The sequence below is a fragment of the Camelus bactrianus genome, chromosome 8, assembly GCF_048773025.1.
Source record: "Camelus bactrianus isolate YW-2024 breed Bactrian camel chromosome 8, ASM4877302v1, whole genome shotgun sequence".
Taxonomy (NCBI): domain Eukaryota; kingdom Metazoa; phylum Chordata; class Mammalia; order Artiodactyla; family Camelidae; genus Camelus; species Camelus bactrianus.
Genome location: NC_133546.1, coordinates 1454937 through 1725437, shown reverse-complemented (window position 1 = coordinate 1725437; position 270501 = coordinate 1454937). Strand labels below are relative to the sequence as shown.

General features: G+C 52.2%; 3 protein-coding genes and 4 long non-coding RNA genes across 45 annotated transcripts; 3 read left to right on the top strand and 4 right to left on the bottom strand.

Annotated features, from left to right (window-relative positions):
• The first annotated feature begins 30647 nt into the window (after positions 1–30647).
• AFDN (afadin, adherens junction formation factor) lies at positions 30648–153238 on the top strand. 16 transcript variants are annotated; one of them, XM_074367961.1, is made up of 33 exons: positions 30649–31014; positions 60783–60978; positions 64185–64297; positions 66181–66341; positions 68855–69015; positions 77172–77329; positions 81582–81693; positions 82914–83081; positions 90273–90367; positions 91166–91428; positions 97836–97905; positions 101393–101511; positions 104159–104220; positions 104327–104532; positions 106438–106458; positions 107189–107334; positions 107653–107747; positions 108143–108408; positions 109730–109873; positions 111458–111656; positions 115395–115498; positions 117489–117575; positions 130081–130146; positions 130314–130387; positions 130800–130918; positions 132351–132545; positions 132677–132768; positions 133097–133282; positions 135656–136633; positions 143978–144112; positions 146916–147408; positions 150377–150461; positions 151278–153238. In XM_074367961.1, the coding sequence occupies exons 1-33, from the start codon at positions 30910–30912 to the stop codon at positions 151429–151431; spliced, it is 5628 nt and encodes a 1875-aa protein (XP_074224062.1). In that variant the 5' UTR covers positions 30649–30909; the 3' UTR covers positions 151432–153238. The 16 variants fall into 16 exon arrangements, with proteins under 16 accessions (XP_074224068.1, XP_074224062.1, XP_074224059.1 ...); XM_074367958.1 differs by having other exon boundaries at positions 66178–66341; XM_074367959.1 differs by having other exon boundaries at positions 64182–64297.
• On the bottom strand, positions 115417–119247 carry LOC141578311 (uncharacterized). The gene is made up of 3 exons (XR_012508446.1): positions 119107–119247; positions 116632–117085; positions 115417–115550 (listed from the first exon to the last, which is right to left on the bottom strand). It is a non-coding gene; the product is annotated as an uncharacterized LOC141578311 (long non-coding RNA).
• LOC141578312 (uncharacterized) lies at positions 133280–135306 on the bottom strand. Its single transcript, XR_012508447.1, has 3 exons — positions 135179–135306; positions 134581–134701; positions 133280–133418 (listed from the first exon to the last, which is right to left on the bottom strand). It is a non-coding gene; the product is annotated as an uncharacterized LOC141578312 (long non-coding RNA).
• Positions 153239–160564: 7326 nt separating the features above from the next.
• On the top strand, positions 160565–205096 carry KIF25 (kinesin family member 25). Of its 10 annotated transcripts, XR_012508440.1 has the most exons (17): positions 160566–167959; positions 171112–171234; positions 173382–173649; positions 174087–174193; positions 177508–177596; positions 179477–179513; positions 186877–186944; positions 191609–191683; positions 193969–194118; positions 195083–195259; positions 196393–196544; positions 197926–198132; positions 198488–198643; positions 199685–199820; positions 201082–201437; positions 201799–203545; positions 203584–205096. XR_012508440.1 is itself a non-coding variant. In XM_074367975.1 (16 exons), the coding sequence occupies exons 1-16, from the start codon at positions 167813–167815 to the stop codon at positions 201888–201890; spliced, it is 2337 nt and encodes a 778-aa protein (XP_074224076.1). In that variant the 5' UTR covers positions 160565–167812; the 3' UTR covers positions 201891–205096. The 10 variants fall into 10 exon arrangements, 9 of the variants coding, with proteins under 9 accessions (XP_074224076.1, XP_074224075.1, XP_074224079.1 ...); XM_074367975.1 differs by having other exon boundaries at positions 160565–167959; positions 197929–198132; positions 201799–205096; XM_074367974.1 differs by having other exon boundaries at positions 201799–205096.
• Positions 179157–184245, bottom strand: LOC141578310 (uncharacterized). Its single transcript, XR_012508445.1, has 3 exons — positions 184114–184245; positions 181883–182186; positions 179157–180251 (listed from the first exon to the last, which is right to left on the bottom strand). It is a non-coding gene; the product is annotated as an uncharacterized LOC141578310 (long non-coding RNA).
• Positions 205097–206127: 1031 nt separating the features above from the next.
• On the bottom strand, positions 206128–236779 carry FRMD1 (FERM domain containing 1). Of its 14 annotated transcripts, none has more exons than XR_012508442.1 (14): positions 221553–221664; positions 221281–221474; positions 217505–217595; positions 214867–214946; positions 214528–214604; positions 213363–213549; positions 213073–213228; positions 212702–212767; positions 212505–212573; positions 212085–212259; positions 211051–211458; positions 209809–209888; positions 207080–208503; positions 206128–206823 (listed from the first exon to the last, which is right to left on the bottom strand). XR_012508442.1 is itself a non-coding variant. In XM_074367983.1 (14 exons), exons 2-14 carry the CDS (start codon positions 221638–221640, stop codon positions 208285–208287), a joined length of 1890 nt encoding a protein of 629 aa, XP_074224084.1. In that variant the 5' UTR covers positions 221641–221664; positions 236640–236779; the 3' UTR covers positions 206128–208284. The 14 variants fall into 14 exon arrangements, 12 of the variants coding, with proteins under 12 accessions (XP_074224084.1, XP_074224088.1, XP_074224094.1 ...); XR_012508441.1 differs by having other exon boundaries at positions 207084–208503; XM_074367983.1 differs by adding an exon at positions 236640–236779 and having other exon boundaries at positions 206128–208503.
• Positions 207972–216019, top strand: LOC141578309 (uncharacterized). 2 transcript variants are annotated; one of them, XR_012508443.1, is made up of 4 exons: positions 207972–208105; positions 214889–215315; positions 215415–215512; positions 215860–216019. It is a non-coding gene; the product is annotated as an uncharacterized LOC141578309 (long non-coding RNA). The 2 variants fall into 2 exon arrangements; XR_012508444.1 differs by lacking the exon at positions 207972–208105 and adding an exon at positions 212244–212606.
• Positions 236780–270501: the final 33722 nt, after the last annotated feature.

Genomic DNA, 270501 nt, shown 5'->3' with positions numbered 1-270501 from the left:
TCCAAGCTTTCTGCCCTCCAGCCCTGTGATGCTCACCGCACCCACTGTCCCGGGAGTGTGTCCGCGCCGCCTCTGGGCCAACGCTCAGCCCGCCGCCCCGCCGCCCCGCCGCCCCGCTGCCGGCCCCACTCGAGGGACAAGCCCGTGCTCTGCTCCAGTTCCTCAAATCCCAGCCGCACAAGCTCAGAGACCACCCCCACCTCAAGGCTCTGAACAACTCAGACCAAGTGACTTCTGCCTCCTCGTGGTTCTGGTACCATCTGTGGGCTCTGTCACCAGTCTGGCACCGCCACGGGCACGTAGCTCAGAAACAAGGATGTGAACGTCTTTAGAAAAGAGCAAGTCTGCCCAGTCAGCTGTTCTGAAACATGATTCCTCCAGTCCCGTTAACTGAGACGGTGCAGTGGGAAAACGTCAAAACAGTCAACTGTGCGGTAAAACAAATTAATATGTAAGTCAGGATAAACTTTAAAATGATAAAACATCTCAGCTTTCGTCCTCTGAACTATACGACCGTCACACGAGCACGCACTTCCATTAACAGTTCACCGAGACCCGGGTCGTAGTGCACGTCGTTTCTCCAATCAAGTGGTTCCCAAGTCACCGACAGGCATCTAAGAGCGTCGGCGTGGCTCTACTTGACGTAGCTGTTCCCGTAAGATGGCCCTGAGTGCGCGTGACTGGCGCGGAGACCCCCGTTCCTTCCGGCTGCCCCCCGGCCACAGTCACCGGGCGGCTCCAGGGCTTTCGCCGCGTGGCCGAGGCTCCCGGCACGGAGACCCCCGCCGGCCCTGCGGCTCCGAGCCCCGCGCCGCGCGCGGTTCCCGCTGCCGCTTCGCCGCCCGGCGCGCCTGCGCGTTCGCGGCCCCGCGCTGAAGCCGGCGCCGGGGCGGCCGCGGCGCCAGCTGGCGAAGTGTCTCCGTCCGCGGCGCTCCGCACGCGTCGTCTGACCTCGGCTCAGAATTCCAAAATTTGAAAACCCTAACGCGTCATTTTGTTCTTCTCACTTTTCTCCATTAAACCGCAAGTGCTGTTTTTGCCTCGTTTGTCAGGCGAGCTGGTAGCTTTCCTCCTGGAAGAGCTGCTGTGTGTTTTCATTTCAGGTTTCTGACCTTAGGTCTTCCCTTGAATATACTCTGCTTTCCTTCGTGTTTCATTCGTTTTACATGTTCAGCCACTCAAGAAATGTTCACAGAGCCCCGAGGGCGGGAGGTGTATTTTAGGCACATGGGACCCGTCAGTGACCAAAATCAACAATAACGTTCACGGAAGTCTCCGCCCCGAAGGGGCTCACAGCGCAGCGGGGAGAAAACCATCACAAACACAGCAAAAAAGAGTGTGTTCAAAGGTGACGAGAGGAGCTACGAGAGAAAAAACCAGGGCGGGAGGCGGGGTGAGGAATCCTGGGGCCAGTGGGGCTGCTCTGAAATTTTAAATGGAATCTTCGGGGGCGGCCCCACCTAGAAGAAGATGCGCATGGAGCTTTCTTGCTCCTTGCTCTAGTAACTGGAATATGTCTTTTAAAAACGCCTTTATTGTGATCTTATTTCTGTACAGTCAACTACACGTATTTCAGATGTACAACTTGATGATATTTGATAGATGTATATACACCACAATCAAGACAGCTAACATTTCCATCACTCCCATGACGTGCAATTTTTGAATTCCCAATTCATCCCTTCCCACCTCCTCTACCCCCTGGCAATCGTAAGTTTTTTCTCTATGTTTGTGAATCTGTTTCTGTTTTATAGGTAAGTTCATTTATGTCCTTTTTTTTAAGATTCCACATATAAGTGATATTGTATGGCATTTTTCTTTCTCTTTCTGGCTTACTTCACTTAGAATGATGATCTCCAGGTCCATCCATTTTGTTGCAAATGGCATTACTTTATTCTTTTTTATGGCTGAGTAGTATTCCATTGTATAAATATACCATAGCTTCTTTACCCAGTCATGTGTGATGGACATTTAAGCTGTTTCCATGCCTTGGCTGTTGTAAATAATGCTGCTGTGAACATTGGGGTGCAGGTGTCTTTTTGAATTTTATCTTTCCCTGGATATACACCCAGGGGTGGGATTGCTGGATCATACGGTAAGTCTATTCTTTCTTATATTGGTAAAGAAAGTATCTTTGTTGGACATCTTTGTTGGAGAGTGGTGTTTATCACAGTCAAGCTTCAAATGTCTGTCCTCTCCCAAGTCACAGTTTTCCCCAGAGAAGCGGAACAATCCTGACGCACTGTTGAAAATGCTGCGATGCCTCTCACTGAGTGGGGCGCCCATTGAGACCCAGACAGTCTTCCAATTTCCTTTATTTCTACTCCTAGACTGTCAGACATAGGAGTATTCAATTCTCTGCTGTTTCTTTGATACATGAAACAAATATGAAGCTTTTCGAGAAGAGATCTAAGGTGGTCAGCTCACATATTTTATTCTACCATTCAGATATAATTGACTGTGGCCGTTTTAGATGATCTAAATTGAAACATCTGGAAATTTTTATAAAGATTTAGCAGAAATGACACATTTTTCTCTCTCTAATTAATTATGGTTAAACTGCAACTCCAGTGTAGCTGTGCTACATGGACACTGATTACACATACCTGACGTGTTCTCTACAGGAGGGTTTCCCACTGAAATAGACCGTCTTCCTCAAGCACTAATAATGATGCTGCATGGCTACACCCACCCCTTCCAGAACCACGAAATCAACCAAACCATTAAACCACCTTCAAAGTCCTGCATTTTGCACTTCAAATAATTTATTACAACATTCTTAAGTGAAAGAGACAAAGTGTGACCTGCAATTAAACTTTTGCTGGCTTGGCTTGTCAGGTTTTCTACAAGTTGTTTGCACACTTCAGTAGACGCGGATTTTCAGTTAGCAGTGCCAGGATGCTAGACTGCAATGAACGCTAACATCAGTGTCATTCGTCTTCTGCAGTTCTAGTAAATGTTTCACGTCTGCAACTCCTGATTAATTTTAGCCACAGAATAGGTGGTATGAAATGATAGTACGTCCTAAGTATTTTCATTTGCTTTATCAGCATCCTTTAATAAAAATTTGTATCAGTTTTTATTATTTTAAGTGTTTATTATATGAAACTGAATTATGATATTCTTTAAAATTTTTCCTCATTATCACAAATATTCTTTATGTAAATCATGGCTTTAGCAGAACAAAATTATCTTTGTGCTAAAACGTGTAGGTGATTAGCCTTTTCAGGTTTTAACAGATGTCGCTACCATCTGCATCAGCGTTTGTATCAATATCAACAGGCCACTCAAGTTTTGTTGAAATAGTCAGCCTGTTTGTAATTCCAGGAATAGAGCTTTTCTAACGCATTCTTGCATAACATCGCATCCTGTTCCAGGCTGGCCTGGTGTTTACGCGGCGGGCGTCAGGAGATGTTCCAGGCAGTTCTCATTAGCTCTCCTTCTTCCTCCTTGCTGCCCTGAAGACTCAGCAGAGGCGTGCTTGTGAGATTTACAGGGGGCACTAACACGCCTGTCCAGAGTGGTGCTTATAACATTTCATTATAAACTCTGCAGTTACTACTTACGTAAGAAATCCAATGCACCATCCCAGTAAAACCCAGTTTCTCAGAACACAGTAAACCAGGAAGCTGGTGCACCTGTAGTGGTCATAACAGCTGTAACAGGTGCTGAGATCCAATGAGTTCACATCAGGATTTGCATCCTGACGAAATATTACCACGATCACGGCCACCATTGCACCGTTGACCCAGCACCGAGGAGAGAGTTGAGCCCTCGCACCGACAGCTCCTTGAGAACATGTTGCTGCCTGGCTGCGCTAGATGGGTCGCAACTGGGCTGTTATTACATTATTGTCCAGGGCTGCCCTCCCGAACACGCAGATGGCTTTTTCATTCCACTCGAAGAGCAAGGAGCTGGCTGTAATCATTGGTCCCCTCCCCCACCGCCAGATTCTCTCATGGAGCATGGTGTGCCCTGCCTGCTCTGTGTCATCAGGGCGTTAATGTGCCTGATGGACATCGGTCATGCCTCTCCAGCGCCTGGCCAGCCTGCATGTACTGCTCCAGGTCAGGGTCTGCATCTTTCCCCAGGGAGTACAGGCTGTTTCAGTCACCCCAGCACATTAGATCAACACTTCAAGGAGACGGCTTCAGCCAGTTTCCTTCTTTGCATGTTTTGAGGATTACATGAGAACATGTACCCAGAGTGCCCGGGTCATCCTAAGCACCAGCTAAACACTAGCCGGCATGACAGTGCTGGGTGTGGCACTGCTGCATGTGACAGTGCTGCGTGTGACAGTGCTGGGTGTGACAGTGCTGGGTGTGACAGTGCTGCATGTGACAGTGCTGGTGTGACAGGCTTTCCGGACACTGTTTGGACCTTCCTCCCAGACGCCACTTCTCAGCAGTGCTCCCTTGACATTTGGTTTCCATCTGTCCAGATGTCCATCTGTCCAGATGTGAGTCCTCCCTGCCCTTCCTATCTGTGTGCTTTAGGGCCCATCGCACACCTGGTGACTTCATTCCTTTGATTTGTCCTTTAAAGGCCTGACTTCAGTAAATTTCCTTCTAACTGGGGGTCTGATAGTCCAATTTAAATATTTTTTAAATAAACATTCTGTTTCTTCAGTTGCTTCCACATGGACGATTTCCCAGCATCCAAAACGGAAGAGTAACTAGTGAAGCCATTATCAGCTAACTTCATAATTTGCTGACTCATCTTGCCGTAGGATTGATGAACACGACAATCATTACACAGATTTGGAGTTTCTTGCTGTCCCTCTTGACTGTCTGAATATTTAGATGCATGGTATCTAAGCCATGCATATTTCTTTTCCCAATTACTTAGTTTCCAGCTCAGCCCACAAATGGAGAATTGAGATGGCTTTGTTTACACTGGAGTGAGAAAGACTTTTTTGAGAAATACAGAGAATAGGATTTTCTAAACTGGGAGGGATCCTTTGTGGAAGTGGGGGAGTTGCTGTAACTATTATTTGAAGGCGAGTTGTGGGGGGAGGTTCATCAACCTCAGAGAAGGTTTCAGACATTGAGACTGGAGCTCCGGGTTGACATCAGACAGCGCTCACCACTACCTCCAGGACGATGTCCTCTGCTCTCCTGCAGCGACCACCACCTCCAGCCCGCGCCCAAGCGCCCAAGCGTCCCTGGTCTCCGCTGAGCCAGGCCCCGGCTCTGGGGCTCCCTCGGGTCTGCCGCTGAGGGCCCTGGCTGAGCAGGAGGGAGGGAAGGATGGGGGCTCAGTCGCCCCAGTGCTGGGAGCCCGGTGGGGGTGGGTGATTCTGGGGAAATGGAAATGAGCAAAATTCAGCTTCAGGTCAAGAATTTGAAAGTACTCACCTTAAATTAACGCAGGTGAACCAGGTCACCAGCTATGAAACCAGCAAAGAAGAACTGGCTGTTCAGCGTGTCCGTCTAAACCAGCCGTCATCTTAAAGACGCAGCACAACGCACATGCTGTGTGACAGGTGGCACTCGTTCTGACCAGGAGGAGCACGTGCAGCAGTCTGGCGCTGTCGGGTGACGTGACTGCCCCAGTTCCGTGGAAACCAGCAGCGACTCATCTCCCCGGCCCGAAGGCCAGCTGCTCTGCGCGGGAGGCAGGGCCTCTGATACCCTGGGGGTCGCGTTCCTTCCTGACGGCCTTTCAGCTCCAGCTCTTGGGCACCGGGCAGGGAGGAACTACGTCCACCGCTCCTGCACGGTGCTGTCACCACAGGCGGCAGATGACAGGCCCTCTGGACAGCAATGCAGCCTGGGGTGAGGCGGTCACCCTGGCCCCAAAGCGGGGCTCGTCTGCACAGAACCAGCCTGCTGTCACTCGTCCACCTGTGGCTGCCACCCCAGCACTGAGCTGGCCAGAAACCCACAGCCCCAGGTGGGTCCCCAGCCCCGGGTAGGTGGGGACTGTCGATTCCTTCTTCTCACTGCTCCCCCACCGCCCTCCTCTCTCCCTGCCGAACCGTCCAGGCTGGCTCCCCATATGACCCCTGGCCCCCTCCTGCCTGCTCCGGGCTCATCCGGCCAAAGCCACGGCTGGACCGTCTCCGCAGACAGGCCTCTCCAGTGCTCAGGAATGCCTAGTAATTACTGACACGCCAGGTGGCCCTGTTGTAGTTTGTCGCTGCCTAACCGGCCCCCAAGATTTAGCCTCATCTCCCCAGCAATGCTTACGGCATCATCCTACAAACATAAATACACCCAGACGTTGAAGTACGTCCCCCTTCTCCTTCCCCGCCGGGCAGCAGCTTCCGCGGCAAGGCTGGGCGAGGCCCTGGCCCCCCGACGGGGGCAGCACTGGGGCTCCAGCTCTTCCCTCGTCTTCGAAAAACAAAAACATTTATGTCAGACAGACCTGTATTGTGACGCAAACTCTGTCACTAGCTGTGTAACCTGGTGAAAATGAGCCAGTCTTCATCCACTGCAGTTTTCCTCATCAAATAGGGGTAAAACTGCTTACCCGTCAGACGGCGGCGAGCGCTGCGTGAGTTCCTGTGTGTAAAGGCTCACCGTGAGGAAGCATGGCTCCCTTCGTCTGTGCTCCTCTGTGGCTGCTGCTCTCTAAAAGCTCCGTCATGCCAAACCCAAGCTTTAATCAGACTCATTAGTCTCACAGTGAATTCCCAGGACTCCAAAATCACGCTTGGAACCTCCTCCTCCTCCAAAGCTTGGCCAGCGTCCACTTCTCTTCTCTGAATATGAAAGGGTTTTGAATTATTCATTTTTAAGTCAGTCATATACTTGTTCATTAACTATTTCACAAATGTCTCTTCCACCTACAACTAAAATCTAAGCTTTCAGAAGACAAACTATTTTAACAATCTGTGTAACTCTCTTGTATTAGAGATCCAGTGCTGCGTAACAGATTACTCCAAAACACTGTGGCTTAAAAACAACGTCATTATGCTGTCCCCTGTTTCTCTGGGTCCGTGACATCTGGGGCTGGAATCTTCTGGCAGCTCTTTGACTGCCATCTGTCAGCAGATGCTGGTGCCAGCTGGGGGCCCCTGGGCTGGAAAGCCCACACGTGGCCTCTTCATGTGGCCTCTTCACGTGGCCTGGGCTTCCTCACAACGTGGCAGCCAGGTCCCCAGCTCCCAACAGTGAGAAAGAGACCAGGCAGAAGCTCACGCCTTTTGCTGACCCAGCCTCCAAAGTCACACAGCCTCCCCTCCACCAACAGTCACAGGTCAGGACAGCAGCACAATCCCACAGGGAGTCATGGGGAGGGCACGCTGGCCCTCAGCTCCCAGGGGAGGCGTGTCCGGTCCATGACAGGTTCTGAGAAGAGGACGCGGGGTGAGCTAAATAGATAGGTGTGGCGTCTTTTGAAAAATTCTCCCACACCCTCTAGAAATTCCAACTAAATGAGTGTGAATGTGACTGTGTAAGTGAATAAGTGAAGGGAGACATGGCTGTCATTTTGAAGAGATAGTTCTTCTCTGCCGAAATGGGTCAGGCTGTAGCCTAGACTGTCACAGTGAGTTATAGGCTCTGTTCACTCACCTGACGCTCCTCCACCAAATGGTAAAGCCGAAGAAAGAGGCTGTGTCTGGGATCCTCAGAGAATCATCCAGTGCCTGGTAGGCAATAGGTGCCTGGTAAGTCCTGGCTGGAAGGAAGGAAGGAAGGAAGGAAGGAAGGAAAGGAGGAAGGAAGGAAGGAAAGGAGGAAAGAAGGGAGGAAGGGAGGAAGGAAGGAAAGGAGGAAGGAAGGAAGGAAGGAAAGGAGGAAGGAAGGGAGGAAGGAAGGAAGGAAAGGAGGAAGGAAGGAAGAAAGGAAGGGAGGAAGGAAGGAAGGAAGGAAAGGAGGAAGGAAGGAAGGAAGGAAGGAAGGGAGGAAGGAAGGAAGGAAGGAAGGAAGGAAAGGAGGAAGGAAGGGAGGAAGGAAGGAAGGAAAGGAGGAAGGAAGGAAGGAAGGAAAGGAGGAAAGAAGGGAGGAAGGAAGGGAGGAAGGAAGGAAGGAAGGGAGGAAGGAAGAGGGGGACACGGGAGGAGGGTAGATGAGGGGCAGGGGAGGAGAGGAGAGAGGAATGAAGGCTCTTCCAGACCGCTATAAGCCCTAGGAGTCAGTGCTGTGGGGGGTCTGGTTTCAAGAACCCACCGCTCTCATCTGTGCATGAGCCACGGCACCACTGGGATGGAAGTGAAACAGAAATTGATTCACTGAGCTATCCTGTCTCCAAGGCCAGGAGCCATCTCTGCCTAAAGGGGAAAAAAGAGCCAATTTTTCAAAAAGCTCATCTTTGGACACTTTCTGTAAATTCACAAGGTTGTTCTGTTTCAAGTTAATTATTTCCTTCTACACACCAGGGAATTTTTTTTTTTGCCCTTTTAAAAGAAATAATTCATTTACAATAATTGTGTTGTGTGTCTCCTGTGAAGGCATGCTGAGGAGATCACGTCAGAGTTCAACGTACTTGCTGGAGTCAGTGTTGAGTCAGAAAGGACAGCTCTCTGTTTTTGAACATTAAACTTACCTTTTCAAACTAGTTGATGGAAAATAAGAGTTAAATCCAGTCAGAAGCCTGGAGGTTTACATAAAATCTGATTTTGAAAATCCACTTCCTTAACTGCTCCAACATCATGAAATCGGAGAATATTTTCAAATCAGTCCAGAGTTGGAATTCCACCCAATTACTCTCCCAGGATTTCTGTGTGACGTTGTGATTATCTTAAGATGGCTAGGTTTTTCTCCCCAGTGCTCTTTCCTGGCCTTCGATTTTCAGGCTGAATTTCGTGAAATCAGGTGTTTGTGTGGAAAGCCGGGTCTGCCTTCCTTCTGAGCCCAGCCCGTGGCCGAGACACCAGCACAAACTTCCATCTCACCAGCTGAACTTTCCACCAGCCACTGACTGGAGAACTTTTAAAACTATTCTAACCAATGCTTTTAATGTTGCGTCTGTGAATATTTAAAAATATTTATTTAATTTTTGAGTAGGCAAATTATCATATGATCAGACACCACCAGCTAACCTCCTAGGTCCCAACAGGTAACCATGGTTCACAGTGACTGACGCCGGGTCCCCAGCAAAGCTCACGAGTTAACCCTGGAACCCAGAGGGCAAGCAGCCAAATCTTTTAAGCTTTCAAAAGGAGAGGAAGAAAAAACCGAGTCTACTTTAGTAACAGGATCATCTGGAGCGAGTTTTTCAGATAACCACACCACTCACATCGCCTGTGCTGCTCCAGGTCACCTCCAGCAGTAACTTCAACCCCACGCGTGGGACAGGCACCTGTCCCAATCGGTATGTCTGTCCTCCGCATTCTGGCTGCGGGACCTCTCTCTGCACCGAGTCCTGAGTCATCCAGCTCCCGGTTAAGCTGGAAATCTCCGGTGCGAAGCCCTAGGTCCTCACCAAGCACATCGCGTAGCTGGTGCTCAGAAAATACGCAGGTCAGGTTCCTGATGGTATCTTGCGCTCAGGACTGGAATCCTACAAACCCCAAAGTCACCAGGGTGCCACTGCCCTCACCTCTCAGTAGTGTGCAGAGGGACACGTGCTCGGGGGCTGTTCTCAGGCTGAATCCACTGGCGTCCAGTGATGTGGGCATCAGCGGGGAGTGTGAACTTGGATAAAACCGTGTTTTCTCACTGACGGCGTTCCAGGCGGCACTGACCAGCGGGCTGCCTGTGCCCGTGAGCCTTCTCCCCGGGGTGGTCTGCACGCGGCTGGGCCGGCCTTTCCCCATCCCTTCTTGGTTCATCCACTGTATCCTGTAAGGCCCAGCCTCCCAGGCCACCTGGGCCCCCAAACGTTCCCTGGATCCAAGCCCAGTGCCGCCCTGGTTCTCCGATAGGGTATCAGCGGTAACACAGTCGGCCTCGTGTTGAACGCACGTCTTCAAAACAAATCAAAAGCAAGACGGAACTTGTAACTCGGTACCTGGTTGACCTCGCCCATGGACTCTTGCGGTAAAAGAATTTCTCTGCAAACGCCATGCTTCGCTACTCGTTACTGTGACTTGTCTATGTGACCCCTTCCCCTTCCAGACCATAGCATCCTGTCTTCATGCGCCTGGCACCCCGCCCAGAGCAGCTGCCTGCTGGTGTGTGGCCTTTGGGTGGGGTGGGGATCGCTCAACCTCTATAAAGGGGTCACTCAGACAGAAGTTCACAAAATTCTATCAATCATTTGTCTTTCTTTGTGTGGAATTTAATTTTACCTTTTTTCCTCTTTACATGGAAATTTTATTTGAATGTTTCATCTTTCAATCTCCTAAAATAACGTGCTATGAAGGAGAAAATTGATATAAACTAAAAATACACACTGCTAACCTTTAGCACATGAGACGTCAATTAATTGGGTCCGACCGAGGAAACAGGCTGAGGAAGGTCCCCGGCTGCCAGGTCAGAGGCAGGTTGGAGGCAGCTCTGCACCCAGCTCTCACCCCACCTCATCCAGCATCAGGGCAGCCCTTAAATCAATTTTACCTGGCATTTTCTATCGTATCCTTTCTGATTTCTCATAAATTATAAATGTGAAGGATGCTTGCTGCTGGAGGGGCCTGCGATGAGAGCGTGGAGGCCAGTGTTCTAGGACCTTCGTGTCTGAGGCTGTTTTATCTTCCTGCGGGAAATCTAACACCCAGCAGGGATGAAGGCCCATGGGAGATAAACAGGGTGTGTGCTGGTCCCGGCACTGGGGACCCTGAGTGCTGGCTGCCCCCGGGACCCTGAGCTGATTGTCCTGAAGGCTTCCCGAGACCCTGGTGATGGCCAAACGCAAGTGCGAGGCCCCCTCGTCTCAGGTGGACACAGAGCATCTCCTCCAGTTTCGGGGAGCAGCTCGCACTGGGGGAGGTGCAAGCAGCCCGAGGAAGACCAGAGGAGCAACACTGGGCTCAGGGGCTGAGGCACACGCCGGGCTTCCCCCGTACCGGCCCGCAGCCCCGAGCCTGGACTGGGACGCATGGAACAAACACTAACGCAGGAAAGCGTGACCCCAGCACGTCCCCAGACCCTCGCGCCCTCAGCTCATGCAGCGACAAGATACGAAGGCTGCGCTAGGTATTTTTCATGACTGTAAAACGGCCTGACCTAGAGAATCCCTACTTTTCCCCCTAATTATCCACTTTCACACACAATTAAAGCAAATTGTAGTCAAACCTCATTAATTTACAAACACAGGAGTAAGGCCCATCGAGTTCATTAAAAATCTGATTTATGATGTATGTTGAGAGAAATTCAACTTTCTCATCAGTAAAGTCAATAGAGCGCATGTAACGGATCAGAGGCAAATGACACAGAGTCAGGCGTTCCGTGGGAGGACACGTGGGCTCCTGTCCTAACAGGCGTCCTCTTAAACGGAAATCATGAAACCCCTTCGCACAAAGCAGAGGTCTGGGCGGGGCCCTGAGGTGCTCGCGACGCTCGTCCGAGCTGTTCTGCTGTGTCGCTATTTATTTTTGGTGTTTTGGTCTTGCCTCTCTAAAGCCGGGGAGTGTGCACTGCAGGACTTGAGAGGAGGCTCTCGAAAATTTTCAGAAGTAACTCAGGGCTTCCTACTCCAGCTGCTGTGGGTTGAATTGTGCACCGTCAAATGCATGCATTTAAGCCCCGAATCCCAGGATGCCTGCATTTGGGAATGAGGCCTACAAGCCAGGCCGTAAGCAGCGTTGAGTGAAGTCGTGCAGATGGGCCCTCAGTGGCAGGATTCGTGTCCTTGTCACAAGAGACCCAGACCTCTCCAACGTCCTCCCTTCTCAGTCACCCGCAGTCACCCAAGAGGAGGGGCGGTGGCCCCCTGCCAGTCAAGGGGACACTGGGCCACAGAGGGAAACCCACCCTGCCCACACCCGGATCCCGGACTCCAGCCTCCAGAAGTGTGAGGAGTGAATTTCTGGAGTTCAAGCCCCTTGTCTTTGGCGCTTTGTCACAACAGCCTGAGCAGACTGACCCGTGGTCACTGCATGGATTTGTCCAGCGTCCTTTGAGCCAAGCAGCTCCTGAAGCCGGGGCTCTTGGCTCTGCCTCACCTGACACCTGGCATGGCCTCACCCGCCACTCCCCGTTAGACTGGGACCCCCTGACCAGCCTGCCTGACAGCCCAGGATGCCCCTCACGCCCAGCGGCTCTTCAGGAAGACGCCCCCCCACCCCCGCCCCCAGCCTGTCACCACTGCTGTGGGGCTCCCTTCACTGCGGGGCACGGAGGTTTCCGGACTTCCCTCCACAGACGGCCAAGGAGTCAAGCCAGGAAGAGCAGCCTTTCCTCGTGTCCTCAGTGACCGCCCCCCCCCCAATCCCCGCCTGGCACAGGCCAGCGCGCAGGTCACCAGACGAAACACAGGCACCTCCATCACTTCGATGCCAGAGAAGCCACGACAGGGTCTGGGTCTCGCCAGCTCAGCCGTGCTAGTCTGCATGCGGCGCTGTCACACATCGCGTCCCACCGACAGAAACGCTTCCTGGAGCCTCCGATGTCTGGCTCCCGGGCCCACTGCTCTGTCTGTCCACCCCTTCCCCCAGGAAGTCTGAACGAGCACTGGAGCTGGGACAGGGGACAGTGGTCCACATCCATGTCCAGCGGCCGTCCGCAAGCTGTGAGGAGGGCCACACGGGAGGGAGCGGGGTGGGGCTGGGTCTCCACTCATCCCGTGAGCTGAATGACCTGGACGCCCTGCAGGAACCCACAGGCCCTGGGGACACACGTGGACAGGAGGACGTGGCCTTTGTCCTCAGGGAGCCGGGGGAGGGAAGCCTCCCCACGACCCGGCCTGCCCACGTGCGCCAGGGGCGGTTCTCAGCCCCACGCCGGCCAGGGCGGGCGCCTGCTGTGCCGGCGCTGAGTGTGCCCTGCCTGGCCTCGCACGGGCGGGGACGCTGCCCCGACCTCCAGGGCTGCTGCCTGGTTACGACAGAGACGCTTCAACCTGGTCCTTTCTGTCCACCTCGGGGCCGTGGGCTTTAGGGCTGGGGCATGACAGTGAGATTCCTCTGTGTTTGCAGTAAAAACGCAGATTCATCTGACACTATATCCTGTCTTTACCTCCACTTCAAAGCAAAAGTCAAGTATCATCTCTGGAGTGTTTCACAGTAAAATTAAAGTACAGAAAAGCAAATAATTAAGATGGAATGAAAAGCCAGCCGTTTATGTAAAGTACAAAAACAGCAAAACAAAAAACCTTTCAGAAGCAGTTGGCAGGGGTGGCGGGGCCGAGGGGGCGGGCAGCGCCTGGAAACAGCCCAGGAGGCTTCGAGGACCGAGTGCACAGGTTTAATCTGCCCTGATGACAAAGATGCACTCGGTTTGTGAAAATCCACCAAACTCAGAATCTGAGTTCACTTTCCTGCACAGCATATTGCCATAAAGAGTGAAAACTGGAAAAAAAAAAAAAATCAGTGGGACAGAGGGCCTGGGTATCAGATTAGAAGACCCAGCTGCTCCCCCGTGTCCTTGGTGACCCGCCCCAGCCCTGCCCAGCACAGGGGGCCGCAGCCTCGGTCTGCTGGGCAGGGCTGAGGCCAGGGGTCCCCGTGGTTCTCAGAAGGGCCACCTTCGGCACAGCAGTCACGTGCACACGTGTGTCAACGTCGCTAAAATGCGAAACTGGCAGAAATACACTGTCGCTCCATCCGTCTCTTTCCCTCAGGCACCAGCCAGTCCGGGACCACTGCCCACTTCCCGGCACTGCCGTCCGCGCCCTGCACCTGCCCAGGTGTGCGGTGCTTGCGGGCAAGGCCGGCCAGGTGCGCATTTGACATGTTTTCCTTTAACCCTCTGGAAACAGCATCCGTGTGCACTGGAACATCCGTGTTTTGTCTCCTTGTCCGAGGCTGTAACTTCCTTCCCTTTTATGACGACGTTTGAAGTGATTTTTGATAAGGACAGATCCAAAGTCCTCCCCTCTTTCAACATCTTTGAATTTCAAAGAGGCCTTGTGGTGGAGGTTTCGGTTCACATTCCAAAAGGTCCGGTTAGATGCCGGGGGTCATCGTGGCGATGCTAGTCGACTTCCCCCAGCACCCGAGGCAGAGTGTGTGCTGAGACCCCAGCTTAGCTCATTCTCCTCAGCACCTTAAAAGCCGCCCGTATCTGACACCCCAGAGCGCTAGCTCACCCGAGGTCCTCGGCTGTCCGCCAAGCGGACGCTCCCGCCTTCCCTGCCCCGATTCCTTTTTGTCTTCTCCACTGCACCTGTTAACACAGGCCGTTCCACTGTTACACGTGATCTCAGAGGTTCCTGGAGGGCAGGAATCAGGTTTCCTCCCATTGCTTGGCTACCGTCCCGTGTGTGCCCTGCCTGACACAGAGTCTCTGTTTGACAAACATCAATGGACGAATAATTGTGGTTACACACAAGCCTGGGGAAGGTGAACACCCTCCACAGGGTTCTGTTGTTCGGCACATGGAGCATGCTTCTTCCCCCTTCCAGAGCAAAATTGTTCCCCTGAGCCCGAGGTCACCATAGCTGCAGCAGGTGTCCGCATGACAGCTTCCTTAGGAACCTGCCTTGTAGGTACAGAGGTGGCTGAGAAAACAGCACGCAGGGAGGCAGCCCTGTGGCAGGGAGGGGCCGGGACACGGAAGTTTCATGTGTCTGAGGTCCTCCAGGCCAGGGCCCCACATAGAGCTTTACTGTTTCTTACCACATTCAGCAAAGGATAAGGGGCACAGGTCAGGACAGGAAGCACGGGTCAGGATGGGGGGCACGGGTCAGGACAAGAAGCACGGGTCAGGACGGGGGGCACGGGTCAGGACAAGAAGCACGGGTCAGGACGGGGGGCACGGGTCAGGACGGGGAGCACGGGTCAGGACGGGGGGCACGGGTCAGGACGGGGAGCACGGGTCAGGACGGGGGGCACGGGTCAGGACGGGGAGCACGGGTCAGGACGGGGGGCACGGGTCAGGACGGAGGGCACGGGTCAGGACGGGGGGCACGGGTCAGGACGGGGAGCACGGGTGCACGAGTCAGGACGGGGAGCACGGGTCAGGACCGGGGGCACGGGTCAGGACGGGGGGCACGGGTCAGGATGGGAGCACGGATCAGGACGGGAGCACTGCTCAGGATGAGAAAGTGAGACCACAAGGAGGTGGCCATGGCAGGACCTCCTGTGCTGAGGAGTGTACACACCAGAAAACTGAAGAGATGGGAAAACCTTGATGTTTCCACAGAGTCTGGACCCAGGGTGGGGTCTGGATGGCCCCAGGCCGCCTGTGTGAGGCACTTCTGGCCTATTCTTGTCCGGACAGCATAGTAACCCACTGCTCTCAGATAACAAAGACGGTGTTCTTCGCATTTTGTGTCAGAATTGCTTATTCCCCAGCCATAGCCACATCTGTCCTAAATGTAAACAGGTGTAATAGGAGCAAAGGTGCAGAAACGTGTCACAGACTGAAAAGGAAGCTCAAATCTTCTCTTCTCCAATACACTGAGCATCACTTTCAAGGGTGTATGTTCTACGCTGGGGCTTGAAAGAAAGATCTCCAGAAACACTTAATAAAGAGCCTGTTCAATGAAACTAAACATCAAGTGTAATTTAGTGGTTTGGATGCTCTCCTTAAACAGAAGTTACAATAAAATGTTTCGACAAAGACATGCTATTTCATGTGGTTTAATATTTCATGATTTCCCTGTGAAATTTTTACAAGAAGCTCTGGTAAGAAGTTTTAAACACTGTAAACTCTTCTGGGGGCAGTAATGTCACATATGATCAATATCCAATACTGGCAGAGGTCCAGCAGGCAAGGCTGCCATCACACACGTTAGGAGCGGTCTGCCTGATTTTCAGATGGGAACCGGAAACGGAAGAGATCGTTGTCTGTCAGTAGAATTTACCACCAAGGACGCACCGTCGTCGGTCCCGGTCACTCTGTGATGGCAAAGCCGGGGGGAGCACTCGTGCCTCAGTGAGAACGAAACCTCAGTGTTCTCTGTGTAATCAGTTCCTAGTCCACTCGTCTATTTCCTGTGAACTACAACGAGGAAACACAACAAGGCAGGATCAGCGAGCCATGGACATTCTTCGGCTGCATCTTTTTTTCCTGCAAACACTCTGTACTGTACAAGGTGTGGTTTTGATGGGTAACACCCAAATTAGTCACAGATCCCCACACCCGGGTATGACCCGGAAGTGAAAGTTTTTGTCTGTCATTGGAGATACCTGAGCCGCTGACTTGAGCTGAGAGGAAGAGCGCCAGAGAGCGCGCTTCCTTTTCACCTGGCTGTTTGTCCCGTGGATGTAATTAGGATGTGGTGCTTGACCTAATTACAAGTACCAACTGAAACCTGAAAAAAATAGTTCGATGAGTTGACAAATATTTACAGTAAAAAAAAAAAAAAAGCTTTTGGTGTCAGATAGGAAGGGAGCATATTTTCGAGGAGCGAGCATTTGCCCAGGGCAGCTGGTACCTCCCCCCGTCTTCATGATAACCTGAAGGTGGGTGTCGGCGACAGGAAGTGGTGCAGTTTCTCTGTGCGCGCAAGCCCGGGCACCACGGATGCTGGCAGAGGACACGAGCCTCCTGGTTCAGAGACGGAGGACTTCACCGCTCCCTGCACAGCAGGCTGCATGAGTTTCACGTCTGCCTCTGCCCCTCTTGGTCCCCTAGTCCCATGGGGGTGACGCAGAACATCCCTAGAGGTGCTGCACACACCATGGGGTTGCATTCCAGCTGACCACCCCTTCCCTACCCGAGTCTTTTATGTTCAGCTGCAAACGACCTGCCCTGTGCCCCAGAGCGAGACGTTTGTACAAACAACAGTGAACAACCTGCTCCTGGCAGATTTGATGGAGGAAGACCCTCAGTCTGCCCCCGCTGTTTGCTCTGCCACCATCCTGGGAAAGACAGTTGTAACAAAAGCTGTCAGTGTGGCCTCTCGACAGACGTGCAAAAAGCAAGAGAGCCACGGAGAAGCATCTCCGGACAGTGGGCAGTATTCCAGTTATTACAGATTTGTGAACAAAACGCTGGAGAAGGCATCCAACCTGCTCAAGGTCACAGAGCTTCAGATGAAGAATCAGGATTCCAGGGCAAGGGGGTCTGGTTTCCAGCTCCCCTCAGTCAGACAGCTGGATTGCATCTCCATGCGAGAGAGCATTTCGCCAACATACAAAAGGCACTGCCTCCACGGGCCCCCTAGGCTTCCACGTTAGCTCCATCAGCATGCAGGTTTCTCGATGGCAGACCTGTTACATCAGCCCTTTGAAACAGGCCTCACTGTCTGGCACGTTTTCACACGTAGACCAGGAAACACAGGAAGTGCATCAGGAGAATCAGAGCCGTCGCGGGGACAGGGCACGTCCTCACTGTGGTCAGGGGATGGGGCACATTCTTACTGTGTTCGGTCCCAGCTTTGGAACACAAGGCAGAGCAGGGACCCCTCTGTCCCCTCGAGTCTTCAATCCTTCAGACCAGGCCACTTTTAATGTCACATCATTTAATACCTGAATTTGGGCACACCGTGCAATTTTTTTTTTTCTTGTAAGGCCAATAAGATTATGTTAATATTTTTTGACAATTTGGTAACCCCAAATTGTCAAATTTTAATTTAAAAAATTAATTTGACCTCTGAACAAATTTTCTAAGTCATTGTTATGTGTGCATTTCTGCAGGAAACACTTTTTTAAAATTGTATTTAAATGTAAAGATTATAATTCATTTCTAGACATGGATAAAGATTTTACATAATTGAAATGTATGGTTTATTCCTAATGCTGGCTACTGATTTACTTCTCAAATGTTTGTGCTATAGGTGCCCATTTAAAAAAAAAAAAAGCAAAATTGCCAAAATTAAATGGTCTTAAAAAGACTCAGAAAGAAAAAAGTAGCCAGATTTTTGCCTTAGTCTAACCACTTCAAGAAGCGGAAACCACAGGGGAAACCACTTTGACCAAGCATCTGATGTTTACTATACATGTGACATATTTGGGTTTCAGACAGGGCAGAAGCTTTTTCTCTAGCTTTATTGAGGTATCATTAACATACAGTAAATGGCACATGTTTCAAAAGCACACTTGTTTTGAACTGCGACACATGTGCACGCCCATGAAAGCCTCACCACAGCGGGGGTGCTTCCACGTGACGCAAGGTTCCCCTTCTCTCCTCTCCCTAGACCTATGTGTTGCAAATATTTTCTTCCAGGCTTGAGTAGACTCTTAACATCTCATAAAAACTCAGACATAAATGATTGCAAATGGAAGCTTCTCAGGTTGGCTGTGAAGTGTTACATTTTTACTTTACATAGAAAAGCAAGATTGGTTACAGTCTATTTTTAACTGAAGCTTCCACTATAATAACTAAGTCTTACAAAAATACATTATCTGATTTTAAGTTATATGGAATAATTTAGGAGCCTTTTTTCATTGACTAAGAATGCAGTTTAGAAATATCAGTTGTACAACATTATCCTGCAATCTGTTTTTTTCTCCTTTCATCAACATGAACTAAGATGAGAATGTTTTAGTCTATAAAATTCATTATAAATATTAGCTCCTTATGAAGCACATTGGGGAGGGGTAACTAACTTTAATACTGTCCTATACTGTGTAACAGTCATGGTTACATTTTTGATCATATAAAGACATCATATGGTAATTTTTTTTCATTTTAAAACAAAGTTGTCCTACAACATGGATAAACCTTGAAAACATTATGCTAAGTGAATGAAGTCAGTCACAAAGGACCAGATACTGTATGATTCATCGAATCATGAAATATCGAGATGAAACATTGAAAATCGGCATAAAAGTGGAAATAAGATCAGTGGTTACCGGGGCTGTGGGGGTGGGAAACCCAGAGTCACCATTAACAGATTTGGGGGTGAAAAAATGTTCTGATATTAGTGGTGATGGTTGCACAACTCTGGGAGTATACTAAAGCCAACCAAATGGCACACTGTTAAAGGGGAATTTTGTGGTATATGAATTAGATCTCAATGAAAACTTGCTGAGCTCTCTGAAAAAATCCATAAAGCCCATGTTCCTCTCCAGTGATTTGAATCTCTTTGCGTTTTCAACCAGATGCTCAGTGTTTCCCATAACTCACGGCCCCCTTACATGACCGACGCTGACAAAGCCGAGACTTGGCTCTTTGAAAAGATTATTGAAACAGATAAATCTCAGGGCACAAATCTGTACTTAAAACGTCCCCACCTCCATTCCCCGACCCCAAAACAAAACTCCAGGCCTAAGTAAAGTCCATCAGATGTTTAAATACAAGTGGCGGAGATCACAGAAGAGAAATGGGGGGACACCTCCAAATATTTTTTATGAGACCAATGTAACTTTGGTATCAGAATCTAACAAGGACGTTATAAGAAACAGAAGTGATAGGCTAGCTTTCCTCCTGCATGTAGATCTAAAATCTATAAATAAAATATTAGCACATGGTAGCAAATCAAACGCAGCAATCATAAAGAGGGTTCCACATCGCAAAATCAGGGGCACATTCCCGGGAGCAGCATGTTAACATTATTTTAAAAAAGGAAAATTATGTAATCATAGACAAGATAAAGAAAAAGCATTTGAAATCACTTAAATCCATTTATGATTTAAAAAGAAAAACTTTTGGCAGCTAGGAATAGAGTTGTATTTCATTATTACAGTAACAGTTTTTTTTAAAGGTAGGAATAAGGTGGAGCATCACCATCATGGTAAAGACTATTTAAAAACATATTTGATAGTGAAATGTTGAAACGTCTCCATATGAGATTAGGAAGTAAATGGGAATGTTTGGTATCACCACCATCACTCATCATTACACTGGCAGTTTTAGCCAGTGCACTAAAAGGGTTGGAAAAGAGATAACAAAGCTGCCATTATTTGCAGATTTATGATTGCGCTTGTAGAAAACAAAGATTATTAGAATGAATAAATGAGTTTAGCAAAGTTGTTAAACGCAAGTCACTATTCAAAAAAAAAAGATATATTTCTACACACTAGCAACAAGCATTTGGAAAACAGTTGGAAACGTATCATTTCCAATATCATAAAAATATCAAATATTTAGGACTAAATCTAAAAGAGAAGACACACAAGGTTGGCACGGATAAAACCATTCAACATCATTGAGGAAAAGTAAAGATGGTCTAAAAGGAGGTATACTAAGTAAAAGAGGGTATAATAAAAGAAATGCTTTTATTATAAATATGTCAGTTTCACTCAAAGTAATCTATAAATTCAATGCCACCCCAATAAAAATCTCAGTGGGATTTCTGTGTGTGTGTGTGTGTGTGTGTGTGGTAATTGAGAGCTGATTCTAACATTTACTTGGAAACACAAAAAGTTAAGCAGAGCTATGATGGCTTTTTATAAAAAGAACACAGCGGGAGGACTCAGTCTACCAGATACCAAATTTATTATAAAGTTTCAGTAGTTAAGGCAGTATTTTTGTGTAACGATAGACACAAAGACCAAAGAAACAGAATAATTAGCGCAGAGACAGACTCACACACGCTGGACACGATTTACGGTGTAAAAGTGCAGCTCAGGAGGGGAGCAGAAGGGTTTTGAATTTTCAATAACTGTAGGTCAACAGTTGCTGGGGTTTTCAGGATGTGCTATAATTATAAATGTCCCCAAATATTGGACACATGGTTTGCCAGCAGAAAACCCGGAGAATCTCATTTTGGACTAGAACCCTTTCTCTGAGTTAATTATCACCACCCTCCAAGAACAGCTGCGAGATCTGAAGTCTTTGCGGTTTCAACAAGGCAAGTATAGTTAAATTAAGTCTTAAATAATGAGAGTTTGGGCTCTTCCCTCCTCTTCTGCTTCCATAACTTAGTATCTGTTTATTGGCTGATACTGTAGATCTAGGTTTTTAAATTAATATTTTGTCACGTGTCACCTCTCATTTTTGTTTTTTTCAACCATTAAAAATGTAAAAGCATTTTTAGTGAGTGGGTCATACAAACATGGAAGGCAGGCTGGATCTGGTCCACAGGTTTGCAGTTTGCCAAACCCTGATTTAAAATATTAACATTTGTTCACATTAACTCGTACTCTAAGTGACCTTAGAAATAAGGCCTGCTTGTGAGGGTGTAGACTTGGGTAGAAAATTGCATAAGACTTAAAGTACTTAGAAAGTAACTTTTTAAAGCAGGAATTCACCTTGCTTCACCACTCCTCATAATTGCCTTGCTGCAGATAAACCAAATCATTAAACTAAAGAAAATCGTATTTTGGCATTTGTTCTTGAATGGACAGCTCTTGATGGATTCACTATATTTAGACAAATAGTTTTTAGCTAGAGCCTAATTCTCTTACTTGCAATTGGGTATATTATATATAAATACATACATCTGCTGGATATTTTGTTACATATACTGTTGGCTACAGCTCCTTCTAAAATTTTATTTTTCACTCTATTGCCAGTTTACTATATCCATAAATTGAAATTCAAACTGTAATCCTATTTTCCTTTTTAATAACTGTGTAGGAAATTAATAATTAAAATTGCTTCTCAAAAAAAATCTTGTTATTGAACCAAGAGTCAGTTTCCAATAATCCGAATATGAAAGGGTAGAATCATAGAAAATTCTCTCATAACGAGCTGCCAAGATTAATGTTTTAACAGGTGCTAATTATATCTTAAGCTTCTCATGGGAATTACAACCACAAATCACTGAAACGACATGGTACCTAGTCCTGCTTTGTTGGTAACACACTCCTGAGCACACAGTGCCTTTCTCCCAGCCAAGCGAAAGCGTCATGGTCTCAGGACGCACTGATACATCATCATTTTAAAGAATTTAGTATCTAAACAACAAACTGCTTTCATCTAGTCTAAGATGTTAGTTACTCTATATTTATTTATTTTTTCCTTGATATTTAAACAGGTCTTCATTAAACAAATTAAAAAAACCCTTGAAACCCAAACTTGTCATACATTTCAGGATAGTGAGATACTCAGGTCAAAGGTAATTGGAGACATATGAACAGATAAAATTTTTCATTCTGTGATTTTTCAACTTCTCTGATCGTTTTTTTAATTGATTTTTAATTGTGAAAATTCAATCTAAAATTTATTTTTAAAAAATAAGAATGTTAGTATGTAATAATTTAATCAAATTATTTATATAGTTATACTCTGCCTTGTTAACTACCTTAAAAAATAAATATGTATCCATGTCTTATTTAAAAGAAATCAAACTTTGGTGAAAATACTGGGCAGAGACATTTATCTGTGAAGTCTTGTAATTATTCTACAAATCACAGAAAAGTAAAAATGAAATCTTATTCTCTGAAATTATTTTAAGTTTCATGTGTTTTCTATTCCCAGAAGAGGAAATAACATCAGTGTAGAGGCCTGGGGAACAGTGCCTCGGTATTATGCAGCACTGTGGTTCATTTACCTTTCACAATTCGAACCATCCGATCAATTATTTAGACGAGAAAACTGGGCTTCAGAAAGACAGTTGGGCCTTAGTAGCCAAGGGCAGTTTGACATTCAAACAGGGGTCTGGTGACTCTGAGCCCGTGGTCTCCAACACACTGGGGTCCAGTGAGAGCAGCGTCCCTGCGGGTGTGGTCACCAGGGAGCATTTCAAGGGGGAGTGGATCTAGGCCTGGAAGTCGATGGTACTGAAGCCAGGCCAGCTGCCCCCTGGTAATAAGCAGTCCCAAATTTCAGTGCTTAAAGCCCGCTGTGGGACCCAGTGACCCCCAGGGTCAGCCGGCGCTGAGCCTGGGCTCCTTGACTTTACAGCACCGTCACGCCCACGTGGGCTTCCAGCCACCGCAGCACTGGAAGGGGCTGCGTGGTGACTCGCTGGCTCGTAAACACCACCACCCAGGAGGGACAAGCTTTGTTTCTACACAATTTCATTGACTGACCCAAGTCACGGGGCCACGCCTGACCACACACGCACGCAAGGTGACGTTCTGGGCGCTCAGCAGAGGAAAATCGAAACCAGTCAACAGCGCTAACATCTAAGGGAGATGGTTGGGATTCCAGCTGGGGGCGTGAAGGGGCGTTCCTGGGGGAGGGACGAGGATGCGCAAAGGGGGCAGGCAGGGAGGCAGAGGCGGGTCTGTAAGATGTAGGGGACTGCGTGGAACTCACATGTGACCAGTAGGAGACTACATGAGTGAACTGGGCTAAGTCCACGTGGAATGCTAGGGTTTTACTGCGTGAACATGGACACGGTCAGAGTGTTAGGAAGACTGGGAGAGTCTGAATGGGGGACACAACGTAGCAAAGAACCCGAGAGGAGGGGATTCTAACAGAACTGCTAGGGTTAGACCAGCAGAATCTGGAAGATGAAAGGGAGGAAGAGTCAGGGACAAACTAAGATCAGAGTAACACGCGCTTAATTCAGGCTTTCAGAGGAGACAGGTGATGGGGCTGGGAGGTGGCGGCAGGGAAGGAGGGGGACACTGGCAGCAAGACTCGGGTGAATCCTGCAGATGGACAACAGCTGGAAAGGTGGCTTAGTAATTCAGGAGAGGAGAGTGAACACTTGTTTCCTCCCACACCTAGAATGCAGAGTTTAAGCATTTACCATCTATAATGTACCAAATTCATTGTAGACAGTGTTGCAATGAAAACAATTACAATAAAACAGCCAAAACAACAGCAGTCAGATATTTATCACACGTTCTAAGGCTTAACATCCTCCCAAGGCTTTAGAGGCTTCTGTTCTGAATGAATGGAAGTTCTAATATAGTGTCTTTTAATAATTAAAAATATGCATAAAAAGTTAAAATTTAATGACTTTTCTTTTTTTCCCCACATGCGTAAACGTGAATACTCTGTACTGTTTCATTCCTATCCAAGTCTATTTAAAAAAAATACTGTTCTGGACTTTCTGTTACATTTTTAACCGCTGCAGTGCCAATGTTCACATCTAAAATGAAGGCGTTCCCGTATCCATGGACACTTGGGGAATACATTCGTGTGTTTACTTGAACTTGGACCTTGTCAACAGCTCCATAAGGCAGGTAGTTTAGGTAACAGTCACCATGAGGTTTATTTTTCACTGGAGGAAACTGAGTCTCAGAACTAAAAGGCCCTGTTCATTGTCCTATAATTCGGGCCAGGGATGGAGCTCCACTTGGGAATTTAACTCTTTCCCCAAAGCCACTTTCTCATTATAACACCTCTGATCACATGCATAAAATTGACTGCCACGCTCCTTCGGTGACATAACAGAACCAGTCTCACCCAGGAGAAAGAAGAGGTGTGACGTTGGAAAAGTCATAATCTCAAGGGCAGAAAGGACCTAAACGGTCATCTAAGCCAGTAATTATCAGACCTGCCTCTCAGAATCACTTAGGGAGACTTCAGCTCTACCGATCCCTGGACTCACCCTGAATTCTGGTTCTGAGTCTGGGACTGTGCTGAGGAAACACTTAGGTTTAAAATGTCCTCTGAAATGTGAACACTGAGTTGCTAGTTGATGACTTTATGGAATTATTATTCATTTTCAAGGTGGGATAATGATATTAGGAAAATGTGTATTTTTAATAATCCATCTTTTGAAGATACAGCTGAAACACTAATGTAACAATATGTCCGATTTTTGTTTTAAAATAACCCAGGGATGCAGGAAGAGGGTTGAGGGAACATGAAGCAGGCTGGTGGTGACTGCTGGAGCCGTGGTGAGTGGGGAGGGAGAAAAGCTCCCCAGGAAATCCTGATGATCACCAACACTGGGAGTCACAGATCTGACCCTCCCGCCACACACACACACACACACAGAGCTCTGATTACAGAGGTTCCTCGTAACCTCACTATATCTTAGCTGTATTGCTGAAGGGCACGCACCTGCCTGCGCCACAATGAGGAAACAGCTTCACTGAAATGGGGCATCTGGATACAGAAGAGCGAGCGAGTGGCTAGAGGTGAGTGTTCTCATACATGGTTTTCGCCCCTAAAAACCAGGGGCCTATTTTCTGAGCCCTCCTTTTAATCCTACTCTTTTCGTCCATTTCGAGTCCACTCCCAGGGGATGTGTAACATCTCCACTTTGACCTTTACCCTAAGTTTTCACTACTTCCTATCCAGGTGTGGATTTGCTCTCATTCGTCCTGCTCCGCATTTGAAAGCACTTTTAACTTGAGCCCGTGCTTCTTACATTCTGGAAAATTCCCAGCTCCTACTGCAGTAGTCACACCTCTCTGCCTTTTCCTCTGTGCCCTTGGAATTCTGATCACGAGACCAAACTCTCTCAACTCTATTGTTCTTGTCCCTTACAGACTTATTTTTAGAAATCTCTTCTTTCCATCCTACTTTCCAGATGTTTCTTAGTTCTTTCCCTCTTTCTATGTGTTTTCATGTCAACCCCTAAATCGATCACTTCTAGGATTTCTAATTGGTTCCTTTAAAACGTGTTCTTGTGTTTTGCAAGTTGTTTACTGCGAAATTTCTGATCTCTTTTGATGGATGTTTCTCCATCATATGTTCCTAAACATTTATTTAAAGCTTCTTTGAGAATGTTGCATTATCTTTGTCTGGTGTGAATTCATCGTTACATCACTGCCTTTGAGGGTCCTTTAGCATTTGGTTTCTGCACGTGTCTTGGCACTTCGGGATTCTCAGCTCATCTAGGTGGGGGCTCTCTCTCTCTCTCGGTCTCTCAGTGCCTCTTTGGCCTCTTTGCTCACTCCCTGCTCTGGCTCCCGAAGGCCTGGACTTGGTTCACATGGGGCCTGCCTCCTGGAGCAAGTCGTGTAGTGTTGACTGGAGGCACCCCAGTGTAGCCACTGCACAGCTCAGCTTGGTTCCCGGCCAGAAGGCTCCATCAGTGTTTTCTCTTCTCCCTGTGAGCACTTCGGTGCCCACGCCCGACAGGAGCCCAGCTGCTGGCCCGACCCACCTGCTTTGGGCCCCTGGGTGCAGCGGGACGGCTTCTCCAGCCCCTCACCACTGTGTACTTCTGTCCCCAGACACCGAGCCTCCATGATGTTCACATTGTTTCAGGCGCCCTCTAAACTAACAATTTCTTTCTTTTTCATCTGTCACTCGTGTATATTTAGAACAGGCACGTCTGTGTGGTGCAGGAGCTTTAGGGCACAGACTATCACCATCATCATAACAGAAGCCTTCCCAAGTTTTTCACGTCTCATGGAATTACTGCAAATGTCAACAGCAGTTTCAAAAATGTTTAAGTTGCACTGCATCTCCAAAAGCAAACAACTGTAATTTCGTATTTCTGATGTCCAGAGATGCTTGTGGATAAAGAGATTCAGGTTGGGGGAAGTCCTGGGATGCCCACCTCTGGGTTTCCCATGGACAGGACACTTCTCAACCCTTTCTTCTCTGGTTTCTCTTATTTTTACTGCTGATAAAGCATTTAAGAGTACATGTTCCCTTCATTTGGTATGTGTTTTTAGTTTTTTAAATACAATTTAATGGGAGTTTGCATTTGAGAATATCAGCTTTCCAGCAAAATTATATATATTCTATATCTTAACATATATTACACATCATACAATTTTATATAAAATTTATATACATACACATACTTATATGTATATAAATAATATAGTGTATTATAAATAGATAAATATATATATATATATGCCCATTTTTCTGGCAGAAAAGGACATGAGACACAGAAGACAACAGTTGATATATTTGCACCATTTGTCTCCTCAGGTCTATTAGGTCCCCGAGCTTCTTCCCGATGCCACCTGCTGGACCTGGGAGTGGCGGGGCAGGGGTCGGGGTTATTACGCCCAGCTCCTGCTAGGACCCGGCTCCCGTAGCGTCTCCTGCACTTTCCTTTTGCTTCCGTTGTGCCAGTGACGGCCAGCTGCCAGGGTCAGAGGGAGGCCGCCCGGGGGCTCAAGACCTCGATTGTAGGAACGAGGTACACACTTACACACCTTCCGGGTCTAGGCCCATCGCTGGGGACTATCGTTGAGGGAAAAGAGAAAGGCCGATGGAAACCTTCCAAGGCCCCCACGCTGAGGAAGCTGACCTTGTGAAGATGGCTCACTCACTCGCCGCCGGCCCCTGGGGAGCTGGCCAGCGGGTGGGCACTGGGCACTTGTGGCCCAGGCAGGGCGACCAGTCACACACAGGCTATAGGCAGAGCCCTGAGCTAAGCTCAGTGCTGGGAGCGGGGGACAGGGCCAGAAATCAGTGTGACAGGCCTGGACATCAGGGGCCTCAGACAAAACCAGGTATCATGAAGCAGTTTTCCAACACATTAAAGGGGAGAGAGTGCTGTTCACAGGATATGATTCTCCCTCTAACACACACACGCGCGCACACACACACACACAATATCTAACACAGAGACACATACACACAACATCTAACAGAGACATATACACAAATACACATGCATCTAACACAGACACACACACACAAAACCTCTAACACAGAGACATACACACACACACACACAGGCTATTTTCCTTTTATTCAGTATAAGTATCTTGTTTATGTTTGAGATTTGGCCTTTTTCTGCAGCACCATCTTGGGTTATAAAATGCTAGAGAACACATATAACCACGGAAGCCTTTCTGAGTTAGTAATATATATATATATTTTAAAACAAGATTAAATTCCTATTTTAAGGGCTTTTTATATCTCTCCTTTCTCTGAAATCTTGTTTCCTGAGAACTCCATCAGGTAATTTAAAATTTAACTAAATATCAGGAACATGGGAATATAACGAAGAAAGATCTTAAAGATACATTTCTCCATTTCTCCAGTAAAGTAGCACATACCCTGCTTACTTCATGAGACTTAATCCTCTGGAATGCCTCCTTTTTAAAAAGCTAAATTAACCACACTGACCTTTCTAGCCATGGGTTGGACAAAGGAAGAGTTTGGCTACTTAATTTTCTAGATTAACTAAATTAACTGTTATTTGCTTAGGCTACTAAGGAAGATAGTCTACCTTAGAAATTCTCCCATGTGAACTTTTATTATATCCCTTTACTTTAATTTTTGTTTAAATACCATCTGAGTTGACATCTTCTAGTAAAAGTTCTTATAAGAAGCTATGGACAATTACAGGATGAAATATTTTAAAATTTGGTTGATTTACTGAAATATAAAATATATTGATGGCTAGAAAATGACCTATAGGTCATTAGAGTTGATACAGTTAGATATAGTTAATGCATTTGTATCATTTTTTCTTCTGGGATGGATTAAGCTCTTGATCTTTTTCGAGGCATTTTCTATTTTCCAGAGCCTGTGAAAATGGGGGCAGGAATAAGGTTATTTCATTTGGTTGGTCTGAGAACCTGGTTTTCAGAATTCAAAAAATACTTTAAAATGTTCAAAGCTTAACCAGCATTTTCAAAACTATCATTATTTTTCTTATATATTTATCCCCACTACATGATACTGCAAGGTTTTAAGTAGATTTATGTTTTAGAGATATTTAGTAACTATTTGTAGATCAGTGCTGATTTAAGTTAAGTCTTAAGTTTCTCAACAGTGTAACTAAAAATAAAATAATTTTAAAAAAGAAAATCAAAAGTTAAATATACAAATTGGAAAATAAATGCTAAAAAACGGACTCAGATTAAAAAAAATCTTTTCAACCTCACCCAGTGCAGTTCTTTTACCTTCAGTCATCTCTCATCCCACAACTCAGTTTCTCTGTCTATACAGCGGGCTTAATACTAAATCCCACATGGCTGTATTTTTACACAGCATTTTTTGAATAGCACTTAAACATGATTTCTTAAATGCATCGGAGCTCAGCAGCGCCCGGGAACACCGCTCAACATGGGACGGATATCATGCCTCATTCTTTTTATAATGCGGTATCAAGGGTAACATACAGCAAGCCGTATTTTCCTGGGGCCTTAAGCGACGACAATTAGTAGAATTTGAAAATTTTCATGGCCTAAATATATGCCGGTTCTAAGAGTCTTCGTGATTTAAGAATCAGGTATTCTATGGATTCATCTTGCTTTGAAACCTTTGTCAATAGACTTATGTTGGTTGAGACCTAGTGTGAACTGTAGACTCAGACATCACTCAGACGTAGTATCAATGGGGATTTTTAATGAGAGGCAGAAAGGCAATAATAATTCCCGTTGATTTAGAGCCGCCTGCGTGTCATGCACGATACAGCCGGCATTTTGTGTATGCTACATATTTTTATTACAAATATCACACTGCAGGGACGCAGTATTTATTTTCCAGCAGTACTGAATTCTCTACGTGTACTTCCTTGGACACCATTAATCTAACTGCCAGCTTTGCAGACGAATTCTTTGCTCCAAGAGCCAAGTCGTTCTAGGTAAGAGCATCACTGGGAATAAAGCTGCTAGAATTCAGCTGACAGTGTAGCTGACGACCCACATGGCGTGTGCATGTGTGTGCGCGTGTGTGCGTGCAGGACCTCGCCAGGCAGTTCTGAGCTGCACCGACACGGCGACGTCCACAAACAAGCGACAACTCGAGCAGATACAGCAGCACAGGAACTCAAAAGGCACGGAGAAGCTGAACGCCGGAGCGTGGACACGTCGCGCACGCACGTGCGCCCCCGCAGCCACTATGCCGAGGGTCCCAGGAAGAAGGCTGGAGACATGGAACCCCCCTCTCCCCGCGGCGCGGGTTCAAACCCGCCGGCCGCCCGCACGCAGCGCGAGGCCACCGAGCACAGCCCAGCGGGACGCAGAGCTCGGGCGGAGAACAAAGCGCGTCCACGCGGGAGGAGGCCACGTAACCGCAAAACAGGGGCTCCGTCAGCCGGCGCCCCCGCCGCGGTTGCGGCGCCGCGAGGAGGGAGGCTTTGGTGACCGCGCGTGACTGAAGCGCCGGGGCGGCCCACCTGGGAGCCTGCGGGGCGCGGCCTCCACGCGGCAGGGGCTCCGCAGCCTGGCTTATTATTTTGGTGGTGGTGGTGGGGGGGGAAGTTAGGCAATTAAAAAGAAACGCCTAATGAATAAATATTCCTAAATTGACAAAACCTGCTGCTGAAATGAATTTTAGGTCCCCACAGGCACCGGGACACACAGGCTCCGAGGCTGGGGAACCACAGAATTTCCCCGCGTCCAGAGGCCCCCCCCCCCCCCGATGGTCACTGGGTGCCGCGCCCTGTGGTCGGGGGTCGGGGGGCGCAGACTCTCAGAAGACCAGTCTTCCGAGTGGACACCCACGAGGGACGCGCGACGCCCGGGGCCGCGGTCCTGGGTGGGGGGCGTGGACGGTTCCCGGACCCCGCGCAGCGCGACCCCGCGCCCTCCTCACCCGCGCCGTTGAGGCCTGGCCGGGCGGTCAGTGCGCAGGGGTCAGCGCCCAAGGGGTCCGCGCGTCCTCTGTCCCTCCGGCCTTGACGGCCCGTCCGACCCGGTAGCGCCTGCATGACCCAGTACTGCCCATCCGAACCTAGTACCACCCGCCCAACCCAGTACCGCTCGTCCGAACCTGGTACCGCCCAGTTACCACCTGCTGGAGCCGGTACCGCCCTCCCGACCTGGCACTGCCCGCCCACCCCAGGACCACCTGTCCAAATCCGGGACCGCCCGTCCGAACCCAGCACCGTCGGAACCCGGCCCACGGTAGGAGCCGGTACTGCTCGTCTGAACGCAGCCCCGCCCGCCAGCCCGCTTGTCCCGGGTCCGGCGGCCCGGCGCGCGGGCGGGCGCAGCAGCACCTAGCGGAGGCCGGAGGTGCGGGCGCGGGCGCGCGGGCGCGGGGGCGCGCACGGCGGGCGGGGCGGGGCGGGCGGCGCGTGCGGCCGGGCGGGCGCTCGGGCGCACACCGGCCGGCGGGCTGACGCGGGGCGGGCCGGCTGAGGCGGCCGAGGAGCGGGGCCGGCGGCGGCTGAGGAGTCCGAGAGCCCGCGGAGCCCGAGAGCTGAGGCGGCCGAGCCGGGAGCGCGGAGCCGGGCGCGCGGAGCGCGGGGCGGCGGGGCCGAGGCGGCCGAGCGCCGAGCCGGGCCCGCGGACCTTGGGCGCGCGGTCCCCCGCCTGACCCCGGCCCCGACCCCCGGGCGGCCCGGGCGGGCGAGCGCGGCCGGAGGATGTCGGCGGGCGGCCGCGACGAGGAGCGGCGGAAGCTGGCCGACATCATCCAGCACTGGAACGCCAACCGGCTGGACCTGTTCGAGATCAGCCAGCCCACCGAGGTAGCGCGGCCGGGCCGGGCGGCCCCGCTCCCCTCCCCCGAGCAGCTCGGGCCGCCCCTCCCCCTCGGGGACCCCCCCTTCCCGCGGCCTCCGCGCCCCCAGGCCCGGGATGGACGCGCGCCGGGCGCGGGGGGCGCGCGGTCACCTGTGCGGCGGGCGGGGGGCCGGGCGGGCGTGGCGGGAGGGGACGTCACTTTGCTGGTCTGTCCCCGACCGCCGCGGGGTCGCGGCGCTCGGGCCTGGGGGCCGCGGACCTTTGTCACAGAACGAGCGAGCATGTGACCTCGGCGGCCGGCGTCGGCGGTTTGGGGGTTGCCGACCGCGAGCGTAAAGTAAATATCGGGAAAGTTGTTCCAATTGTGCGGGTTCGCTGATAACGCAGCCCGGAATTGAACTCCGGTGGAAAGAAGGTTTCCTCCCATTCGCTGCCTGCGCTCAGGTGGACGGGCGGGCGCCCCTCCCCGCGCCGGCCGTGCGCGCGCCCGCGGTGACCCTGTCCCGGGGAGGGGGAGGGGCTGGGGGAGGGGGCCGGGGCCGGGGCTGGGCTGGGGGCTGGGGGAGGCTGGGGAGGGGGCCGGGAGGGGGCCGGGAGGGGGCCGGGGCGGGGCGGGGCCGGAGGCCGAAGGAGGAGGAGGAGGAGGAGGAGGAGGGCCGGGGCTGGGCGGGGGACAGTGCAGGGTGGTTCCCTGCCCGCCGGCGGCCCTGCTTGGGGGTGGCCAGTCCAGGGCGTGCTCCTGAGAAAAGGAGGAAATCACTTACTCTGGGCCTGGGACAATGGTGTTTGTTTATGGCAAAGCTACTGAAAGAGTAAAAGAAAAAAAAATAGGATTTCCTCCCAGTAGGTCAGGAAGGAGAGGTGTGGGAGAGGAGTGGGGGTGGAGTCGGGGAAGACCCAGTGACCCGTTTAGTCCTGGGGCCCGGTGAGCTGTGCTTCCTTGTCAAGCTGGGTCGTTGCAGGGCCTTTAACTACACGGAATACACCTTACACGGGGTCTTTGTCCTCTTGGGAAATTATTTTAGTAGCATCTGTTTCCGATTTGTTGGAATAGGTAATCCAAAGTTAGGCTTATTTACTAAAATAGCAGCTTTTAGGCACCAGTCGTGTTTGGCAAATTTGGTCATTCTCACGGAATTTAATCTCTTTTCTTATCATTAAACCCTAGTTTATATTTTTGAGTAAAGTCGACTTATTTTTTCAATGTCTTGGTTTTAACTATGGTGGGGACGAGTCCACTGCTTCTGCCTTCTCAGGCAGAGCCATTCATCTTAATCTTTAGTTGAGTGCTAATATAAATTATTAGGTTCGGGTTGCCAGTTTGAACACTGATACTAAGTTACTCCTGATTCACAACTCATCTTCTCTAATGATTTTATGAGTTGGATGCTGGTAAGCAAATTAATAATATGTGGTTAGGTGTTCATTCATAGGCTTATTAGCGCTTCTTTTGAAAGGTGACATGGAGTAATTTAGCCTTCAGAGTGTATTGTTTTTCAGGATAATGAGTTCATTTTTCTTATCTCTGGTTAGAAAAACTCAGTTGTAAAATACTATTTTGGTACATAGTTGTTTTGTTTTTTTTCTGTTTTAATGAATCTATAATTGTTTTTTCAGAGATTTCTGGTTGAGAAAAGAAATTTTTTTTCAATTTAGTAATAAGTAGTTCAGTTTAACTCTTTGGGAGTTTAAATTGAGTTGACATTAAGAAAAAATCCTAAATCAGAAACAGATTAGGGTTAATTGATTTCATTGAACTCTGTTTTTAAGCACTGGATTGAAACTCTGCATTTTCTAAGATACATGAGTAGCTATTAAGGGCAGACTGGCCTGTCATTTGGAAAGCTGCTTTTCCACTAGTGACTCTGTGAGTGAAAACTTGCTCTGTGCTCGTGTTGGAGGAAGGCAAAAGTTGAAGGACATTTTTGGAAAATGATTATGTACTTCCTTTAGTAGTTTCTCCTCCCCATTTATACCTAAACATTTCTATTTTTAGAAATGATTCTCCAGGATTCTACTCGAAGGCTTTTCATAAAGTAATAAGTTGGTTTTAAAAAATGTCCATATGTTATTTTTCTTAGCTCTTACATTACCTGGTACCTAGTTCACACTTCCCATTTTGTTTTCTGGAGAACCTTTGCATACTCCTAAATTGATCGTGGTCTTGGAAGTTAAGTGTCACATTTAACGTGTCTCTTTCATTATGATGTAGGTAAACTAAAGTTAATAATTCTCTAAAGGAATATTTCAAGGTCAGTGGTTTCACTTTGCTTTATCTACAACTTTTTTGGATGAAAACTTTTTTTACCATTTGAAAAATGAAGTTTTACTGTCTTTGTCTATCACAAATCATTTTTCGTAGTTTTCTACAACAATGGAAGTGTTATACTGGCCTTTATTATGTTTAATAAATGTTGAGCAAATTTATGACAATTTGTAGCAATATGATTTAGGCCTAATATATATATTTGGATAATCTTGTTTATGTATGTACATAAGAGTGTAGTTGTGGTTCGTTTTCTTTTGGTTGCTTTGTTTGAAGGTGCAGTGGTAAGTATCTTATCAAATTATATAACTATTGATCATCGTGATCGGCGGCTTTAGGCAGCCTTGATAATGACTGAGCTGTGGTTTCCATGTTTAGGAAGATGATAAACTTGGCCTTTTGGATTACATTCACTATTAAGGAAAATTAGTATATGTTTTAAAATCAACTTGGTTAACTTTGCTTCGCATTCACCTTTGTGTTTAAAAGGGCTTCTATAGTAAAAGCAAATTATATTTTATCATTATGCTTTTTTCAACCGCTTCCTCACTTGGATCCTGGATCCCTTTGGAATTTAAAATGAGAGTTGAAGATCTAAACTTAAAGTTGATGTTTTATCAGGAGATTGATGTTAAGCTGAATTAATATCTTGGTTATTATGGAAAATTGTCACTCATGGTAAATGCTTCTAAGAGCTTTTTAGCCCTGCCTGTCCTTTTCTTATTTTTAATGTTAAGTATTTCTCTGAGGGATTGCTATTTATTATGGCTTATCTCATTACCTCTTCAGAAGAGGGCTTCTCTGGTCATCCCAAGGTCTCCGTGTTGTTTTTGGTTTTCTGCTGTTTAGCTTACTCTAATTTTGTCATTATAGCCATTGGTTTGTCTGCCTCTCTCTTTGATCACCTGAAGGCAAGAGCTTAGAGTTTTATTGTTCTAAACGTTGGTTTTATGTCTGTCATGTGGTATGTGCTCAATAAATACTTTGTGGAAAGAATACTGCATATATAGCTTCCTTTGTGTATACCTTCATTCCTGACAAAGCAGGGGATACGTGCTTTTTTTAAAAAAACTTAGTGAAATTGTCTGTTAGGCTATTAAAGATTTATGTTTTCATGTCTAATTCTTTTGCATAAAGTTTATACCGAAATGCAAAAACCATGCTAGGTTGTTGACCACTTCCCTTCATGAGATATTTCTTGAAGTCATTTGTTTTGTTTATTACTTTTTGAATTTATTGCCTTCTTTTTGGATTGATGGGAAAAAATAACCCGGAATTTGTGTGGACACCCGTCTATCCTTTATTGCAGGTAAACGTATTATATCTTAATACTCAGATTAACCTTGAGAAGTAATGTGGTGATTCATGTTACCCAGAGGTGTGTGTGAAGAATAACTCCTGGGTTTGTCAGCAGAGGTGGAGTAGGAAGTCTTCGGGTGAAGTAGTAATTGCATAATTTAGTAGGTAGATCTGTGTTTCAGACTAACGCTCAGGTTGTGGCTGTGCTTTATCATACAACTTAACTATACTTGAAACTACTTTGAAAACAACAGCTGTATTACTAAATACTGGTACTTCAGAAGATGTTTTCTGGTGACTTAACATATAATGAGATAGGCAATTGCCAGTGATGTGTTGTTAGTATTTATGGGCCACTCTGTTGCTTATAAGCTTTTAAAAAAATCTTTAATTTTTTTCCTGTAAGAACTGGTTAAGGTTTATGTTTGTATAGGTGTGTGCTTGTGAGCACGGGGTAAAAAGCCTTGTCTAGTTAGTTGCTGTTTAGTTATCTTAAATGGAAACTTCATCTAGGTTGGCTTCAATTTGCTCTCCCTTCGCCAGTGAAAAGTGGTCCTGCTTCACGCAGTTTATAGACTTAATGGACGATAAATGTCGTAACCATAGGCTTTTCTAGAACTGTCAAATTTTGATTGTGGTTAATAGTAGAATAGCAGAAGTGGTTCTTTCATATTCTTGAAAAAATCTGATTCACAGCAAATTGGGAAATGGTACCAAATCGGTGGGGTGCTGAAGAGAAAAAGGGTTTAGGGTTGTGTCACTAAGGTTTTAACTGAGCAATTGTGGTGTGTAAAGCATTATTATTAGTGGTTGGTTATTCTGGTGGCATAGGTTAATTTGTTTATAAACAGTTTTATGAGAGTTTAACTTTGTTGTAATGTCAGAAATGCTAATAAGTAATACAGCAGTTATTTTGATACAAGCTTGCTTTCCTTTATTATAAATAAAATGGATATGTGAGTAATATTTACGGAGTATAAAACTAAACTGACTTCTTAATTGAAAATTATTTTTCAGTTTAGGTAGAGTCTGTTGATTTTTGTTCAGAATTTTGCTATTGCTACTAGTTTCCTGGCCGATTGTATTTAGGATATGCTCATTTACTTTGAAGGTGCCTAGTTCAGTGATGACAGTTTGTTTGACCTACATTCACACTTGTAAGTTAGATTCTGAGCAGTGTGCCAGATCCCACAGACCCATCAGCCAGGTCTGGGCATGTCCGTCTGCTGGTAACTCAGGCTGGCGGGGCCTGAGAATCCAGGGGTGGCTTCTAGTTGGTTTCCCACGTGTACAAGCTGACTGGTGTGGATGTGTTTTTGGAGATAGACCTCCTTTATCCATGAGCAGACGCTTCTCCTTAGCATTTCTGGCCATATATGGGGTCTCAATAGAGCGACTGCGAGCTCGTGAGGGGGTGTTGGTTTGCCTGTCTCAGGTCATCTGGTTGAGGTATTGTTCTAGCAACAGTAAGAATATAAACCCTCACTCATCATTTTGGCATATGTGATTGACCAAAACCATATTACAATTTAATTTGGAGAGTGAATGTACTTTATAAGGTTGAAGTGAACACATGTAGAAGTAGCTCATATGTTAGCCAGGAAAGTATTTTCCCAGTATAAGTTGATTCCAAAAGATAAGGATAATTTGAATTTGAACAGTTTACTATGACTGGAAGGTAGCCAAAATTTCTGTACTTTAACTCAGAAGAGATTTAATGTTAAGGAAAATTCTGTGGATAGAAAATAAGACGTGAACTTTTGTTGCTTTTGTTTGCATTGTCAAGTTTTTAGGTTGCAAACACAGCGAGCTTTGCTTTCTGAGTGTTGTCGCTGCATGATAGCTGGGGTGACCATGTGGAACGCTGCTGTGGGAACTGATGGCACAGAACAGCAGGCGTGAACAAGACGAACTTGCTGGTATTGTCTGCTCTGTTTCTGAAGTTTCCAACTTCCCTCGCTTTACGTGTGTCTTTGGTGCTGGGTCCATCTAGGTAGACTGGCCAAGATCATTTTCGCAGAGTATCAGACATTTTCTTTGTGTTTTTAAAACTGTCTTCCAGTTGTACGGAAGCAAACTGTAAGAGGACGTATCACTGCTGAGTCTAGCTCTGCTACCGTCTGTAGTGAAAACAGGGGGGCAGGCTGTTTCCAAATGAGAAGTCTTGCCTGGCTTCCTAAAACTACACCTGAGAGTTTCATTGTTTTTCATAGTAGAGGAGACTTTGACTCTCAAAAATAAGACTCATGAAAAAATGTTCAAATAAACAATGATGTCTTACTGGTTGGCTTGTTTTATTAAGAATCATAGCTTAGAGTTCTCTGTTGCTTGATTTCATTCATGTCCTATTAAAGGAAAATCAGACTTTCGCTCTTTGCAAATTTAAACTGTTCCTTTCAGTAATGCACTTTCTCTTGACCCTTGTTTGCTAATGGTGGTACTTTCCATAGTGACTTACTGTGCCTTCTATTTCCTGATTTTTGCAGGAGAACCAACAAAATTTCTGTTGTATAATTTCTTTTCATGCTGCTGTTATCAGCTTTTGGTGCTGAGACTTGAGGTTGCTAGTCCCTCCCCTCCACTTTGAATCTAATCTCGTTCCATATGTTTAGTAGAGAAAATGAAATGGGAGCAACAGTACAGTCACTGTTGGCCTGAAACCAATATTTAAAAACCATTGTATCCTTTAAGTGCATTACTTTTCCTATGTACGTACTTAGTGTGAAATCTATGCTTTGGGAGGATGTCCCATTATTTTTTAGGTGGATATTGATATAATTACCTGAATAAATTTGTGAGTGCTCCAGACTTCTAGAAAAATGTTTATAAAATCTACCTTGATTTTACATACTTTTACAACATATCATGATTTTACATGAACACCTTAGTGAGTTATTAGGTTGTATTATGTGACATTTTTCACATTAATGAATTTTTGTGTTGGCAAATACTTGGAGTGATTATTTGGGTGATTATTTTTAAGAGGCATTGGCAATAAAAGTAAGAATCAGTTATATGAAGATTTCTGGTTTGAACCTAAGTACTTTATTTTCATTTCTGTTACAAATCTCCTTTGGAAGATTCTTTTAGGTGTTTTTCCTATTCTGTTCCCTTAAGACCCATTTGTCTGTTTTACACCTTGAATGGGTCCTGTACCTGCACAGTTTGGTGCCATCATGCCCTGACCATGTGGAAAATACTGGTTCACTGAGTTACATGGATTTTCCAAATGTTGGTGAATTTCTTTAAACAATATAAAAATATCACGTTTGTTACTATAGCCACTGACTAGAAAAATCTTAACAGTCAGTGGTGGAGACATGTTTTCAAAACACCTAGTTTCCTATCAAAGCTCACATTTTATTATTGGCTGCACCACCATCGGCAGCGCTTGAAGGAACAGGCTCACCTCATCCATTTTTGAGAAAATGCCTGCCAGATATCCAAGCCTGAATAACTGCAGTTTGTAGCCCTTCTTTCAGGTGAAGATGGTACTGTGTGGAAAAGGGGCTCGTTCAGTCCACAGTTTACACAGTTGCACAAGCGCTTTTTCTGAGAGACCCACCGACCTTTGATACATGGCCCACGAAGAAGGTCTTTGTGTGCATTTCTGATTTTGGCGAGTGAAATACTGAACAGATGTACTTGAGTCCAAGTTTGATGAAATTAATCACATTCTGTTTCATCAGACATTCGTAAGTGAAACTAGCCTTTTTTTTTAAGTGTGAATGTGTGACAGTGAAAGGCACACCGACTGTGAGGACAGTCTGATGCTCCTGCCTTGATTTGTGGTAATACGTTGTCAGGTTTACCCTCGTGGCTTGGTGCCGTCAGTAGAGATGCCAGCACAGTGAGAGAGGCTGATGCTGCCTGAGTGTTAGTGGGAAGAGAGTTCAGCCTCACAGGTGGCCTGACGGTTCTGAGGGCACCCCAGCGATTCCTGGATTACAGTTTGTGAGCTGCTGCCCTGGAATATTTAGTGATTGGTTTTAAGAGTTTTGGTTTTAAAATATATTCTTAATAGATCATTAAAATCTGTATTCATGGTATTTTCCAATTAGGGCTATAAAATTAACAGAAAGGTGACATTTTAAATGTTACCTTTTAAATGTTAACATTTTAAATGTGAACATAAGACTCATTATGACGGAAAGGTAGATTTTAACATGTATTAATTTATTTTACATATTACCATGTGTTTGTGTATATTTTATTTATAAATACCTATTTCATTTTTAGTTATCGGTAATAAGCTGCAAGCATTCGTGTAGTTACTGAAGAGCACTGGCCGCAACCTGGCTGACGTGGTGGTTCTGAAGTTTTATTGCTGTGATTCACTCGGGCTGTGACCTGAGCCGCTTCCTCCTCAGCCAGTTTCTGATCCAGAACCATGGTGTCTAATGCACTCCCAGTAAGGTGGTGGCTGGTGTGTTTGATGTGGGCTCACGTCTTCTGGCTCTTGTCTCTCCTCTCAAGACCTCCCCTTCCCCGGCATACGCTCTGATTAGGGCACCTGCTGACTGTAAGGACTTTTTTCCTGCTGTTTTTGCTTGTACTTTCCCTTAGTTTTAATACATCTCCAGAGAGAAAGACACATTCAGCTCAGACAGATAGTATTCATAGTCTAAAACCTACCATGCATGATACGGAATTTTAGTTCTTCTAAATAATACGTGAATATACATTAATATTTAAAATGTGTGTAGTAAAAACAAAATATTCGAAATTGAATTTATGTTAAAGTTTTGCGACACTGAAGATGGATTTATCTACTCAGTGGCCCCGTGTTTTGCAGCAGACGTGCTGTGTGGCCCGTTCATGGCTAGGGCGAGTTCGTTTTGAATGTTCGGAGACCGTTTCCTTTTTATAGATAGTGTTACTAAATTATCTTGACGATACACTATTTTTAACCGTGTAGTGAGACATGTTTATTAATAGACATATTGTTTTAATTTACCTGGGTAATAAAATACAGATAAGGAATCTGAATTGCTGCCTGAGTGAGCTCGTAGGTGTTCCTCGTGGCCGGCTGGGCTGCCCAGAGCACCATGGGCAGTGTTTTCACCACGGTTCACCTTTAGGACCTCAGATGTTTTGAAATGTGCTTTTAATTCGAGTTTGGCAAAGGTGGTTTTGTTGAATTCATGGTATAGTTAGTGTGTTTATGCTAAACTTGCTGATTTCAGTTTTTAAAAATAATTTTTTATTGTCTTCATGAAATTGTTACTTTGGGAGTATCAAGGACAGTGAAATTAAGACCAGTAAGTCTGGAAAAGCATCAAAAAGCATTTGTGGTTTAGTTTTTTGAAGTATATTCTGGAAAATGTACTTAGACATGAAGGAGTTAATGCATTTACTTTACTGTATAGGAAGATTCTACATTACAATGTTTGTTTTTTTCTATTATGAAAATAATATGCTTATTTTAGCACATTTGGAAATGCCTTCCAAGTGTACATGTACATTTAGTTGTGTTTGGTTTGTATTTGCATTTTTAACCAGTCCTGAGTCATGTTATGTTATTGATCGTGTTAAGATTATCATCTTAATCAGCCGTATGTCTGTCAGGAATCCAGTTTTTAAAAGCTACATAGGCTATTCTGATAATAATCGCAATGCTTAACACTTTGTGACCGTGTACAGTGTATACACCTGCGTTAGAGTAAAAGCTTTGCATGTATTAATCGCTTTTAGTTCTTAGAGCAGTCCTGTGAGGGGTGTGCTCTTGCTTGTGCCATTTGGGATGAACAAACTGTGGCACAGGGAGATGAAATACGTTTCTCAAGGGTATACAACCAGGAAGCCGGGGAGCAGTGATCTTAGCCCAGGAAGCCTGGCTCTAGAAGCTTCTCTCAGCCACCATGAGAATTTGAAGATTTAAGGCTACTGCAATGAAAGCGGTGTTTGGAAGCTTTATAGGGAAAATAACTCATAAATTGAACAATGCAGAGCTTAGTTTTAAGGAAGAACCACAGGCGTGATATAGTGAAACCTTGTGTGCGTATTTCATCTTGACTTCTTAAAGCCCTGTTCCAGCGTTTATCTGTGAGCAGGTGATTCTGTTCTGTAGTCAACATGGTGCATGCCATGTTTTATTTTCTAACCGTATGCAGACTGCTGGATACCTTCTCTCTTGCGTAGTAACCAGACAGTTTAGTATGAACGGTGTGAGGGCATTTTGATAGCTGGTGGCTTTCCTGTGCCCCAGGGAAGGAAAGGGAGGGGAGGCCTCCCCGAGGTGCTGGCCCCGCTGGTTCAGACCCTGTCTCGACACGGGGCCGTGATGCTGAGTTCTGTAGCGCGTCTCCTGTCGGCCCGCACCCTGGCGCTTCCTCCTTTTCCTCCTGACGCCTCGTCTCCTTGCTCTTCTCCTTGACTTTCCTCTGGGTCTGGGTGTAGACCCAGCCCTTTTCCTGGTCTACGCTTAAAACTTAAAACAAGACAGCAAACCAAGCTGGCTTGTTGTCATCACTGCCAGGGCTGTTAACTTATTTCATAAGGTGTTTGCATATTAGCTAGTGATTTTCCCCCAGATAACATTTGAGTTTCAACAGAATCTTCTAGAGATAATTCCTTGATTGTTACCAGCAGTCCTAATGTCCACTGAGGAAGTATTTACCATTCCCAAACTGGAAGGGAGAATTTCAGACAAAACGGCCGTTTTAAAGTGTGGTGGGGCCGTCTGAGATCTCACAGACTTGCTTCTCTGGTCATGGGCCTGTGTTTTCTCTTCTTGAAAGAAACAGTAAAGCGTGGGGGGAGTTTCTAGATGGGAAGTTAAGTATACTTTTCTCTTATGAATCAAGGCCTGATTGTGCTTACAAGAAGCACATGTCAGTGTAGCAGTTCCGTGGTGATAGCAGACTGGGTGCCCTCCCTGAGCTGGTGGCACAGGGTGGCCAGAGCCTGGAGCCCCACCGTGTCACCCACCGTGCTCTCCTTGTCCGTGTCAGCGCGGCACAGTGTTTGCCTGTAGGTTCTCGTGGCTCATGCTGTAGCAGAAAATAAAATTTAAGTTTAAAAATTTATTATAATTTTTTTACGAAGTGGCACCTAAACCGCCAAATCCTACTTGTTTGAGGCTTGCACAGCTACTGTGTGGACTGCTTCAGGAATGCTTACATTTTATTAGTGTAATGATGCTTTTAGACATTTTATCTTTAGTGCGTAATGACAGATGCATGTAATTGATATCAACAGCTTGATTCTTGAGAAACATTACAGATTTTAGACTAAATACAGTGGTAATTATTGCTTGCTTCTGTGAACTTCTCAGCAAAAATTTTGGAAATAGTTATACACGAACTGCAGGAGCTGAGTGGGATGAGAGATTGCTTGTGTTGCATATTGGTTTTTGTTTCTTCCTTTAGTGGCTTAGCCCTGTTAAAACTGTGCACATGTGAACATTTCTCTTGGGTCATACGCTGATGCGGTATTCATTCATTCAGACTAATATTTATTGAGTGCCTGCTATGTTTTAGGCTTTGTTTACAGGGACTGGGCCTACAAAAGTGAAGGGCTGAAGTAGTCTGTTGTCTCAAGGAGGGAGACGAAACCAGACTTAGCATAATGGACCCTTTGTGCCCCGAGGATAGCTGAGTGGTAGCTGACAGCCCCAACAGGGCCTGAGGTTGAGTCCCCGCCCTTCACTCAGTGAATGCATCCTCTCCGTCTCCATGTCCAAGGTCACTCATTTACTAGGCACCTGCTACGTGTCAGTCACCGTGTAAGCACTCAGCATGAAAGCTTCACGGACACATGGTCCTTTTCCCAAATAGCTCCTGCCCTCCTGTGTCAGCAAGTGCTCCTTTGGGATGCTGAGCATCAGGGGCATCTTCATGGACTGAGATGAGTCTTGAGATGATGAGGAACTTTCTGTGTGGACAGGGGGAGGGCATTCCCGGCCAAGAGCATTGGTCATTCAGCAGATACGTATTCATCTGATGCCTACAGTGCAGCGGTGCGCAGAAGAAACACCTGTTGGGATTGCCAGTCCGGTGGAGATAGGCACAGATAAACAAGTGTGACTTGTTAAGTGCCGGGGAGAGGGAAGACTGGGGGAGCACGTGGGTGGCATAGCAATCCTAGAGGGCAGGCCTGCAAAGTTCAGCTGAGTTCGTTTTAGGAAGCATTCTTAATTCTGAAGACTTTGTAGGAAATAGCTGGAGAAAAGGTGGAAAATTTACTTAACAATATTCAATCTGGTTGAATCCCACGTGTGCCTGTGAACATGCGGGCATGCTGGTGACGTACAGATGGTACTGTTCCTAATTGTTTTCTGTTCCTCCCTGTTCAAGGATTCTGGGTCCCTGCCTTCTTGGCACCAGGCTTGGCCGTGTGACTTGCTTTGGCGGGTGACATACGCCGCTCTGAGCAGCAGCTTTAAGTCCCAGTCCCATGCTTCTGTTATCTGCCTTCCCTCATCTGTGGATTAGTAAGTCCCAGGCTGGGGCTGGTTCTTTCCACTTCTGAACCGCAATGCAGAGGGCTGGGACAGAGCCCCCTACTCCCAGAGTGAGGTGTTACCATGAGAGAGAAGTGGAACTTTATTGTAGCCACTGCGCTCTTGGGTCCGTTTGTTTTTGCAGCATGGCCTGGTGTCTGTGCCTGTCTGTGCAAGTTTGCCTCCTGGTCTGTTTGCAGCTGAGGAGTGGCTGCTGGCTACGGGACTGGAGACATTAACTGGGACCAGTTTCTTCCAGGCTTTGTGAAGCAGGGTAAGAGCGCTGAAGGTGAAGAACGTGGTGCAGTTTGGCAGCTCTCTGGTGGCGGGGTCGGCGGGGTGAGAGCAAGCCTGGAGGCAGGAGGCCTGCAGGTTACGTGGTGTTTTCTCTGTGAGGTGGCCAAGTTCACGTGGAGGGGGAGTATGCACCTTAAGGAGGTAAAATTGGGACTTGGAGAGTGATCAGGAGATTGTATAAGAGGAAAAGCCATCCAGGGTAATCCCGGGTTTGTCTTCGGCTGCTAGGTAGGTGGTGGTACCCTTGGCCAGAATTGTTTAAAAAGTGTAAGTGGCAGATTAGATTTGGGTGGGGAGATAAAAAGTTGTCCTTGAGATGTGTTGACTTTGAGGTGCTTGTGAGTTTCGTGCGTAAACGGCTAAGAGGAGGGGGAGCAGGGGAAGAAGGGAGGTTGTGGGCAGGGGTAAGGTGGCCCAGGCAGGTGAGACTGCAGAGAGGAGCATTCAGGACAGGAGCTGTCTGGGCTGCATGGAGCAGGAGCTGGCCCAGCATGCTGAGAGGGCCCTCAGGGCGGGCGCGGGGAGGAGCGCACTGCTGTCCAGAGCAGGGGGAGGGTGTGGAGAGAGAGTGTCCCCTGTGAACTTCCTGCTCTGCGATCTACCGCCTCTGGCTCCCGTGCTCCTGCCCTCCTGCCCCACTTACCACCGTGAGTCTTTAATGTCGGAGTCTGTCCTCCACTTATTCTTTCCGTAGAAAAAGCCCTGTAATTAAGGATGGGACCAGTATCCTGAGGTGAAGGAGGCAAACTGATACTGACTGTAGCTGACGTGGTGTACTCACTTAAAACGCATTGGCTTTAAACTGGACGTGCTCATTCAGATACTGAAAATTGCTGCTGGTGTCCCTGGGTCACAGGATGCTCTGCAGGGGGCGCCGTGGAGGCCTGGCGCCTTTAGCGGCTTCTCACTGCTCTTCCCTCCTTTCCAGGGGACTTCAAATAGCGCTTGGTTTCGTCTCGCTGTGTTGATGTGTTGCTGCTGCCACCCCGGGGCCTGGACCGTGTTTTCTAGGCCGCCTGGTCTGGGTGATGGTTTGCGTCTGCCCAAGTCAGCGCTGGTCTTCAGCTGGCAGTCACTTGATGACTATTCCTCAGGGGATGCTGGCCTTTGCAGGCTCTCAGTCCTCTGCCTGGGTCCTCCTCAGCTGTCTCCAAGGATGTTTTCACACACATGGCATTGATTTGGTCATCTACCACGATCTAGAAATAAAGTCCTAAAAAATAAAGCGAAAACTATGTTTGAGTTTGGTGGCAAGTTTTGGAGGAGAGGAATTTAGGAAAAAAATAGATAAAGAGCAGTGGCGTAGGAGAGAAAAGGAGACTACGCTGAGTTCGGAGATCGGCAGGAATGAACTGCACTGGGGCAGCTGTCTTGGAGTTGGGATTTGTCTTAGAGCTGTAGCCTTCTCTCAGATTATTGTGTGTGAAGATATTAGGCCTCCTCATCATGCACCTGATTAATCTCTTTGTTTCCAGTTCATTCTCTACTCCAATGTCTGATTAATTTGCCCCAAACTCCAGGGCCCCAGACTGCCAAGTGCTGTGTTAGCAATTCCTGGCCGCCTCCCTCCCTCCACTTTGGGAAGGTAGAGTTGCCCTGAGGAAACCTGCGTGAAGTCACCTCAAGGGCCGGTGCGATTTCCCTCCAGGAGTTAGGGAATCGTGAGTATGCGTAGCGCACTGCAGGCGTTACTGACTGGACAGCACATCTTAAGGAACACAGATTCATCTGGGAAATGCCGCTCCTTTTCGCCTAGAGCTATGATCCAAAGTAGAAACTTCCCTGATTCCGTTTGTGCTAATGTTTCAGTAGCTGACTGAAAAGGAGCAGGACCTACCTGGGATGGTGGCTGTGCGAGAATTAGTTAAGCGTGTTTAGCCGAGTACTAACTGACTTAGTTTTACTCAAAAGGAAGCCAGAGTCACCTTTATAAAGGTGATATGGAGGACCTGTGCTGCACTAAGGTTTATGTGGATTAAACCTAGTTTACATTTTTCGAGTGGAGCCTGTGGAGTAAATTTCCCCAGTCCGGCTATTGGTGGCAGCCAGTGTTACCAACTTCTAGAAAACAATCTTCCCCAGTTCTATTCTGTACACTCAGAAATGAGCACTTGTATGTATTTGAATTTTATTTTACAAAAATGGGGTCATATGATGTATGCTTTTTGCAGCATGCTTTAGTCAAGAAATTCTTCCGTATATGTATATGTGTATGTTGTGTGTATATAAAATTCTCTTTTAATAGCTCTGTGGCATTCCATGTTCTGGTCGTTTTCCTCACTATTACTCAGGAACACTGTGTCTCTAGGATAGTATTTCAGTAATGTTCCTATGAACATTTTGCAGATATGTCTTTCTGTAGTGTATTTCTCTAAAATAGATTTCTAAAAGCAGAATTTGAAAATTTTGATAGACTTTACCAAATTCATATTTTAAAAAGCTGTTCCAATTTATCCCCCCCCCCAGCTTTTCAGTCCAACAATTAAAAAGTTGTTGGTCTCAGAATTCACATTTCCCTGTTCCTTGTTGAGGTGCGGAGTGTCTTTTATGAATTTATTGGCTGTTATACTTCCTCTTTATGTGAAGTACCCTTTTATTCTGTTGGGATATTTGTTTTAATCTTTTCTGTTTGTGAAATGCTTTGTGTGAAACATACTAATGTTTTATCCTGTGTTTATAAGTTTTTTTCCTACTTTGTCATTTTGGTCTTCTAATTTTATATCCATAAGTGGATATATTTTATTGGCTCATTTGTTTCTTCATTTTTAAGAACTTGAAAAATAACTAAAAGATCAAGGGAGCACCTGTCTTCAAAATTGTAACTGTCCCAGGTTGTATCTCCAGGCTCGGTCGTCGTCCTGGACGTGACCTGTCCCGAGTAGGACTCCGACTCCCCCAGCAGCGCCCCCGCGCTGGCTGCTCCTGCAGTCGCCCCACCGAACAGACCCCTGCAGGTCAGCTCCGTCAGTTGCTTCTGCCCCAGCCTTGCAGTCCGTCTGGACTCTTCACTCAGACCGCACATCTGATCAGCCTGTCAGCAAGTTCTGGCGGCTCTACCGTCACAGTATTGGCATCATCCGACCACTTCTCATCATCTCCCCTTCCTGCTCCTGGCCTAGTGCAGGCTGGCCTCGTCTCTCACCTGGATTGTTCTAGTAGCTTCTTACTTTTTTTCCCTCCCATGGTCTCCCTTTGCCAGCTTACAGTGTTTCCCATGCAGAGAACTTCTGAACCTTAAGACAAATAATACAATCTGTTCAGACTCTCAAGTGTGGCTTTACGTTACTCAGAGTGGACTTTGGCTCCCAGAGCCCAACGCGAGGCCCTTTCCCTTTTTCCAAGAAAGTCCAGTGCCGTGTTTCCCCGTGTCACTCTGCTCTCGCCACGGTGGTCTTGCTGCTTCTCTGACACACCAGTGGGGCGTCTGCCTTGGGGTCTTTGGAGTTGTGCCCCCTGCTTGGGTCCCTTTCCCTGTGGTGCGGGTTTTACTCAAGCGTTCCCTTCCACTTGTACCCCCGCTAACTTTTGGTCCCTTTGCTTTACTTAATTTTTCTGGTAAGTTGTTATTTTTGTGTTGCTGAATATTTACATTTTTAATAGAATTCAGAAACATTGCTGTGAAGTGAGCTTTATCTTTGGACTGGTTTGTGCCCCAGGCTTGGAAGTCTGACCTGTGGACAGTTCTCTCCTTTTCTCCCTCTCCATTCCTTGGGATTTATTACTGCAAAAGTGTAGGGAACCTTTGTCCTGAAGAACTCTGACTAGTTCCTGGAAGACCGGTGGTTCTGCTGTGGTCTGCGTCCTTGGAGAGTCTTACTCTGCGAGTAGCACTTCAGGAAGCGTGAGCTCCTCCCTGGGCGGCAGGTGTTCTGAGCGCCTCCTTGAACTTGTGGGTGGCTGTCATGGTCGCATTGCTGACACCGCATGCCGAGCAGTGGTTCAGGTGCACAGCCAATCTGTTACTTCGTTTAATTCCCACCTCAGCAAGGAATGTATCAGTGTTATGTCTGCCTCTTCCAGGTGAATGAGACCCAGCGCACTTAAGGATTTAGTGCTTGTAGACGTGACTGAAGGGTTTCCCTGCCTTTCCTTCTCCCTTCCTGCCTCTGGGGACAGCTACTAACGTGGAGATGGCACGTAATAGTTCATTTATCTGAACTGCTCTGCAGCACCCATGGTCCATCCTCTCTCCTCCTGTCTAGGGCTCACCAGGTTGTTCACGTTTTTCCACTGTTACAAGTGAGGATTTAAAGAACACCCCTGTCCATGTTCCCTACTGTGCTAATGAAAAGAAGGGTTTAAGAGGGCACCTGGACCAGATGTGTAATTTCTTGCTCATCGGCCATGCACAGGTGCTCATTTACCAGGTTCTGCCACATTGATCTGTGAGATGCTTATACCAAGCGACATTCCAAACTTCTGAATTTCCCACATCCTCAGTATATCCAGATTTATTTTTATAAGCTGGAATATATGATATATTGTTATTTATATTAACCTGATTTTGATAAGTGAACATGTTTTCTTATATTCTAATTGGTCATTGTGATTTTCTCTTTGAATTATCTTTTTATATATTTTGTCCATATTTTTTCTTGTGAGCTATTTGTCTTTTTCTAGTTGATTTGTAGATCTTTATAAATTCTGAATACTAACCTTTTGTACATTATGCATTTTGTAAATGGTGTTTATAGAGCTTTTGTTTATAGTGTTTCATTTTTTACAGTGTCTTTTGTCACAGATTTTAAAACTTTTGAAATGTGGTTGGGTTTATCAGTCTTTTTTAAACGTTTGTGCTTTTTCCCTCTTGTTTGATGAATATTTTCCATATTCTGTTCTGGAGGTTTTGCAGTTTAACTTCTCCATGTAAGTATTTGCTCCAAGGGGAATTTCTTTGTGATACAGCCCCCTGCCCAGTATAGCCCACTGCCTCTGCTGGGGAGGGACCCCCCCATACCCCCACCTCTGCTGGGTGTGGGGACCCCGCTCCATACCCCCACCTCTGCTGGGGTGGGGACCCCGCTCCATACCCCCACCTCTGCTGGGGAGGGACCCCCCCATACCCCCACCTCTGCTGGGGAGGGACCCCCCCATACCCCCACCTCTGCTGGGTGTGGGGACCCCGCTCCATACCCCCACCTCTGCTGGGGTGGGGGCCCGCTCCATACCCATGTTTCCTGGCCTTGCCTCTTGGATTTCTCTTCCTCTTGTATAAACTCAGCAGGGCATCTAAGGGAATGTTTGTTTTGTGTTCTCTATCATGCAGTGGAATGGTTGCTACTTGTTTAGTCTGCTTGTTGCTGAAACCGGAAGGGTTACAGGCTTTTACCTCTTACAGGGTAAGAGGCAGTTTGCTTTGTGGCTAAAAGTACGGCCTCTTGTTTCAGAGTTGCCCCAGGAAGAATTCTGACCCACTGGTACTGGCTGTGTGATCGTGGTCAAGTGACTTACTTTTTCTGAGTCTCAGTTGAGGGTCTGTAAGTTGGGAAGATGAAGGTACCCACCTCGTAGGGTTGTTAGAACTGAAGCAGATGATGCAAAGAAAGCACTTCTGCTCAAGGCAGTCCTTCCCTTTGAACAGGAAGGCTGGTGAACCTTTCTTGTGGCGGATCCTGGGTGTGCTGGGTGTTCTTGGTATTTGTGTTGTCTCATCATCATCGTCTGTGTTTTTTCTTCCTTTCCCTTGTGTGGCTTGGTTCGCTGCAGCAGACCATCTCCCTTGCTAACCTCGGGACAGGGATTTGACCTGTTTGCGCAGCCTTCTGTCAGTTGATGTAGTTTGTGGGGGAGGGGAGCTCCCACGCCGTGTTCGGGGTTAGCCTTGTATGTTTTCAGTTAATTCTGCGTTCCATATTTCAAGTTGAAAAAAAATTCTTAGTTACAGTTTCTGATTTTTGTCTAGAAATGGTAAATCTTCTTCAAAAGATATAACTTCATATATAAAAACAGAATCAGTAACTTTTGAGGTTTTCATGTCTCAGGACCTAATACTTACCATATTTCTGTATCTTTGTCTTTGAGTTCATGCCTACATCATATTCCATTAATTATCTAAAAAGTTTATTCCAGAATGTACTTCTTTTAAATCTATACATGTATGTGTTATAGTTAAATATCCCATGTGTTTGGGGTATTTATTTTCAGTGTGGAAGATTCTGGGAGAGAAGTTGAAGGTGTTATTCTAGGGAGCAGGATGAGGACCTCCCCCTGCCAGTGCTGCTTGTCATGGTGCTTCTCTTGCAGTCACGTGAAGAACATGCCTCAGTCGAACAGTGAGCTGCTCTCTCTGTGTCACTTTGCACTTCTGTGCTCCTTTTCTGAATCAGTGCTGTTAAAAATCCTCCTCGGCAGTGTGGCTCCTTTCTTTCCAAAGTCGCCATGCTGATTTATGCAGCGTACCTTTTGTTTTTCTCTGCCGGGTACCCAGTGACATTCCAGTCTGCTGAGCTCATTAGATAACGCAGAGTGAGACAGGACATACGGCCCGGAGGTGGTGGTGGACACCAGATACGGCCACTGGTCCTCCAGGGGAGAGGATGTCAGCCACTGGGACCAAAACAGAGGATTCGGGTTTCTTTTTAAAATCCCAACTATGAGGCAGTGATATTCACGTCACTGCTATTGTACCCGTCATCCCAGAATTATTTTGTTTCTAATTTGTTCTTTTCCACGTCTATCCCCACCCCTTTTCAAGTGTCTTACATGATATGAAAGGTCTTAAGATGTGAGTGGACTCAAAACCTGCCTGTGTTTCAAAATGTGCTTGCGTGTGTTCGCTAATGCGGCAGCGCGGTGGGGTTTGAAGCTGCTTTTGACTTAGGTGAGTCACTTGGAGTCTTCATTGAAATAAAGCGCTGTGAATCCAGTTTTTAGCTTATTAAACAGACATGAGTGGAAGCATTTTGACTGGAGGAAGTTCTTTGAATCAGTTGCCACAGTTTGAGTGTTTACTTCCATATGAAAGTTACTGTGAAGACAGTGATACTTAGCAATTTGTGTATGTTATTTATCTGGTGCTTTACCCTTGTTCAGATTTAGAAACTTCTTTTTAATATTTCGCATACTTAAGACTCAGTACAGATGTAAGAAGTAGATTTTAAAAGAGAATTTCCTCATTTTTATCTTTTTGGATTTCCTTCTGGCTTTTGGATATTATAATATTGAGGCTGAGTTCAGGAACATGGTTATTTTCTCTGAACAGGAAGACATTTCAAAATTTTATATATGTTGATTTGGTTACAACCAGAGCATTGGGAATGATCTGAACTTTTGGACTTTGTATTTCTTTTTTTTTTTTTAAAGAAAAAAATGTTTACTATTAGTTATGTATTCCTTAGAGAAGGCTTTTCCTTGTAAGTTACAAATATTCCTTGAAAAGCACAAGTAGTCTTATTAAGGAATTACTATTCTTGATGTTATTTATCTATTATTTTTCTTTTTTTAATTTTAAGAAATTAATAGACCCCTTTGTTAAAACAGTTTTAGATTTTCAGGAATGGCCTTTGTGTTTCAAGCATAGAATTACAAATGCCGTGCAGTGTCATTTTGTTCCGCAGGCTGAATGTTTTGCATTTCCGTGTGCGTGTATCGCAGGCTTTTCACGTATGCTCAGTTGTTTTCTGCTTTTGTTTTTTTGTTGTCGTCAGAGATAGGATCATACACCTCTCAGACTGGGTCCCTGTAAGTATAAGCACTGGAGAATGTGCAGTGGGGAGTGACAGGTATCATCTGGTGCCTTATTTGTAGCATTTTGTATGCCGTAAATGATATGGAACCACCGAACCTCCTGAAGTAAATAGTAGCCTCTCCATTTTATAAACGGGAAAGCAGATCATCGTGTCTCACCCAGAGATGCATGTGTGTTAAGTGAGGTTTCACCTGGTGTCTGGCTGCTTCCAGGGCTCTGCGTCACCTGCTCACTTCCTACCACACACTCGCTGCCTTTACTGTGAGCAGGAGATGTTTGGCCACTCATGATGTCATTTCATTATCTAGCTACGGAATCGCATTCTTTGGTTTTTTTTCCCCAGAGTCTCTGTATTTTTATGAAAACAGGTTTATTTTATATTTAATAATGTTTAGTTTGTAAGTATAACTTACTTTCATATTTTTAATAGGAAAAGTTTCAAACGTAGATACAACTCACTTATATCCATCCCCCAGACTTCAGAATTTTCAAGATTTTGTCATTATCTTAATTCATTATTTTTTGTTGTCTCTAGATGAACTATTTTAAAGCAAATCCTGGAAACTAACAAGTTATTTCTCCTCTACTTCAATGTGCATCTCAAACAAAATCTAACCACAATGCAGTAATCCTATCAACAAGATTAACTGTAATTCCTTATTGTTGTCTGCTTGTATTCAGGTTTCCTTGTGTCCCTCAAAAATGTATTTTTACAGTTAATTTATTAGAATCAGTATCCAAACAAGGTTCATGTGTTATATTTTGTTCTCTTATGTCTCTTTTAACTTAAAGCATTCTAACCCCCCTCTCACCCACCCCCATTTTTATTTCCTGTCGTAGACTTGCTGAGGAAAATAAATGTCTTAATTTTCCTGTAGAATTTCCCATTTTGGACTTGCCCTTTTTCTTTTCTGGGGTTGGGTGGTGGTGTTTGACTTGTGGCTTCAGAGGAGAGGCTTTAGGTGCAGCCACTGGACAGGAGTGCTTCGGGCATGGCCGTGTGTCTGGGCCCCGCGCAGGGGCTGGGGCTGTGACAGCCACCGCCTCGCCGGGGTCAGGTCCTGGTCCGGCAGCCTCTCCCCTCCTGCGTGGTTGTTGCCAATCTTTGCCCAAGTGAAGGACGGGTTAAAAAATTGTGATTTCCTAATTCTGTTATTTCTTTCACTTTTACTGGCTGGAATTCTTTAAAAAATACATAAACACATTTTCCTGATCTAAGCTGTCAGAAAGCAGAATGAATTCTGAATTCTTTGACTTCAATTGCTTATTTTCAGGCTAAGGAATTGGGGCCCTAATTCCCTGCAGTGGTGACGGGGATTCTGATTCTGTCTCTGGCTTTCTCACCTCTCTGTTCTGTCCTTATAAGTGAGGATTTTCATGGATTCTTGGTTTCAGTCAATTGCAGTCATTATTCTTGCTGGGTTCAGATTGTCCGCATTTGGCCAGGTGCGCCCTTGGTTGGCTAGAGGGGTTATTTTTTCAGAAGTTTTTGAGAACTGCCTTGTTTTCTGGCACACCAAGGTGTCCCAAGCTCGTCTTGCCTGCTTTCTGACCCGTAACCGGGTTAAACCATTTCTCCAAGGAGACCTGGTTCCTTTAGTGGGAATAATACTTAGAGATGACAGTCTGGGTGCTGCAGATGCTTATTTTTACAACTTGTCCTTTGCTTCAAGGCCTTTTCTGTGGAAAGAACTAAGAGGTTTGTGGAAGCAAAAAAAATCCATGAGTTTCTACTGATGTTTCCAATTCAAATTTGACCTTCCTTGATTTTATACGTAGTTTTCTGATTTAAAAAAATGTCTTTTCTCTCACATCGAAAATCTTGTTTTGTAACTCTATTAACACAGTACTTGTTTGCTTCATTCAGTCATGTAGTTACTGTATTATACATAATAATGCTGATACTACAACTAACAGTCGGACTTCTGAACAAAGATTCATATTTCTTTGCAAGATAGTTATCCTTAGAACAGAGTCCACTAGGAATATAAAATCAAAATACTGTTTTTTAAGATCACTTAAAAAAAACTTTTCTATATGGCAGTGTGACCAAATTGATACATGGTTGGACATTAATTTCAGTTTGTTTTAAATTTTTAGTGTTTACTTTTGGTTAAAACTTATTTTTTATTTTTAAAAATAATCACGTGGCTCCAAAGTTGAAACCATGTAATGAAGTGCATTTAGAAAGGCTTTGCTTCCATCTTTTACGACATTTGGTTTATCCGCTTCAAGGAAGGTTTCTTTCTGCACGTATAATCAAGTACGTGTGCGTTTCCTGCCCTTTCACGCAGACGATGCTTTATGACGACATATTCATATTTTTGTATATTTTAGTGTGTAATTTTTAAAGCATGGGATTCCATAAAGACTTGTATTTATTATGCAATGCAAGTTTTAAAAGCAGTATGAAAACTATACTAACACTGTAAAGTTGAACTTAATACTATTCGTAGAAACGCTCTCTATGAGTGTGTTAAAACTGAAGAGGAAACGCAGTCTTGGGGTTGGAAAGCTGTGTAATCCCATTCCTGGGAACCAGCATGACTCGCGAGGTGCAGCGATGATGTCATGTTCTGCGTGTGCCTGTGAGGGAGAGGGGAGGGTTCCCAGATTTGTAGATCAAGGAGATGGATGCATTAGTCATCCTGAGTCTGGACTTCATCAAGGAATTCAACAATGTCTTTCATCATATTCTGTTAAGGACTGCGTCTAAGTAGAATTAGATGAATTAGGAGCCAGGTGACTAGTTGTGCTCGAAGGCTGTTGTCTAACAGGTCAGTGCCAAGCTGGAGAAGTGTTGTTATTTGGTGGACTGACATGGAGGTGACCCTAGAATTTTCATTTTACTGGAACCCCATGTGAATCAACAACATTAGGTGGTCCCCGGCAGGCCAGTGTACTCTTAAATGGCATTAGTTACACATGTAGTGTTAGAATTAGCAGTGTCCTTGCAGCTGGTCCCACACACCTGGAGTTCTGTGATCAGTTCTGGACACTCTTTCAGGCTGGGGGGATAGAGCGCAGATGTGTCCAGGAGGGAAGTGCGTCTGGAGGTATGTGACAGGAAGGAGAGCGGTGAGAGGGGGCAGAGTTAGAATGTCATTCTGGAAGGTCCTAGGCTGGTTCTCCACTGGGACAGTTTTATCCCCTTGGGGACCTGTGCAGGTATCTGGCGGGTGCTGCTGGCATCTGGTACATGGAGGCCGGGGGTGTTGTTGGCACCCCACAGTGCATAGCACAGCTCCCACAGCAAAGAATTGATCCAGTCCAAAGTGTCAGAGAGCAGAGGTTGAGACACCCTTTTCTCAGTCTCAGCTGGTTTGCTGTGACCCCTCGGAAGTGAACCGCATGGTGCCTGTAGCCCAGGGCACACCCAGGAGTGACTGGGGCTGCAGTTCCACGAGCCCGTCCCTGCGCTGTTCTCCTGCCCACGGTGCATCGTGCCCGTTAGAAACCTAGTCTGCTCTGTTTCGTTCTGTCATTGAACGGAAAAGGAAGAGCATTGCTAAACCAGGTCTCAGTGATGCCTGTGGGTAGAGTCAAGCCTGGCTGGCAGAGCTGTGGAAATGAATTTGCTTTAGTAGAGGACAGTGCTGTCCAGCTACCCAGCTGCACACAGAAGGGCATGTTGCTCGGCTCAGGAGTGCGCGTGTCGTCACGGGAGTTGTTACGGGGTCCTCGGCTTGGGGCCCAGGGGTGGGTTCCGTCGGGTCTATGGACATGGGTGAGAAAATAATTACACCTTACTTTTCAGTAAATTTTTATTAACCTCTAACTGAAATTTAGCGTTTTCTTTACTTATGGGTTTGTATTCATATCTGCTTCGCAATTAAAGTTGTAAGATTTTAAATGCATAAAGTAAGATCTAGGTCTTGTTTAATATGTTAACAACGAACACTCATATTACTGTATCACAGGTTTTAAAATATTTCAATAATTGTATTTTAATGTAATTGTTCACTTTGTGATCCTTCGTGTTTTACTTTGTGCATTTAAACCTTTCATCCTGAGAACCGTCGTGTAGACTTCACCGGACTACCGAAGGGTCTGTGGCCACTGCCCCGCTGTGTCTCGGCCCTGGACTGGGTGGGCAGCTTTCAGGGCTGTGTGTGCTTCCATTTGTACTCTGCATTTGTACAAGGCAGCATTTAAAGGCTACAGCAGAAATAGAGACATAATCTTTAATCACAAATGTGATGACTGCTCTTCTGTCATGTGGCTGTAACGTACTCTTTAATTCATCATCTTTACTTCCCCCGTGTATGGATGTGTGGTAGCTGTTCACAAGTAGAGATCACAATTTAAGAGCACTGTGGGGAAATCGTTCACTTCTCCATCCCCCTGTAGTGCTGACTCGGGTGGGGGGGTTTCTAACTCCACTGGAGTCACGGCGAAGCACAGACGTAACTTGCCTGGGGGTGCAGAGCGCGCCTCACAGGTCCCGCCGCTGGGAGTGGCAGTGGGCTGTCTGCAGGCGCGGCTGAGGCACTGGAGACACGTTGGCCCGTTGGTTTTCACAGCAGCCTGTTTTCTGGCAGAGAACTGTTTTATTTAAAATGGTTAGATGATTGGATACTGGGTGGTTTTTTGTTAGACTTCATAAGAGGGGAGATCTGCCTGTGTTCTCTGTGTGCAGTGTCTGTGTTTCAGATCAGTGTTTTAGTCCAGAAAACTTTTGCTCTTCCCCTGAAAGATGAGTGTCCCAATGTCAGCGCACCTGGTCTTTCTCAGCTTCAGTAACATCAGGATGTTAGAAGCATAGTAGTTGGCTCACATCCGACAGGTGCACACTGTGAAGCTAGAGATTAGGCCTTTATTTTCAGACAAAAAAGGTTTAATGGGATCGTTTTATTATAAAGACCAAACACACAGGTGTAGGTATAGAGTAAACTCTTTCTGGATGCGGATTGCTGGGTCAGAGAGTAGTTGCTGTCAAGTGACTGGACTGGCCACCTCTGAGGTACAGCGGTTCGGTTCTGGACCGCTGCGGTAAAGCCAGGCAAGCAGGTGTGCAGGTTTCCTGGTGCAAGTCGTGTTCACACTATACTGTAGTCTACGAAGTGTGCAGTAGATTATGTCTGAGAGAACAGCGTACATACCTTCATTAAAAAAATACTTCATTGCTAAAAAATGCTAACTGTCTGTTATGTGACAGCTCAGGGTGGCCACAAACATTCACTTTGTGAAAAACACGGTATCTGTGAGCACAAGAGAACGAGGTGTGCCTGGGTGCTGGTCTCCACGACACAGACCTGGTGCCCCGGCCAAACCATCGCTGGTCCTTTCTGCAGACGACGGAACAGAACTGAGCGCCATGGGAGGAAGTGTTGAAGGTGTTTTACAGTTAGTTCTTTCAACCTTTCAGAAATGCTTGTCTTACAAAAGTTTTAGCTAATGAAACGCATATAGTTTTAGAAAGGATGCTTGAAGTACTGGTTTAAAAATAGTTAAAAGAAACAGTTTATACAAGTTTAAAAAACAGTGTTCATATAAGTAAGATTTTAGCAACCCATACTCAGGTATTTCTTGCATTCTGTAACCTGTTAACATTCAGGCGTCATCGCTGTCTCTAAAAAACAGAGTCTCATGGCTGTTGTCCAGGTCATTGTTTCACGTACAAGTAATGTGTGTGTTTTGAAGGCGCAGCTGTATTTTTTCTTAACATTTTGCACCTGTTTTGGAGGCACTAGTGTCAAGACTAGATTGTGTTTGTGATAAAGTGGTAGGTCCTGTCAGCTGCTGTGTCCTCCGTGGGAGCTGGAGTGGGGTTACCTGTTTGAAGTCTGCATTTTCTCGCTGCAGGCTGGGAAACGGATTTGAAGGAGGTGCTGCGCTGGGTGAGAGGAAAGCAAACCGAGCGTGGTTGACGCGTGTGAGCCTTGAGCAAATGGTTCTGACTAGCTTGCGCGAAGGGAGATTTGGGGTTGTCCTGGTGGGTCTTTACTAGTTGGGGTAAGAAGGCTGATTGATGATCAGTTTCATTAATTAATGAGATATTAATGAAATATTTAAAAGAAAGCCTCCGTCTTTAATTCTTTGTTCCTCGCGTTGACTCTTCAGTGTGTAATTTCATCCTGTAGTTGTCTTGTTTTTGTCTGTTGTGTTCTTTCTGATAAACATTAACATAATTTTGTTTCAGTGTTTCAGCACCCCAAGTAGTGTTCCACTTCGAGGTAATGATCCTTAGTGAGCATGTTTCTCAGGGTAGATGCACACCTTTAGGAGAGGAAGACAGTTGCTGCCTGTCAGGAAAAGTAACATTAAGGAGAGGAATCAAGTGTTGTGTTTCCCGTCCCTTTTGATTAAACGGCTGTGGTTAAAGCGATTGGAGGTGGTTATGGGTGATACGCATAACCAGCACGGAGGAGGGAGGAATCTTTTGTACGGAAACACTTGTCCTTGTAAGATTACAGCTGTGTTGGCTGCAGCATTGTCAGAACAGCAGCGCTGCCATTGAGGCCTCATGCTGTTTATTACAAATTTAAAGTGTTTTTCGGAGTTCTTATCAGGTGAGAACAGACAGCACAGGAATCAGATATTGTTATTGGAAGTTTTGACTCAAACTTGTTTTTATTTCTGTGTGTGAAGCATTATGTTGGAGGCTGAGGGAGGCCCTGGACTAAGGAGTGGAAGGTCCTCATCCCAGAAAGGCTGTGGTCAGCGGCGAGACTGAAGCGAGTGCTTGCCTGTGTGCAGGCTGTTTCCTCCTCAGAACAAGCTCATTGTTTTCCTTTTATAATTGAGGGAATGTGAGCTTGTGTGATGTTCGGTAACTCGCTCGGAGGTGCCAGCGCCCTTGTGTCCTGTGTGCCCCGGGTGCCCCGGTCCCCTGCGGACGGCGGTGGGCGAGGTGGCCGGGCGGGGTGCATGGGGACCCCCTCATCCGAGCTTTGGACCGCCAGCGTCTGAATGTGGTGCTTTCGGGGCCAGGGACCCCTCTGAACCTGTTTCTCTCTCTTATTCATCCATCCATAGTTTCCTCAGGAGTCCCCTTGTACCTGTCGTGAAGAAAAGGAGGCATGAGTGTCAGACTCTGTTTAGACGGTGGAGTGACAAGCTTCTTGGTGGCCCTGTGACCATGGCTACTGTGCTTGACCTCTCTGGCCCTTCCTTCTCTTGCCCCGTACAGTGGGGTGATGGTAGCACCTGCCCTGGGGGTCAGGTGCTGAGCGCTCCTTGCCTGCACGTGCTGGCCCTTCTACACGTTAGCTACGTTTATGATTGTGTTAGTTTGGTCACTCCATGTCCAGCTTTTAGGGTCAGGAAGTTACTTTTATCAGTCTTCTCAGGTTTGATAAAGTTCTGTGGACTTACACCAGGCAAGATGAGCTGAATCACTGTAGAGGATGCTAATGTACTAAAGTATTAAGGAACTGTGCTAATCACAGCTGTGCCCAGACGCTCCTGTGTGCTGCCACAGGAACCAAGAAAACTAAACTAATAGTTACTCACTAGTGCTTAGTGCAAATGGAATAAAACCAGAGGTGGCTTTTATAGACACCTCTATCTGGGCTTGGGGGAACCTGGAGAATTGCGATAGAAGCACGACCGCTTCCCTGGAGGCGGGAGCGCGCTGCTCGCTGGAAGCGCGATATCTCTACCCTTGGGTTTATTACTCTTTTTTTTTTTTTCCGTTTAGCTCCAGGTTTTATGTAAGATCAATAGCTGAGCCACATTAATAATGGGGATTTGACGCTTGCAGGTTCCTTTTTACCTAGAAAGGGCAGGATTTTCGCGCGGACGATGAAGGACAAAGGCGTCTCCTCTCCTGGCCCGCCTGTCAGTCCATCTCTGATTCTTTCCCTGGTGTGCTTGTCGAGCGGCCGGCCCTCCCAGGTGCTGCGTCTGTGTCTTTAACATCTGCTGGTTTGGATTACTTACTGATGATCCTCAGAGAAGCTGGCACTGCTGTGCCTTTCAGGATATAGGTACAGCCAGCGGTTTTATTCCCATCACAAAGGACGGAAAGCCACTCTGTTAGCGGGGTGGTTGAGTAGGATGGGGGTGGATTTGTAGAGGTACCAGGATGAGCCTTTGGAGAAGACCGTCGAGTGTGTGACGGTGGCTTCAGGGCGGCAGCGTGCGAGGATCGGAATCCCGGGATAAAACCCTGAACGGATGCGACCTCACTTCCAGACTGAGCTTTGTGTTCCCAAGTGCCGTCTCAGGAGCCTGTGGGCGGCGCGGTGGGGGGCGGGGAGTGAACCCGCAGTGGCAGCCGCAGGAGTCCCCAGCTGTCCCTGCCCTCACCAGGCCTTGTGTACAGCTGCACCGGCACTGCCAACGCTGTCAGGGCTGCCGACTACGTGGAGATGGAGAGATTGACTTAAAAAGGGTGTCTGTCGGCCTAGCTTTGCTGGTGGACCCGGGCAGACGCAGAGGCCTCCTGCTGATGTAGCCCCGGTTTGCTAACCCACTGGGCCCCCGTCGTCCTGTGATCTCCTAACACTTGCGCTCCTCCCTGTCTTTTCCCGGGGCCGCGGTCGGGGCTGGGGCCCGTGGAAGGGCTCCGGGCGAGAAACGTCCCTGAAACGCAGTCTCGTTTTCCGGTCCACCTTTCATATGGTTATACAGCCAACCTCGTTCTGATACCCCATTTTCCTTACTTTCCTTCACATAGGTAGGTGCGTGTTGGATCACACGTTCAACGGGGGATGGGCGCGTGGACTGGGGAGTGGGGGAGGGCGCGCCTGCGGGGGTCTCTGAGCCCCAAGGAGACTTGCCATCTGAGAAGGAAAGCTGTTGCGAAGACGACGCGAGGAGTGGCTTAGCTGACTTGGTTTTAATTAGGTTTGGGATGGATTCTGGGTGTATTTCGGAGGTGGAAGGGCTGGATGTACTCGGTGCAGAGGGAGAGAAAGGGGAGAGTTGAGGAGGACTCCGACTCTAAGGGGAACCAGACTTCTGCTGGGAGCCGCACCTTGGGGTGCACGGGAACTCTGGCCCTCACCCCTCTAGCATCCCCACATAACATGAAACCCACCAAGCAGGAACTAGTTTCCTGGGGTATGACCCTGAGTCTTACGATTATTATAGCAAAGGGCCTGATAACTCACGAGAGTGTCATCCAAATAAACTGTTTCCGTTGATTAAAAAGAAAAAAGGAAACCACGGTAAGGAGCATCTCATAGTCGCGTGGGCTTCAGCCACCCTTGAAGCAGAGTAGTCTTTGGTTGGCATTCCATTATATTTTTCTCTAGAAGTAAGGGTTTAAGAAAAACCTATATTGTGTCTGTTGATTTGGGGCAAGTAGTTCATGCTGGAAATTAGTTTATAATCCTGCAGAAGTTTAGAGTCTCCATTTGTTTACAGCCATGGTGGGGTTGGGACCCGCATTTCCCCTCTGCTTTTAGAGCAGTCTCTTCATTTAGGCTTTATAATCTCAGGACTGGACAGGACCTCAGGGTCAGGTAGACATGGACTTCGAAGTTCCATGGATCTGGGTTTTAATTCTGGATTTGCTGCTTGAGGAAGATACTCAAACTTTGTGAGTTTTAATGACCAGATCTTGAGAATAGGATTTAATAGCGGCGTCTGCCTGACTGGGCTGCTATAAAGACATCGTAAGACGGTGCGTGTCCGGCGCCCGGCACTTGCTGAGGGCTCAGCGTGGGTGTTGCTGTGTCGGCGTGGGGTCCCCGTGCCACTGCCTTGTACTTGAGACAAGTGAGGCAGAGAGGAATTGTAAATAACGTGTCCCAAGTTGTGTGACTGACTCTGAAGACACCTTTTTGAGATGTCGTTTTTCCAAAAATGTGTCGGTTTGTTTTCCTTTTAGGATTTGGAGTTCCATGGAGTGATGAGGTTTTATTTTCAAGATAAAGCTGCTGGGAACTTTGCAACAAAGTGCATCCGGGTCTCCAGTACCGCCACCACTCAAGATGTGATCGAGACGCTCGCGGAGAAGTTCCGACCCGATATGCGGATGCTGTCGTCTCCCAAGTACTCCCTCTACGAAGTGCACGTCAGCGGAGGTCAGTGCGCACGCGGGGCTCATCGGGGTGGGTCCACGGCCACGTGCGCAGGGGCCCTGCCGCTCTGCCCACCTCCTCTGCTCCCTCTGCAGGGGCCGGGGGGACACTTAACAGGTTGGCAAAGCTTTTCTATGTCCGCGAAATGTTCTGAGTTCCTGGCACTTACGGTGTGAGAATGAATACATCAGCTTTACGTATGCTTATTTCTCCAGGGGTAAGTAGCATGACAGTCCTAGTTAAAGTGGTCCGGCAGGCCCGGCTGCCACAGACACTGGTGGTACAGGGCGCTGCTTGATTTTGGAGAAATGTTTCATGTAACTCTTATGTATAGATTGTAATACTACAAGTAATTGTAACCCAGTATTTTATGAGTGTGAGTCATCAATCTTGCTGTAAAATTTTTGTAATGTGGAGCAGTAATGTTTTTCTTTGGGATGAATTAGGGCATCTTGAAGAAATTCTTTTATGTAGTTTTTAATTTCTCCTTGTTTTAAGGTTTGAAATTTCTGAAAACATCCTATGTGTCAAATAGCAATTTAAGTTGGACTGATTAGAAATGTAGAAATTTATAAAAATTTTTATGAGTGCTTTGGGAATACTGTCACCTGTAAAAGAAAAAAACAACAAATCTCAGTTGATGCAGCAAATAAAGCATTATATATAACACAAACCCAATTTGAACACGTGTTTAAATTTCACCCACAAAACTTATATGAACATTATTTTTCTTAACTTCAGAAATACAGCTTTCTTTCTTTGTACGTTTGAAATTGGGTAAATTTTTTTTGCAATGTGTGAAATTCAGGTATCACTAAATTTTTTTCCCCCAGTAGTATATAAGGTGGGCTATATTTGTTTATTACTCTTTTAAGGTTATGCTGGTATCAACTACATAAACAATACCCAGTGTAAATTTGACAACAGAGGGTGGGCTCAATTTTTGGATGGTTTTTCTGAGGTTGAGCTCTCTGTTTACCTTAGAGTCTTTGTAAATAGTTTACAGAGAGGAAGAAAATATTTCTTGCTTTCAGCCCTTTTCTGTCTGCACTACTGGGTTATTTGAATACCATTATGTGGACTCTTTGGAATACTATCTACGATTAGAACTAGAGAGGTGAAGAATGGAATGAGTGATTTTTTTTGCATATATGTTTTTATTGACATACAGTCAGTTTACAGTGTTGTGTCAGTTACTGGTGTGCAGCATAATGCTTCAGTTGTATATGAACATATGTATACTGATTTTTAAGAGAACATTTTTTCTTTAAATTTTGTTTGCTAGATTTGTTTTTCATTAAAAAGTAAATTATGTTACTTGTAAGGGGGTAAAAGCACAAGGAAGGTGCGTGCAAGGAAGTGTCTCTCCCACCCGTGTGACCGCGGGGCAGCCTGGCGCCCTCCTGCACCTCCTACTCAGAGCGGTGGGCCCCCGCGCCTTGGGCGGAGCAGGCGGGTCAGGATCTGTCTTCTCAGGTCACAGAGCCCTCCGTGTGTCAGTGACTTTTTAGTGGCATCTGAGGCCAAAGGAAATACCTAACAGTTCATTGTATTGAGTGGTTAGATTCAGACAAGTTGGTATTTGTGCTCTGACAACTTGGTGGATTTTGGAAAAATAATGCACATGGAACGAGAGGGAAACCGAAAATGTCATCCCACTCTTACTCTCAGTCCCTCCCTGGTGGGCCCTGCCCAGCTCCTGGAGGCGGCGCCCCCCTTTCCTGTCCACACTGGTTTGCGGGCAGTGCTTGTTTTCACAGCACCCTGGAAAACCCAGTTGGACACCAGTGTGGCGCCAGCAGAAGGGATGGTGCTCGGGGACCAGCGGCTCCCGCAGCGTCGGCAGGTGCAGCTCATCCTGAAAGTACTCCTTGAAAGTGCTCCTGAGGGGCCGCTGGCGCCTCAGCTGGGGTGCGGGCCAGCGCTGGCCCAGCTCCGCCGGAATGCCACGCTCTACCTTTTCCTGCGTCAGAAGTCCGCGTGGGAGATCACCCGGGAAAAGAGAGGGGTTCTGCTATTAGACCTGGCGTGCGAGCGGGAGGGCAGAGGACCCCTGGGGTTGTGAAGCTGCAGCAGGGCCGGACTGCACTTGCGCTCAGTAGTTTAGGCTATCTCTCCCTTGTTTTTGTGTTTCTTTCAATATTTAGACTTAATTGTTCTTAATATGAGTTCTCTAAAAAATACGCCGTGAGGGATTTTGATGTAGTGCAGATTCTGCAACGTGAACAGCTTGGTGATTTTGGTTTGTAGCAGGAATGTCAAACTTCCTGATTGGGTCTCTAATTTATTACTCTCGTCTCATATTTTCAGTTGTTAATAATAATTAAGAATTTGTAATTTCTGCTTCTGATAATTAACATGACTGATTACATACAGTATTTACTAAAAGCCTCTGTAAGTCTCTGTCTTTTAAGTGTGTGCTGTTGACTCTCGCTCTGTACTTGGCACAGCGACTCTCCCTCGGGCATTGCGCCTCCTGTCCCGCAGCGCTCGTTTTAGCTCGTCCCGTGTAGCTTAGCGGGGTGGTCTCCGCCAGCTCCAGCCCCGAGCGGGTGGTCAGGCGGGGCGGGGCCCTCAGTGGGCCTTGCTCCTGGTCGGGGGGAGGCTTGTTAGGTTTCTAGCAAGGTAGGAAGTAGACCCTGAACTTAGCACGTTATCTCGGCAAAGAAAAGGGGACGATGCTTCTCCATCCGGAGGGGCTGTGGTGTTTTGGGGACCAGGCTCGGAGGGGTGGAGGTAGGAGGAAGAGTGCCATCATCACCTCCCAGACTGATGAGGGCAGCCTTCGCCATGGCCGTCAGTGTGGGAAGAGGCTCGTGAGTCAGTGGAGTGTCTGTGTGAGAGTAGCAGTTTCCTTATTTTCCAGCTGTGTGTGAGAATCTGACTTACGGAAACAGACATACAGCAAGGCCGGCGAATATTTCTAGTCCACGTGTGTTTCTCTTATTTTCCTGGCTAGATTCTGAAGTTGTCGGGAAGTTGTCCCTGGTCAGTGGCTAGTAATTTACATAAAGTAGCGCCAAAATACCCAATTAATTATTGAAACTCTCACTTAACATTTTAAGTTACATTTTGGTCTATTGGTAAGTAATCGAGGTAGTAAGGTATTTTTTGTCTGTAAAATGAAATGTATATCAGAATGTTGTATTGGTTAGTGCCATTAAATAACCATGTCTTCATTTTTTTTTTCTTTTCATGTTTTGAAGAAGAAAGAAGATTAGATATAGATGAGAAACCCCTAGTCGTGCAGCTGAATTGGAATAAGGATGATCGCGAGGGCAGATTCGTTCTGAAGAATGAGAATGACGCTGCGCCCCCCAAGGTGGATCTGGCTGCCATCTCGGGTCTAGGGGTCTGACTGCCCAGTCCCGGGTCCAGGGGTCTGACTGCCCAGTCCCGGGTCCAGGGGTCTCACTGCCCCATCCTGGGTCCAGGGGTCTGGCTGCCCCGTCCCGGGACCAGGGGTCTGACTCCCCCGTCATGGGTCTGGGGGTCTGGCTGCCCCGTCCCAGGTCTGGGGGTTTGACTGCTCTGTCATGGGTCTGGCTGCCCGGGTCTAGGGGTCTGGCTGCCATCAAGGGTGCTTATTCCCAGTGCTTCCCTCCCAGACTGCTCTTCTGCCCTCCACCCACAAAGGAATTTAAAGGAGCCCAGCTTCTCCCTGCTTCCTCCCCTCTTTCACCAAATAAGCCCAAATATTGCTCCTTCCTTTTTCAAAGTGTTACGTAAACTTCTGTTACTAAGAGACTTAATGGTCAGGTAATCAGCTTCAGTTTTTTTATAAATTATAAAAGTCAAAATATGTTTTAATAAGAATTGAAAAGGACAAAAAAACTTCAATAACTTATTTGTGTGCAAACTCTCAGATACAACTTAAGGCATATTTAATACCTTTTTCATATTATATGTGTAACGTCAGAAATTAGTAAACTTTCTTGAGTTTCTTTGGGTGATGTGACAGTGAGTCTAACGCTTTCTCAGGTAGCAGGATGTCTGGAATTCCTATGCTACTGTTTTTTTTATGTGAAGTACTAGGAAATATTGATATAATTTTAAAATTAACTATAATTCTGTGTTAAATCAAGTGACATCTTGCTCTGGAATCCAGTATTGATGAGGGATAGCAGATGCAGAGGTTCAGAGGTTAAGAATATCTTGAGAAAAATCTTCTATTTAATTTTTTTCCCCAACAGATTGGAGGAAAACTGCCATTCTTTGGTCTTGGCAGCCGTTCTCTGCTGTTTGTGTGATGTGAGTGTCCCGTGTTGAGGAGTCTCAGACGCACAAACTGTGTTCTTGTCACTGTGCTCCAGGGCCTTGTTGCCTTTGCAGCAAATACATGAGATGAGAATGGGTAGCTTTTTTTTTTTTTTCTGTCCACGTTTTATTTGTTTCTGCACCATGATTTCAGCTGACGTGCCCTTTCATGGGCAGTTCCTCCTTGGTGTGCGTTAGACCTCTTCTCAGGGTCTGGGTGAGGCTGCAGTAGCCAGCAGTGGAAGTGGACATGCCAGCTTGTAAAGTGGAAGGCAGTTTTTGTTCCCAATAATCTCTTATTTTTCTGAATTCTTTACCAGGCAGCCTACTTAGTTATATAAAAAGTAATTTGTCTCTGTGTCATCTGCTAGCAGGCAATATTCTAAGTCAAGAGTAAGCTAATGAATAAGCAAGATCTGCAAAAGAAATCGGAAGTTTTTGTACAAGCACAATACTTAGAACTTTGCTTCATAAAAGCCAGGTTATTAGGGCTACTCTGAACATTTCTTTTAAAGTTAAAGAAAATGTCTATAAAGTAGATAATGATTCAAACATTTAGTTGTTTCCATATTTTCATTGGTTCCTTTAAGATACTTTATGTAAATTACTTGGATTTTTGTTTATTAAAAATCAGATTTGGTGATTCACACCCTGGTTCTCTTACTGGGTTTGGGTTTTTTGGTTTGTTTCCTCCCTTGCTTATTAGTCTTGGTCTGAGGTAAAATGTACACCCAGTGAAATGAGATCTGGAATGTATGGTTAAGTTTTGGTAAATACACTCCCGTGACTGTCGGCCCATCGAGACAGCACATTTCCGTCGCCCCGGCCCTTTCCCTGCCAGGGCTTTGTTTTGCCTGTAGCACGTGAGGTGCAGGTAGCTCCGCCTGGGATGGCGGTGCGCGGTTCTGTGTGTGGCCGGCATAACGCTAATGTTCCTTCCATCAGAAGGCTCAGAGTAACGGACCTGAGAAGCAAGAAAAAGAAGGAGTTATCCAGAACTTCAAGAGAACTCTCTCAAAGAAAGAAAAGAAGGAAAAAAAGAAGAGAGAAAAGGAGGCAATGAGGCAGGCGTCTGATAAAGACGATAGACCTTTCCATGGGGATGACATGTAAGTTGATTCTGGAAATATTCCTCTTTGTTTTGTAAGCCAAAGGGTCTTTTAACGCGACAGGCTTCACGGGATTACCAGAGAAGTTACGAGAAGGATGAACAGCAGTCCATTTGGGTGTGCTCTGGCTCTGCTGTGTTGAGAGCTGCTAGGGGGTCCTACTGGGCGAGGTTTGTTGCTGACGGTACCCGTCCACTGAGCCTGCGGACCTTAGGTAAGGCGACTGGCGGCGCTGTTGTTTTTTCTGAGTAGACAGGTGATGTCGGCGTTCTCCGCACCCTTTGCCTGGCCTTTCACTTCTGTCTTCTCATTCCTTAAGGCAGCAGTGGTTTCTTACACACCTCACTCGCCCTCGACACCCGATGAGAGGTTGGCAGATCAGTGAGAAAGGCTGCTGTTCCCTTGGCGTTTCAGTGCCCCGCTGGTCCACTCCAGCCCCACCTGTCGTTCCTTCTTCTGTCGCACCAGCCCACCGTAGGTGTCCTTTCTGTCTAGATGGCTCTGAGCTTCTGACCTCCGAGCCAGGGGAATAAGGAAACCATTGTGCTTCATTGTAACAGGAAGGAGATGTTAGAAGAAACTGGCCTTCCCTCCGTAAGTGGGAGTCTGGTCTCAGGGTGGCCTTGTCAGCGTCCAGCTCAGTTAGTTCACGCAGGGGCCGTGTGCTGACTCAGCCTCTTGCTTGCCTTGGGGTTGACTGCGTAGTATTCTGCGTGCTGCTCTGCTGTTGCTGAAGGCAATGGCGTTCGTTTTAGAAAGTCAGAGTGCACAGGTTGGTCAAAAAGGGAAAAGGAGTTACTTGTCATACGAGCCCAGAGAGAACCGTGGCTTGTTTCTGCTGTGCAAACATGTTCTTACTTTCATGTAGAGTTTCTAAACAAATACAATCAGTCTTGTGAAACTGGAACTTATCAAATGACGTTTTCCATAGAAATTACATATATATTTCAAATAAATATATATATACACACTCACAAATACATGTTTTCAGAAAAATACGTGTTTTAAGTAATTTAGCTGACTAGGCAGTACTCTTCATGTAACTTCATAGTCACGCAGCCAGCCCTTGTTGTGCGTGTGCTGATAGCTCACAGGGCTTTGTTTTCCTTTGCTGTTACAAATAATGCTCCAGTGACTTCCTTGTTTTCACAGTTTTGAGGGTTCATCTGAATGCCTCCTGGAAGAGTGGCTCAGGGACAGCGTGGGGAGCTTGTGTCACCAGACTGCCCCGGCCACGTCCCCCGCAGCCCACCAGCCCCCTCGCTTCCCCTCCCCTTAGAGCTCAGTGTAGAGGGCGGTGGGCTGTCTCTGTGCTGTGTCGTAGTGAGATCCAGCTTTTTGTACCAGCCAGGTGGATGTCTTCCTACACGTTTCTTAACTATATTCTGTTGCGGTGACCTGCAGGTCTTTCCATTTCTGATTGATTCTCAGTGCTCTGGTGACTTGAGGGCATTAACCGTTTATCCTGAATGATGTTGACTTTGGAGTGGTACTTGAGCCCAGTGTGGGTGGCATCAGAGTGGCCTAGCAGTCGATCTGTGAGGCAGTGCCGACTGCGTAATGCGTGTGGGCTCTTAGGAGCACAGTGGTGCAGGGTAAGGCTCTATCTCATGTGTTTATGCAGGAGAAGGGACTTGTATAAATATATTGCTCACATATGAAAAACACCAAAGAAGAGGAAAGTTGAAGACTTAGGCTGCCCTTTACCTTGTTAATTTAGCTTAGAGGGTGATAATTATTTGTGTTAAGAAAATGAGCTACTTAAAATGAGTTATGTTCAACTTGATTGACTCGAAGCTTAACTGACTTTTAATTATGACTAAAAAATGACATCTTTAATACATTTATCAAATTTAGTTAAGTATGTCAATCTTATTTAAATATTTAGTTTTCATCTCATCACTCTACAGTTGACTCATCACAGGAACTTTTGGAGCTTTTTACTTTTAAAAATTTAGCTTCAAGAAAGTGAATGGTGATAAATCTTAGTTCTTAAAAAAAATCATGCTGAGTTCTTTAAGATTTGCTGTAATTTGAAGATTTTTTTTTTAACTAAAGTATGTTAATTCTTTGTTTCTTGTGGTTGGAATGTTGTGTCACTCATTTAGTCTATTTTAGGATAAAACTGGTAGAAATGACTGAAATATATGATTTATACACCTTTCTTTTAGCTTTATTAATGAATATATGATTTATACACCTTTCTTTTAGCTTTATTAATGAATATATGATTTATACACCTTTCTTTTAGCTTTATTAATGAATGCATAGTAAGTTCTGTAAACTCAGTATAACATTTTAATTATAAATTTCTCCTTATTCAGTGTATTTGTGTTGAATCTTTATCCTTTACCCATAGTAATTAGCACATGGTAAGTAGTACATGACAGAATTATGCAGGGAACAGGTGTGGCCAGATAACACCTGCCATTTTTATTTTTATATGATTACAGTGTAACTATTTCTAATGTAAAATTGAAAAAATCTTGTTACTGCCTTTTTTTCCTTTCCAGTGAGAATTCTCGACTGGCTGCTGAAGTTTACAAAGATATGCCTGAAACTAGCTTTACCCGAACAATTTCTAATCCTGAGGTGGTTATGAAACGGAGGCGGCAGCAAAAGCTGGAAAAGAGAATGCAAGAATTTCGGAGCTCAGATGGGCGGCCTGATTCAGGTGCAAACTTTGAAATGTTTTTCACTGTTACGTTTGTCGTAGAGGGTGTTAGTCAATGCTCCTTACTATTTGCGAATGAGCCCTTGCTTAAGTGAGATTAATGGGTGACACAGCCGGTTAATGGCAAGCATGCACCATGTGTGTCTGGTGCAAAATCAGTTTTGCCTTAAGTATGTTTAGTTACATACTTTCCCCCAATATGGCTCTTTTTTTTTTTTTTTTAATTCTGGAAAATTTCAGAAGAAGAGAGAAAGATATAGTGAGCTTCCCGTGTGCCTGTTACCAGGCTTCCGTAATTGACAAATAGTGTTTCATCTCTACTTCTACGTATATTGCTGCCAGTCCCAAACAATTACTTTTGAGTCAAATCCCAGCTTTCTCATGATTTCATCCATAAGTATTTTGATATACTTTCCTAAAAGGTAACAATTCCTAAAAAGCAAAAACAAAAATAAACCAAACCTTCATCACATGCAAAAGTGCTGACAGTGCTTCCTTACATGTCCTCAGAAACCTGGTCACTGTTCATGGTTCCCTGATTGCCTCAGATAATTCCTTTAGTTGAGTCAGAATCCAGATAAAACCTAAGTACTGCAGTGGGTTAACACATCTTCTGTGTCTTTCACTCTAAAATGCCCTTTCCCCTCTTTTATTTTCTCAGTTTGCTTATTCGTTGGTTTGTTTTAAAACCCTGGGGTGAATGTCTTGTAGATTTTCACGTTTACCATTTTTTCCTCCTGTTTTCTCCATTCCTTGACTAGATACAGACGCAGGGTTAGGTTCTTGGGTGGGAGGCCATGGGACAGAAATACTTATTTTAGCATCATCCACAGTTGAGCGTGGTTTGTAAAATTTTTTAATAAACTCGTGAATGTGAAGTTTCTCAGTGTTTTTCCATCGATTGCAGTTTTAGTCCCTGCTGATCCGTGAATTGTCGCTGTGAGCCGGCGGGGTTTGGCGCGCCCAGGGGCCCTGGAACGCATCCCCGGGGGCGCTGTGTCTCAGCTCGCCTTGCGCCTTTCCTGCCTCAGGCTAGGAAGTGGCTCTTTCTCTATAAAGAACCCTGTTCCTTTTTTTTTTACAAGAGACCCATTTTATTTATTTATTTATTTATTTATTTATTTATTTATTTATTTATTAACATTTTTTATTGAGTTGTAGTCATTTTACAATGTTGTGTCAAATTCCAGTGTAGAGCACAATTTTTCAGTTATACATGAACATACATAAATTCATTGTCACATATTTTTTTTTTCTCTGTGAGCTACCACAAGATCTTGTATTTATTTCCCTGTGCTATACAGTATAATCTTGTTTATCTATTCTGCATTTTGAACTCCCAGTCTGTCCATTCCCAACCCCCACCCCCTTGGCAACCACAAGTCTGTATTCTGTGTCTGTAAGTCTGTTTCTGTTTTGTATTTATGTTTGTGGTTTTTTTTTAGATTCCACCTATGAGCGATCTCATATGGTATTTTTCTTTCTGTCTTACTTCACTTAGAATGACATTCTCCAGCAACATCCATGTTGCTGCAAATGGCATTATGTTGTTGGTTTTTGTGGCTGAGTAGTATTCCATTGTATAAATATACCACCTCTTCTTTATCCAGTCATCTGCTGGTGGACACTTAGGCTGCTTCCATGTCTTGGCTGTTGTAAATAGTGCTGCTATGAACACTGGGGTGCAGGTGTCATTTTGAAGTAGGGTTCCTTCTGGACATAAGCCCAGGAGCAGGATTCCCCTGTTGCTTTTCCTTTAGTGTCTGGTTGCTGAGAGTGCTCCTTCTTACTGATTAGTCTTTGCTTCTAAGCCTGTTTAGTAGACAGAGCTTAGGAAATACTTGGTTTTTTCACTACTTTGATTTTAGTAAATCTGGGTGTCTTTTCTCTCATGATACAGTTCTTCCCTCCTGAGGACAATAACATAATTATTTGCTTTTCTTCATAATATACAGTTATAATATCAAAATAAAAATTATTCTATTGTTAACAACAATATGAAAGAAGACTTTTTAAGCCTTTTGTGAAATAATTGATTCCTGGCTATGTGATTGTATACCCTTGCTGATTTATACCGAGGTTTATTTGTTTTATTTTGCTTTTGATTTTTGAGGTTTGCTTCTGTAAAATTTAGTGGTGTTTAATAGTTTCTAAGTCAAGTCTATAAAACAAGGTGCATTTAGAGAAGTCTGGCTTTTGTCCCACCCACCCTTTAATTAGAAGGCAGCATCCCCGCACACCCCCACCTTGACGTCCCCACTTACCAGCATATCCTGGAGGGCGCTCTCTGTGCCTGAGGGAAATAGAGATTCTCAAGAGAAGGTAAAACACATCACTTTACTGTTCGACCTATAAATTGGTTTTGTATACTTTTAGCTATTTGGCATAAAACTTTAATTTGTAATTAACTTATAATTGTACTCACCAAATAAAATATGTTATAAAGTTACAAATTAGTTATAAAGTGGTTTTATAATAGCATAATCATTTGAGTTTCAAACAGAATCTTTGTGTTAGAGAGCTGTAACGTTGATCCAGCCTTTCCTGCAAGTGTCTGACCCGGTACGTCATCAGCCCTGCGGTTCTGTGTTCGGTCGCACTCAGGGGCTTAAGCTCTGGGTGCTTGCTGTACACTCACTGGCTCACTCACAGTTTTGGGTTTGAATGTCGGGACAGGCAGCTTTCCTCCCAATCCACATTTGTAACAGTTTTGCTGGGAAGGAGACTTCATGGTGGGCCCTTTCTCTTGAGTCTCCCTGTCCGCATCCTTGTTGTGCCTGTGATCCAGTGTGTGTGTGTGTGCGTGCGTGCGTGCGTGTGTGTGTGGCGGCAGGTGAGATCCGTCTGGGAGAAGCCGTGTTCACACTCGGTCATGTTTGGGGCACAGTGTTACTCTGTTTTGTTAGTGCTCTGTCTTACCTTGTCTCCGTTCGTGAGGAGGTCTGTAGACCGTGGCTCTAAAATGCAGGGCCCCTTCACTCTGCCTGCCTGATGGGAGTTGCTGTTGATCCCATTTCTTGGGAGCACACAGAGCCTCATGTTTCAGTGCAGTGTTCAGACAGCCACCAGCCACGTGGACGCTGGCCCCAAGCTTAATTGCCTCCCTAGCATCACATGTTTATTTTGATCTTTGGTGCCCTTGTAACTGAGACTTAATTGTATGTTTCATGGGAATTGTGGTATCAGTGATTCAAAAAAACTGAGGCACTGAGAGACTTACTAGTTCCGTAAACAATTTAATAGCTGACTTGAGAATCAGGATTATCTGTTTGTGTATATCCTGTCTTGTTCAATCAAGGATTTGAAGGGGCTTAAAAAATATGCACTGAAAAAGAAAAGACAAGAGGAAGGAGAGAGAAAATACAAAGCTGAGGAAGAGGAAATGTAGTGGAAGTTTAGGAGGGACCAAAAGGGTGCTCGCTGCCTGCTGTGTGCTGACCACATTCCAGACCGTGGGGAGGAGCTCGACCTTGTCACTGAAGTGACTTCCTCGGAGACTCCTTGAGTATTCAGTGTGGGCTCGGGGTGTGTGAGTCAGGAGACAGACACCTAGCTTAGAATATCCGCTTCTGTAAGTAACTTAATAAAATATTTTTTAAAGTAGGCTAGCATGCAACATTAATATGTTTCATTAGATAAAATAGGAAACTTTTTGCATGTCGCTTGAAGCTGTGGCCCCAGAGACCCATATTCATTTTCCTCTGCCATTGGGGGTACTTGGATGGAAATAGGTGATATGATCTGTTAATAAACTGCCGAAAGGGTTTTAAACTAGGGATTTAGAAAGCTTTTAATTTAGCCCAAGCCCCAGATCTGGAGAGATCACTGTGGGAGCAGGGTCGAGGGCAGCTTTGCGGGCACGGCAGGGCGGCAGGCGTGCGGGCAGCAGGACTGCGGCGCACCGGGAGGCACGCGTCCCTGAGCTCAGGCGGCGGCGGCCGCAGGGAGGAGGGCGGCTCTGTTCGAGAGGGAGAATTGCCGGGAGCCGGGAGCACGCCGAGTTCCCTGAGGAGGGGGGCGTTCGGGGCGCCACCCCGTGCCGAGCTGCGTGGACGGGCGCACGTGGAGTGAAGGGGCACCAGCAGTGGAAGACGGGTCCCCGTGTGTGTCCTGGGAGGCGCCGGGCAGCCGTGCCGGGGGAGATTGTCGGGAGTGCTCTGTTCTCCGGAGGGCGCCGCTGGGCCTGGAGGAGATTTGGGGGTGGGAAGGATACAGGTAGTAGAGAAATTTTAGGAAAGGCCATTGTTGGAGTGGGCATGGAAACCAGGAAAAAAACAAACCAACCCCCAAACCCAGAGGATTCAGAGGAGAAACAACCAGACTCCCAAAGACTAGAGCTTGTCTATGAACAGGATAGTTGGGATGGAAGGAACATTTTTCTGTACAGACTCCTAGGGAGTCCTCAGAAACAAGGTATTGCTGGCAAAATAGTCGCTGTGGTTGATACCAAGGCCGTCAGATGGAGCAAGCTCAGGCGTTTTGTTGGTTTTTAATAAATAACGTAGAAAATACACGCTGGTGACTCACTGTGGCTCTTAGCTTAGCTGTTAGGTTGGTAGAGAATGTGGTCGTACGTGGGTTAGTGTCCGGAGGGTGGCAGCTGAGCCTGTTGCTTCCGCCTCATTCGCCCGAGGGCTGGCTCCCCAGGTTCTGATGACACACTGACGTGTCACTCACTTCACGGCTGATCACACGGCGTGACTTGCGACAAGCTTCAGCCCTGGACTTTGTAAAGTATTTTTAACATTGAAGTACATTTACTTTGTGATGTCTTCCCAGTGTAATTGACCCTAAAATCCCTGAGGGGCCAGCCCTTCTTCTGTCTCCGTTTTCTTGGAAACAGTCTTGGGAGCCGCAGACCACTGGGACGGGGACTCTGGAGCCGGGCTGAGACCCTCGTGTACCGTGAGCCTCACTGTGTTCATCTTCCGAACAGGGTCATAATCCTGCCTCAGTTCTAGAGCTGCAGCTTTTAGTCGATGGTAGGAATTTAAAAATGTTAGGTTCTCTTCTTTCTCTCCTTCCTTAGGGAATTGGGAGGTGTGTGTTTCTAGTGGGATAATACTATGCTTTATGCTTTTAAACTAAAAATCTTCTATTAAATTAGACTGTATCCATTTATTGTTTTGGGGGGGATGCCTTAACACTCATTATACTAAAACCAAATTATGTTTTAGACAGTATGTGTATGTACATGTCTGTACACACACACACACACACCCCCACCCACCCCATCTTCTTTATCGATTCATCTGTTGATGGACGCTTGGGTTGCTTCCACATCTTGACTATTGTAGACAATGCTGCTGTGAACACTGGTGTGCATGTATCTTTTTGAATTAGTGTTTTAGATTTTTTTGGGGGGTGGATATATATCCAGGAGTGGGACTGCTGGATGAAATGGTAGTTCTGTTTTTAGTTTTTGAGGAGTCTCCATACTGTTTTCCATAGTGGCTGTACCAGTTTACATTTCCACAAAGCAAAGCATACATGGGTTCCCTTTTCTCCACACTCTCATCAACATTTGTTGTCTGTAGACTTTTTGCTGTTGGCTGTTTTGACAGGTGTGAGGCGATATCTCATTGTGGTTTTGATTTGTATTTCTCTAATGATTAGCGAAGTTGAGCATCTTTTCACGTCCCCACTGGCCATCTGTATATTTTCTTTGGAAAAATGTCTTCAGTCTTCTGCCTCCTTTTTAGTCTGGTTTCTTTTTGTTTGTTTGTTTTGGATATTGAGTTGTATGAACTGTTTATATATTTTGGATATTAACCCCTTATCAGTCGTATCATTTGCAAATATTTTCTCCCATTCAGTAGGTTGTCTTATTGTTTGTTGATGATTTCCTTCGCTGTGTGTAAGCTTTTAAGTTTAATTAGGTCCCATTTATTTATATTTGCTTTTGTTTCTGTTGCCTTAAGAGACAGGTCCAAAAAAATATTGCCGCAATTTATGTCAAAGAATGTTGTGCCTATGTTCTCTGGTAGGAGTTTTATGGTTTCAGGTCTTACATGTAGGTCTTTAATCCATTTTGAGTTTATTTTTGTATGCGACGTGAGGAAATGTTCTGATTGCATCCTTTGACAGGCAGCTCTCCAGTCTTCTCAGCACCACTTATTGAAGAGACTGTCTTTTCTCCACTTTATATTCTTGCCTCCTTTGTCGTAGGTTGACCACAGATGTGTAGGTTTATTTCTGGGGTTTTGGCTCTGTTCCATTGATCTATGTGTCTTTCTTTGGTGCCAGTACTGTGCTGTTTTGATTACTGTGGCTTTGTAGTGTAGTCTGCGTATAATATACTTCCAACTTTTTTCTTTTTTTCTCAAGATTGTTTTGGCAATTTGGGGTCTTTGGGGTTCCATATAAAATTTAGGATTATTTGTTCTAGTCCTGTAAAAAATGTTATGGGTATTTTTTTGATAGGGATTGCGTTAAATCTGTAGATTGCTTTGAGTGGTATGGATATTTTAACTATTAACTCTTCCAGTCCAAGGACGCGGGATAACTTTCCATTTCTTTGTATCATCTCCAGTTTCTTCCACCAATGTTTTCAGAGTATAGGTCTTTCACTTCCTTGGTTAAGTTTATTTCTAGGTATTTTATTCTTTGTGATGCAGTTGTAACTGGGATTTTTTTTCTTTCTCTTTCTGATAGTTCATTTTTAGTGTATAGTAAAGCAACAGATTTCTGTATATTGATATTGCATCCTGCAACTCTACTGAATTTATGTCTTAGTTCTAATAGTTTTTTGGTGGAGGCTTTAAGGTTTTCTGTGTGTAATATCATGTCATTTGCACATAGTGACAGTTTTACCTTTTCCCTTCCAATCTGGATACCTTATTTCTTTTTCTTGTCTGATTGCTGTGGCTAGGACTTTCGGTACTATGTTAAATAGAAGTGGTGAGAGTGGACACCCCAGTCTTGTTCTTGATTTTAGAGGAAAAGCTTTCAGCTTTCCACCGTTAAGTATGATGTTAGTTAGCTGTTTGAAGGCTAGGACGCTGACAGACACTGACTGGTTCACACTGTGTCCTCAGCATTGGGACAGGGGGCTCTCAATCTGTGAGGGTTTGTAGACAGCCTGACTCCTAGCCTGTGTCAGGGGTCTGCATTCTGCTGCCAGCCTGGACTTGCTGATTATTCTTAAAAGACCAGCATGATTTTATTATGATCAGGTTGTCATAATGCACTATGTGCCAGGCTTGTTGAAAGGAGGTGTGAGACATATTCAGTAGCCAAAATAACTGCATTAGAATTCAGAAGAGGCAAGGAGTCAGAGAAATTCAGAATCTGCTTCAGGAGAGCCTCAGATCGTTAATCTAGCTCTTTACCTACGGGCGAGAAAAGGACATTAGGAAGCTTCCCCAGGGTCACAGCAGTGGGGGGTGTGGACCCTCGCCTAGCTTCCCCCAAGTAGTCCTTCATCTAGACTTAAGATTTTAGAGCTTATAAATCTTAGATCGTAAGTAGAAAGCAAAATACGACACCAAAAATGACAGTAATTTAACACATATATAGGATCCAATTAAATAGAAATACACAAACGGAAAAGAACATGTCAGGACACCCCGATCGCTCTGTACTAGGCGACTTTCCCTCTCGCAGGAGCTCACAGCTGGAAGTGACGTTCTGATTGCGGTGCCAGAGATAAAAACAGCCCAGTGCTCTGGGGACAGGTATCGCAGGAAACATTCTTGGACTCTGGCACATGAAGTGTCCTGGTTTCTAGCTCAGTTTTTAAAAACTGAGTTATTTAGTGAGATTAATACTGTTCCAGCTTTTAAAGTTTTAAAGCTTCAGATTGATATCAGGAAGTAGAGATGGTGGGGGAGTGAGTGAGCACGTAAGCGCGTGTGGTGAGGAAGGGAGAGGGCGGCCGGCGGGAGAGCGGGCTGTCAGGAGGCTCTCGGTGCCTCGCTTTCCCACCCTCACCCGTGGTGCACATCAGCCCGTCCTTACACAGTCTTGTGGGCTTGAGGAGAGGACAGAGACAGCCTTGTCACTCAGGGGATTCACCGTAGCAAAGTGTCACTGGATCAGCGTGCCACTGCTAATGTGTGTCACCTAACAGGAAGTGAAAGCCGAGTTATTACACAGATCTGTGTGATTAGAATACAGTAACGTTGTGCTCAAAGATGTCAAAACGTTTCTTCCAGGAGGAACGCTGAGGATTTACGCAGATAGTTTAAAGCCAAATATTCCCTACAAGACGATCCTGCTGTCCACTACTGACGCTGCGGACTTCGCTGTGGCGGAAGCCTTGGAGAAGTACGGTCTGGAGAGGGAGAGCCCCCAGGACTACTGCATCGCCCGGGTAACTGTCCCCCCCGCCCCGCCGCGGCGCCCTCGCTGGAAGTCTGCGTGTAAGTGGAGGGTGCTCCTCGCACGCAGTCAGACCGAGGCCGGCTCTCCCCGCGCTGCGTCTCTTAGAGTCTCACACACACAACCATGTGTTAAATGTCTATAAAAAACAACATCCTCCCTTCTATTACAAAAGTAATCTCCGTCCCTGTTACAGACTAAGAGAAGTTTAAAAAGGCAAATTGAAGAAGGTGAGAACCGCTTATAGTTCTAATCCCAAAGGGGAAGCAGTATTAACGTTTTGATACGTGTCCTTCCAGTTTTTATTTTGCGTATGTACGTAACAATTTTATTTTAGTAGAAGCTGCTTCAATGTTGTTTTTCTTACAGTCTTTACTAAGACACATCGTAACGACTCAGCTTTGAAGTGCGTTTAGGTTTGCTGTCGGTTGTCGGCCAGCACTTGGGCGGCAGGTCTGTGCTCGTCCCCAGTTTCCTGGAGACAGAGACCCTGGCGCTCTTTGGCCGCAGTGCTCGAGGAACACAGTGAGACTTGGGCCTCCGTGCTGGGCACGTGGTAGGAACTGACTCGGTAACACCAAGTAGAATCAGGCGGGCAGCTCGCAAATAGGTAGTAACTTCTTCACAGCAGTGTTTCTCTGTCAGAATCTCATTGAAAGTAGATTTTTTAAAAAAATACTCTTTTTTCTCATCTTAGCAATTGATTATTAAATGATAAAAGTGTGATGACTTGCTTTAGTCCTTCCCCCACCGGTTGTTGAGTTCAGGGCAGAGTGCCACATGTGGCCTGAGTTCAGTGCCATCAGTTTTGACGAATCAGCACAACGTTGATGTCAACGTTCCCTTCATCCTCAGAAGTTCCCTCGTGCCTCCTTGTAACCATCCCTCCCTTCATCTTCATTCCCCGGACAACCACTAGTCTGCGTTCTGTCCCTATGGATGAGCTGCACTTCCTAGAACTTTCGTGTGAACAGCGTCATGTGGTATGCACTCAGCGTTTGCCTGGCTTCTTTTGTTCAGATCATGACTGCAGGAGTCTTCTCCGCGGCTGTGTGTGTCAGTATCTGCCTCCTCTGTGTTGCTGAGTAGTAGTTCATTCCATTGATGAATCACAGTTGGTCCGTCCATTTAGCTCTTGATGGAATTTGTGTTGGTTCTAGTTCTCAGTTTGGGGCTCTTCCAGCAAAGCTGCTCTGAGCATGCGTGTCTGGGTCTTCCCATAAAGGCCCGTCTTTTTCTTGACTCAGTGCTTGGGTAGATGGCTCAATTCCACAGTAGGCGTAAGTGTAACTTCTAAAGAAACTGTTTGCCAAAGTGGTGTCACCACCGTCATCCCCCCAGAGGTACCTGATGTTCTGGTGGCCCTGCCGCCTCCTCCCTGCGCTCGATGTGCTCTGTTACTGTAACTGGCAGCTGTACTGCTGGGTAGAGGACTGTCTCACGGTGGCAGAAGTTAGAATTTCCCTCATGACCTGTACATATAGGTCAAGCCCGGTGTATGACACATCTGTTGTGAAAGTTTTTTCCCAGTCTGTGACTTGGTTTGGTTTTTCATTTTTTAAAATGGTATCTTTCGAAGAGTAAAAATTTATTAATTTTGTTGAAGTCCAACTTTATTTTTTTTTTAGCATTCTATGCTGTTAGTATTCTGTGTAAGAATCTGCCTCCTCCAATGTTTCAAATACTTTCACTTGTATTTTATTGTAGAAGTTTATAGTATTAGGTCTGACACATTGGTCTGTATGTTCTGTTTTAAGTTATGTGTGTGAGATTAGGATCAGTGTTCATTGTTTTCCACACCAAAGTCCAGCTGATGTTAGCACCGTTTGTTACAAAGGCTTTCTCTTCCCCCAGGGTGTGGTTGCACCTTTGTCAGAAATCAGTTGGCCGTATATGTGTTTGGTTCTGTTTCTGGAATCCATTCTGTTTCATTCATTTGTATGCTTTACATCTTTCTGCCAAGACCAAACTGTGATTACTGTAGATTTATAGTAAGCCTTAAAATCATGTGAGGTCCTGTTTTTGTTTTTTGTTTTTATGTTTAAGAATTGCTCTGGTTATTCTAGACTAGTTGTGTTTACAAATAAATTTTAGAAACAGCTTAGCAATATCTATATAAAACTTGCTAGAATTGTGACTAGGTTTGCATCGAATCTGAAGGTGAATCAGAATCCAAACAATATTCAGTCTTCCAGGCTGTGAACAGAGTATGTGGTCTTCTCTAAGCTCTCAGCAGTGTTTTGTAGTGTTGCTACAGATGGAATTAAGTAAAAGGCCTTCCTTGAGTTTTATGCCTTTTTCCTTTTTGCTGAAGAGCTAAGAATTTATATTCAGTTGGAAGAACTACTTGGTAGATCTGTAATTTTATGAATATGGCCCAATTTTCATTATTTCAGAAATAAATGAGAAAATGGATGTCTTTGTCCCATTGAAATTGCAATAAAGAAACAAAAAAACCCTGTATAAATGCGCAAGAACAGACAATGAGAGAAGAGAGGGCAGGAGAGCTGTAAATGCAGCTTTGCAGAAGTGAAGGAGGGGCTCTGACCTGCTGGACCAGAGCAGCCTGTGGATGGCACCTGCACCCTAGCCCCGGGGGCTCAGCGGCGGCTGGGCCGACAGTGTTCATACGCAGTGGTCGGCCCCAGCAGGTGCCTTCCCGTCGTGACTGCCGCGCCCTCTGCACCTAAAGGCTGCTGACGGGGAGGAGGTCTTGGATGCGGGGTGACAGGAGCAGCGAGGGCTTTCGCGCAGACGGGACGAAGCGGAAGGCTGCGCCCAGAGCGTTGCCAGCCGGGGTATAAGGAGTCCTCCCAGAGGGGGCTTCTGTGTGGAACCTGAGCCCTGGAGGTGCTGGCCCAGGAGCCTCCCTCGGAGCCTGCGCACAGCAATCCTTGCTCTTACATTCAGCCTTTACTGTTAGCTTTCTTGTGAGTTGCTGTTGAACGTGAGTGGACAGCCCAGACTCAACACACGTTTGGAAATGCCTTTAAAATGAAGGACAGACCAGCACAAATAGATCAGAGAACCTGGAGATAAAAGAGATGGTGCAGAAAGCAGATGGAAGTGTTCAAAACACCAAGAGACTCAGAGGAGGGGTGGACATCCATGAAATAAGACCAGGATGCCATGAGGAGGAACTTTCAAAGAGCTCTTGAACATTGAAAATCTAAGTGAGTAAGGGATAGGAGAAAAATGCCAGTAGAAAGCATGAAAGATAAAGCTAAGGAGCCCTGCCAAGTGTGGGACAGAAAGAAAAGGAGAGAGAAGATCAGAGATCTGATGTCAGCATAGATTGTCTTCAGATGGAACAGGGGAGGACCAGACAGAGCAACAGGAAACAGAGAGGCAGAAGTAGCAGGGAGTCTAACTAGGAGTCTGGTCCACTTGGTATGTGAGCATGTGTCGTAACTGGGTGTAAGGTCTGTTCGGGTAACGTTACCACCTCGACTGGGTTGGGGATAACGGTGAGGTGCCAGTGACGGGCTCGGCGCAGGGTCTCTGGAGCCGTGCTGGGTTGGTGCTGGTGCTGAGAGTGAAGGCAGGCAGTCAGCAGGGCGTCGGGGATGCCAAGCCAGCTCACTGGCTCTTGTCTCTGGGCTGCTGGGGGCTTTCTCGAGTGATGAAGACAATGGTTTGACTGCTGTACAAACATAGTGTAAAACGTAACACATGTTAGGAATTTGTGAGTCTCGTGCGTGCCGTGTCTGAGAGCATTTGTTGACTGAGTAGCGAGCACTGTTTGTAATACATCTAAGTGATCTGATTAAGATTTAATCACAGAACTGGGTTATCTACAGGAAGAAGAGGGCTACTCTGTTTGTTATGTGATGGCTATCCTAAAAGGTTTTATATTAGGTGAAAGTACCTTATAAAAACAGTTGTTTGATTGCAAAAGGTGGGTTATGGACTGAGAGATCGGGGTCTGCGTTAATGAGGTTACCTTTCCTTAAGAAATCACTCACAAGTTAACCATTGCATGCTGTTCTTCCGAAACAGAGTTTGTCAGAAAACATACTCAGGCTAGTATTTTGAGGGGGCCAGAGAGGCAGGTGAATAAAAATGGTGCAGTGAACTGGCTAAGCTTTTTATTGGAAACTCTTTTCCTTCATTTTTGTCGATGGTTTCAGTGAGAATTGTTTCAGTTCTACAGTGACTTTTATTTACTCAAAAACAATAAATTCTTCCTTTCAAGTCCCCGCTCGTTTGTCTCTCAGGGGCAGTCACAGGTCTTTCCGTTGTAGGTCACGCTTCCTCCTGGAGCCCAGCATTCTGATGAGAAGGGTGCTAAAGAGACCATCCTTGACGACGACGAGTGTCCTTTGCAGATCTTCAGAGACTGGCCGAGTGACAAAGGTAACGAGTGGTTTCAGTCGTTAAGAAGTCGCTTCTGTGGAGTGTTGGTTTCCACCCGACACGCTAGTCGGTTACCTCATGGGAAGGTGTGGGGGGTTGTGAACGGCGATGCCTTCTGATGGCTCTTTGCCGCACGGCTTCTCCACCCTTCTGGGCTTTCTGGAGGACTGCTGGGTGGTCCCCTCGTCCCGAGGGCCACACTCCGCTGGGCGTCTCGTTGGAGACCTGGGACAGGCCGTCCCGTCGCAGTGAGAGTGCCGTGTCGGAGGAAGCTGACTTGAGCGCCGTGTCAGGAAGTGGGAGGTGGCTGGTGTCTGTCAGCAGCGGGGTCTTTCTGTGCTGACCAGATGGATCGGCGGTGTTGTAGAGTTGTTATAACAGGGAAAATAGCCTTCCACCCTAATAATAATAATTCAGTTACTGCATGTAATGAGTCCAGGCTCTCACTGTTAAAATGATTTCGCCTATTGATTTCAAGGCAACGAGGGTTTAAAGCTCTGTTTCTGATGAAATGCAGTTCGAGTTCTTGCGCCCCATCCTGAGCTGCTGGGTAGAGGGCCTTTGTGTTAATAAAGGCGTGAGACTTACCTGCCTGTTAACCCTATCAATGTTTAAGGGTAGGTTGGTAGGTTTTTTTCTTTTTTTAAGTGGAAGTACTGGGGATTGAACCAAGGACCTTGTGCATGCTAAACATACACTCTACCACTCAGTTACGCCCTCTCCACTAGATTGGTAGTTTTAAACGTACACTCGCTTAGTACTTTTTCTCAGCAGTATAAAGTTAAACTTTATTAAAAGTCAGAATACTTTGAATTCTAAGTTAATGAAATTGAATTAAATAAAAATCAGATTCACTAAGAATGTGTGTGCACATGTATCTGTGTGTGCTTGTGGTGTTATGTGTGTATGAACCTGTTTATTGATTGTAGGGCTGTTGACCGATAGCGACATTCACTTAGTGTTAAACTAGTGGGTTGTTTTTAAAGCATGTAGTGTGTGCTTGGATAGTCGTTCATTTAAAATAGCCTTTGAAAGTTGCTTGCTAGAATTTGTCAGAGCACATCAGGATTGCTGAGTGAAAGGATAACCTGCGTAAGCTTTTGCTTGATTATTCCTTGGGAGATGTTATTAAATTACACTTTCCTGATAAATCTTTGAATAGCTGGTTACGGGTCAGCTGGCCGTCTGCCCTGGCCTGAGCCTGGCTGTCACTGCTCTAGGGCTTCTGGTCTTCCAGTTGAAGCGGCGGCCTCCAGACTACGTCCCAAAGAAAAGCAAGAAGCACGTGGACGGGAAGCCGGCCAGGGGGAAGGAGCGAGCCGACGGGTCTGGGCACGGCTCTGCGCTGCCTCCCGAGAAGCTGCCCTACCTGGTGGAGCTGAGCCCAGGTAGGAACTGCTGTGCGTGTGCGTGTGCGCTGCCGGCTTTGTGGTTTACGTGTCTTAGTGACTTTTGTTTAAGTAGTCTTTTTGTGGCTGACCACCTGTCTTCAGACCATTCATAAAAAAAAGAAGTAACTGTCGTAAGATTGTATTTATTTAAAAAAGCAAAATCTCTTAAAGTCATGGGATATGTATATTCGTGCATAAAAATAAACTTCCTGTGGACAGAAATGAATGTTGAAAAACAGTATTTTAAATAGTGAATGTAGGGAGTTTAAGGAGAGATTTAAATGATTCATTCTCTTTTAAGTTTTCTTCTCAAAATAGCCCTGTCAAGTACTTAAACTGCTGAAAACGGCAAACTGCAGCGCGCGCTCCGAGGGCCGATTGAACAGGAGGCAGGCGTGCGTGCGCTCATCATACCGTTGCTAATGTGTGAACGGTGTTGGGTGTCTTCAGATTTAGCTGTGTGTCTGAGAGGTTTGTTTGGTTTTAAAATTATAGTGGAGAATTTCACATTAGTCCTCTGAGTACTTAAGTTTGTTGAGCTCTCCTAAGCTAAAGCTGTTGTTAAAGTTAGCATCAGGCCGAGAGCTGCAGTTGACATCCTTAGAGAAAGGTTTTACACACACGTCGTCCGTATTTTATGTGTGCACGTAACTGGTGCATCTGTGACGCTCTCGCTTGTCATTCGGCTGAACCACTTCATCTCTTACTTACTTGGTTAAAACGGTAGCGTGTGACCTGTATTATAAAAAGCTGTGGAAAACAGGGTATTGCCCCCTCCCACCCAGCACTGCTTTCACATAAAGCTTAATTAATAATTGTAGAAACGTTAGCTGAGAGCCGAACTGGTTATGTAGGTAACCTGCGGTTCCTTGGGCAGGGGTTGTTCTCCTCTTTGATTCCTTTCTTTTTTTTTTTAATTGACATGTAATTGATTTTACAGTGCTAGTTACAGGTGTCTCTCCTCTGATTCTTGAGTATTTACTGTAACTTGCAAGGTGGTAAGTGATGGTTCGCTGTGGTACCTGTGGTCCGGCGGTCTTTGTGGGGCCCTGGGTTGTGTTACACTCATACAGGGAAGGCGGTGCTGTTCTGACTGATGCTCTGTGACTTACGGTCAGCGGCCGTGTGCTGCAGGTAGTTTTTACACTTAATTATATGTTTGAAGATTTTTTCTGATTGATTGGCTCTTTGTGAGGGAAATGTTAGTGCTGCTTTGTCTCTCAGTTCTCTGGCTGAACATTTGAGCTTCTGGTTCCTCCCTGTGGTTTGGAGACCTGTCTGGAGAAGTGTGTGTGTCTTGTGTGTGTGTGTGTGTGTGATGTGAGGATCGGAGCTTGGTTACCTGAGGCAGTGAATGGCACCTGCAAGATGGCATTTGTTTTTGAACTTTAAATTTTTTAGGATCTTTGGGCATTGGGTCTGTCCTTGAAAATTTCGCATTACATACTAGAGACTAATGATTGTTTTCTCCCAAACAGAAATCTTTGAAGGTAGGAGTGTTGGCCCAGAGAGAACTGATCGGTAGCAGCTGACATAGACTGATTTTCAAGTGAATAGTGGAACGTTGATTTGAGTGGGTAGCAGAGGCATTCACTGAACGTTTATTTGACAGGCATTCACTGGACGCTTACTGTGTGTCAGACACTGCCCTGGGGCCTGGGGAGAATGCCAGCATCGTGGCCCAGTCCCCGACTGTGGGGGCTGGCGTCCTGGTGAGATGCACTCTCTGCGTACTTGTGGGCTCCTCAGTAACCAGGTGCACAGACGCTTTTGTAGGAGTAGGAGGGTGCTGGATCCTGGACACACTGTGGCCGTATATTGCTGTCACCAGACACTGGCCACAGTGGCACCACGTGCTCCTGGACATGTTCCCTCCTTCGTGGCGTTGGGCCGCCTTAGTCAGCTTTTCCCACCTGCTGCCTCCCACTTTGCAGTAGGTACAAGGTGAAAAGTTTGCTCCTGCCTCTGTGTGTTCACACACTGAGAGGTATGCAGAGAGCGATGTGACAGGCGCTGGTGGCACCCTAGGTCTGCCTTCCCCCCCGAGGGCCGAGGGCCGCCCCCAGGGGAGCCGTGCCCTTCACGGAGGCCTGTGGTTCCGCTCTGCCGCCATCTCTGAGGGGGCGAGCCCGCCTGCCTGCCCGAGGGTTTTCTCACACCAAAGCCCTTCTCTTCACCAGGTCACGCTGTCTTCTCAAGCTGTCGTTGTGTTAATGGAGCACAGTCAGCGTGCTGGATGAAACTGACTTGTTTTCCCTTTGCAAGAAACCAGCATTCTTAAATGTTGACTGGTTACGAATGAGTGCTGTACTTGCAATGGGCACGCTGTCAGCCATGCATGCGCCCTCAAGGTGGGGTTGAGGTCCTGTGGTCATTTGTGAGGTTTTTGAGGTGTGGGTGGATGCTTCCACTTGTGTTTTGGAGGAACGGGGGTAAGAAGTCACATTACTCTTTGCTCTGGATTTGACTGTGTCTTTCAGTGGAAGGAGTGGGTGGGCGTCTTCCTGACGACTTACTGACTGTTGCTCTCCTGCCTCTTGGTGACTCACCTGTTGTCTAAGCCTTTCCCTTAGCAGTCTGCCCTGGATTCTAGAGCACGCCCTGCCTGGAGCTCCCAGCTCTGAAGGCTGAGGGCTGAACTCTCCTGCTCCTCCTCTGAGAGTGGTCTCACTGCAGCTCACCCTCTCCTGTCTCTCTGCTCCTTCCCTCTTCCACGGGCTCTGCACGGCCTCTGTCCTGCCGGTGCTGCCTTCACCTGGGTCCTGTGCATGTGCTTCAGCCCCAGGGAGAAGGAGCCACTTTGCCTACTACAGCTATCACGCGCACGAAGGTAATGCTACGCTTCATACTACTCTCTTGACTAGCACACTGACAGCCTCCTGGGAAAGTGGTGTTAACTGCCTGCTTGCTCTGTGTGTTAGTTTTGAATTGGTGTAAATGACTTACCTTCAGAAATGTAAAGCACCATCATTCTGTCTGTATCTGATAATTGCTCCATATCCAGAATTCATTTCATTTAATAGAAGAAATTTCTGTTAGCAGTTTAATTTCATTTTGCAGTAATGTCCAGTTCTGCTATTCAGGACAAGTCTTAAGTGAGAAATTGAACTAAATAAGGAAGAAAGCTGTTTGCCTATCCTTCAGCCCCCCAAAAATTAGGAAGTGGGGGCGAGAAGGGGGAGGGGGAAGCAGGGGCAGGGAAAGAGTCAGACCAGGAGAGACCAAGCCAAGCGCACAGGTGCTGGTTTGCCCCCCGCCATGCAGCCGGTGGGGAGCGGGCAGCCCACGGCACAGGTGGCTGGCCCAGTGGTCCTTGGAGGCTGAAGAGGAAGAGAATCCACCATCCACTTGGCGTCAGTCCTGTGTGTCATTTTTTTGTAGGGAGCCAGCTTCCACCATGACCAGGTTTGGGGTGTTCCTTGGGGTTCTCCTGATTGAAGTTCGTTTCTTATTATTTAGCAAAGCTGTACTTTCCTACCTAGAATTTGTTTCTCAAATTTTGTACATCAGTCTGTCATCTTAAATAGTACACAGAAATATTTCTTTTTTGTCTGTTTTTATATTTTAAATGCTGTTCTTTTACCTGTAAAATGTGACAGTCAAACACTTTCTCATGTGTATTTACTCACCGTTCAGCATCTTATACCAATTTGTTGCATTTTCTCCAAACTGATCATACAAGTTTTCATTGGCTATTAACCAGTTAACTTTGGAGTTTTGGTTTTGTGTTCTTTTTTTAAAAAATAGGAACAAGTGATATTTATTACCTATTTTGATATAATGCATAGAGTCTAAGACATGTTTCTCTTGTTATTTTATTCTTGAAAAGGATTCTTTAATGTTTCCATGTGTTTGTTAATTTTATACTGTGAAATCATGAAACAATAGAAAAATGCATTTCCTTTTTTATCTGGTATGTACCAAAAATACACATAGTAGAGTCATCAGCTTTACCACCGTGTTCTTGGTTGCTACACCGGTCCTATCTGAGGAGCGGTGGCTCCCCCCAGTAGAGTTAGTGAGAGCACGTCCCACGGCTCAGTGTCCTGACGGCGTCCTAACTGTCGTGTGGGGCCTGAACCGTGAGCCCTGTGCGGGGGGTGCACGCTCCCTTTCTCGCTGGTGAGCCCTGGCGTCCTGCGCGGCGCCTGGGATGAGGAGGCCCCGGCCGGCTTCCGGACATGGCGAGCCCCCGCCTCCCTCCCCAGGTGAAGTGGCCGAGAGGGCGCTGGAGCCCGGGGTCCGGCTGGCCTCCCGGGGGCTCACCTGGGGGCAGAGCTGGGTGTGTGGCCTTGTTGGAGGGAAATAACTCAGTGCCTTTCGGGGCATCTCAGCTGTGTTCAGGTTGAAATTGAGGCTGTGAAAGAGCACTTTCTCTCAGAAACGAGCAGACGAGCCAGGTGCAGAGCAGGGCGGACAGGAGGGCGGGGTGACGACCGCGCTGGCAAGTGGATGCGAGGTAAACTTGGGTTCCAGGTGGAACCCCGGTTTTTTAGTGTCAGTCTGCCCCAGGCGTTGGGGATCTGACTGTCGTGTATTTCGCTAGGTAGCCCTGAGTAGCGTGCTGACGCTTGTGCAAGGAAGGGAGGAAGAGGGCCATGCGTGTGCGTTGCTGGGTTGTATACCTGTGAATTGGGTGTTGGAGACTTGCTTCCCGAGAGCAGGACAGGCAGGAAGGGGCGGGGGCGTTTCCCTGTATCCTTCTTGTGCCTTTGGAATTTTGAACCACATGAATATACTGCATATTTCTAAGATAGAATTTTAAAAAGACTAAACTGCTGGCAGCAGGACTGCCGTGTGTGGCGGGGTTGCCTCGGAGGATTCTCGCTGCTCTCAGAGGGCTCTGGGCAGAAGTGGCGTGGTTGTGGAGTAGGAGAAGATTCTGCATGTTTGTTACTGCCTGTGGGGTGGTGCCTGTGAGGGCCCTGTGCTGCTTTTAACGAGGAGGGGGACACGGACCCTCCAAGGAGAAAGTTATCAGTAGCTGATTACTGCGTCTCTGTTTCCCCCACCGTCCCCAAGCTCCCTTTCCTTTGCTGCGTCCCGTGGCCGCCGCTCCGGGTGTTCAGCATCTGTGCCTGCAGAGGCTCCGCGTCTGTGGTCTGTCGTTACTGTGATGCAGCAGGGACAGGGGACTGGGAGAGCTCACTTCCGATCCGTCCGCTGTAGACTCCTCATGGTGAGGTGGTGAGAAGGGGGCTTGAGAGTTTGTGTCCCCCTTTTTATGTTTCTTAATCTGTGGATGGACATGTTGATGTAGAAAAGTATGTAGTATCCATTTGTGGGCTCTCACAGTACCCTCCAGAAGCCTTCAAAATTCAGAAGAATATTAATGTAAATTTTCCTTTCACCCCTAAACAGGCATATTTTTCATGTTGTTCTGTTTTTTAAACTTTGTAATTGAAACATTGGTTCTTGATCACTTATTTGCATCCTTTGCTTTCTTTATAATTCGTTTGTGTAATTCTGTGACTGTGTTGCGTTATTGTGCCTTCTTCATTTTTAGTTAATAATTATTCACTGTTAATACATTAAATCTTATTGAATGCACATTGTGGACCAGACAGTGTACCGAGTGCCAGGTATAAAGAGATTGTCTTAAAAACCTAGCCAGCTGTGTGTGCAGAGCTGGGGGAGGCGGGAAGGTAGTAGACACCATCGTCAGACCTGGCCAGTGGAGTTCAGATGAAGCAGTTCTTGGGGCCGTGGAGACCAGGCCTGCCAGCTAGGGCCGCCTACAGAGCTCAGGCAGGCAGCACGGTGAGCGCTCCGGGGGGCCTGGGCCCAGCAGGTCTGGGAGGGAGCTTGCCACGTTCAGGGAGAGCCCCAGGTGGCTGATGCCTCATTTTGGATCTGTGCTCAGAGGTGAAAGAAAGCTGTTTAAGCAGTGCTTCGGCTGCCGCAGTGCGGCCAGGCTGTCCTCGGGCCTGTGACGCACGCAGACCCACGCGGAGCCGGGCTCGGGGTGTGTTGGTCGTGGTGTCTCTTTAATGTTGCTTCAGCCTCATCTGACCTTCACCCAGGTCTCACAGAAGTCTGAAGTGTTCCAGAAATGGAAACTTTTGTCATTGGCGTGTTGTTTTGTGTACTCTGCAGTTAGCACACTTGTGCGGAACTTGCACGTTCCTGGCGTCCTTTGTGAGTTCAGACCACACCACCAACATTTTAGCAGCGCAGGCCCTGGGTCCACTCTGGTGTTTGACCCTTGAAGCTCTCCCTGCTTACGTTCCTGGTCCAAGGACTGAGGTTTTAACCGGCAACTCAGGCGTGGGTAAGGCGGGAGCTGCAGGGCCTGGACCCAGCGCGGCCGGCTGCCAGGCCCTGAGGTCATGTCCTGATGCGCTGGTTCTGGGGCTGTCTCCTCACTTGTGAACAGCTCTGAGATCAGAGTAAGCCTGCCGCTACTGTCCTTCTCGCTCAGACAGGTGCGGCAGGTGCAGAGAGGATGAGCACGTCTGGGTGTAAACAGGCAGGGGTCTCGGCAGAGAAGTTCCTGCGCAGGGAGTTGGGACGTCTCAGCAGTCCTCAGAGTGGGACGTGACACAGAGATAAAGCCCAGGCGCTCTGCCTTCAGCCCAGGTGCACTCCTCAGCACTGCAACGGCGGTTCTTGCAGGAACTTAGAGCCAGTGGGGGGCATCAGGTCCACAGGGGACACGTGCTTGGGCCTCGTTCCTAGGGGCTTGGCCCAGGACGCCTGGAGTGAGCCGTGAGGCTGTGCATTTAGACACCTCCACGGGCGAGCCCGCTGCGCCTCTCGGCCCGCACGCGCCTCTGCCCTTGCGTGCCGGGTTCATGGCAGGGACGGCCTGGTCTGCAAGGAGCGTCCGCGTGTGTTTGATGACCTTCGTTTGCTAGTGGAATTGCTCCTTAGAGTCACTAACACAAATCCAGGACTGTGTGGCGGAGGACAGTTTTTTGTGTGTGACAAAATGTTGGTATGAATGACGGTGCTAGTACCCTAAATTATACTAAACAGAGCTGATATGTTTATGATTTAACTTGAGTTTTCTGTATCCAGTTAGTTAAACTGTATGATATGAATTTGAGGATTTCTTTGAAAAGAAATCCTGAGAATGGAAAACTGGTGTCGTTTCAAAGATAACCTTTTGTTTGCTTGTTTGTTTCAAATAACACGACGGGAGCCTTAGACCTTCCCGGTGAAGCTCTGTTCCTTCTCTCCTCTCAGACGGTTCCGACTCCAGAGATAAGCCAAAGCTCTACCGCCTTCAGCTGAGTGTCACCGAGGTGGGGACAGAGAAGCTGGAAGACAGCTGCATCCAGGTGCGCGCTCCCGCCGCGGCCTGAGCTCCGCCTGTGCCTCTTCCACTTCAGTGGGCAGCCGTGGGGGTTGCCACGGGGATGTTTACCCCCCCCCCCCCACACAGACCTGATTTACTCTGGTCCCTCTTCCTTGTCCAGTGTGAGGGGAGTGGGCAGAGTTTCTGTCCCCCCTCTGCCTCCAGAGTCCTGAGACTGCTTTTCTCCTTCGAGATGAAGGGTGATGACCTTGTGAAAGTGCCTGTGAGTGGGGCCGGCACAGGCAGGCAGTGAGTTACTGTGTAGGCGCTGGGGACCAGCCGGAAACAGGCTCACATGGTCTCGAGGACGGCTGGGCTCCTCCCTTCACTGGGCTCAGCCGGGCAGACCTCACCTTCCCCACATGCTTGCTCATTCCTCGCTGTGGAATTTGGGGTCGGACTGTTAATGTTATTTTCAGTTCTGACATCCCTCCCCTCTTAGCACAGCAGCAAAGCAGGCAAATAGCAATTTGGGACCCTAATGACCTGCATAGATTTATCCATTAACTATTTAATAAATGTTCAAGATGACCATATGCTTTTTAATGCGGGGTTACAGTAACCTTAAATCAAGTTACTGGATGCTAAGAATCGCATGTTCTGTTATTTGGACAGTGCTTACTTACATTTTTGCTGGTAGGGGAAATTCACTTAAAGCACCGAAATCCAGAGTTCCTTACGCGGTATTTATCATAAAAGGGGAACTCACGGTCTTCAAATTCAGGTTTTAAGTGCTGTGTTTTTGATGATGGGAGTTCCTTTGACTTTCTTTTATTTTCAGTTGTTTGGTTCAGGAATTCAGCCCCATCACTGTGACCTCACGAACATGGATGGAGTTGTCACCGTCACGCCCAGAAGCATGGATGCCGAGACCTATGTGGAGGGGCAGCGCATCTCGGAGACGACCGTGCTGCAGAGCGGGATGAAGGTGCAGTTTGGGACATCACACGTCTTCAAGTTCGTGGACCCCAGCCAGGACCACGCGCTTGCGAAGAGGTCTGTGGACGGAGGCCTGGCGGTGAAGGGCCCCAGACACAAGCCTGGGTGAGCAGTGTGCCTCAGCCTCAGGAATTTTAGAGAGTTTTGATCTTGCTTAGAGTGATATGAATTAGGCATAGATTATGTGTTTATTTGGTTGTTATTTTAATTTTTAAACATTCGCAAGTTGTGGCTTGTGGTTCAGGCTCTTGCTGATTTGGGGCTGGTTTCAGAGAGAAGAAAAGAAAGGTAGTTGACTTTGTCTTAAAATTGGAAGTTGTGTCTGATTTTTGAATTTTTTAAAATTTTGTTTTTTCAGCTGATACTTTAATACTTAATTTGTTCTTTTGTGAAGAATTATGGTGTTCTATGTTGTAACCTTACATAACAGATTTTTTATTGTTTATTTTTTTTGCTACGAGTATGAAGCATACTAAGTTCTAAAGGATCCAGGATGTTTTGGCTCCACCTAGTGCCTTTCTGAGGACTTGCAGCGTGGGCCTGGAAAATGAAAGTCCTTGCTGTCTGGCAAAACTTTGTGGGGGAGGAAGTAAGACCTCATTTTTGGCAATAGTTTTTTTGTTTTTTTTTTTTTTAAGAATATGCCGCTTAGTTACTTTACTGCGCATTTTGCAGGTGGATGGACCATGGATCTTGGGAAACAGGTGCTGTACCTTTTCCTCTGTTTAAAGCACAGATAAAAACGGCGTGGTGGTGTCCATGACCTGCCTTTGCTTAGTGATCAGAGCTTGTGCTCTGGGTCAGGTGTGAGTTTTTGTACTTGCTCACATTGGTCTTTGGTCCATTTATCGGCCTTGTGATGCTCCCTGATTGTTGCTGGTGGGTCCCTGATGAGCTCTGCCTCTTTTTTCATTCTTTGTCCATTTTGAATCCTGGCGAAGGGTAAAAGGCAGTAAGTGCTAGTGCTAGACCGCACGTCCTTCTCCAGGGTGAACACTGTGGACGCCCTTGCGTGTTCCCGTGGGCTGATTGCGCTCTGGACGTGTTGTGGGCCGCCCGAGACCTGTCCCTGGCCCCTCACCTGCAGCACCGAGGTTCAGCTAACGACCACACCTCTTCGTTCCCAGAGAAGACGAGCACCTGCCTTTCTCTTAAGGAAATCCCTTTCTTCCTGACTCTGTTTCCAGCTTTAATCTGCATGTGGGATAAACTCAGATTTCCATTCTGTGTCTGGAAGGACCAGTTTTGTAATAGTCCTTTCTTAAGGTTGTATTTATTCGTCAGCCGTCTCCCCCTTCCCTTTCTGCAGGCCCTCTTCTTCAGCTGATGGCACGCTCAAGTGATTTCCACTTGATCCTCAGCTTTCCTTCACCCCATTTCTTCCTCTCAGCACCAGACACCTTGACGATGTGCAGGTTGCCTACTTGACATCCTCACTGTGCTGATTCCTGGGATGTTTTGCCGCCCGCGGCAGTTTGTTTGCTGTGCTCCCAGCCGCCCTCCAGCCGTGCTGCGACCGCTGCCTCCTCCGTGCACTTGTGCTTCACATCTGAGTTATGTGTCGTGTCTGTTTGACGGTGTTGATTAGCACGGTGCTGTCCAGCCCTCTTGCTGTGTGTAAATACGGTTCCACAGACGATCTCTGTCCCAGGAGTACAGCCAGTCCTTCAGTTTTGTTCGCTGATGTTTTTCAGTGTGAGACCATCAACCTCCTACTGGGCTGTTTTGTTTGTTTGTTTGTTTCCCTGAATGGTTCCTGCCTTGGAGGCCTGCGGTTATCGGTCCTAATCATACCTCTGGCCAGAAGCAGAGATCGTACAGAATATGGCCAACATCTCATTGAGGTAGTGCTGTGAAACTTAATTTTTATTTTAATCTTGTCTGTTTCCTGCAAAACTAGTGAAAGCTGCTCAGCAGGTGGATATACCAGCACTTACGTGTGCATTCGTAGGTCAGAAAGGAGTTTATAAACATTAACGTTGTTCTAATGTCAAACTATTACTCAAATTTCTAGGTGGGTAATTTAGGTATTTTTTTTCCACACGTGTGTGTGTAACTTAGTTGGGAGATGATTGATTTATAACGTGATCCTAGTTTAGATGTACAGCATAATGATCCAGTGTTTGTATGTGTTGTCATTGTAAGTCTAGTTGACATCCATTATCATACATGCTTACAAGAGCTTTTCTTTTTGTGATGAGAACTTTTAAGATTTACTCTCTAAGCAACTTTCAGGTGTGTAGTCTAGGACTGCTAACTAGTCACCGTGCTGAACAGCACCTCCCCTGACTTCATCATTTTACTACTGGAAATGTGTACTTTTAGATTCATGTCTCTCCCCACGCTATCCCCCCCCCCGCCCCCACCTTGGTGTAACTGTCGCTCTGTATCTGTGAGCTTGCTTTTTTGTTGTTGTTTTCATATTGCACATATAAGTGAGATCATATGGTATTTGTCTTTGTCTGACTTATTTCACTGAGCATAATGCCCTCAAGGTCCGTCCATGTTGTCACAAATGGCAAGATTCTCTTCTTTTTTATGACTGAATAATATTCCATTGTGTGTATGTACGTATGTGTACACACACACACACACACAAACACACACACTGTGTTTTCTTTATCCATTCTTCTGTCAGTGGACACTTAGGTGTTTCTGTACCTTGGCAGTTGTGAGCAGTGGTGTAGTGAATGTAGGGGGTGCAGAGTTAGTGTTCTTGTTTTCTTTGGATAAATACCCATAAGTGGGGTTTCTGGATCATACGGCTGATCTTATTTCTTGAGTTTTTGATGACAGCCATTCTAATAGGTGTGAGGTGACAGCTCATTATGGCTTTGATCTGCATTTCCCTTGTAAGTGGTGTTGAGCATTTTTTCATGTACTTGTTGGTCACCTGTATTTTTTTGGAAAAATGTCTACTCAGATCCTCTGCCCATTTTTTTAATTAGATTTTTTTTTTTTTGCTATTGAGTTGTATGAGTTCTTTATATAATTCGCATATTAACCCCTTAGCAGATGTATGATTTTCGAATATTTTCTCCCACTCCATGCAGTGCTTCTACATTTTGTTACCGGTTCCCTTTGCTGAGCAGAAATTTTTAGTTTGATGTTTTCCCATTTGTTTATTTTTGCTTTTCTTGCCTTTGTTGTTTTGTCAGATCCAAAAGCTCATCACCAAGACTAGTGTCAAGGAACTTGACTGCCTGTGGCTTCTTCTAGGAGTTGGTGGTCTCAGGTCTTATGTTCAAGTATTGAATCATTTTGAGTTTATCTGGGGTGTGGTTTAGGAAGGTGCAGTCTCATTCTCCTGGTGTGGCTTTCCAGTTTTCCCGGCACTGCTGAATGAAGAGACCGTCTCTGGAAGAGACTGTGCTGTGCACTCCTTGTCATGCATTCTTGGCTCCTTTGTCATAAATTTATCAGCCATGTAAGTGTGGGTCTCTGTCTGTGCTCTCTGTTCTGTTCCATTGACCTGTGTATCTGTTTTTATACCATTACCATTCTGTTCTGATCACTGTAGCTTTGTAATAGAGTTTAAAATCAGGGAGTGTGCTGCCACCAGCTTCGTTCTTTCTCAAGATTGCTTTCACTGTTGGGGTCTTTCATGGTTCCATACAAATCCTAGGATTGTCTTTTCTGTTTCTGTGAAAAATGCTGTTGGAATTTTGACAGGAGTTGCATTGACTCGACAGATTGCCATGTGTAGTGTGGACGTTTTAATATTCATTCTTCCAGTTCGTGAGCACAGAACATCAATTGTCTTCCTTTTATTTGTGTCCTCGGCAAGGTTTTTGGTCACTGCTTAGAGTTCTCAGCGTGCTGGTCTTTCGCCTCCTTGGTTCAACTCATTTTTAGGATTTTATTCTTGTTGATGCAGTTGTAAATGGGATTGTTTTCTTAATCGCTGATATTTTGTTACTAGTGTATAGGAACAGCACATTTTTGTATATTGATTTTGAATCCTGCAAGCTAATTAGTTTATTTCTAACTTAATTTTGGTGGAGTCTTTAGGGTTTTCTATATATAATATGTCATCTGCAAATAGTGACAATTTTACTTCTTTTCAATTTGGATGCTTTTTAGCTTTTTCTTGCCTAATTGCTCTGGCTTTGTTGGATAAAAGTGGTGAGAGCGGGGATCCTTGTCTTGTTCCTGATATTAAAGGAAATGCTTCCAGTTTTCACTGTGGAGCATGTGTGTTATGTGTGGGTTTGTCATGTATGCCCTTTATTGTGTTGAGGAGTGCTTCCTCTGTACCTGCCGTCGGGAGTTTTTATCACACGTGGGTGTGAATTTTGTCGAAGTTTGCTCCGCGTGTGTTGAGGTGATGGTGTGATTTTTCCTTCCTTTTTGTTAGTGTGCTGTGCCGCGTGAGTGATACGTGCATGTTGAACCCCTGTGCATCCCGGGAGCAGGTCACCCTTGATCGTGGTGATGATCTTCCAGGGTGTTGTTAAATTGAGTCTGCTAACGCTTGGCTGAGATTTTTGCATCTGTTTTCAACAGGAATGTTGGTTTGTAATTTTCTTTCCTCGTGGTGTCCTTGTTCGGCTTTGGCATCAGGGTGATGCTGGTCTGTAAGATGAGCTTGTAAGTGTCCCCCTGCTTCTGTTTTTAGGAGAGTTGAGGATTGGTGTTAACCTTTAAGTGTTCAGTCGAGTTCACTGGTGAAGCCATCTGGTCCTGGACTTCTATGTGTTGGGAGGGTTTTGATTCTGGATTTAATCTCCTTACTAGTGATTGGTCTTTTCAGTTTCCTGTTTCCTCATGATTGCAGGCTTAGAAGATCGTATGTTTCTAGGAATTTGTCCCTTTCTTCGAGGCTGTCCAGTTAGTTCCATACAATTGTTCGTAACAGTGCGTTACGATCCTTTGTATTTCTGGTGTTGGTTGTCATGTCTCCTTCATTTCCAATTTTGTTTATTTCAGTCCTCTCTTTTTTTTCTTGGTCAGTCTAGCTGAAGGTTTGTTTTGCTTATCTTAAGAACCAGTTCTCAGTTTTATTGGTCTTTCCTGTTGTCTTTGTAGTCTCTGTTTCATTTATTTACGCTCTCATCTTTGTCATTTCCTTCCTTCTAGTAACTTTGGGCTTCATTTGTTCTTATTCTGGTTCCTTGGGGGATGCGTGACGTGTATTCCTACCTGCAGATTTTAGGGTCTCTGTCTTCAGAGCCTCAGTGGTGGCATCCTGGCATGGGGTGCGTTTGATACCGACAGCCAGCGTGGGATGTTAGGGACTTCTGATGATGCACCGATTGCTCGCACAGTCCTCCCACCTGCCCCCCGCGCACCCACGCCAAGTGCCGTCACGCTCTCAGGGTGAGCTGCTTACGCTCACAGTCGTGTCACCAGAGTCCTGAGTAAAGTCCCTTTGTAATCGTTCACACATCCAGGATGCGGTGCAGATGGACCCGTGTTAAACTCAAAGGTTTGGTAGCTTTAGCTAAAAAAAATAAAGAGGCTTGTGTGGTGTTAAGTGAATTTGTTACTGTGGGGTGGTACCTGCAGATGGAGTCAGGATGGCTTCGGCTGTGTTCCTGAGCATCTGTGCGAGCAAGCCCGGGACGGCACGGGTCAAACTTGTGCACAGCTTTGACAGGCGACAGGGAGCTGACCTGTCGTGTTTCTTGTTTTCCTTACCAGAGACGGAGTTTCTGAACTGAGTTTCCCATTCAAACCAGTGGTAACCAGCAGAGCATTTTCTGTGCTTTTTGAATATCTTGGTGACAGAGAGAATTAAGTGTTTAGTTTCAGAAAACTGTGTAATGTATTGCTTGAGGTCGTGTCCAGAGTGCTGACAATAGTAGCATTTAGTACAAGCTTTTATTTTCTCAAAAGTTACTCTTGTCAAGCATGCTTTTAGTTTGTATTACAGGATGATTTTATTTTCGTAGTAATGGGGCAGAGGAAGTAATGCTTTTCTAATTTGAAAAATTGTTTTGAACTTCAGTATCACTTCTTGGTTTCATTCTATAGACTAGGCTTAAATAGAAGTTTTAAGTTACTGTAATGCTTTGAAATTAGATGATATATTATTGTTCAAACATCATAAGAAGGGAGATTTTTATTCTTTTTGATTATCTTGTGCAGAAGCCCAGGGGATTTAGGCAGTATCTCACCTGCTGGTGTTGGGGGGTGTTCAGGGCTCTCCCCCGTTGGCCGGGCCTCTGGGCGCCTTGGCCATCTGCACTTTGTTAATGGGCCATTTGCCGCCCAGAGGGACTTCTGTGATGAAACAGCTTTCTTTTCTTTTATTTCTTTCAATTTTTTTGTTATTAAAGTGCAGTTTTCAAAAATACGATCTTGAGAATTTTCAGTATACATTGGTAAGAAAAGTTCATAAAGTTACGATAATTTTTTAATTCTGAGCTCATATTCTGACAGTGATTTCTTGACAGTCCTCGGAAGTTGGGATTTTTGGCCAACTGTTCCTTCTGTGTCATTAAGAAGAGACTACCTCTTATCATCTGAGAGTTCTGAGTCACGTGTATTTCTCTTTTTTATCTCAACAGAGTTATTCAGGAGACCACCTTTGACGTAGGAGGAGACGCTCACAGTGGAGCGGCACTGCCGACAAGCAAGGTGGGTGGCCGCCCGTCACCTGACGGGACTGTGTCTGCTTGACGTCCTAGGCCGTCGCCGACGAGTGCCTAGTAATGGGCTCGTAGACTGTGGTGCAGACTCTGACGTCCTGCGTGTGGGCTGTCCTGACCTCTCGTGTCATCTCTTAGGGATGCATGAAAGACAGCAGACTGTCTTTTCCTCTAAGGCCAGGGAAATTTCTTTCTCTTCCAAGCAGTGTGTCATAGGTTTGTCCCTGATGTGATCAGCCTTTGGGGTCAGGTGACCTCCAGAGACAGTGGATTCCCGCTCTCGTGACCTTGACTTAGGTGCCAACTCCCCTTCAGTTCACCTGCCTGGGCCCCGCTTCCACGGTTAGCCCTTCGCTCTCGCACAGTTTCCTTCTGTCCTCGGCTTGTCCTCGGTTATCTGTTGCTGAGTGGCAGACCACCCCTAAACTGTGTGGACTAAAAGCGCAGTCATTTTGTTTCTTTATAGTCGTGCAGTGTGGTTTGGACTCACCTGGGCAGCCTCTTCACTGGTCTTGCTGGTGGTTACTCGTGTGGCTGCATTCGGCTAGTGGGTTAGCTGCTGGCCAGGCTGTGCTGGGTTGTAGGGACAGCCGGGCCTCCATTTCCTCGTCTCTCTTCATGGGGGCAGCCAGACGTCTTGGTGCCTCCCAGGAAGCGCGGAGTGTCCAGGCCTTGTTACGGCGTGACTCTGGAACCGGCGCAGCATTGACTCCTCCTCCTCCCCCTGGTGCAGGCGGAGCGCAGGCCCAGCCAGGTTTGGGGCCAGAGCGTGTGAGCGGGTCACGGAGGCTGCCGGGCCGTCTCGCAGCACCAGGACCTGCCTTTCAGCCTCTGCTGGTCCCTCAGCGGCTGGTCCCTGCGTGGCTTCTTGCAGAGATAATCTGCAGTTGCCGTGGCCACTGCCTGCCCTCCGTCTTCTCGCTCGGATCCCAGTTGGCTCCTGCTGTTCGTAGGGACTGGGCCTGTCATGGCACAGATGCCCGGCTGCCAGGCCCTGCATGGTCTGTCTCCCGGGGCCCTCCGGCCCACCGGGTGCACGTCCTCCCTCCGCCCCCAGGGTCTCCTGCTGTTCTCACCTCGGGGCTCATTCCCCTCAGCCTGCGTGGTGGGTGTCTCCCCTCTACCTCTGCCTGACGTCTGAAATGGGGCCATGGTCTCAGACCTCAGGCCGTCTCTTCTATTGTTACGTCCCCAGGTGATCTGTCGCCGGTGCCTTAGTCACAGCGCCTCCATGTTAGTAACTCCTGTCTCCCCCCCGCCTTCTCAGACTCCAGAGCTTGCTGGGCATCCTGGGGCCATCCAGCACGTGTCAAGTGTAACACTCTTCTTTCCCTGACGCACCCCCATCTCAGGACCAGATACCCCATCCTCAGTGTCGCCTGCAGAAATCTGCCACAGCCTCTGCATCCAGCTGTTGGCACGTCCTGTTGGCTCTGCTCTGACGTGGCCCGCAGCGCCGTCTTTCTCTGTCTCTCCGCCGGGAGAGGCTGCTCAGGCCGCGGTCGGCACGTGGCAGGGGTGCCTTCGAGCCTGCTGGGTAGCAGCCCCGCTCCCGCTCCTCCCCGGCCCACCGTTCTCCTCCCGCAGCCAGACCGGGGCTTTAAAAGTGTAAACTAGACTTCGTTACCACCCTCACACAGACATCACACATCTTCACGCTCTTACACAAGGTGTGTGCTGCCACGGCCCCGTGACCGCATGCCAGCCATGCTGGCTTCTGTTCCCTGAACACCCACCCTTCTCTCTCCCCCGCCGAAGGCCTGAGTGGGTTCGCCCGTCCTAGGGTGCCCTTTCTGCCGGTTTTCACACAGCTAACCCCTCTGACTCCAACTCCTTGAAGAAGTCTTTCCTGAGCATCCCGGCACTAGTACAACACCTCATTTTAAATTCTTTGTGCAGCCCTAAATGCCATGCCACGTGTGTCTGGTTTGTTGATTGACTGTAGGAGGTGAGCTCCGCGGAGGTGGGGCTCTTCCGTGTGTGGCTGCTGCGGTGCTCGTGGTGCTTAGGGGAGTGCCAGACACGCAGACGTCTCAAGGAAGGGCTACTGAGTAATTTCACGAGTAAGTACTCTCGGAACCAAGTAGAGTCATCTTTATAAAGCATGTCGTTTCTTATAAAAATGCATAGCCAATGTAGAAAATTCGGTAAATTGAGAAAAATTATTCAGAATGAAAATACTCTATCTCTGATTTATGGCTGGCTTTTGGTGGCGTTTTGATAGATCCTTTTCTGAGCTCTTTGTGCATGTGTGTGTTCATATATTTAACATCATAAACCTCTTTTACACACAGATACACACACACCTTTCCGTCCTGCTTCCTTCAGATGTTGTTTTGTGAGAATTTGTTTCAAAAGTCATTTGAAAACGGCTAAAATTACTTTGTTAGTTTATAAATACATCATAATGTATTTACCTGTTGCCTTACTGTTACTCATTTATACCAGGTTTTCGCAGTCTAAACACTGCCATCCACTGCAGTTTTATTTCTGTAAGTGTGTCTTAGTGAAGGAACTGTTGTGTACATACATTAATGAGCACAGTTTTCATGACACTTCATACTGAAGAACATTTTAAACAAAGTAATGAAAACTGGTTTCCTGAGCCTGGTGAACGTACAGCAGGCGTAGCGCGGCCATCGCAGCCCCGCAGCACGGAAACACGGCGTTGACAGCGCGTGGAAAGCGGGCTTCCAAGGCGAGCTGTGCGGGCCGCTCGCGGGCGATGCGGGAAGCGGGGACGCTGCACCGCGCTGCTCAGGTTGCCGGGTGGGGGTTTGTGTGCTGCTCCGTGCTCGGCGTCTGCGGTAAGGGACGGAATAGGAGACCTTACGTAATTCTTTTGCTGCAGTGGAAGTTTTACATACATTTATTGATTCTGTTGTGATTTTCTTAATACAGGTCATTCATCCCTCTGTCTGCCTCAGGCTGGTTAGCAATGTGCGCTGTTTGGAGGGACTGAAGTGCACGAGATAGGGTTGCTATTCAGGTGTTTTTCCCTGTGTTGATTAAGGGCAAGAAATCAGCCAGTTTCTCCACTGAATTCTTCACTAGGTTTTGAGCTAAAATGAGTGAATTTTAAATTCTTTCTTAAAACTAACAAGTAAAAAGAGACCTGACTCTCGGTACTGTGCACATTGTCCCTCAGGTCTGTCCTGACCTAGGGGACCTGGGGAGTGAAGCCCCTGTTACTGTGTCCTTCCTGGAGACCCTGCGTGTCTGTGGCTCAGAGCCAGGTGCTTGCTCTCTGAGAGGGAAAGTGGCTGTACGCCCTGTCATTCTCTCAGGGACAGTGTGCTCGCGGGCACATGCCGTGGACGTGACGTCCCCGGCACTGCCCGTCCCCCCACCCCGAGGTCCCCTCTCCGCCCCTGCCGGGCGGCCGCGCAGCACACCTTCCCCAGCCCCTGCGGCGTGGAGTGTGCAGCCCGGTGTCTCGTGTCGTCTCTCAACGCCTTGTGTTTCCCTGTGCCCAGAGCACCGCCAGGCTGGACAGCGACAGGGTGCCGTCTGCCACCAGCACCGCTGAGCGAGGGATGGTGAAGCCGATGGTCCGAGTGGAGCAGCAGCAGGACTACCGCCGGCAGGACAGCAGGTGGGCAGTGCACGCCAAGTGACGAGGCAGCGGGCCGCGCCCGGGGAGGCTCGGAACGCGAGCGGGGGTTTTGAGAGTGTCTCCTTTTCGTGTTACTGAATTGAAAAAAAATGCTTCATCAGCACGGGTATCCGTTACTCACTCGTCTGCCCCGGTGTTAGCCTGCTAGAGCACGTGTCTGTTTTAAATGTGCTACTTTGCAAAACCGGGAGACAGGGGGCTTTATGGCATTGTGATACTTGGTAATTTTTATGTTTAGTTAAGACTAGTCATTTTAGCCAGTTCGCGTGACTAAAAATACACAAAGCCAAAGGTGACGCGGAAGTGGTGTGTTGAAGACCCAGCCGCATCCTCCCGTGTCCTGGGCTCTGGCGCGGGCCCTGTGCACAGGCGGCCACGAGGCGTTTCTTCTGCTGACGTTGTTCTTGCCTGGTTGTTTTGAACAGAGAACTTAGGCCTTTTTCTATTTCCTTTCCTTAAGATTTTTAAATACATGTCACCTTAATAAGTCAGCATTCCACTTCCTTGAGACGTCTAGTTTCGTGTGAGTGTTGGAAAGCACGGCCCGTCCGCCAGGCCCGGCGGTGAAGCCCGGGCGCTGCTGTGCTAGCCCGCCAGGCGCCGGCGCCCCGCTCGGGAGGCAGCAGCGGGGGCAGTCGTGTGCGTCGTGTGCCCCGCTGGTCGGTGCGGGCTGAAGCGCTTGTCTTGGGGTGCTGTTGAGATTTTTGAGGAGGTCCCCTGACTTCCCTTTTGCAGGCCCACTGACTGAGACATTCACAGGGGCAGGTGCCTTACCAGCTCAGTGACAAGTGCGTGACAGAGTCTTAAATTCTCTGTCTCGCAGCAGAGGGCACTGCACATCATAAGATTTTAATATCATTCAGCACAGTAATTAAGTCTGTAGATTCATATGGGAATCTCACATTTTTACCTTGTTTTTGTTCTGGGCTTTTTGGTTATTATTCAATATTTTGTTGGCTGTGTGAAACTGTTCTAGATATAATAATAAAATAGCCTACTTTGTCCATATTTGTTTTTGATAATGTATTCTAGAATAAGATGTTCAGAATGGTAGGCTAGCATTGTGAGGTGCACCTCTGTTTATTTACAAGGTGATGAGGAGGTGCGCGTGGTGGTCCATCAGAGCTGAGCCTGCGCTCATCTCGGTAAGCAAGTGATCAAGGTAGGGGAGAGGAAGATGGCGAGGACGATGCTTTCAGGATGCACAGAATTAGTAAGAGTGTAAGTTAGTAAGTAAATGTAGTATGTCAGCAGAATAGCCACATGATGGTTGATTGTGTGTCAGAAGTTATTTTATCCCTGTGAGCATGTATTTCATTGATTTTTTTGCAAGGTCATATTCTTTTGTTCTGCCAGGACTTATTAAAGTATTATTTGGACTATAATTCTGTCTTGCTTTGTTGCTTCTAAGACAGTGGTGGAAAGAGGTGACTCTCCCTGTTTTCAGTCTTTGCTCTCTCCCATGCGTGCAGTATGTTAGGATGAACTGTTCTGAAGTGGAATAGTCTTAAAAGTCCAAGTGGCTTAAATGAGTGATTAAACACTAATTTTTATCAAGGAAAAGTATCTTTGATGGGAATGATTTTTAAATTACCACTAACACATTTTAAAATGTTTTCAATGACAATTTAAATTCCTTATTTTTATTAATAGTTATTTTAAGTGATGAAGCATAAAAATTGTTAAATTCATCCAGGTTTATGTTATGGATATTAAATTGAGAGTAACTGCTTATCTGCAATGTTAGATTCTATAAACATGGCAGTATAAGAGAGATGCCAAAATAATTGAGCTTTTAAATTATATTCTGTTTCTAAGAGCATTTTTATAACTAAGTTGTTGAGTTAAATTCAAATTAACAAATCATAGAGTGGGTAGTAAACTTTGAAGCATATAATTACATGAGAAGAAGATTTTTGTTTTTACTTTTGATGTTTATAATAGTTTGAATTACCTCCCACTGTATTTTCTCCTTCTCTTTTTGTGCACCGAGTAGAGGGTGGGGCAAGAGGATCCTTGTTGTTGGGAAGGAATTACCATAGGCCCCAGTCTGTGACTGAACCTGCAATGCCCATGTCAGCCCTCCTGTGGCATGCCTCACTGTGCACGTTGAGAACGACTGACACTGAGCGGCTGAGGGGCCTTGGGGATCGCCTGTCTAACCTTTGTTGGGAGAGAAAGACGATGTCTAGCTCTTAGGGAAGTTTTCTTCTTCGTTGTAAGAGCTCAGGTTCAAGCTCAGCGTGGGTTAGACTTTCCTCGTGTCTCCTCGCAGTGTCTTTTCAGTGTCACTTGAGCCATCGCTGCAGCAGGTGCCCTGCAGCCTCGTCCCTACAGTCGACACAAAGTCTTCATCAATAATACAGAAACGTGGTCAGATCTGTTCTCTTGACAGAAGCAGGTGCTTCAAGGAACTGACCTCTCTGAGGAGCTGGGATGTGATCACTCCCCGTACACTCACCTAAATGTTTGAATAGGTTACACGTGAAAACGAGTGATTGGGCTGTTTACTATTTGAAAACACTCTGTGGACATTTACAAAACGGTTGCAGAAATCTGCACTGGCTGTCGGGGTGGTGTTGGCTTCGAGACCTGATCTGAGGAGGTGGCACCTTTCCTCTTGCAGAACTCAGGATGCTGCTGGGCCTGAGCTGACCCTGCCTGCAAGCATTGAATTCAGGGAAAGCTGTGAGTAGTTTCAAAGGCCTTTGCTAGTGAGTTATTCCCTGCTCTGTGTTTCTCCATCTGATTTTCGTGGGGCTTTTTGTTCTTTTTTTCCAAAATCTTTTCACAGCTGAGGATTCATTTTTATCCGCCATCATAAGTTACACAAACAGCTCAACGGTGCACTTTAAGTTGTCGCCCACGTATGTGCTGTACATGGCGTGTCGGCACGTGCTGTCCAGCCCGTACAGACCTGATGTCAGCCCCGCAGAGCGCACGCACAAGGTGATCGCCATCGTCAACAAGATGGTGAGCATGATGGAAGGAGTGATCCAGGTGAGCCCTGGCCTGTGGCTGCGCAGCCCGGTGTCCGTAGTTGTGGCCTTTAAGTCAGTTAGGTCAGTATAACGTTTCAGACGTGGCTACATGTTGACTTTTTCTTAAGAACTTTTTCTAAAACAAAAGTCATGTAAGTAGTATTTAAAATTGTGTAGCTTTGGAAGTTGAAAAGAAATGTAAACTTTCTTCTGTGTCTTTCCTGTAAAGTTTAGAATAAGGGAGAGAAACTGTGTGCGTGGTCACAGTGATCACGAAAAAGGCCCCTGAAGTCACAGTCGCTGTGAGAAGCTGTTGAGGATTAGAAAATAATACTTTGTTGAGGTGAAATTCACATGACATAGAGTCAGCCGTTTGACAGTGACTGATCCCGTGGCGTTCAGTGCATTCACAGTGCTGTGCAGCAACCCTGTCTGAGCTCCACCTGTACCAATGCCCCCATCGCTGCGGAGTAAAGCCCTGCACCCAGTAAGCAGCTCCTCTCCATCGCCCCTTCCCCCAGTCCCTGACCACCACCACCTGAGAATTTTTTAGTGGTTATAAAACCCCTTTTATAATGCATCTGCTCAGATGTTGGTGGTTACTATCTGGGTTTCGATGGTGCTTGGGGAGGTGTGATGGGCATCATGGCATTTCTCACAATGAAAATCAAGGTCAAATTCTTTTATAAAGCTGTTTTGAAAATTTCACAAAGTAAGGACATTCTCTCGGTAGAATGGGTTGCTTTTCTTTAGGACTATCTGTCTGTAGTTGATAAAATTAGCATAACACTTTTCCAAACTTGTAGGTAATTTGGAGATTTAATCTTTAAAATTCTTCACAGTAAATTTGCAGGTGTTTTAAAAAGTTTTCCTGAATCACCTGTCAACGCTGTTTACTACTCAGCTATGAAATTCTAGTTAAGTAACATGATTAGATGGTTTAGTTGTTTTTCTCTTGTCACCATAGCTTGAGGTAAATTACTCTTTTAATTTTAACTGTTTTAAAAGACCGTAATTTCCCAAGAAATGTTTGTTCGCGTGGTTAGCATCTGAGTTTGATGGGGGTTCTGATTCTTTTACCCAAGTGAGGAAACAGATAGAAAGGAAAGGTGTTTTATTTAGGCACCACTTTGTCCCTCTTTTACTATGTTATGGGCAGATGTAGGTTTCCTTCTCTGTTGTCACCCGGAGCCAGGGTCTGTCCCCCCTCAGCTTGATCTCCTTACAGAGCTCTCGTCGTCAAGCTGCTCCGGGTGGACTTTGCTCACTGAACTGCACCGGGCCGTGAGATCGCCACCGTCAAGACAAGCCTTTCAGATTTGGGTTCAGTGTGTAGTTGGAGGAATCTGGATTTTTAGAAAAAATTGTGGCACAATTAAAGTTCTTCAACTTGCAGAAACCTCCCTTTAAAAACCAATGTAGTCCTCCTTAGGATAGGTGTACGCTTTTTAACACATTTTTAAATTTCCTTATTTTTATTGTTTCTGTTGGTCTTTCCTATCGCGCTCATTCTCGTTAATTAATCCAAGGAAATAGATTCTCACCTTCAGTACCTTTAAGTCGTCAAACACACAGCATCGTTAAGAGATGTTGAGAAGTCCTTTCTTTGTAAAAGCAGGCTCCAGTGACTTTAAGGAGATCAGTATATTCGCGTGTTTGTTGTAACATCTTCTTTATGGATAAGCTCTAGGCGTCCACTTAGTGACCGTGTCACGTTAAGAACAGGAAACTGGTCCTTAAGTCACAGACTTGCAGAGCTGCTTCAGCACCACGAGTGAGCGTGTCACGTGGGGGTAATGCAACCCAGTGTCGCACCTTCATGTCATGACTTCATGTTAGTGTTTTGTTTTTTTTAACTGTCATGATTGTTTACGAGTTTCTTTCTCTTGTTCTGCTTGGTTTCCCCTCGTCCGTTTCTCCCCAGGAAGTAGACCAGGTGGATCAGGTAGGACCTGCTGCCGGGAGCCCATCCTGGCTGTGCTGGCTTAGCTGAGTTTCTCATGCTGCTTCCATGTCAAAACAGCCCTGCAGCAATGGACTGAGCGGTTCATAACACCCATTCGGCAGCTGAAACATGCAGTACTAAACCCTTGTTTGACTGTGCACCCTTATCGGCATCTCATAACTTTGCTTAACGCACTTCAGTGTGGACATGAAATGACAGAAGTTCTGTTTCCTCTCCTGTTGTTTATCCTTGGTTCCTACTCTGGATCTCATCTGAGGTTGCCTGGCTGCACACGTGGTCGGGAGATAGCGCGATAGATCAGTGCTTGATACCAAGTTGCTTGGCGTCCAAGCCAGTGGCTGTGGGTATCAGGGTGGTTGTGGGTAACCATGGATATGTGTGTGTACACTTCACAGATTACCAGATAATGCACAGTCTCCAATTTGGTGTTGTATTATTTGATGTCTCCTTTCTGCACCGATTCCATAAATTGTAGCTCAGGGGACCGTGTGTCTCTACACGAACGCTAAGAAGTGGCAATGGTTATTTACTTTCCATTGCTGTGGAGGTGCCCAAATTCCTTTGCAAATATCTGGTATCTGTGGTAAATACCTTGGTGAAAATGGGAAGGTACTGGTCTATCTTCAGCAGCTTTTCAAGAACATTCCTTTTTATTTTTATGATTTTTGTTTGTCCTCTGGTTGCTGATTGAAACGTGTTCTGTCCACAGAAACAGAAGAATATTGCAGGGGCACTTGCCTTCTGGATGGCCAACGCATCTGAGCTGCTCAACTTCATTAAGCAGGACCGAGATCTTAGTCGGGTCACGTTGGATGCCCAGGATGTTCTAGCGCACTTGGTTCAGATGGCGTTTAAGTAAGGCACAGGTTTTGGAGATGATGCTGTCCTATAAAGATTTCAGTCATGTGTTTTCCTGTTATATTTTCAAAACTGAATGTTTTTGTCCAGCATAATTGGAGATGGATATCAAGAAGCATAAATAACTATATGCAAAATTGATCAACCAGCTGTGTTTCAAGAACCCTAAGAGTACAACTATTTACGTACATTTTTCACATGGCAGATACTTCTGAGCAGTACACATTGTGACACCTGCCCGTACAAACGTGCCGTTGTGTCTGGCTACGGCAGGGTGTCAGGCTGAGAGTGTGAAAGCTGTGCGTGTGTTTGCAGGTACCTGGTTCACTGCCTTCAGTCGGAGCTGAACAATTACATGCCAGCCTTTCTGGATGACCCCGAGGAGAGCGGCCTGCAGAGACCGAAGATAGGTTAGGGCTGGCTTCTGCCCCTTCACCCCTCCTTCCCTCCTCCTCCTCGTTGGACTTCATTTTAATGTTTGCTGTCTGTGAGAGGGAGGTACTTTAAAAATAAACGTGATACCCTGTTGGATTTGGCCTTCTATAAAGTAATGAATTTTAACTACCGTCCGTTTTGTTCAAGAGCGGTTCTCATGTTGGCGTGTCACGCTGTAGCACTTGCCCACACGCCAGCGAGGGTGAACCTCGGGCGGCATGGTTAGCTACCGCCTGTGTGCGCTTTGAGCCCGCGCCACTGTTCCCTAGAGTGAGTTGTATTTTGAAAGTGGCTGAGCAGATGGTAGCCAGGTTGGCTGCCAGCTGAGACGAGCCCACAGTGATGCTGGGTGCCCTGTCCTCCCGCACAGATGACGTCCTCCACACGCTCACGGGAGCCATGTCCCTGCTGCGGCGCTGCAGGGTCAACGCCGCGCTGACCATCCAGCTCTTCTCGCAGCTCTTCCACTTCATCAACATGTGGCTGTTCAACAGACTGGTGACGGACCCCGAGTCGGGGCTGTGCTCCCACTACTGGGGCGCCATTATCCGCCAGCAGCTGGGGCATGTGGAGGCCTGGGCGGAGAAGCAGGGCCTGGAGCTGGCGGCCGACTGCCACCTCAGCAGGATCGTGCAGGTGGGTGGTCCCGGCCATGCTGCCCCTCTGCCCGCGGACGTCACCGTAACTGTCTCCGATTCCATCCTGGGTGAGGACCTGGGGTCGGCAGAGCCTCGGCACTTCCTTCCGGGGTCTCCATGTGCACAAGCGAGTTGGTTTGTTTGCCTGGAACTCTAGAACAAAGCACAACAGATTTGATGGTTAAAACAACAGATTTGTGGTCTCGCCTTCTGGAGGCCAGAGGTCTGAGTCAGGGTGCGGGCGGGTTGCTTCCTCCGGGGGTTGTGGGGGGGTCGGTCCCCTCAGCGTCTGGTCTGCTGCCAGGCTTGTGGGCACGTCACCCCGTCTGCGCCTCCACGTTCATGGTGAACGTCAGTGTCCAAATGTCCTTGATTCCTCTGTCAAGGGCCTGTGTCCAAGTCAGGTCACATTCTGAGGTTGTAGGGCTAGCACTTCACCATGTGGGGTTTGGAGGACGCAGTGCAGCCTGTAACAGGTGGTGATCGGTGAGTAAATACTTTAAAGAGCTTTTAAATTTGAGCTCAGTAAGGTGTACGTTGTAAAGCCCCATACTGAAAGCTAAGTCCCTTGTAGAAGCGGGTGGTGATTAACTCTCATGCAGAGGCAGGTAAGCACAGAGCAAAGCCTGTGGTAGGCACAGGGACAGAGAGCGGAGTCCAAGCCCCCGGCTCCGGAAAGCTGTCAGCCCACGAAGGGTAGCAGGGGAAGAAGAGAGGGACCGGGGACCGCAGAGCAGCCGCGCCCTGACAGCTCCCCCAGCTCTGGGGCTCCCTGGGTGTCCCGGGCCTGGGGGCTGGCGCTCTGCCAGCGAGCAGCGAGCGCCTGCAGCCTCGTAATCCGGGGCGGTTTTTTTCTTGCTACTATAGTGTTTAATTTTGTATTTTTTTCTCAATTGCTTGAAGAGATTTAGTGTAGAAAGAGGTTTCTGCCCTCTTGCCGTGATGGAGTCAGCTGGTTACTAAAAAGGTCATCATAGGGAAACTTACTCAGACACCAGTAATTGGAAATCCGAGTGGTTATGTGAATGTTTGACGTTTCTGAGCCTTTTTAAATGCTTTATGAACATAAATTATTGAGTCTCATTACACATACGTATCTTAGTAAAATGAAGAGGTCATCTGAAAGCCTTTACTAGACAGTGTTTTGAGTTCAGTTTAATGTACATAGCTAATGTTAATGGAAGTGTATTTCCTTAAAAACATCCTGCATTTCAAAATCAAATTAGCAAGTTGTTGCAGCTTTGCAGATGTTAGTGAGCGCGAGTGTTTGTCAGATGCTTTTAGATCGTGGCGTTCACGCCGCTTATTCCTTTAAACAGGCCACCACCTTGCTCACGATGGACAAGTACGCAGCTGACGACATTCCCAGCATCAACAGCACCTGCTTCAAGCTGAACTCCCTGCAGCTCCAGGCCTTGCTGCAGAACTACCACTGCGCGCCCGACGAGCCCTTCGTCCCCACGGTGAGTGGGAGGCGCCGCGTCTCCTTCCAGCGTGGGCCGTGTTTGCACAGGGGGTCTGGGTGAAAAGAAAAAGGAAAACTTCTCTACTCTGTTACCTCCTTTTTTAAATAAGATAATTCATTTAATCATCGTACGAGGACAGTTTTGCTGTTGGTATCTGTATGCGCTAGGGTTCAGTGCAGGAAGTAGAAGCGACATCAGCATCTTGAGTAGAAAGGGATCTAATTCGGGGAATCGAGTGCTTGGAAAATCATCGGAAAGCCAGGGAGAGGAAGTGGGGAAGTTGCCCTGACACTTGAGTTCAGGGGCGCAGCACTCCGGCCTGAGGCCCTGAGGCCCAAAAGCTGCTGCCCTAGCCCCAGGCCGCCTCCCTGCACCACAGGCTCCGGGTACTGAGTCACGTCGCCGAGTGTGCTGCCAGCAGCAGCTGCAGGGTCTCCCCAAGGGGCTGCCTCCCAGACCTGTGCGGAGGTGTCTGACTGGTAAATCCAGATTCCCCTCCAGAGCAGAGTCTAGAGTTGGGCATTCCCCCCGGAAGGAATGGGGTGAGAAACACAGTTCACAGTGTCTGCTGGCTGTTTATAGAAAGGCTGTGTAAACCCACCATCACAGTTACCATCAGCTTGATACAGGCATCTGAGAATTAGATGGGGAGGTAACCTAAACAGATGGATAGATTGGTCTCCTCCACTGAATTTATGCCAACAAAGACATGTACAAAGTAGCCGAAACCTGGAGACCGCCACCCGCCCCCCAGCAATGCCACGTACACACGGGCCATGTCATAGTCACAGGAAGGGACGTTGGCACCACCGTGGAAGGAGCAGGCCGTGGCCACACGGCAGCTGGGTGGGTGTTACGACGTGATCTGCACAAGAGAAGTCAAGTACCAGGTCTGAACAGCGTGCTTCTGTCCGTGACTTCCAGGGACACACGGGCAGACTTAGGGGTGGAAGCCTGGGCAGCAGTGACTTCAGGGACGAGGGGAGGGGAGTGAGGGCGACTTGGAGGGTGTGACGTTCCGTCCCTGAACCGGGTGGTGGTCAAGTTGGTGTGTTCACTCCATTCCACTGTGCAGTTAGGGTTTGTGAACTGTGTGTACATTATTGAACCATGAGAGTTTCTAAACAAAAATCAGTCATAAACCCATAATGCAGAAACTACGTCTGCATAAGCTGGGAGTAGATATTTTTATCTTAATTTTTTTTACATTTAACTTTGTGTGAACTTTTTCCCTGTGTCGTTAACTGTGAAAATAAGGTTATAGCAACTCGACGTTGCAGAACTGTGCAAGGGAAAATTGATGACTTTTGAAAAGGGAAAAAACTCATCTTGTGATTGAACAATTTCTTTCTGTTTAAAACTACACATTGTTTTAACTGAATCATGAATATCTTAGTTCATGTGTGGAGAGTATGTACTCCGCTGGCGTTTGCTGAATCATTGATCAGTTCACTCTCCCTGTGGGGGCCCTGTGTGTGTGTGAGGTCACACCGTGGGCAATCAAACATTGTTAAAAAGAATTGTTGGTCAGCTGCGCCATCACTCAGCACCTCTTTTGTTCTACACCCGTTTCCCGCCCAGGACCTGGTGGACAGCGTGGTGGCCGTTGCCGAGAACACGGCCGACGAGCTGGCGCGCAGCGACGGGCGGGAGGTGCGGCTGCAGGAGGACCCTGACCTGCAGCTTCCCTTCCTCTTGCCGGAGGACGGCTACTCGTGCGATGTCGTCAGAAACGTACCAAGTGGTTTGCAAGAATTTTTGGACCCTTTGTGCCAGAGAGGTAATTAGCGTTTGCAACACCCAGAGTCTGCACTGTGACCTGCACTGAAGTGAACATTTTGCTAGTTCTGTGTTCGTAAATGGCTGCCCACTCTGTGGAGCGCTGTGTGTGCTTCTGGAAAAGCTGGTGTTGCGGTGACTCAGAAGGAGCCGTTTTGTGGTGACGTGGGGTCGTGGTGGCCACCCCGCAGCCCTGCTGCGAGCATGTGCCCTGTTCCCAGGGTCGCGGTTACAGTGCGCCTACGCTGGTAGGAAGAGCCTTTACTGCAACTCTCTTCTCGGTCTTTTTACAATCCTAGTTGCCTGATTTAGCCTCCAAACCGAACTCTAACTTTGTGTTGGTGCCACCAGAGTAAAGTAGTTAAGGGCAGCACAGGCTTGGCCCCAAACGGCTTGCGTTCTGACCCCACCCTGTCACCTCCACCTTCTCACCTGCACAGGGACCTGTTGACTGCGCCCACCTCGCGGGCTGTGCGTTGAGCACCAGGGACTGCAGCCCGAGCGAGGATGCTGGGCTTGCCTGCACACGCGGCCCCGCTCCGGCGTGCTCGACGCCGGCACAGCCCGTCTCCCCGTCCTAGGGACACCCCCGCGTCCTTGCTGATGCACACTGAGGACAGTCAGGCACGCCTCAGAGACGTCGTGGCTTGATTTCAGGCCTCTGCCGTGAAGTGAATGTTGCAGCACGAAGTCCCATGAATTTTTTGGCTTCCCAGTGCGTATAAGTTATGGTTACGCTATACTGTAGCCTATTATGTGTGCAAAAGCATTATGTTTGCGGGAAAAAGTACATACCTTCATTAAAAAATTCTTTATTGCTAAAAAATGCTAACCATCAAAAAAAAATGCTATGCATCATGTGAGACTTCAGCATGTCATAGTCATCAGAGATCACAGATCACCTAATAGATGCGATGATAATGTAAAAGTTTGAAATATAGCGAGAATTACCAAAATGTGACAGAGACACAGAGTGAGCAGGTGCTGTTAGAAAAATGGCACCTGTAGACTTGCTCCATTAATTTATATTAAAACAAACAAACAAACACAACTTTTTTTTTTCCACAACTTTTGCAAAGTGCAATAAAATGAGGTCTGCCTGTACCACAGTTACAGCTGAAGCCTGAGCTTTTAATCAGACCAAATTTCAGTCCCAGTCTGCTTCTGTTTGTAATGTGGAACACAAGTGAGCAGAAAAATAGACCCAAAATTTGGGAGTTAATTTAAGCAAAACAAAAAATATGTAAGTTTAGTGAGTGTGATTTTTTTACTTCGATATTATTGCACTCACCACAATAGATTTTTATGTCTTCAAAGGTTTTGGTAGTCTTAAAAAAGTCATTTCACAGAGGCAGCTGCTTGTGCTGATGGGCGTTGGTACAGCAGCCGTCATGTGCGTCTGCAGCCCTCTCGGAGCTGGCCCCAGCGCTGTCCTCCGGGGCGCAGAGAGGGGTGCGGCTCTCAGAGCAGCCGCGTGGGGGGTGAGAGCGGCGGGCAGGAGTGGACTGGGGCCCTGCGTTTGGCTCTGATGCTGAGACTGGCGGGGGTGCAGGGGGGCAGGAGGGTGGGCGGCAGTCAGGTGCTGGGTGTCCCCGAGCCAGGAGTGCCTGTTGGAAGAGCCCGCGGCCCACCAGAGTGATGGGCCTGAGGTAGCCGCTGCCGTGGGCTGCCACGTGCACTGCTTCTCCCGTCTGCCCCCGGATGTCCTCATGGCACGGCCCCCCACCACCACCCTGCCCTCGGAGCTCGTACATCTGGGCTTGGTCCCTGCCCTCCTGCTCTGAACCTCGCCCCATCACCCGCCGGATTGGAGCACACCGGCCTGGCGGGCACGCCATCACCTGTGCCATTATGGTCCACGCTGTTACTCTGTATGTTCGTTCCTCTTCCTACTGCCTAAAATTCCACGCTTGAGTTCCAGCCAGGCATCCCTTTGCCCGGAAAACCTCAGCCTCTTCGTAACACCTCAGCCACCGTCCCCACGAGTGGCTCTTATGTTCCTTTATGGTGTGCGGTGGCCGCGTCTGAACGTGTGTGCACATCTGTCTTCCGAGCTGGAGCATGCTTCCTACGGGACAGGCCTTCACGTGCCGCGTGCTCGGCCAGGCTGCTTTTTACTACCTTGTGAATTAGTCTGCAGGAGGCTCATTTACTAGCTTCTGTCAAATACGTGTAAGTCGAGTGTGTGCAGCTGCTGGGTTTGCAGTAGGCGCTGTAGGGTAGACACTTGCCAGGCGGGGAGCAGTGGGCTCTTGGCTTGGTGCTGGTGTTTCCTCCGTGATTGCCCTCGGGGTGCCTTGATGACTGGCTGTGGGACGCGTGTGCTGTTTCATCATGGCCTTGGCACCCCCGTGTCGTTTCATGCCTCTCAGATGATAATGGAGCCTTGTACAAAGGTGCCTTTAGAAGACTCACAGAGAACTGGGTGTTTTCTTTTATGACCTCAGCCTTTTTAATTCTTCATACCAATTCTCTGTAAGGCAAATAAAGAACCACTGTGTGCTCTCGGTTCATAGTCCTTCTGTTTCTCGTACAACACAAGTCTGAGAGAGAAGTCCATAAAACCAGTACGGACTCATCCCTGAGCCGAGACGCATTCCTCGGGCTGAGAGCCACACGTCTTCTTGCACGTGGTCCAGACATTGTGGAACCTGACGTTTGGAAAAACAAGAAAATGAATTACAACTGTTGACATTTCAAAACCACGATAATTAAGATTCCCTAAAATGGGAGAGAGAAGTAACTTGTAGGTAATATTTCATTGAAACAGTGATTTTTTTTTTAAAAAAAGGACTAAAGCTAAGTCAAATTAGCTTATATGTAATTGTAACCAAGTATATCTGTGCGTCTTCTTTGCCCTCTACACAAACAACCGCACAATTGTCCAAAAACAACAGCTACAATGACCCTTGCTGGGGCAGCCCTAGCGCAGACGGGATTTTCTGCTGGGCCCACCAGGCCCAGGTCACCAGGGCCAGGCCCGTCTGCTCACCACGCTGCGCGTCAGGCCACGCTGTAGAGACCAGGGCCCGGAGGACCCGCGTGACCGGAGGAGGCCTGTTGTAGGGTGTCTGGGAGCACTGTGCGGTCTGATGGAATGAGAGTGCCGGGGCTTAGTTTGTAAAGGTGTCACCTGTCCCTGGTGAAGGTGCAAAGACACTCTAAAATTTTATAGAAGGGTGATTCTAAATTTTATTGGGAAGAAATTTGAGTGTGACTTACGAGAAGATTTGGACACAGGATAATGAGAAGAGGCCCGTCTTACCCCAGGATTGCTGTACGAGTTAGAGAACATCGTGGCCGTGAGGCACGCAACCCCATGTCTGCAGGTGTGGGAGGCACCCTGTGCGTGTCGTTCTCCGGTCCCTCTTCCTCTCCTCTTGTTGGAGACTCGCTGTCACCGTGGAGCTCTTAGTCGAGCAGAGGAAGCCGATGAGCGGGGAAGCAGCCATGGTGCAGCTCTGTGATTTCTCATGGAAGGGGGAGTGGTTCTTTGGAGCAAAGAAGATGGGAAACTTCCTTCATTTTTCTGCTTGGTGCTGAAATTCCACTGGGCCAAAGCAAATATGTGATCTTAGCTGTTTGAACGATTTGGCTGTCACGGGGCGTGGAGGTCGAGTGAGGACAGAAAACGCCGTCAGGTGTTAGCGGGTGGTGCTTACGCGGTTTCGCTTGGGGAAGATCGTGGGCCCAACGAGGCGTGCTTCTCATCCTTACAGCTTGCTTATTTTCTCCCCAGGGTTTTGCAGGTTGATTCCTCACCCGCGTTCCCCAGGTACTTGGACCGTGCACTTTGAAGGAGTGGATCACGAGAGCCACCTGGTGCGCGAGAACGCGGAGCTGGCAAGTATTGTGGGGTGATGGTTGGACTGGAAACAGAAGCGGGTCCTACGATCTGAAAATATTTTTTATTTTCAGTTCATGTCTATACAGTTTTGTGTATAAACAATGATAGCTTTAAAAATAAAGACTATACCCACGGTTACATTGGCCATAATACATTATTTTAAAAATATACTGATATGGTAGCCTTAATGGGGTTTGTTAGAAAATTTTTCCTAGGTTCAAAATTTTTTTTTCTTTTTTCTAGTTAGTTCTGCCTTGTCATAAATATGTATCAAATTATTTACTAAATATTTTATATCTTTTTGAAAGAGTGGTCAATCTCAATATTTACTAGCCTGATAGATTTTAAGGAAAATTCTGCCATGCTTCATACAGAGTTTTAACAAGAAAGGATGGTTTTCCGAGTCTTAGAAGGTGACGCCACATCAGAGTTGTTTCACATAACATCCAGAAAACACAAACAAATGAAATTTTTCCTTTTGTACTTTCTTGTTCAGTTTCATTTATCTTAAACTTTACCTCCAACATAATTGCCATTTCCACCTCTCAAGCCACTTGCGGGTTCAGAGGAGCAAGCAGATGTGAGCACACGCTTGAGCGCTCACTATGCAGAGGGGTCGGGGTGTCGCGTGTGGCTGCGTGTGGCAGTTCACCTGCCTGCCTGCCCTGCAGGCACGAGGCGGGCCAGTGTACCTCGGCCGAGGTTCGGAGATTCATGGCTGTGAGAAACAACCATGGCTCTTCTGAAGCTTTAGAAACTCTTGCAGTATTCAGGTTGCCAAGTAGTGTTCAGCCAAAACTGTGCCTGTACTTAACCTGATTTCTAAGAAAACTTAGATTATGTAAGGTGGCGGTACTTAATATAAGTAAAGAGTGTGATGTATATTTTGTATGTTAAATTCAAAGTCATTATTTTTGCTTAGTAGCAGACTTTAGATTTGAGCAGGTACCATACCTATCTCCAAAAACTGAATTAGTTGATGATTGCTGTTACACCAAGTAGGTAACACGTTTAGCTGCTGACGCAGCGAACTTGCTGCAAGTACTTTGTGTTGACCTTGTTAGCTGTTTGTCAGGTCCCAAGTAATAGCAAAATTTTTAATTCCCAAATTTTATAGAAAAACAAGTACCTTAGATGGAATCTTGATTTTTTTCATCTTTCTAGTTTTTCATGTATCCTTCAGGAGATTTCAGGTCTTGATTTTTTAAAAAAGTTTGGTCACCTAATCTTGTTTATTTCGCTTAAAATATTCTCATACAGACTTTGGTTTTAAATTAGCCAACCACGTGTGTAACTACCACTTCTCGGCACTGCGCCTTCACACTGCGTGTGTAATCCTCTCAGTGTGTACGTGGTGGTAGTTCTCTTTCGTGATTTTGTTGACTCTCAGTCGAGGTATGACATGTATGTTACACGTGACTTCAGTGGATAATTTCACTTTCTCCTTTGCTTACGGGTCTGTTGGAGGAGTGGCCGGTCTTTGGGGCAGTGACTGGGGCGCTCGGGGCTGTCCTCCCGCTGCGGGCGCATACGGTGCGGAGCACTTAGGGCCGCTGCCTGGGTCTTGCGCTGCTTTACGTTTGCTGTGTAAGAGACAGGGATGTAGATCAACTCTGTTACAACTAAGATGAGTTTAATTTCTTCTTTAAAAGCACCTAGTAATTTGTTTTGAAAGGTAATAAAGTAAACATTTAGTTCTGTCTTAATGGCCAGGCCTTTCTAACGTGACAGTTGCATTAGGGTTAGTTTTATTTTGCAAATGAAGCTCCTTAAACAACATTTCAGCAGCATTTATGATGATTCCTCTTTAAGGCTCTGGTGTCTGGAGTGTGAGTGTTCATGTGAAGAGCATCTGTATCATTTTTTTTTGTTTTTTTACTGTTTCCTTTCCCCCTCCTCTTCATTCCCCCACCCCCACGGGAATACGAGTGGTGTGGAAGCCCTTCTGTGTCAGCTGCACAGTAAATTTTTCTCTTTGTCCTTTAGGCTCAGCCTCTGAGGAAAGAACCTGAAATAATCACTGTGACCCTAAAAAAGCAAAATGGAATGGGCCTTAGCATTGTTGCTGCAAAGGTAGGACGCAGCTGGTGGGTAAGAGCGGCCACACTGCATTCCTTACGCCTGGAGTCAGCAGCCGTCAGGGCCAAGCTGTCCGCTGGGCGGCCTCCTGCTTGTGGGAAGCCTGGGCCCTGACCCCCTGCTCCGTGTGCGTCAGGGCCTGGGCTCCTGCTCCCGAGCAGAGTGCTGGCTCTGGTCTCCAGGGGCTCCCTCCGGTGGGGAGCTGGGCTGCCGTGGGCTGTGGGGGAAGTGACAGCCAGTCGCCGCCTGCGTTCCGGCTGACCCCAGACCTCTGCTGGGGAGAGGGGAGAACACAGGTGCTTAATTGATTTTAAAGATGTGACTGGCACTTTGAGAGTCACACCACAGAGAGGGGGTTTGGAACAAAAGAGGGACATGATGAACCTGAGATTTTAGGATGCCACTTGTGGGGCCAGTGTGTAGTCGGATGACGGGCTCTGGGACTGGGGAGGTGGGCTTCGGTCAGGGGTCAGTGGGAGGAGCCAAGCCTTCCCAGCGCCTGTGTGGCAGGTGTTATCTGGGGCACAGTGGTCTGGTTCTGAAGCACTGGGTCTGTGGGTCACCCACCATGGGCCCGGAGGTCGGTCTGGCCGCTGACCCAGCTCCCAGTCCAGAATTCACAGGGATGCCTCCTGATAAGGGTGCTGCTTGTGGGCCGTGTTTGCAGACTGTTGTAACTGGATGACCCACAGCTCAGATCCTGGGGGCCTGGGTGGGAAAGAGCGCCCGTGGACAGGCTTCTCTTTGCTCACCTACTGAGTCAACAGTGTTAGAATGAAAAGCGCCCTCCCACACTTCAACATGCAGGGAAGAGGCGGCCTCCACGTTTTCTGCTGCGTAAAATCGAATTTCAGGTCCTTCTCTCACCTGAGATGTGAAACCCTCCTCTGCAGGGTTATTCACCTCTTTCAGCCTGAAGCTGCCTGTTTCTGTAAATGCGGGTCTGGTCTACCTGACCCCTTCCCTCTGACACCGTGTCCTGGCGCTTGGTCACTCCCTTGCCCTCCCCTCAGGCGGGCCCCTGGCCTCACCGGGCGGCCAGCTGTGAGTGGGCAATTAGAACAGGGGCCAGACGGGAAGTCACAGTCCAGCTTTACCCCCTGGCCTGCGAGTGCAGACAGCAGACAAAACAATAGGGTGGCAGCCCCAAGATTCCACCCTCCCTGGGAGTGGTCCCTGGTGCGGATCAGGTGAAGAGCAGGGGGATGTCCTCTTGCTGCCATGAGGAGCCCGGAGCCAAGGTCTCTTGCCTTTTTATAGCCAGGCAGCAAAGAGGAGAAAGCCCAGAGCCGGCGGGGGCAGCCCCGTGCCCAGCCCAGGCAGGAGCATGGCTGGCTGCAGGCAGTAGCGCCCCAGGTGGGCTGCGGGTGCTCTGCTCCCCCGGGAGGCCTGCCGGGCGGAGCCTTGTCATTACCTGGGGTTGGTAGTTGGGCCCAAAGGGAGCCAGACTCCTGGTCCTCACCACCCAGTGCTGACCGAGTGCTCCCCGCCACCTCTGCCTATCTCCAGGCTGTCGGCCACACACCTGTGATGGGCCTCTCGTTTGTGGTTCCCGGGGCCGCGCCTGGCCGCCTACCCCGTCCCGGCTGATGGCTTCTCTGCTGTGCGGTGTGGAGCCCCTCTGAGCTCTAGCGTGTGCTCTGGGCATCTGCCTTCGTACCCTGAGGCGTCAGAAGGAAAGTGTTCTCTCTGTGAAATCAAAGAAGAAAGTCAGAAGAATGTAAACGACCCAGAATCCTTGCTGTCCTAAAAGGGCTTGTGACCTGTGGTCAGAAGCCAGTATAGCCTCACAGCGCTTGGGGGCACACAGGGGTCCGTCTCAAGGTCGTGGTAGTCGAAAGATGGGTTTCCTCGCGTTTGAGTGTGCCGGAGACTGAAGTAGCGGTTAATCGTTAAGATGATACGATTCTGGGAGAGGATGTGACATGCCTCACGTGTGAGGTTAGGGTGTGACGTTCATTTTTGATCTTTCAGTCTCTAGTTTTTTTTTTTTTCCTTGCTTCTTATACTAAGACATTTTAAAAGATTCGTTTAAAAAAACTGGAAAATGGAGGCGTTAATAATATTTCTAACTAGGATATAGCATTATAAATCTGGGGCTTACTGGGGAGTGCAGACAGTTGCAAGTCAAAGATGAGCTGCTTCCCCACCGGAGCCAAATGGGGAGCATGGCTGAGTGCACATCTACACAGAGCCACAAAGCAGAGAGCCCCCGCCATGAGACTCACACCCTGGGGCCCGCCCCTTCCTTTCCGGGGACCAGACAGCACCTCCCTTTTCTCAACGGGGGCATCCTCTCTGACACATCAGGGATTTTCCCCCTGCTCTTTCTGGTCTTTCCAGACGTCTTCCGTAGAAAAGATCTGGAACAAAAGTAATACGAAAAGATTTTTGGAAAGAGATACCAGACTTCGTCCAAAGAGAATGAATGAATTAATGAATCTGCTTGTAAAATAGACCAAGCGCATGTTTGGCTCCCGAGAAAGTAATTCTTTACCTAGTGACGTTTTCTTCTGGCAAGAATATCTGAAATCCCAGGCAACTGCTTCTCCAGTATGTACCCTCGATCCCTCAAGGGACAAGGCAAAAAATAGAGTGAGAGAATGACATCAGGGGTCATTCTTTATTCAGGGATACTTACTCAGTATCTGAGCTCCAGGGCAGAGCAGAGATCAGTGACGGCCTCCCTGAGGGAAGGGCGGGCCGTGTCAGCGGGAAGAGGCACAGACGGGGGCACGTGAGTGCACAGGCTGCCGGCGCAGCCGGAGCGCAGTGAGCCGGGGAGCCTGTCGAGGCGGCCTGAGAGGAGGCGAGACCAGACCCGGTGAGCCAGGGTGCAGGCTTTCCCTGCGGGGCTGGACGGTGCACAGACGTCTGCCTGGCAGCTGTGTGGTCTCCGCAGGCGTGAGAGCTGGCAGGGCAGTGCGCAGGGAAGGGGTGTGGCTGGGCCCAGTAAACACACACGGAAAGCTCCAGGGCTTGCTGGAGTTGTGGGCTTCATAAGTAGCCATCAGAGGAGTTCAAATAAAGGCATCATGTGATCAGAGTGCAGTCTTGAAAGTTTCTTCTTACTGCTTTGTGGAGGGGCGTCAGAAGGGCTCCGAAGTACACGGGGGACCAGTAGGGAAGCTGCTCCTGGTTTTCCAGACGGGCGGTCCTCGCGGCGCAGCCAAGAAGGGAGTGGTGGGGATGGAGACAAATGTGACTCTCTTGGGACAGACGCCCTCTCAGGCCTGGCTCATCCTGTCTGCTGCTGAGGATACCTGTCTGGGGCATCTCAGGTACTAAGACTTACCTGTTGAATGACAGCTTTCAGGCTGGTTGCCGAGTTGGATATAGTGAAGTGGGGGGAGAAATATGACAGTACCACCCTGGTTCTGTCTTCAGCAGCTGGGCACGTGGAAGCGTTACTTCGTGTGTGTATTTGATTGCTTAATGGAGTCCGTTTTTCTACAGTTTATTTGGAGTATCTTTGGTATTTGGAAAGAATGTTCAGCAACAGAAAACAAGTCGTTTGATTTGTACCCATTGCCAGGTCAGCAGGGGTCTGCGTGAGTCATGGTGACAGCACAGACTGACCTTGGAGGTTCGAGGAACTGGGTGTACGGGTGTCTACCCTGACACGGATGAGGGTCTCTCCCCTTCCGTACGCTGCTCTGTCCTCCAGGGCCTGAGCACGGGCAACCCCTTCCCTGCCGCACGGTACTGGCGGTGCCTGGAGCAGGCTGCTTCCCCTCCTTGCCCTCCACACAGCCACGGGGAGAGGAGCCTGGGGGGTTTGGCCCGGGCCCCAGTGATCACAGGACTGCAGTGACCACAGGGCCCTGTTGCCAGTCACTTTGGCTCTCGTTCCTCGTCGCTGTGCTGCGGGTTTTCCTGCAGAGGGGCCCGCAGGCCTCCGTGGCTGAGCTTCACCCCCAAAACACTTACTTGTGTCTGTGTGGTTTTGCTTTTTCTGCTACGGCCTTTGTATCTGGTTCAGCCCTTCTCATTTCTTCCTGATTAGCCTGTGGCCTCGCCGCTGTGAGCCTGGGCAGTGTTCTGGTGCTCAGCTCGCCAGCGCCCCTTCCACGCTGCGGTGCAGCCTTACGAAATCCAGATGGCTTGGAGCAGCCGCGTCCAGTCCACTCGCAAAGCCCTGCTCCTGGGGAGGCTCAGCCTGCCTCTTACTCACCAGTGCACAGCACGGTGCTTCCTGTTTAATCTGGAGTTTTAAAATACAAACAAGTCCCTCCTTTTTATTTTTCTGGCTCTTTTTAAAGTTTAATAAAGCACAAAGTAAAGGAAAACCCGAGCTGACTGGTTACGCAAGAGCCGAATGTTGCCTGGGTTCCCGTCAGTCGACGGCAGATGTCTTGTGGCGTGGCAGCACCCTCCTCGGGACTGCGGTGGCCGAGTCTGGACAGACCAGCCGTGCTGCTTGCTGTCGTAGCCGAGAGACGTAGACGGTTGCGTTTTGCAGCTGGAGCAGTTGATGTGGTCCTAGAGCTCAAAATGTGGTTCTCTGTTGTCGGAAGAGCGGGATCTGGGGTGAGTTCTTGGGGTGCTGTGGTGGAGGTGGGTGTCCTGCAGACTCCAGCTGTGGGCTCCAAGGGACGCCTTTTCTTGCGCTGTGACGTGTTGAGACCTGCCGGTAATTCACTTGCTCCTGAAGCCACCACTTAATGGAGCTTGTAATTACCTCCCCCAATGTTGACTGCTCTGTCTCAGCCCTGCAGGTTCTTAAGGTTCATAAAAGTAGGAGGCTCCTACGTGCTTTTTACACAAGGAAGAAACCTGTTAATTTAGCCCTGCTAGGTATAATGTGAAAATTGTTTGAAATAGTGGTAACCACTGCTATGTAGTTTGCCGGGAGCGCATACAAGCATGTCCACGATACAACTTTCTTTTGGCCACATGACGTGGTTTTTCCTGTAGGCTTTCTCCAAAACCTTTTTTTTTTCTAAAAGTGAACATAAAAATGACAGTGTGAAAAATATTTAGGATTTTTACGACATTATTTTAAAGTGACTGGTTAATTGAACCTTAGTTTGTGTTTTGATTGAATACTGAGTTTGTTTTGAAATCTTATTTAGTTAACTTAAAACAAAATAAAGTTCTCATGCCTTAAAAAAGGAGAGGGTGAAAACTGTTTATTAATAAACCACCTTCTCACTGTTTGAAAAGTAGGTTCCTTACATGAAGTACAATTTAGTCCTTTGAGAGATCTGAGACCCCCCCTTGTTCTCCTTACTGTCCTTGCCACGTGGGAAAGACCTGGTCAAAGGAATGAAGTCAGGAAGTTCTCAGTTCCTTTTTAAATCAATGCCGAGGTGCCCAATGTGACTGCAGACTTTCCCCCGTGGAAATGCCAGAAATAACTTTCCATTAAGTCGTGTGAAATGACCGAGTACCCTGTATAGCCAGTGCTCATAAAACAATATTTTGTGTTTTTGTTCTAATAGTGAATTGCGTGAAAGAACAGCGTTTCACCTATTTTTTCACCTGTTTTATGGCAGTGGCCTAAATCAGGTTTCCTGGGTTGACTGAAAGAGTGAGTTCAGCTACGGCATTAAAATAGCGGGAGCGGTGAATGTTAATGCGCTGAAGCCGGGCCCTCCTTCCGCGTGGTAGTGTGTGTGGGGAACGACGGCGTTTGTAGAGTCACCTGAGTGAAGGGGGCTGGCCTCACCTAGGTCCAGACCCCGGCCTCGCCCGGCACCCCTGCGCGGGCGCCCCGAGGTCACCTTCCTGCCCCGTCTCGTTTGAGCCACAGACACCCTGAGACTCGCGGAGCGGTGCCCTCGCTGGGGGAGCGCGCTCCACACGCCACGCCTTGCACACCTGTCTCAGGGCGGCCGTCTGCGGGGCCCGATGAAGAACCCGTCTGGTTTCCTTCGTTGGCCCCATGGAGAGAGGACAGGTGGCTTGTGTCCTTGTTCCGTACTTGGGCTTGCGGCAACTGGAGGGGTGGCCCTGGCCCTGGGGGCGCTGGTAGGAGCACCGGGCCTGGGGGCGCTGAGCTCAGTCACCCGCTAGCGGGGCCTGGGGTGGAGAGGGTATCAGGAACCAGTTTTAAAACGGACGCTTTCGGCGTGAAGGTAATTCTGACCAAAAAGAGAGAGCTGAGAGCTGAGCCATACTATGTTTTTAAAACTGGTCTGAGTTTCAGTAGTTAATGAATCAGAACTAGTTGTCTGACTAGCAGTCAAGCAGCTCAGGGCAGGGGGCGGAGGGCGGAGCGGCTTGGCCGCAGACAATGGCCGGATTCATGCTGCTCCGGCTGGCGTGTCTGCCTCTGGCTGCCGCCAGGTTTTTTTTTTTATTTTTGGATTGTGTTTTAATGATGTTTTTAGGCCATTAATCATGTCATACACCCACACGCACTCAGAATTTGCTGCTGGAATTTGAGTGTGGGCTCCTTCTGATTGAGTCTCTGAGCGAGAGGCGACAGACCTGCACTTCAGTCTTTCCCAAGTGCCTGGAAGATTCAGAGAAAACGGGGCACTTGGGAGCAGCCTTTCCAAACTTGGAGCCGTTTCTCATCAGATACAGAAAGCAACTGCCTGATCAGTGCGTGTTCTTTGAATTCTGGGGAGAGTGCAGCATGGTTTCTGCCGCCTGCCACTCGTCAGGAGAACCTTTTCTGTGACGTCTCCGCTGCTCCCTCTGTTCCTACCTGTCCTGCAGGTAAATTCCAGACGTAATTTGCCTTCACCCCCTTCTCCCTATGCCTTCTCCTTCCCTCCTCTTCTCTGCCTTTTAAGGGAAGGGAAAGCAGCTTCAAGATGTGTGTTAAGAAATGCTAACAGCACGGGAGTGACCTTTGTTGTTTCATTCTCCTTGCTTTTTTAAGGACTGAGCACCGAGCTCCTTGATGTGTCTCCCACCGCCTGGCTAACGTGTGTCTAGTTGTTGTTGTCTGATCCTCGGAAACCACGCTGAAGGGCACAGGTGCCACACAGCGGCACTGCCTTCTTCAGTGCCTCCGGGAGGGAAGCTGTGGCTTTGATATTGAAACATTTACTTCTAGTACTTAATTAAATTCCAGAATTGTGTCTTGTGAAATTCATAGTTCCTGATGCCATTGGAATATATAACTGCTGTCCAGAAGACAGGTTTTAAAAAGGAGTTTGATTTGTTAAATGAATTCCAAATGCTTATGCTTATTCTTTTAATTGCAGTTTTTATAAATAACAGACCAAAAATGCAATAATGTCTTTTCAAATACCAGTTTAGGTACCTTTAGGCAATTAATTCTCAAAATTATTTATTCTTTACATGTTCATTTATTATACTGTGGTTGCTCTTCTCACAGCTGGAAATCAGGGTGTGCTGTTAGCACATACATTGTGGTGTGATCTTCTTTTACCCAGTTATCTGCATAATTAGATTTATTGCTAGTTTCTGTGGTTACTAGTAACAGATACACTGTGAAAAGCTTACAGTTTTAAAGCAGTGCTGTCCAGTAGAAAATAGAATGTGTGGGCCACATAGGTAATTTTAAATTTTCTGTTAACTACATTAAAAAGGTGAAAAGAAACAAGTTAACTTTAATAGTGTGCAGTATGTCCAAGTTGTTGTGATTTCAACATGTCAGCACAAGTCATGAGTGAGATGTTCTAGGTCCTCTTTTCCATATGAGTCTCTGAGGTCTGGGATGTTTTGCGCTTACTGCACATTTCAGCTCGGGCTCCCACACTCCAGTGCTCTGGGGCCACGGCGCGCTGCCAGATGTCCCATGTCAGTGCACCGGCGTCCAAAGAGCACTTTGTCCCTGTCCCTCTAGTTGGCATTGGTCAGTGCTGTGTAGTTGATCTCTGCATTCGTTTAATGACACATGTGACCCATTGATGCAGAGCAGCAAAAAGCTGTAACTTCCAGACCCCATTTTTATTTTTTAACGTAGAAGAATTTGTTTAGTAAGTTTTTTTAAGTTCAGTCTTACTAGGCTAGTTTGTGCATTGTTGTGTAGAAATAAGGCGTAAGTTAAGTGGTTTCATATTTCTGAAATGAAAAAATTTTGTTTCACTCATTTTTTATCATAGTCTATCACAGTCTTATTTTTATTTGAATGAAATGGGGCCAGTGGCAGGAGAGCCCCGCAGTGTTAAGGAGTGATTGTGACTTGGCGCCTTACATGGCTGGCCTGTCCCCAGTGCAGATGGCATTTGGCAGGGAGCAGAGCGTCCTGGCTCTTCTGTGCACCTGCTGCAGCCACGCCACCCCCGCGGGATTGAGGCACTGGGTCACCCTAGAGTCGCTCCAAGATTGTGGTCTTTGGGGTTGAAAGTAACTACCCATGTTGATCTGACACGTGTATAGTTAGAACTCCTTAGAGCTCATTCACTTCCAGGTGCACTCATCCGTGACTTTGTTTTTCTGAAATAATTACCGGTGGAACTGTCGTCGATCTGTACAGCAGTTTCATTTACAATTCTTATGGCCAGTTTACAGCCCCGAGCTACACGTGACGTCTAGGTGAGATTTATTTCAAATAGCAGAAGTGGGAGGGAGCTGGCATGGAAAGAGGGAGGGGCGTCTCCCCGGAGACGGCCAGTCTGCAGGAAGGGAGCGCGACTGCGGGAACGGGGACATGGGGACAGGCGTGCACGCAGAGCCATCTGTGAAACAGGGAATACTCACCAGGTCAATGTCAGTGCAGGGTTGGACCCCTTTTGGAAGATTCAGACGCCAGCCAGAGTTCGCCTGCTTCTTGGTGGGTTACTGATGTGTCCCCTTACCCCCAAGGGTCTTTTTAAAAGTAGTCGTATTTCAGGACACGTTGTCGATGACTTTTCATTAAAGTCTGTCTGCGGCCAGCCTTAAGTAGACCGCGTAGGTGCCGGTGGTCCTTCTGAGTCATCCCCTCGGCTGAAGGCCTGCTGTGATAGGAGGTGTACTTACGAGTTGAGCTTATTTAGAATGAAAAGAAGTGATGGTAACTTCGTGACTCCATCCTGCGAGAAAATGGAGATACATTATCTGTGGTTTCCGAACGGCTGTGCTTCCTCTGCCACGACCCGACAGCCGGGGGCTGGTGTCCCTGCCTGACGCAGTGCGTTTGGTGTCACGCTCAGGAATGCTGAGGTTTCTAACTTTCTAAACCACTGGTTTTGCCATGTTATCGGTGCTGTGTTGCCAACTTACATTTAATGGATGTGGCAGCAGCTAACCTGCTAATGTACTGGTTCCGGAAGATTCTGGATTTCCTCACAGCAGGTTATAAATAAAGGAGTGACCATGGTGTAGAGGCCAGCTGCAGGGACTCGGGGAGGCACCCCGGGAGGGAGTTGTGGGGAGGAGCCGTCTGCGCCAGTCCCGAGGGAACAAAGAGGATCCCATGGGAACCTCAGTGAGCCAGAGATTACACCCTGCCTGACGTGGGAAGGCGAGTGGGCTGGCAGGTGGTGGCAGGTGAGCCTCGGAGTCAAGTGAGAAAAGGGTTTTGGCAGACCCATTGCATCTCAAATTCGTTTTGTGTGGAGAGCAGCGTAAACAAGGCAGGACCACGGCAGGGGTCGAGGTGGGCGCCCCGAGCAGGAGGCGGGCAGCGGGCGGCCGGGGCGCGGGTCAGGAGGGCTTTGCCGGAGGCCTGCTTCGGGAAGGGCAGTGTCTGAGCAGCCGGGGAGGGCCCAGCGGGTCCGTCACGAAGAGACATTCCTCATTGTGCCAGAATCTTTCTGAAATGTGTAATGTGAACGAATGCCTGTTTGAGGATGTGATTGTGATGGTGCTGTCAAATATCTATATTTCAGGATGAGATTCTTGAGTGTTTAAACTAGATTTTTCAAAATTCTGCATTGCATGTTATGTATAATAAATTATTGAAAAATATTACAGGATTTGAGGTTTTATTTAAATACTGTTTGCAGTTCACATGGAATCTACTGAATTTAAGCTTGTGTATTGGTTTTCCAAAATTCAGAGCAGTTCTGAAATAAGAGAGCCTAGTGGTTACCCTCAAGTGTGTGATTTCTGGTCTAAATGAAGAGGTTGAAAACAGGAAGTGATACTGTAGTGAAACTGCAGTTTATTGTGAACGTGCAACACAGACCGCGTCCTGGAATGAAGATTGTCACGGGAGCTGACTGCCACGTAGCAAAGTGCACCCATGTAGGCTCTTGGTTCATTCGTTGGGAGCAAAACAGTATTTTTCTCATTCTTACTCTGTTTTGTGACTTTAAAAAGGTTAAAGTTTTCTTATTACAGTTTATATAAATAGATTTTTTAAAAGTAAATGAGGTTTTTTTCTTTATTGCTAGTAAGCTTACGAAGCATCCCAGAATTGGGGGAGGAGGGCTTGATTTATTGTTTTAAAGTATCCAAATACGTACTTGGTGTTTTATTTACATCCGTGTTACTAAAAAATGCTGTATTATTAGTATTACTGCTAGAGATTTTTCTTGTCAAAGATGGTAGTAATTGATTATCTTACTAAAAGTATCTAAATTGTAAGGACAGTATTGCATTACCAACAAACGATGGTTGTGAAAATGTAGTAAGTAATGCACTAAAAACTGGCATCCCAAGTTCAGTGAACATTGCTTTTTATATCAGTCAAATGGAAAACAGAAGAAAAGGTAACTATACTTTTAGGACCCTTTTTTAAAAAAAAAATTGGCCTAGCTACAACAAAATAATTGTTTAGCATTTGCAGAAAAAGAAAAAGAGGGATTTTCAGTGCCTTGATCAGAAGTATTATTGGGCGACCAAAAGGAAACTACTCTAGAATATGAGCCCTGTGGAGGGGAAGGGGTGTCTGTTTTGTTCACTCACTTGTCCAAAGGGCTTAGGGCATGTGAGCATTCAGTGACTGTCTGCTGAGTGAAACTGTCTTTCAGACAGCTGAACTCAACAGGTAATCACAGATTACATGAAAATATGGAATATCATTCAAAGAAATCATTTAAAAGGTTCCGTAGGAGGGAACGCCCCATTTAACAAATGGGCCCGTAGGGACTGTCCTGGGAATCATTTCCCGCGTTGCAGCTCAGGTCCCCAGGCTCAAGAAACCTGGTATTGGTATAAATGAGGTCAGGTGGAAGGTATACTGACTGTTTTTTTTGCCACGTGATACATAAAATTCATTTATGTAAAATGTAATGAACATAAAATGCCATTTATTGAGTGATTCTATGTATATATGTGTATATGTCTATGCACGTTTGTGTATATATATTTTGTGTATGTGTGTGTGTGTGTGTGTGTGAAATTTCAAGTTTACAGAAAAGTACCAGCTTTCCAGCTGTGCCAGCACATGGTGGAGGGACCCCGGCAGGGAGTGGGGCCCTGGGCTGCCGTGTCGTGTTGAAGTGCCAAGCGAGTCACGAGGGCGTCTGGCCAGGGGGCTGGGGCTGGGCAGCAGAGCTGCAGGGAGGCGGCGAGGTGGTTGTGGACATGCAGGTGGACAGACAGACAGACGGGCTGAGGGGAACAGTCGGAAAACCTAGGCCAGAGGCTCAGGCGCTGCAGAGAAGAACACTGATTTTACTTACCATGTGTAGAACGTTTATAAAATCAGCTCCCAGATAATGTGACCACAGGAATTTGAAATGGACTTGTTTTGTTGAATTGAGACACTGTATACAGTTCTCAGAGGGACTACGTGACAGATGGGGTCAGCCTCGGGGAATCGTGCCGTCTGCTGGGTTTTCCCGCGGCGATCAGAGGGTGGGACTCGGCATGCCAGCGGTCAGCCGGTGCTCTTTGAGCCTGCACTGTTAACTGCAGGGGGAGATGAAGGGGTCTCTGGGGGAGGTTAGCAGTCCCAGAGTGTTGCAGAAAAGGTGCTTCAGTTCAGTCACTAGTTGAACTGTATCTTTGTAACTTTTTGTAGTACCGTCTTGCATTTTTGCTTTTGTGACACAGTTTCATAGGCATTAAAGTTCTGGGCTGAGAAATATGTTCTCCGTTGTAGAATACTGGCAGTAATGTTCACGTGAGATTTCATACATGTGAAGGCTTCCTTTGGTGGTTTTTATCAACAACAGCAAATTTTGATTTTTATAGTGGAGTTGTAACGCCCTAGTAGAAACTGGTGGCTCTGTGAGGCAGCTGCACGTGTCGCCTGGGTTGTCCCGGAAGCCCTCGCCCTTCCGAGAGCCAGCGTGCGGTGAAGCCGCAGCGCACCCGTGTGGGCCGGGGCCTGTGGCTGCGGCGTTTGTTTAGGCTTACAGCACGCGATCCCTGAATTGCTTCGGTGCAGTATTTTCTGCGTAGGCTGTAGCTAAGTCTCTCTTCTTGTTGGCCACAAGAAGCCTTTCCTTGTTTGAAGTTTGGGCTCTGCGCGTGGAGAGGGAGAGGTCCGGGGCGGCGTCGAGGGCCGGGATGCAGGAGCGCCGTGATGGCTGCTGGGCACTGAGGGGCCGACGGTGCCTGCCGTGGACCTGTTCACTCGTGCTTGTGGCTGAGGAATCAGTACGGTGACCTCTGTGTTTCTGTTTTTGTTTTACTTTGCAGAGTATTGTATTTCTTACTGTTCTTTTCAGTGCAGTGTTTCTCCCCTGTTTTTGTCTAGGGAGCTGGGCAAGACAAGCTTGGGATCTACGTCAAGTCCGTTGTGAAAGGAGGCGCTGCAGACGTGGTTGGTATACGTTTTAAAGACATAGACTCAGTGCGTCATGTATGTGACAAGTGACGTGAACGGTGCTTTCAGTTTGTTGTGAAAGCGAGTCTGAGCATCTCTCTCACTGGCTTCTCTCCCCCCCTCCCCCGCCTGCCCCCCTCCCCCGCCTGCCCCGCGGTGCCCAGGATGGGCGGCTGGCTGCCGGCGACCAGCTCCTCAGTGTGGATGGACGGAGTCTGGTAGGACTCTCTCAAGAAAGGTATCATTTGTTTGTTTGTTTAAAGCTTAATATTAGCACTTTTAGGGCTATTTGTCATTAAGTTTTGGAATTAGAAGATTACAAACAACACTAAAAAGCTGTACATGGCATTTCATTTATTAGCAAATTACATATTTTAGTCTGAATGTGTTTCTTTGACTCTTAGTGCTTCCTGAAATTTCTGAGTACAGTCTTACTGTTCTCAGTATGATGAAAGGAGGTGTGTGTGCAGTTGACTTTCAGAGGGAGGGAATCTGGCTGGCGGTCGGAGATTTACCCGGACTAGTGGTGAGGCCGCCATGGGTGCTCGGCTGCTGCCCTGAGCACGGGCTGCAGCGCTGGCCTGGGCCAGGTACCCCCAGAGAGGCACCAGCGTCTCATTGCTCTTACAGTTGTGACACTGTCTTCCTAGGGCAGCAGAACTGATGACAAGGACAAGTTCCGTGGTGACGCTGGAAGTGGCAAAGCAAGGAGCCATTTATCACGGCCTGGCCACCCTGCTGAACCAGCCGTCGCCCATGATGCAGAGAAGTAAGGGCCGGGCTGGGGAGCTGGCTGCTGCCCGTGGGCGCTGACGCATATTGACCGCGTACATGCACAGCTTTCCCGTCGTGACCCTTCTAGTGCCACAAATCCCGGGCAGCAGGCACTGTGGTTTTCATTGTCCCAGTGGTACAGGTAAGGGCAGGAGGGCACACCTGAGCGCATGCCCAGGACAGCGAGCTCGTGCTCTGCTGTAGCCACGACCAGGTGTGGTGGTTCGCCAGCTCCCCCAGGAGCCGCTGACTTCACCCGCACAGACCCCGGGGAAACGCAGACGGCCCGCGCACGGTCAGGAGTAAGGCGAGGAGCGATGTTTCAGTTTTGACAGGCAGACGCGGGGTGTGTGGTCTTCAGAGGGCGGGTAGAGCGCTCTCCTGAAGGACTGTTCTCGCATGTGGGTGTGAGCAGGGTCCAGTCTCGCATGTGCAGAGTTAGGACGGGGTCGTCTTGTTACATACAGTTCACTTTAAGTAAAAAGCTCAGTTGTTTGAATAGTTTATTGGTGGGAATCATGGTTTTGTAGCTACATCAGAAATCTCAGGATAATATCAATATACATGTAGGACTTTTAGAAGAATTAGTTCAGAAACCAGGGGAACCCTGTTATGACTTAGGTGTCTTCTAGATCATTACACACTTCATGTTCACTCAGCTGGCTGTGTGCGTGGCCTCTGCGTCCGGCCTGGCAGCTCTCCTCTGTGGGCCCGTGCGTGGGGAGGACCCGGAGGCCACAGCTAGTAGTGGCAGCAGCGGAAGCCTCGGGGGAGCCGGGCCACTGCCCATGGAAGCAGACTCGCAGAAGGGCGTCTCAGCAGAGCGGGCCTTGTGTGACAGACCTTGGCCTGGCGCTTCCTGTACTTTTTTCATGACATCGTGCTTAACACATGGGTTGTCTGATTTCTCAGGTTATAGTCATTGAAAGGAAGCAGACTGGATGATGAGTTAGGAATCAGTGAGGGAAACTGTTAGGTACATCAGGGTCATCGAGGAAGAAGATAAGGAAACCCGAACAGTAAAGGAGTAGTCACGTCGGATGATGGCCGTGCAGGGCGACAGCCCTGAGTGATTAAAAGAATCCATGCATGTTTTACAAAGGGAAGGAAGTGTGTTGATGTTCCAGTTAAAAAATTCTACTTCAAAAGTAGTCTTGTTACTTAGAACAGGTAAGCTTATGAGAAAATCAGCTTTGAAGGAGACTTTCTCATTGGTGCCGCTTAAATGTTGCTTTATTTGAAAACTTCGAAATTCTTTAGAAGGCTTTACTCTTATGTAGAAATCACCTCATTTCTCCTGGTAAAAACAAATTCTTGCTTATGAAATTTTAAATGTTTATAGATTCATCTTTCTTTTAAAACTGAACAGGGTGTTTAAGATGAAATCTTGACCGAATGAGCAGATCGTGAATGCATTTTGATTTCAGTTTCAGATCGGCGTGGATCAGGTAAACCCCGACCAAAGAGTGAAGGCTTTGAGCTCTATAGTAATTCAGCTCAAAACGGGTCACCTGAGAGCCCTCAGCTGCCTTGGGCGGAATACAGCGAACCAAAGAAGCTGCCCGGCGATGACAGGCTGATGAAGAACAGAGCTGACCACCGCTCCAGCCCCAACGTCGCAAGTGAGAGGGGTCTGGGCCTCCCCTCCCGCCTTGAGCTCCCTGGGGACGGGCGTGGTCACAGCTGGAGAGAGGGGGCACTCTGGGGTTGGTGTGTTTAATATTAAACTTTCTTTTCTGTCTCCTACCAACAGATCAGCCTCCCAGTCCTGGCGGGAAAAGTGCATATGCGCCTGGAACAGCAGCCAAGATAACATCCGTCTCCACTGGGAACCTCTGTGCTGAGGTCCGAGATGAGTGCGGGTGTCGCGGCCCCAAGCCCTCAGGTCCCCCGGAGTCAGGCCCACGTCGTCTAGTGAAATGTCCTCTCGCGGCTAGCATTGTTTATGATTCCTGAGTGTTTGGGTTTTTTTCTTTTTAACATAATAGGTAAATTAGCTTTAAATTAATAAGACTGGGCAAAATAAAATGTTTTTTATTATTCTCAGTGTAGGATCACACTTTTAATTTTGAACACGGTTTTTAAACGTACATATTTTAAAACAGATCATTGGAAAGTAAGTGAATCTACTGTACAGACTGCAGAAAGCTCGCTTCTCCTTCCCGTCTTGCAGGAGGAGCCCCCTGCGCCCCGGCCGGAGGCCTACCCCGTCCCCACGCAGACGTCCACCAGGGAGTACTTCACCTTCCCCGCCTCCAGGTCCCAGGACCGCGCGGCTCCTCCTCAGAACCAGTGGCCAAGTTATGAGGAAAAGCCGCACATGCGCACAGACAGTGATCACTCCAGCCTCGCCATCCAGGTGAGCGTCCCCTGCTGTCCCTGGGACCTGACGGGTGGGGAGGAGCTGAGTGGCTTCTGAGACACTCTGGTGTTTCCTGTAGAGTAGCGCCACTACAGACAGAGTTCCTCCTTTCCTTCATGGTTTTCCTGGTTCCCTGAGGAAAAGAAGGGATGGGGCAGAACGCATACTGTGAAAAGGGGTTCTTTGTCCTCTTCGTGTTGGATAGGGAGATGTCGGTCACGTTAAAGTGTAATTATGGTCAGTAAGGCAGGGTTCACTGATTCCGGAAGTGAGACGTGAGGACCAGGACCACATCTGCTGCACTTTGTTCCTATCAGGAGCTGTTCTGAGTCCTGGGGACCCAGAGGTGACTGCGGCCCCGCATGTGAAGCTGAAGGTGCGGGTGGGAAAGGAGCTGAGACTGAAGGACAGCATAGGATGTGCTGGTCCCCATCGGTGAGGGTGGCAGAGCCAGCTCTCAGTGTCCCCACCGGGGGAGGGTTGCGGAGCCCTCCCTCGGTGTCCTCGCCGGGGGAGGGTGGGGGAGCCCATTCGCAATCCCAGTGCGAGTGCGACTGCAGCCTGGGCTCCCATGTACACTACAGCTGCCCGAACAAAAAAGCTCTTCTGACCCTGGGGTGAGGCTTGGAGAGGGATGTTTGGACCAGAGGCTCCTGTGCTCCGGGGGAGGAACTGGGTGGGGGAGGAAGTGGCAGGATTCCAGGCTGGAAAGGCAGGGTGACAACGTGGCAGGGCTTTCTGGGAGAAGCTAAGGAACCAGGGTTTTATCCAAGTTGGTGGAGAAGGAATGTCAGCATGGCTAGTTGACCTGGGAACATTATCAGATGCAGTTCCCTTTTTTGAAAGTTAACGCTGTGGAAGATCAGGGAAAGAAATTAAATGTTTGCTTCAAGTGGGTACTGTCTAGAGTATATAACGAGTACATGTCCCAGACAGCAAATTCTGGGAGAAAACCCCCCTTGGATTAGAGTGGTGGGAAGAGACCTTAGACGGGAGATGGTTGTGACTGAGCCTGGGAGGGTGGGAGGCGGAGAAGGGACTCCTTCCTGGGAGACGGTGTGAGTGGCGGCGAGGGGGACCTGCGGGAAGTCCAGGTGTCGGGCGCACTGTTAGCCCTTAGGATGGTCTGTCCCCACGTGCCACGGACGTCCACACCGTTTCTCCTCTTTTATGGGAGTGATGTTGTTAAGCAGCACAGATGTGCTGAGTGCAGGTTGCTTCTGCCTCACCACATGGATAATCACTGGGAGAGGGGGCAGGGAGACGAGGGGCCAGCATGTTGAAGGGTCACTTACGTGGATGCGAAACTGACCACGAACTTGACGGGGCTCATGGAGGGTGGGGTGCAGTGAGTGGGCACCAGCAGTGAGATGAGGTCTTCAAGGAAGGCGGAGGGATGCTTCAGGAGTCACTGGACTGAGAAGGTGAGCAGGTGTGTATCTGAAGGCATGAGTCTCCAAATTTTATACTATAGAAGTATCTGCTCTACAGATAGCAGGGAATTTATAATGCTTTTATTTGGGCTGTAGGTTGAATGCCCAGCAATTGAAAAACTGTTTCCGTGCACGTAGTAGAGCCGTAAGAATGCTAGAAGTACATGTTTCATTTTTCTGTTAGGCTACTGTTTTTTCAAGTGATTCTTCATTTTTTTTGTTCTCAGTTTGTATTTTAAGGAAAAGGAAATTATTTTTCAGGTGGGCGGTGTCAATTTCTGTTCATTAACCAGGCAGGGAAAATGGCTGAGACTCCGAAGTGGGTGATTTTCTATTATATTAAACTACTTTCAGACGTGCCGTTTTTCAGACTTCAGACTAGCCCTTTGAGGAACGTGTGTTCATTCCTGTGTCACACACAGAAGACGATGTCCAGCGGGTTTATACCCGGTGTTCCTACCTTTCTCAGCCTGGCGGAGACCGTGGTGCCGGTCCTGTCTCAGGGCCCCGGGAACCGGTCGTCACTGGCGGAGCTCAGAGTTGCGGGAGGGCCGCATGGTTAGGATTCGACAATCATCCTCAGTAATGGTTAGAACTTCACGGCAGACACGTCATCCTTGTCGCTGTTCACGCCCTTGACTAAATGAGTCCTCTTTGGACGGCAGGCCCGTGTCTGGTGCAGGGCTGAGTGCAGATGGGGTGCGTGAGTTCTTGCGCGCCTGTCTCTGCAGTGACGCGGAGAGTTCGGCTTTCCCTCGACAGATGGAGACGTCCTCTGGGAAGGTGGCGTCCCGCGCCGTCGTGCGTGGGCAGCCTCAGCCTCTGTTCTGCACGCTCGCTTCCCCGTTTTCCGAGTCGTTCTTCTCCTGAGATGCAGTGTTTATGAGCTAGTGCCTGTGCTGCGTGCGGCACGTAAGCGTTGTCCGTTCTCTTCCAGCGTGTGGCCCGCTCCCAGGAAGAGCTTCGGGAGGACTCAACTTACCACCTGGAGCCGCACAGGATGGAGGCCCTCGCAGACCGCAAGTCTGACAGCGACCTGTGGGTGAACCCCAGCTCCTCGCTGGGCTCCAGTGCATCCAGCCAGGAGCACCTGGACCCCTCCTCCAAGTCGGGCACGCCCGCCTCCACCCTCACAAAGAGTGGTCCCGGGCGCTGGAAGACCCCTGCGGCCGCGCAGCCCCCGCCCATGCGGACAGACCTGCCCCCGCCGCCCCCGCCGCCCCCCGCGCACTTCCCCGCCGAGTTGGACGGGGTCCCCCTGGACCTGCCACTGCCGCCCCCGCCTGCCAGCCAGGTCGCACCGCCTTCCGCCCAGGCGGCCGCGGAGCGCAAGAAGCGGGAGGAGCACCAGCGCTGGTACGAGAAGGAGAAGGCGCGCCTGGAAGAGGAGCGGGAGCGCAAGCGGCGCGAGCAGGAGCGGAGACTGGGCCAGATGCGCGCCCAGGCGCTGAACCCCGCGCCGCTGTCCCCCACGGCCGCGCCGCCCGCCCGTCCCGAGAGGCCCGCCGCCCTCCCGCGGCCCCCGGAGACGGTCATCCGCGAGCTGCAGCCGCAGCAGCAGCCGCGCACCATCGAGCGCAGGGACCTGCAGTACATCACCATCAGCAAGGAGGAGCTGTCAGCGGGGGACAGCCTGTCCCCTGACCCCTGGAAGCGGGACGCCCGGGAGAAGCTGGAGAAGCAGCAGCAGATGCACATCGTGGACATGCTGAGCCAGGAGATCCGGGAGCTGCAGGCCAAGCCTGAGCGCTCGGCCGAGGAGAGCGACCGGCTGCGCAAGCTCATGCTGGAGTGGCAGTTTCAGAAGCGGCTGCAGGAGTCCAAGCAGAAGGACGAGGACGACGAGGAGGAGGAGGACGACGACGTGGACACGCTGCTGCTCATGCAGCGCCTGGAGGCCGAGCGGAGAGCCAGGGTAAAGGGGGAGCTGGCGCGGCCTGGGCCCCAGCTGCCCTGCGGGGCGGGAGGGGGGGGGCGTGCGGGGGGGCGGGCCCAGCGCGGGGCATCCCGTGTCCCCGTGCCGCTTCCTCTAGAGGAAGCAGCTGGGAGGCTGGTGGTCCTGAGACGCACGCACAGCTCAGGTGGTTCCGCTCACACCCGTCTCTGTCCTCACTGGCACTTGAGAAACAAGCTCGTGGCTGGTCATAATCTGATCAGGGGTTGGCAGTCTTTCCTCAAAGGGCCAGATGGTAACTGTCTCCGGCTTGGGGCCGTACGTACAGACCCTCAGCTGCCCAGCTTTGCTGCTGACGCAGGCCGGCCGCCCCCCCCACACACACACCCCCCACCCCCGGACTGGCCGGCGGCTGCACTGCGCCAGCGGGCGGACCCTGGTCTTGATTATTGGCGCCCGTGGTAGGGCAGGAGGCCGTCCAGGCCGGCAGGGCAAGGTCTGCTGTCGTTCCCGGAAATCGAGCCTCCGCAGGAGTTGGTCAGTTGATGAAGCAAGTATTTATAAATTACTAGTTACAGCAATAGTAGACATACTGAAAACTCAGGATTTTATTCATATTTCTTCGTACTACAAAAATAGTTTCTTTTTGTCTCAAATGTAAGAAGAAAAGTAAAATTTATATTAGTTGAATGCAGTAGATTGTTAAAATGCCAAATTTAAGATTTTTTGTTACCCTATCAAGAGAACTGTTGACAGAGAAGCATTTATCAGTAATAATTTGCAAGAGCTATTGGCCATTTAGTGGGTTTTCTTTTTTAATACAATGCAATATTCTGAGAAGAGACAGCAGAGAGCATGTCCTCTTTGTCTTGGAGTTTGTTTCTGACGCCACCTTTGATGCGGTCTGTGCTAGAGACCTCAACAGGCAGCTGCCACGTCAGATACTTCAGTCTTTCTACCTCATGGTGAAATTCAGTCTTTGGTAATTATCAGTGAGGCCTAGAACCAGCAGTGACCCCCTTTCACTTTGCTCTGTGAATTGTTTTCCTGAAGTGTCACCACACACAAGTTACTTAAAGGGCTAAATGTTCACTGTCACCTTGTTTTGTTAGTATTGTCCAAGGCATCAGCTGCACACCTCCTCAAGAACGACCGCACTTCCCACCAGCACTGTTGTGTTGGAAGGAGCAGCTGTTTGATAGATAACTGCTTTCAGTGTAAGAGCTCTCAGAGCTGTGCCCCTGCGGCCAGCACACTGTCCGGCGCTGTACGTGGCTGCCGTGCGCTGGTGGTGAGCGCAGTGACCCGCTGCTCCGCTGGTATCCCAGCAGGCGCGTTGCAGGTGGCCCCAGGCCGTGGCCGTGTCTCGCCCACAGCTGCCCTCCTGCAGTCTTAGCTCTGAGTCTGAAGCCGACCTTCGTGGTAAACGAGTGGACATACTGATGTTTATTGTTATAACTGTATCCCAATGAGAGTGGAAAGTTAGAGACCACCCTGCACTATTGCTATAAATATTCTTTTCTCTGAAGACTAAATTTTTACTGAAGGTCTGTCAGTTTTTCCAAATGGTTAAAACACTGAATATTTCAAAGCCTGTTAGTATGAATTACGATATTTGGAAATTTTTTATGATAATTCAATTAAAATATGTGTATTTACCATTAATTGTATTAAGATGCGTATCTTAGTCTCCAAATAAGAGAGCTAAGGGAGGGTTCACTTTTCTCAGTTTCTGCGAGTCTTAATGATGAAACTCACGAGGCCATTTCTGTTTCTGAGGACTGGAAATCAGTCTGTGGCTCTTTACTTTTCTCGTTGGGTTGCCTTCGAAACAGGTGAAGCATGAGAACAGCAGACAAGCTGGCGGCGGGAAACAGGTCTAAACTGCCCTTTTGTTCACACTGCGTCTTTCTTTTTTCCTTCTCTGTTGCCTGCAGCAGACTGCTCTGCCAGCAATCTCTGTTCTAGATTTGGTATGTTCTTGTTTCTTTCCCTTGGGTCCTTTTTTTCTGTCTTGATTTTTTTTTTTTTTTTTTTTTTTTTTGGTGGTGGTGGTTTTATGTTGTCAGTAGATCTGGTTCTTAGGGGTGGCCTAGATCAGGATACATGGTTCCCTGACTCTAGAAGCATGCCTTTGAATGTGTTTAGATTTAGTTATTCTTTGGTTTTCTTTGTTTAAGTGTTACTTATTGTTTGTTTATGGTTTTGACCTTTACTCAGTTTTAGTCATAAAATTCATACTGTATATTCTTACATACTCGTAAAGACACGAGCAGATGAGAGGAATTTTGCAAGAAGCAATCTGTTTCATCCCTGTTAAATTGAAAACACATTTTAAATATTCATTGTTAGAAATCTAGTTCACCTGGTACTGACATGGTGCAACAACTAAGATTAACTGTCTGTTGGGAGAGAAAGGGGATTTCCAGTAAACATTTATTCTGTTTCCTTTAATAATACCTAACTTGATTTTAGCCTAGTTCATTGCCGATAGATACTTGAGGTCGCATTCTGCATGTTTAACGTCAGTATTGGGGAGACTGGGTCAGTCGGTTGGTGCCCTCTATGCTTGACTACTGTATCTCTGTCACCTGCCAGACACGTGTTCTCATTGGTACATTTGTATCAACTTCATATCAGCATGTGTTGTTAGCCAGCTTTTAAATGATACAAATCTGTCTGCTGACTGACAATACTTAGACAAATCCCTGAATCCAGGTTTGACTTTAATGGCCTTTTCACCAAATAACAGCCCTCCTTTTTTGTTTGTTTGTTTGTTTTTTCAATTTAAATAGCATGTTGGCAGTGCCACGCCAAAGGGAAACCTCTCTTGAAAACATCTCCCCTCCCCGATGACTCAAAGGGATGTTTTCCAAGCTTTACGTTTTTCCCACGTGGTACTGAGAAAAGAAGTATCTGTTTCTCCCGCTACTTCTGTGTGTACTAGGTGGTCCGCACAGTGGGTGCTGGCAGTACCGATCAGTTCCATCCACGTCTTCCTCTGCCGTGTGCCCGCTCAGAGTGCGGGGTGCGCCAGAGCCAGCCGGGGGCCGTGGCCTGGAGGGGGCCCCAGGGGCTCGTGCACATGGGCTTGTGCGACAGATTCGCACCGGCGTGGAAGGACGGGGTGGTGCTGAGATTCGTATTTCAGAGGGATAGCTCAGAGCTTTTCTTTCTTTAAAAGAGAATTATTTTGAGTGTTAACACTGACTTAACCAGCACATTTTCAGCATTTCATAGCCTAATTCTCCAGTGAACACTAATATCACCACAGAGCTCTTGTTAGGCCCGAATGCGTGGCTCTGTGGCCGGAAGCTCCTCTGGCAGGCACCAGCCCATCCTTGAGACGAGGGGGACCGTGCACACAAGTGCCCACGTGTTCACGACACTCCTGTGCACTTTGTAGGGGTTTTCTTAGGCTCAGCCACACAAATTTTGGTGACAGTGGATGAATGAGACAGGTCTCCTCCCACGTGAGAGCCGCGAGCTGCAGAGACGCTGAAGCTCCCTGGCTGTCCCTCCGGGCCCCCAGTGTCGGGCACCCACATCGGTCTGGCCCCTGGGGTGGGACGAGACTCCTCATACTCCCACGCGCCCCCAGCCCCACCCCACGACCTCCAGCCTTCCCCGTCCACTTGACTCTTCATTGCTCAGTCTAAAACCTTCGTCACCAAAACCCCTTTTTCTCTCTGTGGAGAAATTTACCATCTTTCTCAGAACCTGACCATCTAGACCCACCCCAGCCTGAGCCCCCGTCATTTCCTGCCGAATCGCTCGCTTCTGAGTCTTCCTGGAGCCTTCAGGGCGCCTCCCCGGGCCGGGCCCCCCCCACCAGCCTTGCCCGCTCACCTGGCTGGTCCTCTGCCCAGGGCGGGACTGGACCCATGCCTTCATTGCTCTGGCCGGCCAAGTAAGCACATGTGACCCTCTCTTCCTAACAGCCTGTGACGTGGGTGGACGAGGAGGGCACGCCTGGCATTTCAGAAACACCCGCTCCAAGTCAGGTAGTGAGAGTCCAGACTCCAACCAGAATCCTCTGGGTTTGGATTCAGTGCCCCTCACAGAAACGTCTGCTGCTCACAAGACTGTTGTGTGAATGAACTGTCTTTCAAGTAGGAATTTATGTGACCTCGTCATCTCCCAGTTGGCTCAGCTTTGGCTTGTGACCATTTTGCTGGCTGGTCTTCCGACTCGGGTGGCCTGACATCTCGGGAAAAATCCCTCCCCTTTGGGTAAAGCTGAGAGGCGGTGTCTTCCGTGACCCTGTAGGCGGCCTCCCTGTCTGGTCCTGACGCGGGGCTGTGGAAATTGGGCATCCCAGGCAAGGAAGCAGCTGAATTAAAAGCTTTATAAAAACTTTAAGCGAGAATTCGTGGGAAGCTGAGTGAGAGCTGTGCCTCCAGGGCCTCGGGCGGCAGACGCTCTGCCGGGAGTACCACGGCGGAGGGGCAGGCCCCGCCCCCCTGCAGGAAGCCGCAGTGTCCCTCTAGGAGCAGGAAGGCTCGCAGTAAAACCAGCATGGCTGCGCGTGGGGCTGGAACACAGAGCTCACCTGCTTATGTCGGGGACAGCCCCAGGGGTGTGAGGCGGGCTGCCTGTCTCCCTTAGTGGGATTTCTGTTATAAATTAAATACGCAAGTTAGTGTATTTCTGTGGCACAAAGATATAAACAGATAGGAACAAATCTCAGCATACTTTCTTTTGTTACATCTGAAAGTACCTTTCTTGGAAACGTGGACTGCCCCAGGGCAGCAGAACCTTGGTTCAAGGTTACCGCGCGGCTTTTGCAATCCCAGGGCAGTACTTGGTGCGAATACCTTTGGTCCGGGGTGTCTTGATTATTCTGTAAGAATGATTATTGTATCTATTCAGATGTGTCCCCGAGTAGAACCTCTCCCAAGACGGCTTCGAGAGCAGTAACTAACCCTCCTTGGTGTAAAACAGGGAGCTCTCTCCTGTCATTGAACCTCAGGGTCAGTGCAGACAGTCTGTCACCGTCTCGTCACTGCAGCTCCGACCTTGGTGCCCTTCAGCGGTTGTGAGGTGTGGGCAGACCGCGTAGCTCAGTGTGCCATCTGGAGCTAGTACTTGGAGTAAATTTAGAGATTCTCTTTTCTCTCATTAATGCTTTTTTTTTTTTTTTTTGAGTAAAGCAGCATATTTTTGAAGAACAAAACAATCTGTTTTAAAAATGAAAATATAGGAAACAGGTTATCGAAGTGGGAAGACACTGCCTCAATTATAATAGTGCCGGCTCAGCTGCCTGACTTTAAAGATCGTAACCAGTAACCTGAGCACGAGGAGATGGCTCCTTGCCTACCACCGTCCAGATTTAGAAGAATGAAGGTTTTTAAGAGAAAATGCTTGTGTATAGATTTATAAGGTGGAATTCTATAGCTGTAATGATGAGAATTGTAATTGTTCTGATTTCTTAAAATTACACACCCACTTAGAAGAACGAATTGGCTATTTCAGTGCATGCTGTTCTTCCTGCTGAGAACTTGTTTTCCATTAGGTTTGGAAAGTATAACTGTGAAGTTAGTTTGTACTTTATTGGGTCACAGAAAACCTACTGCACTCATGCAGTGTTACATTCTTCCATAAATTCCTTTTCTGTAGGTGTTTAATATTACCAGCTGCTGTTTTATTTATCTGTTTTTTTTAATTTGGGTGTTACTCCTCATAATTTTTGCTGATGACTCCAGAATCCCTGACAAGCCCGTCCACTGTCGGCTGTATGTCCCTCAGGGAGGACGGCCCTCTGTGCGCTTTCACAGAGCAGGGCCCCCGACTGCGTCCCTGATTCTTAGTCATCAGCCTCTACTCCTGCCACAGAAGCCCTAAAAGCGACTCACCCTAACCTCCTGCTGGGCCTAGACCTCCGTATTCTCAGGAGGGAGCGCAGCTGATTTGTCTTCTTGGAAAGGGAATTTTCATTTTTTTTCTAGGATGTTTTATTGTTTGCTGACATGAAAAAGCCTAATGACCCAAGTTCTTTTGTTACTTTCCCACCAGACACAGTTTTTGTTCCACAGAAACCAGGCAAGAGTGAAGTTGTTAGGTTTTTGTTTTAAAAAATACGTTCAAACGGTTCAAATCCAGAAGTTCAGCATTTTCTGTGTTTGCTGTGAGTGCTTTGTAGACTGGCGATTCGTGGATACTGAGGCACCCTTGAGGGGTGTCACGCCCGGGAGCCCTGCGGGGGTGCGAGGCGGACCTGGGTGGCTTCAGGGCTGTGTTAGTTGTAGAAATGTGGCGCCACCTCCTGTTGCTGTCGGGCGGTGCGGTGCTGCAGGTGCTGAGAACCAGTAGTGCAGGGTGCCCAGTGGTGCCCTTTCTCAGCTGAGCCGCACGGGCACCACAGGGAAGAGCCCGCCTCTGCTCTGGGCACGGGCGCTCTTCACTCCAGGTCGCTCAGGGGGCTTGGCCCTGCAGTGCGTGGAGAAGGGAGAGCAGGAAGCTGGGGGAGCTGAGAGCCCCTCCAGGTAGAAGACGCGTCTTCGGGTTTGGGGTGTTGTTATGTGTTCTGTATTGTTCCAGAAGGTAGGCCCTGAGCGATGAAAAACAGGAAGCGAACCATCAGGTGAGGAGTTCAGAAAGGCTCTTGACTGGCGGTCACCTGAAACCTGACCGCGCGGCCTTGGGAGGGGGCGGTAGGTCCCCCGACACCGAAGGTGTCCACACAAAGCAGTAGATTCCTCGGCAGAGCTGGCGCAGAAGGAAGTTCGAATCAGGTTCCTTCCAGCTGTCAGGTTCAGATTCTGTGACTCAGAGTCTGGAGACGTCCCCGAGCTGGGAAGGAATTGTTGCAGTCCAAGGTGGGATCCAGAGGGAACAGTGGCCAAGGGCCGGAGCAGATGGAGGGCTAGAAACTGAGCTCTGAGGAAAGGCAGCCGCTGGTCCCCGGGATCTGGTGCTGCCACGAGAGCCCTAGGCCCCCCACCCCCACGGAGAGGCTGGGTTCACTGCCACACCCCACAAGGGTGGCAGCATTTTTCTGGACCTTTGTGGTGGGAACTAAAGCAAGGGTGGAGGAGCGGGTGGTTGAGTGGGTCTGTCTGGTGGTTCCACAGACCGGGCTCCCCGTGTCCACTCCCAGGGGCTGGTTGCCCAGGTCTGTTAAGTTAAGGAATCGTGTTTGACATGTGACTGTGTAGGGCAAGCTCCTCCTGCTCTGAGCCACCGTCGGTGGCAGTTTTAGGTGACTTCCTGTGGAACTGTCGAGCTGTGACGTCCCATGTCCCCGTCCCTCCCCGGGCCCCGGGTGTCCTCGGCTGTGTGTGTGTGTGTGTGTGTGCGCGCGCGCGCGTGCTGTCGTGTACGCTGCGCGGTGCCCGCGGCCGCGCGTGACGGCCGCGCTGTCAGTTGCAGGACGAGGAGCGGCGGCGGCAGCAGCAGCTGGAGGAGATGCGGCAGCGGGAGGCGGAGGAGCGGGCCCGGCACGAGGAGGAGCGGCGGCGCCAGGACGAGGAGCGGCTGAGGCGCGACGCCGAGGAAAAGGTCGTGGTCCTGTGAGGGCGCCGCCCCCGGGTGCGGGCGGAGGGCTAGGAGTCCGCGTGCGCCGTGCGGACAAAGCAGGGCCGGGCCCTCCCCCCACCCCCGCTTGTCCCGGACACGACGTGAGCCGGTCTGGCCCCTGCCTCTGTCCTGAACTGCCTGCCGAGCCCCGTCCGCGGGTCTCGCCCCCCGGACGCCTGAACCGGGAGCCTGCTCCGCCGCATCCTCGGTGCTCGCTCTGGTCTTGCTGGGCGGGGTCCCGCGCTCACTGTGCAGGTGACACTTGTCCAGGTGTTTGCACTGAGTTTGGGCTGCGGGAAGCAACAGGAACGTAGGAAGACAGTCTGTTGACATTATTTCAAATAGGTCATTTCCAGAAATCACGCCATTCTGGTCAATGGTACATTAATAAAAAACATGACATGAGGACATTTTAACTTAATATGTAACCTGGTAAATATTCTGAGTTAGTACTCAGTTTCCGTCTGTGGGTTTGTAAGATTCAAGTAGTCCTTTTCATTGGTTTTAAAATGACAACAAATTTGACCTAATCTGAGAAGTGCTGTCATCCCGACTCTAACCGCGGCTGCCAGCTCCCTGTGGGGCCTCTTGGTGTGGGGGAGGGTAGCCTGCCACTGGACGACATGTGGGAGAAGCCCACCTTCTCTGTCACTCCCTTCTGTGAGGCCACAGCTTCTGATGGGGAGACTCGGCTTTTATTCCTTCTTCAATAGTCCAGTGACCCGTACCCAGCACCCCCCACCCACCTGTGCAAATGAGAACTTCGGGTAAGCGTTCGGTTGTGATAGGATCTCCCGGGGTCCACAGTGGTCAGGCACACATGGACAGAGCGAGGTGACGATGCAGGTAAATGAGAGTGGAGTGAAGGACTTAGGGACACACGCCTGGGCTGAGATGGGTGATGTCCACAGCTGACAGAGGTTTCCCCTTCCTGCCACCCTGCTGTCGGTTGCATCTGAGCAGCTTTGAGGCTCTCAAGCAGCCCGGGCTTTCAGGGTGAGGCTCCCCTTGCATCTTGCGAAGTCACGATCCGTCTGAGGAGATCAGATTCCCAGAATTTGAGCCGCTGCGCTGGGTCTTGCAGTGTCTGTGTTCCTGCCGTCCCGGGGGTGTGCGCCCGAGGCCAGGCACTCAGGGCTGCCATGTCCCCGTGGGGCCCCAGCGAAGGCAGTGGCTGCCACCAGGGAGCAGAGCGCATGTGCCAAGGCCAGGCGGTGCTCTCCACTTGGGGAACTAGGGTTACTTGATTTTTTTTCCAACGTGCGTGCTCACAATTCATGATAATGTCAGATGTGCCTGTGTTTTGGTAACCACTTCTATAATTGAGTGCTCAGTATGAAAAGAAGCTGAATAACCTATTTTTAATACAGAATGTCCAAAATTGATGGGTTTGCTTTGTCATAGGAAAATGCATCATTCATTTGTGGGGTAGGATGAAGTCACTTCCAGTCACATAACTGTATCTGCTCTTAGTGTGACTGAAAGACGCTGTTTTATTTTCCGCCTAAAATGTTCCCAAGCAGCTGTTGCTCGTGTGGTGCTGAGATTCCTGACATCTCCACCGAGCTCATTCCGGATTTCATTCCTCACCGTAAGAGAACACTTATTTTGTGTAGAAAATAAGATAAAAATGTTTTCCTTCAGGATGTCTCAACATAGAGTAGGAAGATAAGATGAGAAATTGGGCTCAGGGTCGTGATTGAGGCTGGCCTTAACTCCTGGTTTCCTCCCGCAGAGGGCGGGGCTGTGACCCTTGTCCTCACTGCGTGTGTGTGCACGCGTGTGGAGGGGCAGGGAGAAAGCGCAACATGCAAGCTGAAATGGGGACTAAGGACTTTAGACTTTAATCCTGATGCAGCAGGGCCCCTAAAAGTTATCTTCGGTTGACTGAATTTAAAATCCATTGTACTCCGTTCTTACTCCGTTCTGCAGCAAACATTCTTAGTCAAGGCGGATTATTGTTTGATTTTCATTCCCTTTCTGACTGACTTTTCTCTTGTGTTCTGAAACGTCTGTCAATCTTTAACAAAACTGTGCTGTTATCTTTTCTCATGTTGAATTAACTTTAACACTGTCAACTGTAGTTTGTGCAGATGTATGTCAGAAAAAATGTACAGTAAATATACTTGAATATCTTGTCATTGCTGTTAATGCCTGGCTCTCCGCTTTTCTGTCTGACAGGGAGTTTAAGATTTGAAATATAAATTAAGAACTGGGGGAAGCATATTTGTTAGTTGTCACCTTGGGAAAATGAGTCGTGTTCTTCACAGCTTTTGGTTTCCTATTAATTTCCCTCCGAGTAGCTAGAAATAAGCCAGACGGCCTAGCCACGCCCCCCTCGCCTGGGCAGGGCCACGCCCCCTCGCCTGGGCTGAGCGGAGCAGCTCTGCCGGACAGACGGATGGCGGGATGGCGGCTCTTCGGAGGGGCTGGCCCTAGAGCCAGGGGTAGCCTAGTTGTGGTTGGTTTTGTCTGTAACCCCGGGGGGAACAGGTAAGTCAACAGGCTGCCAGAAACAGAGGGAGAGGGAGGGGTAAGCTGGTGGAGTGACGTGGGGACCCAGCGCGCACGCGTCCGCCCCCGCCTCGCCCCACGCGGGACCACCGTTTTCCCGAGGCCCGGGCGCCTCGGGTGACATGCTGCGGCTGTCACGGTAGTTGTTATGCGGACGCCCTCCAGTCCCGAGGACCCTGTCGCTGTCCTTTCCCACCTGTGAAGGCCAGTGGGGGTGGCCCTGGCGCCCTCTGCCCTCTGACCTTTGCGCTTTTGTCTCTCCGGCCCACAGAGGCGACAGGAAGAAGGGTATTACAGCCGCCTGGAGGCCGAGAGGCGCAGACAGCACGACGAGGCGGAGCGCCGGCTGCTGGAGCCCGAGGAGCCGGGCCTGGGCCGGCCCCCGCTCCCGCAGGGCTACGAGCCGCTCCCGCAGGCGCCCCCGGGGCCCGCGCCTCCGCCCCCGCCCCAGCGCACCGCCTCTTACCTGCAGGCGCAGGTCCTCTCCCCCGACTCCCTGTACACCGCCAAGCTCGTGGCTTACAACGAGGAGGAGGAGGAGGACGGCCTAGCAGGTCAGGACAAGCACTCCAGCACCAGGCAGTCTCTCGGGGACCTGACCCCCGCCGCCCTGCGGCCACAGCCGCGCCCGGCCTCCGACGGCATCTTCCTCTCCAACTCATTCCGGCCACCCCCGGCCAGCGCCAACAGTACTGCGCACAGAGCAGGCCCGCCCCCGCCCCCTCCAAAAAAACCGAGCTTCCACCGTCCCTCCAGAGGTAGAGGTAAAAAGCTGCCTTGCCGATCGAGCCCCCTCTCTCCTCTGATTGGAGTCTCGGGCCCTCGCACCCTCCTCGGAGTGCAGCCCCTTGATCAGCACTGCTTTGGAATTCGATTTCATGTGATCCCTGCTCTGGGCACGGTGGTCCCCCTCCCCCTCCGGCTCATGGGCAGTAAGCTCAGCGCTCCAATCACGTCGAATCTTTCCTGCGCTCCCTTTCCTCAGTCAGCCCTTCTGCGCTCCCCGTGATCATCTGAAGTACTGTTGGCCTAGGCCTTCATGCTCTGCCTCTTGAGATGATTCTCACCTGTGGTTGAACAAGTCCCCTTTTCACGCATCTTGGTGTCTGAAGTTAAATTTCTTCTGAGTAGTGTCATTGTTCCATGTTAAGTGTCGGTCATTTAACACGAGTTTAACAACTTTCTGTCACAGATTTGCCACCGGGGCACTGCCTTCCAAGGTGGCGCCTGCCTCTCACGGTGGTTGGGTTGGAGTAGTCGGGACTGGCCTGGGCCAGAGGTGCTCTTCACGCAGGCTACCCCACTCGGGCCGGGCCAGGGCCTGGTCCCTGTGAACTGACCCTTTGCCCTCGTCCCTGCCTGCTCCCCGTGTCCTCGGCTCAGTGTGGCTTGGGCTGTGGGACCCAGTTGGCTTCCTCTGCCTCGAGGTCTCCCCCGCAGTCACTGCAGGTGCGGCCGTGTGCCTCAGGGCTGTCCCGCGCGGTACTCAGCACTGAAAGTTGTATTTAAAACATAACCATACATTATAAACAAGATTGGAATGCTGGTAATAAACATTCTCAAACGTAGTAGTGTCATTTGTAGCGAGTACAAGTGTCTTCTGAATTCTGCGTAGCGCAGCACAGCGGCCTTGTGCTTGAATAGTCAGCCTTAGGTGATTGGCTCTCACGTAAACGGCCACCTGAGTCAGAGCCTTGATCCACTTGGGAATTTTAATAGAAACGACTTATGGTGAGTCACTCAGAAGCCAAAAGTCAATCTTTTCGTGAAATTCCTGTTGTAAATAACTAGAATGTGATACCGTTAAAGACTTTTAATATAATACCAGTAAGTTTTGAAGCAAGACGCTGTTTCCTTGCATCAGACTGCAGGCTGCACTCTAGGTGTTTTATGAGTGCTGTGACACCAGTAAACATGAGGTTTGGTGAGGGATGCGCCAGTGAGATGCTGCTCCTCGCCATTGGGGCTCCCAGGCACGTCACTAACCCTTCTTCTGTTTCACACCAAAGTACCCCACGGGAGCAGGTTACACCTGCACCTGCGCGCTCCTGCTTCCTTGAAGACTCTTCGTAAAGTACAGAGCTGTCTGCATTCTGCCTTCCCGCCCACCATCTCACCGCCTCGCTATGTGCCCCTCTGTCTCTGGTGTGAGCGCTCTGGTCTCGCAGCGTCTGCAGACGGGGCTTGCTCCTTCCCCTGGGGCTGCAGGGAGCAGAGTAGGCATGACTGGGGCGGCTGCTGCGGGGTCCCACCAGGGCAGCACGCTGCAGGTGCTTCTCACTGAAGTTCCTTGATAATTACCCGGGAAGTGTGTAGTGTGACTTCATATACAGTCAGCTGAAAGTATGTGGTGTTCTGATTAAAAATTCTGAAAATTTTCAAGACTTGATCTTTACCAGTGGGAAGAAGCAAGTATTCTTAAAACAAAGCTCAAAAGATACAACACAACATTTTTTTAAACAAAATGAAGGAAAAAACTGAGTTAAAATTGAACATTTTCCACTCTGCACATAATTTATCCAAAGGCCCAGAATGGATTTCCTTGAAGTTAACGAGGTGTGTTTCTGTTCAATCTTTTGAGTCTTTGCTGAGGAGGACTTCCTGTGCGGTGCTTCCATCTAGGTCACGAGGACAGAGGCAGTGCCCAGAGGGGCTGTTCAGAAGGGACCCAGCTCTCTCAAGTGCACCAGCACGCCTGCTGCACCCTCGGTCCTTTTATATAGGGGAGAAACATGAAACTCACTTTTATGCGACTTGCCTGAAAAGGATAATTTGATGTTGAATATTGTGTTAGTTTTGTGGCCTGTTTAATGCAATGCACAACACTGTCAGTGTTTGCCGAGGGTTTTGAGCACTTACTACCCTGGCCTATGTTTTCATAAGCAAAAGGTTTTTCCAAGTGTGAAATTTCTCACTGATGTCACAGTTAACAGAAGCACGGCAGTGCTGATTTAATGCACTGAGGCCTAAATCATGTATCATTAGTAGCATTGTTACTTTATTTGGATGCATTTAAAGCTTTTTGCCTGCATCATCTTTTCATCTGCAACAACTCTTGCAGTAGATGGGCAGATGGTACTGTTGCCAGCCTGGCCCTGTAGCTCACGCGCAGGTGCTGGCAGGTCACAGGTGGAGCCAGGCTGTAAGGCCAAGTGTCCAACGGTCACGGTGCTGCTTCCGTCTCCTTTTCATTCTGTCGGTGATCTTGTATATCTGCAGCATTAGTATCAAACACCACGGGGTTTTAGTAGCTCATTTTCTTCAAAAGTTTTGTTTTAATAATTATAGCCATTTATTTTGGGGGAAGAAAATTCCATAGCTGCCCTGAAAAGAGGAAGATTATTTCTGAATCTTTGGATTACATTTGCTCTCAGTGATTGTGTAAGAAAATTTTCAGTGTCAGCGGTGTCTGAAAGATTTTGCTATCTCCCCATTTAGGTCAGGCTCCTGTGGATTTTGTTCTGAATTCATGATAATTACACATTTTATCTGATTTGAACTTTCTGGCTATTACTAAGACCTGTGCTGTTTCCTCTCTAATAATAAAGGCCGGTTACTCAGCACCTATGAGGGTAGCGATTGGATAGCTCAGGCCACCTAGGGCCCTGTGTCCAGCCGATGGACCAGAACTTAGAGATGTCTTCCTCCCCTCTGAGCACTGTGCCCGCATCACGAGTAGCGTCTTGGGAATAATGCAGCACTTTAACCTGGACTTTTTCTTTTATGGGAAAGGACCAGACTCTTACATGGGATCTTCGGGAACAGCGATCGGGGCCCATGACGTCTGTCGGGAGCCGAGGGAGAAACTGTCTAAAAGGTACTTAAGTGCTGAAGTCGTGCTGGACGAGTACCTGCCTCCTGGTTGATGGCTTTTTCCTTTTCTCGCACCACCTTTTGTGAGCTGGACTGAAGTTTCAGAGACTCCTCTGTCAGCGGAGGTGCTCCTCGTCCGCGCCTCCGAGCACGTAGGCTCTTTGTGTTGCTGAGCCGGGTCCGTCTCAGGGAGTGCGTAGGCGCCAGGCTTTGTGGTCAGAACTTCAGAGCAAGCTGCACGTGCTGCTGTTCGCTTCACTGAAGGAGGCGGAGAAGTCTAGGACAAGGTCCGATGTGCTGCTCGGCCACACGGGGCCGACCCTGGTGCTGCCAGACAGCACACTGGCCCAGGGTCGTCCCTGAAGGCCCTTGCCTAGGTTTTAGGCCGAGCTGCCGTTGCCCAAACAGGCGTGACGTCAGTGACATGGAACTAACCGGCAGACTCCTTGGCACCTTCTGGGGCTCGTGTAGCCCTGGTGTATGGATGGCTGCCTCTCGCACACATGGGTTCATTGAAACACTGTTTAGTTAACTACTAAGAATTATCTGCTCACTGAAATTGAAGTTACTGGCTCTTTGAGAGTTGGGTGCGGCTGGAGAAAGTTAACATTTTAGTAAGGGGAACATTTTGCCCTTTTTTAACATGAGTTTAAATGCAGCCCCAACAATTTTAACTATAGGAGGATTATGGCAAAACTTAACAAAGAAGGAGTCTCTCCCTTAGAGAATTGTACTTAGTTGCCCATTATGCAGACTGACCTAATTGCTGACAGGCTGCCTCCATCTCGAACAGTAATAGTCTGTTTCCCTCTTCATGCAGCCAAGACACAGACTTGCCTGGGGGTCCTGGAGCCCCTGAAAACCTGACCTTCAGAGAGCGCCAGCGCCTGTTTTCTCAAGGTCAGGACGTCTCCAATCGAGTCAAGGCCTCTCGCAAGTTAACAGAACTGGAGAACGAGCTGAGCACAAAGTGAAGAGGGGAGACCCGCGTCCGCCTGCCCTCGGGGGGGCCCCAGGGGAGGGGCGCCTCCCCTGCCCTCGCGGGGCCCCGGGCAGGGGCGCGCTTCCAGCCTCCGATAGCTCCTGCACGCCTTCCAGTTCCAAGATGTTCTGTTGTATTTTACCAGGAGACTGTCATTTCTACAATTTAGACACTGTCTGCTTTCTTAATTATCGGACTCTCGTGAAGATAGCTTTCTTGTTAGTTTCTTTTTTTGAGTCTGGGTTTGAAAGGGGACAGAAAGAAGGGCGGTGTGATGAGGTGTTCCTTCTCCCGGTCTCCCACAGAGAGCACAGAAAAGTTCTCCTTCTGTTCTTTTTCAAAAGCGTTATTTTAGCTGTCAAACGGAGGCCAGCCTGGGCTCCCCAGACTGTGGCTGGCACTGCTCGGTAACGACCGCAGACTGTCCTGCAGGAGAGGCTTTATCTCCAGGGGGACCATGTGAGGACGTGCAGCTTCTGTGGAGTGGTCTGGAGCTGGCGTGTGGTGGCCCTCCCGGCTCATCTGCACAGTCGGGAAGCAGCTTAGACCGAAGCTTCCCGAAAGTAAGAAGTTCCATCCCGTTCCTTACAGGTACAGCCCTCCGGATCAACTCTTAAGTATTTGATTTAAAAATTTTTCTCCAGGAAGATTTTCAAGGTTTAAGCTTAGAAAATTTTATTTTTATAAATACTGGATATTATTATTATGCCAATAAACCGTTGGTGATTTTGAAGATGACAGTTAAGTTAGAAAGTTAATTAGATATTTCAGCTATTCCAGGGGATCTATGAAAGAGGATACCGTTAGCTGAACAGCGCCGGTGTGAACAGGAACAAAAAGGCCTGAGAGGTTAGTGGGCGGCGCTTGAGCACAGCTGTCGCTCAGCAGCGTAGAATTTGAGGGAGATCTCCATCGTCTGCCATCGGGGACGGGAGGGGCCCCGCCGCACTGGGGTCTGTAACTGAAACACTGTAAGAGGCGCTCGTCTGCAGTCCAGGCCGTTTTTCACTTTCTAGTAGAGTTATTTAATTTCCATGTGTTGAATGATTAGTTACCGCTGTCACTGCTTCAGCTGTGAGTACGTGGCTGGTGTCGGGGAGACGGACCTCACTTTATTATGTATCATGTGATGTTAAAATGCTAACTGCCTTTGTGATTATGAGCAGGTTTTCTATGTGACAAGCCCTGCTGTGGGTCCAGGTGACTTTTCTGCACCGTGTTCTTCTCTCTCAAGCGTGCGTGTGAGGGGAATGTGTGCACTTCAGGCAGAAGAGGGAGAGGCTCTCTGGCCTCGGGCGCCACTGTAATGAGAGGCGTGTGATAGCTCACTAAAATGCGGGCGCACACGCTTCCCGTCTGCCAGGTGCTTCTTCGGGAGCACGCTTCCACCACTCCCCTTGATGAGGGAGAGGTGGAGCGGGTCTGGCGTTTACGAAGGGCCCACGCGCTTACCCCCCGCGCCGGCGCAGCGGCCCCGAGCGCCGGCGCCCCGAGCCCACGCTCCCCTGCAGGGAGTGGTGCAGGGGAGCCACTGTCCTGCTGACGCGTGGAGAACGACAAGCACACGGGACGTGCAGACACGTGTAAATGTTTACACGCAGGGATACTCGTGTGTGTGGCTGTGAGCCCGTAAACGTGTGGGCTTGGCCTCGCACGGTTAGAGCAAATGTGAATACGTGTAAAAGTGCTTCTCATGACCGTGTTGTATGGAGAAAACACCAAAACTGCTGTAGTTTGCCATTTCTACTGTATTTCATTTGCAGCCTATTTTTAATAAACTTTGTATGTATTTAAGCATATTTGCACAGTTTTCCTGGTGCTGACAAAGGTGGTATCTGTAAAACCAGCCCCCTGCCCGTCCCCTCCCCACACCTCGTTCACTCCTGCCGAGTGCCCTTTCTGTGTCAGGCAGTGTCTGCGGGCCGTGGGGCGTCTGTCCGACCGCACAGACTCACCCGTGGGCTTCGGGTCCCTTTGGTGGCGGCTCACGTGCACATCCCAGGCTTTCAGGACCACTTTGTGCCTCAGCCATCCTGGGGGTGTTGAGGCTGCTTCTCGGCTACACTGTCGCTGCGTTGCCTCCCGCTGTAAACCAGACGCCCGAGGTGGATTTGAGCGTGAGGCCCCCAAGGTGGCTGGTGGCGGGAGTGTGATGACCTAAGCATGTCGGGCATGGTGGGGGCGGGCCTGGCAGTGCAGGCTCTGCAACATGGCCTGGCCCTCCGTCCTCACGGCCACCTGCATCCCACGGGGCCTCAGCAGGACTGTCCAGCCAGGCCAGGGCTGGGGGTTTCAGAAGGACTTCCACGGGGTACAGAGTCTCTCAGGGTTGTAGAGACGCGGGGAGATCTTGCAGAGCCAGAGGGGAGCATACTAGAACTGTAAGTGTTCACTGCTAGGATATTTTAATGCCCAAAAAGGCACTTAAAGTTTGGGAGGACAAAAACTTGAGGCTGTGTTGATACTGATTGAGTTTCATCTCCAGGCCCTCGGTTCTGGGGCTTCTAATGGCAGTGACGACTGCCCCACCGGGATCTGGCTCCTGGGTCACCGTAAGCGGCAGCAAGCACTGGGCAGCTTTCCAGCATGGCCACTGGACAGTGGTTTCCTCTATGCGTTGTGCATGGAAAGCTGATTTCAGAGATTTAGTTACACATCTGGGGTCACGTTGAGCCCCAGCAAAATTCAGGCGGACTGACTTGCAGAAGGGAAATCTGTATGAAAAGTGACTGTTTCCATTCCAGTGTTTGTCCAGTGTGTTCAGAGAAGTCTATAACCCCAGGAGATACGTGTTCGACTTGAAGTTGGGCTATAAAAGCCCATTTCTTGTAAAACTTACTCAACAAATGTGCCTGTTCTGTGCCAGTCCCTAGCAGCCCGAGCCTCCCGTGGCAGATCTCGGGAGACAGAAAAATCCAGCTCTTTTTTGTAAACGTAGTAACAATTTGTGAAGAGAGATGTGCAGGGCACTCGGAAGGCTGCTGGCAGGGCCCAGTTTAAATGCTGGAGATGGTGGAGTTCGCGAGGAAGCGTGCTGCCTTGGGGCGCGACGACTCCTGCGGGCAGACGGGAGCCCGAGAGCGGGTCGGGGCCGTTAAACCGCACGGGCTTCCTGCCCGTCTGAGAAGGGTGTGAAGCAGCCCTGTCCCAGGGTAGCGCGGGCCGCCTCCGGGGGAGGAGGCAGAGCCCACGTGTCTGCAGGGCTGGCGGGGACAGCACACCTGTGGTTGCCGGCCCTGGGTTTCGGGTTTGATGACCAGGTCGGTGGTGGCTGATGGTGGAGGCGGGATGTCGGGGCCTGGGGGGCCCAGCTGAGGTCAGAGCGGGGTCAGCGATCCCGGGGATGGCGCCAGCCAGACAGGCAGGTTCAGTGGTTCTCCTTTTAAGCGAGAACCCGTGTCGGTGCCTCCCGGGTTGATGGCAGTGTCTTCACGCCTTCTGTGGGTTAACCCTCACTCCTTCCTGCCCTGGTGCCGCTGGTGTTTTATTCTTTATGGAGAATCCCGGTGCAGGTGGCCTAAGCCTAAATGAGCGACAGTGGTTCCAACTTTACAGGGTTTTTAAAAACAGTATAAAACAGTAAGTGATCTAACAACAGAGAGGAGAGGCCTGAAAAACACTAGGCTGACTGCACAGCCTAGAAAATGTCCTGCCTCCTGGCAGTTTCCTCCTCCACAGGGACGGGCCCCCGACGTGGGGTCGGCCTGTGTGAGCTGAGCGAAGGACGGCGTGTCCACAGCAGGGAAAGCGGTGCGTGCGGGGCGTCTGTTGCTTGTCCTGCTTTCTGTTCTGAAGTATCGCGATTAGCGTGATTGAAAATTACTGACAGACGTGGACACTGGCCAAAACCCTCTCGATCTTCGGGAGTGGAGTTTCAATGTAAATGAACCCGTGTCTCCTGGGAGTTTGCGGTGGTTCCTGCTCATTCTTCCTGTTGTTTCATAGACCTTTAAGAACATTAACCTGACGGCTCAGAACTGGGAGCTGCGGTCTCTTCACTCCCCTCTGAACAGTCCGTGCGGGTCTCTCCTCTCAGAAAGGACCCCCTCCTCCTGTGGCAACAAAAGATGCGAGTCCAGTCCGCCACGGGGACTCGAGATGAGGGAGTGGGACTGCCGCCGTGAGGCCCGCGGGGGTGAGGCCCTCCTGGGACCAGGCGCCAGGACGGGCATCTCACAGTCCCTCCGTCCCACGCGGCCTCGTCTGCGGGCTGAGCTCCTTGTGCGTCCAGAGACCCCGCGGCGGGGCTTCCACAGGAGGTGGCAGGGAGACCGTCGGCGTGGATCCCGCTGGCTGCTGTTACAGAGAACCGGAGCCATTTGACTGGGGGAGTCCACAGTGTGGGCCGGGCCCAGTTCCAAGGACGGGAGAGCGCGTGGACATAGGGTCACTGCAGAGACAGCGAGGGGCCCAAGGCCCCCGACGGCCCAGCCACGAGGGGCCCTGGGAGCCCGCCTGAAGCCGGTCAGGAGCGCGCCTGCCCGCGGGGCCGGAGATGTGCGGAGACCTGCCGTCCACATGCCCGTCAGTGCTGTGCCCTGTTGTCACCATCCCTGTCCTGGCTTCATCACTGACACCTCGACCAAGCCGCGCGCCTGACCACGGAGCCCCGTTTCCTCGCCGTGCAGCCCGCGCGGCCCAGCGTGGGACGTGCTGGAGGGAGGCAGACAACTCGGGCTGCCTCCACGCAGCCTCTGTGACCCTGAGCGCACGTCCCTCTGATGAAGGAGGTCAGAACAGCGCTGTCTGCTAAAGCAGCGCTGACCCCTAGGAACTTTCGCGCTGTCCAGTAGCCACTCAGAAGTGTAGGTGGCTGGAATAAAATTTATTTTACTTTGCCCAGCATATCCACAGAGTGTAAGACGTCTTCACAAGTGACTCTGCATTCCTCTCCTTGTGGACCCTCACGAACCAGCGTGTCTCACTTGGGACATCCTGCGCAGACCGGCAAGTGTGGGGCCGAGCCTGCGGCCACCCCGGCAGCTCCAGGGCCCCGTTCTGATGAAAGTGAGTGGGTGTGGACAAGGTGACCAGTTCAAGCCACGTCATGAAGCGCGATGGCTTGCTTAAGCATGAGCCACAGGTGTTAACTGATTGTTAATAACCTCACGTCAGGGAGCTTTTTACGTTCATATGAATGCAGCTTTTGCGTTATGAAAGGCAAACTGTGTTCCTTTTTGGACAAACAGTGAAATTGAGGCCAGGAGTTCAGATCACACTCAGCTTCTGTTGACGGTCGGCCGGTGGTCCAAGCCGAACAGTGTGGGGTCCACAGGGCAGGTTAGCAGAGTGGGGGCCGTGGCTCTGGACTGGTCCTGGCTGCCCAGCGTCACACTTCCGGAGCCTGTCAGTGCCCGCCTTTCTTGAGCTGTAGACGTGAACTCTTAAGAGAACGTTAGCAGCTGCTGACCGCGTAATGAGCTTATGGCAACTACTAGCATAGAATTTTGAAAAAAGTTCTTAAGTATGAAAAATAATTACAATTTATCTGCCAGAAATTTACATATACTTTTATGGCTTATTACTCCTTTGAAGGTGACAAATTTAAAGTTTGTACATAGTTTTGTATGATTTCCTCTAGGGAGGAATAAAATTACTCTTGGCACGTTGCTAAATCTGAAACTCTGCCGAGACTGCAGTGATTTTCCAGAACCGTCTCCTTCCTCTGACCTGGAAATGCCCTCTCCTGCCCCAAATTGAAGACCCATAATGAGGGAGAGAAACAGGTTACAGATAACACAGGAATTTGTCTTCAAGGGAGGACTTCCTAGGGCAGGCTGCCGTGTGTGCATGTGGGGCTGGTGTGTGGGGCCGAGGACAGCTGTGAGTGATGTCACCTGTTCTCTGGGATGCCTGGGGCTTGTTCGTGCAGGTCTGCTGAAACTCTGCAGAGAACAAGCAGTCCAGAGGCAGAGGTGGCCACGAGAATGGAAATCTCGGTGGAGTCTTCAGACTTCGTGCCGGGAACAGGCATGCAGGGTATTGAGACCCCAGCTGTTGCTCTGGTTGCAGGCAGTCTGGAAAAACCTAATTCCAGTCACTGGTAAACTTTGGAGAGCTACAGACACCATCATAACAGGTCACTTCTCAGTTTTCATCTTCCTGGGCATTGTTTTTTCCTCTGGAAACATGAGGTAAGCTTGCAATAACTATTTACATAAATGACATAAACTATTAAAATGCTTATGTGTCCCAAGTGACAAGTTTCTGCTTTTCTGTTTAATGCTATTTAATCAAAGAAATGCATGCATGTCATTTATAAAAATCAACGTGTGGAAAGGCTTACAAACCAGGTCGCAGCTCCTCTGCCATCTCCCCCCACTTCCCAGTCCCTCTACCTAAAGGAAAAAGCAAGTGTTTTTTCCTTTTTAGTTTTGGACCTAAAATGCACAAGCTGCTCTTTCGTCCGTGGCACATAATTCTCATCTGTTCACGCAGCACCTTCAGCAAGGCCTATCCAGGCAGCCCCCCGCCCCAGACGGGCCACCCTGGTGTGTCTGTTGTGGGTGTACCTTGCGCGATGCTGGGGGTGGAGTTGCATAAATGGCATCGGCTGCCATTTCTCTCTAACTGCCACGTCTCTTGTGTGTGACCTTCCAGTCTATCCTGTCCCTCTGGGGCAGGGGCTTGGTTGCCTCACCCTCGATGACGGGCTTCTGGGTTACTTGCAACACCCTGCTGCCAAAACCCATGCAGCATGCGTATCCTCGGCTGTGTCCCTGGAGGCCCCCAGAGGAGACGTCTAGGGACAGGATGGCTGTCTTGTGTGCACAGCACACATACGCACGTCGGGCCTGCACACAGCACACTCATGCCCGTGCTTCCTCTCACAAGGCAGAGCCAACAGTGGCCTCACTGGCTCCAGGACTACACCTGCCAGCACGTTTGCCAAAGTGACACCTGGTGCAGTACTCCTGTCTGGTTATTGACCACTTTCAGGCGGTTTCTTGTGATTAACATACTTCGGAGGATGACGATTTAGCTCACTGGCAGGCTCTCCTGTCTGTCCCTGGCCTCCTCTGTCTTTGATTCAAGTTTTCAGCAGATACGTGAGCTCCTACGCATGCCAAACACTGTCCTTCAGCGCTTCAACGGTCAAGTAACTCTGCATCTAGTCTGCCAGCCATGCTCCCCCTGAGAACGGGGCGGCAGGACGAGAGGGATAGAGGCGCTATCTCTTACAGGTGGTTCCAACCAGAATCCTGGAACAGGGTGGGAGGAGCTGTGGGGGTGTCTCTGGAGAGAACTGTGGGCAGAGGGAGCCTCAGAGGCAAAGGCAGGGACCAGCTAGGAGGTGGAGGGGAGGGGCAGGCGGGCAGCGCATTGGCATCGCGGGCTCTTTGGGATTTACGCCGAGGGAAACGGGAAGCCGCTGGAAGGAGTTGATCTGACATTGTTAAAACCCCTGGAGGCTAGACCGCAGATAACTATCTTAACTAACAGTCAGGCAGTGCACAGAGGTGGCTTTGCAGTGATGGGGTGGAGGGGGGCTGTTCCTGTGTGAGTCCAGTAGGGTTTGTCCATGGATGGGATGTGGGCTGAGAAGGCAGATTCCAAGGCTGAGAGAGTGGGTCCCCAGCTGGGGTCTAAGCGAGCATGGGCCTGGAGGTGCTGAGGGCCCGGGCAGCAGGCCTGGTGCTCGACGGGATCTGTGCGGACATCCCCCAGGTGCCACATGGGCAGTGGGACCTACAGGTCTGAAAGGCAGGGGAGAGGGCGCGCTGGACACAGACGTGGACATCCTTGGGGTGCAGATGGCACCAGAGGTCCTGATACTGGATACTGGTGGAGAAGGACCCTAGTGAGACGGAGGGAAACCTGGACGGCGGGCGCCCTGAAAGCCAAAACCGCTGGACTTGGCTGTGTGGCCGTGATCTGCCACCTCACCTGTTTGCTGGCTGGGGGAAGCCTGGTCCGGGGTGCGGGGGACGGGCGCTACTGCTGACCTCCGTCCCCACTCCCCCGCCCTCCCAGGACCCAGACGCCGCCAACAAGGTGAGCTGTCATCCCAGCCCTCTCCCTGCCTTGGCTTTTAGGGTTTGGAGGAGGGAGGGCTCCTGCCCCTTGGTCTTCCCCCAGGCCCCGCGGACGGGGGGGCCGCTGGGAGGGCCTCACCCAGGCAGTCCCATCACATGTGTGAACACAGCTGCCCTTGTGGGCCTGCCCCGCCCAGGGCCCTGCTTTCTTGGTGTCTTCCCTCACGTGCTTCTGCCCCCGGCCCTCTTGTTCCTGCGGAAGATACATACTCCTAGGGAAAGGAAGACGCGATCACTTACATTTTAAAATTAGAAGGAAAAAAAAGGGAAAAGTTAGGTACTTTGCACCCAAAAAGGCTTGTAATTTATATGGAATTTGAATATCCATAATACTTAGAAAATAGTCTCCAAATTTACCTCCACCCCTCCCCCACGCTCCCCCATGCGCGCCCCTCCCTCCCCAGCGCGCCCGCACGCCCCGCCCCCAGCGCGCCGTCGCCTTGGTGCCCACGCGAGGCCCACGCACGCCGGCCCGAAGGCGCAGGCGCAGGCGCAGGCGAGGGCGATGCCGGCCCGGGGCGGGCGCTGGGAAGGCTTCTGGGAGCAGCGGGCCTGGCAGCTGCAGCGTCAACTGCAGGTGAGGGGGATATGGGGCGGGGACCCCCAGGCCATCTGCTGCCGCCCCATCCCCTCTCGGAGCGCTTGAGGGTTTGGACGGGTTGGGCGTCTCAACGAGTTAGAAACAGCACCCCGACCGCCAAGGGGCAGAGGCCCCGCGGCCTCCCCCCCGCCCCGACCGTTCACCTCCGGGCCCCCCTCACCCCGGCCCCACCCCAGGGCCGTCTGTCCTCTCCCCCGTCTCCCCTACTTCGCTGAATGTCTGCTCTTCTGTGCTAAACGTGGGAAGTCGGTGGTTGGGCACCAACAGATGTAATCTTTCTGTCCCGGTCCTCTCGGGTTACACAGTTGAGTGAGAGAATCATTAACACATCATCACCAAGTGAATGTCAGCTAGGAGAGGACCTGGTCAGAGCTGCCAGCCCTGTGCGCGCGCCTGGTACAGCCACCCGGCCTGGAGAAGGCGGGGCGTCTCCCTGCCAGCGCAGTGGTGAGATGGGAGAGGTCCCCCTCCCTCAGTGGGGTTCAGGGGTCAGGGTGGGACTGTCTGGGGAGGGCAGCATCCCGGATGCGGCTGCGTGGTGGGCGGGGTTGGGGTGAGGGGACCCTTGGGCACAGGAGGCGCTGCTGGTTGAGGCTGAGAGCCCGGAAGAGGTCAGTCCACGCAGGGCCAGCACGAGCGGGCAGGAGTCTCTACGGCGGGAGCAGGGAGAAGCAGCTGAAGAGATGATTAGAGCCGATTTGGGATGTCACTTTGCAGCAGGCAGTGGGACCAGGGCAAGGTCGGACACGCAGGGCCCAGTTAGGAGGCCATCGTAGGGCAGGACCTCTGGATGGCAGCGTGAGGACCTCCGCGGACCCACACCCGAGCAGGGCGGGCCAATCTGGTGATGGCTGGAGACAACAAGCTCTTTCGGCCCCTGGGCGTCGCCCTGAAGATACATCAGATGAAGAAACATTTATCCAAGGATATCTGTTGCGTCTACCAAAACTGTCCCAGTAGTGACAGTCTGCGGCTCCCTTCCTCCCACCACCTGCGCCCAGCCTGTCGCTGGCTGTGAGGGGCCAAGAAGATGGCCCCCCTCTCCCCTCAGCTCCCAACCGAGGGCCACTGTACCTCACCGGGAGGGACAGACACCAGCGTGAAGTTGAAGAGGGTGAATACCTGGTGAGTGTGATAGAGACTGGGGGCTCCCTCCTCCACCCGGCCTCCACCAATAGGGTAGAGGCTACCCAAAACAGAGGCCGAGAAGGCTGGGGTCTAATTGCTCTGCCCCAGCTCGCCAGCACAGAGGCTCCTCTCTGTGTCCTCGCCTCCTCTGTAAGGCCACCAGTCAGGCTGGATTAGAGCCCACCCTGACGGCCTCATTTTAACTTAATCCCTGCTTCAAAGGACCTCTCTCCAAATAGTCACATTGTGAGTTCCCAGGGGTTAGAGCTTCAACCTGTGAATTTGAGGTGGATACAACACAGCCCATTACAAGCAACAAGCCAAATCACAGGAGGTGGCCAAGAGCCCTCCTGGGGTTAGGAAACCAGCTTCCTAAGAACCGAGCCTCGGCTTAATTGGACCACACAGTGGAGAAATCTATTCCCCAGGCCATGCTGAAATAATGGAAACCCTCAATCAGTAATCAGTGGGGCTGAACAGGTGGGTGTGATACCAAAGGAGGCAGACAGACTTCGCAGAGCGGCCAGGAGGGACAGCCCTGCGGGAATCCACTGTGCGGCGCCAACGCGCGCTGGGGCCGGGCTTCCTGGAGCTGCTCTGGCCTCTCCTGCCGCAGGGACGCGGGGTGCCGCTGAGCGCGCAGCACAGCCGCGGCCACTAGGAAGCGCACGGAGCCTGTGTCCGGAGTTCCTGCAGTACGTTACCTGCAATGTCCAGTTTTCAGCAAAACATTATGAAAGATGGAAAGAAACAGGAAACTGAGACTCTGCCGCAGGGGAAAAAAAGACAACAGACAACCAGTGAGAGGACCCAGGTGCTGAATTTAATCAACAATGACCTCGAAGCAGCCGTTATAAATGTGTTTAAAAAACTGAACGAAACTACACTTGAAGAAGTAAAGGAAAATGTGATATTATCTCATCAAATAGAAAATATCCATAAAGAGATTAAAAAAATTTTAAATGATAATCCTGGGGTTGAAAAATCACTGAAATGAAAGCATTCTCTAGAGGAACTCGAGTGGATTTGACAGCTTACAGAATGGGAGAAAATATTTGCAAATGATGTGCCTGACAAGGGCTTAATTTCCAGAGTATATAAACACTTATACAAATTAATAACAAAAAAACAAACAGCTCAATCCAAAAATGGACAGAAGACCTAAACAAGCAATTCTCCACTGAAGACATACAAATGGCCAATAGGCATATGAGAAAATGCTCAGTATCACTAATTATCAGGGAAATGCAAATCAAAACTACAATGAGTTGTTACGTCACACCAGTCAGAATGGCCTTCATTAAAAAGTCCATGAACGATAAATGCTGGAGGGGGTGTGGAGAAAAGGGAACCCTCCTACATTGTCAGTGGGAATGTAGTTTGGTGCAATGGAAAACAGTATGGAGATTCCTCAAAAAACTAAAAATAGACTTACCATATGACCCAGGATCCCACTCCTGGACATTTATCCAGAGGGAACTCTAACATGCACCCCAGTGTTCACAGCAGCACTATATACAATAGCCAAGACATGGAAGCCACCTAAATGTCCAGTGACAGATGACTGGATAAAGAAGTTGTGATATATTTATACAATGGAATACTACTCAGCCATAAAAAAGAATAAAATAATGACATTTGCAGCAACATGGATGGACCTGGAGATCATCATTCTAAGTGAAGTAAGACAAAAAAAGAAAAATAAATATGAAATCACTCATATGTGAAATCTTAAAAAAAAAAAGAGGGAAAGATACACAAATGAACTTATTTACAAAACAAACAGACTCAGAGAGAAAACAAACGTATGGTTATCAGGGGTTAAGGGGGTGGGAAGGGATAAGCTGGGAGTTTGAGATTTGCTGGTACTAGCTAGTATGTATAAAATAAACAGCAAGTTCCTACTGTATAACACAAGGAACTATATTCAATATCTTATAGTAACCGATAATGAAAAAGAATATAAAAGCAAATACACGTCTGCACATGTATGACTGAACTATTATGCTGTACACCAGAAACTGACACAGCATTGAAAACTGACTATACTTCAGTTAGAAAAAAAAAGAGTGGATTTCAATGGACAAAAAAATAAAAAAATCCGCAAACTTAAGGTAGGATGGTAGAAATTATGCAATCCTAAGAACAGAGAGAAAAGTGGAAGGAAGGAAAACAAAGTAACCTCAGAAAAAGATGTGAAACCTTTAAGTGCACCAGCATACATGTAATGGGAGTACCAGAAGGAGAGGAGAGACAGGAGCAGAAAAAATATTCAAAGAGGTAGTTGCTCAGGAATGCCCCAAATTTGCTGAAGTTTGCAATATATTATTTTAAAAAAGGCTTAATGACCTCCAAGTAGGATAAATACAAAAATACCTACACCCACACATGTAAAACCTTGAAAGAGAAGAGCAGTTGTCACGTCAACCCTAAACGGTGCTGTCTGATGTCTCATCAGCACAATGGAGGTCAAGGGCAGTGGGGTGACCTTCAAAGTGCAGAAAGAAGAGAAAGGCTGTCAACCAAGAATCTTACAGCCAGCAAAACTCTTTCAAAAATGAAGATAAAATAAAAGCAGCCCCAGATAAACAAATCTGAGAAAGTGTATTGCTAACAGGCCTACCTTATAAGAGACACTAATGGAGGTTCCTTGGGCTGAAAGCAAGTGACCCGCATGGAAACTCAAATTCACAAAGAACGCCAATGAAGATAATTATGTAATTACATGTCTTTTTCTTCCTTCTTCTTTTGATTGATTTACAAAGCAGTTGTATAAAGCGATATGTGTATAATTGTATTGTTGGACCTATAACATGTAAAAATGTAATAATTAGACAAAAATAGCATAAAGGTGGTGGGTGGGAGTAAAATTTTATTGAGGTAAGAAAATGTTACCAGAGGCTAATTAAATCCACAGGACCAAATGAAGAGAACCAGAAATGGTGAAGAAAAGGGGAAAAAAAGAAAATCCTTTAAATAAATACTGGCTGTCCTTTGTTTCTGCTGCTTCTTTAATGAACATGGAACTATGCAAAGTAATAAATAGAACAATGTAACATTGCATTCATTAACGTATATATATCGATGTAATGTGTGTAACACCAGTGAAGGGGAAAGGAGCATGCAGCTGTGCAGGGATAGTGTTTCTGCACCCCACCAGAATAAGTCTATAAATGTGAAGTAGATTCTTCCAGGTTCAGATTATAGGGTCAGCCCTAGAGCAACCACTAAGAAAATAACTCAAAAAACAGTGAAAAAGATTATCAAAGGAATTAAAACGTTACACCAGAAAATACACACTTGATGTGAAAGAAAGCAGTAAAAGAGGAACAAAAATGGCACAAAACACATAGGGAAAAGAAGTTAAATGTCAGGCATAAATCCCTGTCAGTGACGTTAGAGTGTGTAGATTAAGAATTCATTCAAAAGGCAGACACTGTTAGGCTGCATAAAAAGCAAGACCCAGCTGTGAGCCGCCTGCAGGAGACACGTTGGAGGTTCAAGGACAGAAGTAAGTTGAAAGTGAAGGGGTGCGAAGAGATGTGTTACATCACCGTCAAACACAAGGAAACTGGTAACAGACCAAATAGACTTTAAGACCAAAAAAAAAAAAAAAGTTACTGGAGGAAAAGAGGGACATTTTAGAATGACAGAAGGGAAGACACACAAATTATAAACGTATGCATCTAACGACAAAGCTCTAGGATTGGTACAGCAGAAGCAACAGAATTGAAGGGAGAAATGGGCAATTCAAACATAGCAGTTGAAGACGTCAACACTTCACTTTCAATAATGGGCAGGTTGGGCAGCAGACCAACAGCGAAACAGGAGGCTTGAACAGCAGCCGAGCCGACCGGACCTCACAGGTGTCCCTGGGAAGCCACCCGCCCAGCAGCGGGGCGTGTTCCTCTCCAGTGCACAGTGAGCCCCTCCGAGCTGGGCCACGTGATGGGCCCCGAAACAGGCCTGAGTGAGTTGAAAAGGACAGGAATCACATAACATGTTCTCTTATTGCAATGAAGGGAAGGTAGGAGTTAATGACAAAGAAATGTAATGAGTTCACAAATACATGAAATTGAACAAGGCACTTCTAAATAACCAATAGATTAAAGAGGAGATAAAAAAGGAGGTTAGGCGATATTTTGAGATGAATGAAAATTAAGATTCCACATACCTAAATTTGGGGGATTCAGCCAAAGCAGTGCTTAAGATGCTTTACAGATGTGAACACCTCTGTTTAAAAAGTGGAGAGATCTCATGTCAACAAGCTGACCTTCCACCTCAAGACACTGGGTGAAGCCAAGACAGTGAGAACCGAAGCCAGCAGATGGGTGGAAACAACGAAGATTCAAGTAGAAATGGATGAAGCTGAGACTAGGAAGACAGAAAATCGACAAAACCAGAAGTTGGCTCTTTGGAAAGATCAACAGAGTTGACAGACCTGTAACCTGACTGACTGACGAGAGAGAAGAGCACCGTGAAGAACAGGAGCGAGCAGGCCGCCAAGCTGACAGGAGCAAAAGGGCTTAGAAGGACACGCTGCGGACAGCATTGCTCAGGAGCTAGGTGCCCTGCAGGAAATGGTCACATGCCTTAAAAACAAACTTCCAAAGCTGATTCCAGAAGAACTAGAAAATGTGAACAAAACTGGAATAAGAGATTAAATTAATAATAAAAAGTTCCTCACAAAGTAAAGCCCAGGCCCAGACAGCTTCACTGGTGAATTCCACCAAACATTTAAAGAAGAATTAACTTAACAAACGTCCAGAAAATAGACAAGGAGGGAACACATCCCATTCCCTGAGGCCAGTATCACCCCGACACCAAAACCACAGAAATATCCCAAGAAATACAGAGTGACATCTCTTAGGAATATAGATGCAAAAACTTTAAAAACTATGAGCAAACTGAATACAGCAATATATGTGTAAAGGATTATACATCATGACCAAGTGGGATGTATCCCCAAAAGGCAGAAATGCAAAGTTGGTCTAGTGAATTGGTGAATGTAATAGACCAGACCCGTAAAGGACAGAACCCCCGGGATCATTTCTGCAGACCCAGAAAAAGCGTTTGACAGCCTCCGACTCCCCTTCGTGACAAAAGCACTCAGCCTGATGAGGGGCGGCGGTGGAAACCGCTCAGCCGACGTCACACCTGCTGCTGAGCGGAGCAGGGAGCAGGCTCGTTCCCGCCGCTTCCGTGCGCCGTCGTCCGGAGGTGCTGCGGAGGGTGGTTAGGCAGGATGACGGGGGGCGGCATCTATGTCAGAGAAGGAGAAGTAAGACTACTTCCATTTGCAGATGACAGCATCTCACGTGCAGAAAATCCTAAGGACTCCACCGAAAACACAAAAAACAAAACCACACTAAAAACCAACTATTAGCACGACTGAGTGAGCTCAGTGGGGCTCGGGGGCGCACGGCCTGCATGCAGAAATAACTACACTTCTGTTCCACGGCACAGGCAGCATCACCAGAGAAAACAGATTACTTTGGAAGAAATTTAACCAGAGAAGGGCAAGGCTTGTACACGGAAATGATGCTCTGATTCACTTTTTTAGATTCCAGATATGGTGTTTTTCTTTCTCTTTCTGACTTGCTTCACTTAGAATGACGATCTCTAGGTCCGTCCATGTTGCTGCGAATGGCATGAGTTCTTTCTTTGGCTGAGTAGTGTTCCAGTGTGTGTGTGCGTGTGTGTGTATGTATGTGTGTGTTTACCACAACTTCTTTATCCAGGCGCTTGGTTGCTTCGAGGGATTATTTTTCAAGAGGTAAGACTGACTGAACGTGGTAAGAGAAGTCTAGCCGACTCCCAGGTTTCTGGTTTTCTAACCAATCACAAAGAGATTGTTGTCCTAAAATGAGCACAGTTCTCTGTGAGCCGCCTGTCAGCAGACTGGGGGGAGGACGACTCCCCAGCACAAAGGACCACATCTGAGCCCACGTTCCTGGAATCTGATGCATCCTCTGCAGTAATGGTACGTGGCCAGTACTTCAGCTCCTCTGCTGAAAACCCTGCCATGCCTTCCTCACCATTCACAGCTGCTTCCCTGGCTTAGGAAAACCCCGTCCTGAGCCCCAGGCTGGCTGGCCTTCTCTCTGCTCCTTGAGTTGCTAAGCTCGTTCCTGCCACAGGGCCTTTGCAGAGGCTCCCCCTTGCCTCCCGCCTTGGGGAGCCACGGGTCCTGGGTTCATATCACCCTGTTTTGATTCTGGCGGAGCTGCCGTGGTTATTTGCCCCCTCCCCTTGCTCATTTGCTTCTCCACTGGGATGCGGCCTCCAGGCCTGCTTTGTACACCGCTCTGTCCCCAGCACCTGGAAAAGCACCTGGCACGAATAGATTTCTAACAGATGTGTTTTGAATACGTGAATGAAAGGAAAGAAATGGCGGAGTTTGGAACCTGCACAGAGGTCACCCGGAGAACGTACTGGTTGGGAAGTTCCGAGATTCTGTTTCTGAAATTCCCAGAGGCTGCTGGCCTAGGGCCCACGCCTGGGGTGGGGGTGGGTCGCAGCCACGGCATGGGTGCCTGTCAGGGTCCGGGGCCCCTCTAGCCCGTCACCTCCGTCGTTCTGCAGTGGGTGCATCCTTGCACCTGGGGATGCGGTGTTGGTTCCGAGGAAGGAAGGGACCGCTCGGCAGTATCACTGATGATCGTTTCTGTCTGGACCCTTGGTTGCAGGCGAAAGAAGAGAGACTAGTGGAAGCAGAAACAGAAAACGCTGTTCTCCACCTGAGGCTGGCGCAGGTAAGGCGCTCAGCCGTCTCGGGGCTGAGCTGGGCCGGGGCCAGCCGCTGTGCCGCGGAGCCCAGTCTGTCTCTGCCGGGGAGGGGTGGGGGCTCATGCTCCTGCTGTTTTCCGTCCAGTGGGGACGCTTTCGCTGATGTTTCATGTGTCTTCTTACTCGAGCCGGGCTTGGCTCCTGGCTGCTGCTCATCTCTGCCCACAGGCATTAGTGACAATTTAGTGAGGTGCTGGCGCTGTCTAGCCGGCTGTCCTGGGGATGACCTAGGTCCGGGCTCACTCCATCCCAGTGCAGGCGTCGGCATGCGGGGTGCTTCCGCTGCAGCCCGCACTGAGGTCACTGCGGCCTCGCCCTTCGGCCGAGAGACAAGCCTCTGAGCAATCCTGCCCACGCCATCTGCCTGCCTCGCCAAGACAGAGAAGGGGGCCCTCAGACACCTCTGCCCCACGTCTCCCACAGGCGTGCTCCTCACGGTGGGAAGGAAGGAACAGTGGAGAACAAGTGGAGAACGTTAGGTGGAGGCTGACTTGTCTTACTCCTGTGTGATTCGCCGTTGCTGCCTTTGGTGAGCCGAAAAGTGGCCCCAAAGATGCCAGGTTCCAGTTCTGGACCCTGTGGATGTGACCTTCTCTGGGGAGAGGGTCTCTGCAGACATGGTGGAACTTGAGGTGGGAGGTGATGCTGGGCTATTGGGGGCCCCTCAGTGCCCCCAAGTGTCCTGATAAGAGGGAGGTGGCAGTGATGTGAAGGAAATCAGGGAGACGTCGGGAGACGCCGACACAGGCCGCAAGAGGTGGGAAGGAGCCCCTCAGCCTCAGGGGCATGCAGCTCCGCCCACACCTGGATGATTCTGGAAGCCTGGCCTCCAGGAGGGAGAAAGAACATTTCTGCTGTTTTACCCTGTGTGTGGTACTTGATCACAGCAGATTAGGGACGCACATGCCCCCATTAAATAACCGATGCTGGAGTGTCCTCATCCTTAAATTCCACCTCTGTGAGGTCCGAGCCCCTCAGTGGGGGCCGTCTGCAGACTCTTGACTCCCCTCCAGGTTCATTGAAAACAGTTGCACTAAATTTGCTGATTACTGTGGCTATCTGTACCACCTCTTAAATTAAGGGAATATGGGTTTCTTGGCTCATTTTTAAGCTGGTGATTTACTGGCACATCCCAGCACCTGTGTAAGGTGGCCTGTCTCAAACACCGGCCCGTCTAAGCCTGAGCTTCCATAAGCTGACCCCACTTTGTCTCCACTGCACTTCACAGAGCTGGTGAGGCCGGCGTCCTGGACACAGGACCCCCGTGCTGCTCGGGTCACCGCAGGTGTCCCTTGGGGGTGTGGCTGCCGAACTGCTGGAGTGGCTGTCCAGCCCAGTGCTGTGGGGCCCGCAGGCCGCCTGCAGGGTCAGCGTGCAGAGCAGCGCCGCTTAGATCTGTTTGTGATGTGCTCTCTGTTTGGGGAACACCAGCTGTCTTGCTAAGCATCATTTAGGTGAAAAAACTTTTTACGTTTAAGGCCATCAGACATGCCACGTCCGATAAAGCCTGTGAATTGTGGGGCACTTGTACTGAGTCCCCTGCAGTCTTTTTCAATAAGTAAGAGACAGAGCATCTTCGTCTCTGTAGCCCACATCTGCTCCCACTCGAGGTCCGACGTGGTTAGCCCGGCCCCTCGAGCTGCTGGAATTGGATCCTCTGTGTCTGCGTGACGTGTTCCCACTCTGACCCCCAGCCGTTGTTGGTTTGACCTGTGTTTTCACTGGGTGGGGGCGTGGGATGCCGATCAGAGGGAGAAACTCTTGGCGGTGGTTGGTGGCTTGTAAGAACAGTGTGACAACACAGACACCTAAATAAACCCCGTGGGAAACAAAGCCAAACAAAGCAGAAATCCCAGCTTGTTAACTTTGCCACAGGACAGGGGCACCTCCTGGCCCCTCCATGGCCGCAGCTCGGGCCAGTGTCCCTCCCGGCAGCTGTAAGGGGCCTGTCTCATCCCCCCACAGTCCTGTCCTGTCCTGTCAGGGTCATCTGAGTGTGTGGACCCATCCATCTGTCCCTGCTGTGATGGTCTGACGTCCAGACCACCCCTGGCTTCCTGCTGTTGTGGAAAAATGTGTTACAGCTCGGTGTTACAGCTCAGCGGTGACAGCAACCTGGATCTGGGCAAGAGACCAACCAGCACTCAGAGAGCTGGAGAACTCAGGTTTATTACGCCAGTGGGCCCAGAGGAGTTAACACTCCAAGCTCTGGACCCCGTCTGTAGCTTTACACAGGCTTTTATAGGCTGCCAATTTACACTTTGCAACATCATATGCAAATGATATATAACGAAAGTTGACTAATTAGGAACAAGTTTTATAGAAATGGACCAATCAGGAGGGAAATAACCAATCAGGAGTGAGGGAAATGGACCAATTAGGAGTGAGGGAATTGGACCAATCAGGAGTGAGAGAAATAACCAATCAGGAGTGAGCTCCATGCAAATGAAGTACTACAAATGGACCAATCAGAAGTTAGGGAAATGGACCAATCAGGAGTGAAGGAAATAACCAATCAGAAGTGAGCTCAGGGAACCAATAGAATTTTAGGGGTAAGTAAGCCGTTTCAAAGGCAAAAATTGAGGTAGAGCCTCTGGGCCAGGGAACTGGATGGTGCCGGCAGGAGAGCAGTGGCCCTGCCTGGGGGTCCTCCCTGTCTTTTTATGGGGCTTCCCGCCTCACTGTGAGGTCTGTCCCTCCACACCTGTCCTCCCCCTGAAGCACCCAGGGGGATCTCTGCACATGGACCTGCACTGAGTGTCCCCCACGGCCTCAGTCCTGTCCTTAAACCCCTGTGTCTCACCCCTCTCACCAAAGCTGGTGGGAGCCTCTAGGCTTCTGTCCAGCTGCTGGTCCCCCCACCCTCTGGGCTTGTCCATTGCTGTTCCCTGTGCACCGGCCCTTCTGGTGCCCTCAGACCCTGCCTGGGACCCTGGTGCCCACACAGCCCCGCAGGGTGGGTCTGAAGTTGCCTGCAGCCTGGTCAGCAGCCCCTGGTGTGCAGACTGGGGCCCAGTGGACAGTCGGTAAGTGTTCTCCCCCAAGAGAAAAAGCACCTGTTTCATTTCCGAGGATTTAAGACTCTGAATCATCTTCTCCTTTTTTTCTTCCACAACAGTACCGAGAAATGATCGAGAAAAGTGGTGGCGAGGCCGCCCAGGTGCGCGTGCAGTGCGGGGACCAGAAGCCCCTGCAGAGACCTGGGCCCCTGGCCGCGAGCCGACTCCGCCTCGTTGCTCAGGTAAATGCCCCCGAAGTCCGTCCTTGCAGACATGGCGACTGCTTGTGCTCAGTCGCTGGTGGGGGCCACTTCCCCGTGGACTGTGTATGCGGTGCCTGTCAGATTAGATCTCCTCCTATGCAATGAAAAGCAGCCTTAGTTTAAGGAAGCAAAGCCCCTCAGTGTAGCTGGCGTGGATTTTCCATCACGGGTGACTGACCTGGTCTTGCGTATTAATAAAATTATCGCCGTTTTCATAATCAGTTGCAGATGGTCTTCACTCTGGGAGTTGTGCTTTCTAACAATATTGACTGAATTAAATGCACAACCTGAAACTTGAGAGTTTTGTTTTATTCGGTGACTTCCTGAGGACGGGAGCCGGGACACAGCCTCTCGGATGGCTCTAAGAGTCTGTTCCAGAGTGGCAAGGGAGGAGCCAGGAGATGTAGGCGTTTTTTTTGCAACAAAGGCCAGGTAGTTGGAACATCAAAAGATGACTGTTAATTATAGAAAACCAGGTATTTCAAGTTAAGGGATTTAGTGCTTCTCTAGGCGTGGGAAGGCGCAAAGGTCTGGGCCCACTGAAATCACTCCTTTGATGTCCACCTGGCTGTCCAGGGCCAGTGCCCTCTTCTTTCCCATCCTGAGTCCCCTCAGGGGGCACCGCTGGGGGTGCTGCGGAGCCCGGCTGCCTGCTGGTCTGCGTGCTGAGTTCCCTCTGCTCGCTGTCGGGGGCGGCGGTAGCGGCTGATGACGTGATGGCACAGCATCCTTGTTTACTGATGTGGCCGCAGTATTTTTCATCCACAGTAAATAGAAGGTCAAACCTCAAAAAATGATGGGGAGGCTGTGCAGAAACAGGCAGAGGCGTTTTGGCCACGATGCATCGCGCCCGTTTCCCGAGGCTGTGCTGCACTTACAGGGTTGTCGAACGTTCTGTCACAGCTGCTCTCACTGTCACTGCTGTCAAGTGGAAACCTGGTTTGTACGTGTCTGGCGAAGTGGGGCTCGTCAGAGACGTTGGGAAGCCGGATTCCACACACCCACCCCCTTCTCCAAGGTGGACACCGCTGATGAAGAGCTTTGTTCACCTTCTGTTACAAACAGTGTAGAAGGAAAAAGGTCATCATTACAACAGTGACACCTCCATCTGCAGACAAGATTAGCTGGCCCTCAGGGGCGGTTTGTTTGTGTGCCCCCCAGCCATGAAGTGCATAACTGTATTTAGAATGGGTTTATATAGAATTAATTCTTTATTCTCTTCCAACTGAGTGAAATCAATCCATCGTTGAATAAAGTATATAACTTTATCTGCATGTCATATAGTAAAAAATACTTTAAAATTCAATTTAGTTTTGATGTTTTATCAAAATGTTCCCCGAACAGATGAAATTATCTCCATTTTATAGCAAAAAAGACTTAACAAAAGAGACAAAGAACATCTGTTTGAGTCCAGTTAAGTTTTGTGACTTGAGCGTTTGATAGCGGCGTTAAACAGTAGCACCTGCGTTCTTTCGTTCTGTGGACGTGTCTTCAAGCCAAAAAACCTGCAAGTAATTTCAGGAAGTAAAAAGGGGGCCTTACGTGTAAGATACGACTTATCAGTTGCATTGTTCCCAAAGTTCTCTGAACGCTGTCGTGTTTGTGGACCTGGAATTCCATTCTGCACGTTTATACCCCGCCCTGCATTGTTCGCACCCTGGCTCCGGATAGCACAGCTTCCAGGGGGTGGTCTGGAGAGCACATCAGAGCTTTGTTCCCGTGAAAGGCGGGCGGGTGACGCAGAGACCGTGGGACGGTGCCAGAGTCACAGGGAAGTAAACAGCCCACAGAGAAACGTCCGCGGGGAGCGCTTCTCCACCTGCAGCGAGCGAGCTGTCCTCCTGGAGGAGCGGGCGGGGGGCTCGATTTTCTGAAATACATCTAATGTGTAAACATATAGTCGCACATGCTGCTTTGGGAAGAGCTGACCCCTGGTCTATTGGATCAGAACGTCGGGAAGGGAGCCTGGGCGGGTGCACTGTGGAAGCACTCCACCCGCGACAGTGGCCAGAGCCTCTGGTTAAGGACAGATCGAGCTCGTGCGTTACTGTGGGGCTCGTGTGGTCGCACCGTGCTGACCAGTGGTGATAGTCATCGCATCACTTGTGTCTGCTCCTGTTTTGCAGAGACTGAAACGAGACGTGGAGGCGCTTCACTCCTGGTCTCTGGGCCTTTTCCAGAGGTACCAGCATGCTCAGCGGGACTGTCTTTCTGAAATAGTGACGGCCGTCCAGAGGGCTCCACTCTGCCACGAGGCCCTGCCACGTAAGACGGTGGCCCCGACCGACAAAGAGCCGGTCTGGTTTCAGAGTCCATCTCCTTTGACCCCGAGGGCAGAAGCAGGTCCCAGATGGCCCAGCGCCTCCACTCTCCGGCACTGCCGCCCTGAGGGAGGTACTCCTTTGCTCCGCTGACCTCACTACACCTTCTTGACCTTGACCCTGTCCCTGAGTTGAGCCCGTGTCAGGTTTTCCTGAAGTCTGGAGCTCTCCCTTCCTTTCACAGCCTCCTCCTCTACTTGGGGGATCGTTGATCACTTTAAGCTCTGGTCCTTGGTACCCACAGGGGTGACTCCCCACCTGACAGCCCCCTAGATCCCCCTTCCTCCCCTGGTCCCCCCCTCGTCTGCACGCCGAGCCCGCTATGAAGTCGGGAACGTAGTGCCACGACCCTGAGACACATGTCTTTCTAGGAGGCTGACAGATACTTTATTTCGAGTGACCCAAGTGCCCAGGGCCCATGTCCCCAGCGCTGGGGGCAGGAAGGAGTGGCCGTGGCCTGGGGACCCTGTCGGGGAAGCTACTCCAACGTGGGTGGACTGGTTCTTTCAGCCGCGGGGCCATTGGAGGCAGGGTGTCTGGAGCGGTCCCTGCAGGAGATGACCGAGCGGTATCAGCAGGAGAGGCGTGAGCGCAGGCGGCTGCACAACACTCTGGTGGTAGGTGCCCCTTGTCCCCCGAGACCCTGTCCACCCTGTGGTTCAGAGGAAGCAGCAGGGAACGACCGGGGACCGCACATCAGGGCGGGAGGCCTCGTGTGCGCTGGAGAGGGGCGGTGGCCCGGGCCAGGCTGGTGTGCACAGGGGCAGAGGTGACCAGAGCCGCACCTGTGGGACCCCCTGCCTGGACGTGCTGGGCCGGGGGTGTGAGGGTGAGCAGTAGACGGTGAAGGGGAGACCGGCAGAGATGGAGAGGCTGGAGTGGGGGTCCAGGAACTGTTTGGAGCGTGAGGTGCCCCTGAGACGCCGGTGGTCAGGGGCTGCAGCCCCTCTTTGCCAGCTCTCATCAGCTGCTTCTCTTTTGTCACTTGCTGACTTTTTTTTGAGCCATTTTTTCCATTTAACGGAGGTCCCGGGGATCGAACCCAGGACCTGATGCACGCCAAGCACGCGCCCCTCCTCTGGGCTACGCCCCCACCTGCTGACTTCAAGGAGTGAGATCTGAGACCCTGTGACGTTTAAAATGGAGACTCTGGTTCCCACTTGCCAGCCCGAGGCTGCTGGGGATGAAGATTCAGTTGACGAGTTTGCTTCCATGGGGTTGGACCGTTACCCACGGTGAAAAGGGAGGACCTTGGCCGGTGTCTCCACGTTCTGTTTTCCTGAAGCCCGAGAAGCCTGCTTTCTCAGAGTGCCTCCCGTCCCCATGCTGACCGTCCCCGGGTCCTCATTCGTGGCTCCTGTGCTCCTGTGGCCCAGCCCTCTGACGGCGATGACGTGGCTGAGCGCCGGCTGTGCACTGGCTTCTCGCAGCGTGGCCTTACCTGCTCGTCACGGCAGCACTGCCCCCTGTCTGGGTCCAGACCAGGCGTGGCAGGAGGGGCCCAGAGCGCTGAGGGGCTGCAGCTTTCACCTGCAGGGCTTCCCAAGATGGAGCCAGGTGCAAAGTGACTGATGGCCCCGGGGACACTCCCTGCCCCAGATGGCAGTGCACCTCGTGGTCTGAGCTCCGTGGCCCCTGGAAAACCTGCAGACGAGACTGCCGACCCCGCCCCCTCACTCCTGCGGGACCTGAGGCTGGAGAAGCTGTACAGGCCCATGAGTAGGTCAGTGTAGACCATTTACCCAGTTTTCAAACAGTAGGAGGGGCCGCGCTCCCGGACTCGCGGGTAACCTTGCCGGGAGCCAAGGAGGAGACTTCAGCGGGGCCCCTGAGAGGGGTGCTCACTGGAAGCAGCAGGGGCTCTGAGAATAAAAATGCTCTTGTCTCCTCTTCTGGTATTAAATGAAGCAGACATTGGAGATGCGGCGTGTCTGGTCCTCGTCCAGCCTCAGAAAGAGCCTCCCGGGAGATATTTATGGACAGAGCATCAGCGTAAGAGCTGAGGGCAGCCCTCACCAGTGGAGCACGCGTCGGTGGAGACGGGGGACCCGAGGTGTCGCATCCCTTCCCGCAAGGAGCCCCGTCCACCAGGCCCGCGGTCCATGCATGGGTGACAACGGGCTGAGGCTCCCGGGGACGTCCTCTGGGCTCTGCTCCTGCCTCTTTGGGTCCTAACTACAAGTGACTTGACGGAAGTAAGAAGGCATGTTTGCTTTACTTGCGGGTACACGTTTGGAAGGAATTGAGAGCAAATACCTTGAATAGCAAAGAGTGTCCCAGAATACTTGCGCAGGCTGGAGTGGCAGGCTCAACCTGCCTTGTGCACAGAGCGCCAGGTGCACAGGTGTCTGGGAAGGTGCGGAAGGTGACAGTCACTGCCAGCAGCCATGGTCCCCAGTGGGCAGAGATCAGTGTTTAGGTGGAAACAGCCTGGGGTGTTGGAGCTGACATCATCGTCGTCTGCGTTGTCACCGTTACTTTTTGTGGACCCTGGTGCCAGCCTTGGTGCTCAGAAGCTCAGGTGACCAGCTTGGCCTGGGGTCGTGGCCCCCACCCTCCAGACTTCCCTGACCCGTCTGGTCGCCCAGGTACAGACAACGTGAAGACGGCCACCCCTCCCTGTGAGGTCTGCCAGTCACTCCAGGTCACCGGACGTCACCCCTCCCCCCACTTCCTCCCAGTTTCTCTGGCCTCATCCCACCCTCTTCTGTGACGCAAGCCCCTCTTCTGTCCTGGGACTCGGTGAAGTCTCCCCGCTGCAGGCCAGGTCTCCTCCCACAGAACTCTGCGCTCCGTGTTGGGCTTGGGCCTCTGACAGTTTGATCTGCGCTGGTGTCTCTCATGCTTTCCCGGAGACGTATCCATAGTCCGAGGGGCTGGGAGGAGCCGACGCTCCATTGGGTGGGTCCCCTGGGCACCAGGGTCGTAGGGTTTTCCGTGGAGCCCCAGCGGGCCCAGTCACGTGTGTCAGTGGCTGCCAAGGAAGCCAGTGGTTGGTCCAGCTGCACTGACAGAAGAAGATCTGAAGGTCAGAGAAGTAGGTGGCCTCATTCTGTGCCATGCTGTCACCCACACCCAGGGATGTGCCTCTCATTCCGGACATAGCGCTTCAGGGAGGATAAAACAGGCCTGGTCGATTTTGGCCGTTTCAGGACCAAGGAGGACACACCCTGACAGCGAGGGCCGGAGGGCATGTGTGGACAGGCTGGTTTCCAGAGGACGCCGGGGCGGAGTGGCCGACAAGCTGGCCTGCGGAAGAGGAACAGACTTCTTCAGTGTGGCCCCGAAGTGATAAAGGGTGGAAGCGGTCCGCACGGTCCCCGTGGGAGCTCTGTAGCCCTGACTCAAGTCTCAGCCGGGAGGTGGTGATCTCCTCGTCATTACAGGCGTCCGAGCACCGCCGGGCGGCAACGTAACCATTACTTACGTGGACGTGACTTTGACGTGTATTCCTAAGCAGTGTGAGCCCTCGCCCTGTCAGGCCCCTCCCTCCACGCAGGCCGGGCGAGGTGCCATCCCGGTGCCATGTAGCGGGTCTGGCGGTTCCTAGTCTTTGTCTCCACCCCCGCAGCATCACGTCCCATTCGCCACTGCTCAGACGGGCCCTCTGGAAGGTCTGGGTGATGAGCCCCGGCACCAAATTTCAGAGACTTTCTGAAACGCCCGGGAGCCGGAGCCTCGGGTGCTGTTAAAAGCTGTTGTCTTGGTGCGTACGGTCGAGTGATACCATTCGCCACGTGAACACATTTAAGGGTGAATTTTTAAGAAGCTTAACAGGATACTGACACTAGTGCGTAGGGAGTTTTTCACAAGTGGAGGTGTGGCAGGAAGTGCGGCGGTCACACCTCAGGGGAGGCACTGCTCAGGTTTGCCCTCGGCGGGTCGGGTCCGTGGGCCCGTGTGCTCAGGGGACAACGTCTCACCGTCGTAGGAGCTGAGAGGCAACATCCGCGTGCACTGCCGGCTCCGCCCTGTGCTGCCCTTTGATGATGAGTTCCGTGGTCCAGGTTCACAGAACAGGTAATTTGCTTTTGCACTGGGTGTGTGTGTGTGTGTCTTTTAAGGAAAAAAATATGAAATTGGCAGCAACTCCCCACCCCTCCCATTTTCCTAGCCCTGGTCCCAGAGCAGCCTGTTCTCATCCGGGCGGGGCCGCTCTCCCTGGCGCAGCCGCCTTGGTAATGACGAGTGGGGTAGGTAGCAGACGCTCTGGAACGTGGCTACAATGTGGCTAAAACGTCGGAGCAAGAAAGGTGTGCCATGCGGGGTCTGCTGCCTGGGGGTCAGGCTCCTTTCTGGGGTTAGCAGGGCCAGGCTCTTGGCGGCCCTTTCCCTGGACGGGGAGCATTTTTCTTGGTTTGCTCCAGACCCTCCCAGGTGCCCGGAGGGGATTATTAAGGGTTCGGCTTGTGCTTCTGACTTAGAGAAAGCTTTGATGGTATTGACGAAGAACACGCAACCGTCTGAAATCTGTTTACTTGAAAAATCACACTTCTTTCCCCAGTGAAGCAAACCCCCCACGGAAGTCTGCACTCCACCACCCGCCAGCAGCTCCGGATCCTAGGCCCCCGCCGGCTCCGTGCTCCGCGTCCCCGAGGCGGGCCCTTCGGGGGTCCACGCCTGCCCCCATAGTTCTGCTCTTGGGGCTTGACTCTTATCCCAGGGCCTCCCCACATCCTGCCCACACCCCCCTCCTCTTCAGGGCCTCGCCCGCGTCTCACCCACCTTCCTGTAGTACAGTTAACACTTGCCTTTGGAAGGTCTTTAGGAAGCCCTTGCTCAGCCTGGTGTGAAACAAACCTTTGTAGCCAACAGAAAGCAATTGGAAACTTTTTCCTCCAAGACTTTCATTTTGCTGCCTTAGTGCTGAGCGTGCCCCGTTGACCAGCCCTGACAGCCGGGTGCAGGGGAGCCCACGGTCAGTGGGGCAGAAGTGTGATGTTCTTGTGAGTGTGGTATTCACAGGTTGCCTTGCACACTACTTATCTGCTTCTGATTTACCAGCCAAAACCAGACTCACAGACACAGAGCACGGACTGCGGGGGAGGGGCGGGGGGGTTAGGAGTTGGGGGTTAACAGCCACACACGGCTCTGCACAAAGCGGATGAACAGCCGCCTCCTGCGCAGCACAGGGAACCACATTCAGTTTCTTACAATGAGCTGTAATGGAAAAGAATCTGAAAAAGTTACATACATGTACAACGGAATGGCTGTGCTGTACACCTGAAACTGACATCGTGCACCAACTACACTTCAGTAAAAAATAAAAGAAAAACATCTCGTGTGCTGCCTGATAAGGCAGCTTCCCGCCATCTGTGGTTACATGGCTTTAAATGAATAAAAGTTAAACAAAATTAGAAACGTGGCTCCCCAGTTGCAGTGGCTGCACTTCAGGCGTGGAGCTGGGCAGTTCACGGGACACGACGGACAGTGCGCTCCTCGGGGCTGTTCAACCTCTCACAAGTGCACGTGAGGCTTCATGAACTATTTTTATGCCCTTGTATCATTTACATTATTTGATTTTAGTTTGGAAACCTGTTATCTCTCTCTGGACTCATAGCTGCCTTCAGAGGCCCAGGTCCATGGTAAAACTTCCCTTCTGCATCTCTCGCCCCCAAGACTCTGACCCAGGCTGTGCCTGCAGGAGGGACTAGGATGTCTGTACCCCTCCCACACGACACGCTGGGGGATAGAAAACACCAGAGGGAGAGAAAGAGAAAGTCTCAAGAGAAAGTAACAGGGAGAGGGGAGAGGAAGATAAGAAAGGGGTGGAAAACAGAGAAGTGGGAGACGGTGTCAGGGGACGGGGAGCGGGAAGGAAACCCGTGGCCGGGGAGGGAGCGGATACGGGCAGCAAGGCCGCCGGGATGCACAGTTTGAATGTCTCTTTGTCCCCGCAGCCCTGTGTCTGGAGCAGTGGCCCATGCCGTGGATGATGTAAGTGACTCCCCTAACAGGTTCTGTTTGGAAACTTTCCGTCTGGTGCTTCAACTGTTTCCCTGGTTCTTCTGCCGCTGAGAGCGGCTCCGGGTCTGAACGGGTGTAGAACAGCTCCTCCTTCACGCGCGGCCTGCTGGCCAGCGCGGCCGCTCCAGCCCCGCGGCTCCCGGGGCGCCGGGGTGCTCCCCCCACGCCGGGCCTCGCCGCCGTGAGAGTGAGGACGGTCACTCCGCTCGCTCACTGCCCGGCCCCCGAATCAGCCCGGGCCCCTAGGACTGAGCCCTCAACTTGGAGCCCAGGGAAGGAAACACAGGTGAGGTGCGACCAGGCCAAGCAGGGCTCTGCGGTTTCGGACCGAAGCAGGCCCGCCTCCCGGGAGCCGCGGCTCCGCGCTCCCCTGGAACTCACACGCTTCTCGTCTTTGTTGAAAAGGCCTCGCAGCAGCAGTGAGGACCCAGACGTGGTCTCTAGACACGGGGGTCATCATGGGTTCACGTGTGTCGGGTGGGCCTGGACACGGCTGTGCCAGACAGCGAGGGGGCGTCGGGGGCAGGGGTCGTGTCGCAGAGCGCGGACCCACCTAGTGGGACGCCCGCGGCGTGGGCAGGACGGGGGGCTGAGAAGGTGGCCGAGGCAGGCTGGCACACACACTCGTGTAGGCCTTCGGTTCATAATCGTCATGACTTGTACACCTCACTCTCTCCCTTGGAGCCTGCTGGAGCACCCTCCGTTAGCCTTAAAAACGAGACAGAAAGAATTAAACGTTACGCGGCTCTTCCCACATGAAATGCACTTCAGGGAAAATGAGCCGTTGAGGGAGTTTTTCTAAGGAGCAGATTCTAGAATAAATTCAGAGTAGATGATAAGAGTAGAAGGTCGCCTTTTGGGGGGCAGCGCCCTTATAAGGAGAGAGCAGAGCAGGGCGGCTCTCTGTCCAGCGGTGGGGGCAGCCAGGGCCAGCCATCTGCGGCTGGAGGGGACGCTCAGCAGAGCACGATCGTGTTGGCACCATGATCTCGGGCGTCCAGCCTCCAGAACAGTGAGCAGTAAATTTCTGTTGCTTATAAAAAAAGAAGGAAAACCCCGTTTGAAACCCCTCATGGCTCTAGATAACAGCCATCAGCAGGTGTTAGACCCCAGGGGCTGATGAGGTCTTTACAGTGGGGGCGGGGGCCCCTCTCAACCCACTGACAGTGTGCCTCGGGGACACTGGGGCCTGGACATGGTGCGGCAGGCCACCCGCAGCCCTGCGTGGCTGACCCTGCCGCCAATCGAGCCTTGGCCTCCATCATTTTAAAGGAGAGGCAGCCAAGTCAGAGTGAGGGACATCTCACGGGACAAAGGACCTGGTCCCTCCAGCTGATGAGTAACCTTAGTGGACGGGAGTGGGGGTGCCTCAGACAAGAGGGGCTGACAAGCCTCGGAACACCAGGGCTGGTCCTCCTTTGAACCTGACCTGGAGGAGCCGCTGGAAACGCATTCTGGAGACCACCAGGGAAATGTCACGTGTATTGGCTGGTGTCAACTTTATAAGGTAAGATTAATGGCACAGAGCTTATGTTAAAAAAAAACCCCAGGTGTCCTGAAGGGGATTGTTGGGTGTCCCTGCTGCAGGGTGTGAGGGCTTCGGGGGGAGGGGTCATGATCTGAAGAAATAGTGGAGAGACTCCCTGCTGGTCTATGTAGGGGTTTGCTGTCCTGAGTCTCTCCTGTGGCAGTGGGCGGCAGCGGGCCGTCTGCTGCCCATGGTGAGGGCTCCCCAAATGTGTGGCTGTGGCCCAGGAAGGGAGTGTTGATTCTCAGCATTAAAGCAGCATCTTTCCAACTTTCAAACTGACGTCTAAAGACTCACGTTGCCCGAGGAGGAAGCCCAGAAGAGGAGGAAGGGGAAGAAAGGGAGTCAGAACGGTTCTTTCTTAGTGACAACATGCTGACCATGGCAGGCAGATGCCAGACTGGTTGGAATCAGAAGGCTGATGACTGAATTTCCCAGGACATCGCCCTGTTACCTCACCACCAGCCAGAGGAAGGTCATGTCACAACTCAGTAACAAAAAGATAAACAACCCAATCCAAAAATGGGCAGGAGTCCTAAGCAAGCAAGTCCCCAGTGCAGACACAGACGGCCAAGAGGCCCATGGGAAATGCTCAGTATCGCTTATCATCAGAGAAGTGCGATCAGAACTACACTGAGGTATCACCTCACACCAGTCAGAATGGCCGTCGTTCAAAAGTCCACAAATGACAAATGCTGGAGAGGCTGTGGAGAAAGGGGAACCCTCCTACACTGCTGGTGGGAATGCAGTTTGGTGCAGCCACTATGGAAAACAGTGTGGAGATTCCTCAAAAGACTAGGAATAGACTTACCATATGACCCAGGAATCCCACTTCTGGGCGTATATCCAGAGGGAACTCTAATCCGAAGAGACACACGCACCCCAGTGTTGAAGGCAGCGCTATTTACAATCACCAAGACATGGAAGCCACCTAAGTGTCCATCGACAGACGACTGGATAAAGAAGTGGTGGCATATATATACCGTGGAATACTGCTCAGCCATGAAAAAGGATGATGGCATTTGCAGCAGCCTGGATGGACCTGGACATCGTCATACTGAGTGAGGTTTGCCAGACACAGAAAGAAAAATTATGGTGTCACTTATATGTGGAATCTAAGAGAAAAAAAAGAAAAGAAAAAGACACGAACTTATTTGCAAAACAGAAACAGACTCACAGATGAAGAAAACACACTTGTGTTTACCAGGGGGAGAGAGGAGGTGGGGGTTAAGTTGGGAGTTTGGGGCTTGTAGACACTAACTGCTATGTATAAAATAGATAAACAACAAGGTCCTGCTGCACAGCACAGGGAACTACATTCAGCCCCTTGTAATGGCCTATAGTGAAAAGGAACATGAAGAGGAATGTGTATGTGCATGTGCACATGCAGGTGTGATGAGTGACTGTGCTGTACACCAGAAACTGACGCACCATTGTAAGCCGGTTATACTTCAATAAAAATTAAAACTTCAAAAAGGAAAACAAAAGTCCTTACTGGTTAGATATACAGACTGAGATCGAACGATGCGTTGTCTGATATTTAATTAAAAACACGCCAGAGCGCACGGAGGTGGGCTGAGTACGAGCGTATCCCGGACAAGACTGGCCGAGAGTCGAAAGGCTGGGGGACGGCGCGTTCAGCTGCTTCCTCCGGGCGGGTGTTTGGGCGTCTCCATAAGGAAAAGGCGTTGGGCGGAGGCTTCATTCTAGCTTTGTGGTGCCTGCCGCAAAGTGAGTGTAGAGAGCACAGGGAGTGCTGGCCTTCGAGCGAATGTTGGTCGTTTCCGTTGAACGCGGAGGTCGCGGGCCCCTGGCGCACAGTGACGGTTCTGAGGTGCCTTCACGTTGAGCTGATCTCCAAGTACCGTGCACTTTCCCCCAAGGCCTGTCGTCTGAGTCAGTCTCATGGTGACATGTCGGAAACTTCAGCAGCTCTTTTTAAAGTAGTGGCAGTGGATGGAGTGATGGCTTTTTTTTTTTTTAACAAAGAAGCCTTGAAAACTGTTGTTGCTTATTATACAATCCCTCTGACAGAGTCTCTGGAAATAAGCACTTTAAAATCTCGCTTTAAAGGAGTTTTCCTCCTATCGTTCGATACACTGTGTGTTGCCTGGAGGACTGGGATGACTGAGCCGAGCAGGAGGAGGCCAGTTAATTCTCATTATTAGGGATTTGAGTTAATCGGAGGACTTGAGCTCGTTTTACTACCCTCGCCTTTTATGGGTGAAGACGTGGAGTATTTGTGGTCAAGTTCCCGCCTTTTCTACGTCCCCAGCTCTGAGGGCACCTGGCCGCTGCGGGAACCGTCCACGGGAGGGCGCCCCGGCGGCTGAGCCCCCCCGGGGTTCTCTGTTACCGACAGTCTGCACCCTCCCTGTCAAATAGCCACTGCGTCTTCAAACTCAGAAGTTTGAGGGTTTAAAAAAATATTTCACCCATCAAAATAAGATAAAATTTCTTTCGATTGGAGCATTCTGGATTATGTTTCAGAAAATCAGCAGCATCTGAGTCATTTTTTAAGTGAATAGACCTGTTTGCTGAAGGGCTTCCTGTCGGCCGATCTGCTGAAAATGTGAGGGTCTGTTCTGGGACACTGTAACCCTTGGCTTCCGCGTTATGTTTTTATTTCCAAAAGTCTAAAGAGAGTTTGATTTTGTATGGGATGTGTAAGTCAGCACTTCATTTCAATTTGTAATCTAATTCCACACTTACGACTCTTGGATTCAACCTGTAAACACATCAGCCTCAGACGGAGAGTCTGGCTTCTGCCCTGCTTCTCGGGGACTGTAGCCTTGGTCACCCATTTGTGTTTGTCATTTAACTTACATCCGCTGGTTTGATAATCAGATGCGGAAGAACAGTTTCCTGGTTCAGCTGCACTGTCTCTGGGACAGCACGTTCGGATCTCAAACATAAACTTCCCAGGGCGAGGTCCTGATTGTCCCCTCTGATGGCCTTGAACCCGACAAGCCCTGTGCTGCCTCCGAGCCTCAGCACCTGCCCTTCCCCCACCCAGGCGCTCTTCCACCCGCACATGCTCACCTACTTGTCCTCTGCGTTCAGCGTACGCATCGCGGCCTCAGAAGGGCCTTTCCTGGTGTCCGTCCAACGGGGACCGCTGTCTTCACATGGTCTCACCACATCTGTGTTCTTCTTCGTGGTCCTTAATGGCACTTCCTGTCATTCTCTGTCACTTATTTGTTAAAACTGTCGGCATCGCTGGGCTGTGGCTTGGCCGGGCAGGTGTGTGTCCTTCTGTTCCACCTGAGACTAGGTTCTGGATGTGGCACAGACATCTCTCCCTACGTATCTGTCATGTGAGTGACCAAAGGGTGACACACGCACTTCTAGCTTGTTTGTTTGGGGGCAGGTTATCCTCAGAGACTGACTGCTTTTGCCAATAATTTACTTAACCCAGGTTCACTGTGGGAATGGAAATAATTCCGTAAGTCAATAGCATGCAAGATAATGTCTCTTAAAAACCCAGTAAAGAAGTGACACCTTCCAACCAAGTGAGGCGACTCACGCGTTGTTCCAGACACGCGGACATGAAAGAGGGGAAGTGCAGGTTCAGTCGAGGGGAGCCTTCCTGGGAGGTGGTCCTCAGAAGAGGCAGCCTGGCCAACAGTGCACTGGTGTCCAGATGCCACCAAACCAGAGTCCTCGTGGCTGCAGCTGTGGCCAGAGCCTGTGGCTGGATCGACGTCTTCCCCGTGGTGGGAGATAGTGCCCCGGGACTGCGGCTCCCGGGAGAGCTGCCTGTGTGTGACCGGGCTCCGTGGAGGAATGGACTCCAGGTCAGTGACGCCCCAGAGAGTCAGCCTCCTGGGGGACTACCACACTGGGGCACAGGCACGGCCTCCCGTGGTCGTCAGAGGGGGCCGTCCCAGTCGGTCGTGGCAGCCGTGTGCCACGATCCACGACCTGGCCACTCACCCTACCACACCCAAGAGGCCAAAGCCACTGTGACCAGTGTCTGTCCCCATTTGTTCCCTGAAACTGTCCGCTGAGGTAGCCAAGGACCCCCAGGGACACGTCCGGTGGGTCACTTGAAATCAGGACGTAAGTCACCCCTCACTTAAGACTGCACACACCGCCTCACTCACGCCTCCTTAAACTTCCCCTCTGGCCTCAGTGATTTCATCTGCTCCCTCTTGTTGAGTTTGCGTTTTGGAAATACTTTTAAGGCTGTGATGTCAGGAGTAAGCCAGGCGTGCCTGAGGCTGGGGGTGGAGAGACCCGCTGGCGGATGGCTGGGGCCGCTCCACTGGCCTGCGCGCTGACGAGGCCCCTGGCAGGCGAGGCGGCCAGTGTGGAGGGGGCACCAGGCAGAGACGCTCCAGGGAAAAGGCTGAGTTGACAATCGATTGCAGCCAAGGCTAACGATTCCTAGAGCACTGACCTCTGATTATGAGACGGCGGAGGCTCACCTCGCCGGTGATTCAGCGTTGAGCACCAGGCGGCCCTGCAGTGTCCGAGTGCGGCTGCATCCTCTCCCCCAGCTGCCCAGGATCCGGCTGGCTTTCAGCGGCAAATAACTGACTAACAGCCACAGCCTCAGAACAAGCAGGTGCGGACTCCACAGCCCGTGCCTTTAAAACTGCCACCTGAAGACAAGCGCACAGCCTCCAAGTTGCGAGTTACGCTTTATTCGGGGGCCTTACTGTGGACTCGAGCCCAGGAGACAGCCTCTCAGGAGGGGCTGCTCTGGCGAGGCGAGGCGCGTGGGGCGGGTACGTGGTTTTACTGAAAAAAATGTAGTCGAACATCAAAAACTTACTGCTGAACACAAAAACAGCATCTCAAGTTAACAGTTTTAGTGCTTTTCTGTGTATGGGGAGACGCAAGAGTCTGGGCTCGCTGACATCGCTGCGTTCCGCGCACCTGAACTGTTCAGGGCCGGTGTCCTCCTCTTTCTCCATCCTGAGTCCCCGCGGGGGCCCAGCCCGGGGCTGCTTGGCTGACACCTTGAAGGCAGGCAGCATTCGTTCTTTACTGGAATGGCAGGCAACGTTTTTTTGTCCACAAAACCCAGATACGCCAGTTTTGGGACATGTATTTATTTTGCAGAGAGATATGTCATGCAGGTGACGACGGGGCAGTTACGACTGTGGAGCAGCCAGGCTTCTGCAGGCTGCGCGGCGCTGTGGCCGTGTGGCATGGAGATCCTTCTCTGCCCGGGGCTCTGCTTCACGATTGGCATTTTGTTTGGAATTGGAGCCGCTCAGAAGATTACTTTCCCTTTGCTTGGTGAAACCCAGGTGCATTTCTTGCTGAAATTTCCTTTGCTTCTCTTCACATAGGATGTCACTGAAAAAATAGTTCAGCAAGATCAAACGTTGATGCTTTTGAAAAACAAACCTTTAGTTCCATCAATTATAATTACACCGGTGTCCGAGTTGGAGCCCTTTTGCCTTATGAACATCTGAGCCCTCCTGGGAAGGTCAGGCCACCCGGGCCGCCTGGCCGGGTAACTTACAGGTGGGACCTCTGTGTTTCTCTGCTGATCTGACTTGTTGGTCAGGGCTTGGCAGACTCTCCCTCTGAAGGGCCGGGGAGTGAACACTGTGGTTTTTGGGGCCATATGTTGTCTGTCTCAGTGACTCAGCAAAGCTGTTGACTGAACCCCACAGGCAGTCTGTGCGCAGGGTGGGGCTGCGTCCCAGCAAAGCTCGTTACAGAGGAGGCGGCCGCCGGACTGGCCCAGGGCTGTGCTCCACCAGCCGCTGCTCGGTGTTATGAATGCAGCCCTGGCACAGAATGACCATTTTTTTGTTTGTTTGTTTGTTTACTCTTTTTTACTAGGAAACCATCCTGGTGGAATGCAGTCCTCCTGGTCACCCTTTGATTAATAAGACATATACCTTTGAAAGGTGAGTGCCTTTCACGATGGCAGGTGAGGCAAAGTAACGCAAATGTAAGCGCTGTGTCCGGGTTTGGCTAGTCAGTGGTACACGTTGTCCTGTCATTTTGACTAATTGCAAAAGGGCAAAGGCAGTTTGGTGGAGAAAGGACAGTGTTTTAGCAAGTGGTGCTGGAGCAGTCGGACGTCCAGAGGCAAAAGTGGAGTGAAGGGTCACCCACATATCATGCCTTTTGCAAAAATTAACTGAAATGAAAACTAGACCTAATGTGAAGTCTCACGCCATTACATTTTTAGAAGCTGATGCAGAAGAAAGTCTTTGTGACCTTGGGTTAAGCACAGAATTCTGAGAAACACCACCAAAAGCATAATCCATGAAAGAATCAAAATGAAAAGCTCTCGTTTTGTTTATGATACTATCTGGAGAATGAGAAGACGAGCCACACACAGGAAAGAGTGTTTGGAAGTTGCACGGTTTATAAAGGACCGGACCCAGAGTATACTGAGCTCTCCTGAAAACAAGGGCATGAAGCACCGCAAGTTCCTGCACAGACGCCGGGGCAGAGAGCGAGGCCGAGATGGTGGCTGTTTGGGAAACTTCTGGAAATGCCCCTGAGAGCACAAGATGCAGCTACACGTGTAGCAGAGTGGCTGAAAAACCCCAAAGCAGACGGGCCGAGTGCGCCCGCCCCTCAGGCGGTGCGGTGAACACAGACCGCCTGTCCGGCAGCCCCCCCCCAACCCCGGGTGTTTCCCCAGCACGCTCACACCGCCTCCCATGTAACTGGCAAAAACTGGGAGCAACACAAGTGTCCTTCAGTGGGAGGGTGTCCGGGGGGCTGCAGCCTGCAGGGAGGATGGACTGTGGCCTCGGGCAAAGTAAGCCAGACCCAAAGTTCATTCAGATTCGTCCCTTTACAGAAATTTTGGAAAAGACAAAACTCTAGCAGCTACCAGCGGTGGGGCTGGGCAGGGGTGGTCTGCAAGGAGGCTGCACAAAGGAATTCTGGGTGAGGACGGAGCGCTAGCAAGAAGACTGAGCCCTAAGTACTGTCGACGGAAATAAAGGGCACACCTAGAAGCTGAGAGCTGTTTTATTTGGTGGGCCTCCCGGGGACTCGAGCCCAGGACACAGCCTCTCGTGGTAGAGACAGTTCTGCCCAGCAAGGGAGGGGCCAGGACATATAGGAATTTCTGGCAACAAAGGCCAGGTAGTTGGAACATCAGAAGATTAGTATTAATGTAGAAATCCAGACATCTCAGGTTAAGGGATTTAGCGCTTTTCTGTGTGTGGGAAGGCGCAAAGGTCTGGGCCACTGAAATCACTCCTTTGATTTGCACCTGGCCGTCCAGGGCCAGCGCCCTGTGCTTCCCCATCCTGAGTCCCCTCAGGGGGCACCACTGGGGCCACCGCAGAGCCCGGCTGCCTGCTGGTCTGCGTGCTGAGTTCCCTCCGCTCGCGGTCTGGGGCGGCGGTCGCCGCTGATGACGTGACGGCCGCAGCGTCCTTGTTGACTGGTGTGGCTTGTTTTTGTTCACAGAACCTTTTAAAATACCTTGCATTTTTCAAAGAGACTTTAAGATACTTATCAGTCAGTTGTGATATGTGGACCCTGATTCAGTCAGACAAACTACTAAACCATTTTTAAAAAGCCAGTGCTGGAGTCATTCTATTAACATCAAAGTAGATTTCAGATTAATAACGTTACCAAGGAGTAAGAGGGTCGCATCCTAACAGCCCGGGGACCAATATTAAGAGAAGTAACAGCCCAGAGGGAATCACAGAGCTTCAGCACACATGAAACAAACGCTGACTGAGCCCAGGAGACAAGTGAACAAACCCCCAGCCGTAGTCGGAGGTGGGAGCCCTCCTCTCTCAGCAACTGACGGACGAGAGCACGGGAGCCAGTAAGGACATGCGTGCTTAGCAGGCAGGCTCGACTCACGCTGAGAGGTCACCAGCCCCTCCGACGTGGCGAGGGGCCCACGGGTGACCCCCATGTCTTGCATGCTGTCTGGGCAGAGCCCTGGGGCCTTTAGGTCGGAAGAGAGACGGCGTCTCCATGCGGCCGCCCTGCTGAGTGAGGCTCCGCGTCTTCTCATGCGGTGGGGCCAGCTCCGCGCACCTCCAGCTGTTTTTCTGTAACAGCGTGGAAAGCACTTCTCATGCAAGGACTAGGTAAGAAATTCAAGGACGTGCACGCCGCACTCTGTGTACTCTGCTCATTTTTTCTTCTCCATTTTTGGGGCACTTTGTGTGCTGGGGTAGCAACCTTTCATCTGTGATGTAAGCTGCAGCTAGTTTTCCCAGGTTGTCGTTTGTGGTTTTTTCTTTGCTTGTGATATCTTTTAGCCGTGCAAAAAAAAAGTTCTTTTCCCTTTAACACAATCATAGTTAGCAAGGCTACCAGGTGGTAGGCGCATGTAGCCATGTGTGTCAGTGCTCTGTGGATTGATTTTTCACAGGAGCCAAATCTCATGACCCATTTGGAGTGTGTCCTTGAGCACAGGCTGAGGAAGGCATCCAGCTTTATTTTTCCCAAAAATCTGTCCAGTCACCTCAACCCCACTTGTTAAAACACGCCTTTTCCCCACGAATCTGGGGAGCACCCTTTCTCGTGAGGGCTTCGCCGCGTGCACGCTTGTCAGTTCCCAGTTCTCTCTCCTGCCCGTGGCCGGTCCGTCCGCCCACGTGTCCTGGCCACGCTGCCCCTGCGCCGGCCTCGCAGCTGCCTGAGACCCGCCCTGCTGCCCTTTCCCCCAGGGGCTTCCTCTGTGCTCTGCTCCTTTGTTTTGCTAAATACATTTTAAAGTCAAATTGTCTAGCACCAGAAAAACACTGATAGTATATGTGGTATTTTAGGGGAGAATTCAGGTCAGTTTATAAACTAACTTTGGAAAAACTATCATCTTCACGGAGCTGAGTCTTCGTATCCAAGAACACAGTACTGCCTGTCTTTTCACTTACTCATTTAATTCTGTGTCTTTCAGGGGTTTTTTTCCTGGTTTTCTTCATGAAGGATTTAGACACTTTTTTCCCTAGCAGGTAGAGGATCTTTTCCCCATCACATTGATGAACTCATTTTGTTTGCATACGTGAAAGCTACTGATTTTTGTACGTGAATTTTGCATCCTGCTACTTGACTAAATTCTCTTACTGGTTTCGTAATTTCCTTCATATTTGGTTTTGGACTGCCCCGAGGTCCGGCCATATGACCTCCAAGTAGCCAGTTGGACCTTCTGTTCTGTGACTTCCATGTCGCCGCATTGGCTAATGGTGACTCCACACGATGTGGAGCCAGCGGGGCAGGTGGCAGGACTTGGACCTTTCCCTCATGTTGAGAAAGGCTTCAGTGTCTCTTTAAGTAAGATGTTCAACGAAGCCTGGAATATTTACTGCTCAGAAGTTTGCTGTCCCTGTGTGTCTCATACATTCAGCCAGCTGCGATGATTTTTAAAAGCTGATGGGAAGAATAAACGCATTGGAGAACAGGAGAGACGCGGGCCCTCCCCTTTCCTGGATGATGCTAAGGAAGTGCTGTTCATTTTTCCAAGTGTGACAGTGGTAACCTGGTGATGATTTTTACAAGAGTCACATCCTTTAGAGATATGTAGCGGACATTCACGGATGACCTGGACGTGACGTCGGTTCCAGGGCTCCCGGGCGGGGCGGGAGGGTTCGGGTGAGGTCAGGAGTGGTGCCTGATTACAGGAGCTGGTGGTGCACAGCTGGACTCATTCACTGTCCTTCCTGCTTGGTATTTTGGTGGGATTTTTTGGGTGAAAAGTTGAAGTATTTAAGAGCTCAGCTCCATCCCACTTGCTCTAAATGCCCTCTAGCCACGTGTGGAGCAGCATTTTGTATTTTGTAAGGAAAGCCCGGAGGCTTAATGTCAGTCCTGCTTCTAGAGATGAGCTGGATCTCCGGGCTGTCAGTACACATTTTGAAGATGACAGGAGAGAAAATTTGGTTCCAGCTGAACAAAAACCTGCAATTCAGAAAGCTAAGCTTGAATCAAAGCACATTCAACTGGAACATGGCTAACCACCGGCTTTGTCAGAGCTGGGCAGCGTGGCCCGGACCCGGCTCCCCAGTGGAGGCCCAGTCTCGCTTCCCGCCGTGCCGTGACCTGCAGCTTCTGGACGTTACTTCCCACTTGGGTTTATGTACGTGTTTGTAAACACAGAACCGCACCGGGTTCCCCTCCCAGAGCCGGCGTTCCGGTCCCGTGATGCGTGGTAATGTTCAGCCCAGCCAGCCTGGGGTCTAGGAGAATGGTATTTTTAAGAGCTTAAGCGTAACAATTAAGTATCACATATCAAACGTTGCCTGAGTGTGATTTTCTCATCGTTGTTGTTGGACCCGCTGAGCAGCGTTAACTCAGTTATGGGGTAATTACATGGTGTCTTTTCTTCCTTCTTTTCTTGCTTTTTCTTTCTGCTTTGCAAGCATCTGTAACTTTGCTCCATTTTTAATAGCAGAGGAAACCATTTTTCGCTCTTCCTTAACCTCTGTTAGCTTGAAAAGTAATAAAATTAATCTTTCTTTGTTTAAAAAACATGAATCTTGACCGTACTGGGAGGTTCACATGAGAAACACGTAAGGACGCTTCTTAGGATACTGAAGTAACTCTTTCTCTTCTAATACTGCATCACTTTCCCTTTGCCTCTCAGAGTCTATGGCCCAGCAGAGTCTCAGAGAGCAGTATTTGAAGACGTGTGCCCCCTCCTCACGTCCTTCCTAGACGGGTGAGTGAAGACGTCAAGGTCGATTATCACCATCACATGTAAATGTCAGTGGGTTTCATTTGAGCTGCAGGCTGAGAGGTTAGCATCCGAGTCTGAGCGTCTGCTGTGAGTGTGGAGCAGGTCCGTGGCCTGGGGTGGCTGAGGGCCCGTGGCGGGGAAGGAGGAAGCATGGTGTGAGGAATAATTGTTAGGTGAGCACGGGCACCTTGGGTCCAGGTGGTACTTTAGGTGCGTGATGTGCGGACCTCAGACTGAGGGGGCAGCCGCTTCCTCCTCTCTGGGATTCCTGGTACATTCCTGGATTTTCTAAAGCCTGTTAAGGATGTTGACACTAGACCGAGGGGCTTGTCCCTTTGGGAACGAGCCTTCCACCCATGGAACCGACTCCGGGTTTCTAAGGCAATGGTTGTAACCAAGGAATGAAAGTCACTTTTTTAGCAATGAAGTGAACAGGTCTGGGACTTAACTAAGACACAGCAAGCCAGGACTTTCCACTTCAGAGTAATTTGAAGAATATGGTTTGGTTGGAGATGCCGACATCGAGCGTCCTGAAGAAGACATGTTTGTGTTTGCCCAGCAGAGGCTTCAGCCAACTGGGAGCTGTAATTACAGTGCTGGGCTCCAACCACAGGGCTCGGGCGTCTGACATCACGGGGGTGGCTGAGGCTCGTGACCCCAGAGGTCGGGTCAGCAGGGGACACGTGTCGCTCTCTGCACACACCCACATGCCCACCCCTGCCCCCGCCAGCTACAATCAAGTCTCTGCCTCAACTCTGTTTCCGGGATACTGGGATTTTTATATCCACCCAAGAAAATTCTTCCAGTGAAAATGATAGGAGAGTCTCTCTTTTTAAAGTAGGCATCTTTTCAGGAAGCAGATTCCAGAAATAAAAAATGGCATCGTGGTTAAGATGATCGCTGCCCGAGCTGCTTTTCCACTACAAATATGAAACAGATGGCATCTTTTCAGTCCCGGCTGCCTTCTTCCTACACTTGGAGGTGGTTTGAAAGATCCCTTTAAAGGCTAATTTGTCCTCTGCAGTCAGACATCCCCCCGGCCCCCGCCCACCAAATACCTCCACGTCTCAGGGAGGGCATAAGAGCTGCAGTGCTGGAGGTTTTGTTATAAACACCCTGAGATCTTTTACTTCTGGAAGGAAAAGCATGTGGGGTGGTAGCTGAGGGGCCTGGATGGGTTTTTGCCCCCCCATTTGGTTTCCATCTTCTTTTTGTTTGAATGGAACAGTCAACCTTGGGGTCAGACCTCCTGGATCTCCGGGGCTTCTGTATCCTGCTCGAGGTGTGAACCCATCAGATACTCTCCAGGGCCGTGTTGTCAGAGTGACACCCTGGTTTGACCGGGGGACGGAGGTGGCGGTACCTGGGTTAAACAGTCTGATTAGAATCAGAATCTCCAAGGGCAGGGCCTGTGCTTGGATCTTTATCTCCCAGGTGACAGTAAGAGGGGATGGTCGGGGCTCAGCCTTAGCCGCCCGTGGGCCAGGCTCACCTGCACCTTCATGGCCAAGATTATCAGTGTATGTTGTAAACCTCTTTCAAATACTCTTCAATGTTTTACATCTTCTCAGTGACGTTTTGGACTAAATAGCACAACTGGGGAAAATTCAGGGACCCTCCAGGGGTCCTTGTCTTCTGTGAAGTGAGTTGCACTAAAATAACCCCAAACTGTCGGACCGCAGGGGGCTGGGGGGGGCTTGAGGGGGGCGTCCACACAGTCTGGCTGAAATGAACACCCCAGGCCCTTGGAGAAACAGAGTGAGAGAACACGTTACAGCCTTAAGCGTATCCTAGTCGGCAGTGCTAGCGATCATAAACGTGATGGGGAAGTGGTTTTCAAACAGCGAAAGAAAATATGGCGACTGTTTTATCATTTCACACACGCTTTACTTAGCCTGATGTTCTGAAGAGGAACTCACTTCAGGCAACCCCGACACCGCCCTGAAAGTTGGAATGAATGGAATTTAGGAGCCTGGCTCAGGCTGGGGTCCCAGCAGGGTCTCCCCTGTGGGGCGGGGGGACACCGAGAAGTGGGCATCACTGAGCCGCGTGTGTGTGTGGACGTGGATGTGGTTTAATCCAGTGTGTGACCAAACAATAACAGGGGTGGGCTGTGCAGAAGCAGCGGTAGTCGCCGACAGCTGGTTTCCAGGACCTCGAAGTGCAGTGCGTCAAGGCTTCTCACCCCAGGGAACGGTCTCTCAGCACCAGGCGCGGCGCCAGACCTGTGTGTTCTTCTCTGCACTGAAGTCTGGCTTGGATTTCAGGTACAACGTGTGCATCATGGCCTACGGGCAGACGGGGAGCGGGAAGAGCTTCACCATGCTGGGCCCGCGTCCCGAGCAGGACCTGGCCCTGCCGTCGGGACCCCACGGTCACCTAGGAATCATCCCCAGAGCTGCTGGAGAAGTGTTCAGGTACCGAGGCGGGGCAGTGGGGGAGCCTGGCATCGGTGGTCGCCTCTTCCCTAGGGCGGGATTTTGGGGTTTTGCGCTAAGTATGTAGTATCTTTGTTTTTAAACTAATCTACAGTCTGCATGTTGTATTTTAAAACTCGAAACAAAATAAGACATGTAGTTGTCGTTTTGAGAGCCCGGGTGGGTTTTAAAGAGGTCATGGTCAGGCCTTAGTCGGGAGGCGTTATTCGAGTGGAATTGACTCAGTCTTCCCTAAGATGGAACAAATTTTAAAACAAACAAGTGCGGTTACTGGGACGGCTCTCAGGGTCTCTGCGGTCCGCTCTGGGCTTCCGTGCGGGCATCGCGCTCGTCGTGGTGGCTTCTGAGTCACAGCTGTGTGGCCTCCAAGCCTGTTTACCCAGTACGTTTAGAACGCGAAGGGTACCGACGGCCGAAATCGTCGACTTAGACATAACTCAGATAAAATAACTTTGTTCCCAAGACAGCGATTTACTCTGCAGTTTAAAGAGGACAGATCAGGAGTTTGGGATGAACAGATACGTATTACTGTGTACAAAGCAGATAGACAACAAGGACCTACCGTGTAGCACAGGGAACTATATTCAGTTTCTTGTAATGAGCTGTAATGGAAAAGAATATGAAAAAATATACATATATATGAATGTGTATACAGTGTAAATGAATCGCTTTGCTGTACACCTGAAACTAACGTTGTAAATCGACTACACTTCAGTTAAAAAATAAGAATTAAAACAAGTAATGAGGGTGCCCCTTCTTCCTGCAAGGCCTTGGTTAGTGAGATGCTGCCCGGCGCTGCTGGGCCACGAGTTTTGCTGAACGTTTTCTAGGACTGCAGTCCCCTCACGTTCAAAGCCAGTTGATTAACCACTTTCTCTGTGGGGTTATCTGAGCTCCCCTGGTGGCTGAGTCTCTTGTGTGTCCCTCCCCACCCCTCCTCCAGGCTTATTGCAGAAAACCCCTCCTGGCGCCTGGAGGTGGACGTTTCCGTAGTGGAAGTTTATAATAACGACATTTTTGACCTTCTGGCCAAAGACGGCTGTGCTGTGGTGTCCAGGGCGAAGCGCCAGGTGCTGACAACCACGGAGGGAAAGAAGGAGGTCTCTGGGCTGACCCGAGAGTGAGTAGTCCAGGTGCCAAGCTCCCGGGCAGCGGCACCTCCGGGGGCCCCAGGGAACCAGCCGCCTGAGCCGGTGCTCCTTGAGAGGTGGCTCCTGGTGTCGCACTGCGTAGTGTGCGCTTTGCAGCTTTCAGTTTGCCTTCTGCTTTGTGTTTTTTCTAATGGAGGCCCTGGGGATCGAACCTAGAACCTCATGCATGCTGAGCACGTGCTCTGCTACTGAGCTGTTCTTATCCCCCTGAAGATGATCTCTGTAAAATCACAAGCACAACAGACTAGTTACTCCGTCAGAATCTCTTCTTTAAGGGTCGATGGGACAGGTGTTATCCCCGCAGCCCGGCTGATGAAACAGCTGTGGCGAAGTCACACCGCGTGCCCCGGGGACGCGGCTGAGCACAGGCGTCCTTGATTCCCACCTGTAATGTCCAGGTTTCACAGAATACGCCCCTGAATCACCCTGTGAAAAACCACAGCTCCTATGCTGATTCGATACACTCCTTGGAGTTCTGTGTCCTTAAATCCGCCCTTGTGAGTCCGGTTTGCTGCAAGCAGGGACCGCCTGACTGACAGCACAGGGAGGAGCTGCGCAGCCTGTCCCGGGGTCTCGGAGTCCGACAGACTGATTCTAACATTTGAAAAAACCTCAAGGAACTCATGCGTTTCACCATGAGAGTTTACACACGTTAACCAAAGCTGTCAGCTTCTGACTATAGACAGTGGGATCGAAATCCTATCTTCTGCAGACCCGAAGCTCTGATTAGCTGTCAGGGCTCATCGATTAACACAGGAAAGCAAATTAAATGTTGATTTCATGCATTTGATGAAATTTGATTGATAGACAAAATACTTAAAAATCTTGGGGTCCTGAGGGGACCGTAAATAAGAGAATCCCCAAGTTGAAAACTCTGGGAATCTCCACTTGGTTCCAGAGCAGCTGATTATGTCCGGGTAAAGCAATTAGAGGCGCAGCTAGTCAGTCAGGCCTCATAAAACTGTCATGTTTGATTCAGCGTGTTGAATTTTGTCTTAAGAAGAGCTGCTTTCCTGAGCGAGGTACACTCAGTTTGTACAAGGGGTTTCTGTGAGGCGGGTGCCCTCTGCAGTCACTGGGACTTCTGTGTCCCCTCTGCCAGGTCTGTCCACAGTGCCGTGGAGCTGATGACGCTCGTGGCTGCAGCTCTGCGGCTCCGGGCCAAGCAGGCCACCGCAGTGCATGCTGATTCGTCCAGGTCTCACCTGGTGATCACGGTGACTTTGACTGCAGCCGCCTCCTCCCGCAGCACCGGTGAGTGGCCCCGGTGCCCGGTCAGTTGCCCAAATAGAAATCTACATGAGAAGAAGAGAATCGTGGACGTGCAGGCTCTGAGGCGCCACGCGGGACCGAGGGAGGAATGGCAGCCACGTGGTTGGACGGTCCGGAACCCAAACCCAAGAGCCACGGGGATCTGGGCTGAGAGAAGAAAGGGTGGTGGGTGGGATGGAGGAAGCCGCTTTGCTACATCAGATGCAGCAGAGGAGGAAAAACGGCATGTTTTCACTTTGGAACCTGACGCGTTCACCAGGAATGACACTCTCTTTGTGGCTGAGGTTAGAAGGTTACAGACCAGTGTATGAGATGATTCCTGTTACGGGAGAGTCGGGGTCCCTGGGGCTTTAAGGGTCAGAAAGTCCAGGGCAGTGCACGTCGGGCCACCTGAGGCGGTGGGAGCACAGACGCCACCCACTGTGATCGGGCCCCGTCACCTCCCAGTACCTCCAGGGTGAGGTCTGGGGCCTCAGCCTTGCTCTCAGTGACGCAGACCGCAGGGCAGCCCTGGGCCTTGGGGGCTTTAACCCTAGAAAGGCCCCCTCAGGCCAGTGCGGGCTAACACTCAGTCCGCCTTGTCACGGCCTCCAAGGTGGCCCAGGCAAGTGGCGGGGAGGAGCAGGGTCACCCGGCCCCCTAACCGCCCGCCCGCGGGACTCGCCCTAAGCAGCCTGGGACCCAGCAGTGCGCAGGGAGGGCCAGGCAGCGCGCAGCCGTGCGCCAGGGCCTGGCTCTTCCTGCCGGGCACGCAGATCCACAAAGGAAAAGTCTGCGCACTCGTGGGCAGTGCGCACCAGAGGCATTTCATGTTCTTTTTAAAACTGACTTACATGTATTTTCCTTGCTTTCTACAGGGGGTATTCACTATTCTGGTTTTTTTTTTAATTGCTTAAAAACCTCTGTTTAGAAATAACACATGATGAAATTGATACAGACGTCAACGTGAAAAACACTGTGTCGGGCTTTTGTGGAGGATTAAAAACAGAAACTGTAGAGCTGATTTGTGTAGGAGAGAATAGATTTTTCAGACGGGGATTGTTAATGTCGTTACCAAATCTAGGAAACCGTATCCAGTTTTCCTGGGACTAACTAGGTATTGGTTCACCTTTTAACCATGAACAATGGTCTCTCCCCACTGCTCTTCTGTGTTTTACCCAGAGGAGGCCCTCACGGTCCGAGGGCCCCTCTCCCCCACCATCCCGTATTTAAGAGCTGGGGACTCCAACTGGGGTCTTGCACCCCACGCCATACGGGCCTCCGGGACGGAGCTGGGAGCATTCAGCACAGGTGGGAGGCATTGGGGAGCTTGGAGGACCGTCTCTCTTCTTGTGTCTCTTGCCACCTCCCCCTACCTCCACAGCAGACCGGCAGTCAGACCAGTCTCCCCCCGCGGAGCTCCGTGGCCCCACGCCCCAGCGGCCGGCCCCAGGGAGGAGACCAGGAGCAACCCGCACAGTCTCGTCCGTGTCCCCAAGGACCCGAGGACTCGGGCAGGGGTCCCAGGGCCCTGGCGGACAGGTGCTCTCCAAGCTGCAGCTGGTGGACCTGGCGGGTAGCGAGTGCGCCGGTGAGATGTGAAGCCTTCCCCCCGGGTGACCTGGGGATGCAGGGTCCAGGCCGTGAGCGAACGGGGAGCCCCAGGCAGATGCTCTCCCACCCATGTCTGTCCTTGTGGATTGCTGTCTCACCACCGCAGAGTGCATGTCAATCCAACACATGTCGTCTGGGGGCATCTGGCAGCGCAGGGGCCCCAGGTCCAGTCAGTGCCTCCCCTGCCACGGAGGTGGTCAGGGACATAAATATGATCGGGGGTCTCCTCCACGCTTTCCTGGGAGGTCTCCGTTTTGCTTTGCTGATTCACCTGGATGTCACCCAGCATTTGTGCAAATCCCATGTCTGACTGGGTCTCTGCACTTCCCCAGGTGTGTCTGGAGTGACCGGATCGGCCCTGCGGGAGACGTCGCTTATAAACCGGAGCCTGGCGGCCCTCGCGGACGTGCTGGGGGCGCTGTCGGAGGGCAGAGGCCACATCCCGTACCGGAACAGCACGCTCACCCACTTCCTCCAGGATGCACTCGGTACCTCCCGCCCCCGCCACCGCCCCCAAAGAGGGGAAACTGTCCCCCTGCCCCTGGCCACACCTCCTGGGGAACTGCTGGCTCTCTGGGTCACTGCGTCCCCTCCCTCAGTATTTCTAGCGCGCTCGTTAGCAGCCGGCCTCCTCGCTGTCCTCGGGGCCACGTGCGCTGGTTGGTTAGCACAGCACGTGCACGACCTGCTCCCCCAGCTGGGCCCCAGGCTTCCACAGGCCCGCCTCCTTGCGGCACACGAGGGGTCCCCAAGGCGTGGGACCCTCTGAGCCCCACGATGCCTGCGAGCTGGGCTCTGCACCTGCAGGTGGGGACTCTTGGTTGCTGGTGCCAGGAACCCAAGTGAGTTCGAGTAAGTGCAGGTGACCCTTGGAGGTACTGAATCACCAGGCTGTGGGCTTGGGGCTTGGGGTGGCCTGACAACGCTGGCCTGCGCCTACTCAAGTTCCAGAGCGATGGCGCGGAAGTGGACGGGGCGCTCTGTCCTGCACCGAGACGCCCGCCCCAGCAGGCAGGTTCCCGCACTGAGCTCTCTGCCCGACCTCCCCCGAGGCAGCCCTGGCCCAGCTCAAGCCACACGCCCAGAGAGGAGGGTGGGGGCTCTCAAACCCACAGGACAGGGAGCTCAGGAGGGGAGGGGCTGGGGGCACCCCCAGGGTCTCCTACCAAGTTCGATGACAGTTAAGTCATGGGAAGCCAGTGGAGCTCATTCCATGGAGGAAAACACGGGGGAGGAGGATGGCATTGCGGGGAGCAGGGGAGGGCACAGTGTGCGCTGCTCGGCACCGCGGCCCGTCCAGGACGGCGGAGGGTGGACGTCCCAGGCTCGGGTCTGACTCCGCGCCCAGGCGCACCTGTTCTGGCTGCCGCCTCCAGGAGACGCCCTGGCCCCGGGCTGGTGTGCAGCCGGGGAGGAGCGCGGCTGGACCGTCTCCCGGCGTGTGTGGCCGCCACCTGGGCTCCGGGGATTTTAGAGATGCCAGTTTTTCGCTGGAATTCCTTCCAAATGCACATTGTTCTTTTCTTAAGGAGGCGACGCCAAGCTGCAGGTGATCGTGTGCGTGTCCCCCTGCCAGAAGCACGTGGCAGAAACACTGCAGAGCCTGGGATTTGGGGCCCGAGCGCGGCAAGTGGAGCGGGGCTGTCCAGCCCCCAGAAAACCCAGGTGAAGGCGGTGGGCGCACCGTGGGCTTTCCTCCCTTCACGTGCTTCCCAGCGGCGCCCGGCAACGTGTGCGCCCTGGAAATAAATGCACTTTGGACCTTGTAAAGCCCAGCACAAGCCTGCATGGACCGCCGAGGCAGCAGGCGCTCGGGAGAAGCAGGTGTGCAGGGGAGCCTCCCGGGCAGGAGAATTTGAGGGTGGGGCTCCCCAGGGAGCAGCACCAGAGCCAGTCATCCGCGAGCAGGATCTGAGCAGACCTGGGGTCTCGTGGTGGCTCCGTGTGTCCCCGACAGATTACTTGGCTCCTGAAGTCTGTTCCCTCATCCGTAAAAAGAGTCTGTGTTGGGGTGCCAGGCACACACACCCCACAAAGAGCAGGTGGCCAGGCGTCCTTAGTCCTCCTCGTGTGGGCCCCCCATGAGGACCCCCACGTGGACACACCCTTGCCCATGGGCACGACGCAGACATGTAGTGGGACCTGGGCCCTCAGCGCTGGGGGCTCCGGGAACTTGGAGAAGAAGAGAGGGCAGGTTTGCTTCCACTGACATCTGGCAGCCACGGGTGGGGACACACCACATGGCTATTTCTGGCCATGACACCCCGGCCAGTGCAGGGGCACCCAGCCCCATGTCCCTTCTGAGACGTGGGCTCCTCCACCCACCCCAGCTGCTGCAGAGTGTGTCCATGAAGGGTCAGTTCACGGTGTGAGCGCAGTGACCGTGCTTCCTTTGGCTCTTGAAGCGTCTGAGAAGGGACCCCAGGCCCCTCGGCCACAGAGGGCCGTCCACAAGGGGTGGGCTGTCCACGCTGTTCTCTCCGTGTCATCCCATTGCTCTGAGGGACAGAGTGCGTCCAGACAGAGGGGACAGTCCCCGGGAGGGAGCACCGTGCAGAGCCAGCAGGCAGGGGTGGAGGTGTCGGCTGCTTGGGCGTCCCTGGGGCCAATGCGGCCACCTCCGTCCTGGCAGGAACAGTCTGCGGTCCCACAGCATGGGGGCCGAGTGGGGATCCCCAAGAGACCTGTAAATGCAGGGTCCCCACGAGAGAGGACCAGCATCTGGTCATCCGTGTCGCTGAGGGCATGACCCCAGCCTCCAGTAACCTGATCAGTGAGGCCGGCCCCTGACCGGGCAAGGAGGCGGCCCTGCGGGCAAGGCGGGGTTTCGCAAGTGGGAAATGCAGCCCCCACCCCTCCAAGGGCTGCCATGCTTGGGGCGAGCAGAAACCTCAGAACCAGGCAGAAGGTTAACATTTTGGTTTAGGTCGGAATGGACTCTTCGACACTGGGATGTGAAAGCTTTAATATCCAAAAATACGATGAAAAGCTGGATTCTGGCAGAGATTTTGTGCGTGGCTAAGAGAGCAGGTCCACAGAGCACCCCACGCACAGCCAGCACCTCAGGGGACAAGGTGGTCCAAGCCCAAGGGACTTCGGTGGCTGCAGTGCCTCAGGCTGGGTGCTCTGCACCCCATCGGGCCCCTACCTCCCTCGAGTGCCTCCTGGGTGTCCACAACTGGAGAGGGGACAGCTACTCAGCATGGGAGGCCACCGGCCTGCTCCAGTTCCCAGCCTCACCACGGATGCCCCCCAGAACCCACAGGCCGGCGCTGGGGAGGGGTGAGTCCGCGTCCAGGGCCCCTGACTGGCCTTCCCACCGCTCCTGCTGCTTCTCCAGGCTGTGCATTTGCCCAGCGAGGCCAGGAGCCTGGGCACCTCGGGGCAGCGAGCAAACAAAGATGCAGGGAGACAGTGGGGACAGGGTCCCCCCGGTGGGAGAAGGGGCTCCCCTAAACGGCAGGGCTGGGCTGGGACTGCAGGAACCAGTCTGCACTCACGGTTTCAGTGCAGACAGTTAGATGACAGGTTGATTAGCAGACAGGCAGACAAAATAAGGACCAACTGAACGTGTGTGTGTTTTATATTCAGAAGGCCCCCTTCACATTCTCTGCCCTCCCCACAGCCCGGTGTCCTCTTGCAGGTGAGGACTTGCCCAGGAGACACTGCCTGCTGCCCTGGACGCCCCCTCAGGACTCAAGATGGTCACTGGTGCCTCAGACCCGGTCACTGTGAGCCTCAGGGCGGGAGCAGCTGGCCGAACCCTGACAGCCCAGTCACAGGGGCGCTGAGGAGGAGGGAGCTGTCCACACGCCGAGGCCAGCACGTGGCGGGGTCAGGTGTCCCAGGGAACCGGCCAGGGCTGTGTCAGCACATTGTTGTGGCTGTTGGAGCCTCCAGCCCTCAGAGTGGCCAAGGGTCAGCCCCAAGGCTAGTGGTCTGTGGTCTCCAATTTAGCATTGTTGGCAGAGACAGGAAACACTTCGTTTGTGGAGGAAGGAGCCACTGGGTCTCAGCCTCCCCATGGGTGTCCCTGTGGGGAGCCCTGGATTCCTGGGACCTCCCTGCTCATCCTAGGCCCCCGGGTCTGTGCACAGCATACATCTGCTCCACACATCTGCTTGGGGAGGGGGGGGCGGGTGTGTGCAGCTCCTGGGGAGGAAGAGCACGGGGCCTAGAGGGAGCTGGCACTGCCCGCTGAGGTCCCTGAGCACCTGCACCAGGCAGTCCGCCCTCCACTCACTTGCTCAGCCACCCCTTGGAGGCCCACTGAGCACGGGGCCGTTCCCCGGGGGAGATGGGGGATACTGCCATAAATGTGGCACAGCCTGCCCTTGAAGACTTCAAAACCAGGACAAGGATTAGATGTGCCAGAGCCTGCCCGCCAGGCACACCCCCACGTCTGCTCCCACATCTACACAGCGACAGCAGGGTCACATGGGGCAGGTGTGTGGACCAGAACCTCTCAGACCAGCGCCCACGTTCTGCTGTCCCGGGACGGCTGAGGGGAGGACCTGGCCTTTGTCCAGGCTGGGCAGATCACTGCTTCGGGGTCTTGTGGCCACCTAGGGAACCTGCCTCCCAGACCTGCTCCCCCACTGCCCGGCCGAGCTGCCACCCTGGACAGCCCAGTCCTCCTGCTACAACCCCCACCGCCCGCCCACCTCTGCCGGCTGCCCCCCGCCCTGACTCCCCCACCACACCAGGAGAGTCCCGGGAGGCCGTGGCCTTTTCCCATGGCTGAAGTCTATGAATGATTAATGTTCCTAAATTTGCTCTCTTAGGAAAGCTGGGTTTGTGTTCACAGGAACCCCATGTCCCGTGGAGGGAAGCAGAGAACAAAGGGGGCCTGGGACACATCCCCGCCTGTGATCAGAGGTCCTGGAGCAGAGTCCCGGGGGCGGGCTGGGCCTGAGGCCTGAACCTTATGTACATAGTTGGTGATGGGGGCCCTCCTGCAGGAAAAATAATGTTATACATTCTTAAGTAGGTATGCAGAAAAACACTTAGAGGAAAACTTAAAAACCATCAAGTCACAGCTTTAAAAAGCTGGCGAATAGTGCAGACCGCCACGGAACTCCGAGGCACTTCGGTCAGTTCTTCCGATTGCACCCCCCTGTGTTTTCTGGCTGCGTCCTCGACCCGGCCCTTGACTGGGGAAGACACGCCCGCTTTCCCCCAGCACCTCCTCATCCTGAGGTTTAAGGCGCCGGCTTCCCTTCGCAGCGTGGCCCGGGGAGGGGGTGCGGGGGCTCCTGAGCTGCAGGCCCCCCTGCCCCCAACCCTGGCCCCGTGCCAGCTTTGTTTCTCTTCCTGTCCCCACGTCCTTCCTGCACTGGGGGTCTGGGTCCCCAGAGACGTGACCTCTGGCTGCAGGGGCCCTCCTGGAGGCCCCTGCTGCCCCCGTCCAGCCGGGGCCCTCCTGGAGGCCCCTGCTGCCCCCGTCCAGCCGGCGGTGACTGTGAACCTCCTGGCTGTCTCCCACCAAACCCGACCTCCCCACTAGCAGGGCCCCGACATGCCCGCAGATTCCGCCCGCGACTGCGGGGAGGGTGTGGAGTGCACGCTGAGTGGAGAGACAGCGATCTTAACTGCTTATGGTTAAAAAGCCCTAGTTCTGCACATTTTTTGAAAGACTGTAACCATGTGAACACCACCAGTGGGGCCCAGCGCCTGCGCGTCATGGCCTCGTGGTCAGTTCACCCTGCCCGGTGCAGTGCAGCGCAGAGGCCCAGCTCTGAGTCCCCGCCATCAGAGCCTCCTGTGAAGCCTGCCCCTGGGGTGCCCGGTCAGCTGTGGAAGGGCAACCCCCACCCCCGCCCCCGCCCCCGCCTCAGCCACCCTGCTCCTCTCCTCTGAGTCTCCAACCACTTGCAGCCGTCCTTGGAGAAAGGATGCCCCGGACATGGATTCTGTCTCCCAAGAGGGAGAGTGGGAGGGTGACATGGCCACAGGGTGCAAAACACTTCATGGAACAAAGGGGGCTGGCAGGACCGGAGCCCTGGACTCCTGGTCCAAGACCGTGAGGGCGAGGCCCCCGACACAACCGCTCCCAGGTCGGCTGTCATGTCCCGCGCAACCGCCCTCAGGGGCGGTCTCCACCGCAGGCTGCTGCTCCATTGCACCAGGTCCAAGGGCAAACAGGCAGGTACCTTCAAAGCGCAGGTTCCTGGGTCCCAGCAAGACATGGTGGTCGGCCCAGCTCCGAACAAGCCCGTAGGTTCTCGTGAATTAGACCCGCCAGCATGACCTCTGGCCTCCTCTTCCCCCTGCCCAGCTAGGGTAGCTGGTGGTCGCGTCTGTCCAGCCGACACTTTCCTGAGCCATCTGCACCCTCTTCAGGGTCCAGAGGAAACCTGGGTGGGTGTCCCTCTTAGCCCTGACAAATGGGGAGGGAGATGTGTGGGGGCTCCCACCCCCCACAGCCCTGGGGCCACACTCCCCGGACAAGGTGAGTGGGTCCATTTAGCAGGCCCCGCACCAGCCATGACGGCCCTTCTCACAAACCCCTTTCCCTGCCAGCTGACGCCTGTTTTCCCGGGTGTCTCCTGGTATCTGCTTTGCCTGAGACACCTTTGGGCCTAATTGACGCCAAAAGAGAAGGTGGTTCGTCTGATGTTCCTCTCCTGGAGAGGGGCTGCCCCCCTCTAGGCTGCCGCTTCCTCCGGGTGGGGAGGGGGCCGTGGGGAAGGGGTTGGAGACCACGCGAGGTCCCTCTTGGCCTCTGACTGTCCTCCACGTGCCCTGACCACCGGAGTGGCTCACAGACACTTGGCACAGTTTTCTGTGTCTACCCAGGCACAGAGGAAGGGCAGAAACGGAACTCCCAGCCTCGCCCTGGTGGTTTCTTGGGGTCAGCCAGAGGTCCCTGCTGCCTCTCATCTGCCAAGGACACAGGGCGCTGGCCACCCTCAAGATGGGCTGTACCCGGGTGACAGAAGAAAGGGCAGCCTGGACGTGGGGCTCTGACCTCACCGGGAGGCCAGTCGGAAACCACACGGGTGAGCACCGGGCCATCCCAGGCATGCCCCAGCCCGCCCCCCAGCAGGCTCACCACAAGGTCATGCCCACCCCCACCCCCGCTTCCAGGCCTGACCCGCACACCCAGGTCTGTCCCTGAGCGTCCTGCAGGCGCGGCAGCCGCCCTCTGAGGAGCCAGAGCGTGCAGCCAGCGCCCTCTCGTGGCGGCCGAGGGACGGCCGGGGCCGGGGACGGGAGCGCAGCTCTGAGTCCCAGCTAGGAGCTCCACGAGGGCATCCGGTGGAAGTGTCCTTCCACCAACCCATGTCGACTCGCCACGTCTGCCCACATTCGTGTGCACACGTGTGCTTGCGTGTGCACGTGTATGGGTGTGTGTAGGTTGCGGCCCCAAACAGCTTATTTCAGCCCCACCCTGACGCCTGCCGCCCCTCCCTGACACCTGCTTTGTGCAACAGCAAAGCAGCCTGTGGGGCTGGGCTCCTGCTCCCAAAATTCCTTTAAAGGGGAAAAGGTCATCCTGGACCCTGGATCAGGACACATGCAAACTCATTTTTTTTTCTCATAAGGGCCTGTCTCAGCATGATTTTGGAAATTCGCGGGAAAGCAGGGCTCAGGCCCCCACACCTCCGGACGCCATCTTCCAGGCCCAGACCACACTCAGGCTCCCCTCCCTTGCCACCTGCCCTTGTGGCACCAGGCTCGGTGCCCGGGGCAGCCCCGGGCGAGTGGGTACCTCCTGTGGGGGGAGACCGAAGGGCAGCCCAGGAGGTCCAGCACCACGGCTGCTGACCCTGCCCTCACCGTGCTCCGTGCTGGGAGCGCTTCCCCATCTGCCATCTACCCGGTGCCGGCACCTGACCTGCCTGCGGGGAGTCTGTTCAGTGAGGGGGTGCTGGGGAGATGAGGCTGCCTCCACCGACCCCCCGCCCTCCCTGCCTGGCCCAGCCCCACGGCGGCGCTGACCTCGGCAACCCCACACCACAGATGAAGGTAGGTTTCTTGTCACCTTTTAAAAAACAAATAAGATAAATCTGAGCTCCAGGGGGCAGGGGCTGTCACCCCCCAAGTCCCTCTGTCCACACAGCGCTGGGACATGGAGGGTCCTCACGGGGGGAGGCCCCCAGTGGCCAGGAGCCCTCCCTATGTGAACTGAGGGCCAGCGTGGCCTCCCGGCCGCCCCGCGTACAGGTGCGTACAGGGGCCACCCAGGTGCAGACACAGATGTGTGTCCAGCTCTTGTCACACGCGCACAGACAAGCTTCCCTTCACAGAAAGGGCCACCAGCGTCAGCTTGGCTGCAGCCCCACCCCACCCGGGACTCAGGCTCCACCCGGCGCCAAATGAGCCTGAGGTGGACTCGGCCCCACAGGGTCCTCACAGCATGAGCAGGACAAGGAGGGGACGACGTCTTGGGCTCTCCGACAGTGAGGCACAGGTCAGCGCGTCCAGGCGAAGACGGCAGCAGGCGTGCGGGTGCGGATCTTGTGTGAGGGGAGAGGACCCACAGGTAGAAAAAGTCTCACCACGCCCAGGTGCCTGTCACCAGCCTCGGGCTGGAGGGTGGTGGTACCCACGGAGTTCCACCTGTTCGGAGCGGCCCCTCTTGGAGCCTCTGCAGGGCACGAGGCAGGGGTCCCACCTGCGGTCAGGAGGCAGGTGAGATGCAGCGCCAGCTCTGTCTCTCCATCTGGGGACACAAAGCCAGGCTGATGCTGGCTCCCTCCACCGGCTGGAGCCACTCCGCCCCATCCACGAGGTGGATGGCTTCGAGGACAGCCCCCTGCACACAGGGCCCTGGACGCGGGGATGGGTGAGGGGAAGCTGCCCTGACTTGGAAGGGACAGCACAGCACAACTACAGCAGCCAGCCCTCCCAGCCACGGACCTGCCCTGGCGCTCCTGCCCCCGGTGCGTCCCCTGTTAGAAGGACACCTGGCTGCTCACTAGCCTCTTAGCGCTCCGACAGCACAGCCTCCAGCGAAGGTCAAAGTCCCTCAACACGCTTCTCCAGAAATCGCTGCAAACCTGGCTCAGCTATTCAGCCGCTTGTGAGGCCGGCTCGAGACGGTGCAGACGTGGAGGGCGGGGCGGTGCAGCCCCACCTTTGCCCGCACCTCCCGTCCAGTCTTCTGATTTGGGGAGGAGGACCATGGCAGTGAAAGGCCCGGAAGGGTGACCAGTGCTGACGCAGGCTGGGTGCCCCGACGTCCCGCTGCTGACAGGCCATGGCTCCCTCGTGCGCAGACACCCTTCTGACTGGATGGGCACTGGCAGGAAAAGGGACACTGTTTTAAAGTTGGCCTTTTGACTGGAAAGGAGGAACTCAGGCTCTGAGCCTCGTGCACCTGTGCTGGCGGGCTTCCTTTGGGAACACCCTTTGATGTGTTCAGCGTGGGATCACTTCCTCTCTAGCCTGCCTCTCCCACTTCCTGCTGAGGATTCACCCACTTCATGGGACCATGTGGCCACGTAGCCGTGCAGTTCCAGGCCAGGTGCCTCCTGTGTACACGTGGCAGATAGGGTGGGCTCTGCTGGGGTCCTGGGTGAAGGAGCTGGGCCGACGCCCCACAGAGGGGCCTCTGTCCTGTGCACCCAGGACTGAGCAGCAGGAGCTGCAAAGGGAGTGGTCCGGGGAAGCCTGTGGCCAGGGAGGTGACAGTGATGGTGACCTTGAGCTCAAGGACTCCTGGAAGGCTTGCTCCATTGGTCTCACCATCCATTGGGTCGGTGGCGGGGGACCCCCAGGGGTCTCTTCAATGCCCAGAAGAAGCTAAGACACTTTCCTTCTCAGGGTACAGCCAGCACAGGCCTCACTCCACTGCCTGCAGTTTGGACTGCCAGACCTGGCTTCTGTCTCCTGGAGACCAGTATGGAAGGAGCTCGGATCAACCACAGTCCACACGGCACAGGAAGTGGGACACGATCATCACTCCAGGTTTCACGTCAGAGAGGGCTCCACACCTCCGACAGGTGAGGACGCAGGAGGAAGCGCCAGGTATAGAAGATGGGCCAGACTCCTCAGTCAACCAGGTGGTGGGCGGTGGGAGCCTCCCGGGCAGAGAGAGGTGAGGGGCAGGTGTGGCCCTGCGTGGCTGGAGCCCCACGTGCGCGGAGCTGTGCGGTGTGGGTGGAGTGGCGCCGCGAGGCATCTATACCACAAATTCCTCCGGGAGGTGGTCCTCCCTGAGCAGGTCCACGGAGAGGCCATCCACGGACCTCCTACCGCAGAGGAGCTCGGGCGCGGGGTCCAGTGCGTGGCCGAGGGGACCGCTGCGCGGTGCGCGGCGCGGGGCAGGTGTGGGGCGCACGTCGTCCAGGCTGCGGCTGTGCTGGTCCGCACGGTCGGCCGCCGCCTCCGCCTCCAGGATCTGCAGGGAGAGGCCAGAGGCGAGTCTGGTACTTGGACGCCTTCCTCTCCCCTCCAGTTCTGCCCCTGTCCTGCCCACAGTTAACACCGCCCTCGTGCCGGCGCTCTGCGCCCGCCGCCCCAGGCCTTTGCACTTGCGGTGCCCCACTGGGCATGCCCACACGGCTTCCACCCGTCCCCTCTGGACTGCCCTGCAGAGTGGCCCCTTCTGAGGGTTCCCCTCACCTCTGCACCCACAGCGCCCACCCTGCCTGTCTGCGTTATAACACCGGTGGCCTTGGCCACTCGGCCTGGCCTCCTCCTTGTGGGCCCTCCCTCCCCTGCGCGCCTGTCCGTCACCGAGGCAACTTCCGCGGGAGGATGCTCAAGTCTACGTGTGGCAGCCCCCGCCCCCGCGGCAGAGCCCGCCGCCTCTTCCCAGGGAAGCTGCGGCCACTCAGTCGGGCCACACAGCCCTGGGCTGCTTTCTTTCGCCCTTATTGGACTTAGATTGTTACTATGTGACAGGTTTTAGGAATGAGCCCTGGGAGTGTTCTCCGAAGTCAGAAACAGCCCACTCCCCGCCCCCTCTCGCGTGAGGAAGCTTGGCCAGAGCCCCAGCTCAGGGCAGGTGCTGGGGTCCCGACCACGCTGGGGTCCAGCTGAGCCCCCACCACGCTGAACTACGTGAACTAACCCTCACTTCTCAGCCGTGAGGGCCTAGGGTGGGAGGACCACGCATCCCACAGGAGGGCGGGGCCAGGCGGGCGGGCCGACAGACCCCAGCCCCACTGGCACCTGGGGCTTCTCGCCCCCTCCTCCCTGTGTCAGGTCTGTCCCTCCCTTTGAGTCAAATCACACCCTGAAGGATGGCTTGGATCAGGGGTGAGAGAAGGTCCCTCTAATTCACTGCCTTTCCAGGGGCACCACCCTCCTACTCCGGCTCCCCAGGTCAGCTCTGAGCAAGGGCAGGAACCTCCAGCCCCGCCTTCCTCTGCCCCACCCCCCAGAACCACTGGCTTTGGCCCCTCCCCTGCTCCTGGGGGCCGAGGAGCTCCACCCCAGAGCCCCGCACTCCTGGGGCCCGAGCTGCCCTGGCAGTGCTCACACTGCCCACCGCCTGGGGGTGTGCAGCCAGGAAAGACCCCCAGCCTCCACTGTGAGCCCAGCTCTCAGGCCCCAAGGCTGATGAGAACCAGCTGCCAACCTGCCTCACTGGTGCCCCACTGCCCAGCTGCAGTTGCAAGGGGTCTCCCAGGGACCCTCCAGTGGGCCTAGGGCCCCTGAGGGATGGGCTGGAGCACAGGGAGCAAGAGTGAGCACCTACCTGGTGCAAGGCCTCAGTGCTCCGGCCCCTCATGCTGACCAGTGTGACCCGCACCACGGCCAAGGGCTGCTGGGGAGAGGCTGTTGACAGGGGGAGGGTGCGTGAGCAGGGCCTGGGGACACCCGCCCGCACTCTGCAGAGGACGGCCTACTCCTAGGGACCCAAACTCAGATGAGACTGGGAGCCTCTGTGGCCCGGGCAGCCCCTCCGCCTGGCCTTAGGGTCCCGGAGTGGTGGGACTGCGACCTCGGCCCCCCACTTGCAGGCCATCTGCGATCCCAGACACCGCTGTTACACGTACTCCCCACGCGAGGTGTCTGAGTCCCCTCGAAGGAGCCACAGTTTTCCTGGGTGCACTGTGGGCTCCTCGGCTCAGGCGGTCTCCGCCTGTCCCAGGACCTCTCCCTGCAGGGTCCCTGTTGGACTCTGGTCCCGCAGTGCTGCCCTGTGGAGACCCAGGCACCGACCCCCGACCACCCGCTCACAGGGGCCTGTCCTGCTTTGGCTGTCCAAACGCCCTGACGTCTCAGCGACACGGGCACTTCCTGGGCAAACACTGCATCACTATCACTGCTCGTGCTGGACTGCAGACCACGCACTTGGACAAAACCTCCATGCAGGAGGCCCACCCATCCTTTACCAGTGGGCCAGACGTTCGGACTCTACAGGCGGACACAGCAGACTGACAGAACTGCCTGACACTGTGTGGCCTTGGGTGGCCCTGGGTGACCAGGCCTCAAGGCTGGTCCCCAGAATCACCTGTTGCGTCCATGCTCAAAGGTGCTACAGGTGCTCAGGGAACAGCAGCCCCTGTGACCTTCCTGGGGTGACAAGGAAACCACTTCAGAAGCTCCCCTGAGGACAAGGAGCTTGCACTAAATCAGAAGGGCACGTGAGCCTCGAACTCTGAGAAGTGCCTTCTGTCACGCGACTTCTACTGACCCCTTGCAAGTAACGAGAGAGAAATGAGGTTGAAGGCTTTCCGATGGTGGGAGTGTTAACGAGGGACACTGGTCAGCCCAGGCTCCCGACGAGTGACAAGCTGCAGGAGGGCAGAAGGACTGCCACCCACCACGTCTGGTAGGGATGGCCCTGTCCTGTCTCTGCCACCAGGCCCGTGGCTGCCCCATGGTGGAGGGAACCCCTGTGTGACAAGGTACCCAGAAATCAAGGCCATATGCACCCTGGCCTCTCTCCCTCTGAGTGATGGCCCACCCGGGGCTGGCCAATCAGCACGCTCACCGTCTCCTGGGTCCTGAGTGTCCCCTTCAGGCCCACCTCTGCCGCCACCAACTGTGCCACGGCGGCTCTGGCTGGCACGGGAACTGCAGGATGGCCCCTCCCCGCAGGGCGCCGGGGCCCTGATGGGCTCATCCACTGACATCTCCCCCGGCCCCATGGGCCCCCCCGGCTGGGGGTCCACCTCGATGCCCGATGAGTGGGAGCTGCAGTGGCTGTCGGCTGAGAGGAGGGGGAGCTGAAGGGGTGGATGCTGGCTACCACCCGCTCTGTCCCCGCAGCCGGGGGAGCCGGGGGAGCTGGGGGTGCCGGGGGCAGCCCTGCCGGCCAGGCCCAGGTCCAGGCCCAGCTCCTGCTCCAGCCCCAGCTCCAGCTCGTCGCTGACGTAGGACTCCCGGTAGCACTTCTTTTCTGTGCCGGGAAAGGAGGGGCAGCAAGGGCGTGAGAACAGGTGCTGGAGGTGGAGGAAGGTGCAGCCACGTTCCTGGAGCCGCCAATGGCCAAGGGTGGCCCCGGGGTCCAGCCAAACACCATGTGCGGAGCTGGCACCAAGCTCCCGGAGATGAGGTGGGAGGGGAGGGCAGTGTGGTCCAGAGGTCAGCTATCGCCTGGGCCCCAGGGTGGAATCTGTCACTTGAGCCAGTAACCTCCTCATGCAGGCTCCTGCACCCACCGCTCTGGGGCTGTCACGCCACCTCCATCTGAGGGACCCCAAGCAGCCCCGGACACGAGCAGGCGTGCACGCACATGCACAGTATGCGCGCACAGCCGGGGCGTCCCAGAACCGCCGGGGGTTACTGCAGCCCTAGCCCAGGCCCTCCTCTCCACACCTGGAGAATTCTTCCCCAGAACCCCCAGTACCCTGGCCCCCCATGTTTAGAATCGGGCTCCAGGAGAGCTGGGGGAGGTGGGGTCACCACCACCCCCTGCCAATCCCACGATGGGAAAACATGGTGCAACCCCAGCTGCTGTGCCCAGAGCCTGTGGCCCAGACCCCAGATGGAGGGGGCGGGTCAGGGGCCTGGCCTGGTGCCCACCTTGCACCTCCTCCAGCTGCTGCAGCCGCCGTAACGCGGGCTGCAGGGCGCGGTGCAGCTGGTGGCTGTCGCGGAGCAGGCGCAGCAGGTGGCTGGAGCGCCAGGCGCAGCCCGTGTGGTACACCAGCTTCCGGGCCGGCGGCAGCCCATCCGGCCAGATCTCGAACTTCTTCCCCTGGACAGAGAAGAGAGGGACTTCACGTTACAGGAAAACCACGTGACAGCAGGAGACACGTGTTCTAAACAAGCCAAGCCCCCTGAGGGGCAGCTCCAGAGGCAGGACCGGCTCCCCGCCCGGACGCCCCCAGGCTTGCCTGCACCTCGTGGGTGATGACCTGCCGGTCAGTGCCCTGGAGGAGAAGGCTCTCCTGGGCTCCTGGGGGCTGAGACCCCCCCCCCTCAACCCCATCAGACACGCACCAGAAACGCCAGCTTCCCAACACGGGACCAGGGGAAGTCGTAGAGCAGCTGTGGAGCGTGGTGTACCTCCTGTGGGACAGCAGAAGCGGCCGTGTCCTCAGGGTCAGCCCTCTGGGGGAGGGGAGGGGACAAGGGGGGCACGCAGGGGGAGGAGGAGGAGGGGGAAGGGGAATGGCGACGGGGCCCTGGCGGGTCACCTGATAGACCTGCACTCCTTTGAGGGTCAGTCCAAGAACAACGGTGGGTCGGTCTTCCTTTTTATCCTGAGAGGACATGGACAGCAGAGCGGTCTAGAGCCTGGACCTGGGGTGTCAGGCTCCTTGCGGACCCTCCCTGGTGGATCTGGGGTGCCTGAGGTCCACCATGACCCGGGCTGAGGCGGGGTCTCCAGGCCACTTCCCATTTTCCCTCTAATGCTGGGTGGGCGTCCTGGTCCCAGGACGGCTGTGGGGACACTGTCCCTCCTGTCGGGGGTTGGGGTCCTGGCCACCCTGGGGCCCTGCTCGTTGGGGAGGTGTGCCCTCGGCCTGAACCGCCGCCGTCCTCCTGGCCTCCCCGCAGGCTTAACCTTGTACAGCCTGAAGAAGTGGACGGGCACGTCCTCCAGCCGGCAGGCCTCCCTGATGAAGCGCAGCTCGGCCTCCTTGGGGCTCAGGCCCCGCTGCTCCCGGTGCAGGGTGGGCGCGTGCCTGAGGATGTAGGCGCTGCCCCTCTTGGTGATGATCTGAGGAGGGGCCGCAGGCCGTCGGGCGCCGGCTCCCCTTCCCCGGCCCTCCCCTAGGCCCCAGGGACACTGCCCTGGGCGGGGCACCAGGATGGAGAGAAGGGCCCCCACCGGGCGGAGCGGCAGGTGCTCACCCACTGCGGGAAGTAGGCCTGGGGCTGGAAGTACGGCCCGCGGTGCGCCGGCTCGCGGTGGTTGCCCAGGTCGGCCTGCAGCCCGAGGGCCGCCAGCAGGAAGTAGGCCTCCTCCCGGTGGGCGCACTGGGACCGCAGCACCCGCTCCTTCAGGTGGCAGTAGTACAGGTGCCGGGCCGCCTTGTCCCTGGAGGACCCAGGTGGGCTCGGGAGGGGCCGTCCCCCGACAGCTGGCGGCCCCCCTGCCCAGCCAGGCTGGCCCCGGGCTCCCGGCCTCCCTGTGTCCCCCCCGCCCCCGGCCACGGCCCCACTGCCCTCGGGCCCGTCGCGATGGTGGCGCAGGTGGACTGGGGGCCGCCCCTGCTGCTGAGAAGTCAGGGGAGCCCACTCGGTCGGCAGGGCTCCTGGGACCCCCAGGACATGGCAGGCCTAGTTTACAGGAGCACGGGCCCAGAAGGCAGGTCCCTTTTTTTCTAATTTTCTAACACGCCCAGGGAGCAGGGCTCCGGGGGGAGCAGGCCCGGACCTTCCAACACCAATGGCCGTGACGGGCCCATAGCACAGGGTGGCCACTCCCTCACTCCAACCTGCCCTCCATGCTCTCCCCTCCGTGACTTTTCCAGAACTGTCCACACCATCGCACATGCCCCTTCTTGCCCATCTCTCTGCCCGGGAAGGCTCGGTGGGGCCCTGGCCTACTGCACCCGCTCAGGGATCCTGGGACAGGGCCTGCTCACCAGCCCCTCGTCTGGGAGGGACTCAGTTCCTGGGTTGTCTGGGGAGTCTGTTTGTCCTGCACACTCTGGTGCGGCTCCCTCGAGAAAGCAGCCTCCGGAACTCAGATGGAAGCCCGTCAGGTGTGCCCGCCCAGGTCACCTGTCCCCCCTAGGTGGGACGGCAGCCGCCGTGCAGCGAGAGCAAGAAAACCCCAGCCAGGAGGAGGACAGAGACCCTGAGGCCCTCCCAGCTCATGCCCAGGGAAGCCCCGCCCTGGAGAACAAAAACACCCATGTTGGAAAAAGTCCTGTCTTTCTACCACGGTCTCTTTATGTTTTTTAATGAAAAAGAACGACTGTCCCCACCCGGCCGAGCACCTGCGACACCACATCCCTGCAGGTTGTCCTCGCCCGGGAACCTGCTTGGGTCAGAACCAGCCCACGGTTACCTGATGACCCTTCCGTCCTCCACGTAGTACTGCACCCTGAGGAAGGCCACGAAGGGGGCATCGGCCCTGCCGCCTTCCTGGGAGGGGGTGTGGGGAGACGGCCGCCCTGAGGCCTCGGGGGAGGGCAGGCCGCCACCTCCGCCCCGCAGACCCAGCCCGAGCCTTAAGCTCAGGTCTGTACTGCTTGCCGGGCAGCTCGTGGCTTCACGTCACTTTGTTCAAAGGAAAAGCCGAGTGAATGTGGCCCAAAACGTTCAAGAGCGTCCCCTGCCCCCAGCGGGCTCCGCACTGGACTCGGGGCAGTGGTTCCCCCCGCCCCCCGTCGGCATTTGCACTTACTCTGTGCATCTCTCTCTTCCAGTCCTTGGAGAAGTACTTGCTGAGCTTCTGCTCCAAGTCCACAAAGACGTACTCGCCGTCTGAAAAGAGAAGCAGGGCCTTCAGCAGAGCCGGGAGGGGCTCACGCGAGGCGGCGTCCTGGGGGCGGCAGTCTACCAGCGTGCCGGGGGACGGCGTCCAGGTGCCAAATGCCGCTGGCTTCCCAGACGGTTCCCAGAGTGTAGGGATATTGGCTACGGAGACCTAGATGTTGGACCGAGACTCTGAACTGGGACCGAGGCTGCTACACGCTGCAGACACAGCCTCAGAGGGCGGGGGCAGCGCGGCAAGACACGTCCAGGGGTCTCCCCTCAACCAGCGGTCCCTCTCCCAGCTGTGGAACGAGTCCTTTGAAGACAGAAGTGCCTTAAACCTGGAACCAAATACGGCGACTTCAAGTCAACAATGAGGTGAACGAGCCACACGGAAGGGGGTCACTGGACATGCTTCTTTCTAAATTCTGTGCTCTGTGTTTTTGGAATATTATGACCATGTGTTTTCTTTCCAAGCTGGAAAAAAATGAGATTGTCCTAGTGAGGAGCCTGAAGCCAAAGTCATCCCTCCAGTTACTCTGGGAACCAGGCGACCCGCAGGCCCTCGACAGCAGGTACAGACAGGGCAGGGCTGGGGTCCCGCTAGTGCTGGCCTTGCAGGGGGGACGAGGGACAGGGCTGCCCACGCCACCCAGCAGCCCCGGCCTCGGGAGGTATCTCCAGGTCACCAGTACTCCCCGGGTCCTGACAGGCAGCAAGGCAGGAGGGAGGTTTGCTGTGTCTCCCCATTCTCACCAGGACAGAACGTTGCTCCTGCTGTGGCCTGAACTGTTCCCCCAGATTCACATGTTGGAGCCTCAACCCCAGGACCTTAGAAAGTGACTGTGTTTATGATGGCTGCCCCATGGCCGTCACATTGTGAGAGACTCTATCTCTCTTTCTCTCTCTCTCTCGATTTCAGCACAGACACCCCTTCAAGCACACACACCCTGCTGTTCGTGCCTTTCTGTGATGACAACAACTTTGGTTCCATGAGGCAGAAATACGTCTAGAACGAGATGACAGATGTGTGACACTGACACACTTCCTTCTCCCCAAATAAATCAAGCATCTGAGAAACACTCTTTTCCTGACTTGTCGTCTGTGAGGACCCGGACACGGAGCCCGGCATCCAATGGCTGAGAGGGTGGTTCTAGACAAAAAAGAATCAAACTGGGGCAAAGCTACCCATAACTCAGCTCTCCCTGCACAGTGGGGAGAGTCCGCTAATACAAAAATTTGGCAGCACAACCGAGAAAAACAGCAGAAAAGGGGGTTGTCCTGCGCTCCATCCCCTCCCCTGGGGCCAGCCTGGGCGTCTGACACAGAACACCCCAAATCCACCCCGGGGGAGCCTGGCTGAGTCTAAATGCAGGAATTCCCATCAGGACTCCACCTTCCCAACCCTAACCCGCCTGGTCCTTCCTCGCGGCCCGGCTTGCTTTCCCCTCTCAAGGGACTCGGTCACCCTGAGATGGAACCTCGGGCTCCAAGGAGAGCCCGGCGAGGATGGGAAACACCCCAGGGACAAGCCCTGCCCCTCATCTCTGTGCCCGGGGCCCTGACGGGTCAGGCGGCCCGACCACAGACCCTCCTCTGCTGGCCACTTGAGGGAACCGACATGGGGAAAAGAGCCGGGACATTGCACAAGGGCCACTGTGCAATGCATTGCACAGCTGACTCTCTTGGAGAAAGACTTAAAAATCTGCAGGACAAGCCGCTATGGGAGGGGCCCGGTCTTCAGTGCCCCGTGTTCCCATCCCTCACTCGTGCCCCGACCTGGACACTGGCGAGCTTGTCCCCCGCCCACTGAGTCTCTCACACACGCAGCCCCTGGGCCACCTGCTCTGTCCCTGCCCTCATCCCCCCATCCTAGGGTCTGCAGAGGCCTGCAGTGGGGGCCACAGAGGGAGCCCAGGACGGGAAGACAAGGCAGGCTGCCCACACCAGGCTGCCAGCAAAGCCACTCAGGGGTTTGCGCACATCAGACACACTGGCGGCCCTGTCAGGCCCGTGGCTCTGCAATGGACCCCTGTGGACCAGCAGACCCAGCCCAGGGTGCCAGCTCCCTGCTCTCTCCAGAAAGAACCAGCGTGAACGACAGTCTGCCCACCCTTGTTCTCCTGAGGGGACTGTGTGAGTGTGCAAGTGTGTGCGTGTGTGTGGGCCAGGATGTGTGTAAGTGTGTGCATGGGACTGTGTGTGAGTGCATGAGTGTGCCAGTGATTGTGGGAGTGTGTGAGTGCATGCACACGAGCGTGTGATGTGTGTGTGTGTGTGTAAATGTTCATGTTTTGTGCGTGAATACTTGAGTGTGTGAATGAGAGTGTGTGTGAGTGTGTGTGAGTATACAACTGTGCGTATGTGTGAGTGAGCGTGTGTGCACGTGTGTGCTCAGATGCAGTGAGGAGGAGTCGCCCAGACGGCCGGAGTGCCCGCTGGAACACGTGGGCACCGAGGGGCACCAGGCCGAGGCCCAGGGTCTCCTTTGGACTCTCCCCGAGACCACCCACTCCTGCCCAGGGAGGAGGCCAGGGCCTGGGGTCGTCCGGGCTGAGCTTGCTTACTTCTGACCACGCTGAGGCCAAAGAAGTGGGTCTCTCTGATGCTGGTCTTGTCACACACCTGCTGGAAGAGCTCGCGCCCGGTGGCCTGCACCTGCAAAAGGAAAGGGGGTCGGCGCTCAGGGCGCCGGCTGGGGCGGCCCCCAGCAGCGGCGGGCGGTCCTCAGAGCGGGAGACCACCGAGCGCGGCTGGTGCGCTGGGGGGCCAGCTCGGGCTGCTTCCCACCCAGCGGAGGCAGCGCTGGGGTCCCTGATGACCTCCCCAGCTGACAGCATGACGTCCCCCCAGCTCAGTGGGCTGCCCGTGAGAGAACGGTGTCTGAGAGGGTGTGGGGGCCTGGAGGCCGTGCTTGACCCTGGGGCAGGAGCCTGCTCCCTCTGCCCCTAGACTGTGCACTCGGGGCATCCAAGGATGGGGGTGGCGGATGCTCTGTGGCCCCGACCTCGCGTCCCATTGGCCTTTTTCCTCACCCTAAGCCAGGCAACCCTGAAAGTGGGGCTGGGGCCTGGACACACCTGGAGGGGTGTGTTGTGCATGGGGAGGCCCATGTCCCCTCCAAGCACCCCCTCTGCCCACAAGTACCCCTGCCGGGCTTCAGGCCCCAGGCTGAGCCCCCAACCTCATCACCTTCTCCCTTCTCCCGGCTCCCACGCCGCCCCCAGGCTTGGGAGCAGGTGTCTGTCCTCTGTGCACACACAGGGAATGGCTGCCGCCTGGCTCAATGCAATCTATTATCCAATCTATTACCCCTTATCCAAAAATACTTCATTATGCCTAAATACTGAACAACTTAATAGCAAACACCCCATAAGTGCAAATTTCCAGTTGTCTCCTAATGGTCAGCATTTTTTGTGCTTTGCTGATTTGAATCAGGACTCAGGGAAGGTCCCCGTCCCAGGCCCTTTCTCTGCCCGTTGCTTTGCGGGACACATGGGATCCTTCATCCCGCAGCCGATGTGTCTCTGGGTGGGTCTGGTGCGGTCCTCTGTCCTCCAAATTCCCGCGTGTCTGTGTGTGTGAGGCCGGCCAGGGGAAGCTCAGGGTCACTGAACGAAGACCCACGTACCGCAGGCAGCTGAGGTCCCTGCACAAAATCGCACGCAGCAGGCGGAGCGCGAGGGCCCAGGGCACTGAGCACGCAGCCCCCGGCCTGCTCCCAGTCTCTTGGGACTCCTGTGGCAGGCTTCCTGCTGAGGGACAGATACGCCTGGGGACCAGCGGAGCGCCTGTGGTTTGGGGAAGGCCGACTGTCCTCTGCGAACCCACAGCATCTCCGGTGGTCCCACTTCCCAGCAGTGAGCTCCGTGACGGCCTTGTGGGCATCCATTTAACTGGGTGAGGGACAGCGCCTCAGCCTCCATGATCCATACTGGCAGCAAAGGTCCTCCCAGCCCGCAATTTCTGGACGACTGGATGTGAGGACGTGGTAGAGCTACATACAGGGTCTCCCTCACTGCTAGCCCGTGTGCACACGCCCCGAAAATGAGCCGGCTCCGTGGGCCCCGTGGCAGCCAAGATCCGTGCCTCAACCCAGACAGTTCAGCTCTGCTCTGGCCGCACAGCCCTTCAGGAAAGCCTTACCCTGAATTTCACTGAAGAAACAGGCTCACATGGTGAGGAGGGCAAGGCCCCAGGCCCCCCTCCCCCCCTTCCCCCCAGCCTCTTACTGTGCCTTCCCTGTGGCTTGAGGCACCTCTAAGGATGCAGGGAATTCCCGGAAAACCCACCAATGAGCTCCAGCATCTTGTCCTCAGATGGGGACACTGAAGCTTGGGGGCATTGACTCAAATACAGACACGTGTCCCTGAGCAGAGCAGAGGCTCCCAGGACTTGGACCAAGACCTTCCCAGGAGCCAAGCTGCATTCAGATCTGAGAGGCAGCAGCAGATCAGCCCTGCAGGGACCACCCCCCCTCTAAGTGCTGCATTCTCACAAACCACAGTTCTCCCCAAAGAAAATACTCCGTCGGGGGCCAGCCACCTTCCTCGGAGCTTTCCTGTGCCTCTAAACTCACCCGGACGGGCAGAGAAGGTGAGAGCGGGAGGGAAAGAGAGACGGGGAGAGCCCAGCTTCCCCCGACTGAGCCGGAGGCAGCCCGCTGACAGCTGGACACAGGACACAGGTGTTTCCACTTGGAAGTCAGCCGCCCGAGCCCTCTTGTCCCCGTGTTTCCAGGAAGGAGATGCAGAAATATGGCGTGGTTCTCACGGTCAGCAACACCCATCAGGAACTCTCCCTTTGGGGGCCAAATGAGAGGCCCGAGCCCTCCCTGGCCCTCCTCCAGCGCAGAGCTTGGGCTGAAGAGCGGGCGCCCTGCCGCCCGCGCTGCCCCGGCTCCCCTGCAGGAGCGGCACAGCGACACCTGCCGTGGGAGCACAGATGGGCCTGGGCCCGGGCCCGGCGGTCCTTGCCCAGAGCCCCGACTCGGCCCCGAGCACTCGCCCAGCCCGGGGCCTGGTTCCCAGCTGTGAGATCAGACTGACGGGAAGGGGCTCGCTGGCCGCCGTGGAGAGGGTCAGGGAGGCAGGGCACGTGGGACGTGGCAGAGCGCCCGGCATGCGGGCCGCTAGCTGGTGCGGGGCGGCTGCGGGGGCCCTGGTGGTAAGGAGGGGACAGGCTGGAGGCACGTGCAGCTGGACCGTGGCTCAGAAACGCCCGGAAGAGCCACGGCAATGGCGCACGGGGGCGCCTGGCACTGGAGGGCCTAAGCCACTTCACTTCCTCTCAGTCCCCCAGCAACAGCGATGACAAGGTCCCAGCTGGCACTGACGCCCCAGAACGCCCCAGTGCCCCGAGGGTCAGAACTGGGGTGCAGGAGGCCCGGATGTGCAGGCTCTGAGTGGCTGAGTCCCCACGCACCCCCCACCCAACACCCACTATGGAGTGGCGGGGGTGCTGTCCCCACGCCCCGGCTCACCACACAGCTCCTCCCGCGAGAAGTCCTGTCCGGGAGGTCCTTTGCGCCTCCCAGGAGTTCCTGTGCAAGGCCACTGCCAACCTGGTCTCTTCTTTCAGTCCCTCCTCCCCCAGGGAAGGAGTCAGGTACTGAGACCTCGTGGGAAAGCCCAGCCATTCAAGATGCCAAAAGGGGACATGGAAGAGTCAGGGGGAGCAGGACCAGGGGCCGCATCAGAACTTAACCCAGCTTCACGGGACTGCGTGCCTGCTTGAATGCTGGGAAGCTTTGGGGTCTGGGACCCCAACTTCTCCCTTCTAACATCGTCACCTTCGTGGGAGAACAGACCTCGGTCTGTGCCTCCCAGCAGGACCTCACGGTCACCTGCAGACAAGGTGGGGACGAACTGACTCCTGTCTCCTGGGTCTGAATCTGGTTCCCTGACCCACTTTAGTGCTTCTTCCAGGTGGAGGACGCAGCCTCCCTCACATCCGCCCCCAGTCAGGTCCCAGGAGGAGGCTCCAGGAGGGACGGGCCCCTCAGAATGACATCAACCCACGTGGACGCAGACCCTGGGAACTGGGCGCTGCTCAGCCCCAGACAGTGGACGCTGTGGGCGCCAGGCTGTGTTCCGCTTGGGCCAGGTCTCAGCCACGGCTACAGAGCAAGAGGGACACACAGTGTAAAAGTGACCAGGGCAAGAGTCAGTTTCTCTACCTTCAGGGCAGCTAGTGGTGGCGGAAATTTAACACAATGCTGTCAATCAAAGAGGGAAGGGCAGTGAGAACACTGGCCCCACACGGTCCCCACACAGCCCCGCTGTCCCCACCGTCACCCCTGCACACATGGCCTGTCCCAACCTCCGCTCTCCGGCATGCTCACCCGCACGACCAGCCGCAGCCGCTCCCATGTGGGCAGCACCACCAGGACATCCCTGTGCTCCGCCGTCATCTCCCGTCCCAGGGTCGCTCCCGCTGGCTGCACGCGGGATCTCAGGAGCAGGATCCCCTCATCGCCTCCTGCGGGAGAGAACTCACTGGGGACCGAGCCCGGGCAGCCAACAGCCTGCGTGCCACCTGGAGGGACAGGTGTCACATGTCACCACCCTCTTCTGCCATCCGTCCACAGGTGGGACGCTGTACCCCCAAACTCACTCAGCTGTAGGCTTCCCAGGGACGGGCGCCTGGCTGAGCTCCTGGCTGGGAAACCCGGCGGCGGTGCCCGGACAAGGTCCAGAGTCATAAAGAGTGGGCCGTGTGCAGGTGGCTGGAACGCAAATAAACACCAGGCTGGCACCGCCTTGCCTCCAGCCGACCCAACCGCCCAGGGACCCTTTGCAGGCTCCGGCCGCAGCCTCCCTGTTCATCTCCTTGGTTCAGGGACTGAATGTCAGGTGCCCAAAGCCCATTACCCGGATCCCAGACCCAGGGCTGCCACCGAGGATCCTGCAGGAGCTGGAGGGGCCGACAGAGCTCAGAGGATGCCTGGCAGAGCGCCCCCCCCCACTGCACCCTCCCTCCCGTCCAGAGGCAGCAACAGTGCTGGACCCCAAACAAGGCCCAGTGCAGACCTGCTCTGAGCCCCTTTGGGCCGTGGCCACTGCCTCCTGCCCGGCCTGCGAACACCTGCTGCAGGTGAAGGCGGGGGTGGCAGGAACCATCTCCCACCACAGAGGGTAAGCTGAGCTGGTGAACTGCGACCCCCCTGGGAAGAGCGTGTTAAAGGGCGAGGTCCTCACTTGGCCACAGAACCAGAGAACAACCCCCTTCCAGGGGCTTTGGAGCCGGAAGGCCCAGCCAGCACCCTGGGTGTGCCCATTACTGGGTGAGCCGGGAGGGGTCCCGAGCTGTCCCCCTTGGGAGGGACTGGGGAGGCATTTATCTGACAGACACAGGAGGCTGTGTGAGATGCCACTGGGCAGCTCCCAGGGAACTGGGTTCCCGCTGTCCCTCTGGGGGTCAGAAGGCGTGGAGAGCAGAGAGCGACAAGGAGGTCTCTGCCTGGCTCTGCCTGCCCGCGATCCCCCATCGGCCCAGCTCTCCATGCCCCACGTGAGTCCAGGACGCCACTGCCATCTTCTCTCTTCAGGGTGGACGCAACACTATTCTCATCCAACATGCGTGTCCTTGCAGCTGGCCACTGAGTGACTTTTTGAAATGTCCAAAGAGCCGGAAAGCAGGTACCAGACCCCCGCTGTCCCCTCAAGTGTGCCTGAGCTGCTCCAGTCACTGGCCTGGGACCCATGACTGAAGGTCACTGGCGTTCCTGCTGACGAAGGAAACTGCCCCTTTCCACGAATGTCCGAGCACACGGGGAGGACTCGAGGGAGCAGCGCACCTCCGCAAAGCACGCGCACATGTGCACACACGCACACGCGAGCACACGCACAACACACACACACACAGGAGCCCTGAGGCGGGGGAGGAAGGGGCACAGGAGTGAAGACTCTGGATACTTAGTCTTGGTCCTCTGTCACCAGATGGGCCTGCCAAGAATGTTCTAGAAATAAAGCCTCTGAAACATAATTCCAGAAAGCACAGGTTTCACAAAACAAGGCAGGAGAGCCGCTCAGCAACAAAGGCGCGCGGCCCTGATATGGGCACAGGTAACAGAAGGCCGAGCCACTGCAGGGACACATGTCTGGGTCCAGATTCCATGAACTCACAGAAAAGGCAACACGCAGAGACGCAGAGAGCAGGCCCGCGCTGCCCGGGCTGGAGGCCGCCGCCCAGGGTGTGGGACGTCCCACAGTCGGACAGTGGAGGCTGCATGTCGTAAACTTGCTAACACACACTCAACTGTTCACTTAAAGCGAGTGTATTTTATAGCATGTAAATCATACCTCAATAGCGCTGTTAAAACACGTTATAAAATACTGGAAAATCACAGAAACTCACTCAACAGACGGCGCCAAAGGCATCTGCCGGAGGCGCCCCCACCCGGCAGGCGTGTGTGCGCGTGGCTGTGCGTGCACACGAGCGTGCGTGTGCGCGTGCCCTGGGGACAGGGGGTCTGAGTCCGGAGGCCGAGCTGCGTGGCTAGAGGCCTTCCCGCCGGCCCCTGCCGCCCAGCGCACACTTGCCGCCCCCTCTGGGGCCCCGCACGCCCGGACCCCGGCGTCGGGGGGAGAGCCGGGCCGCACCCCACGGCCACGCTCGCCGCGCTGCTTCCTGCCGGGCTTCTTTCATCCTCACCTTCCTTGAAAAGCAGGCTGGACGCCACTAGCTCGCTCACTGTGCCCGCAGGGGGCACGAGGCCCCGAGAAGCCAAGGGCTGTCCCGCCCAGATCTGCCACCTCTCAGGCCCAGAGACCCTCTAGGGAACCGCTCATTCTCGTGGACCTGCCCAGCGTAACTCCAGTGTCCCGGGCCGACAGATGTCAGCATTTTGGGACGCACTGGGGTCTGACGGCCGCCCGGAGACGCGGGTGAGTGCGGAGGCTGGGGCAGCCCGGACGTGCCTCAGCCTGGCGGTGGGAGGGAGCTGAGGACCCCTCGCAGCCCCAGCCCGGAGACCGTGGACACTGGAGGGGTCACCCTGCGGGGGTCCCGGGCCTGCTTCCCGGAGGAAAGGCAGAGGCAGCTGGAGGGCTCTCTGCGGACCACGCAGGCAGGCTGGGCTGCGTCAGCCACCCGCTCCCACCTCTTGGCCTCAGTTAAAACCCAAAGTCAAGGGCAGGTTGTGGGAGGGCTGGCGCACCCAGGCCCGTGGCCCAGCCCTCTCTGAGCACGCGCTGCTCTTCCTCAAACTGACCTTTGACTGAGGTTCCAAAGTGACGCCCTGCAGGGAGCACCTGCAGTCTGATTCCTTCTTTATCTGCAGCAAGCACTGCCCACCGCCCCCCCCCACCACCCTGGTGAAATTGGGGCTCCTAGGCTCACCTGGCACCCACAGGACAGCCACAGGGCACCTCTGGGTGCAACCATCAGGCTAAGATTCAGGGACACAGCAGTGACAGACAAGGAAAGGAATGGGGCCAAGGGACTCGCAGAAGCCACAGGCACCATGTGAGTGGGCTCAGTAGGACGAGGTCCATGAACATTGCGGCCAAGGGCACACTAGGCCTCTGGGCCCTGGGACAGGAACGAGCCGGACACACTGGCGACCGATGGACAAATGCCCCTAGGCCGAGCTCCAACGTCCCTCTCACGTGACATCCTAAAACCAAGCCCCACCCCATAAGCCGCCCTGCCCCCGTTCCCCCGGCCCCATCAGTCCAGTCTGGGAGCCGCAGAGAGTGAAGCTACTGGTCCTTGTCTGGACCCACTTCTGGGTTCGCCCACCAGGACCAGATGCCAGTGTGACAAAGTCCCGAGCTGACTGTCCAGTCATGGGACACCTGCCTTTTCAGCATCCATGCGGCTGACAAAGGGGCACAAGAATAAGAACTCGGGGTAGAGAAGAAACATGCATCTTGATGCCGTGCGCGCTTTGTGTGTGTTCTAATGGAAAAGTTTCTGCTTCAGAGAAATGGATCATAGTGGACAAAATGCTACAAAGTCAAAAAATTAACCAATCTAGTTGAATAAGAAATTAAATTAAATTAATTAACCCGAACAAGAAAGGCATCTGAGAAGTACAAGGGAACTGTGAGAACGTGGGATGGGCTGTCCCTCGCCCTCGCGTCCCCAGGCACAAAGATGCAGCTGGAAGAATTCGCTGAGACACAGGAATGCGTAACTGCCTGCTGGTGGGATGCGGACGGGGCAGGGCTGCTCGGGGCCCAGAGTCCAGGGCCCAGGGTCAGCAGGACCCTGTGTGGACACCCGCACAAGGACGGGGACGGGCCTGGGCCCCTTGGGGTCAGCAGACTGGGAGAGCAGTAGAGTGGAGCGTCTCCCCTTTTCTGAGGCCCAGCCCTTTCCAGCCTTTAATATAAATCAATTCACCTGTCACACGTGACACTCACCTTTCACTGTGAGAGCTGCTCCCGGAGCACTGGCGGTGCACCGGCGTTACTCCTGCCAGGAATCAGGGCTGGAGGCCCGGACGCGAGGACGCCCCAGGCCACCCCCTCTGAGCACAGAGCCACAGAACAGGGGTGGGGGAGGCCCTTCACCCACCACCTAGAGCCACACCCCACTCAAGGCCGTGCTGACTGGACCAGCCTGGGAGGTACGTGAACGTCCCGTCCTGAGGCCCTCGGTTACTTTCCCCAGACACCAGTGCTCCTCCGGACCCTTCATTTAAAGGGGTGGAGCAAGACACTGTCTGTGTCCCCCACCTCCCACTTTGGTTAGGGCGGAGGCCCGGGCCCCCTCCCAGCCCCCGCTTCTCCTGCACAGGGCTTTGTGTGCCCAGAGCGCGGGCTTGGGAAGCCAGGACTGGGGAGGGGGCGTGCGTGGGTCAGAAGCCCAGACAGAGTGGGTCAGCAGCATGGACAGAATTTGGTGTTTGCTGCAGGACGGCAGGGCTGGGGGTCCCAGGGACAGCTGGCTCTGAGTCACACGGAGGGCCCCCCTCATCCTACGACAAGCCGGAGACAAAGACATCATCGTCCCCACTGCGGAGATAAGAACTCTGAGGCGGGAGGGGCTGGCGCTTGTCTGAAGCCTGCAGCTGTTACTTGGTGGGACAAATCGGCGTTTGCTCCAGTTGGGGACACGGGGTTCTGCTGCTCAAGCCACTGCCCTCCAGTCACGGTCACTAGATTCCTGATTTGGACACAGAGGGCCCCTAGGATCAACCTCGGCCTTGCTCCTGAGGAGAGAGATGAAATGCAGGACAGGACAAGACAGTTCGGGAGAAGGGAGTTGCAGAAAAGGGAAGCAGTGAGCCAGCTGACTGCAGCCTCAGTGGCCCAGGCCCCCGCCCCCGCCCCCCTCACCCTCCAACTCCCCTTTCAGCCCGGAGAGCAGGTGCTCAGCGTTCCCTCCCTGCCTCCTCCCCTCTGCGCACAAATGCTAGCCTTGCTCAATTTGCCACGACTATTAGTTTAGGATGGAGCTCCCCTACTCCTGCCCCCGCAACCCCTGCCCCCACCACCTGACCTGCACTGAGCCCTGGGGCCCGGGGCAAGAGGCTTGGGGGGGCAGCCCAGACAGAGGGGGCCTTCCACCCCTCACCTCCACAGCGCGAGCCTTCGACTCCATTCAGCAAAGTTTAGTGCTTCCAAATATGTGAGCTAGTTACCCAAAGGGCTTTGGGATTCAGCTGTCTGTCTGTCTGTCTGCTGGGTTATGCATTTCCATCCCTGAGGCCTCCCCCACCCTCACTTGGAACCCGAGCTGTCCCTATGCCGACTCAGGGACACTGGAGCCATAGCTCCAGAGAGAGAGACACGCTTTGGAAAGTAAAATGATTTTGGCAAAAGACAGCCCCGGTGCCAGGGCCACAGGCTGGGGCCGCGTCTCACCTATGAGTCTGTGACGAGCAGGAAGCTGCCCAGGCTGCAGGTGCAAACCCGGACTGGCCACAGGCAGCTGGGCAACGTGGGGAGTGGTCCCTAGGCCTCCCCATCCTCAGCTGTGTGCCGGAGACCGTGGGATAAGCAGCCTGGTGTGTGTGGAGTAGGGGAGCCAGGAGGGGGGCGATCCGCCCCCACAGGGAAGGGAGGTGTTTTCCCACCAATGCAGTTTACAATCTGCACAGGAACACAGGCTGGCTAAGTGCACTTTATTGTTGCTTTTGAACCCCCTACCCATCAGGCATCCCTTCCCGTTTGCATCGGGCAGACCCCACCCCGTGTTCTCAGGTCCTTGGAAGCCGGGAGCCCTGGGGGGGCGGGGGGCCCAGAGGCAGGCGCGGCCGCAGCCACACTGCCGGCAGGGCGCCTCCGGCTTACTGCAGGTGCGGTTCTGCCCTCAGACAAGCGAGAGGACGGCAGAGCCGGGGAGACTTGGGACACGGGGTGCCGGCCAGGCGGGAGGACCGGTCACCCTGGCACTGGAGGGATCCATTCCTTCCTTTATTCTGGAGGCGCCGCCAAGCCCACTGCTGAGCCGCCCGGTGTGTCCCTGTCACTGGGAAACAGAGACAGCCGCTCAGCCCCGGCGCTTCTTTTCCCTCCCACCCCAAGTCCAGACAGCAGCAAATCCTCATGGTTTTATCTTCAAAACTCCCCGGCACCTTCCGATAGCGCTCCCCGCCTCTGCCACCTGGTCTGCACTCACCTCCAGTGCTCCCAGTCTCCTCTTCTGGCCCACCCCCACCTGCCATTCTCTGCTAAAACAGAGAGCAGCTCACTGCCCTCCAGCTCAGGGTCTGAGGACGCTTGCATCTCTTGTGCAGGAGAAGCTGGAGTCCTGAGTGTGACCTTGGCCTTCAAGCCCCTCCAAGGGTGGCCCTGTTTGCTCTCTGGCCTCCCCACCTTCCTGCCCCTGGACCTTTGCACATGCTCCTCCCAGCACGTCTTCCTGTCTTGTCCCTGTACCGTTCAGGAACTAGCTCGCACGTCTCATCACGGGGAACGCCTGTCCCAGCTCCCGGCTCCGGGCATGGTTTCACCACTTGCATGTGTGTTGTCTATCTCTCTCCCCCAGAAGGAAGCTCCACAGACTTGGTCACTGCAGTCTCCCCAGTGCTTCAGCCCCTGCCCAGAGCAGCCCACGGCCCACTGTATGTCCCCAGCCACACATGTGGAGTTAAAGACACCCACCACATGCCAGGAACATTTGCCAGGTTGATCCTTAGCAATCCTCGCACGGGGGCTGTATCTCCATTTCCCAGACTTGCACACTGAGGATCACCTGGCTCTGGAATCAGGTTTCCTGGTTTCTACCCAAGGCTGAGGGGGAGGCCCCAAAGAAGCCGCAGCCTCTCCCAGGTGGCCCCGGGGCCGCAGGTCAGGTCCTGCACTGCCCTGGGCTCTGTGGGAAAGGGGCCCCAAGAACCACAGAGGTCACTGTCACAAATTCAAGGACTTGGTGGAAAAGACAAAGTTACATCCCACACTCTCTCCCTGGTTAGTGACGTATGGAGAGCCTGGGGCAGGCCCAGCAGGATGACTGCCTTTCCAGCAAGTTCCCTGGTGCCGCTGAGGCCGCTGGTCCAGCGCCGCGAGAGAACCGGCGTCCCAGAGCAACGCGCAGACCCAGCAGACGCCCCCGCCTGACGGAGGGGCTGTGCCTCTACGATTTCACTGCAGTGCAAAGGGGACTCGGAGATGAGCGGGCTCTGAGCTGCACCCCCAAGTCTCGGACTGACTGTCTCGAGGGCCCAGGCCTGTCCCTGCCTGTCTCCCTCACTCCAGGCAGGCGTGCTGTCACCAGGAGGCTGTGTCTGGAGTGGCCAGTCCATAGGCCTTGCCCGTGTGTCCGCACCTCTTGTGTCGTGTGCTGTGACTTTAAACAGTGACCTCAGGGCTTGTTGTCCAGTGAGGGACCCGCTTAGGGGCACCTGTGCTCTGCAGACCGCATCCCCCCCCCAGCCACCTGCTAGCAGGCTGCCTTGGCAGCTAGTTACCTCCTCCAGGCTGGCGGCCCTTGAGAGCTCAGCAGAGCCTGACCTTCCCTTGTTACGTCCGTCTGTCCTTCTCAGCCGGGCTGCGCACCTGGCGTCTGTCCTTCCACATTGTCTCTGAGCACAGTGAACTTTACATTTCGCTTTCATATTCTGTATTTATGCTTAAACCTTCCCACATGCTTTCAGATACACAATCCCGTACGACAAGAAGGCTCATGTTACTTCCCTTTCACAGCTGGGGAAAACTGAGGTCCAAAAGGGACAAGAGAACTGCCCAGGAACAGAACCATCTCTGAGACCAGAACCAAGGCACCAGCCAGGGCTGCACACACCCCCGCCCCTCCCCACAGTGCTGCGGTGCTGTCTCTAACAGGCCAGGGACCTCCCAACCCAGACGCCCAGCGCAGGTCCTACGCCTGGCCTGAGGGGTTTGGGCCCACGCGGGACCAGGGACGTCTTGGACGCCGACCCACCGAGGCGCACAGAGCGGCAGCGCGTCTCCGGCCCCTGCAGCAGCAGAGAGAACGAACAAAAGGCGAGCCTAATGCAAGGGGAGAGTGGCCGGTTTTTCTGGACTTGACGTTATGAATTTACAAACCAAGGGTCAAAACCCGGAGAAGGGAAAGTGAGGACTAAGCTCTAGGATGCCCACAGATGGCCAGGCACCCGGTGGAAGGAGCGCCCACATCAGGTCCTTCTCTGCTCGGCGATTCGGAGAGGGGACGTCTCCTGCGGGGGCAGCAGTGTCCTCCTGCTCAGCTGGCCGCCCAGGCACTGTGGCTGCAGAGTTGCCCTGTCAGCTGCTTACTGAGTCGGTGAGATAAAAACCTGAACTGGGCTTTCTAGCAGTCAGGAGCCCCCAATATGGAAAGCACGGTCCAGAGGAGAGTCTGAACCGCAGGGCAGACTGGCCCAAGCTGCAGCCGACCTCCACCTCCCTCTGTGGGAGCCGGGACACGGGGCACCCAGGCGGCCGGTCTCCCGGCTCCGACACCGGGCCCTTCTGCTCGGCCTCCCTCTGCTGAGGGGGCGTGGGCCCCACGCAGAGAGCCCTGAGCACTCTTCGTCGGAGCCTCTGACGCAGCCCGGGCCCAGCCGAGGAGCTGAGCCTGGCGCCTGACTTCAGAAGCAGGGAAAGCGGCAGCGGGGGCATCTGCACCTTGAGCGGCTTCAAACGTGCTATTGATCCACATTGTTGTGAATGACAAAGAATCAAGAACAATTTCAAATACGTGCGAGCTGCAATCCAACAGTATCAGGTTGAATTTTTAAACACACACGCACACACCCCCCCCACCCCAGCATTCGTGAAACGTCACTAGTTTAAGGAGCAAGGCCAGAGGTGGGGCAGGAAAAGGCAGGTGGTGACCAGTCACCCCAGCCAACAGCCCCGTCCCATTTTCAGGACGCAGGTCTGGTTTCTCCAAACCCTGGTTATTTTCCGAGGACCCTCCATGTCCTGGTGGCACGCAGACGCTACCCCGAGAGCTCCGTCTCAGGGTCTAGCACGACACTGTCCTTTCCAGAACCCGAAGGACGAACCACCACAGCAAACTCTCGACTGACTCAGAACTGAGGTGCATCTGGACACGGCCTCTCGCCTCCGGGAGAGGCGCAGCCCTGAGATGGGGGTCGGGGGGTCAAGGGTGGGTGGGGTGACCTGCGGGGAGGCACGTGGAGCACCCCTCATCAGGGTCCAGTTCATCCAGTTAGAGCCAGTCACCTGGCAAGACCTCTGGGAACGGAGCAGACACTGGGAAGACGGACAGACGCCCAAGTGAGCAGGTGGGCTGTGGGAGGGTGGGAGGGGGTCGTTCACTCCAAAGATGTGCCGCGGGCGGGCGGCGGGGTGCCCAGGCCGCGCGGGCAGGCCTGCTAGCTGTCTGGAGCCTGGGGGTGGGGGTGGGGGTGGGGGTGGGGGTCCCCAGGAGGGGAGGGAAGTGGCTGTAGCCTTCAAGGTTCCTAGACTTTGTTGAGTAACACTTGCCAGACCTTCTGAAGCCCCAGAATAAAGCCCTTTCAAATGCGCTTCATTCCTCAGGGGATGGTGGGTGTAGCAAGGGGGGCGGAGATGCCCCGCACCCCCGATGACTCTGAGTCGGGTGAAGGTGTGTGCTGTGCCGTCTGCCTGGGAAGGTGGGCCCTGGGACTTCTGAACCTGACTTGTGCGCTAGCCCCAGACACCGAAGTCCCCAGGCAGAGGAGGGTTCAGGGCCCCACTTCATGGAGCGGGAATCCCACACCCCTGGTGGAGGGGCACATCCTCAGAAAGTGGGGGACCCCAGAGGGTCTCCATTACCATTTATTTCGAATCTATCACATGGCCCAGACTGCCTCTGATCCCTACCAAAACCCTGCAAGGTTACTGGGAGGGGCCTGCAGCTAGCGCCTCGGTGCCCCCATGTGCCTCTCCCATCGCTGCTCCAACTTAGAGGCGCACGCTGTACACCGGGATCAGGAGCGCACACACGCCGGTGGCTCCCGCAGGAAGTGGGAGGCCCGCAGCGTGCCCTCACCTCAGCCCAGGCCCCCGTCAGGTCGGATGGGCCCTCAGCCTGGCTGCCCTGAGACCCGGCTTTAGGCCTCCAGTGGTGGTAGAAGCAGCCGAGAGGACGTGCCCACTGGTGACCACAAGCTGGCCCCCGTCACCGGAGGCCCTCTCCCCGCCCGGCCTTGGAATGAGGCTCCGCACGCCCCCCGGTCCGTGCACGAGGAGTCGCGTCCGGGAGGTGGCCCCGGGCCAGCGCTCTGTGGTGGAGGCGGCCCAGAGGTGAACGCGGGCAAGCCCATTGAGGCCTCTGCACAAACCTAAGACCCTGGAGCGGCACAGGCCTCGTCGCCTGCTGCCACCAGGACAAGCCTGCACGTAAGCCCCCCGCTTATGAAAGCTGCCGCCCGCCGCCCGGAGCGCCTCCCTCTTGTGGGGTCCCCATGCCCTCCGCGTCCTCAGCCAGTTTCAAACTTCACCAGGAACCTCCCGAGGACACAGTGTGGGTCACATCCCGGTGAGCCGCTCCGCAAAACGGCTGTCAGCATTTGGGAATGTGCTTGGGGCATAGGGTCACAAACCTTAGCTGGCCTCCCCTGGGACCCCAGTGCCCCCCGCACCTCAAAGGGCCAACAGGGCTGTGCCCAGCCAGAGAACCAAGCATGGCCTCCTTCCTGCCCGTCCTCAGGACCATCAGTGGTGTCCATGTGCCTGGGCCATGAGCCCAGCAATGGATGCTGCCATGAGGGTATTTTTGGATGAGACTAGTATTTAAATTAAGTGGCCCCCACCATGATGTGGGTGGGTTGTATCCAAGCAGTTGACGGACTAAGAGACAAGTCTGAGGTCCCTGGAGGAGGGGGAGGAGACTCTTCTCCAGATGCCTTTCAGCTCGAGCTGCAGCATCAGCTCTTCCTGGGTCTCCGGGCCTGCCAGCCCCGCGGTCACGTGAGCCAACTCCGTAACCTCTGCTCTGTCTCCTTGTCCCTGTCTCTCCTGTCCGTTGTTTCTCTGGAGAACCTCAGCTAACCGCCCGCCCCCTCCCTGGATTGCACACCCACTCCACTTATGTAAGCACACACTCCTGCACCTGGTGACGCTCAGGGGAACACAGGTGGGGGGACCTGCATGGCCTCCTGTCTGCTCTGCGGCCACTCGCCGGCTTCTCCCTCCTCCTCCCGCCGCCCTGTCCACTTTTCAGAAGGCCTCCCCTGTTCCCAAAGCCTTCGACTCCCCTCTCCCCAGCCAAGCCCCCTCTGACCCGAACTCCCACCAGCCTGGTCGGTGCAGCCCACATCTCCTGCTTGCGCCATGAAGCAGCCTGTTCCCCCGACACCTTCCGCCTTCCTTCCCACTCCTCACAGCCGTCCCGGATGTCTACAGAGCAGGATGAGGTGCGGCCTCCCAGGGCAAAATCTCTAGAGGCTCCCACCGCCCCTCCGGGTCCTCTGACCCTGACCGTGGTGTGGGCTACAGAAAGCTGGTCCTGCCTCCAGCCCGCCCCCCTCGCCCCCAGCCTTCTCTTTGTCTGGGATTCTACGTGGCCTTCCCACCACGCCCCCCTACCACGGGCTCCCCACCGTGGGGTCCCCCCACCTCCAGGCCCCACCTCCGCGCCTCCCAGGGTACTGTCCCCTCTGCCTCAGGCCCTTCCCTCCGTGCACTGGCCTCCAGCAGGCAGTCACCCTGGCCTGGACCCGCATCTCTCTGGGGCACTGGGGCACTTGACTGTGTCAGACCATTGTGACCTCCGTGTCTGCTGGCCACTCTGGTGGCGCTGTGACTCACGCTTCCTGGGACAGGTCTGTGCCTGGCTGGCTCTCTGCCCCGGGACCAGCTGCTCAGTGGACATGTGTGAGACCCACGTGCCAAGTCACTCTTCAGAGCCGAGAACAAGCCGCTCCATCAGGCCGCCTGTGGCCTCCTTTACCAGCGCAGGGGCAGTGTCCACGCAGTTCCGGCAGCATGCACCCCGTGAAGACCCCTCTGAGAGAGGCCTGACTTTCAGCGCCAGCTGTGCCCTTCACCCCCACCCACCCCAGCCCCAGACTCTTCACTCAGGCGGCGTGGGGCTGGGATGCGGGATGGAGGCGCTGGACAGGAGGCCTTGGCAGTGGCCACATGGTCAGGCCCACAGGAGGGAGGAGGAGACTGCCAAGGGCAGGGTCCCCGGGTCACCGAGGCGTGCGCAGCGGGCACTGACCGGGACAAGCCGCAGTCCCAAGGCCCAGCAGACTCCAAGCCGCTCTCCGGCACACCCCCTGCGGGTACTGTCGGGGTCAGTAGGACTCTCTGTGTCCCTACGGCAGGATGTGGGGCCCTGGGTGCCACGGGCACCCTGTAAACCTCTGACCCCTCCTACCCCATTACGTTATCGAGTGAAGTAACCAGAATGATGGCCTCCTTGGTGATGGGTGAGGACGGCAGCTTAATGTCAGCATCTCGGTCGTGCCCGTGAGTGTGGGAGGTGCACTGAGAACCAGACCCCACCCAGGCCATCCAGGGAGCAGCTGATGGTTGTCACTGGGTGTCCCTCCAAGGGCTCCTAGAGGAGGGAGGCTGACGTGCCGGGTCCTCATCATGCTCCACCAGCAGGACAGTGAGCCCAGGGTCACCTTCTGGGGTTGGGTCGGGACTAAAGGGCTGATGTCCCTGGAGCGCTTACATGGTGCCCAGTGCCCAGCCCACTAACGCCACCATCGTTCACATGTCTGTGTTGGGACTGCTGCAGTCACTCTCACTGCTCACTGAGCTGCCTTGCAGAGCGACGTTCATGTCAGCCGGCAGCTCCGCCAGCCCCCGGCCAGGGCTTCCAGCAGTGGCGCTGCGGGGTGGGGGTGGCCAGGGCGGGGCGGGAGAGGCAAGGCTCCCGGAGCCAGGTGTTCCCACCTTGCTGCCACTGTGCGTTCTACGGGGTGGGAGGAGAGCGAGCACCATGTGATTGTGAGTGACAGCTGCCCTGGGACAACAGGTGTCATCTGGGAAAGTCCTGGGCCCACGGCCCTGCCTGTGAGAGCAGAGGACTGACTGATTGGCTCCTCAAAATCCAGTCATTTTGAAACAAAGCACAGTCCCCTTCAGGTCCAGGGGACCCAGTCTGCACGGGGAGGATATTTCAGACTCAAAGGAAGCAAGCGATTCCAGGTGGGTGAGTTCTTGCAGTTTTTGAAACCAGCTTCCGAAAAAGACCGAGAACTCAAAACAAACAGGACAGGAAGAAAGAAGCCGCTGTGCCCGCCTGGAGCAGAGGTCACCGTGCGGCGTCAGACCCCCGCCCCGCCGGCCCGTGAGCCCCAGCCGCATCTCTGAGCCGGCACATGGGCCCTCCAGGTGGGGATCAAGTACGGAGATGAGACGTGGGGGCCGCAGGCGTGGACCCCTCTCCGGCACCTCATCCCCATGGCGTTCAGCCTGCCCTTCGTGAGAGCAGAACGGCGCAGCCAAAGCAGGCTGCTTAAGGCACCTGAGAAGTCACTGTGACTGCTTGGGGCCCTTGCCTCTAGAAGAAATGAGATGCAGGCCCCTGCAGGCCCGTGGGGGGAGGGCAGGAGCACACAGAGGTGGCTCCCAACAGCCCACCTGGGCCAGACCAGTCCTGGTTAGCCTGGGGCTGGGTGAGGTGACGGGGGAGCAGGCCCTGTACCCTAACGTGGCTGGCAAGCCACCCATCCTGGCCAGGTCCCGCTGAAAACCACACTGAGGCCCTTGGGGGTGCCGAGGATTTCCTGAGGTTCAAGCTCACATCTCTTGTTCATGGGAGGGATGCAGCCTCTGCTGACGGCTGCTCTCTGGAAAAGCTCTCTTCACTCTGGTGTCCACAAAGCCCTCCCACGCGCACAAACACGTCACCTCCCACCCGAGGCCGTGGGCCTCACACATGCCTGCCGGCCCCCCAGCCTGTGCCCAGAGGCCAGGAAGGGGGCCTGTAAAAACGCCCAGCTGGGCCTCCACTCTGCTTAACCATACCCAGGCCGGGAGGTGGCTGGGGCCTCTGTGCCCCCGTGTCACCACTTTCCTGGTCACCAGAAAACCCCTAGAAGTCCAAAAGGAACCAAGTGGACACACCCGTGTTAAGTGGGGGGCGACTTACAGAGCCTCCTCTTGTCAAACCAGCAGTGGCCCAGCACACGCCTGCCCCGGGGTGAAGCGCCATCACAGGGCCGGGCCTTCCTGCCGGCTTCCTTCTGTCTGTTCACCTCTTCGGGGAGCACAGGAGGCAGCTGCTTCCCCCCGGCCCCCTCCCTGCCCCCCTTTGCTGGAACTGGGTGGGTGGGTGTGGGACACACTGCCCTTTTTGTTTCTAATCACCTTTAGATCCCACAGAAAAGGGGGACGGGGTCCAGGGCCAAGCAGCCAGCAGCCTCTTCCCGATGGACAGGCCCGGCTCCCTGCTGACAGCTTCCTAGAAAAGCCCACGCACTCTGCGAGGGAAGGCGGACATGCACGCACCTAGTGACCCAAACCACGCTGCCCACCAGCTGGCCTCAGCCCCACCCCAGGCGCTCCTAGCTCCCCAGCCACTCTCCCCTCCAGCCTTCCTTTCTGGGAAGGAAAAAAAGAGGGGCTTTGGGCGGCCTTGCTGAGCAAAGGGAAGGTCCTCCCCTTGGAGAGTAACAGCTAATGTTACTTTGTCACCTTGAGTCTACGCCACTCCTCAAGACCCCCCACACAGGTCACCCCAAACAACCAGAACCTGCCGACCTGGACCTGGGGGGTTCCAGTCCTCCTGTGGGTCCACCGCCCAGCAGCTGGGCATGCCCCCCCACCCTGGGTGTCTGCCTCTCAGGGCTTTTGATGACAACCAGCCACAGGTGCTGGAAACAGGAGACTCTTCCAGAACCTTAGAAGCCCCTCCTCCAGGTCTGCCTCAGGCAACCTGTGGAGTCTAGCCCTCTCAAAACAAGCTCAGAAAACCACCTTGTAGGCCACACCTGGATGCAGAGTGGGCGGGGAAGGAATAAAGGAGGCGGGAAGTCAGGGCGTCCCAGCGCCTGGGCGAGTTGAGTCCGGGGCCCCGGAGCCACCGCAGGGGCGGGGGCGGGGGCGGGGGAGGGGGAGGGACTGAGGGTGGGGGGAGGGCCAAGAGAAGAGGAGGAAGGAGCGGAGGGCTGGGAGGGGCCGGGACTCCCTCTAGGAGGGCTGGCCCACCGCTTGGCGCAGAGACCGACCCCGACCCCGACCCCGACCCCGACCCCATCTCTAAGTAAGAAGCCGCGGAGGGACGACCGCGAACTGGGGCCAGGTCTGGGACCTAGCGGCGTAATCCACGGAAAGTGACGGCGGAGAGGTGCCCACGACCCCCCAGGACCCCCAGCCGGGGGCGCGCCCGCCCGCGGAGACTGATGCTCACCTGCGGAGGTTGAAGTCGGGGTCCTGTACACAAGGCTCACGGTTCCGGGTCGGGGTCTGGGTGGGGGTCAGGGTCCGGGTCGGGGTCAGGGTTTGGGTTCGGGTCCGGGTCGGGATCCGGGTCTGGCTCCAGGTCGGGGTCCGCGTCCAGATCTGGGTCGGGGTGAGGGTCGGGGCGAGGGTCCGGGTCTGGGTCAGGGTCCGGCTCCGGGTCCGGCTCCGGCTCCGGCTCCGTCTCCGGGTCGGGGTCAGGGTCCGGATCTGGGTCGGGATAACGGTCGGGGACAGGGTCCAGGTCGGGGTCCCGGGTCCGCGGCGTGAATGTGGCCGCAAGTCTGTTGAGGTCAGTGTGGAGCCCGCGGGGGCGGCGGTTGCGGGCGATCCCGAGGGGGAGGTGCCCGGGCTCGGGATTGGCCGGCGCCCCCGCCCCTCCCCGCGTACCCTCGCCCCGCTCCGCCCTCGCCTTCTCCCATCTCCTCTCTGACGTCCCGCCCCTCCCCTCCCCCTCCGCCTCCCTCTCCCCTGCCCGCCTCCGAGACCAAACCTCCTCTCTGGACCCGCCGGAGGGATTGGGCGTCCTGGGTCGCACCTCCCGGAGGTTGCCCAGCCCTGGGATTGCACAGTCCCATTTGCTCCTTCCCAGGGTTGCAGGATCACCGGATTGCAAGGTTCCTGGGTCGCACTTTCCCGGGGTCGCAGGGGCCTGGTGGCGTCCATACTCCGAAGCGTGAGCGCGCGTCGCCAGGAGACGGGAGCTTGTGGGGGCTCAAGTGTCTCCCCCGCTGACCTGACGGCCTGGGCACCCGACTGGAAACGTCCCCAGCCAGCCACACGCGCACCCGCTGGCCGGGGAGGCGCCGTGCAGACCGCAGTGCATGGCAGCAGGGAGGTGCGCCCGGGGACCTGGTGTCCTGCGGGAGGACCCAGAACTCACCAGCTGGGCGCGAGGCGGGTGTGGGGCGACCCCAGCGTGTTAGGAGCTGGATGTGCGCGGGTTAAGCTGCTGGGGGGCATGAAGCTGATGCAACCCCGAGGAAGGGCTGGGATGTGCTTGGGAAGACTGGGGCTGGGAGTGAGCAGTCCTGAACCCGAACTTCACTGGCTGACCCGATCTACCAGGCCCTAACCTGTGCCGGCGACCAGGGAACATCGCTGACATGGTAACTTTGCAGAGAAACCTTTAGGAGTGAGGGAAGAATGTTCCAAACCACTGCTCAGGCAGTGCAGGGGCCTGGGGCAGCTGTGGGCAGAGAAAGGGCAGAGAAAGGGCAGAGGCGGGCTTCATCCTAGACCCACCTGCCACCCCGTCCCAGGTGCCAGAGCATCCCTGAGCTATTTCTCCCTGAGGCTGCCTCTGACCATCGTTTTACAAATGCCTGCATCTCCTTATCCCCACCAATTCCCAGCTTCGGTTTTCTTCACAGCATGTGTCAACTGAGATGTCCCCCCTCATCTGCTTGCCAGAAGCAAGTTGTTGCGCCTAGCCCCCATCCGGTGGAAGGGAGGAGTGGCAGAGATTCTGTGGCCATATTGTAGGATCCCCACCCCGCTCAGCGGGCTGCTTTGGATCATCTTTGGGGCTATTTTGTAAATTTCTTTTGTACAGTGGGACAGCTACGAGCCACATGTGGCCGTTGACTGCTTGAAATGGGGCTGGTCCAAAGTGAAATAAACTATCAGCATAAAACACGCATCCCATGTAGAAGACTTGCTATGAAAGAGACGCAAACTCTCTCTTCACCCTTAAAGCCCTTGTTAGGTGTAGCAATGACGGTATGCTGTGCTCCTGGGGGAAGCGCCTCTCTGGGTCGAGCTTCTAGATCCTGGGCTCCGAGTTTGGCACAAGGACTTGACCCTCACAGTGCCCTCCTGGCTGCCTCTCAGAGTCGGAGCCTTTCCCCATCACGGTGAGGAGCCTCAGCAGGTAGGCCAGTCTCTCAGAAGGTTTTGCATCTGTGTGTGGGGTTTGGAGGAACCACAGGTCAGGCTCTGAAGCATTTCCTGGGGAGGGAACACTCCAGCAAGACATGGGTGCTCTGGAAAGCACAGGGGGTGCAGAGGTAGCAGGGGCAGGGGTCCTGCGGGCACGAGACAGGGGTGGGGCAGTGTTTGCCCGAGCGTCTGGGCGGGGACACCTGGAGCCTTGGATGGGGATCACTAAGGATGCCGGTGGTTTGAACTGTGCCCAAAAAGACATGCTGATGTCCTAACCCTCGGAACTAGGGAACGTGGCCTTATGTGGAATAGTCTTTGCACGTGTAACCCATTAAGATATGGTCATGCCGGGGGAGGATGGGCCATGACCCCATGTGACCATGTCCTCATAAGAAGAGGAGAGACAGACAGACAGACAGGGAGCAGAAGGTCATGTGACAATGGAGACAGAGACCAGGCTGTGTGTCTGTCCCTGTGTTTCTCTGTTTCTTGTAGGGACACCAGTCCCATTGGATTAGGGCCACCCCCTTCCAGTTTGACCTCATCTTTAATTACGTCTACCACCACCCTGTTTCCAAACAGGGCACCTCCTGAGGTGCTGCGGGTCTAGGTGTAAACAGAGCTTTTCCGGGGGTAGCACAGGTGAGCCCCTCACGTGCACCTAAAGCAGCCCCACCCCTCCTCCTCCAGTTCTGTGCTTCTCTTGGCAAGCGGCTGCCCCCCAGGGCAAAGGTCGAAGGTCAGGCAGGGCTGCGGAGAGGGGGGTGAAATAGGAACCACCTCCCAGGTGATTCCACATAGGCTCCATTTTTAGGCATAAAGTAGGAGTTGGCAACACTACCACCAGGACCTGGTACCCTGCTTTCTCCTGGACTGCAGGCGACATTTCCGGGAATACATCTGGCTTCTGAGCCCCTGAGCCTGGCGTGGAGCCGTGAGGGGGTTCTGGAGTCCGATGGCCCCTGGGCCTGAGGCTGGCCTGGCCGCCCTGCTTGTGACCTGGGGAGTGACTGCCTCTCCACCCGGCGCCACCGGGGCCTTGAGGAGCTTCCAGCCCAGACACAGGACTGTTATCAGCGTCATCAGATACGAGCGAGTGCCGGCCTTCAAGTGGAAAGACTGCAAAGTGCAATTTAAGTACAGCACGCGGGAGGGGAAGCCACGCTTTCGGCATCCCCCGTGTGGGGGCGACAAAGGCTGGAGAGACCCGTTTCGCTGTCTCCTTGTCAAACAGAGAATAACATCACGTTGGGACCAGTGTCCGAGGTTTCACTGAACTCAGACGGCAGACCAGACGGAACCCAGCTCTGACCTCCTGTCCAGCGCTGAGACGATCACAGAAACGCACCCCTGGGAACCTGGCTTTGCGGGGGGGGGGGGGCCTGGACAGAGACGCTGAGTCACTGCAGTTCAAACGTTAGGAACACTTCCTCTTAAGGACGGCATCCAGATGGACACGTGTGTGGTGGCATGACTCCCCGCCTAGTGGAGCTCACACCCTCCGGGGGAAGACGGGCAGGACTGACCGTCACAGGGCGAGGCGAGAAGCGGCGGGTCTGCTGTGATGGGCATCACTGGTGGAACCTACTCGGATTTGTAGAAAACGGAATTCCGCCCCCTCCCGGTCTGTAAGTGAATTGGCTGCCTTAGTTCATCAGTGCACAGCGCTGGCCGACTCGGCTCAGAGAACCTCGGAGCCTCCGGCGGACGGGAAGCCAAGCCAGGAAAGGCCAGACTCAGCAGGACCTGCTAACGGTGCAGGAGTGAGAACGAGGGAACCCAGGCCGCTGTTTCCGGACCCCAGGACCCGGTGAATGAGGGGAGGCAGGCGGCTGAGGGCGTGGGGCTGGGCTGGCTTCAGCACGTGCTGCTTTGAGAGGCCCGTGTGCTAGCCGAGACATCATCAGAGGCGGTGCCCGGTGTTCCTTTGGAAATCACTGGTGTTAGTGAAAATAGAGATTCCACAGTGCAAGTCAGAACCAGGCCTTTTAACTCACTTCGATTTGTTTTGTGCCCATCTGACAAACTATTTTAAGTAAAATTAACGTTATAGTAAAATTATGCAGGAATCAAACTTTAATGCACACGGTGCCCTGAAAAATCATTGAAAGTTTAAAAATTATTTCAGTAAAAATAAAGCAATCATGTTTACAGAATGAATATTGTTACTGTTAAAGTAAAAATGACAGAGTTTCTTGACATTTGATGCCAGGTTTGCCAACAAAGAAAAGAACAGGAAAAGAGTAGAGAACACTTGTCTAACAGGACAGCCTACATCCAGCCCATCTTTGACACAGAAGAAAATTTTAATTTCAGTATTTTCTATGCTGGCGACAACGATTTTAAAATAAAGTTTTGAGACACGGAAATCGCTTTATGGCCTTTACAGGTTTCCAGATGCCTTATGAAATCCGAAAATTAGATACATTAAGACATTCTGCCAGCACGTAAAACGTGTTTACACTGAAGCTATGCTGAACATGCAAGAAGGAGATGATAGGCAACCGGTGTTTGAGAATCTAGAGACTTCAGGCTGTTTGTAAAATCGGATAATGCCCATTAGTGCGCTCTACATTCGCAGCAGCCATTTATTGGATTTTTTTCTAAATAATTTCGAATCTCTCAGGACGCACACAACGATGCCAGTTTCATTTGCTAGTGGAAAGTGTGGCTTCTCAAAATTTACTTAAAACTTCTTGTGGTCCCCAGTGTCATCAAAAACACCGTCAAATCAAGTGACCTGTTGTAAAATGCAATTTTGAAGCAGGTAAATAGTGAAATGCATTTTTAACATTTTCTCAGTCAGAGCAAGACATGTTTTTATAACAATATTATATCCTGGTGACATAGAGCCTCTAATTATTGTGATTAAAAATTAAAATTTTATTTCCTAATTGAGTTTGTACATGTTACATTGACTGCCTTTATGTGTTACAGTTGTTGAGAAAGAAATAATACACTAACATAACAAGGTTTACTAAGGCAGGGTGTTGCCTTTTAAAATTCACACAGAGGTATGAGCTGGTCACTTCCTTGAAATAGACAAGATTATAATCTGAATCAGAGGGATTAAAATGAACTGACCAAGAATTTAAAATAATTATGGTAACTACCATGTAAGCAAATAAAGAAGACTTATCAGTATGAAATAAAGCCAAGAAACCATAAAAGAGACCAAGTGGGAATACGAGGCATGAAAAACGCAGCGTCTGCAGCGAGAACATCGCAGGTCCGCAGGCAGGAGCTGCACCGAGCTCGGGGGAGGGTTCCCCCTCGGGGTGATGCCCAGCAGCAGCTGGGGCCTGCCCAGCCGCTCAGTCTGGCGCCGTCTACTGGAGATGACACCAACTGCAAGTCCGATCATCTGTGAGCGACTGTAGATCCAAGGTGCCCAGGACCCCTTTACGAGCTCTACTAATTTGCTTGAGTAGCTCCCAGTTCTCAGGAAACCAGTTAAGCTGGTTCGACCAGTTAACCCAGGAAACTCACTAGATTACTGGTTTATTAAGAAAGGATATAACTCAGGAACAGCCAGAGGGAAGGGCAAGGCGTGGGGAACGGTGCAGAGCTTCCGTGCTCCCCAGGTGCGCCCCCTGCCACTTCCCTGGCTTCACCAACCCGGAAGCTCTCCAAACCCCACCCTTCGGGGCTTTAAGGAGGGTTCACTGCACAGGCACGACTGATACATCCTTGGCCATTGGTAACTGAGCTCGGTCTCCAGCCCCTCTCCCCTCCCTGGGGGTCAGGGAGGTGGGACTGAAGGTTCCAACCCTCTAATCACGTGGCTGGTCCTCCTGGCCACCAGCCCACATCCGGAGAAGCTTCCAAAAGTCATCTCAGCCACACAACAAGACAGCTTTCTAGTTTATCACCTCGGAAATTCCCAGAGTTTCAGGAGTCGGTGCCCGGAACTGGAAGAAGGCCAAATATATACTTTTTACTGTAAATCCCACCATCCGGGGTGGGTGCCCACAGGATGGGGGAGAAAGCAGGGGTCAGGTGGAGGCAGCCCTCAGGAGTCTGCGAGAAGGTGCAGAAGTGAAAGCCGCACAAGGCAAGTAAAGAGATGCTGAGGGGAGAGTCGAATCGTCAGGTACAGCACCTGTCGGTGCTGGGTTCTAGGAATCCCCAGAAAGAGCTTTGAAAAAAAAGTGAACTATTTGGGGGAAAAAAAAAAAGAGCTGAGAGCCTGCGATTTGACGCCAGAGGGTGAAGAGCAGAGAAGCCTTGGTCTGAGCCTTGTCTGCTCACATCCTGGGGGAGCCAGAGCAGAGCCAGGGCCAGAGATGCTCCAGGGAGACGGGGTGCTCGTGGGACAGCTCAGGCAGATGGGGGGTGGTTTCAAAGGGGCTGGCAGAACAGGGGGATGTTCCAGAAAAGTGCTGAGGGTGAGGGCCCAGGATGTGCCAGATCCCCTCCCCCCTGCCCAGGTGGTCGTTTCAGCACATGGCCACTCCTGTCCCCATCCAGAGGAGCCCCACCCAGCCTCTCACAGGTGTCCCCAGCGCAGGCTGAGGAAGAGGGCACTGCCTGGTACACATGGCCAGCATGGAGGAGACAGGGACAGTGGGCCGGGTCCTGCAGCTCCTGGTGCTCCAAGGTCCCTGAGCTCTGCCTCGGGGGGCCTTGGCCAGGGCTGGAGTCTGTGGGCCTGTAACTTGGCACAGGAAGATGCCTCCAGCCCCGAAAGCACAGGTCTGACCCCAACACGTCCAGGCTTGTGTCCTCTCTGGACCTGTGTGCCACCTGGTGACCCACAGAGACCAGCTGGCGTCAGCCGAGTGAGGCTGGAGCGGCGGTGGCCCTCGGCAGGCCCTGAGCTCCCGCTGCCCCCATGCCCACTCCTCCTGAAGGTGCCTCCCCATTTGCAGAAGCAAGCGAGCAAGTGTGGTGGCCGGCCCTGCAGCTGGGCGGTGGCCGAAGGGAGTGCTGCCCACGTCCCAGGTGTCATCTGGGGCGGGGTTGCCAGGGTGAGTCCTAGAACAGTGTCCGTGGATGGGGCGGGCTGTGCCCGGGAGCCGTGCAGCTCTGCCCCCAGCACCACCTGCTCTGCGCAGGCGCAGACCACTGACTGTCCTGACACCCATACTGGAGCTGTGGGCGGAGGAGCTCCAGGGCCCGCCTAGCCCAGGGTCTACACCCGGAGGTAGAGGACGGCCCCTCCTTTCAAGTGAAACCTGAGGTAGAAGTCCAGGTGTGGGCGTCCCCAGGTCGGGCCTTACCGTCAGTGTGCGAAGCACCAGGCCCCCGCCTCCCCCGCACACTTGCGTCACAGGCAGGAGTGAGGGGTATGGACTGGTTCTCTTCAGACCTCTGGCCTCTCAGATGAACACACTCCGTAACTTGACCAGCATCACAGGATGAGCCGGAGCCCGTGGGAACCCCCAGGCCGCTCAAAACCCGGATGCCAGGCCCACCCCCAGCACACCTGGTCCTGGGTCTGGGCTGGGCCCGAGGAGCAGCGTTTCCAACGAGCTCCCAGGTGATGCTGACACTCCCCATCTGGGACCACGCCTGGGAGCACAGGGTTAGAGGCAGGCTCAGAACGCGGTCCTCCGACCCCCTTGGCTGGGGCTCTCTGCTCACGGTACACAGCTAGTTTGATTCTGATAAACACAAATTCTGTCAATAAATGAATTCATATATCAAATAAAAGTTGAAACTTGAGTAGCCACTTGGCCTTGCTGACCCCACACTGTTTCAGAGGGTCTAGCAAACTCACCATCGTGGCCCTCAGCCTGGCGTTACTGAGGGCCTGTGAGGCGTCGTGCCGAGAGCTTGGTACACGTCATCCTGTTTCTCCCACACAAACCCTCATTAGGCTGGTCTGTTATTGTCTCCATTTTCCAGATGAAGAGACGGAGGCAGATGCAGTTAGTACAATAGAGTATAGTGAGGAAGTAGTCGTCAGAGTTTAACCCAAATTCCTCCATGCAGCAGGTTTTTGTTGGCCAAGTAGTTGATGTGACAGTGATGATGGTGATCATGGTGATCATGGTGGTGGTGTTGGTGGTGATTATGATGGTGGTGATGATGATGATGGTGATGGTGGTGATGGTGGTGATGATGATGATGGTGGTGATGATGGTGCTGGTGATGATGGTGATGGTGGTGATGATGGTGATGGTGGTGATGATGGTGATGGTGGTGATGATGATGGTGATGGTGGTGATGGTGATGGTGGTGATGATGATGGTGGTGGTGATGATGGTGGTGATGGTGATGATAGTGATGGTGGTGGTGATGATGGTGATGGTGGTGATGGTGATGGTGGTGATGATGGTGATGGTGGTGGTAGTGGTGATGGTGATGATGATGATGGTGATGATGGTGATGGTGGTGATGGTGGTGATTATGGTGATGGTGGTGATTATGGTGATGGTGGTGATGATGATGATGATGGTGGTGGTAGTGGTGATGATGGTGCTGGTGATGCTGGGGATGACATGATTTTGAAGTGGACACTGGTGACTGCAGTAAGACACTGTGTGCTCCTGGGTAAAAAGACTGCTTACAGGTGCAAGAACATTACTGGGCCTTTCCCAAAGAAGGAAATATTAGGAGAGAAAAAGTCTGGATCACAAAGCAGCACTCTCTTGAGCAGCTGGAATGTAAAGTTATCGGCACAGTGATAAGCACTGTAAACAAATCAAAGAACTCCGTCAGAGGGCACCTGTGAAATTCCTGAGCACTTGGCTTTGCTGGTGAGAGGCAGCCCAGACAGACAGACGGTCCTCCAGCAGCAGAGTGTTTATCCAGCCACTGCAAGCCGGGGTCCGCGGGCTGAAAGGCTGCTCTAACTGGGAGGGGCAGTTTCCTTGACTTAAATAACAGATCAAGACGGTGCACATCTGGATCTTCTCAGCGCAGCCTCTCACAGGGGAGGAGACATTCCTGGGCTGCCGGAGAGTGCGGGAAACAAGGCGGACGCCAAGCCTGGCCTGGAAAACAGCGTCAGAGGCTCTGCAGTAGCACACAGATCATCAGGCCCGAGAAAAGTAGAGGCGACGTTTAAAGCATGTTCCCATGAAATCGTGCGGAGATGTGGTTTTAGTCCTCAGCGAGAGGACAGATACTTGTTTAACACGCGATGCAATTAAAAGTGGAAACTGATGTTACAGCAACGCTAGTGTTGAGAAAAAGTATAGATAGCAAAATAGGGGTCTATTTTCCAGGGTAGGGGAGGCAGCGGGTGCGCTGAGACAGGGCCTAAGAGACCGGACACCTCGCAGGGACCTGGCTCGTCAAGGCTCGGAGACCCAGCGCGCTGCTTCTTGGGGTAGATCATTCTTTCAAAGCTGTTTCCTTTCTCTTGGTTCAGGCGCTCTGCAGGAGAGGGTGCGGGGTGTGGACACCAGGAGAAGGCTGCAGCCCAGCAGAGAGCAGCTGAGGCGCGAACTGCAGAAGAAGGAACAGGGCTCCTGGCAGACAGACATGAACCAGAGAGAAGGCTGTTGAAAAAAGTCCACATTGCTCGTGTGCCGCCACCAGAGGCGCCCTGGACTCACCCAGCTCGGTGCCCCGAGCAATTTGCAACGTTAAAATACAATTCTGCTGTGTAGCCAAGCATTTGCGGTGCGGTGGTTCTCAGCTCAGTAGAATGCAGCCTTCCTTAGGATCCCGTAAGTCTGTAAGGTGGCGTGGCCGGGGGAGGAGCGAGCCGGCCGGCGCCGCGCTGTGGGGCACAGCCGCGGGGTGGGCGGGGCCGCGCGTCCCGTCGGCCCGACCCCCTTGCTTGCCTGCAGCACATCTTAGGGCCTTTTTCACACGCTTGCATATTTAACTTGATCAAGATTGGACTGAGTGTAGTTCTGTCTCGTGATTTCGTACACGAAGCTATTTCGCATGTACAAGTCCCTGTCCCTACATTTCTTATGAAGGCATTTTTCACAGACTGCACAGTGGTCCGGCAAACGCTGTGCGTGACGCACGACTCGCGGGCTTGGGCACCGGGAGACGCAGAGGGCGGCGCCCAGGCCAGGGCGCTGAGCCGGCTGCGGGCGGCTCGTCGGGGCGGCGGGGCGGCGGGGCGGGCGGACCCCGGGCTGGGGGCAAAGGAGACGTGGGCCCCCGGGGGCGGGGGGCGTCGTAGGCTGTGATAAGGACGTTGCTTTTTCTCCGAGCGAAGCGAGAAGCCATTGGGTTTTTAAAACCTTTCCCTCTGATTATCGAGATACAGTTCGTATGCCGTAAACAGCACCGCGTTCAGTGCGCAGTTGAGGGGGTGCCCGTGGATCCGCGGTGTGCGCGTCCCTGCTGATCCCAGGACTAGAGGCGCGGCGCCTCCCGGCCGCCCCCCCCCGCCCCGCGGGCCCCGCCCCCGTAACCAGCCACCGCTTCCGCTGAGCCCCGCGGCGCGGCTTCTCCGGAGACGCCGTGGGAAAGGATAGCCACGCGCTGAGGCCTTTCAGGGCCGCCTTCTTCACTGAGCTTGTCTGTTTTCAAGGCGCGTCCCTGTCGTAGCAGGGGTCGGGACGCCGCCCCTTTTTATGGCTGAATAACCTTGCGTTGTGCGAACAGGCCACATCTAGCTTACTTCTTCACCAGTCGGTGTGCGCTCGGGTCGTTTTGCCCTTTATGAACAATGCTGCTATGCGTGTCCATATGTAAGTCTTTATGTGAACGTATGTTTTAAATTCTTCTGGGTCAAAGAAAACCAGAGCCAGGAGATAGTAAAGTGGAGACAGCAGATCTTAGTCAGGAATTACTGCAACAGGAGAAAGGAGCCCTCGGTGCAGGACCAGGCCCAGTTCTGGGACAAGCGGGGGTTTATAGCCACGGAGCTGGGAGGAGCAGAGGGGTGGTGGGTGGACGGAAAACTATCAAGAGGAAACCTCAGGGTAAGGGGTTTTCTGGCGGAACCAACCGACTGGACTCCTGCTGGAGGCAGGCCACGTGGTCGATGTCCTCTGGGGCGGGGGGGACACGAGGGGTCTGGTCGGACATGAGGGCGGGGGCTTCTGGTTCAGTGGACTTAGGGTTCTTGCTGAAGCCGGGCCCTGAGCACACGCCCGAGGACGGGGCGGGGCCGGCTCGGAGGGCCCGTCTGTAGTCCAGCGTCGGGTCCAGGAGAGGGGCTTTGCTGGTCCCTGGGACCAGAAGTGCGGGGTCACGTGGCCACCCTGGGGCAACCTTGTGAAGAGCTATTGGACTTTCTTCCTCAGGGGCTGCTCTGTTTTGTGTTCCCACCAGCAGGGTAGGAGGGCCGCCTTCTCTCCACGTACTCGTCAACTCCTGTATTTTCCATGTTTTTGATTCTAGCCATCCTGTGGTGTGACGTGGCCTCCTGTGGTTTTGCTTTGTGTCCCTGGATGACTGAGGTGTTCGACCATCTTTCCACGGGCCTAGTGGTCACTTGTCTCCCTTAGAGAAATCTCCGTTCAAGTAACCACTGGACTAAAAAGCCTTTCAGTGTAACGTACAAAGAGAACACAAATTCTGCGTGTGCCTGCGTGACTTCGCGAAGTGAACGCACTTGTGCGGCCAGCACCCCCGGAGAGCTGGACCGGGTGGCACCTGGGGAGCGCCCTGCTGGCCCGCTGGCCGCTGGCCTTGAGGGGCATGACGGGTCCGCTCTTCTCTTTGGAAAACGTCAAGCTGGCCCCACGTGGGGAACAGCCTTTACAAATGGTCCCTTGGAGAACACGTTTGTAAATAAATCTTGGCCTGCATTTCTCCGCGTCCCCTCAGGAGGGCATCCTGGAGCGGGCGTCGCAGGTCGAATGGAACGCGTGTTTCAAAGCCCTCCTGACGTGTAGCCACGTTAGTCATCTCCTTGCTTTCGCAGCAAAACGTCACGCGGCTCAGAGTCCAGGGCCAGGCAGACACCCAGGCAGAATGTGACTGAAGGCGGGAAGGCTTTTCAAAAAAGAAAATGACGAGATAGTGGCTCCTGGCGGCGGGAGAGACACGGAGTGAGGAGTGAGGGACGACGGCCGGGAGGGCGGGCAGCAGGCCGGACTCTCCCCAGCGGCCCTGCTGGGGAGCCACTCCTGGACCGCAACCTGGAGGGAGAATGAGGCGGGTAGGCGTCCTCAGGAACTGGGACTTGGAAGACCCCAAACCCAGCAGAAAACCAGCAGGCGGCTTGGTGGGTTAGGGTCAGCATCAGCGAGCAGACCTGTGATGACGGCGGCCAGGTCGAGGCCCCCCAGCACCCCTGGGGCCGGGGGCCGTCACAGGGCCGGGGCCTGGGCTGCGGGGCATCTGAAGCTCAGTCCCTGCCCTGCTGGTCACGCTGGGAAGGGCTGTAGCCCTGAACCTACGAAGAAAAGCGCAGTTGTCTTGGGGAAAGGAGAGTGGAACCCCTGCCGCCTCCTTCACCTGCGCACCCATGTCCTGGAACACGTGGCACCTGAGCACGGCCTCCCAGGGCAGCCTTGCAGCCATGCCCGTCCCTCAGGCCTCCCGGTCCCCGCGCTCTCCAGCTGGGCCTGGTCCCCGGTGCAGGTCTGTCCATGGCGGTTTCGCCATGTGGCCCAGGGCTAGGCTCCAACGGCTTCATCCTGTACCTTCTTATCCCAGTATGGCCAAGTGGTTATCAAATACTTTTTTAAGAAATGCAAGAAGTGTCAACTCGATGGCAGACTTGTGTCGAATGTGTAATCTGAACACGAGCTGAGGCTCACGCTGCAGAGACGAGAGTGGGGAAGCACTCCCGCGCCGGGGCCTCCGCGAGGCCCATCCCTCACCTCCCGTTTGCTGATTGGATGGCTCAGCTCATGCTGTCCAACAGAGCATCCTACACCCTTCCGTGCGCTAGAGGCCTGGGTTAAACAGAATAGCGATCAGTGGTCTAGGGACTATCTGACAACCTGCGGTTGCCTTGAAGATTGAGTGAAAATGTCAAAGGAAGTTAGCCTAGCCCTTGCCGCCCCAAATGTAAGCCCGCTGAGGATGGCTCGGCAGCCTTTTAGGAACCCGCTGGGAGGGGCTTCACGGAGGACACGTCCCGGGCATCTAGAGAGGGTTAGCCATGCGAGGGCTCTGGGCGCTTGAGGGTGCAGGCTCCAGGAACAGGGGGGCAGAAGGACACCCCAGGCTCCCTGGAAGCATGTACGATGGTTGCCCCTGAGCAGAGCTGCCCCACGTAGACCAGATGGAGCTTTGCTGATCACAGGCAGGAAAACACCGCGCCTGCTTTTCCCGCAGACGAAGGAGGTCCGACTCCCGAAACAAGATGTGGACCGTCCCCCAGCCCTGCTGCGCCATGGGTACTAAACCGGTGTTCTCTGTGCTAACGAACACACATTTATTAAGGGCCTGCTCTGTTCTGGGTGACGTGTTGGGCCCAGGACGGCACAGCACAGCCGTCACCCTCAGGGCTCAAAGTCTAGCAGAAGGTGAGAGAAACATGACCAAATACGTTCTGAGGACGTGATGGAAACAGATGTCAAACGCTGTGCACGTGATAGTGCTTTTCCACTTTCACCCGCGTGAAGAGTGTGTTGTGTTTCTTTCCTAGTCTCAAGGATCACTGGATTTTAAAACTGGAAACGATCTAGGAGGCCGTTCAGGCTGGTTCCTTCCTGCTGAGCCCAGGGCGGTGGGGGAGTGTGGACCACCCCGAGCCCCGGATCCAGCCCGAGCCCGTGGGTGTTTCCTCCGGCGGCAGTAACAAAGCCCCACAAAGCCAGTGGCTCAGACACGTGGCTCGTGTGGATCAGGGATAAAACCCTACGAGCCTCACACACTGAGAGGGACGGACGGACTTGGAAATGTGGGGTGGGCTGTGCGCCGACGCTGGGGAGGGGTCTGGAATGAGCTTTCGGCCGTCTTCCCTGATGGGCACCGGCAGGTGCATGTCTAACTGACCCGAGGGGGCATCCTCTGCATTTGGCTTGGCGTGCCTTCTGCAGCTTTTCTCCCTTTGGAAATGAACTTCCCAAATGGATCAGTGGGTCAAATCTGAAGCATCTGTTATTCCCTGACTCACACATAAAATGGGGTCGTCCCATTTTGGGCACTTCCAGAAGTGTGTGACCCTAGGCCCACGTCTTGCACGCTTTCTGCCTGTTTCCTCACCTGTATGATGACGATAACCCAGGACCCCTCCCTTGTCGCTACGAGGCTGCTGTGCGGAGAGGCCCGGGAGCCATTGCGCGGAGTCTGGTAGGCAGCGTCGCCACTGTCGCTGTCGCCACCCCCGGGGGCTCTGTCCCGGCCAAGGGGGAGGCTTGCTGGGGGGTTTGTTAATTATAGGGTTTGGGATGATCTCTAAGGATGTTCAAGACACCTTGGTCTTAGCAGCAGGTTAGAGGCGCCCTCCACTTGGTGCCGAGCGACTGAGGGCGTGGATATCTGCGAGTCTGCGCTTAGGTTTCACGCACGACTCGTGCTTACGTGACTACGGTTTTCTGCGTGTGACAAGGTTATTCAGCCTCAAGTTCCTCGTGGATAACTTCACTTTTAATTGGGATCCCTGGTCCTTGGACATGGTGTTCAGACAGCATTGCAGTTGTGTGAAAGCTGTCTGAGCTCTGAGCCAGGCCCCTCCTCATCCCACGGCCACTGAGATGTGTGGGGTTGTCACCTTAGCGCCTGTCACACCCTTGTTTCCCAAGAACAGAAGGTGATAAAGCCGTTGGGACCAGGATCATTCCTGCCTAGAGTTTTCCTCTGAGCAAAACCTGCTTTTGATTTTGCCTTTTGTCTTGTTCTGCCTGTTTCCAGGAGGTGGCAGCCCGAGCCTGCAGATGACACCGTGGCCCGGGCTCCTGGGGGACACGGGGACGTCCGTGTCAGGTGAGGCCCCACTGTGCCTGTAACACTGGGACCGTCTCCCAGAATGGCTCGTAGGGGACTTTCCTTCAGCAGAAGGCTGGCATGCCTCGTGGGCTTTCTGTGCTAGTTATAAGGGGAAGTTCTGTAACGTAGAAAATCTGTAGCTTCTCTGGTTTTTCAAAACTTTGCATCTCTCTTGCCAAGCTTAAAGCTGCAGAAAGAGAACGTTCCAGGTTCTAGAACCTCTCAGCACTCTGTACTCCGTGCTCCGACACTGAGTGCAGCTGGCTCCGGTGAACTTTTAACAACAAAACTCACAAAATACCAGAAAGAAAAGGAGAACGGATTAGTGATGTTGGGGAGGAGGCGTTTCCACCTGTTTGAACGGACAGCTTGGATGGCAGAAGGGAAACAAGGAGCTCTTTGGAATGAGGGTTCCTGGGGCTGGAGGGAGAGGAGTGTTGCTTTTCCAGATTTGCCGTTTTAAACTGCAGTTTGGTGTGCAAGCTTCCAGGCATTGGCTCCCCTCCTGCATGTACCGTCGTACAAGTGCACGCATACACACACACAGATAACATGCAGTACTGTTACCGTATAAAACACACACGTACATGTATGAGATGTAAGCACTGTCAGGCAACTTGTCACTTAAATAAATAGATCTGGGCATCTACATACTTCTGTGCAAACATAGCTTTCCCTTTATTTTTAAGGACTTACAGAATTTTGCTATCCTGTATTTTATTTATCCAATTTATTCAACTTAGAACCTTTAGGTTTCTAAATGTTATTGTTTTTATTTCAAAAAGAAATCTGCAATAAACATCTTTGTGCAAAGAGGCTGAGTTGCTGGGACAAGAAGCAAAAGCATCAATAATTTGCACAATTTTCACATACTGCCAATTAACCTCCCAGAGTGGGCAGGCTTACCCTGCAAGGCCAGTGGGCGCAGCTGCTTCCCTCCTCGCAGGCTCGCTGTGAGCACTGGTGTGTCTTCTGCCCCGGCCCACCCCAGCTCTCACATGGGGGCAAGGATACAGCTTTGCGGGGAGACAGCCAGGCTACTGCATGTTTAGCACAGTGTCTGGGCTGATTGGAAAGAATTAAAAAAGAATTAAAAGAATTCCTGAGGTCACTTCTCAGGGCGGACACTCCAGTTGGAGGACGTGAGAAACGATGGAGCCAGCAGGCTGCTGCGAGATGCTGTTTGCTTCTCTGCAGTTACAGCTGTCAGGACCAGGAGCTATTTTTGTCCCAGATATAAAAGAAGTTGGTATTGTTTTAGCTCAGACACAAGTGGGAAGGCACAGCCCCTTGTCCATCCTCTCCAAGGAGCCCAGCTGTTTAGGGGGGACCACCAGCTGGCCCGTGCGGGGTCCATCCTTACAGGACAATAGCCCCAGGGCCCGTTTTCCGGGTCAGCCCAGATAAGCCCCTTCCAAGCTGGGAGGAGGCTGCTCTGGCAGGTTGCTTCAACTGGGTTGAGTTCCCAGCTCAAGTAGAAAAATTTCTTTAATGGGAGAGTTTGTAAAAAACTTGTTCCAACACGGACGCCCATTGCCCCCGCAGATCTGTTCTGTCCCTGTGGAGAGTGCTCTGGTGCCCCTAGAGCGGAGGTGAGTGATGGCCGGGGCCTTGATGTGAGACATGCCAGTGGGGTCACACCAGTGACCTGGGCTGTCTCTCCTTGGGCTCCAGCCAACGTCACAGAAGCTGGCAGAGCCACGTGTGGCCTCACGTGGGACAGACCTAGTGCGCCCTGAGCCGTGGCTGGGCTGGGGCTGAGTGTGACAGACGTCTCCTGCCTGCAGGTGTTGGGTGAAGAAACACCGGGACTTCTCCGGGATTCCATGCCCCTCAGCGCAGTGACAGCAGAAGCCTTGACTTTCCCACAGGGCTCGATGACCTCAGGACACAGGACACGGCAGTGTATTCTCAGCCACACGAGGCAGCAGGTTGCAGGGTTTCTAACGTACTTTTGGAGGCTTTGGCAGCTCCACTGCTGTTCCGTGGGTTTTCTCTTATGTGTGGTTTTCCTGGCAAAGGGGTGATTGATTACTTGACGAGGTGCCGGTCTGTTTTCAGTCAGCACCCCTGAAGGGGAACCCGGGCAGCTCCCAGGAGCCCCAGGAGCAGGCTCGCCGAGGTGCACCCGGGCCGGGAAGCCACCCGCGTCCCCTCCGGTCCCCGGCTCAGGGCTTTTCAGCTGCCTGCCCCTGGACGTTCTGCTGCAGTTTTTCCAATAGAGTTTTAAATTCATAGGAGAACTGACCTGGAAAGGATCTTAGAAACCATGGAAACTGTGCCTTCATTTTCCAGGTGAGGAACTTGAAATCCTGTGAGGTTAAACGAGGCTGAAGCAGACCCTACCCCGTGGAACTGCACAACGGTTGGGGAAATTTTGAAGGGATGGACAGGGTGGACAGGGAATTAGGGGAGACTTGTAAAGAGCTGGTTCTGGAAAGATGGTGGAAGTTTCTCAGAGAGCGAGAAAAGACATTCCAGGTGGAGGAAAACCATGGCTACCTGCCCAGAGGTGGGCATCAAAGTCTCCTGGGGCCCCAGCAAAGAGACCACGGGGAAGGGCGATGGTGGATGCAGTGGCAGGCAGGCTGCAGCCATGTTGTGACTCGCAGGTGTGCCATGCTTGGAGGTGTGATGTCTTTAGTGTCCAGATGTCTTAGCCAGGTGCATGGTGAGTCCTTGGGTTCATGACAAGGTCATCATGGTCAGCCCTTAAGATCCCAGAGGCTTCGTCACCTTGGTCAGTGTCCCTGTCAAAGGGCTGTCTGGATTAGATGAATTCAAGGAAGATGTCTGTCAAGAGCCCTTAGTTTTACTTGCATATGTTCCAGGTGTGAGCACTTCTGTGTTAAGTCTCAGTTTCTTAGCTGTCATGTGGCAGCTCTTGGGGAAATGCACTGTGCTGTCCATGAGCCTGCCTTGAGTTACTGAAAACATATCGAGCTGGTAGCAAAAAGTCCACACTGCAGTGTGGACACTGGTAGGTGAGTGTCTATAAACGCTTGCTTTCCAAATCTCATTCCTAGACCTGAACGGTCTCCGGTCGTGGCCCCCACGAACGTGGAGTTAGCTTGCACGAGGACAAGATCCTGGGACACCGTTTTTATTCCAGGGCGAACATTTTACAAAGTGAAATGGTTACTTCCTGAAACACACCCTGGGCGTAATTTCAGCGTTACTCACTCAGCAGGCAGCTTCTGGCACTTGGGCAATGGGGTCACCTCCTCTGTCATGACTGTCTGCGCTCTTCTAGACATTGCAGGAAGTCCCCAACCCGATGCCCTTTCAGAGCTGAGCCCGTTCCAGAGAAAGCGCTGGTCCTTGCTGGTGGGTCCCTTTGCTTTAAGCTTGTAAACCATGGTTCCTTCCAGGTCAGTCCCCCTGCCTCAGAAGGGCAGGCGTCTCTGCGTTACTCACCCTTCTCATCCGTCCTCTGCATCCCGGAGACTGAAGCCTGCAGCTTTCCCCTGTCACACTGCTCGCCTCTCCTTGATGCGTTTGTGCTGATTGGCGTTTAGCAAGTCACAGCGCCCGGTGGCTCCCAGCTCTCCCTGGGGGAGGGTCTAGCCCCGCAGGGATGTGGGGATGCAGGTCACGGGTCCCCCTCACTCCCAGCGTGCTTTCTGCTCCACGGACTTGCCCCTGTTCTGGTCAAGGTGCCTCTCAGTCCTTGACCAATAAAGAAGGAAGCCAAGAGGGTGTCAGCGGCACTGCACGTTGTAATTACATAGAATAAAGCTGGAAGGAGATGCCAGGAAAGGCCTCTTACAGCAGGTAATGGGAGGTATTTAAAAAAATACGTGCCTCTGGCTGCGGGATCCTGATGAGGGGAGGTAAAGTGTTGGGTTCCTAAATCAACAGTGGTCCCCCAGGCACCCTTCAGTCTGGTTAAGATGCTACCAGGCTCATCACCATACCGTCTCTCCTGTCGGCGTGACATCACAGCCATGTAAGCGCGGGCTTGTACATCACACCCCCACCCCCCATCTCCTCTAGGAAATAAACTTGCAAACTCATGAAACACCACGGGCTGAAACGCCCTGCATCACGTTGCATGCGGAAGGACTTGTACCAGTTCAGCCGTCCGACCTCAGCACAGCCCCGCGGCCGGAGGGGAATGGCAGGGCGCCCGGAAGAGACCCCAGGGGCCTTCCTCACACGGACTAGAGCATCCCCGCCTCCCCTGCGCAGACGGGCCTGGCCGCAGTGGGACCAGGACAGGTTCCCAGTGCCGGACGTCAGAGGGGCCACGGCAAACCCAGTGCCGGTCCTTATGGAAGGGGTGCTTTTGCCTGAAGGAAAAAATTAATAGGCATCACCGTGTGACAGAGCCAGCTGCCGGGCAAGACGCAAAGTGGCGCAGCGACCGCGCTGTCTCTTGCGTCTGCTTAACCCGACGGCGCCCTGCAAAGGCAGCCGCCCCCCTCCCGTCACAGCGGGCGTCGGGGTGGGCGCCCCCGGCTTCCTTAGTCCGCGCGTGAGGCCTGGCCGGCCGGACAGCGAGTTCTGTGGGCGCACGCGGTGTCCACCTTCTCCCCTGACACTGCCGATAACGCCCAGCCGGCTCACCTGGGACCACGCCAGGCAGGGCCCTGTTCTCAGGCCTGAGCCGTGGGAGACCCCTCTGCAGGCGGGTCCCCTTTCGAGTGATGCTGGTTGAAAAGCCAGCGCCTTCTGCTCTGAAGATGTCTTTCAGCTGCAAATGTTTTCATCATCAGAGGCATTTCATCTCAATAGCCAGTGATTCAAAACATTACCAGTGACATTTTTTCCGACTCCACATATGAGTGATGTCATATGGCATTTTTCTTTCTCTTTCTAGCTTACTTCACTTAGTATGACGGTCTCCAGGTCCACCCAAATAATGATACAAATGAACTTACTTACAAAGCAGAAACAGACTCACCGACATAGAAAACAAACCTGTGGTCACCGGGGGAAAGGGGGTGGGATGGACACACTGCTGTATGTAAAACAGACAAACGAGCAGGTCCTGCTGTGCAGCACAGGGGCCTGAGTCAGTGCCCTGTGACAGCCTAGAGTGCGAAAGAACAGGGAAAGGAGGGCACGTGTACAGCTGAGCCACCGTGCTGTGTGCCAGGAAGCAGCGCAGCATTGTAAACCAACTGCCTTTGATAAAAAGGAAAAAGAAGAAAGAAACAAATAAAAAATGAAAGATGACCAGTGAAATGAACTTGTCCCCACCTCCGTGTTACCCGCTTCCCCCCTGCTCTGAACGCTTGGGCTGAGGGCCCGGTTGAGGGCCCTGGGACGGACAGACCCGAGCTTGGAGAGACAGATGGATGGACACAGACCCGAGTTTAAAGCCCAGCGGCCCTCGGCACGTCCTACACTCGAGCCGTCTGAGCTGAGTCTCAGCTTGTCTGTGCGCAGAGAGAGGGTGGTCTCTCTGCTTTCAGGGGTCTGGGGGCTCAGAGGAGGGTCCGGGAAGCACCGAGCAGCAGCAGGTGGGTAGTCCTGTCCCTGGGCAGTGAGGATGGAGGTCCCCGAGCCCTGGTCCCGGGCAGATGTGGGGACTCCAGCCATGGGAGGGGCACGTGGGGGTGCTCTGGGCCCGGGTCCTGGGACACGCATCTGCTCCCGGCTGGGGGTGTGGGTCCCCTCGGCCCTACTCACAGCCCGGCTCAGATGTCCCCCACCTAGCTCCTCGTGTCCCCCTCCGACACCTGCCCTCTCGTCCCTCCCAGCCTACCTTGGACATTCTCCACCTTGCACAGCCCGATGCACTCCCTCAGACAGTCTCCATTCACGTGCCCCATTTGCTCCCTCACACTCTACCTCAGACATCCTCCCACCCCTGTGCTACCTCGATGTTTTCCATCTTGTTCCCCCTCAACTTCTGCCTCTCACTGTTACCGAGTCCAAACGTGTCTGCTCTCTGCACGACAGACCAATTGAATGAGAGACGAGGTGCAGGGGAAGGAAGAACGACTTTATTCGGAAGGACAGCAGGCTGAGAAGATGGGGGACTCGTGTCCTGGAGAACCATCCTCCCCAAGGCACAGTTCAGGCTCCTGAAAGGGGAGGGCTGTGCCTGGTTGCCTCAAACTTCCTGGTGTGGGAATCCTTTGTTCCTGCAGCTGTCCCCGTGGGCCAGGCTGTGATGTTCCTGTAAACCTCCAACAAGGCAATGCTGTTCTCTGTCCTGCACCTTTTTGTCTCTGTATGAGTGGAGACATGACCTACCCTTAAGGGTCAGAGCCTGGAGAACGGGCTCTCCCGTACATGTCAGGCTCCAGGCGACATTCTTCTACAAAAGGTGCAGAACCAGCAGGACCCAGCCCAGGACGCAGAGCCCGGCATTGGAGCTAAAGGCACAGCTCTCGCGTGGAGTCGGTCTGCTCTTCCCTGTGACGATGTGTTCCCCGTCTTGTCTCTTCCCAAGCCCCACCTCAGCTGTTCCCCGTCCTGTCCCCCTCACGCCTGACCTCAGATTGTCTTTAGCGTGTTTCCCCTCACCTTTACCCCAGGCGTTTCCCACCCTCCTACCCCTCACAATGCAGGCCAGCCGCCCCCCGACGTGTGCCCGTCAAGACCGCCCTCAGCGGCCCCCGGCCCCCGCCCCCCGCGCGGGGCCCCCGTCGGGGCCCCTGTCTCCTGCGCCGGCTCCGCCCTCACCTCTGCGCTGAGACCGCGGCGCTGCCGGCTTAGTTCCGTGAAGCGCGGCCTCGCTGTGTGTCTCCGCGCAGGCTGCCTCCTGCGCGGGCTACTTCCCCGCCGTGAACTTCGGCGCCTCAAGTGAAGGGCGTGTCAACGAGCTCAGTAATCGTGAGGAATCATTTTTATCTTCAAGGTATTTTCAAAGATCCCTTTGAATCCTGTCAGCTCAACTCGTCCGAAGCCTGGTGACTCCACGTCAGGTTTCCCATCGATGTTACTAAAACGTGAGAGAGGAGGGTCTTTGTTACTCAGGCCACGCGGAGCGCAGGTCCAGCGTCCCTCAGGCACACACGTGCTGTCCTGCGTCGCGGCCTCCGCCTCTGATATGTGTCCCCCGTGCCTCGTGGTGAGGACTCCAGGGGTATGAACTCAGAGCAGCCCGCCTTCCCAGGTGGGCGCAGTGACCTGTCTGCATTGCAACCCAACAGAGGCTTTTTTAAACACCTTAAATCCATCAGCCAAGACGTAAACTTTGCGTGCGTGTGGGAAGTATGTTAAGTGCTCTACCTAAAATCTCCCTTCAAACGACAGTGAAAGAAAGAGACGAGGGTATGACCACAGCGGGCAGCCCTGTTTTTCGCGTCTCCCGATCGTTCCCACAGAGACGTCAGCCCCGCACAGGGATTCCTGTTGGCTACCGCCCCACACACTCAGGAGCGAAGTGCGATTACAGCCGGTAGGCCTCGCGCAGCCTGAACTGAAAACCTGCGCTTGCCCGGGCTGAACGGCTCAGCCCCGGGCGCAGCTGCGACACGGGCGCTCCGCCCGCCGTGCGAGGTGGGGCGGCTCCTTCGGGCGCTGCGTCCTTGGCTGAGGCCACAGGCCTCGCGAGGGCGCCCGGCTTCCACCTGCTTTGTTTTAGCCCTTTCAGTCCTCTTCTAAGTAAAAGTAGGCCATGCTTAGTACTTGCAGGTTCAGTTCACTGGGGCACACCCCATGGACTTTAGGGCTGACATGTCCCCTCGCCCTGCGACCAAGCGCAGCGCTGAACACAGGTGGACGAGGTGGCCCTGGCCTGGAGCTCGTCAAGCGTCAAGTTGGCTTCAAGTGCTGGTGCCCATTCAGGGGCACGTTAATGCGAGTGTCCTGCTCAGCGCCCTGTGACAGGACCGTCCTCCGTCTGCCATGAGCCATCCCGCCCCACACTCCCGGGGGTGCGAGGACGCTGCTGTCCCCTCGGGCTGGGTCCCTGGAGCGGGAGCAGGCGGTCCTGACCTAGAGGACCGCGCGGCGCCGGCCCGGGCGAGCCCGGTGCCCCGGGCACTGTCCAGCGACGGGGAAGCGACCAGGCTGTGATCAGGAGACGTTCTGGGTAAACTATTCAGGAGATCTCAGAAGAAAGGGCCTGGAATCTCCACAGCTCCCGCGATTTGTGTAACTATTTCCTCTCTCCAAAAACAAATTTACTTTGTTCCTGTATTTGTACAATTGCATTCCCCTAATTTTACAGGATTTTGACTGGGCAAAGTCCCCCAGTCTCCAGGGACATGCGGGGAAAGGTGGTGTGCAGGGTTCAGCTCTAAGGTTCTGAAGTACTCCTGGTGTCTCCCCTGCACTCAGACCCAGGCGAGAACGGGCAAGGGCCCAGGACTCCTCTCCCTGGGAGCTGGCCCTCCTTCGCCACGCTGGCCGAGAGGGGCCCTGGGTCTGCCTGCTCGACGCCACCTGAGCAGCCATCCCTGATTCGCGTGGGCGTGCCTGTTTGCGCTGTCTAAGCTGCCCTGGGTCCCCATCTAACCTGCTGGCTCCCGAGATCAGCCCTCCGCAGCGGGGGGCACTGCCCTATCCCAGAAGCTGTTTGGAGTATAGGCTCATCTCCGGTGGTGACACTGATTGCAGGTCACTGTAGTCATGTAATGGGAGTGGATTATGGATGCTAAATGCTACAGACTGAATGATTGTGTCGTCCTAAAATCTTGTGTTAAAATCCTAACCCCCAGTCTGATGGTGTTAGGAGGTGGGACCTTTGGGAGGTGATTGGGTCATTAGGGTGGAGCCCCCTTGAATGGGATTGGCGCTTTGTCAAATGGGGCCCAGAGGATCCCACCCCTTCCTCCACGTGGGGACACAGGGAGAAGACAGCGTCTGTGAACCAGGAAGCAGGCTGTCACCAGACGCTGAGTCTGCAGGCACCTGGATCTTGGACGTCCAGCCCCGGGACTGAGAGGGCCCCGTGTGTGTGCTCTGGTACAGCAGCCCCAACAGATCCAAACAGTAACGTTCTACGAGGGGGCCCCCAAATGCCCACACGCCCCCTCACCGCCGGGAAACTCTTTAGAATGCACGTCAGGAAGCAGGACGTTCTTTGAAGGACGTCTCCACCGTCGCACACGTGGAGACTAAGGGCCTGCACCTTGTCATGTGAGGACCGGTGGGCTGAAGGCAGGGACGCTGCTTCCCCCAGTGCTGCTGACACAGACCCTCAAGACGGCCCGTCCACTGTCGATGGTGTGGAGAGCCGTCCCCATAGGCTCTGAAGCCTGAGCTGTGACTGGGGCTCCTCGGTGGCCAGAGGGACACTGCCCTCATTCTCGCCATGTCACCAACTCTGATTTAGAAGGTTGGCTGTGATGCTGTCAGCCTGCAGCCTTCACGGGGAAGAACAGACATGCTCATGTGTGTGTGTGTGCAACCGAATCACTTTGCTGTTTACCTGAAATGAATGCAACACTGCAAATTTAATAAAAAATTAAATTACACATCATTTGACGAATAAAAATGGACCAATTTTAATTAAAACACTTAGCTTTTTAAAAATTATTTGAATTATGTCTGTTCAGCCACGTTAGCATAGCTTTCTCCCTATATTTCCCTTGCCGATTGTCACAAGCCCATCGGACATTACGACCTGGGACACGATTCCGGAGAACAAGCAGCAAAGGTGTTGATAAGTAACAGTGACATTTACTGAGCAGCTGCCAAGCATCAAGCATCCTCCTAGGTGTCAACTCACACGTTTCCGTGGTGACTCTGTCATGCGGGTACTGTTACCACGCCCACTTTCCTGATGTAGAAACGGAGGCACAGACGATGCACCCAACTCGGCGGGTGGAAGCAAGCCGTCAGTGTCGCACCCTTGTCTCCTCTGTTAAATGTGGGGAATCTGCAGCCCAAACAGGCTGCCCTGGGACCGTGTCTGTCCTCCCAGTGCTGGGCGTCTGGGGTCTGGCAGGTGCCCGGGACCCAAACTGCGGGAGCAGTGGTTTAGCTGGAGGGGGATGGTTCACTGGCACGAACTGCACGTGTTCTCTAGAGCTTGTAAAAAAAACGTGTAAAAAATATGACCCAGAAAATTAATAGAAGAGTGTGTTTAGAGAGCCGAGGCAGCTGTAAGTACCTCTGCTGGGTGGAGGCTAAAGAGAACTTGGCATTTGGAGGGTCTGCCTTATTTTCTCAGGCCTCGGGGAGGGAAACCCCACCCTCAACTGTGTCTCCCCTGGTCAGTTGCCGCCATCACCTTGTCTTCTGATGGCCAGAAGGTTCCGGATCAACGTCAGCCTTTATCTGGGTTAATGTGAAAGTGTTGGCGTCTCGGGCTGTGCCTCTCCGCCTAAACTTTAGAATCAGGTTGCCAGTTTCTGCGACCCCCCCCCCGCGGGAATTTCGGGCGGGACCGCAGCGAGTTCACAGGTGGAGCGGGAGGAGGTGCCCTCCGGTCTTCCCCTGCAGGGCGTTTCTTTGCGTGTCATTTGATGTCCCTCGTCAGAGTTCTGTCTCCCCCCATGGACCTCGCACACAGCTGTTACCACTGTACTTACGCAGTTTCTTGGGGGGGGGCGCTAATGTGAGTGGCAGTGTGTTTTTATTTTCAGACTCCACTTGCTCATTGCTGGAAGCACTGACTTTCTAACCATTATTTTTCCACTTTTCATCTTCTCCCACATTTGCTAACAAGGCCTTCAGTGCACTTGTAATTAAGGTGGTGACATGAACGAGGGGGGACTAGTGATTCCCTGTGAGTATCGAACAGTGTTTGGACAGAGTTTAACTTCCCCACGCCACCAGGACCACGTGACCGTGCCACTTCACTTCTGCTTAGTGGAGGCTGTTCATTTCTGTCATCGTGTGACCAGCTCCTCCGGCCACCCTGCCAGAGGGGCCTGGCCTTGACCTCGCCTTGGGTCTGCACTGACCTCACCGTGGGGCTGTCCTCTCCTCCTTGGGTGGAGGGCACACTCCTCCCTTACACGTCATTTTTGGAAGGAAAACCTTGAAGAGTGATTCCTGACACTGGGAGGACCGACAACACTCTCAGGGGTTTCGCCTGGTGAGAGAGCTGAGTCAGCTGTTTACGCCCCAGGATGCTGGAACGTTCTAGACGTGCTGTGGTGGTTTCCAGAAAGAGAGCAATTCGGCATTAAGAAATCTTTAGAGTAACCGAGTGCAAGTGACAGCTTAGTTGGCAGTTTTTAATTATGCGGTGCTGTGATTACGTTATCAAGTCCAAACTCGTTCTGCTCGCTGCATGACAGGCCAGTAAATCAGGAGACGAGGTGCAGGGGAAGGAAGAGTGACTTTATTCAGAAAGCTGACAGACCAAGAAGGTGGGGGACTCATGTCCTGGAGAACCATCCTCCCCAAGGCACAGTTCAGGCTCCTGAAAGGGGAGGGGGTGTGCCTGGTTGCTGCAAACTTCCTGGTGTGGGAAGCCTTTGTTCCTGCAGCTGTCCCCGTGGGCCAGGCTGAGATGTTCCTGTAAACCTCCAACAAGGCGATGCTGTTGTCTGTCCTGCACCTTTTTGTCTCTGTATGAGTGGAGACATGTCCTACCCTTAAGGGTCGGAGCCTGGAGAACGGGCTCTCCCGTCCGTGTCAGGCTCCAGGCGACATTCTTCTACAAAAGGTGCAGAACCGGCAGGACTCAGCCCAGGACGCAAAGCCCAGGGTTGGAGCCAACGGAACAGACCTAACATGGAGTCAGACGTGTTTCCCCATTACAGTTGTGTGGCTCAAACACGTTCTTTCTGCCCTCAAAACCCAGCCAACAGCAGCCCGCTCCGTCCCCTGACGTGCGTGCAGAGCCGGGAGATGTGCACTTTTCCTCACGGCTGCCAGCGAGTGGCTCTGGCATCTGGTCTCTCTGACCTTTAGCTGCTGCCCTGTGCTGTGAGGGGCGGAGGGGTGGGAGGCGAGGGCCCACGGTACCCCCGGCAGCTGGAATGTCTCATAATTCTGTCCTCCTCCCTCAGCCGGTGGGAGGCCTTCGTGTGAATCAGATAAAATGACCCTTCCTCCAGATGGTCCCTTCATCTGTCCAAAGACTAGAGAGGGGAAGGATAGGGTGGTGGGACCTCAAACTACAGCGAGCATGTGGCCACACTCAGATCCCCGCTGGGCTGCTCTCGACAAGGAGGCTGACTTCAGCAGCTGGTCCGCAGCAGGCCCGGAGGCTGGACTTCCTCCCCAGTCCGTTGCTCCCGGAGTGGTCCTGGGTGTCAGTGGGACTGCGTTGGGAAGGCACGCGGCTCACTGGGAGCGGCTTTCCCGGTATAACTCCCCACAAGGCCCCTTCCCACCTCCCAGCGTCACTGGGAGCGTGCGAGGCGCACGGAGACACCTCTGAGCTGTGGGCGGGAAGGGACGTGCTTGCTTTCCTAGGGCCTTCCTAGGAGGCCCAGGACACGGCTCCGAGAGCAACAGAAACTACTCGCGTAAACAACTGGCTCTCTTCGGTTTAATTCTCCCTGCAAAGAGCCAGGGCCGCGCAGAGAGGGGACCGGGCGCTGGAGGTCCTTTGACTGCGGTGTGAGAGACGCTGGGCGCTCTCCTGGATGGCACCTGAGCTCCGACCACTGGCCCCAGAGGCGCTTGCTTTTCAGCGACGTGGGTGTGGGGTTGGTGACGGGCCCAGAGCCGCACTTAGGGGGCGGCTCTGCAAGAGGAGCAGCCTTGCCGGCGTGTCTGCCTCGGTGGGATTTTGCCTTTTCGAGCTACCTGGCTCCTCCTTCACCTTTTGGAGCTTTACTTAAAAAAACATTATTACGCAGCGGTTTGCTTCTTCCTCTGTGGTTTGGCTTGAAGGTGAAGAAACTCCGCATTCCTCTTTTCTTTTCCTTTTCCTGCAGCCTCGCGGCCCTGTGTCACGTCACTGGAGTCGGGGTCTGGATATCGTTTATAAATAAAAAACCTGTGTTTACCTCTTTTAGAAAATCTAAAGACCAAGGGTCCACTTCCGGCACCTGAGTGCACATGCGGGCTGTGTGTCACAGCGTGTTTGTGGTGAGGGGGGTAATTCCCTCAGGGCAGCCGTGAGGCTAGCGGCGTTGGCGTGTCCCCTCGGGGGTGGGAGCAGCGTGTCCAGGGTGGCTTCCTCCCTCTGTGTCCCCAGGACATAAGTGCAGCTGGCTGTGTCTCGGGAGCGCGGGACAGTGCTCATGGCTACACGTCTCACTTCAACTTGTGGTTGGTTGAAATTTGATTCAATTCTTGATTGGAACTGGTTTGTGGAAGTTGGATGAAATTCGTCTGGTTTGAGTATTTATTTCGCTGATCGCTCCCTCTCCGCAGTGCAGACGCATTTCCCTCATAGAGCAAATGTGCACGGAACGAACAGTGACGCACACTTGCAACAGCAGGGGTGGGGACAGGCGGGTGGACAGACTCGGCACAGACAGGGGCCCTCAGAACACTTGTATGCAGAGCACTAGGCTCCGGGAAGATGCCAGGAATCAGACGGATGCGTCCTCAAGTCCATGTGACTGGACCAGGCAGTGTCCCCCGAGGGGCAGCGGTGGGAGGTGGCCTTGCCTGAGTCTCAGTGCCTCGGGCAGGAGCGACTCTCTGGGGGCGAGTGAGGCGGCCGTCAGGGTGCTGTTGGGAGGGTGCCCACCTCCGAGGGTCGCTGTGTTTCCCTTGTTTACAAAGGACACGGTGGGGACTTGGGGCCTGCCCTGGGGGAGACTCGGGACAAGCCCAGTGAGAAACCCTGGTCGCCCAGTGGCCGCGGCTCTGAAGTGGTTGCTTTGAGTCTTCGGGGGAGAAGTTTTCTAAGAAGATGGTAAAAAGGATGTTTTCCTTTGATGCCAAGTCTCAGCTAAAGTGACAGCTGACAAGTGCCTGACGTCACCAGGGACGTGTGGCCCGTCTGAGCAAGGCCTCCTGAGGGTCACCGGAGTTGGCCCTGGGACCTCTAATCGGACACTCCCCTCCTGCCTGTGACAGAGAAAGAGGGACTCCTCGGAGCTAGCGAGGGTTTCCCTGGAGAGCCTTGTCCTTCTAACAAGGACAAGGAGAGCTGGAGCGCTGCCTGTCTGTCCTTGCTTGGCGGGGGTGTCTGCCAGGAGGGGAGGTCGACCCCTTGCTCATCCGTCCCTCCTGGGTGCCTGGGGGGTGCCCACTTGTACGCCCCGAGCTGCTTCCACGGTGGGCAGGAAGGTGGTGGGAGACCCCCGTCCCCACTCTGCGGCCCTGGGCCAGGTGGTGGGTGGTGAGGGGTGGGGGCTGCAGGGATAAACCGAGCTGGACCAGACTGCTCAGTGCCTGGGATGAGGCTGCTTTCAGCACCTAAAGGCGGCAGGGACGCAGAGGGCTCTGTTCAGATGTCGTCCAGAGGCAGGTGTGCGAGGAGCGGCGAGGGGGACGTCCTGCTGGTCCAGCCGCACGGCTGCGCTTTCAGTCCGCGAAGCCGGAAACGAAGACGTGAGCATCTGCCAGCATCTGCTCTGGGCGCTGGAGGCCGGGAGTGAAGAGTGCAAAGCAGGTGGCGGCCCTCGTGCCGCGGTTACGCTCCCGGAGGAAGACGCGGAGTCACGTCGTGTGACTGGTGGTGAGTGGCGGAGGACGAGGGAGACTGCAGGGACCAGGTGCAGAATGGAGGGCCTCTGGGTGACGCGGCCTGAGAGCAGAGGCCGGGAGGTGCAGGGTGGGCTCGAGCCGAGGGACCCATGGGAGATGGCCTGGAGGCAGGGATGTGCTCGGAGCATCAGGTCAGGGAGGCTGGAATGGAGTCGGTGAGGGGGATGAGGCCTTCGCGGGAACCTCTGGTTCTTTCTCTGAACCGGACGGGAGCCATGCAGACCGAAGGCAGAGGTGGGGATGTGGGCCTGAGGGCTCTGGGTAGGAGAAAGGGGCTTAGATCAGGGGTGCTGTGCTGTGGGGTGGTAGCTTGAGCGCAGAGCCTCAGGAGTGACGGGGGACCTCAGGGAGGGGGTGGGAGCAGCGGCAGGAAGTGAGGGAGGGGTGCGGTGGTTCTATGAGAGCAGATGTATGTCCACCACACCTTGGGGAGGCAGGAGAGCTGTAGGCTGGAGGACACATTCTCTGCACAGAGACAGCAGCAAAGCTGTAGTCCTGGAGGAGGTGGCCCTGGGAGCACAGGAGAGAGGACACCATACCGAGCTGGCCAGCGCCACGGCCGCTGGAGCCCACGGCCAGTCCCCGGGGTGAGGACGTGGCCGTGGAGAGCCGGGGCAGCGCCAGTCTCCCGGCTGCTCCAGACGCTCTAGGGGCCCCTCCACTGACCGACCAGCGTGGAGGATGGGGACGGTCACGGTGCAAACCCCTCCCCAGGCCCGGCAGTTTGTATCCAGCAAATGTGCACAGCTTTTTATGTGTCAATCATTCCCCAGGAAGTGCTATAAAAAAACAAAGTAAAATGAAGATTTTTTTCATGGTTACGTGGCATATTCCATTCTCTCTTTTCCTCCAAAAGAGAACATTTTCCCAGATTGGATTTTACTTTTAAAATTGGGCTGTCCTGTTTGAAAAGTCAGGCCCATACATCAAAACAGGCCAAATGTGAAAGGTGTCCCCGAAGAGATCCAAGAAGGTTCTCCTGTGGCTGCTTCCAGGGCTGACTCCTCTGAGAAGGTGTCAAATGAAGAGGTTCCCGAATCCCACCAAATTTTCTGGTCACTGAGGGTTACAGGCAGCAGCAGGGGGCCGGGTGGACGGAGGTGGCCAGACCAGCGGCGGCCTTGGGAGGACCAGACACTCCTCGGTCCTGTGCCTCGGGGTGAATCCCCAAACTCCTCCGCCTCCCTGGGCGCCTCGCCTGAGAGGTCGGGCTCACACCTCTGGGCAGGATGCTGGGAGCTGACCCGCAGCGGGATGCGGGTGGGACTCCTGCTCCCGGAACGCCCTCTCAAGGTGGCGTGGGGCCTGGGGTGGCTGCCGCAGGCACAATACACTTTCCTTAAGGGGCGGTTTCACTGGGACGTAACTCACACACCGCAAAGTCCATCCATACAAAGCGTGTAGTTCAGTCATCGTGCTATCATCACCACGGTCAGGTTCTGGACATTTCTGTCACCCGAAAGAAAGGGGTGGCCCCTTGCTGTCACCCTCCCTCCTTCCCCCAGTCTTGGGCAGCCACACATCTGCGTTGTGTCTCTGTGGATTTGCCCGTTCTGGAGGTTTCATGTGAATGGAATCCTGCGATATATGCTGCTTTGTGACTAATAACATGCTTCTGAGCTCTGGTGCCAGTGAAGATCAAATGAGCTCAAGTCTGTGTACATAGAGCCATGCTCTGTTATTAAATTTTCATCATTTTGCCTGGATTTTTTCTTGTCCCAAATGGTGACTCTTTCTGGTAAATGTGTCCTCTGATCTGTCCCCATAACAATAATTAGTTAAGAATAAATCAACAACTAAAAGTCTATGGGAAATCGCTGGATGGACTGGTCGCTCAAACACGTTATAGCTTTCCCTTCATTTTGATCAGTTCCAGGTGAAGAATCGGGGTAGAGGAACATGGCAGAACACGGTTCCAGCACCGGCGGTGCCTGTGGACACCCGGCCTGGCCTCTGAGCACAGACTGGGTGCACCTTAGGAGCTGGACCCCTTTCAGGGACTTGCGGCCGCACAGGCAGGAGACTCCCCCCCCCCCCCCCCGTGACCAGGCAGCTAAGCGGGGCCTGTGAGCCGCTCTTGTCCGTTGCTTCCCTCGCGTTGCCTGCGCTGTGTTGCTGTGGTCATTTATTTGCGTTTTGTTGAAGCACAGTCAGTTACAATGTGCCAGTTTCTGGTGTCCAGCACCATGACCCGGTCATGCGTGTACGTACGGAAATACTTTCACATATTCTTCTTCGTTAAAGGTTACTCCAGTCTTTTCTGACTCCTGCTGGGCTGTCCTTCAGAGGGAGGAGGAAAGGGGCAGAACTAGGGCAGCCTCGCAGGTAGAACTCAGAGCCCTCGGGGACTAACCGGCTGTGAAGTGGAGGAGAGATGAGTCTGGGCTACACTTCGGATGGAGACGTCGGGCAGGTGGGGACTTGTGTCTGTCCCCCGGGTAGAAATGAGAGAAGAGAAACGGATTTTTTCGGGAGAAGTAAGTGAGGCAAAGAGATGCTAATCTCCAGTTTGGGTACCTGGTTTGACTGCTCTCGGAACCTCCAGGTAAATGTGCACAGGAAGCCTATGAGACACGGGTCTGGGGCTCAGGAATGGGGCTGAACTGGAAACACTGCAGTTCTGCGAACAAACAGCCCCCTGCACCAGGCACTGCGCTGGGAATGCAGGTGAAGACTGGCGGGCGTGCTCCCCGGGTCACTGGGGGCAAGAACAAGGACAAGAACGGTGACCACGGTGACACTGGGTTCACAGGGCACCTGCGATGGCTGTGGGCACCATCTTGTGGGACCTTCACCAGAGCCACCTGAGGTCACACCCCATCAACAGATGAGAAAACAGATTTCTGCTCGGGCCACATGGCCCTTTAGGGGTGGAAAGGGGAGGAGGCCTTGGACGTCTGAGCCCAGACGCTGGCCCGAGCTGTGGTCAGCCCTGCCTCGTGCTGCCGGGGAGTCCAGGAGACGCAGGCAAACCTCCTGAACTTGCGGCAGTGGGACCCCGGGCGGAGCAGGGTCCGGGAAGGATGCTGAGAAGGGCCCTGTGGCCCACTCTCAGGACACAACCCCTCCAGGGCTCCCCTTCCTCTGGCGGCGGGGACTTCCCACAGCATCCCTGGCGGGCAGCCTGTGGCCCCCAGGAAAGGCTTGATCGACATCTGGGTTATGACATTTGCTCCTGTCCTCGGTGTGGCCATGACCTTGGGGGCTGGCAGGAGAGAGTGAGCAGCAGTCAGTGGGAGGAACGATGACAGAGTCCCCAGGACACCAGGGTGAGACCGGGATCCTGACGAAACAGGGCAAAGTGGTCACAAAGCATGCAGCAAAGTGGTCCTGGCCACCACCGTCCGGCTGACTGTCTTGTGGTCAGGGATGGAGTCAGAGCGGGAAAAACGCCCTGGGCAGTCAGACGCCCCCTTAAACGTGGAGGGGTCTCCTTGCTGCCTCCGAGAGCAGGGACCCCCACGCCTTCTCCCACCGGGGCCCTCCCTCGGCAGCCCCCTGCCCCTGCCCGAGGGGCCCCACGTCCGCGCTCAATGCTGGCTTCTCAGACGGAGCGCCGGGGCCTTCTGGCCTCAGCTGGCTTAATTGTCCCTGGGCCTCCTCCATGAGCCGACAGCCGAATGTGGCGGACCCCACCTTGCTGAGCGTTTTGTCTTGGTGTATTCTTGTTGAATCATTCACAGCGCCCCAGGGTTTCCTCTCCTAATCCAGTCACCGCATCCTGTAATTGGATGAGTTCTCTGAGCACAGAGCAGTCTCTGTCTCAGACTTGCAGGTTCCGAGACTTGAGAGTGAGGCTGGGAACGGCACGTGGACTTGGGACCTGACTGGCTGACACCAGGATCAGACGGTGACAAATGACATTCAGCATGAGTGAGTCCTTTCCGTCAAAGGACACCGGGAGGCCTTCGGAGCTGGTCTCAGTCCACGCCCTGGTCTGAGGCGGGAAGGCAGCACCCCTTACAGAGGAGGTGGATTTCCCTGAAAATAAACTTCAGGTTTTCCGTTGGTAATAGCATATCAGCTTAATGACATTTCCCAGCAGAATTTTTTTCTTTTAAGATATTTTATTATCAGCCCACATTTCGCAAAGACATTTTAAATGGGAGAGAAGACATACTTTCCTGGACTGACATCTCTGGGCATTTAGACTCCGTCCGTGCCCAGGGGTGTGGGGAGGGACCCGGCAGAGGTCTGAGCTGAGCGGGAAGGTCCGTCATGAACGCAGCTTGGCCGTCTCCTCGGAAAGGCAGCAAAGGGCTCATGTTCCTTGTCTTGGCTCCTTCCACTGCACATTTTCTCCTTCTGAGAACCTTCGCCATCGCTGACAGTACCTTGGATCAGAGCCCGGAACATCCTGACAATGGGAACGCTGGTCCGTCCAGCGTCACACCTGATCTCCTGTCCCAAACACTGCTATGGTCACTCTTCTTGCTCCAAGACGCCCATTACTCTCAGTGCCCGTGACCCACGGGGGGTCGTCCTAGTGCCGCAGAGACGGCCCTCTGGCTGGACCTGTTTCTCTGGAGGATGGCCCTTCGGGACGGCCCATCACCCGCCTCCCACCAGAGACGTGTTCATGTGAAGCCATGTCCCAGAATCTGCGCTGGTCCGGCCGGCCGGGGCTGCTCTGAGGCCAGGCGCTTCCCAGGAGGAGTTCTCGTCTGAATGAGGCAGGGGGCTGGGGGAGTGACCCTCAAAGGCCA

What these genes read in the sequence shown, in the direction of transcription:
- FRMD1 (XM_074367983.1), bottom strand. Translation starts at nt 221,640, where the DNA reads ATGACTCTGGACCTTGTCCGGGCACCGCCGCCGGGTTTCCCAGCCAGG. An exon ending in CCTGGGAAGCCTACAGCTGA is followed by an intron (nt 221,475 to 221,552) that starts GTGAGTTTGGGG and finishes CTGTCCCTCCAG; the next exon opens with GTGGCACGCAGGCTGTTGGC. An exon ending in CACTCAGGACCCAGGAGACG is followed by an intron (nt 209,889 to 211,050) that starts GTGAGCGTGCTG and finishes CCCTGTCAACAG; the next exon opens with CCTCTCCCCAGCAGCCCTTG.
- KIF25 (XM_074367974.1), top strand. Translation starts at nt 167,813, where the DNA reads ATGCGGTGTTGGTTCCGAGGAAGGAAGGGACCGCTCGGCAGTATCACT. An exon ending in GCACTGCCGCCCTGAGGGAG is followed by an intron (nt 173,650 to 174,086) that starts GTACTCCTTTGC and finishes TGGTTCTTTCAG; the next exon opens with CCGCGGGGCCATTGGAGGCA. An exon ending in GGTCCAGGTTCACAGAACAG is followed by an intron (nt 177,597 to 179,476) that starts GTAATTTGCTTT and finishes TTGTCCCCGCAG; the next exon opens with CCCTGTGTCTGGAGCAGTGG.
- AFDN (XM_074367957.1), top strand. Translation starts at nt 30,910, where the DNA reads ATGTCGGCGGGCGGCCGCGACGAGGAGCGGCGGAAGCTGGCCGACATC. An exon ending in AAGTAGACCAGGTGGATCAG is followed by an intron (nt 106,459 to 107,188) that starts GTAGGACCTGCT and finishes TTCTGTCCACAG; the next exon opens with AAACAGAAGAATATTGCAGG. An exon ending in TTGGTTCAGATGGCGTTTAA is followed by an intron (nt 107,335 to 107,652) that starts GTAAGGCACAGG and finishes GTGTGTTTGCAG; the next exon opens with GTACCTGGTTCACTGCCTTC.